The following is a 288,358-nucleotide window of genomic DNA, read 5'->3' on the forward strand; positions in this document are numbered from 1 at the left end:
GAATGTTGTTCAACATCGCATTCAGAAATATTCCAGCTATATTTTACGGAGGCTTGTAAAAAATCGATTCGAGGTCAGGCGAACCAATGATTGATGTTATGAGCATCGCCCACCTTTTCGCGTTTCGATGAGATAAATCACCCAGCCTGACCCACCTTTGAGTCAGGTCTTTGGACAAACCATGGAGGACAGGGTACCATTTCTAAACCGGTTCCTGTAATGTCTGTGGATTTGGCTTCTGCGTAATAGTAGCACAGGTTTGACTGCCCAAGACTAGATTGTGTACCGACCGCAACTACCCGTGAAGATCCGGGGTAGAATAGGTCTTCAGCAACCCAAGCTTGTCGTAAAAGGCGACTATGCTTGTCGTAAGAGGCGACTAACGGGATCGGGTGGTCAGGCTCGCTGACTTGGTCGATGCATGTCATCGTATCCCAGTTGGGTGGATCAGTGCTCATGGTGTCAATCACTGGATTGTCTGGTCCAGACTCGATTATTAACAGACCGCCGTCATATAGCTGGAATATTGCTGAGTGCGGCGTCAAACAACAAACAAACAAAACCGGCCGCAACTGGAATGTTGTTGAGTACGGCTTAAAACATAGCGATTACCTTCAATCACGCACTATATGTTTAATTATGTAGTAGTTATTGATGTATTGTTTCGTTTTAAAAAACAATAATGATGAATGATGAAGCCAGAATCCTTCGGTTTTAAATTAAAATTAAGTTTTTCAAAATGAATATCTCTATCATATTTAATATAATTTATCATCCATTTATTCGTGTATTTGTGAAGCAAATCGTATCGTAGTGCGGGTCCCATCAGTTCAGATCTGTCCGGTTTAATAAGATTACCTTACAGCGGTCTTTGGTAATCTGTGCAGGCAAATAGTGGATGAAATAAGAAAAAGGGAAGAGAAAAAAATATACTTTTTTAAAAATGTCCATTACTGATTGATTTGCTGGTACCCTGGTGATACCGGGTCCGGGTTCGAATAGGAAGGAAGGAAGGGGGGGGGGGGGGGGGGGGGGGGGGGGGTCAATAAATATAGTTGATAGCACGTTATCGCCTCCCGTGGATAGTATAGTTGATCATATCAATCACTGGATCGCCTGGTCCAGATTCGATTATTTACAAGCCGCCGTCGTACAGCTGAAATATTGCTGTGTTCGGCGTTAAACAGAAATTAAAACACAGGAATATGGCTGGAGTTGGAGCTGGCTCTACGCCCGGAGTATTTCGTTCCCAGTTGAAGTGTGGAATAACATACATTTCTGAATGTAGATCAACAGGTTTCATTCTTTCATCAGTGTCCACTTAATGTTTCAGTGAAAATAGTGTTTTTAGAGAACACCTGGTATTATCACTTTTGATAGCGATTCATTAACAATTATATGCATATGAACCAATATATACAATAATTTATGACGAGTGCTAACGGTGGGACAGGATACACTCACCTTGTCTAGAACACCTGGTGTCATCCATTTGATAGTGACGTCATAAACACTTGGTTATGATATAGTCGGAATCGTACAATGGACTCTGCTTTTAGAGATTTCTTTTGATTATGAAAAGGGTCTGTGTCGCTTTTAATTCAATGTGAAGAAAAGTACGACAAAGCCGGTTATCTCGAAATATCGGATATGGCATGGTGTTAATAGTTTGAATGACTAGAAACCTACAAATATAAGAAAACGATCTTCCAAGTCTACCGACATTCTCTAGCATTCCCTAACAAATTTTGAGCAGTATAACACAGGAAATGCATATTCGTTAGACACGTGACGTTCGGGGTAGAGTAGATCTTCAGCAACCCATGCTTGTCGTAAGACGCGACTAACTAGATCGGGTGGTCAGGCTCGCTGACTTGGTTGATGCATGTCATCATAACCCAATTGCGTGGATCGATCGATATCAATCACTGGTGTGTCTGGTCCAGACTCGATTATTTACAGACCGCCGCCATTAGCTGGAATTTTGCCGAGTGCGGTGTCAAACAACAAACAAAGCATATTCATTAACGCCTGCTCTTAAAGGGGGTCTGTATTACACACTCACGTACTCATTGTCAGTCTCAGTGTTGCAACTAGAGCATGGCGTATGTGACACTGTCTCTGTGTCAACATATTGCGGCTGGTAATCGATAGCGATATATTACGTTTCAGTGGGCACCTACACAAGTTATGTTACAACGATAGGCATCAAACCTGATATTGCTGCTGATTGACCCAAACCTAATCTCTCTTTGATAAGAGGAAAGCGGGAGGTCGATGGTTTGATCAACAAAAGACGTTACAAGATGGTAATTGTTGTTACCCTGCCTGACGCTCGACATTAATGGGATAAAACTAAGACTGGTCGGCTCGGAGTCAGTATGGTGTGCGTGTGTGGGGTATTAATGTTAGACTGCAGCATGGCATTTGTATCGCAGTGGGATAGTACTATAAAACCGGCATTAGTCCGAACTTATACAAGCAGCCATACAAACGCACGCACGCAATCACACACGCACGCACACACGCACGCACACACGCGAGCACACACAAACAGCCGTGCCTCACCTCTTCACTAATAAGCCAGCGCACACTAAAGAGGATAAAACTAAAATATAAATTTACATCACTACAAAATCTAATCTTCTATTATTTATCTCACACGTTACTAAAATATGTTTATTTACAATTGAACCCTGTTAATATGGACACAGTCGTTTACAGTAATATTAACACATTCCCGGGTTACCAATTATTTGGTATGGTTTAATGACCAAATGTCTGTATGAAGGCGTTCCCAACTGTAAGGGTTCTGAAAGCGGAGTTTCCAGATTACCAGGTTTGAGACTAACGGGGTCTTATTGTAGTTGACTTCACTGGATTGTCTAGCCCAGACCGCCGTCATACAGCTGGAATATTGCTGAGTGTGGCGGTAAGCCACAAAAAAAAAATATAAACAAATAAATATAGTTGTAGATTCCAGTTTCCAGATTACCAGGTTTTAGACTAACGGGGTCTTATTGTAGTTGACTTCACTGGATTGTCTAGCCGAGACCGCTGTCATACAGCTGGAATATTGCTGAGTGTGGTGGTAAGCCAAAAACAAACAAACAAATAAACAAAAATATAGTTGTACACTATATCTTATCTAGAACACATCTTACCTGAGGCAGCCCTGCAACCCAGTTAGCTATGTTCGAGACAACCGATGCTCGGTAAACGCAGATCGCATGGACTCCTATAATGCGAGTCTTCTTGGAGGAATAACGGGAATTGGAGGAATAACAAAAGCATACGAGTTTAAGATCACAAATGTTTTATTTCTCGTTGTTTCACAATAAATAAGGAATGGGAAATTGACACTAAACAACGGTGGACATATGAAAGACACTGCACGTGCAGGTGAGCGACATATAACAGCGAATTAAGTCATAAACCTTTCAATGGTTGGAAATATGGAAACACATTTAGCTCCAAACCGCTACCAATATAACACCTTAACCTCCAATACATATGAAATACAATGAATTATTGTTCACGTTAAAATATCAAACAATAATTTTATTATGGTTTACATATTCATAAGCATTAAGACACATCGTCATATTTTACGATTACAAAACGTATGAATATTCTTGTTAAATGGAGCTTTTGAAATTTTCGATTGTTTTATTAACCTTTGAAAAGTTTAGACAATCTATGACATGACTAGGTTTCTGATAGCAAATAGACGCCAACATGACATTTATCATCTGCTGCCTTTTTGTACATATGAGATTCATTGACACGAAACAGGTAAACTGTACAGGTGCGTATATCATCGGATGTCACGGTATGTGGTGCTGTACACAAACAAATAATTCAATAAATTCAAAACTTCAAAAATATTGCAACGAAATCGTACTATCGTTTCGTGGCTATAATATGATAAATGACAAATCTCGTTGTGAGGATTCTGGTGTCCATGGATCCGGGTGGAGTATTATAACAGTTATAAATAACGTCATCAAATGACCATGAAGCCGATACCTATTTTCATAATGGCGATTTTAATCAGTCCTGCATGAATTGACATGTTTTGGCTCTTAAACGAAATATTTACAATCAAAATTAATATATCCATGATTTTCTCAGATCAAGAGATTAGAAACCCCCACATGAATTTTTAAAATAACAAGGTATTGATCTTATTTATACAAAGGTTTTTCAAACCAAAACGCATCACCGATTTTATCGAATATTTTAACAAATAGTTTTTAGTTATTATATGTGCACTTTGTGCATAATATGTTCAATAATATTTCTGGTATATATTCACTATGAATGTATTTTACATAATTTTACATACTTCTAGAACTAATACAAAACATGAACAGTAGAATTAAGTCAAGGTCCTGTTCAGCTGTGCAACAGTTTGCTACGCTGGTTTAAAAAAACATGACACAAGAAAGGAATCTCTTTTGCCAAGAGTTGGAAAAAAATGACAATCAACAATGTTGATCTATGAAAAGAAAAGAAATGTGCAAACGTTTGGAGACGCTGCAGGGTGCAGTGTATCGATAACACAACATCCTGGGATGAAAGTTATAAACATGTTGAAATGTAATCAATTGCGAAATGAACATGATATGTACCAAACTACCAGGACACGACGTTCACAACGTTACCCGTTTTACAAGACAAAATAGATCACTTACAAGCAAATGAACGATTTACCATTGAAATGCACAACCCCTTGGAAAGATCAGCTTCGACTTTAGTTCGTGGATGATTTACCTCCCATCTGTCAAAATTGATGATGGTGTCAATTACAATGTCAGTTTCACAAGTTTATCATATGGAATTCTTGGGCCTGGTTGTAAAAGTCATTAAAGGGATTGTTTATTTCGGAGTTATAATTGTCCATGTATCCGTTACACATGTTCGGAGCCTGGCCGTTACAGGAGCTGCTTTGGTATTCTTGTACATTGCCTGCTGGAGTGAAATTGGCATACATTTGTGTCGATTGCAGATGAGGCCTCTGATCATTCGGCTGATTGGCAGCTGACTGGTAGCTCGCTATGTAATCACTATCATAAAGCGTATTGGCTGAATGTGAGTCTATTGAAGAATTCTGCTGGGGATATGCAGTCGATTTCTCGCTATAGCCAGCATTATAATTCAGATTGCCAGCTCTATTGCTCGCGCTTCTAGCGTAGAAGCCATTACTGTAGCCCATGCTTGATGCTTGACTCTGTCTATTCATGCTACCCCGTGCGGCAAAATTCACCTCGTATTGATAGTGGTAATTCAAATTGTCATCTTTGAAGCCATTTTGAGTAAAGCATCCGTCACCATTGTTTCGTGCTCTGTACGGGAATGTGGGCTGGGCGTCCCGAGTAGGCCGATCGGAGCTTTGACCCTGACCTTGCGATATCGGGTACTGAGGAGGGGGTGGCATCCCCGCTGCCCCTCCCTCCGTCCCCCGGGGGATCTCAGCGCTACCACAGTCACCTTGACCAAATCCGGGGTATCTCTGACCGGGAAAGCCGGTCAAGGTGGTCGGACTAAACTGTTTGGAATTAGTAGCCTGTCGCTGATACGCGATCTGATCCGATACCTGATACCGAGGGTCTAGAGTACACACATTCACCGCGGAATACCCTGTTGGACATTGAGATTGTCCATGAGCAAAGGGGTTGCTCACCTCAAATCTGGCCTTTGTCGTCGGGTAGTCGCCTTGCAGAGCGGCTCCGTCGTTCATGACAGAGCCGTGAGATACGGCTACTTCTGCGGTGTATCCGTCCGGTTCTGATTTGTGGGCAACAAATGCGTTATGCATTCCAACTTGTTCGCCTGGGCTTGGAGACGATCCTTTGACGTCTTGTGACGGGACCCGGTGAAGGCCGTGGTTTGGGGAAATTGAGGCTTGTATCTGCTGAGGGACACTGCCAGTTGACAGAGCTGGACTAGTAGCGCTGCGCAGACTATCTGGTGAGCAGAGTCCAGAGTCTGCCGATGAACTCAAGCTTCTTGTCGTCTGCGGACTTGTCGTCTGCCGATCGCCATTCTCTTTCGCTTCCGGTTCAACGGGCTCGCTTTTCGTTTGGGAGTGAGAGCCTTCACTCAGCATCGTCTCTTTGAAAAACGAATCTTTACACATCAACGAGCTTTCATTGTGAGCAAAGGCATTGTCTTTCAATTGAAAGCCGTTCCTGGCTTCTCGTTTAAAGCCGTCTGCTTCAGCCATCTCCTTTATCTCACTGCGGTCCGAGTCGGATTCCATGCCGTCTTTATCATCCAGCCTATCGTTGCTATCTCCCATAGATCCTGGACTTCCAATCTCTCGATCCCCACGACTGCCAACGGTTTTGATATCATACTCCGCTTTCTGTCGTTGGGACTGCGTCTGTCGTTTGTACTTCATCCGTCTGTTCTGAAACCAGACCTTGACTTGTCGCTCTGTAAGGTCGAGAGAAGCTGCTATCTCAATCCTTCGCGGCCTGCAAAGATACTTGTTGAAGTGAAATTCCTTCTCGAGTTCCAACAGTTGGGTGTTCGTATACGCCGTCCGCAACCTTCTCGACGTGCTGGAGCTACCACCGTTACTGCCGACGGAGTTTGGGCTGAATCCTGAAAATAAATTTATATTTACGTCATTTCAATGTAAACTTCACGTCATCCATATAAGTCACGTTAACATTATGGGGAAAATACCATATTCGTTTTTTCAGCTTAATTGATGTATATACCTTTAATTGTGTTTAGAAGCTGTTGCATCAATGAAAGAAGGGTTGACTTGTTATTTAAACATCTTTTATTTCTAAATATATCATTTTATTTTTAGAAGGACGACATCTTTGGTCTAGTGGACGGGGCGTCTGCCTGGAGAGCGGACGGTCGGTGGTTCGATCCCGGCCGCGTCATACCAAAAGACGTTAAAAGATGGTACTTGGTGTTACACTGCCTGGCGCTCGGCATCAAGGGACTTAAACAAGTACTGTTGGTTCGGGCTCCGTATACTGTGTATGAATGGTATCCATGTAAACTGCGGTATGGTATCTCAGTTGCTAGCACTATAAAAACCAGCATTATTCCTGACTAGAACATGCAGACACACATACACGTGCAGGCACGTCGCTATAAGAGTGTAATAATCTTGAACGCGACGTTACACCCCATGTACCTCACCTTATCTTGATTAATACCACAGCACAAAGCACAGCCTAACTTCATAACTCCCAGATGTTGAAGAAGGGGGCATAATATGCACATACTATATATAGACTCACTCGCTCTGACACCGCATCAGATTAACGAGCCGTGTGCATGTTTTGTATCATGGCGTGAACGTGATTATGATATTAACATCTCAAGCGTGGTCAAATATCTACGCTGCAGCGCAAGTTTTTCTTTTCGAGGGACATTATGCCTGGGAGTCATAAAAATATAAAGTATCATTTTATTTCACGCGGCCACCAGCGCAAACTATGCTAATTGTGGTACACACGCTAAATCCGACTCTTTTATACAGTTTACAGTTTCTATATTATATTATGTTGATGGGGCCGCAAAAAGGCTTTTCATCCTTCAGAGAAGCAAGGTGTTATTGTAACTTGTTTTTTGTCCTGTTTTTTTAGAAATACTGGGACACACACTATGATATGTTTGATGTCCTTAACTGTAAATATTAACGCCAACAGCAGAAAATAACCAGTCTCGATTATCAGTAAATCACGACCAGTTTTCATCAAATATCGAGATTTTGATTCAATCACATGGGAATTTCAGACAAAGTTGGGATTCCAATTTATTGTGCCAAAACGAACGGGAGCTATAAAATATAAATATTTAAATCGTATTAACATAATGCATGAACGCGCTGCATTGTAGTTTGGAATACAGACCAGTTGTTGATTTCAATAATTTAGCAACGCGTCTGACAGTGTGGCGTTTTATGTTACAGCTGTCAAATCATCCAGACTTAGGATGATATAGACATGCTATGAGCATGCAATGAACATGAAATGAACATGCAACACGATCCTCAGTTACAACCCTGCTTCGTACGGTTTTGACATGCCTATGAAACTCGCTGTTTTCAGTAATGACGCATAGCTTGCACTCATGTTTCGGAAAGTTTCCAATTCCCAAAACGTCTAATAATATATCAGTATCCAATGTAATGATATGCCCGTTCGTGGCACTTTCAAAATATTTCTCTACAACGAAACTTCTTCTATTTTAAATAAAACCAAACCTCGTCATGTCGATCTTTATTACCTCGGCACTGTCATTTAAGACGATGTAACGTCCACGAAGATTCATTGTCAGCATGGTTTTACAGCGGCGCTTGACTCGAACAACGGATAACAATATATTCGTTGGTCTCAAGGGTTTCGAGTTAAAGAGATTACAGTACATAGTCACATGCCACGAGGCAATATAACATACAAATTCACTTTTTATAAACATTTTACATACTATTTTATATATTTTTACTAAAATTCGATGAGATCGAAAAGCGTAATTTTCAAACCTTACCCACTGTTTTTTCGGCAATGCTATAACGCATCGTAAAGGAGACGTTATAACTAAACCAAAATTGACAATAAATTATGTTCTCAGTGATCCGGTAACAGGACAAGGGAATAGCTGGTGAAAGAGAAGGGACAAGGGACATTTCTTGACAGAACATGGGGATTTGCCGATTGAAACCATCCGAGTTCCAAGGTTCCCCGCTTAATCACTTATGAATCGCATTCACTCCCGCGAGAATTTACAGGGATACTCGCTCATCAATAGGCTTTTAGTGAAATTTCTTGTCAGAAATAATTTTCAAGCTTGACTACTCGTTTTAATCATTTATCTGGTCAGGAGAAGAAAGTGGAATAAAAATTATCTTTGGTAATTGGTGTTGAGGGGAGTTTTATTACCGTCCGTTTGTACTTGACTTAATCTAATTAGCAGATACAGCGGATATAATCCGTTTGAAGTTCAGTTACGTTAGACTGCGTCTCGGTGGATATGTCGACGTGAGTCTTCTAGATGTATGTATGTGTTGTAAAGAGTTTTATTTAATTTTGGTTGTCGTTAATTCATTTAGGATATGTATGAAGAATTGCGACACTGGATATTGTTTTTATTGTGTATAAGACAATTCGGCCGGATTAACATGATGTTTTCTGTACATTGTGATGTGTATAGTATTTGGTGATTGTGAAAGGTACGCACTGATAAACATTTTGCAACTACTACTACTACTACTACTACTACCATCACTACTACTACTTCTGCTTCTGCTACTGCTGCCACTACTGTTGCTGCTGCTACCACTGCTGCTGCTACGACTAATGCTGCTACTACTACTGCTACTGATGCAACTATTACTACTGCTACTACTACTTGTGCTACTACTTCTACTACTACTGCTGCTCCACTTCTACTTCTACTACTACTTCTGCTGCCACCACTACTACTACTACTTTGCTGCTGCTACGACTAATGCTACTATTACTTCTACCACTACTGCTACTTGAGCTACATCTGTTATTACTACTACTACTTCTGCTGTCACTACTACTACTATTGCTGCTGCTACTAAGTATGACTGCTCCTGCTACTATTACTGCTGCTGCTACGACTACTACTACTACTACCACTACTGCTGCTGCAACTGCTGTTGCTACTACTGCTACAACCCTTTCAACTACACTACCACCTACCACTACGTCTACGTCTACAACTACTGCCACAACTTCAACAACTGCAAGATAACTACTGCTGGTACTATAATAAACTGCGTCCGTGTGCTTCGTAATATTGTGTGTAAATATATGTGCATGCATGCATGCATGCATGACAACTTCTTTATATGCACCTATACAAATGTCTTGCTATTCATTATCTGACTATTACACAGAGCAATAAATGTATACAGCATGTCCATAGGCTCAATGACGTAGACGAACTTGGTGTCGCTGTCGATATCGTTACTGTCGATCATCAAACCACATTTATTATGATCGGTGCAACGTGTGTGTTATGCTTAGTTACGAGCGTGAAGTCCCTGATCTGAAATACGTGCCTGTCAATCAATTAACCAATATGAAATTGAACTGGGTGATGATAAACCCCCAAGGAATGCACCCCTGACGGTAACAATATACATGGCTGAGTCTCGCGTTAGTATTAGTAATTTCAAAACAGATCCACCCGTATCATAACCGAGCAAGATTTGGAGAACATTGTTTACGTAGATGGACAGACACGAAGATTGAAAGAAGAACACAATTTAAAGACACAAAAAGACGTCTTGAGTGATGCCGGACACTAACCAGTCCAAGTGGTCAAGATATGTGTATGTCAGTCCGAGCTACCGGAGAGGAATGTATCAATGAACAATGGCTGGACAGCAGGCAATGAAACCCTAGACGTGACATCGTGTTTGTATACTATCATATATTCCCCGGGCTTATCCTTGTAATGTCAACCCGTCGACGTAAGTCCGGCTTTTGTTTGACGGTGAACAACATGTACTTATTCGTGGTGTGGAAAAGGATGATTCTGCAAATTTATGGCCTATTTTGTCTGTGTTTGCTTGTTCAAAGGAAAATTCTATATCTGAAAGAAACGTAACATTAGGAATATTAACAAAACTCGAACCACAACGATTGTCTTGCATAAATGTATATTTATGATCAAATTATGATTTTTGTGTTGTAATTATGGGAAGGTGTCCGTGATATGATATAAATATATTAGCAATACCTCAGGAAATACGTCGCAAAATTGAAAATTATTCGTTAATGTATGCATATTTTCGTTATCACTTTCAGCATACGTCTCTTGTCGTTTCGGTATCAATATGACTAAGATGCTCCTACAAGAAACAATTTATCGATTTCCGATACTCAAATGTGTCTTGGTGCTTTCGTATGAATTCATAAATATATTGACACATTTTTTTTATGTTTATAATGTTAATATTTCAATGTCAGCAACAACTAGTGGCTATCGTCCTGGGAGTTTGCATATAAATGAGATATGTTATATGTATGCGGACTTAATATCGAGATGCTGAGGAACAGGGTCTGTGAAAGTGATTACGGCGGAGACGCAAAGTAATTTACACCTTTTCATTTCGTCATGTGATAGGATATTTGTATTTCAGATGCATGGATTCCGTGTCGATTTCAAATAAACAACGGTTGATGTGTGTGAGGAAATGGGTATCTCCGGGGAGCTGTTTTGGGTATCTGGCGAAAGAGAAATAAACCTTACCATGAGAGTATTTTCCCAGTCGATGTAGTTATGCCCAGATCGCTGGCTAATCACAGTGCTAATGCTACGTGCGAATAATGTCTCACCCACATCCACAGTGGAATATGACCAAGAGCGGTCAAACACGATAGTAAAATGAACAAATATGACTATATTATCATATGTCGAGTATTCCAAATAAATATTATTATGTATTTAAAATTCGTATTTACAAGCTGATACGACATACAAGAGAGAAAGATATGGTCAATATCTTATCACATGTTATGGATGTCACAATTATATCCATATAAATGATATTACGTTGTTTCAGGTAGAAGTTCTACAGAGCCTTAGACTGATGGTTCGTATATTTGTTCATTGAACATTTGAGCAGTTTTCTGAATTTATCACATATTTTCATACTTGAAGAAAAAAATATTTGTAGAAGTGATAAAATATAATGTGGCGTAAACTGACATGTGTTTAATGTGGTGATGGATATCTTGTAGTAGCTCATTCGGCAGTAGAAATCGGTGAAGGAGTGGCAGTACTGTAGTAGGTGTAGGTGTGAGTGTGCGTGTAATGAAATAGAGGTAGAGGTAGTGGTTGTGGTTGTAGAAGTAATAATTGACGTTGTAGCGGTATATGTAGCAGTGCTTGTGCCTGTACCTTTACGTGTGTGGTAGTGGTTGTAGTTGTAGTTGTGGTTGTGGTTGTAGTTGTGGTAGTGGTAGTGGTAGTGGTAGTGGTAGTGGTAGTGGTTTTAGTTGTAGTTGTGGTTGTAGTTGTGGTTGTGGTAGTGGTTGTAGTTGTGGTTGTGGTATTGGTTGTGGTTGTGGTTGTAGTTGTGATTGTAGTTGTGGTTGTGGTAGTGGTTGTAGTTGTAGTTGTAGTTGTGGTTGTGGTAGTGGTTGTGGTTGTGGTTGTAGTTGTGATTGTAGTTGTGGTTGTGGCTGTATAGTGTACTGCAGTTGTAGTTGTTGTGATTGTGGTTGTGGTTGTGGTTGTGGTTGTAGTAGTGGTTGTATTTGTGGTTGTAGTTGTAGTTGTGATTGTAGTTGTGGTTGTGGTAGTGGTTGTAGTTGTAGTTGTGGTTGTGGTTGTGGTAGTGGTTGTGGTTGTGGTTGTAGTTGTGATTGTAGTTGTGGTTGTGGTAGTGGTAGTGGTAGTGGTAGTGGTTTTAGTTGTAGTTGTGGTTGTGGTAGTGGTTGTAGTTGTAGTTGTGGTTGTGGTTGTGGTAGTGGTTGTGGTTGTAGTTGTAGTTGTGGTTGTGGTAGTGGTTGTAGTTGTGGTTGTGGTAGTGGTTGTGGTTGTAGTTGTAGTTGTGATTGTAGTTGTGGTTGTGGTAGTGGTTGTAGTTGTAGTTGTAGTTGTGGTTGTGGTAGTGGTTGTGGTTGTGGTTGTAGTTGTGATTGTAGTTGTGGTTGTGGCTGTATAGTGTACTGCAGTTGTAGTTGTTGTGATTGTGATTGTGGTTGTGGTTGTAGTTGTAGTTGTGGTTGTGGTTGTGGTTGTGGTTGTAGTTGTAGTTGTGATTGTAGTTGTGGTTGTGGTAGTGGTTGTAGTTGTAGTTGTGGTTGTGGTTGTGGTAGTGGTTGTGGTTGTAGTTGTGATTGTAGTTGTGGTTGTGGCTGTATAGTGTACTGCAGTTGTAGTTGTAGTGGTTGTGGTTGTGGTTGTGGTTGTGGTTTTAGTTGTAGTTGTAGTTGTGGTTGTAGTTGTAGTTGTAGTTGTAGTTGTGGTTGTAGTAGTGGTTGTATTTGTGGTTGTGGTAGTGGTAGTGGTAGTTGTGGTTGTGGTTGTGGTTGTGGTAGTTGTAGAAGTATTGTAGATGTGGTAATAATAGTAGAAGTAGTAGTGGGATCAGCAGTAGCAGTAGTAGTAGCGGTAGTTGGTGTGGAGGTAGCAGTAGTAGTAACAGTAGTAGCACTAGTTGTATATAGAGCAGTAGTAGCAGTATTACTAGTATTAATTGTAGAAGTAGTAGTTGTAGTGGTAATAGCAGTAGAAGAAATGTCTGGTAGTAATTAGTAGCTGTAGTCGTAGTGTCGTGTGTATTGATAGTATAAGTAATAGTGACAGTATAGTAGTAGTAGTAGTAGTAATAGTAGTAGTCGTGTAGCACTTGTAGACGTACCAGTAATAGTAACATGACCAACAGCAGCTGCTGCAGCAGCAGTAGTAGTAGTAACAACATTAGTCGTGTCAGCAGCAGCAATAGTAGTAGCAGCAACAGTAATGGCAGTAGTATTAGCAGCAGCAGTAGTGGTAGTAGTAGTAGTAGAAGTAGTAGTAGTAGTAGCAGCAGCAGCAGCAGTAGTAGTAGTAGTAGAAGTAGTGGTGGTGATACTGGTGGTGGTTGTGGTAGTAGCAGTAGTGGTAGTAGTAGCAGTAGAAGTAACAACATAAGCGACAGCAGCAGCAGCAGTGGTAGTAGTAGTGGTAGCAGCAGCATTAGTCGTATCAGTAGCAGTAATAGTAGTAGCAGCAGTAGTAGTAGCAGCAGCAGAAACAGCAGCAGTAGTAGTAGTAGTAGTAGTGGTAGCAGCAGCATTAGTCGTATCAGTAGCAGTAATAGTAGTAGTAGTAGCAGCAGCAGCAGCAACAGCAGCAGCAGCAGCAGCAGCAGTAGTAGTAGTAGTAGAAGTAGTAGTAGTAGTAATATTAGTAGTTGTTGTTGTTGTAGTAGTGGTAGTAGTAGTAGTACAAAAACGATCAATGCCCCATAAGTAGTATAACCACAATCTGCTGCGCCAGTCGATCCATACACAAGGGCTGAACATACGTAGCACTCTGCTGCCACATCGCACGTTGCCCCTCTCCACCTCACAGCCCATATGTTTTTTAAGAGAAACCCTCCCATGTGTAATTCTAACATGGATGGTTCGGTGGTAGATATAGCGGTCATGAATGTATATGTCATGTAATTCAACACGATGTCACGGTCTAGAGACTACAAGCAGAATATATTTCCGGCACATCTGAACTGTGTTTTCTCTTCAAATATAAAAGGATGTTTTTCCGCTTATCGGATCTCCAATCGACTCTGTCACGACATAAGTGAAAGATAAAAAAACATAACATATGGATCACATTTCCAAGCTGTGTTTTGGTCTGGCTTTGCCAAGTTTGAGAGACGGTAGAAACACAGCCTGTCAGTTGTGCATTCGTGTGATGATATCAACTATGACACGTTGTTTGTCTAAGAAATATACGTCGCTTTACATGATACCTAGCGTGGTATATTTCACAATCTCGTTCAGCAGACATGCAACGCATCTGTAATCCAGAGGTGTATAATTGTCTGTTTATTTATTAATCCATCTGTTTATTGATAATTGCGCATTTTGGGGTCGGGAGAAGGGATGGGAGAGCGTGATGTTCTTGGTACGAATGGTATTGGTAAAGACCTTTGTCTTCATCCTATCGCCTATATATGGTCAGGGAATATAGTCATATTTTTAACAATCTAGCTCTTGATTTTAATATTGTTTTAATGTGTGACATCTGACGTGTTCTCTAATTGTATAATCAAATTTATAAACTCGATGTAACATATCATTGTAATGTCATGCACGTATGACAGTAAAACCCGCCTCCTCATCACCCCCGCAATAAAACCACTCCTTGTCATTAATACTCAGATGGCATTGCTAATTATTGATTAAATGTATTTTGAATGTATAGAATTGTTCGCATAACGCCAGAATATAAAATTGACACATGTCGGTAAACTGATAAAACGAAAAGACAATGAAAATACCCGACAGTTTGTTGCGAGATTTTAAAGCCTTTTCTTAACAAAATGATAATAAACAATCTGGTGTAAGTGATATGCGATTACGGTAATCGTGTTACGCAATACAGAACAGCTGTAAACCTATCCCCTTGAATGTAACAACTACCAATAAATACTCGACTGTTGTGATAGTTCGTTTATTGCGTGATGCCATATTCCACACAACAAGTAACAGGTTGCATTTCCTATACCAGACCGTGTACAGATGTGGCGAGGTTTATTGCCGGGGAGGTCTATAGATCATTCGAAGAATAAAAACATCGTTTAAAGCTGTCTGAATGTGTAACAGGTTTATGAAATTCCATTGATTGTATACAGCATTTATGGCAAAGGTTCACTAAATTGATGAATATTGCGCCTACGAAAACATCAAATGTAGGTCAGCGACTATAAACGCTTAATCTTTCATCAACTGAATAATTTCTCATAAACCGAATTCGGAAACTTTCCTTGACATCATTAGTGTCTGGTGAAATATTTTGGTGTGAAAATATGGTTCATATTTCATCAACATTACACTTATAAGATTTATGTTTAAATATCTCACAGGATACATCTTGGTAACATATTTTGATCTACTTCTAATCATATAGGCGTGGAATGGGCTTAGACATCTTAACAGGTTTCACATTACCACATTTATCAAGTATTTTTAAACATTACAATATATAGAGGTCCCGACATAACTATTTTTGTACTGGTGACGAATATTTAAAAAAATCGTTGATATGTGAAATTTTCTAAATTTGTGTTTCACAAACATTTTCTGATCGCAATTTACCCAAATCAATAGCAAATAAATGAACAGTTTTGCTGTGTAAACATTGTAAATCGTAAAGGCCGGGGTGTAGCTTTCTGTGTAAACATTCCCAAACGGTTCTCAGCAAAATGTATGACTGCACCACTCAATACCAATCCCATCTTAATTGATCATTTAATCGGCTTAGCGTCTGCAGTAGCCGCTCGGTCCTCGGCCCGACAGCTAACACGGGCTGGTTCGTCAGGGCTAAGAATCCCTTCTCTCAGAGATTTTTCAACCAATATTGCCGTTATCAGTCCAAAAAAATAAAAAAAAATAATTGTACACTAACTTTCCATTGTTTTGAAACATTAAATGTACAGCGAATAAAAGTGTTATCAATAGTTATGGATTACTATACAGGATGTATGACTGGTGGATCTCCTACAGCACATAAATCACCGTTAATCTTATGTTTAATGTAAGTGAGGTAAGTATGTTTGGATTCGTTTTAGATATATAACACACGTCTTAAATAAAGACATTTGTCTAAAAGCTAAAAAAGCTTTCCGAGCGGTGATGTGTTATCTCTCAAGATGATGAACGACTGAACAGGGACATAAAAATGACAGTTTTATGCGTTGATTTCACCGCCAAAGCCCTTTACAGCCTTACAAGACCGCTTATTGCCGCTACAATTAGCTTAGAACTTTTCAGGCATGTAAATCAAAACTGTAACAAGCGTTTTCGCGGATCCCATCCCAGATTTGTGGTCAATTTTATCCTCCCAATGCATAAATCTAAGAAATGAAGTTTTCACTGGTGGTGTTATTTAGAAGGTGTGATGTCAAAGGGGAGTTGTTGTGGTGTTCGGTTACAATTTAGGATTATTCAAGTTTTCACCACTTCAGATTCGCAAGGAAAAAATGTGATTGTTAGGAGCATCTTCCAGATTATGTTGGCCCTCTATTTCATATAAATTGTATTAAATGTTGTGGTGTTTAAGGAAGCCACTTACTGTTCTAATTCATTTTACATTGATCTAATCAATATAGCGTAGTATTCCTCGTCCATGATACATACTATAAAAATACTATCTGTAACAATTATTAATATTCAACAAGGATATTCAATTTGGGACAAAAGACACTAACGGGAAATACTGCTGTCCATTGTAATTGACCAGTGTGCGTAGTCAATCCATTTTACAACACGTGAAATAGACATGTATAAACGCTTTAATAAGCATGAAATCACAGGTCACACTTCCACTTTCTAGCAATCAAGCAATACTCGTTGTGTGTGAAATGTATTTCAATAAGCTTGTAAATAGCTTTCCTCTAATTTGTCATTATTGTGATTGATGGATTGGCTGGGAGGTGTCCATTGACAACCCGTGCAATTGACGCACATGGTACACCGTTGCTGTTGGTTGTTTTTGAGACGGAATATACCCAGGGACGTACTGATACACCTTTTGCTAAATAATTATATCCTAATTAATAAACACATTACCAACCTAAATTGGGACCTGTTAAGAATTTTAAGGACACTTCAACCCAGTGATCAATCAGAAATTTTAGTTTGCAAGATATTGGTTTGATATTAAAACCATTATTATGCTAAAAAATGACATTAAGAAAATAGTATTAAAGAGAGAATATGACCACAATCTACAAGCCTGATTCTGTTAAAAAAATATCACTCTCAGCACTCTCAGCATCATCAACATAAAAAAGACGACCTATTACCATCACTTCGGCTTACAAATATTGGAATACGTTCGCAAGCTTCTGACACTCAAGTGTGATTCAATAACTAATATAAATATGGGCAATTTCTTTCTTTGCATGGCTTATTTCTTCCCGTCTTCGTAATGAAGGAAAACACTGAGAGTGGGAACGATTCTCCTAGCTGGAGATAAAGTGTCTATTGCCGTGTAAACTGCTTAACAGCAATTAAGCACAAATTGTCGGCCATTGATCGTAGAGAAAATTGTCACAAATCCCCCCGAATTGGAGGCTAAGTCCCTTGGCTGTCTTTAAAACGAACGCCATAGTGACTTGACTTGTCAATTTGAGCACAGTGATTTCTTGCTATGGAGGTTTGTATTAAATAGTCGCCATAGTGATCTTTGGGAGCTTTCATGCGTTCTACCACTTGCATTGTCAACGCAATTTCACACGCGAGTTGGCCCTGGTGACTGAGAGTTAGCTTGTACCATCATACAAAGCCATGTTATGATAATGTTATAAAAAGGTTATTTTTAAAAATTGCTTGTGTATCTTTAAAACGCATTCATTTATGTTCTATCGTTATATTTATTTTACCAAATTCACATATTTTCTGATTGTTAAATCGTAGTCAACATAATGAAAAAAAAATATTTAAAAGCGTTGGGAAAAATCGTTAGATTTTGTCAATATTCCAACAACACATGTATTCAATAACAGTATCAAAATAAGTTTCAAATTTAAATAAGTCCTATCCAAAACGGGATATTTGTGGCAACGATCCATAAGAAAATTAGCCATAATGTTTTGTGTAAAGGTTTATTTACAAAATTGACTCAACAATTGATCCCGGGTTGGACAGGGTTATTAGCTTGAGGTAAGATTACTAAGTACAAATTAATTAGGGTCGTAAAGTGCTGAAATTCTTATCAGACCCCGGTCTCGTTCCGTCAGCTGCCAAACTGCAAACCACATTCCAAGTGTTTCCTAGATTTATGGCTGTTGTGTAACGTAACATAAACAAATAATCATCATATAATTCAAGAGATAACAAAAACATCTATCACTCGGCATAGCGCCTACTAGGAAGGCATTAACAGTGAAATGAGCAGGCAAACTGTCATAAACTGCTCGTGGCGATCTTCGCGTCAAGGGTTGTAAATTTCCTTGTCCGGCCGCTTGACCAGTGTCCAGAAGAGGAAGAAGAGTGTTTCACCCCACCAGTTCACGATATTTCAATTGAGAGAGCTGATAACATCTGTTGATTATAATCGGATGCCGATTATATGACGTTAATTGTTTAGATCATCTGCAGATAGAAGTGTCATCTATTTCATGTTCATTTCAGTGTGGATTGATGCAGATGGAAATTGATTACGTTTATCTATACATCATGTGCAGTACACAGATATTTCATGTGTCTGTAACTTAAGTCAGTCTCCAGTGTTTTATTATCATAATAATTATCTCTTTTTTCTTTATTTGTGCTGTGTTGTGTAATGATGTGCGTATTGATCTAGGATGTATGATCAACAACACACATATATCCCCGTAGTAATTATCATGTAATCATATTTAATGAAATATTGGTGTGGTAGTTTGCATTTAATTCACTGTGGCAGTCATATCAGAAAGCAGAGACAACTTAACATTTTAATACATTTCAATTGATAATCGCACGCATGTTATTATGATGATAAGAAATAGACATCACTTTATTCACAACCTATGTAAACAATGCATGTCAAGTTTTCCATGATTAATGACAAGCCATTTTTAGAGGTATTAAAAGAAATAAAAGTCTTTTATTTACAATAAAAATATATTTACAGTTACCATATCGTCATAGTTACCAACTTCCAGACAGAAGCGTCACAAATACTTAATACAAGCACATAGTTTTCAGACTTTGAAATATTTCACTCATATTGTCTGGATAGAAATTTAGATAAGATCTTAATCTTAACAGTATCATGAATGTATCATAAGCCGAGAATGACATTTCATACTTAATACCCCCCCCCCCCCCCCACACACACACACACACACAAAAAAAAAAAAAAGGAAAGAAAAGAAAAAAGATATAACACTTTCTAAATAAATTCATATTTGTAGGCAGTGAATCGTTTGATTCTTAACATGGATGCAAATTTAATATTCTTTATCAAAACGTGCCCCTAGCTGCATCATTTAAAGTTAATTTATCTTCACATAAGAGTGAATAAGAATAGGTAGTTATTAATCATTGTCCCATTAAAACACATATTGTGTTGTCTATGGTGAGTCACAGACTCGTGGAATGTGCTTAAGATAATATATTTACAGATAGTTAAGAAACTAACGTTTTTGTATCTTTGGTTTAGGTGAATGAGTCAATCAGCAATTATTTATGTTATGTTTAACGTTATGTTTGCTGTCAACGCGTCAAGTACTCTGAAGATTAGACACATTCGTTTTAACCTAACGTCAATTTTCCTTTGATAGATATCTCTCCCTTGAAATATACGTCAAAATATGTTTTATGATTTATGAAAATACATGATTAATGAGAGCTGTTCAGTTCAGCTGATTTTTCCACTTCCGCTTCGGGAATGAGGGAGCACTAAGTACGTATACCTGGCATCTTTTCTGTGTGTTCAGGAACGGTTATTAACCTTGAGCACTTTCAGAAACCTGAGATATTTTGTTTAGATAATCCCTTGTCATTCTCCAGTTTGTTGAATAAATACTAAAATCAAGCAGTCCTTGAGAGAACAGGTTTCAATTTCAACATGTGACAGACGATTAGCAGCGATTGCTCCCCTATATATCACAAACATCACACCAAGGCTATGAATGAAATACGAATATCGAAGGTAGCCATATGTCCGCTTAGTGGGGCATTTTTTTTATACATTTGGGTGAATAACATTACATCGTCCTGATTGCTCGGAGTGATATAAGGAAATGATGACTGAAACACCCATATGCATTGTTCATTCAACATAATTCATCTAGCCAGTAGTTTAAAACTTCAACACAAATGAATAAAATATACATTATGGTCGAAAAATACTTCTATTTTTTGTTGAGTTTTTCTCATAAACCTGTATACATTTCGCGGTTGTCGTATGAATATCTTCTATAACTCGAACCCTCATAAACAGGACAGTGGAATGTAGCGTTTGAATGACAGATTCAAAAGCTGTCAATGTCCGGATCTGAGTAACTGTCACGGGCAATTTCCTCATGATTTAAAAAGCGCATATTGATATGTATAATGCCTACAGTGTAGATCCATATTCGACTGAACAGTGCGCGGAGCCTGCGTTAAATATACGCTATGTGGGTATCAGTTACAAATCGTTATTATATACAGTTGCACATCTAATGTTACAACATGCAACTCAAATGTCACAACACATACCTGGATCATTTGATGTGCCCGCCGTATTTTTTCGAACACTTTTCTTTTCTTTCATCCAAGCGAACTCCGGTATCTTTCCTGCGATACACGGCCCCTCCGGTAGCCCATGGGTGCTGCCAAGACCCTCAACCCCTTCTTGAAGTGGATGCATATTGTTGTAGGACTGACAATACCGCATGTTTGCCTCAGAAATGATTGATGACGTGAGGGACTCGTTCATATGGGCTACACCACTCATAAACCCGAGCCCTTGTTGGTTGTATAAATATCCACTCTCGTGGTCCGATTCCATGGTGAATGTCAAAACACTCTGGTCAACTCAACTCAAGATTTCAGTTTTCTTATTAGGAAATATCCACATCCAGCCATTGATGAGTCTGAGGATGCATTAAAACTAAGCTTACACACCAGCCGAGCCATCAGGCAATACCCAACGTAGGGAGACACCACGTGACCACCGCCCACCAATCAGCGTCGAGGTAACGAATCTTCCCTGCGAGCAGACGAAAAGGGGCCGAACACATTGAGGTAGTATTTGATCACTAACGAACTCGTCAGGGCGTGGGATTACAAGTAACCGAAAAATTTACATTGAAAACTAGGAATTGATTGCTCGAATATATTATTTCGGCACATGCCGGTCGGAATAGCAATATGGCGGATAGTGTCGTCTGCTAGAGCCCCACGCTTCATTAGACCAACACACGGCAATTATAGTCAATAATTTCGTTATTTTTCATCCCTTGTCAGCTTGGCTAACAGCATCACTTCAATTGCGCGACCCCCATATCTTTCAACCGGTAATAAAAAATATCTCAAGCAACCACGCGATCTCTTTTTTCTAACCAGCCATTTAGGTCTGAAGCGCTCGCTGAATGAGCGTGTTTTTCAGAAGTCTGCTAAGCAGAATCTCAACTAAGATAAAATCGTCCTGCTTGTCTGGTATACTCAGTACGCGCCTTGTGGCATCATATGAACCCGGGCCGGGATACGAGACGGGAAACAAAGCTTACAGTCCGGCACTGGGACGTAGTTATAACTCTGCCACGCTCGAGTTTTAAACGAGTGAGTATATTTCATACCGGTGTCTATTTTTCATAAATGCACGTTCCATGCCCTGCCCAAACACGTACGGTATTTTGTTATCGATCTTTGAAATACCCGACCTGATCCTCTCAATGAAATGTTAGTCATACGGGGAGATTTGTGTCTGTTTGGGGGCGGGGGAGTTGTGGTTTTCACGAAATAACGTCTTTGTTTGGGCTACCTGCTCAAAGACCAGTTTAGCCGACTGTGAACAAGCCAGCCCATCCGACAATACGGGCGTCTAGGTCCTAGTCCGTAGCCTCTAACACAGGTGTGAGCATTTGCCTCCCCCTTCAAGCAGAAGATAGCCTATTGTTCTTTCTATACGCTGTCTATCAACAGATACCAAAGACACAATTACATCAAACTACTATGATATGCACCCGTTTCTAAAAAAGGCAAATTTGTCCCCACCCCACCCCGCTGGAAACAAAAAGCCCCCCTGGGGGAAACAGTCTTTTCGCTCCGAGGTGATAATTTTTAACGCGGGTGCCTTTCTGCTCTTAGGCGATGCCGAAGGACATGGGGAACAAGTTGTAATGAAAATCCTATGGAGCACTCGCCATATCCTGTTAAAACCATCTTTGACTTTTCACTTTTCAATTGCCCTATTGTTCATAATGAAAACAGATTGCAAGGGTTATTCTGTTACATTTGATCGCTGTAATCTTAACAGGCTAATCTCTCAAAATATTTTTGTGCTGCTTGAATCTTCCCATAACCCAAGGCCATGGTCATATGTTTATCCGGTTTGACGAAGTATCCGAAAACATTTTCTTTAAACTGCTTAATCTTTTGTAAAGTGTTTTGTCGACAGATAACCGGATTTTGATTTGTTCTCTCAATTTTCTTATATTATTTACTTTATCTTTAGGAACAGCTGTGCGATAAATTGTTCAGTTACAACATGTGGATTAAGAGGTTTGTAATGGCATCTTTATGCGTGTAGTCGTGATACTATAGCAACACGATGCACAAGAAATATTACCTGTTGAAATATGAACACTGTAAGAAACGCAACACTGTCATCGCATATTTTCTGTCTGGGACCAAATGTTTTTATTTATATATTTCTCCGCTTTATATGTATACAACTGTAATAGTATATTATATAATTATCATAGAAAAAAGAAATATGTTAGCAATTATTATTTTACATATTATTAAATACCTTTCAGTATATAAATATATATTTCATGTTTTATCCGTAACATTTGTTAGGTATTTTTATTGATATAAAAATTAAAGTATTCAGTTTTGTATATCGGCATACCTATCAGGTGTTATTCCAATTGTAGCGTTTTTGTATATTTATGTAGTATTTTGTATTTAGTATTTTGCATGTAGTATTTGTAGTATATGGGGTAAGTGGTTTCCTTCTTTAGAAATCATATATTCCACTAAATATTATGACAGGTCGACCAATATTTTGTTATGTTTCATTATTACATATATATTTTCAGGTAGCATATATGTTTGTTCTCTTCGAATGTCACAGTACATCTTTGAACAAATGTAATGTCAGGGAACGCATTGAAAGTAATTACGTCAGTTTAACATTGATACAAAGTTTGGATACTTTCCGAATCAAATCAAACAGTATTCCAAAGAGACTACCCACGCTGGTACTTTGTATACCGAGTGTAACAATGAGATGACAACGTATAAACAAGCTAGTGGTACATTCGCACAGAAACAGGTGTATTTCATAGTAATCTACATTTACAAATAAATTCCAATAAAACTTAATTGATGTATTTTTTAAATAACTCGAAATTCGTAATTGTTTTGTATATATAAACGGTTTATCTCACACGACATTCAATCACAATATTAATCAAAAATAAAACGCAAATAAAATAACAAAACCATAATTCATAAATATACTTTACACGTAAAGTTGTAAATCCTTGTGCAAATCTGAAAATATTGAACACAAAAGTCATACTGATTAAAACAATATGTTGAGCAGCGTCATCATTGTGTAATTATGGGTGCAAATACGGAAGATGTTCATTTCAAAGCGGTGTCCAGTTTGACCAAACGGACCCATGCAGCGGCAGTATTCTGCCCAGCCCGTCCTAACAACCTGTCGCCCCTGCCCCTAATTCGCCAACTCTTCACACAAGGGTGCGGCGTTGAGCTTTGCAACTAATCGGGGTCGCTATACAAGAAGACGGCCCAGTGATGGTTAGTTTAATTATCACCTTCGTCCAAATTATCTGGTGGTGTTCCTCAGAGCCGTTCAATCATTCGTATTTTGAAGGCATCATTCCTGTCGGGTTGTGTCAATTTCAACAGATTTGGTCAACCTGATTTTGCCATTCTCTAACCTGAGTAACCGTGCTGGCAACTTGATACGTAGACATGTCGATTGCAGTTCTAACTGGGCTGACAACGTGTCGCTTCCATTGACAACGTGTTGACTTGGCTTGTCACCAGCATGCAATTATCAAGATTTTAAAAATTTGAAATTGACATTACGTCACTCATATTTGTCTATTTCAACACAAGAGTGTAACACGAAGGAATCACTTTCGCTATATACTTTATTTGGATGGTGTTGAAATGTATTTTAGAAAATGTCAGTTTTGTGTTTTTCTGAAATAATATGGTTATAGTACATATCGTCTCGTAATTCATTCTGTGAATTATTATTTTCCTTATCAATCATTTGAAATATGAAGTTAGAGAATTATTTACAGAATTATGAAGCAAATAAAAAACATCACACATTATTAAAAATATTCTATTATGTGTAATGTTACTAAAGAAATTATACTAATATTTCTCCTTTCTAATCCTTTTCTTCAATTTGTAATAATAAGACATGGAATGAAAAAAATGTCAAATTAATATTGAAATCCTCCAGTTTGTTATCAGCAAAGCGAAATGTGATTTATGACTTGTGGGTTTTTTTAAAATCGTAATGATTTTACTTCTTTTTTTCTTCTTCTCTTTAAATAATTCCATAAAAAAATAAAGATTGCGAAAAATGTTAAAGAATCATATTTCACATTATTTTTGTGCAGAAGATTTTCTTTGATTTTTCTCTCTCTTAGCGATATCTCATTCACAGATGACGTTGAATTAACGAATATTTTCTCAGCTGAGCAACTCAGTCCCTCATGCGCGACTGCAACGTACAAGCGAATGCCTCTCAAATTGAGCGAATCGTGTCTTTCATTTGTATAGGCAACAGAATTAATGGAATTATTGGCTTTAGAACAATTAATATTTCAAATGATCATTCGTGGTTTTGTCGCCAGGGTGATAGAACAATGAATTATGAATGTTTTTACAAGGATTATGAGATTGTACGGATGAGAAGATCAAAGGGATCTACTAACTGATTCATGTGTACAACCGTGGTGCTTGTATTTCAAATGTATATCGTGTCAGTTTATGGTGCTTGTCAATATCAGTATCCCCCCTGTTTACAAAAGAATAATAATATATTGCAATTAATTTTCTGAGTTATTAACCCGAAGTCATAAAAAGTCCATAATAAGGCACTTGGCTCTTGAATAATGGAATATGTATGGTGTATGTACATTAATAAATCACTATTATACTTGGCCTGTCAGGAGGGTGTATAGCGGTGTGTATTTCATTTGATGCGATGTCCATTTCATGTCGATTGCTCATAGCTAAGAAACGTTACTGTGAACTGTTATAATGATTACTGTTATTAATGTTATTGTTGTAGAGACATAATATAGTTACTTTAGACACATTTTAATCAGCAACCAAAAAAATGCATCTATATCTAGTATCATATTTGACAGATTTTTTTGTAAGTGCCACATGTGCAAATTGTCCCTCAAAGTTTGCCCCGACGATATCAGAGGTTAATACACAACATTATTAACCTAATTCTCAAGCATTTCCCTTGCATAATTTCCCAGGAAGGGAAATTTATCAATAGTTTGAAAAAGCCTGCACGGGAAACGCATGCATGGAATGTTTCTATTTACATTTGTTTTGGCAAAATAGAGCGAATATGAAAAGCACTTTTTCAGTGGAAACGAACCCTTCCCGTCAAGGAAACCGTTATATGATATTCAGGCTCAGCGGCTTCAAATTGGTTTGTTTCTATCTTTCAAGTGTTAGGGATACCGTTGGTTTACAGTCCGATATCCAAAATACCTCTGAGATTCGTTTACAAAATACCAGCCACCTAAAGCCGACACATTTCCCCAAATTCCTGCGATACCACGTGGAAGTCTAGAATCCGTCCAAGACTGAGACCGGTGGCTCCCTATGCCCCCAAGTCTCACTTCTGATTGGCTGGGACTGCGAGCCGCGCTCCCCTGCCAATTCTCATTAAAAATAATTGACCCAAGACCGGGGCCACTTTCATCGAGCCCGTCTGAGAAAGCCCGAATGTGTAGTATTGTCAGAATGCTAGTTTCAGCCCAAGAGATGTCAGTTTCACTCGCTACTACTGCAGTTGATCGCGTTTGAATGACACATCTTAGATCGCGTTTCATCTGTCGAGTTGTGTTTGTCAGCTGAGGAATATTTTCGTAGATATCCCTTCCTCTTCGCGCGAGGTATCTCACTCTACGCAGATGTTTGACCAACAAAGAATTCCCTGATTAAAATATTAATTTCAGAGCCGTGCCTCCATTGATTATTTGTCTCGATCTTGATTTGGCAAATTAGCCCAACGCCAAATACCCTCTCGCTTTTTTTCATGGTGATTAGTTTGTATTTACTTAAAAATTGCTGATCCGATTGGATATTGTAACATCTACTGTTTTCTGTTTGGAAAGTAAACAGTGGAATTTGTTTAGCGCTGTTTATCGTCTCAACTGACTCACGCGTTTCTATGCACCCCCTCCATAATGACAGCTATGTAAAGAAAATCGACCTGGCAGGTTAGGGAGTGTCAGTCGCCTTGACTAGGAAAGGAAAATGTGCATGACTCTTTAGCATAGCGTTAACTATCGGTCCTGTCGGCTTAAGCTTCAACACACGAGCACTGTCAACATGCATATTCGTCTTTCAAATGTTTACCATCAGTAAATACAGAGAAAATACAGTATAATAAATTTATACGTTTTTAAATCATAAAATGTTTCCCATGGAAGTGATATAAGTCACACCAAAAAAAAGAAAGAAACAAAAACATAACCATCGTTAAATACGTATATTTAAAATAAAATAAAAATGTAATTTTAACTGAAGGAATATTGTTATTTCGATGGGTTTTTTTAATTCAGACTATTCCATTGCTATAAGGAGGGTATCGGTGGTACTGGTTAAGGGCGAACTAGGGCCCAAGGGTGGTCTGTATATGATCCCAACCCAACCAACGGACATGATAGGTCAAAGGGTTACCCCCCTTTAAGAATGGGACAGGTTTAGCTCAAGTACAGGTTTTGAAGGGGTCGTGACAGAGTAGCATATATGGTCATGTTTACCACATGAAATTTTCAGGTTAAATTGTGGCGCTAAATTTACTGAAAAACAGTGACGCTTTATTCAACGAAATTTGTTAGGAAAAGAGATAGGTGTTTTGAGTGTCATATGGAATGGTCTTTATGATTGAATCGTTTTATTTTGCATCTTTCTCTCGACTTTTGTCATGGAGTTATTTTTATTACATGTATTATCATGAATACTATTATGCAATGCACATATACAGTAAACTACGGTTATAACGAACACGCTTATAACGAACTGACGGATATAACGTACTTACTTTTGGGTCCCGACTACTTGCTGTAGTAATGCTGTATATGTACTTATAACGAACTACGGTTATAACGAACTAAAATTAGTAGTCCCTTTGAGTTCGTTATAACCGTAGTTTACTGTAGTTATTTGGTCAGGTTATATACCAACAACGAATGTTGTATCTAAAAAGCGAATATTCCATCAGTGTCTCTCCAAACAATATATACTGCCAGGTAAAAGAAAGTATACACCCATGAGTGACCGTCTAAAAGTGAATCAAACAGATGGTAATTCGATGGTGATGTGTTTGATAAGAGTATCAAAGTTGTGTTTTGAACCTTCTATTTGCAGTGTTTCAGCGACTGTTTTCAGCCTAGTAGCGTCGTGACAACGTTTGTAATGTTTTAGTAAAATCCAATTTTCAAGTGTATGCTTTCTATGGCCCAGTCGTTTATTGTAACAATAGTTATCCCCAAAATGAACACCATAACACCGTATATCCTTAAACCGAACATTCTAATCCAGTTGATCACAATACCGAATACGCTAACACCATATATGATAACACCTTCAACCTAATGCTGAATGTCTTAACACCTTTTACCCTTATACTGAATATTGTAACACAATATATCCTAATATAGTATATCTTAACTTAACATAGCCCAACATCGTGTATATACTTAATAACATAGTACTTCATAACACCTGGTATCCTAACAGCGCATACACTAACACCGACTGTCTTAAAGTATCGTACATGTATATCCATGTACACCGTATACTGTATAACATATATATCCTATTAGAGAACTTCATAATATCTTATACCCTAACAACATATATAAAACTACACTAGCACCAGAAATAAATAAAAAAAGGAGTCCAACTCAAGTCTAGAATGATTTGGCAAGTCTAGATTGCCTCTGGGCTCCATCTGTATTTTGTATTTTGTGTTGTATATATATAAAATAAACAAATTCAGTTCTTGGGCTAAATGTCAGTCTATATAGCTCTTCGCATTTATGATTTCATGTTCACAGACTCCGGGGTTTAACATAACACTCAGGTGCATTTTGTGCCTTAGTATTGGGTTCGATACTACTGAAAAGACGTTACATGTCAGATTCAATAAGTCTTATGAAAAAATATATAACATAATTTCCTTTGTGTAGAATAAATTTACAAACCACTCCAACATTACATTCTGTTTCAGCCTCCTCTGTGAACTGGGTCGATCATCTCTCGCAGATAATCAAGCCCGTGTTTATCATTACGTCTACACCACCACACATTGAGGAACCTTTGGTCGTTTGTTTGTTGTCTAACGCCGCACTCGGCAGTACTCCAGCTACATGACGGTGGTCTGTAAATAATCGAGTCTGGACCAGACAGTACAGTGATTGACATCATGAACATCAATCAACGCAATTGGGATACGATGCCATGAAAGAAGCAGTCACGGAGCCTGACCGCCCTATCCATTTATCCTAGGTTGTTAATGACCTATATTCTTACCGACCTTTGGTTCATCGGTTGTATACAAACCCATTTCCTTGTAAACGCAAAGAGTGTTGCTCTGTTTTGTGTCTAAACTTGCGTTTATTTACAAACCAACTCCAACTACACAATTTAACACATAAACACACCCTTCTCCTGCATCATTACGTAAACTTAGGTTTTCAACTTAATTCACAAAATTAGCAAACAAAACTCGACTTATCAAATCTCGAAGTTTGATTCTCTTCTTCATGTTCGAGATACCCATGTTCGACTATTAACAAACACACCTTCTCCTAAACCATCACTTGAATTAATGTGTTAAACATAATTCACAAAATTAACAAACAAAACTCGACCATCATTTGATAAAATCTTGAAATGTGTTTCTCCTCTTCATGTTCGAGATACCCAGGTTCGAGTAACACACAATCACACACTTCTCATAAACCATCATTTAAATTATAGTGATAAACATAATTCACAAAATTAACAAACAAAACTCGACCATCATTTGATAAAATCTTGAAATGTGTTTCTCCTCTTCATGTTCGAGATACCCAGGTTCGAGTAACACACAATCACACACTTCTCATAAACCATCATTTAAATTATAGTGATAAACTTAATTCACAAAATTAACAAACAAAACTCGACCATCATATGATAAAATCTTGAAATTTGTTTCTCCTCTTCATGTTCGAGATACCCAGGTTCGAATAACACACAAACACACACTTCTCCTAAACCATCACTTAAATTATAGTGATAAACTTAATTCACAAAATGAACAAACAAAACTCGACCATCATTATATGAAATCTCAAAGATTTGGTCAGCCCCTTCATCCTAAAGATACCGAGTTTCGACTACAGTTACTTAAGGTATATATTCAGAAAGATGAGAAATTCGATCGCCACTCTACCAAGTGACTACAATTACTTTTGTGCATGTTTTCAAACAATCTTTGAGCTCAGGCTAGGATCGTGACCTAGAACTGGGCACCTGTCTCCGTTAAGACAGACTGTTTTGTCTCGACCACAATGCGCTGTAATCGACTCTTACGCTAAGGGTTGCCACGACTAAGAAACTCATAGTTTTACGAGATAATTGCCACACGCCTTTAGTTCTCACACCTGTCTGCGTATAGTACCTATCAACATATGTTCTTACACCGCCTATTGTTACCTCATTTGAGGGGGTGGGAGAGGGGCATTCGATAGGTGACATATTAAAGTCCAGATGGGCCTGGGACGAATTTCATTATTTGATATTTCCGATTATGAAACAAGAGACTTTACCAAATGTTCCTATTTGCAACCAACATATTACAAGATGTAAATAATGGGTTTTTTTCACATGTCGGTAAAAAGAAACTGAGACTGTTTTCTTCGTATACTCGTACCATGCACTTACCATTTTGTGTAAAATGTGACCACGTATCGGTCAGTTTCTGTTGTTGTTCGATACTGATATTTATCGATCATCCTAAATTTATCTATTTGGCGTCAAAGAAGGAGTCTTGGCATTTGTGCATTTGGAAACTTGTATCATTCACAATTCTGTCTTAGATTCACATTAATGGGAATATGGAAAGTGTTTTTAAGCCACCGTGGTTTTTCCCCAGAATGTACTCGCGATGTGATGCAGCGGATGCTATTATTTTCCGTTTGTTCTTGATGAATCAATAGGATAGAATACACCTGACTTCATTATTCATTAACTAGCGTTCAGGGTAATTTCATTCATGATCACTAGCAGATATGTCTTGAAATATTAAACATTGCGGATTTCTACAATTCAAAAATCGTATAATTATTGTAGTTTATGAGTCTTAAAGCTATGTACAATAGAACAATATTTCAACATATCGGATTAAAAATTTAATATTTTTTTTATATAAGAAACCTGATAGGATGTTTATATCGGTTAAAAATCTTCAACAAAATTCATAAATTTATTAACAGTTTGCACAGATCACGCCGAGTTTTTATTTTATTGAATGGCAAATCGCCTGTACTCGCGTTTCGCGTGTCTTTTTTTTGTATGGAGGAACTTAGAGTACGATGGTGATTTCAAAATTAGCGACTGTTATTATTTCATTTGACTTACCCTCAAGGAATACTAAATTACTAATAATTAACCTGGATGAGATTAACATTGTGTTTGATGCGGTTTAGACATAGTAGAACAATTGAATACATTCATGTTTTGGGCGCAGTATTAATTTATTAAATATAGCATTGAATCGTACCGATGAATGACTTTTAATAATGTGTTTAGGAGAAGTCAGTCCTCTTTATTATACGGCGTAGAGCTGGGGTTGTTGCGATACTGGCTACTGCATGTAGATTCAGCTGAATACTGTGTTGTAACTTCTGGCAACAAACTTCTAAAATCAGACTCGTGTACAGCTTTAATGTTCAGCGATTCAGATCGATTGTCGCTACACGTTTTGTCAAAAGTTTCAACACTACCGATATGAAACTATTAAATACGAAATATTAAATATAATTAAATCTCCTCAGTCTGGAAACCTCAATTACACGGAGGGTCACAGAGGAATCTCTACACAATTGCACTTACACAACGATGTACCCATGATTTGTTAAGCGGGAACTTCTTTAATACGAACGATTTTACTCAGAACGATACCGTCCGGATTAACAGGGGTTTGTCTGTGTTGACAACGGGGTTTCATTCATGAGTCGTTATTCTGGAAAATGGTTAATCCGGACTCTTTCACTGGATTATCGCGTTTGTGCTATAAGGAACACCCGTGCATTATGCTAAAACATGGAAAATTGATAATCCGGACAAGTTCACTTGATTAACAGGTTTTCATGTATGAAAAGTATTACAAACATAATAATTTAAGGTTGTTACAAGATGAATCATCAAGGGTGTTTATATTATGTAAATATCAATCGAATATTTGCTAATCGGTATGCGTCGTGCCTCGGGCTAACAATAAATTCTACTCATAATGTAATAGGATCCAAGCGGATTCAGACTGAAAGAATTTACTGTCGAATATGTTGATTGGCCGAGAGTTTGTGTCTCTTGTATTTCGCCTTGCATCATCATAAGATGCTCTATGCTTTTCAACGCCAGTTTAAGCGAAATTCGAACAAATCCGTTTTAGGGCTTATGGGGCCAAAAATAACGCCGACAGCACAGACAGGTAGTTTATGTTTACACTGACGTCAGTCCCTCATTGTGACGTCACAACGCGACGTCGCAAAGTCTAGAAAAGACCTAGGCGCAGTGTTAACTTATTTACAAAGTTATGTCATATTCATATGAATATTATGCTCTGTCTATGTCACGGACCTTGGCGTCACTTTGTTCGAATATTTTATTCATCTTTCGGCTCCAACGTTCTCCGTTATATCACATCTATGAAATAATATTTATATATTAATATGAATTCGTTTCCCTTATTAATGATTTTTTTAATAGCCGTTCCTCTAAAGACTTCTAAAGCTAAGTTATCCTGGTATAAACTATCAGAAAAAAATAACAGCAGTCAATTAACGAGATTGCAACGGTTGACAACGGTTTGTGTCTCATTGACAATATAAAACGTCAACGCCAGAGAGTAACCAGGCTCGATTATCCGACGAAACAGAATCCATTAAAAGGCAAAAAAACAGCCGTGAGAAATATATGAATGGATCACTGAAAATTAGGGTGACACCAGGTGTTCGCGAAAAGGGTAATCGTGTCCTGCAAAGAAGTCCATCAACGACTGTTCACATTCTAGCGCCTGGCAAGCAGCTTGAGTTGTATAATCCCCAGGGAGCTGAGAACGAAAATCGAGTGCCTACTGATCAAGTGATAATAATGTTGGCGCTTTGAGCATGCACCGAGAGTATGGATGCTAGAGCAATATAAGTACCCTCATTGTTATCATTATTATTTACAGATTAAAAATACAAAATGCAGCAAATCGGGTTTGGGTGATCCTGGCACAGTCAGGCTGGTTAGGCTCACAATCAGCTCTGGGCCTTTGCCCCCTCTACACGCAGTCCCGACAGCGAATGGGACTTCTCCCAGGAAGCGCTGCCTTGTCGAACCCACCGAGAACGTTTGGGAGAATGTGACGACTCCCCAACACTGCAGCCTTCTGCCTTACCCAGATTGCCAGAAGGGGCTGTATTCCTGGTAGCAAACCCGGGTACTCTCCCAATGTCAATCGACAGATTGGGAGTGACCAAACCTTATGCAACAAGAACAATGGGGAGTCGGACTACTTGCCATCGGTACTTGGGATGCAAGCGGGACATTTCGAAAGCGAGGTCTGCATATTTGCCATGATTTTCTTGTCAATCACATTGGTGTCAAAAGGGACAATAATATAAATTATTTCATTGGATTTAAAAAAATGAGGTGTGTTGGCCTGGATAGGTCTGAGGCTGTGTACGGGCCTATTCGAAAGATTTTTGTATTTATCATTTTCCATGACGCCCTCTACGTATTGTGGATCGTACCATGGATGGACCTCAGTGTCAAAACCACAAGCATTGCGAAGGCGGCAATAAAATGATGGAGCCACTCCATCATGTCGCTAAAGATACTGTGTTTGTGCCGGGCATCCAGTGACAATGTGTTGGAGAGTGTCCTATAACTGCATAATCTACTTTTCATTTTTACATTTTCATGCAAAATCACATATTGGCGGTTTCGAGTCGAAAGTGACTGGTCCTGAGCAGCAAACAGAAATTCTTCCGTTTCACTTTCACAGATTTTCTCTTGCCTATGACGGAAATTTGATTCGATGTCTATATTGGTGTATATTTCGGAACCACACCGAAACCACGGTAGCGAATTGGTTTAGGGTGCTCGACCCAACAGTATGGGGATATTATAGCCTAGCCAACCGAGGATGTGTCAAGTCCTTTTCCCAATCTTTCCGGGTGTGCAGAGGCGTTGGTATTACCCTGTGTGATTGAATTCCATTTGTCTATGTCGACTAACACCTACTAAATCGGCTCCTTGCGTACCATGTCGACCAGTTATGGTTTCACTTTCTGTTCTGTGAAACCTCGATAGAGAACTTCGGTTATGTTTCTAGGTTTGCCAGCACCATACCTGTTCTCGTGGATTTCATCAAAGTGGTAAACGCCTGAGACCTGCATTCACTGAGGGCTTTCCACCCACAACAGCTGGCACGCCTTTATATAACTAGAATACTGTTCAAAAATTCACGAAACCCACGTCAAACAGCATTCATTTAATCCCCAATATATGTCATGATTTCATTCACATTCGTATTTCACAAGAAATCCCCGACATGTGGTGAATGGTCGATACAGATTACGAAAAACATCGACATTACCGAACTTCGAGTAAATTGATATATCAAGTGCGACGCAGTTGTACCGGTATTGCAGTTTGTCAAACGTGCAACGGGAAACGTCAAGTTTTACCGTTCTAATACAAGCGTTGGATATGTTCTGTATTACCTACTGTCACCGGTGACCCAGTCGCCTGAGGCGCTAAGGTTTAAATCCCATATTCGCCATGATTATGTGTCTAGGTTTGTCAGCACCATAACTGGAGTCGTAGATATAGTGTCTTCACGGAGTTCCGGTTGTTTGATGGCCTGAATCTCCTTACAAAAAATGGTACTTGTTGTTACCCTGCCTGGCGCTTAGCATTTAGGGGATAAAACAAGGACGTCGGCTCGGAGTCAGTATACTGTGTGTGAGAGGGTATCTATGTTAAACTGTTGCACGGTATCTCTGTGGGCTAGCACAGTGAACCTGGACTAGTACAAGCAGCCACAGACGCATGAATGTACGTCGCTATTTTAAGTGAAATAATCTTGAACGCGGCGTTAATCTCAAATATCTAAGAAACGTCTAAAGCCTGACTCACTCACTCACTCACTCACTCACGGGATCGGGTGGTTAGGCTCGCTGACTTGCTTGATGCATGTCATCGTATATCAATTGCGTAGATCGATTCTCATAATGTCAATAGCTGGAATATTGCTAAGTGCTGCGTTAAACAACAAGCAAGCAAACAAACAAACACACAAACAAAACCACAAACATCCTCTGTCTCTGACTATATATCTCGCTGTTCTCTCTCTCTCTCTCTCTCCCTCCCTCTCTCTCTCTCTCTCTCTCTCTCTCTCTCTCTCTCTTCCGGTCCTGTCTCTATCTCTCTCAGTGTTGCCTCTGTGTACCTCTCTGTTCTCTCTCTGTGTTGTCTCTGTATGTCCGATCCTTCTGTCTCCCTGTCTCTCTCACCCTCTATGTGTGTGTATCTCTCTGTCTCTGTCAGTCTCCCTCGCTCTTCAGTTCTCTCTCTTTCTGTGTGTCTCTCTTTTCTCTCTCTACGATTGTCTCTCTGTCTCACCATCCGCCTCTGCGTGTGTGTGTGTGTCTCTCTTTGTCTCTGACTATGACACCCTGTTCTCTCTACCCTCCCTTCTCTTTCTCAGTCTCTCTCTCTCTCTGCCTGTCTATCCCCCTCGTGCTCTCTAGCTGGTATGTCTCTGTGTGTCTGTCGTTCTCAGTTTTCTCTCTGTGTCTGTCTGTCTGTCTCTCTCTCTCTCTCTCTCTCTCTCTCTCTCTCTCTCTCTCGGCCCTCCATTTCTGTGTGTCTCTGCTCTTTCTCTCTCTCTTTCTGCCTCTCAGTCACTTTTTTGGGCGGCTAATGCTGGGTCTACCCTCTGTGTGTGTGTCTCTCCCCCACCCCCGCCTCTATGTGCGTCTCTCTGTCCGTCTCACTGTGTCTCTTTTTCTGTCTCTGACTATATCTCTCGTCGTTCTCTCAGTCTCTCTCTCGGTCCCGTCTCTTGCTGTCTACCAATGTTCTCTCTGTGCCGCTCTTTCCTCTCTCTGTTCTGTCTCTCTGTGTCCGATCCTTCTCTCTCCCTGTGTCTCTCCCACCATCTATGTGTGTATCTCTCCCTGTCGTTCTCTTTCGGCTTGTCTGTCTGGCTGTGTCTCTCGCTATGTGTGTTTCTCTTGGCCTCTATTTCTCTGGCTCTGACTACATCTCTCTGTTCTCCCTCCGATCTCTTGGTTCTCTTTCTGTGTCTCTGTCTCTAACGGTGACTGTCAGTCTCTCTCGCTCTTTCTCTCTCTCTCTCTCTCTCTCTCTCTCTCTCTCTCTCTCTGTCGTTCTCGAATCTCCCTCTCCGTCTTTCTGTCTGCCTCTGAATATCTCTATGTCCACCTCTTTTTCTCTGACTATGTCTCGCTGATCTCACTGCCATCTCTCAATTCTACTTCTGTGTCTGTCGCTCTCAGTTCTCTCTACCCTCTCCATCTTCTTTTTCTTGGTGCGTCTGCCTCCCCTGCCCCCCACCCCTCCCCACCCCCACCTATGTATTTTTGTCTGTGTGTCTCTGTACTCTCTGTCTATCCGACTTTCTGTCTGTATGTCTCTGTTTCTGTTTCTCTCTCGCTATCTCAACCCCCTCCTCTCTATCTCTCTGTCAATCTCTCTCGCTCTCTATCTTCTCTCTCTCCGTCTTTGTGTCTGTCTGCCTCTCTTTCTCTGTCTCTGATTATGTATTTCGGTACTCAACCCCATATCTCGGTTCCCTCTCTGTCTGTCCGTCTGTCTGTCTCTCCCTCTTCTCGCCCCGTTCCCTCTATGATCAATGCATGTCTGTGTCACTGTATCGCCCCCACTCGGTTCTCTCTCACCCCTCTCACCCCTCCTGTGATTTTCAGCTGAAATGTTAGTTAAATCGGTTTCATATGAAAATTGATTTATATTCACGTATTCAACCTCCTTTAACGAATGAATTCAAAATTCTGCATACAACCGAAAAAGGGTATTACTAACACATTAATCCCACGATATGCCTCCCCTTTGTCATGACGCGATTGTATTATACTATATCTACACTCAGAGGGAGAATATTAATAAAATTCGATGAATCTGTAGAATACATAATACCTTTGAGTGTGAGAGGTAGATTTAGGTGCACTTCCAGGTCATACGCGAGCACATGTTTTCCATACAGTTCTATAATAAAGTTATTTTTTCATGAATTTGGCAATTAACTGCCACATGTGTGCATAGCGGTGCCCTGTGACTTCAATAAAATAACAAGAAATGGCTAGCTTCATCGTCTCTTTCATCGATCAGAAGATGCTAAACACGACAACTGCGGTCCTGCACCGAGCGACTCGGACTCATACGTAAACATTTTCAGCGTGACTGATGACATGCGAAGGTTGGTATTGAAAACCATGGTTCATTTAAATTAAAAGGTAGATGTAGATTTTCCCAACCACAAAATGCAAAAGAAAACCGGAAAAAAAGAAAAAAAAAGAAAACTCCAATATGTAATCCAATTCACTATACCCGTTCACCCTTTTCACTATTCCCCTAAGGACACTAACTTGTCAAAATAGCATGTTATCAGGAAAATTACAGAAATATTACTATCATGTGTAACCTTAGAATGTCATTAATTTTGAGAAGTAGATTTTCTTTAGATATGGTCCCAGGATCTTTGGGAAGCAACTTCTTAAGTGTAGACAGCCATGCAATGACTGAGTGAGTTGAGTTTAACGCCGCTTTTAACAGTATTCCAGTTACATCGCGGCGTGTCAGCTTAATGTGGGAGGAAAGCCCGAAGTGATGCAGGTATCAGACGTTTACCACTTCGGTGAAACCCAGGAGCACGGGTATGGTGCTGACAAACCTAGAAACATAATCGGGGTGAACCGGGATTCGAACCCACAATCATAGGTTTCTTGCGTGCCAAAGGGAAGCAACTCTGCACAGCGAATTGCGGCGCCTTAGACGACTGAGCCACCCGTGCCCCCGCCATGCAATAATACCCACAGACAAATATTGGTCATTGAAACTAAGGAAATAGGGGCTTGTCAAAGTATTGCAGACTTGCTTGGGATTTTTTGGATAGGTTTTTGGAGGGTTTTGTATGATCACTGGATTGTCTGGTCCAGACTCGATTATTTTCAGACCGTCATATAGCTCGAATAGTGCTGAGTGTAGCGTTAAACAAAAAAAAAAAGAAAAAAAAAAGAAACTCGTCCGGATAGTAGGGTTCCTGATGGTTTGTCGGCGCCATGCCCGTTGTGGAACTTGTCTCAGTGCAGCATCACTTCGGATTTCACTACCACATCAAACTGACAGGCCGTGAAATAACTGAACTACAAGCGTCGATAAACCAAACTCACTCACTTACTCAAGCATTTAACCATCTCTCCCTTACGCCTTGATTCGATAATGTTTTTGCCTGGAACGATAGTGCCCGGTTCAGCGGCGATTCACAGTGTCTGCGCTATATTACCATAGTGCCGTCATATTATCTAGACGTATCCATATCTCATTGTATGTTTCAGCGTTTGCTTCATGTTATACGTTTTAAATTTCGTTGCCCTTCGATTGATTGCATTTTGATAGCATTGAGTCTTGTCATCAAGGACATAAGCTGATTTCATTCCAAATGACATGTGAATTTTCCATTTTTTCAGATTGGTTTTCTACGGCTTGGAACCATCCCCATCCATGTTTCTGATGCATTCGAAGCCTTAATACAAGATGGACAGTATCTATAGAACGTATGTCATAAAGCTACTTTTGTATTTAAAAAAAACTACGTTTATAACGAACACGCTTATAACGAAGAGACGGATATAACGAACTGTTGCTTTGGGGTCCCGGTCATTTGCGATAACCTTTAGTTGTAACGCTTATAACGAAGTACGGATATACCGAACAAAAATGGTGGTCACTTTGAGTTCGTTATAACCGTAGTTTACTGTATATACCCAAAAGTAGCTTGTGTGACGAGCAGGCCGAGTTGTTCATGTTTGATGTAACCTTCCGGACATTCGCCCATGTTTGGTGGTGGCTAAAATGAAACAAACACAAAATAGTTATTAGATGATGATGTATTTCACAAGGGTATCATAGCTATTTTTGGACCTTAAGTTTGCAGTGTTTCGGCGACTGTTTTCAGCCTAGTAAAGTTTTGGTAAAGTTTGTAAGTTTGGGTTAAATCCAATTATCAAGTGTATGCGTTCTATTCCCATACAGTTTGGCCATCAGTAAAGAGGTGAGGTGAGGTGAAATGGGGTTTAATGTCGCGTCCAAGATTATTGCACTTATATAGCGACGTGCATGTACGTGTGTGTGTTTGTTTTGCTGCTTGTACTAGTCCGGAGTGATGCCGATTTATAGTGCTAGCTCACTGAGATACCATGCCGCAGTTTAACATGAATACCCCACTCAGACACAGTATACTGACTCCGAGCCGACCAGTCCTTGTTTTAGCCCCTTAATGCCGAGCGCCAGACAGGGTAACAACAAGTACCATCATTTAACGTCTTTTGGTATGACGCGGTCGGGGATCGAACCCCGGACCTTCCGCTCTCCAGGCGGACGCTCTACCACTAGACCACGGATGCGGTCCATCAGTAAAGAGAGATTATTTGCCAAGTGTCTTTAATTACCGTAAATACCACACACTTGTGAGTGAGTTGAAATTTAAAGTCACAACAGTACTGTTTCAGCCAGATAGAGACTTCATATACTTAGGATAAAAATTGTTTTTGCTAGCATTTGGCAAGCAGATACGTATCTAAAATTCCTAGTGTAAAATAATTACAAGGAAACAGACGAGGGTAATATATATATTTAATCTCTTTATCGTTTAATGGTATTCTTACAAGAATGGGTGTTTAGACGTAATTTCGCTCAATAAAGCAGCTTTAGAAATCGCGTATGAATACAATGTTTGAGTGAACCGCCCAATTTATCATATAGTGCCAAATGACTCGAAGCTATGTTTGTGTACAGATACTCATTGCGAAACCGCTATCAGAGCATACTGGGAACGTTAGTCAATAGTTAATTGAGAAAGAAGGCATTGCATCGATGGGTGGAGCGTGAAAGTAGCTCCTACTGGTCGACCTGATTTGCATATTTATCTGATCGTGATACCAAGTGTACCGGATTGGATTATCGCATCGATGAAAATATCCGACATATGGTAATTAATACGGGTTTGAAAAAATAAAAGGTAAACATTTAAGATACTGTTTGGTTCGAAATGTTTTTGGATTAATTATGAATTGAAACGGCTTTTTTGTTATGTATTGTGGTTGCCTCAAACCACAATTAGTTCTTTTGTGTCGTATATCTGCTAATATCAAAATATGGACAAGTCTACGCACATGACAGAGCGAGGTCTCAGGAATCAGGAATATTTCCAGTCCAGCACAACGACAGTGAGTGAGTGAGTATGGTTTTACGCAGCTTTTAGCAATATTCCAGCTACAACACGGCGGGGAACACCAGAAATGGGCTTAACACATTGTAACCATTGTGGGAATCGATCCCGGGCCTTCGGCTTGACGAGCGAACGCTTTAACCACTGGGCTACCCCACCGCCCTCGACTGCTTGGAACAGTGGCATTTGTGATTTGAAACACCTCAGAAAGGAACATTCTCCAAGCTATGAATTATAATTAGTATGTCATGAAGCAAATTGTATTTTCGCCTAGTCAGCGAATGTTATCTATATCACGGCGGCGACGGTACGAGTTCGAACCTGGACCAGACAAACCACAAAGTCCACTATGTGTACAGCGGCGGCCAAGCCATCGTCACCAATGGCACACCTTGGAGTGACTTCCCAATGTTATGATTAAAATAATACCAGTAGTGGTTACGGCGGAAGGTCGGTGGTTCGATTCCCTGGTCGCTTCATACCAGATGGATTGGGTTATCCAAGTTAAACTACGGCATGGTATCTCAGCTAGAGTATCACTGAGTCTATAAAAACATTTCTTTAAAATAATAGTATTTTCTTTCAAAAGAACCATTCCTCCTCTGCTGTTGAACATTAGACTTGGTTTAGTTTGATCTAGACTTGTCGAGGCTTTTTGTAAAAAATAAATATATGAATATAGATTCCACAGTCATTGCGCAGAACTATATCTGAGTTGAATCGCAATATGTTTTAGATATAACACCTGGCAAAAGAACCATTCCTCTGCTGTGGAATCAAGGGCATTAGACTTGTTTAATTTCATCTAGACTTGCCTCGGCTTTTTATAAAACATGGACGTCGCCATATGTGTGAACAAATCTTGAAAGCGATCAATCCGAATTTCTAATCACCTCAAGCATGGCATTTCATGGCAGGTCGGTCGGAACAGGAAATACCCTCTGGTAGTGTTTAAAAAAGAAGTCAGTTGCAAGTAACAGGATAGAAATAAAAACATGAGATTGCCCAGAAACTCTCATAATTTTTTCTGGTACATTTAACCGCTATACGATAAGCCCAGTGTAAATACATCATTCCCTATATTTGGACCCGAATGATTAGCGATCTGATTATTTATTAGGTCGGCGATTGACCTGAGTCGATAACATGGACAAAATTTATCACTTCTGGAGATTTATCCAAGATTCATTTTGAAACTGGGTCTGTCGATTTCCTCATTGAGAATGATCCACATTGTATCCTTTAGGTGAGTGAGTGAGTGAGTGAGTGAGTGAGTTGGGTTTAACGCCGCTATTGTCACGGCGTGTCAGCTTAATGTGGGAGGAAAGCCCGAAGTGATGCAGGTCTTAGACGTTTACCACTTCCCTGAAACCCACAAGCACGGGTATGGTGTTGACAAACCTAGAAACATAATCGGGGCGAACCGGGATTCGAACCCACAATCACAGATTTCTGGCGTGCCCAAGGGACGCAACTCTGCACAGCGAATCGCGCCGCCTTAGACGACTGGGCCACCGATGCCCCCTGTATCCTTGGGATAACACTTTCACAGTAAAGTACAGATTCTAGTACTGTTTGGATCCCATACGGGATTGAGGCACCTAATCGCCAGTACACAAAGTCAGCGATCTGACCAACTCAGCCACCGAGGTTTCCACAAATATGAAAGTCCGACAACTGGTAGTCTAGATCACGTACTTTGTGTACTCCGACAAGTGTAGATTGGCAAAAGCTACGAATACACAATACCATTGAGAAAGTGGTCAAACATAACAAATGTCGTATTTGGGACAACACTATCTCTAGTCTTAGTGATCTATTATACCAGTTGTCTGACTTTCATTTTTGTGGAAGCCTCGTCGGCTGAGAGGGTGAAATCGCGGACTTTGTGTGCTGGCGGTTAGGTACGGTTTCGAATCCCGGATGGGACTCGCCCGCCCCCAAACATACTAGAATCTGAACTTTACTGAGAAAGTGTTATCCCAAATATAACATTTGTTACATATGACCACTTTCGAAATGGCATCGTGTATTCAAAGATTTTGTACTTTCCAGAGCGACGCACATGTGGGTTAGACAGAGGATGCTTGTGTTTGTCCGAACGTATTGCTGTAAAAACACAAAAGAGCGCCTACTTGTGTACTTTTTAAATATTATGTATATTTTACAGCCAAAACCTGCTTTTTAATTCTCCAACGAAGAAAAAATATTTTATATGGCTAGTTACGAGTAGTATATTTTCAGACCCCTTTTACACCAATATATTTATGCTGTACATACTGTGATACATTTTAAGTCTCTCGTAACCCTTAACGGGTGGCTCAATTGTATGTCCTTTTATATGTATTTATGTAATTATTTCTGTGAGGAAAGCCCGGAGTGATGCAGGTCTCAGACTTTACTTATGGGTTTAACGTCGTGTTCAAGACTATTCAACTTTTATAGCGATGTGTATGGGCATGTGTGTGTGGTTGCTTTTGCCTGTCCAGATATGTACAGGTTTTACCATGCTAGTCCACTGAGATACCCCACTCAAGCTCAATTTACTGACTCCGAGTCGACCAGTCCTTGTTTTATCCCCATAATGCGAACGCCAGTAGGGTAACAACAAGTACCATCTTTTAAAGTCTTTTGTTATGAGGTGGGGTGAAATGGGGTTTAACACCGCGTCCAAGATTATGGCACTTATATGGCGACGTGCATGCCTGCATGCGTGCTTGCGCGCGCGCGCGCGCGCGTGCGTGCGTGTGTGTGTGTGTGTGTGTGTGTGTGTGTGTGTGTGTGTTTGTGTGTGTGTGTGTGTGTGTGTGTCTGCTTGTGCTATTCCACGTATCAGACACAGCATATTGACTCCGAGCCGACCAGTCCTTGTTTTAGCCACTTTTAGTCGAGCGCCAGGCAGGGTAACAATAAATACCATCGTTTAACGTGCTTTGGTATATCCCATAAGAGAATACCACCATCAATAAATACAGTCACGCAGTAAACATCTCCCCTTGCCTGTGATTTCAATCGAATACATAAATACTCTGAATATCTTTACGACATGTTGCTTGGGGCTTAACCGTTCTTCAGCGTATTTCAGGAATGCAGGTGTGACGAATGCTTGTAAATTTACCATCACATATACAACGTGGCATAAAAGAACTCGAACAACACATTTCATTGTTTTGTTCCGAAGCTACTGTTATCAAGCTACAAGTTACCTCCGGGTTCCCTTACTTCTGCGACATTAAAGAAACCCCTGCAGATTGTGGTAACACAAAGGAATTAAAAGCACAACCTTGTATCAGACCAATAGAACTTTTCTTGCTATTATGGCGAAATTGCACAGTTGTTGAAAAACCTCTCGAATCGTTCAGGGCGTGGTTTGTGCTAATCCCGAGGAAACCACACAAAGCAAAATAGGGTCCGTGTATCATACGAGAACACATGAATGCGGTACGGTCCGTTTCAAGGTCTCGCGCGCCCCAAATAGTCTGGGATTGGGGTAGGCTTACAACCAGCTCAAAGGACTGTCAACGGCGTTGAAAGAAACGGGAAAATTTGAAGCTGTTTTATAAACTGAGTTGCTCCCTGGGACGAGGCCTGTCATACAGCTGGGCCGATGCTGGGGCAGTGTTGCTTGCCTGACTATGGGGATCAAACTCACGAAAGCATAGAGAAAAGACAGGTTCACTCACGCCTGATTGACGAAGAGGGCAAACAGGTCACACTCAGACCAGGCTCACTGAATGGAGAGAGTTACAGAAGCATTGCTAATCATTCATGCGTGGTAGGAACGCTTTTCTGGGGTGTGAACTTCCTAAACGAAATTCAGCAGCGGGAGTTGAGAGCCTGACTCCTGTAATTCAGACGTGTTGAGAAGCAAGTCAGTCATGTGTGCCAGGGAAACATACACCAGATGTTAGAAGGACATGATCCCACATTATAAGTCGCCGCAATCGTCTCACAGGGTGCAGCGAAGCGGAAACATTGCGTTTTAGTATGAATGCTGATTCTGCGTTTAAGGTCGTGTTTGTGTTTATGGTTTTCGCGATGAAATTGTATGTGTTTTTTATACTGTGAGATAGGCAAGCGCAACAACATACAGTTATGTTTATACACTGTTGACGCGAAGTCCTTGGAACAATCAATAATATGTTGTGTTAAGTTTAAAGTTATTTTATTCAGAAGACACTTGGATCGGATACAAGTTGTGAAACTTACATGATCATCTGATTGATCGTATATATCGAGATAGTCGAATTTCGAGACAAGCGGAGTTTGAAAATGACCATAGTGCAGATGATGATTCTGCATGGGGTTCAGTTGGATTTTCTTCGAGATAAAGTTTGAACTGTTTTGTAACTTCGAATAAAGCGTTGTAATATCAGATGTTTTTGATCGATACGTGGACCGCATCAATGTTTAAAAGTTCGACCATAGAAATCTAAATCGTATTTTTTCCAGCTGATTGTTAATGCTGACCTTAGGATGTTAAATATACAGACGGGCGAAAGAACGTACACACCCATGTTTGATGGCAGCTAAAAAAGATATTTGATAGATATAGATAGATTTGATAAATATTTTGTGGACTTAAATTTACAGTGTTTCGGCGACAGTTTTCAGCCTCGTAACGTTTTGAAAACGTTTGTAATTTGTTGATGACCTCCTATTTTCAAGTCAAAACTTTCTTTTGCCCGACAGTTTTTTTAAATAAAAGTTCCGTGACAGATAGGGAAACCATAACAATATTATATTTACAATTATTACAAGCCTATTAGCAGGTAAGTGCATGCTATAATATGCAATTAGGTTAAATCGAGCTGAAAAGGAGACACATGTGCGGTTTTCAGATTAGCGGAGGGTAATATCCTATATCGGAGTATGGAGTAATCGATGATTGTAAACGAAATTATCAGATTGTATAATTGATACTATAGATGATCTGAACAACTATGTTTGTGTGTTGTTTAAAGCCGCACTCAGCAGTATTCCAGCTGTATGACGACGATATGTAAATAATCGAATCTGGACCAGACAATGCCGTGACAGACACCAATGGCATCAGTCTACGCAATTGGATACGATGACATGCATCAACCAAGTCATCGGGCCTGACCAACCGATCCCGTTAGTCACCTCTTACGGAGCATTGGTTGCTGAAGACCAATTCTAACCCGGATCTTCCCACATGAGTACGACTGTGTATTCTATCACCTTGGTATATGGCCTATCATTTCATAGGTACAGGGGGTCCAGTGGTCTAAGGCTGAGTTCTCCCATCAGCTAGGTAACGGGTTCGAATCCGAGACTTGTTTTGTCAGCGTCACACCCGTGCTCTCGATTTCAGCAAAAAACGTAAAGGACTTGCATGCATCCGTTACGGCTCCACTCCTAAAACAACCCGACAAGCCGTGATAAAACTACAATATTGCTCAAAGAGGCGTTAAAGCCTACTCACTCACTCACATCGAATCGCTTTGATAATTCAAGGGAAGTAATTCCTTCAAAGCCTGTTTGTAATTCACGCCTAGGAAATTAACATACACTTAAATCTGTCAATCAGCCCATTGATGTCTGTTGTGCGAGAGATTACATTTCAAGATACTCTATTCTCAAATCCCTTATGATAACTAACACATTTATTTTGTAATACAACTCACATCCAATCAGGGACAATGTAACGACACGACAGCTGGCATATATTCATTCAAATCATCCAATCAGGAGTTCGGGTTACATCACGTGATATTAATCCTGGCTACACGGCAATTGCGTAACAACAATCTTGCGTTGTCCGCTATTGTCAGCATCTTCGTCCAGGTGTCTGGCCGGGCTAATGAAATGCATCTGAATTTAAATCAAGTGTTGGAAATTGGACTCACTGACTCATAAAGGGTTGCCATAATTAAGAGGATGTTCAAATTAAATGAATTTAGAACAAAACGTTAAATGGATGATTCCTGAAATAATGCGATAATTGTCCTGAATGAAGAATTTTTGGTATTATTTCGTTTAATGTGTAAATTCACACGATCGGCAATCTTCGAATCTTTGGTTGTGTTTACTTCCATTGTATCTCTTATATAACTGGACTGCCCACTGCATGTATTAATGGTTCATATCTTCAGTTGGATTGACAAATGTTAAAGGCGGACTGCGCGGTGCTTGACAACGAATCCCCCAGTTAAAGGGGTATGGGGATGACAGGGGCTACAGACTGACTGTCTATTTCTGTTCAGATTGATACTCATGTCCAGATCGATATTGTTGCGGGGCGTTGTAATTTGGAACCGACACCCACCATCCCTTATCTGTGCGGTCAAGGCTGATTTTATTGGGCACAATCAAATTCAAAACGCTGGCTGTATTTAGTTGACATCAGACAATCAGTGAGTATTAAATATAACTTTTATAGGAATTAGGACGCATGTAGACGTAAATGCTTTCCGATAGACAGCAGTAGACATGACATGGTTACGGCAGATGTCAGTAGAACGGTTTACGTCAGTAGACATCAACCGTTTACGGCATCAGTATAGGTGATCGGTTTACGATAGGCACCGGTTGACGTGACCGATTAACGTTTTACGTCAGTCGGTGTGAACGGCATATGATAGACTAGACGACAACGATCTACGATAGACACTACTAGATGAAAACGGTTCACGGAAGACATATTATATATACATATATAAGTTTGCAGACGACACCAGGAGATGAAACGGTAAACGATATACGGTAGACTTGCACACGTCTCTAAGTTAAAATAATAATTTCTGGAATATATAAGTAATAAGAACAAGTTGTCCATATAAAAAGGCTGGGGTCCTCTATTGAACTGTCCGCTTATCTAGACTTGCATATTATATGAATAGAATTACCATACACCCATCGACTTATCGTTCAGTGCAGCCTTGGAGCAAGGCTGCATATACACCAGCAACTGAGATCAGTTTACGGTAGACACGTAAGTACATGAGAACGGTTTACGATGGACACTAATAGACTAGGACGGTCTACGATAGACACGAGTAGATAAGGACGGTTAAGACAGACACCAGCAGATGAGAACTGTTACATATTTCAGTAGACATGGCTGGTTTAGGACTGTGGGTAGACTAACATCTAGATTCTGAAATGAACATATCGTACAGAAAAGACAGTTGTTCAATTATCTTAATAAAAATATAATAAAAAGGAGCCCATAGAATCTAAACAGCAGTAATCAAGACTTGCCAAACATTATAGACTTGCATGGGCTGTTTTTGACATATTTGTATCAGGGTCTGTAAGACAGTCTAGACTGATGACATTAGACGGAAACGGTTTAGGATAGACACAAGGTAGGAACTGTTACAACAGATTGCATTCGATATGGCCAGTTCAGGACATACACCAGTAGACAAGGCCTGTGTGTGACAGACACCAGTCGACATGGTTTGTTAGAATAGACAGAAGTAGACATGGCCTGTGTAGAACAGACACAGTAGACAGGGACGGTGCAGAAAATACAAGGGGAGACATGGCCTGCGTAGAACACACATCAGTAGACATGACCTGTGTAGAACAAACACACCAGTAGACATGACCGGTGTAGTACAGAAACAGTAGACATAGCCTGTGTAGAACACACATCAGTAGACATGGCCTGTGTAGAACATGCACAGTAGACATGACCTGTGTAGAGCACACACCAGTAGACATGGCCTGTGTAGAACTCACACCAGTAGACATGACCTATGTAGAACACACACCAGTAGACATGGCCTGTGAAGAACACACACCAGTAGACATGCCCGGTGTTGAACAGACACAGAAGTCATGGCCTGTGAAGAAAACCTACCAGTAGACATGGCCTGTGAAGAACACAGACCAGTAGACATGTCCGGTGTAGAACAGACACAGTAGACATGGCAAATGTAGAACACACACCAGAAGACATGGTCGGTGTTGAACACACACCAGTGGACATGGCCTGTGTACAACAGACACAGTAGACATGGCCTGTGTAGAAAATACACCAGTAGACATGGCCTGTGGAAAACACACACCAGTAGACATGGCCTGTGTAGAACAGACACAGTAGACATGACCGGTGTAGAACAGACACCAGGAGACATTGCCAGTGTAGAACAGACACAGTAGACATGTCCTGTGTAGAACAGACACAGTTGACATGGCCGGTGTTGATCAGACACAAGTAGACATGGTCGGTGTAGAACAGACAAAGTAGACATGGCCTGTGTAGAAAATACACCAGTAGACATGGCCTGTGGAAAACACACACTAGTAGACATGGCCTGTGTAGAACACACACCAGTAGACATGACCTGTGTAGAACAGACACAGTAGACATGTCCTGTGTAGAACAGACACAGTTGACATGGCCGGTGTTGATCAGACAAAGTAGACATGGCCGGTGTAGAACAGACACAGTTGACATGGCCGATCTTGAACAGACACAAGTAGACATGGCCGGTGTAGAACAGACACGAGTAGACATTGTCGATCTGGAACAGACACAAGTAGACATGGCCGATCTAGAACAGACACAGAAGACATGGCCTGTGAAGAACACACACCAGGAGACATTGCCGGTGTAGAACAGACACAGAATCAATGTCTGGTGTAGAACAGACACAGTAGACATAGCCGATCTAGAACAGACACAGAAGACATTGCAGGTGTAGAACAGACACAGAAGACATGGTCGGTGTAGAACAGACAAAGTAAACATGGCCGGTGTAGAACAAACACAGTAGACATGGCCTGTGTAGAACAGGCACAGTTGACATGGCCGATCTTGAACAGACACAAGTAGACATGGCCGGTGTAGAACAGGCACAGTTGACATGGCCAATCTTGAACAGACACAAGTAGACATGGTCGGTGTAGAACAGACACGAGTAGAGATGGTCGATCTAGAACAGACACAAGTAGACATGGCCTCTGAAGAATCACACACCAGGAGACATGGCCAGTCTTGAACAGACACAAGTAGACATGGCCGGTGTAGAACAGACAAAGTAGACATGGCCGGTGTAGAACAGACACAGAAGACATGACCTGTGAAGAACAGACACCAGGAGACATGACCGATGTAGAACAGACACCTAATACAGGGCCGGTGTAGAACAGACAAAGTAGACATGGCCGGTGTAAAACAGACACAGTAGACATGGTCGGTGTAGAACAGACACAAGTAGACACGGCCGGTGCAGAACAGACCCAGTAGACATGGTCGATCTAGAACAGACACAAGTAGACATGGTCGATCTTGAATAGACACAAGTAGACATGGTCGATCTAGAACAGACACAAGTAGACATGGCCGGTGTAGAACAGACACGAGTAGACATGGCCAGTGTAGAACAGACCTAGTAGAAATGGCCGCCGGTGTAGAACAGACACAGTAGACATGGCCGGTGTAGAACAGACACAGTAGACTTTGCCGGTGTAGAACAGACACAGAAGACATGGTCGGTGTAGAACAGACACAGAAGCCATGGGCGGTGTAGAACAGACACGAGTAGACATGGTCGGTGTAGAACAGACCCAGTAGACATGGTCGATCTAGAACAGACACAAGTAGACATGGCCGGTGTAGAACAGACACAGTAGACATGGCCGATGTAGAACAGACCCAGTAGACATGGCCGGTGTAGAACAGACACAGTAGACATGGCCGGTGTAGAACAGACACAGTAGACATGGCCGATGTAGAACAGACACAGTAGACATGGACGTTGTAGAACAGACACGAGTAGACATGGCCGGTGTAGAACAGACACAGTTGACATGGCCGATGTAGAACAGACACAGTAGACATGGCCTGTGTAGAACAGACACAGTAGACATGGTCGATCTAGAACAGACACGAGCAGACATGGCCGGTGTAGAACAGACACAGTAGACATGGCCTGTGTAGAGCAGACACAAGTTGACGTGGCCTGTGTAGAACAGGCACATGTAGATGTGGCTTCTATAGAACAAATACCAATAGACATTGCTTCTGTAGAACAGATACCAGCAGACATGCATGGCTTGCGTAGATCAGTAAGTTCTAAGTTCAATACATAGACCATATAGTATTCATACTATTTCTACTGTTTGATCGTGAAAACAAACACCCGGCTGACCCAAGCCCTTCAGGCGCGTTGCGGCCTTAAACGGTTTAATCACATTGCCATTATTATATTGCCTTGAGAAATCTATTTTATTTGACTGTTTGTTTGTGGTTGTGATGGGTTTAGACATCGCTGTTTGAACGTTGCAGATCTAGCTTCTGATAGTAGGGTATTAACAGTTCGTATCCAATAGCAGGGACAGATGCTATCTCTAAACCTTAAACTGTTTTATGTGGATGCTGTAGAATTAGTGGAATGACGTCGATATTGATCATTCTTAGTGTCGCAGGGTTCATTCATTCATTGCTTGAAGACATAGATAAAAAAAATACTTTTTCGTTTTTTCCTAATTTTGTTATTCAATAACCTGAGGCCAATATATTATTTTTAATTATTTTCTGAAACAGAAAAAAAAATTATCAAATGGTTTCTCTCTCAGGTAATCAAATAATTAGTAGAAACAAGAAACTTAACCATCTTATCCAGGTCTCGTCGAGTGATATCTCAAGCGATTTGTCACTTTTTATTGTATACTATGGAACCTTACTGATGCGCACCCCGTCAATCCGGAAACACCGCCTTCTTGAAAATTGCGGTTGGAACATGTACATAAAAACATTTGATTCGTTGATCTAGAAAGTATAAAGTAGGATTAGTGTTCTTATTGGCCAACAGAAAAATGTGAAAAAGTGAACACGTTAACCTAGAAACAGTCAAGCACCGACAACCACCAAAAGTCCAGCACTAACACAAAAAACATACAAACAGACATGCTTTGACATCAAAACACAATCAAGCTTTGAAACATACAGACAGTCAAGCTTTAAAACATACAGTCAAGCTTTGAAACATACAGCCAAGCTTTGAAACATACAAACAGTCAAGCTTTGAAACAAACAGTCAAGTTTTGAAACATACAATCAAGCTTTAAAACATACAAACAGTCAAGCTTTGAAATATACAGTCAAGCTTTGAAACAGTCAAGCTTTGAAACTTTTAGTCAAGCTTTGAAACATACAGTCAAGCTTTGACACCCACACTCTATCAAGCTTTGAAACATACAAACAGTCAAGCATTGAAACAAACAGTCAAGATTTGAAACATACAGTCAAGCTTTGAAACATACAAACAGTCAAGCTTTGAAACAAACAGTCAAGCTTTGAAACATACAGTCAAGCTTTGAAACATTTAGTCAAGCTTTGAAACATACAAACAGTCAAGCTTTGAAACATACAGTCAAGCTTTGACACCCACACACTATCAAGCTTTGAAACATACAAACAGTCAAGCTTTGAAACATATAGACAAGCCTTGAAACATACAGTCAAGCTTTGAAATATACAAACAGTCAAGCTTTGAAACATACAAACAGTCAAGATTTGAAACATACAGTCAAGCTTTGAAATATACAGTCAAGCTTTGAAACATACAGCCAAGCTTTGAAAAATACAAACAGTCAAGCTTTGAAACATACAAACAGTCAAGCTCTGAAACAAACAGTCAAGCTTTAAAACATACAGTCAAGCTTTAAAACATACAGCCAAGCTTTGAAACATACAGTCAAGCTTTAAAATATAAAAACAGTCAAGCTTTGAAACAAACAGTCAAGATTTGAAACATACAGTCAAGCTTTGAAACATACAAACAGTCAAGCTTTGAAACAAACAGTCAAGCTTTGAAACATACAGTCAAGCTTTGAAACATGCAGTCAAGCTTTGAAACAGCCAAGCTTTGAAACAAACAGTCAAGATTTGAAACAAACAGTCAAGCTTTGAAACATACAAACAGTCAAACTTTGAAACATACAGGCAAGCTTTGATATCCACACACTGTCAAGCTTTGAAACATACAAACAGTCAAGCTTTGAAACATACAGTCAAGTTTTGACACCCATATAGACAAGCTTTGAAACATACAAATAGTCAAGCTTCGAAACATATAGACAAGCTTTGAAACATACAGTCAAGCTTTGAAATATACGAACAGTCAGGCTTTGAAACATTCAGTCAAGCTTTGACATCCACACACTGTCAAGCTTTGAAACATACAAACAGTCAAGCTGTGACTCTCTACACAGTCAAGCAATTGTAAGAATGTTCAAATGGTTGACAACTAGCCTTTTTTGTTTTTCTTATTGTTTTTTCTTCTTTTGTATACCTTGTACTTTGGAACCCGGACGACATCAATGGGAACGGTACTGTTCGAATTAAAGGGGTTTTGTGATGTAGTGAATAGAGCGTCGGTGGTTTGATCCCCTGGCCGCTTGTACGAAAAGATGCTAAAATATCATACACCCTGTTACCCTGTCTGGCGCACGGCATGAGGACTGGTGGCCTTGGAGTCAGTGTTATGGGTCTGAGTGAGGTATCCATGTTAGCACTACAATACCAGCATCAGTCCGGACTCGTACAAGCAGACACAGACACACCCACAGACAGACACACACACACACACACACACACACACACACACACACACACACACACACACACACACACACACACACACACACAGACACACACAGACACACACACACAGACACTCACACACACAAACACACACACACACACAGAGACACACACACACACACACAGAGACACAAACACACACACACACACACACAAACACACACAACGGGCACATACACACACAACGCGCGCACACACACACACACACACACACACAAACACACACACACACACGTGCATGCATGTTGCTTAATAGGAGAATTAACTTTGAACGCGACGTTAAACCCAATTTCACCTCACCTTGTTTTTGTGTTCAACAACGACTATTTTACAGATCGTTGATTATGTGGTGCCTATCGGGTACAGTGCCTCCATGTCGACACATGGTTAAGAGATGGGCGACGGAAGCCATACAAATATTCGTGTTCGTGATTCTTGTTTCGGAAGCTGAATACTAGCTATTTTGTTAAGTGATCGAGACACAGTCACACATACGAGATCTTTGAGGTTAAATTCTTTCGTTGGCTTGCCAACACTTTCCGCACATTAAGTGGCACCAACGACGTGCTGTGACGTCGCAGTTCAAAGAAGGGCATGTCTTGATTGGTGCCAAAATGTGACGGTCACCATAGTAACCATTACCATTCGTCACAGATGTGGGTTGGTAGGCAGACCTGGGCTCCTTCAAGCAAGTCATGGTGAAACCTATAAACCAAAATATTTTGTCAATATTATAAGAATACAGGATATTATAGAGTCATAGTGCCAGCTAAACTGAAGGGAAAAAGAAAGAATACACCCATGTTTGATGATGGCTAAAATGAAACCACGAAATGGTTCTTCGATGGGGATGTCTTTGATGCGCGTATCATAGATCTATTTTGGACCTTACGTTTGCAGCGTTCGGCGACTGTTTTAAGTTTGTGTGTTTGTAATTTAGTTGTTTAAAGCCGCACTCAGTAATATTCTAGCTATATGACGGCGGTCTTTAAATACTCGAGTCTGGACCAGACAACCCAGTGATTGGCGTCATGAGCATCGATCCACACAAATGGAATACGATGCCATGCACCAACCAAGTCAGCAAACCTGACCACCCGATCCCGTTAGTCGCCTCAAACGACAAGCATAGTCGCCTATTACGGTAAGCACGGATCTTCACGGGTCGTTTTCAGTTAGCAACGTCGGGATGGGTTCCAAAAGTGGTCGGACATTACGTTTGAACCGAGTTTGGACGTGCAGATGATATATTATTTCAAACGCTGTAAATATAAAACGTCAACGCCAGATAATAACCAGTCTCGATTATCCACCGAAACAGATTCCATTTGGCGTAAAAGGCAACATAGCGGTAAAAATTATACGAAAGAATTTCTGGAATCAGTGATGACACCAGATGTAACTTTAGTGCTAGGCGATGGTTATTTATTTCGTATCCACTTCTAAATATTCATCAATGCTGCTGTAGGTTGAGATGCAAAGATGTATAACTGAAATAATTTATAAAGAAGAAATCTCACTCACTCAAACATCTTTATATTAAAATCGTATTTCGGAGAGAACAGGTATCGTGTATGTGTTTATCATGATAATCGGGACAGTACCTTTAATTATAATAAAATGGATTAATAATAATGTAGCGACAAAACCCTTTCCATAATCATAAGAAATACCTCAATACGACATCAATAGTACGATTCCGACTATATCATAAGCCTGTGTTTATAAATCACTATCAAATCGTCATTAAACACGCTTCGTGATTAAACGTTTGAAAGGTTTTAAAATTCGAAACCATTTGCATAATTTGTTAATTAGGTTTTAATGTGACACACTTTTATGACCGCTTCATTACCTCGGTCAACGTTCACAAAGACTGTTGGGTACCATTTGGTTGTTGCTTCTTTGTTGTTTAACGCCGCACTCAGCAATATTACAGCTATATGGCGGCGGTCTGTAAATAATCGAGTCTGGACCAGACAACCCAGTGGTTGATATCAAAAGCATCGATCCTTGAAATTGGGATACGATGACATGCTTCAACCAAGTCAGTGAGCCTGACTCCTCGATCCCATTAGTCGCCTTTTACGACAAGCATAGTCGCCTTTTACGGCAAGGATGGGTTGCTGAAGACCTATTCAACCCCGGATCTTCACGCGTCCACACACAAATGGCATTGGCCTGACCACCCGATCCCGTTAGCCGCCTCTTACGACAATCAAGGGTTGCTGAAGGCTTATTCTAACCTGATCCTATCAGGGACCATTAGGGGCAACGGTGATAACGGTATCTCCTGTCATCGCTTTAAATGATTATGTGAAAATTATTCACTCAATACTGGTTAGTTGTTGCAAGAATGCATAATCTGTACAAAGTGCATGATGTTTACTGTTATAATCGTTACATAAACATGTGTTAAAAGTTACATTCAGTTAAATGTTGTCCTTTTACCTGTCTAATTCAAGTAAGAAAGAACGGTAGCGCAAGGAAACATTATTCAAATTATATTTATGTTGTGTTCTTGTTGTTGCATTCCAGTTTGCAAACCGATTATCTAAAAAGGCAGCAGCCCAATATTATATTTCACGTCAACCGGATATTTGGAATACAAATGAATTCTGTTGCAGCCTTGAGACAAGCAACAACAGGACGCTGCTATGACTGCGTTGTCTGATAACCAACAGCTGTTCTCTGTAATAACGCGAGGAGACATCTTGGCATTAATTGAGACTATCCCTCGATCCTCTTATGCAGCCCAGTTCCCGGACTCTGCTGCTGGAACGATCGTTACCGAACGTCACACAGCTTCCTCCGTGATACAACTATAGTATGGCCTCACTTGGCTCTATATTCTAGTGTTGTGTTACTACTATAGCTGCCGCTGCCGCTGCTACTGCTACTGCTACTACTACTACTAATAGTACTACTACTACTACTACTACTACTACTACCATAGACTTGCATACTTCTCTAAGGCAATAATTATTAGTTTAAATCTTAAGTTCTAGATTATGTAAATAATAATAAGACGTTGTCCCTATAAGAGACCTGAATCCTTATCTAGACTTGCCTATATTAGAGGATAGAATTACTACACATCCATGGACTTTCTTTCAGTAGTCTTGGAGCAAGGCTACTACAACTACCACTGCTGCAGCTGCTGCTGCTATTACTACTACTGCTGCTGCTGCTACTACTTCTGCTGCTCTACTACTGCTACTTCTACTACTACTACGCTGCTACAACTACTGCTACTTGTGCTGCTGCTACAGCTACTGATTCTGCTACTACTACAACTGCTACTGCTACAAATACTACCTCTGCTGTTGCGACTGCCAATACAGCAACGGCTACTACGTCTGGTAATGCTACTCCTACGACTGCAGCTGCTGCTACTACAATTACTACTACTTCTGTCACTACTACTGCCACTTCTACACAATAGCTACTGCTATAGCCTTCCTCCAAGTCTGTACTGAATGATAAGTCCATGTATAGCAAGCAATTCTATCCCTATAATAGGCAAGTCCAGATAAGAGGACTGAACACTCTAATCACGACAGTTTTGCCGGACAGTGTTTTTAATATTTCTATAATCTAGGAATTATGATTTAAACTTCATTGCTTTAGAGACTTGAGCAAGTCTACAACTGCTCCCACAATCCACAATACAACATCGTCGACTATTTCCTTTACATATAATAACAATTCTCCTCCTACTACAGGGGCGGTCGGGTGGCCTAGTTGTTAAAGCGTTCGCTCGTCACGCCAAAGACCCGGGTTCGATTCCTGACATGGGTACAATGTGTGAAGCCCATTTCTGGTGTCCTCCGCCGTGATATTGCTGGAATATTGCTAAAAGCGGCGTAAAACCATACAAACTCACTCACTAACTCACTCCTCCTACTACATAAAACAAAAGCATATTTTCATCATACAGTGCACACGTACGACACTGTCATTCCCGCTATCGACACTCGGCATCACTTATAGGTCGTCGTGGTAACCCTGTCATATTGCTAAACAGTATTCTTTCACGCTCACCCAGCACAAGCGATGCCGCGGTGTAGTTTAGTGGTTAAAGCGTTCGCTCGTCAAGTCAAAGACCCAGGTTCGATTCACCACATGGTATAATGTGTGTAGCTAATTTCTGTTGTCCCCCGCCGTGATATTGCTGGAATATTGCTAAAAGCGGCGCAAAAACCATACTCACTCACTCACTCCCAGTACAAGCACTGTTACTGATTGCACATATAACGTGATATCGCATATGAGCGATATTTTACTTAATAATATCGGAGTATTCCGAATAGGATGAGTTACCAAGCTTGTTGTATGGGCGGCTAGAATGAGAATCGAATGGTCACAATGTAAGACCAAGATTGACCATGTGTCATCACACGCCAAGTTTTGTTTGTATGTTGTTTAACGCCGCACTCAGCAATATTCCAGGTGTATGACAGCGGTCTGTAAGTAATCGAGTCTGGACTAGACAATCCAGTGATTGACATCAGGAGCATCGATCCATGCAATTGGGATACGATGACATGCATCAACCATCTGATCACGTTAGTCGCATTTTAAGGCAAGCATGGGTTGCAGATGACCTATTCTACCCCGGATATTCACGGGTCCACACACCAAAAGTATTGGTCGTTTCACGTGGTCTTAACATATCAGTCTCGATTTTCGTAAACGATGTGCCACGGATGAAAAAATGTAAAATAATATTCACTCACTTTCGGTTAGCGAAGCTGAAAGTGACGCTGTTCGATCCGTTTCCTTTCGACCGTAAAAAACGCAAGTTAACGTCTCGCAAAAAACACGCCCATTTCGGTATGAATACATCATTTTATATTCCTATATCCATTGAATCGAACTCAAGCGAAAAATCAATACGCTCGGGGTCGACGCAATACTGATCCGTGATTCAACGCATGGCCAAACAGGTATGATAATTTTATACGCGCTTCGCTGAGTTTGTCATGCGCAGAGATGGTTCCAGCTCTGACCACTTCCACCTCGCGAGCACTGACCGCAGGGAATTGGGTTCCGAAAAAGCGGAATTGCTTACCGTATCAACCATGGGCTGCTTGTAATCCAAGGTTAAACTGTGAAAACCGCTGTGAAATAGATACAGATCCCGGGAGACGTATCTTAATTACCTTAGGCGGGAACAAGTTTCAATATTGATTCTTCCGTTGTGTGATTTTATTGTAATACGAAGATGCAACCTCCTGAGAATACTATCTGGTTGAAGTAGAGTTTAGATAGATTTGACATAATCCTATCTGTAGATTGGTTGGGTCAGTTTGGGGTAAGCATATACACGCGATTAAAACATTTCACTGTTTGTTTGTTTGTTTTTTATAACATACATCCATGTTTGGTGGTGGCTAAAAATGTAAAAAACAAGAAATTGTTATTTAATGGTGATGTACATTGTATTTGATTCGAGTATCATAGTTTTTTAGACTTAAGTTTGCAGTGTATCGGCGACTGCTTTCAACCTAGTAACTATTTTTGTCAAATCCAATTTTCAAGCGTATTTTGTTTTTACTTGGCAGGAAATCCTACAATTCAACAGCACATTATCATATTTTTGATATTTTTTAAAATATTAGAGAAAACATGAATCTTATATTTTGAAATTAAATATTGAAACAAAATGAGTTTTATTCAAGACGTGGTTCATAGAGTTAACAAAAAATATTCAGCTTTCAGCAATAGATATCTGAACCGTATTTCGGTGCCAACGGGTCTCTACGGAAGTAGTTTTCCTATTTGAAAAGAAAAAGTAGCTTCTAAGAATTTCTTTGTTAAAGATTTGTTAATCTCCCTGGAAAAAGCATGCAGCTCTAAAAACAAAGATCGATTGTCCCTTGTGACGAATAGCTTTTCAAGATAAGTAAATTGTTGAAAAAATATTCAAAGAAAAAGCAGTAATGGATGACATTACATTATATATGGAAGGATGGAACGATTGCTTTTCTGTTGACGCGAAATGGAGATTTTTATCACTTGAACAAGCAACATTTGTTGACAACAAAGAACACAGATCAAGCATTAAGTTGACGCCGTTAGAATGCTCACATGAAAAATGTAACAATTCAAGGCAGCAATAAATCACACAATTGCCGTGTTCAAATAAGTACGTCGGACCTTTTGGGAACTTATTTGGAAAATAATTGGTAAATTGGGTCTTGTTGACAATTTGGATTGTTTGCTTATGTGAGATATGAGTGATTGAGGGGAAGACTTTAAAAGATGGTAAATACTTTAAGTTAAATTAAATCATGCGTATAAAATATGACTAAGACACGATCACGTCACTTCTAGGTTTATCAAGATGTATATTTAAAAAAAACCTGTCAACTGAGTTTTATAAAGTGCGTTTTGGGGTTTCCTCTTGTGTCAGAAGGATAGGTTTAACACATACAAAGTGAGTCGATCAGATAGGCGTTCTCATAACTATTCTCCCTGAGTCCTATATCTAAATGTTCCTGCTGCCATGCTACTACTACTGCTGCTGCTGCTGCTACTCCTCCTCCTCCTCCTACTACTACTACTACTACTACTACTACTACTACTACCACTGCTGTTGCTACTCCTACTCCTACTACTACTACTACTACTGCTGCTGCTGCTAGAACTACTGCTGCTACTACTTCTACTGCTGCTGCTCCTGCTACTACTACTGATAAGTACTACTTCTACTACTACTACTACTACTACTGCTGCTAGAACTACTACTACTACTACTACTACTACTACTAGAACTGTTACTACTACTACTACTACTGCTATAACTACTACTGCTGCTGCTGCTGCTCCTGCTACTACTACTGCTAAGTACTACTACTACTACTGCTGCTGCTGCTAGAACTACTACTACTACTACTGCTAGAACTACTACTACTGCTAGAACTACTACTACTACTGTTAGTACTACTACTACTACTACAACTACTACTACTACTACTGCTAAGTACTACTACTACTACTGTTATAATTACTACTACTACTACTACTGCTAGAACTACTACTACTACTTCTGCTGGAACTATTACTTCTACTATTGCTGCTGCTTCTCCTGCTAATACTACTGCTAACTACTACTACTACTGCTGCTGCTAGAACTACTACTACTACTGCTGCTGCTGCTCCTGCGCTACTACTGCTAACTACTGCTACTACTACTACTACTACTGCTGCTAGAACTACTACTACTGCTAGAACTACTACTACTACTACTACTGTTAGTACTACTACTACTACTACTACTGCTTCTGCTCCTGCTACTACTACTGCTAAGTACTACTACTACTACTGCTAGAATTACTACTACTACTACTACTACTACTGCTAGAACTACTACTACTACTTCTACTACTGCTGCTGCTTCTCCTTCTAATACTACTGCTAACTACTTCTACTACGATTGCTGCTGCTGCCCCTGCTACTACTACTGCTAAGTGCTACTTCTACTACTACTACTACTACTACTACTACTACTACTACGGGATCGGGTGGTCAGGCTCGCTGACTTGGTTGATACATGTCATCGATCCCAATTGCGCGGATCGATGTTCATGATATTAATCACTGAATTGTCTGATCCAGACTCGATTATTTACAGACCGCCGTCATATAGCTGGAATATTGCTGAGTGCGGCGTTAAACAACAAACCAACCAACCAACTACTACTACTACCACCAGTACTGCTACTCCTGCCCCTGCTCCTGCTACTACTACTGCTAAGAACAACTACTACTACTACTACTACACCTACTACTACTACTACTACTACTACTGCTGCTAGAACTACTCCTACGACTACTGCTGCTGCTACTGCTACCACCACCACCACCCCTGCTACTACTATTACCACTACCACTACTGCTGCTAACACTACTAATGCTACAACTACTAAAGTGCTACTACTACAACTCCTACTGCTACTGTTGATGCCACTACTGCTACTGATACTGATACTACTACTGTTGCTGCTACTATTCCTGCTGCTGCCTTGTCTTCTAGTTACTACTACGATTACTACTACTGCTGCTACTTACTACTGCTGCTACTACTACTGTTGCTCCTGCTACTACCACTACTACCACCACTACTACTGCTGCTACTGATACTGTTTCTGCAACTAATTTTGTAACAGGAACTACTGCTAACAACTGTCGTACGTGACATAGTATTCCACCAATATCTAAAAGTCATGTTAAATGTAACTTGTGTAACACGGAACGCTTCACTGTCCTGTTACAAATAATGTTCTACCTTAACTTTTCGAATGTTTTTTGAAGGCCTATGACCAATATGTATTTTCAATGTACAACAATATTACCCATATTTTGTAGTTTCAATTTAAAATATTACTTCCCATTCCAACATTCTAGAAAGGCAGTGAAACGTTATCGTATCTCTCACGGCGACGTGTATAATTATTATGTACACGATGTCTCTACAGTAAACACACGTACTTCAGAATCACACAGAAGCCTTCCCGCTTGTCAGCACGGGGCGTTCAAAACGTGATCCGTCGAATATTTCCATCTATCAACTCAATGCCATCTACAATTTCAGGAAATGCATAAAATCGAGGTGCTATATTGAAGATATATACACAAACACAGCATCGATTGGAGTTCGGTTTCAAAGGCAACCCATCGAATTATAGAAATTGATTATGCGGGATTTAAGCCGGTCTATTTCATGATATTGACACGTTCTGTTTGGGCCTCTGATGAATATCTTGTATAAACAGTAACACTTCGACTGATTGACGTAGTGTTGTCAATTACTGTCACAAGGCAGGATGCGGAGTTCCGGTTGCCTGTAATTTATAGATTTCACTTGTTTTCCAACCACTTGCAGATTGCACTGTCAAAGTGTGTGAACTGAAATAGACAATACCGGATAATTGACGGGCGGGGGAATAAATGGGTGGCTGTGGATAGCAAATTTCACTTCTATGTCTGGTCGATATCTACTTAACAATACCCGGCCCACATTTATGTAGAGGAATAGTGATTGAGGCTGAATGCTATTGTTGATTTGAGATTTCAATAATTTTCCAATTCTGCCTCCCTTAGCAATTTCAGTTTTAATTTGAATTAAATGTCATATTCAAATGCACTGTATTATACTAAAATTGCCTGTTTCACAGCTTTGTGTGTTTGCCTCTCTGCACTAATATACGCTGTTGGGGATGGGTTTGCGCCGTGGGATGGAGTTAGTGTGACTTAGGAAGTTTCTCGCCTGTTTGATAGGGACTGATTGTTGGTGTGACAGGCTGCAACTGTGTTGCCAAGATGATGTGGTGTGTCTTATCGGGAACCCATGGGTGGGAGTGTGGATGACTAGATTCCGTTGATCCTAAAGGAATTGGTAGGGAGTGTGGGTGGTGTGATTGTGGGGATGGGGTGGGATGGTTTGGGCGTGGTGTTGGGTGGGCGTGGTGTGGGGTGGGGGTTGGGTGGGGGGATTAAGTGAGGTTGTGGTGTGGGGATGGATGTGGTGTGGGAGTAGGGGTGGATGTGGGTGTGGGTGTGGGAGTGTGGGTGTCAGTGTGGTGTGAGCATGGTGTGGGGTGAGGTCGGGGTGGATGTGGGTGTGGAGTGCGGGGTGTGGGCGTGGTGTGGCGGTGGGGTAGGATGTGGTGTGGGGAAGGGGGGAGATGGGGATGAAAAGGATGTAGATGCGGATGCTGGTTGACGTTCACTTACGAGTGAGTGAGTGAGTGAGTTGGGTTTAACGCCGCTTTTAATGTGGGAGGAAAGCCCGAAGTGTTGCAGGTCTCAGACGTTTACCATTTCGGTGAAACCCACGAGCACGGGTATGGTGCTGACAAACCTAGAAACATAATCGAGGCGAACCGGGATTCGAACCAGCAATCATAGGTTTCTGGCGTGCCCAAGGGACGCAACTCTGCACAGCGAATCGCAGCGCCTAAGACGACTGGGCCACCCGTGCCCCCTTCACTTACGAATCACATACCAGTCGGGAGATGTCAAATATGATATGATTAATACTGATTAAATGGCATAACACGATTGTAACATGATATGTTTAATGTTTACATGGTTCGTTATTGTTTAGCCTATCCCAAGGGATTCGAGAAACAAGGCAATACAGTGACACTCGTTAATCTGAACGATACGACTCCCAGGGTGGCGATCCGGATTAACAAATGTCCGGATTAACGACACGTGAGTCACAATAAGCCTGTATTCGGGATTAACATGACTAACAGAGTCCGGTCGATGGAACCGTGTTTGAAAGCCTCACATCAGCATTAGGCTAGTCCAGAGGACAGGTTTAAATCGTATTTCACAAATCTTCAGAGTTTGTAGCTTGTCCTGCTTGAACGAGACAAATGTGTTGACCATGCTTACATTTTCAGTCACATTGAGCTTCAGTTTGTAGCAAATGTGAAGTATTAAGAACTGGTCCAAAACCATAGCTCACAAATGCCACAAGTCAATAAGGGATACCATTATTGGATTTTCACTTGTTCTCAGCACAATTTGGTAGTCTCGGGCTAGCGGACTAGCGGACTAGTGTGAATTTCTAAGGCTCCTCACATCACATAATATTTGTCGTGTTTATAGCTTCGCCAAAGTTCCCCACATGTCTTGTACTGCCTAGTGTCATATCCGCCATAATATGGCTGCAAAAGTGCTCAATACGACTAAACTCGCACGTACATTCAATAAGGTTTATTGTGCTTTTTTAGAATAAAAGCGACAACGCCTAACCATCACCATATGAAATCACTGCAAAAAACCCAGAGTGTACGATTCCGATTATATTATAGTGAGTGAGTGAGTATGGTTTTACGCCGCTTTTAGCAATATTCAAGCAATATCACGGCGGGGGACACCAGAAATGGGCTTCACACATTGTACCCATGTCGGGAATCGAACCTGGGTCTTCGGCGTGACGAGCGAACGATTACATTATAAGCATGTGTTCATGGATCACTATCAAATAGTGATGACACCAGATGTTCACGAAAGGCTGAACGTATGCATCAGGGATACCCTTCACAAACACATAAAACAAACAAGTAGATCCCTTGATGCAATATTGAAAGATGATTTAAAAAATAAATTGCGTATCAATTTACTACTTATTTGACTATATACAATCTTTAAAAAATAAAAAAAATGAGAAAAAAAAAGTTCACAAATACCGACCACTTTATTCGAAGTATTAACCCCATTTAGAAACGTCATTGAAAAATATTAAGTTAATAATTAACAAACTGAGAATTTAATGTTTTGGTCATATGTGTTATTTTATCCCGCCCTGCTGCGACGGGAAGATAAGCTCAGCGATGATATAATCAAATACATGGTTTACAAACAATACGTACACTTAACCACGACGTACCCTGTTGCCGCGACATTTTGTATATCATGAACGATCTGGAAAATCTTAGTTAATAATAGCCTTGAACATTTGGACAGACGTTTGTATATGAGACCCGTGAAGATCCGGGGTGGAAAAGGTCTTCAGGAACCCATGCGTGTCGTAAAAAGCGACTATGCTTGTCGTAGCCATATCTCAAGGAAGAATACCCGTGACTTTCAGGGTTAGAGTTAGCCTCGTGCAACCCATGCTTTTGCTTGGAGGCCACTTACGGGATCGGGTGGTCAGGCTCGCTGACTTGGTTGATGCATGTCATGGTATCCCAATTGCGTAGATCGATGCTTATGATTCCAATCACTGGACTGTCTGGTCCAGATTCGATTATTTACATAGTCATAAAGCTGAGTATTGCTGAGTGCGGCATTAAATAAAAAAACAACCCAAAAAACATAAAATACAATGTATATGAAAGAATCAGTGTTCTGTACAATCCCGTCCTCAAAATAATAAATACGTAATACTAAATTATTTTTTTGAAGTTTAAAAATATCCATCTACACTTATTGTCCTGTTGAGCACTCCCCTCAGTTTAAGATGTTCCATTTGACAATTTATACATACCACCCATAATGAAATTTCCTATTAATCTTTACGACCTCATATTTCAAAAATACAGAAAAACTTTCAAGGATTCATCCTCAAGTAATTGGCCTTCGTGGTCCTTAACGACCATAAGCTTTCAATAACTTTAAAGTGCTTTCAATATGGGACCTATATCACCCCGAGGTCCACACAACTCTTTTGAAATAGACTTAAGGAAAATATCTAAATAGCTTCCCTACAGAGGTTTTGACAAGCTGGTTAGCGGGGTGATCGGTAAATCACATTCACTATAAAGCATGTATAGTATATATACAACCGCTAGCAATATTAAAATCATATGAAATGTTAAAATCTCCATATAATATCTTCTCGCAAGCTCGACCAACTATATTGTTACACGATAAGCCCGGTATGACATATGTCATGTGTCTCATGTGTAATAATCATATGTCGTGTAACAAACAATATCACCATCAAACCTCTGTCATTACGTACAAAAACAGATGAACAAGAAAAAAAAACTAAAAGCAATTTTTCTATTTACAACCATCAAACAAAATGCGATAATTTAATCGTGAATTATGTGACCTTTAAAAAGTTCATAGGTTAGGTTTGACGAGAAAATAATGTTATTTAAATCCAATATGAGGAAGATATAGCAAAACGGTGTGATTATATGCTATTTGATACTTTTTCACTGGATTTATATATTCTTTTAGAAAAACAAAACATCTTGTAAGCGTATCAGATGAAAGGTGAAAGGTGAAAGAAAGATATTTTGATAATTTTACAATACATATTAATGGATCTAAGATAATATCAACGATTTGATAGTTAATCATATTTGTCATTAAAACAGCTGAAAATTTCAAGACAAACTTTGTCTACAACATGAAAGAAACACAATCCGCAATTCGGAATCGATTACAACCACAAAACACAAGTTAGTTGTTTATAAAGACGTATTATCGAAGAAGATACATGACTTAATTCTGATTTAGAAATGACACTTTTTGCGAGATTAAAACCTTCACACGAAACCAATTTTAAGTTGGTATCATTTACATGATGACTGTTTAACTTAACAGGCGTGTTTGGTACAGAGCTAAATCAATTTTAAGAAAAGTTATACAAACACTGACGGTAAAGAATTTATTTTTCGATGTATAAAATATAAATGAAATAACACCGATCTTCTTGTACACGTAGATACCTCTAAACCTTTTATTTGCCAAATTCAACGAAAATTAGATAACGACGGAGGACAGGGAATGATAAATGCGTGTTCCATTAAATTTACAAATTTTCACCTACGGTTTGTACCGTTTCTTCACGTCGTCGCAGTGTATAGAAGACACGACACAGAAGCGAAGATTTCATTAATACAAAAAAGCTGCGCCTGTTAGATGACAAGGTGATAAATGGGCTGGCAATTAAACGAGATTAACCAAAGCCCATGCGATTGCCAATCTGGGAAACGATTCCAATTGTGATCGCAATTGGTGCCAGAATTCTACAGTTGTGAAAAGGCTTATTCCCTTTTGAATTTGACCGCTTTTCCCGTTCCCCAAACATATGTGATAGGCGACATGAGAACGGGGATTTGAAGGATATTATCTCCAGGAATACGACTTAAATACATTTATGAAAAAATATGGCAAAAAATTATGAACAGGTTAAGGCTTTGGAACGTTCATTGTCTTGTAGAAATGGTTTAGGGTTGTCGTTAGAATATTAACCTCTCGTCAGAGTCAAATCTCCGATTATGCATTAGAGAGAAATTATGTACACATGAAGAATGAAAATCTGAATTATACATGTATTATTTGAGGTGAAATTATTACATAAAATATCAGCATGTGAGTGTATATTCTGTGCGTGTTATATACATGATAAGGAATACTTATTAAAGATATTGAAATATACCGAAGGTAGTTATAGCTTTTGTTCAACATTATTTTGTGCCGATTTGTTATTACATTATGTTAAATAAGCGACATCTGGTTTGCATGTTGATGTGTTGTGTTCTTATTTTCACACAGGCAGGTTTTGTGTGTTTACAGGAATATATGATTGTTTAACGCCCACTCAGAAATATTCATCGCAATGAACATCGATCTACGCATTGTCGATACGATGACATGCAACAACCAAGTCAGTGAGTCTGACCACCCGATCCCGTTAGTCGCTTCTTACAACGAGTGCCGAAGACCATTTCTATCCCAGATCACCACGGGTCGCACGAACACATAAAACAAAAGAAACCGGAGATATATAAACCCGTGGAATTTGTGTTTAGAACGTGTGTATCTGGAGTAAAGTAAAGTAAATTCTAGTCTGCAATTCCCGCAGCAAGTAGGAGACAAATTACATGTGCATCGGAAGAACCCGTGTCTGTCGTCAAAGCCGACTACAATGGGTACCGAGTGGTGATGTGTGACCCATTTGATTATGTACAATTGTTGTCATGCTATCAACCACTGGTTTTCCTGGCCAGACGCTATTAATTTCGGGCTGCGGTGATATAGCTAGAAGGTTGCTGATCACGGCGAAAAACGGCATTCACTCACTCAAATCTTCATCAAATACCCCTTATTGGTCGCCGATTGATACCAGGAATTCCCCCATTTTATCTATGTAGGGAATCGAACTCCGGGCCGTCGTGGTAATGATTTAACGCTTTAACCACTAGGCCCCCCCTCCCCCACCGCCCCTTGAAATAATGAATACCCACAGTCAATCATGAAAACGTATTTAAACGTGAGTCGTCAAAATCCGTGTACTACTATACACCTCGGAAATTGTTCAGCAACACCCCTTGTATTTTTTAGAAATATCTAAATATGTCATTGGTCTTATTTTAATAAGCGTCTAAACATATCACCGAACCCTGAATAAAGTTGGTATCAGGACAGTGTATGTACGTTTCACCAGAGGGTAGCAAGTATTGTTTGTTTGTTTGTTTTGTTTAACGCCGCACTCAGCAATAATCCAGCTATATGACTTCGGTCTGTAAATAATCGAGTCTGGACAAGACAATCCATCGATCTAAGCAATTGGGATACGATGACATGCATCAAACAAGTCAGCAAGCCTAACCACCCGATCCCGTTAGTCGCCTCTTACGACAAGCTGAAGACCTATTCTACCCCGGATCTTCACTTCATGGGTCGGTAGCAAGTACTGAGACATGTCATATCAAGAAGTAGAGGCACCAATTAAAAAGGTAGGTTAATAACTATTGCCACGGAAAAGTAGCCATTCCGAATCGGCCTTTTTAACCAGGAATATATATATATATATATATATATATATATATATATATATATATATATATATATATATAAATAGTGAGTTAGTGAGTTGGGTTTAACGCCGCTTTTAATCACGGCGTGTCAGCTTAATGTGGGAGGGAAGCCCGAGGTGATGCAGGTCTCAGACGTTTACAACTTCGGTGAAACCCATGAGCACGGGTATGGTGCTGACAAACCTAGAAACATAATCGGGGCGAACCGGGATTCGAACCCACAATCATAGGTTTCTGGCGTGCCCATATATATATACCTGGTTAAAAGTGCAGCATCGCTTACTATACTACCCAAAAGTAGTAGATTTTTTCATATCACTTCAATTAATATGTCATACCATGACAGATTAGCTAGGGTCATTTGAAAGAAATCAGCTGTCCTTTAACTTATTTTAAGTAACACATATTTTTCCATATAAAACAGCATTTAAAAAAATCGTATTGTGTTTCAATGTTCTTACTAAACACATGCATTTATGTCCACAAAAATGAGGTCGATTCTTAATGGCTACTTTTCCGTGGCAATAGTTATTAAACTACCTTTTTATCATGCAGTTTACATACTAAGATAACTAAGGCAGTTTAACTTATATACTCCCCGGGGAGCTGAGAACGAAAATCGGGTGCACACTGATCCATTGACCTTGGTAATAATGATGCAACGATTTAGTGGAATTTGGCGCATTATAAATGGACTTGACAATATTAGACGGTAACTCGGTCGTAATATCAAAGGTATAATATACACATTTGATACCTGTAACTGAAATATTTCAATCGAACGCTATCCAATGTCACATAATAAATATCATATGGATACGGAAACCTTCCTTATTACCTGTGTCCATATCATGAAGTCATTGAAGGTATGTTATTATAATTTGATACCCGTAACTCAGAAATATATAATCGAAAGCTCTCATTTGTCGTGGTAGAAAAAAACCAAAACTTTCCTGATTACCCTGGCTTAGCATACACACTTCTTGAAAAGACAAACAGAAAAAGGGTTAGCATGCAACAAGATCGATTTTTGAAAACATCAAGACTATTTTGGCAGGCTTCTAAAGGAAATTGCACCAGATCACAAGAAGAAGATTTTAGAGCAAAAAAAACTCCAAAGTTCCCAATGGCAGATGACAGAAGACGTATGACGAATGGTGGCAATGCATCGTCCTTTGACAAAAATCCGAACGTTCGGAACCTATCGCACGTGCATCTCGTGTCAAAGAACCAAGTCAACTCAGGTCCAATCATGTCGACGTTCCTACCGCAGTCATCCTAGCTTTTAATAACCCTATTCTCCTGTCGATAAAAGTTACATATCTTTCAAGCAGGAGTGATAGAAAGCTACAATCGGAGAGAAATCGCTTCGAAAATTGCGTACGCTTGCGACCGCGCATTGGGAATTGTGTTCCATTCAGCGGGTCCCATCGATCACGTTAGTGACAGGTTTGGCCAACTTCAAAATCACCCAAAGATTGGCGTTTCGTCCCCAAGCGACTTTACAAGAACCCGCCAAATCCCACAGATTAAATCTCCCATCCAAGCTATCCCAGAAAATCGCCCAGGTCAGCCATGTGACCCTCTCTCTTCTGCCTAAACTTATATCACTTTCCGCTCGAAACAAGACCCCCTTCTCCATGAGCTCTCATACATCACCCGCTGTCGGTGGCGCTTGGTTTAATACTTTAATTGGCCGGATCGATCTCCTTACCGCGCAGGCTTTGACTACTGTACGAGCTCTGGCGCAGGGATCTCTTCATTCCGCCCAACCATTGCGTGAGTGTACGACTCTGCCTTTTGGAAATGTTTCGATAACGTACCACCGATGTACCGATAGCGTCCATTTTTTTAAAAATCTAGAAATTAAGGGATTCGGAGGAGACCAGATGGGTTCAGTTTTGTGCAAATAATGAGCGTATTTGTAGAACCGCAGGTGACAGTCTCCCCACCATGGTCTGATTTTAGGGTAAAGTAGTGATTATAATGAAAAATGATTTGACGAGTGATACCGGACCGACTGGTTTATAATAATTCACTGTTTCGTATAAAGATTTGTTCTGGCGAGAAGAGGCATCGTGTGTATACAGTTTCCTTCGTATCAACAATTATTCATTTATGCTAATATAGGCGGGAAGCATTAGCTACATCAAGGAAAACATTAATATTGAAGTCTGTCGCCTAAAACACGCACGTTTGATTCCCTTGGGGTTTGCTAACATTTAACACGTGGTAGCGCTTAATAGTAGTAATATTTGCATGTAAATAAGAATGATATTGAACACGTGAATTTGTTAGATACAATTGACTTCACATCAACAAGGGTCCGATCTTCACTGTTAGAGACACAGCGTGGGTCAAGCCCACCTCAAATGTACAAATTGCATGGAAATGTGTGATTCGTAATGTACCAAAATAGACTGATATTTACATTTCGATTTCATTATCGATCTGTAAATGCGTTTATTTGGAACTGAGGTATCAACATAAGCATTGCCTCATTAGTTTCGTTTAGTTTCAGAAATTATTTTTTTTAAATCTGGATGTTAACGATATTTAAGTTTAACACTCTCTCTTTAGGTCAGTAAGTTGTTTTAAGACAACTTTTAGTTCCGTATATATCGTGGTCTTTCTCTCTCGCTCTCTTCCTCTGTTCTTCCTCTCTACCATCCGGTCTCTATTTCCCCTATCTGTCTACCTCTCCTCTCTGTCTATCTCTCTCCTATTCTCAAAGCCCCACTTTCTCACAAGCCTCTTCTCTCAATCATTTCTCACTGCCTCTCATTCTCACAAAATCCCTTACGCTATTTCCCCTTCTGTTTATCTCTATTACCCCCCCCCCCCCCCCCCCCCCCCTCCCCCCACTCTCTCTCAGTAACAAGGAACAACATTGCACGAAACGAGTTGCATTATTCAGACGCACACATAAACCTAAATACCAATCTTCACTGTAAACACAACAAAACACAACATCTTAACCATGTTTCTAGACAATTGCCTCGCCCAAACCACAGCAGTCAAACTCAAATCAAAAGAGACCAAATTTCCGAATGATGCATGACAGGTTTTAATCAGAAACCTCTTTTGTTAAACTGACCAAATGAAAACTGTCAACTTTGAGCCTCGCCCAAAACACCATAAATCCCCACACTAGAACACACTATTCATGTTCCCAGTCTCGCGGAACTAATCGCCACACGCAACATTGTGTAGACATTACTTACACTCGAATGTCCCTTTAACCAATAAGGTTATGGCATCTTCTACGGAACATTGGCGATGTCAACGCCATACAAAATCTATTACATCCGGGCTGTGACCACATGGAGTGTTGCTGGCGCACTTGTGTCTGAGGATGTATGCATATGAAACATTAACCCGTTAACAGTCAAGACTCAAACCCTTCTAAAAAACAAGATATCTTTCAAGAAACGCCCTGACATGGTATACGGTTTAATCGTGACTATATCTAACTCAATCCATTTTCACCCTGAGTAAACCAAGTATTTCACCTCTTGTATTGCAACGTGTTATGCGTTATACGGCTTATACGGCATGGGTGTTTGCGCATGTGAGTTGGATTTAACTCCGCTTTTAACAGCATTCCAGTTATATCACGGCATGTCAGCTTAATGTGGGAGGAAAGCCCGAAGTGATGCAGGTCTCAGACGTTTACCGCTTCGGTGAAACCCACGAGCACGGGTATGGTGCTGACAAACCTAGAAACATAATCGTGGTGAACCGGGATTCGAACCCACAATCATAGGTTTCTGGCGTGCCCAAGGGACGCAACTCTGCACAGCGAATCGCGGCGCCTTAGACGACTGGGCCATATGGGCCATGTGCCCCCCTCTCCATATGTAAACTGTATGAACTTGTGAATCTACACAGAATAAGATCCTACAGCTTGTGATGAGTTCAGACAGAGGAGGATGGGTTGTTATTGTACCAGGAAGTGCCTGAAAAATATAATTATGCTTCAGGCTTTTGAAAAAATGTAGCAGAGCGTGGAGTCATCCCACAGATGACATCCTTACCTTGTCAGCTTGCCGCTGACGGGGTTAACTTTTTTGGTCATGTGGACAAGGCGACCTCTGATCAGAAAGTCCGTGATTCGAATCCCATCACGGGACTCGGAAATTTAATGGCTACAAAAATAGAAATTGTCTGCCCCAAAAATTACATTGCCGCAATGTGATAAAATAATATTTTAGATGCAGTTGAAAATTATCTAGTCCTCCCCACACCCTCGAATATCGAATGGTCTGTCCCTTACTGTAGACCCGTGAAGATCCGGGTAGAACAGGTCTTCAGCAACCCATGCTTGCCGTAAAAGGAGACTATGCTTGTAGTAAAAGGCGACTAACGGGATCGAGTGGTCAGGCTCGCTGACTTGGTTGATGCATGTCATCGATCCCAATTGCGTGGATCGATGCTCATGATATCAATCACCGGATTGTCTGGTCCAGACTCGATTATTTACAGACCGCCGTCATGTAGCTTGAATATTGCTGAGTGCGGCGTAAAACAACAAACCATCCAACCCTTTCTGTGAAAATGAAAATCTCGATAAAGAGATTTGCATGGAAAAGAAACTTATATAACGTGGTAACAAAATGGTCGTTATCAACATGAAGCACATACACTGCCGGGCAAATGGAAGTACGCACTTGAATACTGGATGTGATAAATGTAAAACATGTTTACAAACGTACTAGGCTGAAAACAGTCGCCGAAACACTGCAAACTTAAGGTCCAAAACACAACTAAAAAAACCCAATGAAACACAACACCATGGAATAACCATTTCTCGTTTGTTTCATTTTGAGCCACCATCAAACATAGGTGTATACTTAAAAAAACAAACGTTTGTTTACAACATGCCTAATGTCTGGTCTTTGATTTACCACTCTCTGCCAATCAATTACAAAACAAGGAAGTGACGTCACGCGAGCCTCCATTAATGTTGCTAATAGCCCATAGGCATATATTGTTCAACAATCATCACGGCTGCGTAACACTTTACTGTTTAGCATTTAATATATAAACGAGCAGCCCTGTAAAAACATCCATCATTTGACAATGCTCGTATGCCACTTACCGCGATATCATACATGTAGTCAATTTCACGTCCCATTACCCGTTGACTGATCTGACACGCGCTTCCAGTGCCGTTACGTAAGCATAAAAAGATCACACGAGCCGCTCTTTGTTGTCGAGACATAAGTCAAGATATGTCATAAACCTTTGACAAACATTATCTAGTGATGAAATACGCACTTGTTTATTTCAAAAATGTCTCCATTTTATAGTTTTATTTGACCCTCTAAGTTTTCAGATGCTTAACGTTAACTTAAGGAGATGGAAATGATTGCTTTGACAGCTTAAATAAATTTTCGAGACAATCTACATATTTTTTTCATCTGTTCTATCTGCTTCATTTCGTTTGAAATATTTCTTTAAGACACATTCTATTTTTTATAGTTTTATGCTCTTTATATTAGTACAATGGCGATCACTGGACCAGGCACGCCGTAATCTGTTTGTTTTGTAAATCTATTTAAACGAACGCCTCAAAAGAAATAAAACACTCTTCAGAAGTATCTTCTATGTTTAGTTGGGTAGCTTGAAGGGTTCAGCGTTCACTTGAACATGGTTTCGAATCCCAAGGTGGAATACTGGTCCTGAACCATGATTGCAAAATATCTGCATTAAATTGTTATTAAAACAGTCTAAACGAGAAAACAATCCGGCTATCTTAAGTGCCAGGCAAAAGAAAGTATACACCCATGTTTGATGGTAGCTAAAATAAAAAACAAATATAAGTCTTATTCTATAAATAATCGAGTATGGACCTGACAATACACTGATTGACATCATGAGCATCGATCCACGCAATTTGGATACGATGATATCATCAACCAAGTCAGCGAGTCTGACCACCCGATCATGTAGGTCGCCTCCTAGCAAAAGCATGGGTTGCACTAGGCTAACTCTAACCCTGAAAGTCACGAGTCACTCCCCCCCCCCCCCCCCCCCCCCCCACCCACCCACACTATATCGCACACACATCGCTATGTAAGCGCAATAATCTTGGACGCGACGTTAACCCCCATTTCACCTCATTATCCGAAATACGTTTCCATGGAAATTAGCTTAAATGGAAATTTAGTCTTAAATTACATCACTAATATTCCTAATTTTCTTTGGATTTGTTGGGGTAGATACATTTCCTATTAAATGAATACCATCTCTACCAGTCGGCATTGCAACATACAGGTCTGACGTCACGGCCAGCAGTAAATCAATGTGACATATCTGTACATTCTGTCAGAAGAACTTGTACTAATCAAAGGTCAATACATCGGGGCATGGCATTCCCCAGCGCCCGTTTGATCAGGGGCATACGGGGCGATATGGATCTACGTCTCGTTCCGATAGTTAACTCTCACTTAAAGAACGTGATTGGAGCCACTGAACAATGTTTCTACTTCCTTAAACACACATCTTGAAAAATAAAGTTCCCGAGATGCTAAAAAAAACTTCAAGTACAACTTCCTTGTTGGATGTTTGATAACTTTTGTTACATTGAGACGATAGAACTATTTCATGTTGCTGGTGTTAGGGGAACAAGCCATATTTACAGCCATGATGGGAACGTTTCCACACTTGATGATTACAGGGGAACAGGGAACGGAAAAAAGTGTCCACATTTGATGATAACAGGGGAACAGGGAACGTGGCCACACTTGATGATTACAGGGGAATGTGTTTGTTTGTTTGTTTGTTTGTTTGTGTGTGTGTGTGTGTGTGTGTGTGTGTGTGTGTGTGTGTGTGTGTGTGTGTGTGTGTGTGTTTATTGTTTAACGCCGCACTCAGCAATATTACAGCTATATTACGGCGGTCTGTAAATAATCGAGTCTGGACAAGACAATCCAGTGATTGACATCATGAGCATCGATCCACGCAATTGGGATACGATGACATGCATCAACCAAGTCAGCGAGTCTGACCACCTGATCCCGTTAGTCGCCCTCCTACGACAAGCATCGCGTATTACGGATTAGCTGAAGATGGGTTATTGAAGACCTATTCTACCCCGGATCTTCCTTGGTCATGGGAACGTGTTCACACGTGATGATTACAGGAGAACGTGTCCACACTTGATGGGTATAGGGGAACAGTGAACGTTGCCACACGTAATGATTACAGAGAAACGTGTCCAGACTTGATGATTACAGGGGAACGTGTCCACACTTGATGGGTACAGGGGATGAGTGAACGTTGCCACACGTAATGAATACAGAGAAACGTGTCCACACTTGATGATTACAGGGGAACGTATCCACACTTGATGAGTGCAGGGGAACAGGGGAACGATGTCTACACTTGATGATTACAGGGGAAGTGTTAACATTTGATGATAACAGGGGAACGTGTCCACATTTGATGATTACAGGGTAACGTGTCCACACTTGATGATTACAGAAGAACGTGTCCACACTAGATGATAGCAGGGGAACGTGTACACACTTGATGATGACAGAAGAACGTGTCCACATTTGATGATTACAGGTGAACGTGTCTACACTTGGTGATAACAGGGGAACAGGAGAACGTGTCTACACTTGATGATTACAGGTGAACAGGAGAACGTGTCTACACTTGATGATTACAGGGGAACAGGAGAACGTGTCTACACTTGATGATTACAGGGGAACAGGGGAACGTGTCCACACTTGAAGAGTACAGGTGAACGATGTCTACATTTGATGATTACAGGGGAACAGGAGAACGTGTCTACACTTGATGATTACAGGGGAACAGGAGAACGTGTCTACACTTGATGATTACAGTGGAACAGGAGAACGTGTCTACACTTGATGATTACAGGGGAACAGGGGAACGTGTCCACAGTTGAAGAGTACAGGTGAACGATGTCTACATTTGATGATTACAGGGGATCAGGAGAACGTGTCTACACTTGATGATTACAGGGGAACAGGAGAACGTGTCTACACTTGATGATTACAGGGGAACAGGAGAACGTGTCTACACTTGATGATTACAGGGGAACAGGGGAACGATGTCTACACTTGAAGAGTACAGGTGAACGATGTCTACATTTGATGATTACAGGGGAACAGGAGAACGTGTCTACACTTGATGATTACAGGGGAACAGGAGAACGTGTCTACACTTGATGATTACAGGGGAACAGGGGAACGATGTCTACACTTGAAGAGTACAGGTGAACGATGTCTACATTTGATGATTACAGGGGAACAGGAGAACGTGTCTACACTTGATGATTACAGGGGAACAGGAGAACGTGTCTACACTTGATGATTACAGGGGAACAGGGGAACGTGTCCACACTTGAAGAGTACAGGTGAACGATGTCTACATTCGATGATTACAGGGGAACAGGAGAACGTGTCTACACTTGATGATTACAGGGGAACAGGAGAACGTGTCTACACTTGATGATTACAGTGGAACAGGAGAACGTGTCTACACTTGATGATTACAGGGGAACAGGGGAACGTGTCCACAGTTGAAGAGTACAGGTGAACGATGTCTACATTTGATGATTACAGGGGATCAGGAGAACGTGTCTACACTTGATGATTACAGGGGAACAGGAGAACGTGTCTACACTTGATGATTACAGGGGAACAGGAGAACGTGTCTACACTTGATGATTACAGGGGAACAGGGGAACGTATCCACACTTGATGATTACAGGGGAACGATGTCTACACTTGAAGAGTACAGGTGAACGTGTCTACACTTGATGATTACAGGTGAACGTGTCTACATTTGATGATTACAGGTGAACGTGTCTACACTTGATGATTACAGGTGAACGTGTCTACACTTGATGATTATAGGGAACAGGGGAACGATGTCTACACTTGAAGAGTACAGGTGAACGTGTCTTCATTTGATGATTACAGGTGAACGTGTCTACATTTGATGATTACAGGTGAACGTGTCTACATTTGATGATTACAGGGAACAGGGGAACGATGTCTACACTTGAAGAGTACAGGTGAACGTGTCTACACTTGATGATTACAGGTGAACGTGTCTACACTTGATGATTACAGGTGAACGTGTCTACACTTGATGATTACAGGGGAACAGGGGAACGATGTCTACACTTGAAGAGTACAGGTGAACGTGTCTACACTTGATGATTACAGGGGAATAGGAGAACGTGTCTACACTTGATGATTACAGGGGAACAGGGGAACGATGTCTACACTTGAAGAGTACAGGTGAACGTGTCTACACTTGATGATTACAGGGGAACGGGGGAACGTGTCCACACTTGATGATTACAGGGGAACAGGGGAACGATGTCTACACTTGATGATTACAGGGGAACAGGAGAACATGTCTATACTTGATGATTACAGGGGAACAGGAGACCGTGTCTACACTTGATGATTACAAGGGAACAGGGGAACGTATCCACACTTGATGATTACAGGGGAACAGGGGAACGATGTCTACACTTGATGATTACAGGGGAAGTGTCAACATTTGATGATAACAGGGGAACGTGTCCACTCTTGATGATTACAGAAGAACGTGTCCACACTTGATGATAGCAGGGGAACGTGTCCACACTTGATGATTACAGAAGAACGTGTCCACACTTGATGATAGCAGGGGAACGTGTCCACACTTGAAGAGTACAGGTGAACGTGTCTATACTTGGTGATAACAGGGGAACGTGTCCACACTTAATGATAACAGGGGAACGTGTGCACATTTGATGATAACAGGGAAACGTGTCTTCGCTTGATAAGTACAGGGGAACAGGGAACGTTGCAACACTTGATGATTACAGGGGAGCAGAGAACGTATCCACACTTGATGATTACAGGGGAGCGTGTTCACTTTTGATGAATACAGGGAAATGTGTCTACGCTTGATGACTACAGGGGAACAGGGAACGTGGCCACAAGTAATAATTACAGGGAAAAGTGTCTACACTTCATGATTACAGGGGAACGTGTCTACACTTCCTGATTACAGGGTAACAGGGAGCATATCCAAACCTGATGACTACAGGGAAACACGGAACGTGCCTACACTTGATGAATACAGGGGAACAGGAAACGTGGCCACACGTAATGATTACAGGGGAACGTGGCCATACTTGATGATTCCAGGGATCAGGGAACGTGTCCACGCTTGGTGATAACAGGGGAACAGAGAACGTGTCCACGCTTGGTGATTACAGGGGAACAGAGAACGTGTCCACACTTGGTGATTACAGGTATCAGGGAACGCGTCCACACTTGGTGATTACAGGGGAATAGGAAACGTGTCCATCCTTGGTGATTACAGGGGATCACGGAACGATACACATATTAATGATTACAGGGATCAGGGAACGTGTCCACGCTTGGTGATTACAGGGATCAGGAACACGTCCACACTTGGTGATTACAGGGGGATAGGGAACGTGTCCATCCTTGGTGATTACAGGGGAACACGTAACGCTACACACATTAATGATTACAGGGATCAGGGAACGTGTCCACACTTGGTGATTACAGGGATCAGGGAACGTGTCGACACTTTGTGATTACAGGGATCAGGGAACGTGTCCACGCTTGGTGATTACAGGGGAATAGGGAACGGGTCCATCCTTGGTGATTACAGGGGAACACGTAACGCTACACACATTAATGATTACAGGGATCAGGGAACGTGTCCACACTTGGTGATTACAGGGATCAGGGAACGTGTCCACGCTTGGTGATTACAGGGGAATAGGGAACGTGTCCATCCTTGGTGATTACAGGGGAACACGTAACGCTACACACATTAATGATTACAGGGATCAGGGAACGTGTCCACACTTGGTGATTACAGGGATCAGGGAACGTGTCCACGCTTGGTGATTACAGGGGAATAGGGAACGGGTCCATCCTTGGTGATTACAGGGGAACACGTAACGCTACACACATTAATGATTACAGGGGAATAGGGAACGTGTCCATCCTTGGTGAATACAGGGATCAGGGAACGTGTCCACGCTTGGTGATTACAGGGGAACAGAGAACGTGTCCATCCTTGGTGATTACAGGGGAACACGTAACGCTACACACATTAATGATTACAGGTATCAGGGAACGTGTCCCCGCTTGGTGATTACAGGGATCAGGGAACGTGTCCACACTTTGTGATTTCAGGGATCAGGGAACGTGTCCAGCCTTTGTGATTACAGGGGAACACGTAACGCTACACACATTAATGATTACAGGTATCAGGGAACGTGTCCCCGCTTGGTGATTACAGGGATAAGGGAACGTGTCCACACTTTGTGATTTCAGGGATCAGGGAACGTGTCCAGCCTTTGTGATTACAGGGGAACACGTAACGCTACACACATTAATGATTACAGGGGTCAGGGAACGTATCCAAAATTAGTGATTACAGGGATCAGAGAACGTGTCCACACTAGGTGATTACAGGGATCAGGGAACGTTGTACACCTTTGATGATTACAGGGGAACAGGGAACGTATTAACATTTGATGATTACTTGAGAATAGGGACCGTGTCAACACTTGATGATTGCAGGGGAACGTTGGACAAGTACATGATGGATTATATGAAACACCAGTCTAACTGACGAGTATAGTGTGGACATGTGAAACATCAGTCTAAATGACGAGTATAGTGTGGACATGTGAAACATCAGTCTAAATGACGAGTATAGGGTGGAAAATGAAACACCAGTTTTACTGACGAATATAGGGTGGAAAATGAAACACCAGTCTAAATGACGAGTATAGGGTGGAAAATGAAACACCAGTTTTACTGACGAATATAGGGTGGAAAATGAAACACCAGTCTAAATGACGAGTATAGGGTGGAAAATGAAACACCAGTTTTACTGACGAATATAGGGTGGATATATGAAACACCAGTCTAACTGACGAGTATAGGGTGGAAAATGAAACACCAGTTTTACTGACGAATATAGGGTGGAAAATGAAACACCAGTCTAAATGACGAGTATAGTGTGGAAAATGAAACACCAGTCTAACTGACGAGTATAGGGTGGAAAATGAAACACCAGGCTAACTGACGAGTATAGGGTGGAAAATGAAACACCAGTCTAACTGACGAGTATAGGGTGGAAAATGAAACACCAGTCTAACTGACGAGTATAGGGTGGAAAATGAAACACCAGGCTAACTGACGAGTATAGGGTGGAAAAGGAAACACCAGTCTAACTGACGAGTATAGGATGGAAAATGAAACGCCAGTCTAACTGACGAGTATAGGGTGGAAAATGAAACACCAGTCTAACTGACGAGTAAAGGATGGAAAAGGAAACACCAGTCTAACTGACGAGTATAGTGTGGAAAATGAAACACCAGTTTTACTGACGAATATAGGGTGGATATATGAAACACCAGTCTAACTGACGAGTATAGGGTGGAAAATGAAACACCAGTTTTACTGACGAATATAGGGTGGAAAATGAAACACCAGTCTAAATGACGAGTATAGGGTGGAAAATGAAACACCAGTCTAAATGACGAGTATAGGGTGGAAAAGGAAACACCAGTTTTACTGACGAATATAGGGTGGAAAATGAAACACCAGTCTAAATGACGAGTATAGGGTGGAAAATGAAACGCCAGTCTAACTGACGAGTATAGGGTGGAAAATGAAACGCCAGTCTAACTGACGAGTATAGGATGGAAAAGGAAACACCAGTCTAACTGACGAGTATAGGGTGGACATATGAAACACCAGTCTAACTGACGAGTATATGACGGAACACGAAACACCAGTCGTACTGACGAGTATATATACTGACATAAACATACCCCAAATATATATGTTCATTCTCTGGTTCTTGGTGATATTTAAAACCTCACGCGCTAGCAGGACACCGGCCTGTACATCGTCACCCTCTACATTCTTTTACAAAGTAAAACGTCTTCTTTAATACATCATTTTTTAGTGAAAACAGATATGAATAATTTGCTCAGATAGAATCACCATCGAGCCCTCGTAAGTGCAAAAAGGACATGAAAGCGGCTGAGTGTTTTCTTTGACAAACGACTACCAGATGGATCAGATCATGCTATTAAGGTATAGAACGATATCCTCGGTTCATCTTAAACATATCCATCTCCCGATATTGGCGATTTCCGTTCACAATCACTGATAATGTTTTTACCCACAACCGTGACTGGGCTTGGCGTCGTCCGGTCGCCCGCGACAAAGGTCACGTCCCTGGTTATCTCCCTTTATTGCCACTGGGAGCAAGGTTTCCACGTGCAAAAATATTCATCGCTGTACGAAAAGGACAAAGTTGTTTTTAGGTAAAACGATTACCCGAGACAATCTAAGTACAAAGAAATATCTTCCTTGTAACATTTACAGTATTATATTTTTCATTTTCATCGCCTGTTCAGTAGCCGTTTGGGGTTTCGAATTTGATACAAACAGTTTTTTATTGCTTCTGATCCAACGTTAATACCTGCTATCAAATGTCAAATCGGAATGGCATATACAGGCAATGATTTAAGAATTTGTATGCCTGCCCTGACCCCGGGGGTCGGGACGTGGATGTTTGGATACAACGTGGTTGCTGAATGCCCTCGCTACCAATGCAAGATGCGGTAATGGCAGTTGAAAGTTTGGTACCTGCAAGTATTATTCCTGGACCATTTAGTGTGAAATATGTCATCGAAGGTGAGATCTGTGAGGAAATGAAACAAAGAAGAAAAAGAGAAGAGACAAAAAAGAAAAAGAGAAGAGACAAAGAAGAAAAAGAGAAGAGACAAAGAAGAATAAGGGGAGAGGCAGAGAAAGAGATATGATATGGAAATAGAAGAGTGGCGGCTTCGTGTATTATGGGTAGAGGGGGGGGGGGGGGGGGGGGGGTAAGAACGGTTTTGGGTGGGGATAGGGGTGGTGGTGGAGAGTTTAGCTTGAGGGGTGGTGGTGGTGGGAGAGGTGTCTCTAACTCACTCAATTCCCACTCACTCACTGACCCAATATCTCACATCAAGTCCGTTTACAAAATAAATTTGAATTTGATTAAACATTTTTAAACAGAGACAATTTTCTTCTGTCGACAACGTTAATACAAAATATTCGAAATTCAGTGTATGTTTTTTTACATTCAAATCAAAGTGACATCTTGTACCAAGCGACGTACATATCTCATTCACATACATCGCGAGGTAAATACTCAAACGGTGAGACATTGAAAGAGAAAGGATATATATCAAAGCCAACAGGCTTGCCTCCGTTAATGGATGCTTATCAACTAATTTATGCGATCGCGCTATCTACATCTTCAATGGACATTGATATAATTGATATTGAACAATAGAGTGATATACACAACGTCAGCACAATGACGGGAGATTACCCCGCGACGGGGCGAAACCTTCCGCTGTCTGTCTTATCACAGTTATCTCCCTTCGCTTGTTGTTTGCGTCGTTTGAGAAAGCGCACTGTAATTTTCCGGGATTTAAACGCCTGCTGTTTACTGTCAACTGGTCATCCTAAAAGCTAACGCTGTTTTTCACACCCGACAACACCCTATCACTTAAATCACTCCGCGATCATAATTACATCGCCAACACCAAGCCAAAAGCTTTGATGTTCGCGCCCATCTAACCCACGCCTGAACGAGTCAAGTGTTCGCATGACTAGTCAAGGACACATCCAAATCTGTACGTGGGCCAGTAAGGTGTTGGATTCAAGACACGCTTCGATAACTCTGAATTTGGACAAGTGATTTCTTTTTGTAAAGACTATCAGTGCCCGGTTTATAACAAACTCGAAGAAGCGAAGGTTGTTCAACATGGCCGCCGAGCTGAGGGAGGAATCTGAAAGGGAGGTAACTCTAAAGGATAGTGAATACATCAGTTTTGTTGTCTAAATTCTGTTTATTGCGGGTAATTTATGAGCTTGTGTTAATCAGAGGATTTATGCTGTCATAAATTACACTCCTTAAGCGTAAAATTGTTCCAAGGTATTTGTTATTTCAAAATACATTCAACACATCGTCTTCAATTACAAAATGAAATATTAAGTGAAAATATTAAATTGATGCATTATTTAATCCATAATCACATCACTACGGGGTATAACTGTGCGGATGTGTTATATTCGATACCTGTGATCATCTTCCGGTGAACCTTTTAGCCGGTTGATGCTTTCAAAATGTATTGCTATTTTTGTTTTTGATTGCAGCTTTTCTTTTTTTATTCGTAATCTGTCAGCCATTACCAACCCTCTCATCCCCTTAATCCCGAATATCACATGATTTTTTAACTCTAAGTCTCAATGTTCACCCATGGATACGGCGTACTACTTAACACATTTCTCAAAAGCACATGAAATGTTTGCGACTGGAGTTGAATTACTGACAAAATATCGAAAATATATAGTATATTAAGAACGTCTTTACGTACACTGTTTTTTTTTAATGTTGAATCTGAGGACCAAAACGATCTACCGACTACCCTCTAAATAGACCCCCCATCACTTTCTGCTAAGGCAAGTATTCTTCAATTCACAAAAAAGATACATGTTAAGATACAGGTCTTCATTCTTATAAAGGGCACGGATGGCCAAGTCGTCTAAGGCGCCGCGATTCGTATATTATGATCAAGTTGGAGGGCTTCGTAGTGGTTAATTGGAAGATTGTAGTTTTTTTACATGTATAATACGCTTGACGTTTCTTATATCTGGTGGGGGCACGGGTGGACCAGTCGTCTAAGGCGCCGCGATTCGCTGTGAGTCGCGTCCCTTGGGTACGCCAGAAACCTATGGTTGTAGGTTCGAATCCCGGTTCACCCCAATTATGTTTCTAGGTTTGTCAGCACCATACCCGCGCTCGTGGGTTTCATCAAAGTAGTAAACGTCTGAGACCTGCATCACTTCGTGCTTTCCTCCTACATTAAGCTGACACGCCGCGATATAACTGGAATACTGTTAAAAGCGGCGTTAAACCTAACACACTCACTCACTCATTCTCATAGCATGCAAGACCTTCAGCAATGTGACATGTTTCACTTTTTACAAATGTGCGTATGGTATCTTTGAATAGTCGATACTTAATTCCTGTAGGCGTACTAAAGGGACGGTGGGGTAGCCTCGTGGTTAAAGCGTTCGCTCGTCACGCCAAAGACCTGGGTTCGATTCCTCACATGGGTATATTGTGTGAAGCCCCTTACTGGCGTCCCCCGCCGTGATATTGCTGGAATATCGCTCTGTAATCATAAATAAGCTGAGGATGTAGTACTTCAGATTATAAACGGTTCATGGGTGTATACCGAAACATCACGCTAACAGTATATTAAACAATATGTTAGCCATACATTGTATGTACTGTACACGAACGTTTCAGAGCCATCGAATATGTGTCGAGTTATCCGCAGTTCGCGATAAGCGGAGTGCTTGATATTAGACCGTAGTGTTTCCACCCTATCCACAAGATTCTTGATGATGATGTTGAGCTTAGGACGGTATCCCCCTACGGGAACAGCATGCGCCGTAACGCCGCCCTGGGTAACATCTCACGGAGTGTCCGCTAAGTGATGGAGTAAATTTAAATCTGTTCAGACGTTTGGTGAAACTCACAAGCACGGGTATGGTGCTGATAAACCAGGAATAAACAGGACGAATCGGGATTCGAACCCATGATTACAGAATTGCGCACGTCTAAGGGACGTTACATTTCCAGGCGAATTGCGATACCTTAGCTGACACTGACCAAAGCGGCGTTAACCAAACACACTCTCAAGTTGACAAAATTACATCTATCATAAAGAATCCATACTGGCAGAAGCATTCGTAGTTTCCTCTAAACAACCACGTTTTATGGATTATGTCTTATTCAATGCCAGATTCCTTGACACCGGGATACTAAATCTTGATGAGATACTAAACCGCCGCTTACAACAACAATAAACACGTTTTTGTTACAGGGTTTATTATGTGGGGGCATGAAAGTAAAGCGTTCGCCCTAATGTTACAGATAATTAATCCACTTGTGCAAGCATTTGAGGGCGTGAGCGATAACTGAGGGGAAAAGAAAGTATATGAGTTTTTTTATGTAATTGAAAATTTAAAGAGCTTATGTCTAAGTGGGTTATTTTGTGTAGAAATAAATTGGTTCAATGAAGACTGGGGTAAGAAATGAATTTGCAACGACACGACCCCTTGCATGTTTGAAATGGTGTAAATTAGTGTTGAAAAACAAAATTATTGATTTTCAAAGATAAGATGTTTACGATACTCATCAACACCTGTGAATTATACGAGTTTTTACCTTTTGTTCTTAAAAGTCTCAAATCAAATTTATTGTTAAAAATAGAACCAAGTGAAGGTATTCTTTGATTGCTGATTAAGCGCCAGAACAATTAATTTTGGATGTAGATATTTTCAAATGAAAATAAAACATATGATAAAATCAAATCAAACATATGATAAAAACCACTGGCCATGAAATTCAAACATATGATAAACAAAATAAATGATTAAATCAACTGCCCATGAAAATCAAACGTACGATAAAATCAAAACAGACATTTGATAAAAATCAACAATCTTTTGCCACTCAGTTTACGTGTGACATTCGAATGGAAGACTGCCATCATACATACAAACAAACATATGCATGATATATACATGCCGCTCTGTGGATTATCAAAGTGCAGTAATTTCGCATAACCTACCAAAGTGCTGCCTGGTCTTGTAAAAGGCTTCACTTGTCATTAGCTAAACTGCAATCAACAAATAAGTAGCTGAAATGTGACATCGGCCGTTGTCGATGTGACTGCAATTGACAAGTTAATGATTACAATAGACACTTGAAAATAAGCAATACATTCCCAGTGATATTGCTTCATAGAGAAACTCAGCTGTTTTATGTCAAAGTATGCTGTATTTATAAAGGGACCAACTACTGCATGTGTCAATTTATCTTTCTATTATACCAAGGGGTTGAGAACAACATCAATAACATCATAACATGACATATAGGTGCGGTGAGGTGAGGTGAGGTGAAATGGGGTTTAACGTCGCGTCCAAGATTATTGCACTTATATAGCGACGTGCATGTACGTGTGTGTGTGGCTGCTTGTACTAGTCCGGACTGATGCCGATTTATAGTGCTAGCACATTGAGATACCATGCCGCAGTTTAACATCAATACCCCACTCAGACACAGTATACTGACTCCGAGCCGACCAGTCCCTTAATGCCGAGCGCCAGACAGGGTAACAACAAGTACCATCTTTTAACGTCTTTTGGTATGACGCGGCCGGGGATCGAACCCCGGACCTTCCGCTCTCCGGACGCTCTACCACTAGACCACGGAGGCGGTCGAGGTGAGGTGAAATACATGGAGTTTTACGCAGCCTTTAAGATTATTGTATGTGGCTCATTATACTAAGATTTATATAACTAGTCCGGACTAATGCCGGTTTTATAGTGCCATCCCACTGAGATACAATGTCGTAGTTTAACATGGGTACCTTACTCAGGCACGTTTGACTGGCTCCAAGCCCACCCGTCCTGTTTTATCCCCTCAATGCCGAGGGCCAGGCAGGGTAACAACAAGTACCATCTTTTAACGTCTTTTGGTATGACGCGGCCGGGGATCGAACTACCCGATCTTCCTCACTCCCTGCAGACGCCCTGTCCACAACACCACGAGGTAATTTCAAATTACGAGATATCCTTGTACTTAACCAGCATTACAAACATTATACAAAAAGCCATGTTAAGGTAATTCGTAACAGAAACATTTATTTATGAGTTAAACACATTGTGTTTTCAATGTAGAGCTAGGTTACCTGTAGATCTAACTGCGCTAAATTTCAAATGTTAAATTTCGTGCGGTTAAATCTACAGGTAACCGTGCTGTGCATGAAAACATACCGTATGTTTATCTCTATTCTGTCATGATTAAATTAAACGCAAACTCTTTGGTAGTAGGAAACATATTGTGGGGAGCGAAATGGGTTGAGTTCAGTATTTTCATTTGGTTTCCGATCAGAATTTACGGAACCACCGACAGCAGCCTTTAAATAAACTATGGCGATCCATATGCTCAAACAGTCTGTTTGCACCGTAATACTTCACACGAACCTATGACAGGCACTGCAAGCATGTAGCACGGCAACTTCGTAAGCTTAAATGAGGTGGGAATCCCTAAATAAACTAAGCAAGTCTTGCAAAAAGTTTCGTTCTACACCGCTCATTGTGAGGCTAAAGATATGACGTCACAGTCGTATATGGAAAAGCACCAAAAAGCAAGTTCACTTTCGTGTTTTCTGATCGAAATGTATTGCCAAACATTTTAAAAATATTGTAGTAAACACATCTCTGCGTTTTGTAGCCTATTATTGTACATATAAATATTAAAATATGCCTACAATGACTGTAAAAGAAGGAATATTTAAAAAAATATTAGCTTCCGCGGTGATGCGGCCGCCAAATCAGCTGTTTCAATCAGAGGGGTTTTATTGTGATTTGATACCTCTGACTTACCAATCAAAATCGAGTATTTTCCAAATTCATGACAGAATGTCGTTTATTGAGAGATACAGGTATCTATTCACATCAAATGACAAACATATTTGATATATTAATATCGATTAATCAGTTAATTAACATGCACTGACCCACAATAGTGATGGACAACTCTCTTCCTGTAAGTACATCAGTTTCAAATGTTCAAGAGTCTGGGACAATTTAATTCAAATTTAATCTGTACGTACATTCATATTTCAAATCATTTCGTGATATTTACTGTTATGTAGTTTTCAGTAACAGTAATCTCACAGAATTCGTTTTTGTGATTTATTATCTCATGAAAATAACATATTTCTTATTTGTATATTACTACGTGGGCACTGTCGCCTTCAAACAGCGAATGTACTATCGAGTTTTAGCCGAGACGAGAAGCCAGACAGTCCTTATGAAACCCGCTTCAGAGAAAATCTTCCTCTTTCAAAATATTATCCCCAACACATTTATCTGTGTTTCCTGAAGCCTCGTCACCAGATATATATCGGGGATATAGATATTTGTTCACACAACAATTACTCGAGGATCGACTTCACGTCTCATAGGTCTTTGACACAGAGATACGTATCGCGGTACGTCATCTCGTGCAGTTACCGTAAATAATACAAAATAATATTAACTAATACTGAATAATACTGTTTTAACTTATATGGCGAATTTGTGACTTTAATGGTGCTTTTAGCAGTATTCCAGCCATATCACGTAGGGTGATATCAAGAATGAGATTCATTGTACCCATGTAGGGAATCGAACCCGAATTTTCGAGGCGACTTGCCAACCACTTACCCACTGATCTACCCTATAGCCCAAAAAGTTATACGATCTATGAGGTTGAGATGTTGAACTTTGTCAAACCAGTTATACAACGAGGTATATTTAATTTGATTTCCTTGGCAACACAAACGTCACGCTTGTCCTTAGAAGTTGAAGGCGCGGCCATTTGCTGTGCAGAGTTGTGTCCCTTGGACCTGCCAGGAACTCATCATGGTGGGTTCGTATCCCAGAATCGCCATGAATATATTTCTAAGTTTGTCAGCACCATGCCCGTTATCGTGGATTATACCAAAGTCACCCTTGAATGTGATGACGTCATATTGGAATGTGATGACGTCATGATTCAATCGTTGACGTCACATTATTATAATTATTATTATTATTATTATTATTATTAAGAGAAAACCCTAAAGTGATACACGTTTAGATATATTTTTGGCATTCTCGGTTGCTTACCGACCAAGGATTATAATCACGGGGAATCTGGGATACGAATCCTGAGACCATGGGGTGAAACCCACGAGAAATGAGAATCCTGGTTTGGTTAAGGGAAATAATTATGCAATTCGCGCATCTTTTACTTTCAAAAAGGGAAGGGTCGGACTCATCTGTAACTCTAAAGTGCCGATCCTAATATCTACCACTCACTGGTATGTTTGCGACACACATATAACACAAACATGGTCACATTGGGTTTTAATGCACCGTCTTACTTCTGTTTCTTTTATAAATGGACTCAAGAAATAATCGAATATACGCTGTGATATATACTGCCGGACAAAAGAAAGTATACACTCATGTCTGACGGTGGCTAAAAATGAAACAAACAAGAAATGGTTATCCGATGGTGATGTATTTGATTAAGGGCATCATAATTGTATTTTGGACATGAAGTTTGCAGTGTTGGGGCATTTTCAGCCTTGTAACGTTTCAAAAACAAGTGCATACCTTCCTTTGCCCGGCAGTGTAGTACAATGCAATACGTAGTGAGTGAGTGAGTGAGTGAGTGAGTGAGTGGGGTTTTAGGCCACTTTTGGCAATATTCCAGCAATATCACGGTGGGGGACAAAAGAAACGGGCTTCACATATTGTACCCATGTAGGGAATCCAACCCGGGTCTTCAGCGTGACGAGCGAACGCTTTAACCGCTAGGCTACCAGACCACCCCAATACGTAAGGAGATGGCGTCTCACTCACTCACTCAGTCGCATAACACTGAATATATGTCAGCTTAAACAGTGAGTGAGTGAGTGGGTGAATAGGGTTTACCGCCACCTTTGGTGGACATCAGACAGGGGCGTCACATATTGTATTTAAGTGGGGAATGGAACCTGGATCGTTTTTCATCCTTGGCTACACCGATATCCGCAGCTTATGAAGAGGTATGTTTTATCATTAATCATTATACATGAATGGTACTGTATATGGGGATCATTCCGTATCACACTGATAATCTTGCCTTGTTAACGGTTATTGCCAACTTGTGAGAGTTCACGTGGAGAGTGCTTTAGACAAATTTTGTATTTTACAATGTCGATATAAACATTTATCATATAATGGCTAGGCTTCTCGCCAGGAGAAAGCTAACGGATAAAACGATATCCGTTGGGGTCATATGCGGATAGAGATGCAAATATCAAAGGTCAAGTAGGGACTACTTTCAGTGTTTACAAACAAACATGGCGTCGCCTTTGTCATTCGGCGATCGAGTCTACTGGGATGATTGCTATCATTATCAAAAGAACAGACTAATGTACTGAATATCAGTGTCTTACTTTGACGTAGCTGAAGCATTTTACAAGTTTTGGCAACTTTGGAGATATAAATTGCAAAACAATTTAGCAAGGACACTAGCCGAGCTCCAGTAGCAGGACCAGTTTCCACATCTTTACGTGTTGATCTCTCTGAATTGAAAAATGACATTATATGATAAATAGGTTATCATGCTTGTGTGTCTGGGGATGGCAAATATCCTGTATGAAGAATAAACACGATGTATTTAGCTAGCCAAGTCTCGCTAAATACAATGTTTATTCCTAATACAGGATATTTACCATCCCCAAACACACTCGCGTGATTACCTCTATGTGTTTTCTGGGCGGGCGATATTGCGTCTTCAGTGCCAGATATTTCATTAGTAACGACAGCCGGAGGTTTCAAATGTTAGATTTTCCGGGCATCAAATACTCAATAAACACCCGTAAATCTGAAAACACATAATGTCGGTCCTGTCGGTCCATTATCAATTATCCCAATGCTGAAATACCGTGCACGCAATCGTGTTGAAACGGTCCTGTTTACATATATACACCTAATAAACTAAGACAGGTTAGTGTGAACAAAGTTGTACGCATCGGGAACCGGAACGGATGTGCGTCGAAATACACTTCTCGTATATTATCCTACTGACGTATGAGTATATTACAGGAAGCATTACGGTATGCGGAGTTCTAGCCCGGTGCCTGCGTTACTGATAACATCGGTTGATAGTATAGCTCCTGATCCACATTGAAACACAGCTTGCCACAGTGGTGTTAAACTGTCATTTGCTTCCTCTGCGGATTTGTTTCTGTTGTGCGTGTCTTCTAGAGCGAAAAGTAATGTCCCCCGCTCGTGTCCAGATCGAAAGAGGAGCCGTTTTAGCACTAAGTTACTTTGATATCTTTGCAAAAGTGTCGCGACCTCTGTCTTAATTATTTTACTGAATTTTCCGAACTTGACATTTGTAGTATTGCAGGTGAACAGCTGTACTATCTGAAGGGGTTCACAAATGCTTGATGGGACGGTATGTATTTAAAAAATGGAATTTGAAGACATTAAAGAAAGATTAACTTTCAAAAAGAAAACAGAAAAAGTGGATATTTGGCATCTGAGGTTATAATGGTAATGCCGTCCGCTTTTGTCATATATTCTAGTTTCGGTTTTCAGTGTTATAGATCTTGCACGCAATCGCATGATTTCGTGTTTTATTGCGCGGAACAAATGCTACTATTAACATATTGTCTTATTATTTATGGAAGATACCGATGACAGGGGGGTTATATTTGAAACCCGCGAAGATCCGGGGATGAACAGGTCTTCAGCAATCAATGTTTGCCGTAAATGGCGACTATGCTTGTCGTAAGAGGCGACTAACGGGATCGGGTTGCCAGGCTCGCTGACTTGGTTGATGCATGTCATCGTATCCCAACTGCGTGGATCGATGCTCATGATGTCAATCACTGGATCGTCTGATACAGACTCGATTATTTCCAGACCACCGTCATATAGCTGTAATATTGCATAGTGCGGCGTTAAACAACAAATAAACAAACCAACAAATATATTTGAAAGACAATACCAAATGAAGATCCCGTTTGCTGAACATTTAGACTGTTATTTACGACAAACATAGTACTACACAGGTAAAAGGTATAACGAAATTCGAGTAAGTATTTGGAGTGTAACATATGAGTGTGGTCAAATACTTAAACATAAATCACCATGGGCACAAAGATGGTTAGTGTTTTCCATTGTTAAAAAAGGCGACGTCACGCAGACAACATATCAGGTACGTGAATACAACACCATGTATATGGCCTTTTAAATAAATCCTTGTATGTTGGAGTGTTGAAGTAATAGATAAAACATTCTCGGGGCATATAGGTCCTATCGCCGAAACAAAGGCGAGAAGCAAATTGTATTTTTCGTGCAGTTGTACTTTTTTATCCTGAACACGTACTTTTTCATATCCTCAAAATGTACATTTTATATCCTGAAAAACTACTTTTATTACATCCTGAAAATGTACTTTTTTATATCCTGAAAATGTACATTTCAATTCAATTACAATTTCATTTCAAATGTTATTTTTAATATACTTTGTATAACTAGAAAATATACTTATCAAGAAAATATATTTTTTAGAGCAAGAAAATGTACTTTTAATATAGCAAGAAAATTTACGTTATATACATATGTATCACGAAAATGTACAGTCACTAAATATGTTTTTATTGGACCACCTCCGCTGGATAGTGGATACAGCGTCATACCACAAGGCAGTACTTGTTGTTACGCTGTCTGGCGCTCGGTATTAAGGGGCTGAAACAAGGATTGTCGCCTCGGAGTCAGTAGACTGTGTCTGAGTGTGATTTTCATGTTAAACTGCAGCATGGTATCTCAGTGGGCTAGAACTTTAAAATGGGCAATAGCCCGGACTAGTACATGTCAGCCCCTGCACACACCCTACACACACACGCGCGCGCACGCACGCACGCACACGCACACACACACACACACTCAGCCACAATGGACATTGCAGAAAAGTAGGATTGACTCCAAAGTCGAGGCCCATTAAATTATCCGAATAATATATGTTAGAACGTAGGCGTAAGTTGAGGATGGGGGAAAACTGCAGAAACTGCATGGTAACTATTTTGTGAAGTAACGCCTCTTCAGGAAGCAAAAAATACTTCCAAACACACGTGGGAATAATCGAACGAGCCATTTCTTCCTTTGAATATAACGCTGGACATTTTCATAAATGGTTTTAACATAGACTTGCTATATTTGTCCAGATGCTTAGCGGCAATAAAGCCATGACATTTCTGACACTTTAAGCTATTTAAACAGAAACTTTCAAAATATATTGCAAGCAATACAAATATTGTGTTTACTTTTCACCATACCGAAACGCTCGATACACAATCAACAACAGTGCCAATAATAGGTTCCGCAGCCCCGTTCCCTGTTTTCGATTTTCCATAAACATGGCGGCGATCATTAATCATATTCCCCCCTTGCTTGCCAGCCGTCCAATTTCCAAGCTCTGATCCGTTACTACTTCGTATTTTTCCGTAAACATTCTGGCGGGAAATTACACGCAGATCGCACGGGACCCAAGCGATATCACAGACGCGAACTTCAACAGAAACGACTCCCTCAGACGACTTCCGGTATCCTGCAGCGAATATAACCCCGCAGATAACGACAACCGCTTGTCGTCAAGCTGACAATTTTTTCTACTCCAAAATGTCACTTATTGTCGACGGCTCGAGGGGAGCCGGTATTTAGTCCCCGAAATATAACTCCAAGCTTACAATATGTCCTTGATATAGTCTCTCTGATTCCAGCTCGCGATACTGTCGCCGCTACGTTTTTGGCATCAACATGACCCACGTGTTTATCAAACGACGACGGGTTAATTCGCGATGGCAACTGACTTTATCGCAGCAAATGTTAGATCGCTTCCCGCTGCGATCTGAAATTATATACCAAACATCGCAGCATTATCTCTGACAAGAGACAGCGGAACAACTGTTGCCATGCTCAAGCTTCGGGAAGCTATTTATAACGTGGATTATGTGAACGAAATATATATAGCTGTGTAGGCTAACACTTTGTCTATGAAAACATTTCTTTAAAACAATTGTATTTTATTTTTCAAAGGAATCTTTCCTCTTCTGCTGTATTCATATTTTTGCTGTGGAATTAAGGAAACTAAACTTGGTTTAGTTTGATCTTGACTTGCTTAAGCTTTAAGTAAAAAAATTAAGTACATATAAATTCCATGACTAATATCAGTGCAGCAAAGTGCATCGTAGCCTTTTTATGCTTGATGTCAAACTTTGAATGTTGATGTTGACTTTTTTCGTGATATCAATTTCAAAGGACACTATTTTTTATGTGACGATAGCTCTTATGCATGCGGGCGATCCCTTCAATCATTTATAAACAGGATATAAACTAAAAAATTATCTGTCTTTGCAACATTTCTACATGCCACAGCATGTTTTGTTAAAAAATACCTAGTTCGCCAGACATTATACATATCTCCAAGTCATGTTTAAGTCGAAGCAGCGCAAACTGAAACAATGTCAATAATATCCTACCACCCGATTCTTTCATAGTATTATATGAAAGATCAAATATAGCAAAATGAAAGTTTCGGATGGCATGGCAGATTTACTACAGTAATATGAAAGAATCTGGTCCTTAATATTTTGAGTAGTATAAAACCTTATTATACATCTACATGTGTTTAAAAAGACTTCGTAACAATGACGTTGCATATACCGAAGAGAAAGTGGGAGTATGCACCCTCAGTTATTCACACTCTCAGTTAGCCAGTGTGCCATGTGTCCATTTAGTTAGGATGCCTACGTTGGACACATTTGCCACCATGTTTCGTTTCGGAAGTGACGTCACCATCCCCATCTCCCCTATCTCTAATGCAGCACAGAATATCTCTTGCTCGTGGGAGTAATTTGATTGGCTGCCTATTTGTAGCGTCTAATCGGGCATAAAATGCTGCTCCGGTAGCGAACGGGTCCAGGGTTTTTATGATAACAGAATGGAGCTATAAACCCTGGACTAGCGAGGATGGGGGACGTATATAACTGGGGTTGTGTGTGGTATTGTACCAAGTCAATATCGGAATAAGAGTTGATTGTGCCTTAAGGTACCGCACAACAACCTAAAATTATAATTGTTTGGGGTCTTGATTAGTGTGGGGGGCACGGGTGGACCAGTCGTCTAAGGCGCCGCGATTCGCTGTGCAGAGTTGCGTCCCTTGGGCACGCCAGAAACCTATGATTGTGGGTTCGAATCCCGGTTCGCCACGATTATGTTTCTAGGTTTGTCAGCACCATACCCGTACTCGTAGGTTTCACCGAAGTGGTAAACGTCTGAGACCTGCATCACTTCGGGCTTTCCTCCCATATTATGCTGACACGCCGTGATATAACTGGAATACTGTTAAAAGCGGCGTTAAACCCAACTCACTCACTCACTTGATCAGTGTGTCATACCGACGCTGAAACAAATATATCCCAAACACCCCATGCAAGTCTATAATGGTCGAGAATACTAAAGTTTCTGAAAATAAAGATACTCTCTAGTCTCCTTTATATTCTCTTTCGTTATATTCTATTTATTTAGCAACTGTTTTTTTTTCAGTAAAATATATTCATTTTAGAGACTAGATGTTAGTCTAGGTCTTGAGTGGCGATACATGATATGACTGAAACGATGAGGATGCGATGTTTAATTTATAGTCGGTCACTCTGATTTGGCAAATATAATCTCTGTGTTTAAACTCTGTAATTAATATTTATGTTTAATATTTCCGGATTCGTTTGTTAACAACAGTATATATATCAACATCTCTAAATGCTCTCTATTCGAACCTTAAGCACTGTATTGAAAGGTTCAAATATCGACGTCCTGAGAAACCATCCTAACGCTAACGTGATCGCCTGTGTAACGTTTATAGAAGAGGACAATCTTTTCCTATGTAACTTAATTACTTTATAACATTGTTCATTCAAGAGTGTTAGTTTAATTGACATTGGACACCTCGGGTAATTAAGGCCAATTCGGGTCTCCCTCACTTAGGGACACCGAAAGCTAGACGTCTTGAAAGGACCCTGACATTGATATATCGATAACGCCTTTAATTGTCACATGGCAAAACTTAATGCCCTCACCAGGACAACGTACGATTGCGATTCCGATAATATGCTCAAATCTGATTTCATATGAGAATACCGTAAATGGTTTCCTGCCCCGAACCGTCAAACGAAATTAGTGTGGCTCTTCATCAAATCTGGACACATTTTTGAGTATGGATTCAGTTTCAGTACGTATTTTTGAGTATGGCTTGATTATTTTTTTTAATTGTGAACTGTTAGTTATAAACTACCTCTTAGTCTCTGAAAATATATATGTTTGATACAAACAAACAACTCCATTTAAATTGAAAATGAGCCATTGTGAGATAGGAGATTCAGAACCTGTGGAAAATCTAGACTTGCTTCATTTAGGGCTATCACATCTCAGTCAGGGCTGGGTAGAAGGTCAAAATAATATCGTGGACTAAATTAGGTACATCTTAGGTAACTAAGTGTTGGTTTAAGAGTAGAGTTCGTACAAGTGCTGTCTATTTCGAATATAACGGTTATTTAACGAAATATTGACCAGGGCCTACTTGCACAAAACGATCTTAGCGCTAAGATGATCGTAACTCACATACTTTAACATCGGCTTACGATAGTCGTAGCGCTAAGTTCGCTTTGTGCAACTTAGTTATACCATTTAGTGAGGGTTATTGTCGATATGAACATCAAGTTTCAGATGCAACCAAGTTGGATTCAACGAATGTAATGGTATAATATGTAACATGTGATATACATGTATCAGAAATTTAATGGCAACCGATTGGAAACGATGTTAACAAGAATCGGATATCGGGGAATCCGGATATGATAAACCGTCAGTTGCAACGATGTCAGTTATTAATGTTTGTAAAGGTTACTTTTTATGAGAAATTTCCCATATAACGACGTCGATTTTAACAATCATATACTTAAAGCATTTTTAGGCTTACCCGGGTTCGGATAGAATGAACTGGTTTAAGTGTTCAGTTGACTTCGATATATTGAGAGTTGACAAACTAATTCATTTGTTACAATCATGGGGGGGGGGGGGGGGGGGGGGGGGGGGGGGGTAGAATAGTGGTGAAAGCGTTCGCTCGTGACGCCGAAGACCCGGGTTGGATTTCCTACATGGGTACAAAGTGTGAAGCCCATGTTTGGTGTCCCCCACCGTGAAATTGCTGGAATATTGCTAAAAGCGGCGTAAACCCATACTCACTCACTCACTCACTGTTACAGCTATTAAATATTTTCTGAACCATCTGTTTTTCACCCTGTCGCTGTCCTTTGGGGGGTTACATGGCGAATGCATTTTTCCTAATTATATCAATAACTACAAAAAAATATTTTTTGAGTGAAGTAAAAAGATGGAAGTCTCGAAATAAATTTACGTGCTCCCGGAGGATATGAAATAATAAATAATTACGGTACTTTTTGTACCCTTCAGGGTATGGTACACATATTTTTGGAATTAAAATTATGGACACTTGAATGATATTAATATTGATATTTTGTTAATTATTTAACACGTGTTGTTTCAGAATTGAAACGCTACATATTTGTTTTGAAGCAATTGACAGTCAAATAATGTACGAAAGTGACTTCACACGGTGATGACATGAACAGCGTATCAGCGACAGTGATGCTGCATTTTAAATATAAGCAAATTAAGAAGACCAATTATTTTGCCAAGACGCTCTCGCCTCACCTCTAAGCGCAATTGTAGTCTAAGGGAGACAACTGCGTTCTTACGGGTTAGAGCCAGTGCAACCCGCTACAGATAATAAAGTCGAGATACGTATTCCGCATATCAAAGAAGTTATTTTCGTGCTATTTGTTTTAAGCTTATAAGACCCCTGTCCAACAAAAACATAGATCACAAGACAAGCATATTACACAATAAATACATTGTGAACCAAGATGTCAAATATAACTTGTTTATGTTATAATAATTATTATATTCAATTTAATTGTAGTTCCCAAAGACCCGTACTATCTACCCAAAACATAAAGTCCTATTTGAGTTTTTATAGATTTTAATTGCAGGGATGCTGAAACAATTGAACTTTTTATGCCTCAATGTCTTGACTCGCAGTTTTATTACAGACGCGAGAAGTAAGTATAACCATGTGGGTATATACACACATGTAGACATAAAAGCGACATGTTTTGAGAAGAATCATAAAATATATGGCCCGTGTGACTACAGATGCACGTGCGCTCCATTAGGTGAATTGTAAGGACAAATAAAACAGTTCCTTAGAATAACAAACTTTGTGGTGCTTCAGAGTCTCATTTCAATGTCCTACTGCGGGCAGAATAATTTTCCCTGAATTCCTGATTTAATTTCGCTCGAATGCATTTCTTGGTTTCAGAACCATACCAAAATATAGTTTCAAAATATCAAAACTACTACTTTTGATGTTTTTGACAAGGTTCGAAAGATATGATAAATATGCCGCCATTGATACAATCCATAAAGATTTCATGGGAATTGTATCAATATTTATTTTACATTCTTTGCAGGCAAGGGGAACTTACAGTGAAAAAGACGCACTCCTGTAGTTTAAATATATAGGATTGAAGAAATAGAAGTCCCTGAAAACTTGTCGACACGTGAAGATACGGGTTAGAATTGGTCTTCAGCAACCCATGTTTGTCGTAAGAGGTAAGAGCGGGCGGTCAATCTTGCTGATTTGGTTGATGCATGTCATCGTATCAAAATTGCGTAGATCGAATCTCATGATATCAATCACTGGATTGTCTGGTTCTGACTCGATTATTTACATACCGTCATCATTTAGCTGGAATATTGATAAGTGTGGCGTTAAGCAACAAACAAACAAAATATATTTAAGTTTTCACTGTATGTACGCCTCGCGTTTATATCCAAACATAGTATGTTATTGTCAGAGAAGCGATATATTGGACATATTGGAGGTGAAATCTAATCCATAGGTTCCTAAGTCAAACTTGCTTACAAGTACAAGTATAATTATCAATACAATGTCACTTGTCATTGTTTCCCAAATCGAGTATGACCATTGCATGTAAACTAATTCGTGGGAAATACTTACGTTCAAACAATCGAAAACAATCATGTTTCAGAGACCTATTCACAAACTGAAGACGAATATTTAAAAACCGGTCCTAACGGAAGGACATTAACAAGAGATCTTGTTTCCTGTTTTATTTACACGTGTTCCTAATGGTGTACGTGTATCCCTAATGATCTTGACACATGTTTGCTAATCTGTACACGTGTCTGATCATTTAGCCGCATACGGGACTGTCGGTGTAGCCTAGTGGTTAAAGGGTTTACTCGTCACGCCGAAGGCACGTGTTCGATTCTCTGGATAGCATCTGTGTAGCTTATTTCCGGGGGAACAGTAGTGATATGTCGGGCATTCTGCTAACGTAAGTGAGTTTGGTTTTACGCCCCTTTTTAGCAAAGTCAAGGCGGACAACATCAGAAATTGGCTGCACACATTGTACCCATGTTGGGAATCGAACCAGGATCTTCATCGTGACGAGCGAACGCTTTTCACCACTAGGCTACCCGATCGCCCCCATATTGCTCAAAGCGGCGTAAAATCCGACTCACTCACTACGCATATACACGACAATCTACCCGCTGTTAAACTCTTGGTGAAAAGGCCAGTTCCCTTATCTATAAATATACCTCTTGATGTATACATAAATCTCATGATCGAAAATTAAACGATTTCCGATGATTTATAACTTCCATGATGCAGTATAGATATGCCCTATTGTCTACATATATTGAATGATCTACATTTTGTTAACCTGATGCACTGTTGATTCAGATGTGCATCATCATCTGCGCATTCATCTTCTGATTCAGGCATATGCATTATGATCTGCACATTTTGCTATTGATGCATGTATATGCATTATGATCTGCACGTGTATCTGATGAGTCACACATATGCATTATGATCTGCACGTGTATCTGGTGAGTGACAAATGTACATTATGATCTGCAGGTGTATCTGGTGAGTCACACATATGCATTATGATCTGCACGTGTATCTGGTGAGTCACAAATGTACATTATGATCTGCAGGTGTCTCTGTTGAGTCACACATATGCCTTATGATCTGCACGTGTATCTGGTGAGTCACAAATGTACATTATGATCTGCAGGTGTATCTGGTGAGTCACACATATGCATTATGATCTGCACGTGTATCTGGTGAGTCACAAATGTATATTCTGATCTGAAGAGGTATCTGGTGAGTCACAAATATTCATTATGATCTGCACGTGTATCTGGTGAATCACAAATGTACAATATGATCTGCAGGTGTCTCTGGTGAGTCACACATATGCCTTCTGATCTGCACGTGTATCTGGTGAGTCACAAAGGTACATTATGATCTGCAGGTGTATCTGGTGAGTCACACATATGCATTATGATCTGCACGTGTATCTAGTGAGTCACAAATGTACATTATGATCTGCAGGTGTATCTGGTGAGTAACACATATGCCTTATGATCTGCAGGTGTATCAGGTGAGTCACACATATGCCTTATGATCTGCAGGTGTATCTGGTGAGTCACAAATGTACATTCTGATCTGCAGGTGTATCTGGTGAGTCGCACATATGCATTATGATCTGCACGTGTATCTATTGACTCACACATATGCATTATGATCTGCATGTGTATCTCTTGAGTCACAAATATGCATTATGATCTGCACGTGTATCTATTGAGTCACACATATGCATTTTGATCAGCACGTGTATCTGGTGAGTCACAAATGTGCATTATGATATGCATGTGTATCTGGTGAGACACAAATGTACATTATGATCTGCACGTGTATCTCGTGAGTCACAAATATGCATTATGATCTGCACGTGTATCTCGTAAGTCACACATATGCATTATGATCTGCACGTGTATCTCGTGAGTCACAAATATGCATTATGATCTGCAGGTGTATCTGGTGAGTCACACATATGCATTATGATCTGCATGTGTATCTGGTGAGTCACAAATGTACATTATGATCTGCAGGTGTATCTGGTGAGACACACATATGCATTATGATCTGCAGGTGTATCTGGTGAGTCACACATATGCATTATGATCTGCAGGTGTAACTGTTGAGTCACACATATGCATTATGATCTGCAGGTGTATCTGGTGAGTCACAAATATGCATTATGATCTGCAGGTGTATCAGGTGAGTCACACATATGCATTATGATCTGCACGTGTATCTGTTGAGTCACACATATGTATTATTATCGACACATTTATCAATAGTCTGTCTCCCAGACCCTAAATAAAAAAAATCAAAAGGAATCCGACTCAAGTCTAGAATGATTTGGCAATCAATGATTTTGCCTCAGACTCAAATCAAAGATGGTTCTGGGGTCCATTTGAATTTTATTCGTTATATTTTGTAGATACATATTTTGTAGATATACAAACCATATTACTGGGACTAAATATCAATGTAACTTATCTGTTCAGTCATACATTGTGTATGATGATCGTTACATGTATCAAGTGATTTACACATTTGGTTTACGATCTGCACACTTATTTGTTGAGTCACACATCTGTATTATGATGTGCACATTCGTCTTCTTTGTGTTATGATTTGTCTGGCCTGCCGTGGTATATCTGGATCATTTCAGCATGTGGCGTTAACTAACTCTCACTCATTTACTTGTAATGATTTCAAATGTAAAAAGACCGATAGCGATATGTCTCAAACTACCTACCGGTAAACCGACTTTGGTTCTCACAGCACAATGAATATCCAATTATAATCTAATATTTATTATTTTGTATTGTAAATGTTATCGATACATAAGTAAAGCACTATTCATATGACTGGCACTGTTCTTTTGTTAATACAGTAAAGTACGTTTATAACGAACACTCTTATAACGAACTGGCCGATATAACGAACTTATTTTTTAGACCCGGCCATTTGTTGTATATATGCTGCACATACGCTTATAACGAAATACGGTTATTACGAACGAACATTAGTGGTCCTTTTGAGTTCGTTATAACTGTAGTTTACTGTTTATATATACATGTATATACATGTATATATGAGCAAGTTCTGTTAAACCCTGGTGCAGTCATTGTCATGTAGCAGCATGGCCGTCGACGGTTGTCGATAATGACTTCAGGCATATCTGGTGTCAGATTGCTTTGCATTAACACAGAAAAGATGAACTCTACAACAGCGGAAAATGTCAGGGTGGCCACAAAGCCTACCAGCTGATATACGACGACATCCCAGTGCTCGAGTACTCTAAAGTACGAAAGCCATTTTGTATCAATCTTGAAATATGGAAAAGACAGGTTTAAAAATATTTTTTTTGGTATTCCTGGACACAAATATTTGTTAAAACGTATTAAATTCGTTTCAACGGTAAAAAGATTCGTTATAACATTACGGAAATAAATTTGTTATTACGAAAAGGTTTTCGTTAAAACGAATGTGTTTTCTTTATAACACCAAGAAATGTTTTTCTTAATAATTTCATGTCTTTTACATATTGCAATTTTGACCCCAATATGCTTTCGTACTGAGTACAGACAGATAATTAAAATAGATCCGCGTTATTAAATCATATGTTGTTATTTTTTTTTTTCTTTTGATGCAGCTAAACCTTGTCATTAGAGTGACATTTCGTTAATTTTGGGGATCATTTTATATATGCATCGGGTAATCCGTACTTCGAGACGAGCGGTGTGTCGATATGTAATCATTGTGTCGAGCGGATCTTGCTTGGACATGACGCTATATCGGGTTAAAAGATGACGTTGGTGAGGTTTTAATGTATAATATGTGTGTGAGTATCAGTGTGCCTACGCATTGATTTGTTCCTTTTGTCTGAAATGTTTTTATGAAAATACAACAAATATCTAAATATATTTTTTATACGTATATGTGTATTGAACCCCGTCATTTCCTCTTTTATAAACAGCACATATGATTTGATTCCTCTTCACGGATAATGAAATAAACGGATGACATCATCATCATCATCATCATCATCATCATCATAAAAAGGAATATACACGTGCTCATTTTCAAAAGGTAATCTTCATTGAACGACTATCTAAAAATGTACAAGTCTATGGATTTTTAACATGCTTACTAACTTTGCCATTGAAATAACACCCGAGAGATAATGTGATTTAAAAGACGAATTCAACTCTAAATTCATTTCTCTTCACAATTAGAGAGAGGGGAAATAAATCAAACCTTTTCTGAAAATCAGACGTGTTCATTTGAAGAATTTCCGTCAGAGACCTCCAACGTGACCTCGACATTTCACACGAGTTTTGGCATTGTCAGGACAATATTTTAAATACCAGATTAAGAAAATTACTGAAAGGTTCCGCTTTGATCCTAGTTGGCAATATAATACTCAAATTCCTCCAAACGGCACTGGCGAACTTCCGCTTTCTATAGAAGGTATCGGTAGCCAGTGTAAGGAGACTTCTCCCTCCTGTCTGACAAGGGGTTTGTTCCAAAATGCAAGAGGCGGGGCGGAGGGTAGCGGGGTTAAGTGTGTCTCAATACTAGAGACTTGGAGTTAGCTTCAAACAGGGTAGGAAAAGGGTGCCGACTTTGTTCTGGCGCTGTTTCCCCCTGTCTCGTCTGCCTCACAATAATCGCCGCCATCTTGGAACAATGGCCGCCATTTGTCCATGAAATTCCAAAGTCGTTCAAGCGTATCTGTTCAAAGAGCCACGACGTAGGGGTCGCGTTATTATTCGTGACCCCCCGACACCTTTCGGCTCCCCGGATGCTTTCTGGCGACATATACCCGCAACATATACCCGAGGATCGAATATCGCAGTGAGCCCAAGTCAGGTTGATAATCACTTATTACTGTGAATTATGCCAGAAACGTCGGCCTGTTTGTCAAAATGTGAAAGATAATTATACTACCTCTATCGTCTCGCGTTACAAGAGAGAATCCCTTGATGCTTAGGGTATGAAAACTCCCTCCCCTTTCCCAAACTCGTCAAAAGACTGACAAGCGAGCGCCAGTATACTCGCAACTTGTTGTCTACTCCGTGGCACTGACTATCAGCTTGTCGTGCGGTGAATAGTATCACAAAGCGACAGGTCTGTAAACGTAATAATTTTCAGTCTAAGCCAGTGTCGGGTTCCTTGGCTTTCCCTGATTGTTTATCCTCGTGGTCGAAGCTGCATTGATAGATCTAACAACGTAGCTCAACAACGGGAGGGTTTCCGACGTCGACATCCCCGCTGCGTTGTGGCAAAAACAAGCCTCCCCTTTTCCGTTTTTGCAAAGCAGTTCGTGTTTTTTGTTTGTCGACGAATGAGAAAACATTCCGTATTTCGGCATGTTGATAACACTTTTTGTGTTTTATGAGAGCGTTGAGAAATCCTAACCATTTGTTGAAAGATATTTTCCTGTGGAAAAAAATCGTAATATATTCATGTCTCACTACAGGATTGTCAGCGTGGACTCTAGCTTGACTGTAACCTATTCCTCAATAACGAACAAACAGATATCTCTTACACACTTGTAGATAAAAGAGAAAAAAATATTTGCTACAATGGTGATCATGAACTTTATATTTTGTTTTGATTTCTTTTAGTGAGTAAATTGTTTTACTTTGATGATGATGTATTGACTTTTGAGTATCTCGTTTTCATGGACCGCGATATTTTTGAATCATTGCATGATGCTTATCACTGGATTGTCTGGTCCAGACAAGCCGCAGTCGTATGCAAGAGTATTGCGAGGTGCGGTGTTAGGCAACAAATGAACTCTTACTTTTTTATGACAATTGTGAGTGGCGGGTGCTACCGGTAGAGCAGGACATGCTTACCATTTTTTGCAAACACCTGGTGTCGTTATTGATTTTCAGTGGACAACTTGGTTATCTTACACTGATGTTGTTTATACAGCGGAGATGGGTGTTTCTGAGAGAGCGGGGTTGGGGGTGTGGGGTGTGGGGTGTGGGGTGTGGGTGTGGGGTGGGGGTGTGGGGTCAGGTAACTGTTACTTTGGGCAGTAATCAATTGATTGATACAGCACAGCGTGCCATTTCTTTATCATTAATATAAGGGCAATGGTATTTCTAGAAAGACACAAAACAAATCGTGATCAATTATTATTCTGTTATATCCATTTTGATATATAATACATAGCTGTAACATCTTACATGTCTCTATAATGACAGTGTAACAAATTTCTGCTTTAGATATGCAGGCTCAATTTAATATATAATTACATTTTAATGATGCAAAGGTCACATATCATATATCTCATTACATCAAATATACCACATGTGCTTCGTTCTCGATGAAATACAAATAACATTATTATAGTTATTATAATTATTGTAACACACACCTTGCTTTCTGTTCGCATAACGAATAATTGACCTATAATATAACTTCGTCAATCTTAAAAAAACTAATTCCAAGTTTACTCGGTACACTATTGAATGGTATATCTCGTTTGAAAAATCGAGTTCCCACACTAAGTCAATTAAAATTCCATTTGCCTCTTAGTACGTTTAAAAGCTGTCTGAAATATAGGAAATCTGTCAGTTTCAACAAAGATTCCTGTATATTTCTAATGACGAGAGGTCGCTCAGGGATACCTAACTTTCAGTTTGTGTTTGGTTCTATCTTGAACCTGTGTTAAATGACAGCTTCCTTGGTTTTTTTCAAGTGGTTGTCTTCGAATTGTCTCAGATAAGAGTGTCAAGACCCAGAACCTTTTGCCAGTTACAGTTATTGAGCCTGTACAATATGTACCACAAGTCTCTTGGGATGTGTTTTTTCGATTAAAATACAAGATGATAACTCGGTGCATATGCCACATGCAAGCATGAAGTTTAACCAGATATTTTAAAATGTTTTTTGAACACTGATATGCATGATATTGAGGAACACACGCCCCTGGTTGCACTATCTGACTCAGGGCTGCTTCAGAACGGGTTTAAAGATTAAATGTCTTGAATAATGCATGGGAAAAGCATTTACGTTTCCACTTTCTTTTAATACAATATGTTTTGGGTTCTAATCTCACGAAACGACGACCCGGATGTACGTGTTTGTTTCCCCAAATTACTTGATTATTGTTGTGTACGAATATCGGATTATAAACGACAAAAGTTTTCTGTGATCTTCAATTTTAATGAATAAATTTTCCCTTGAAAATTGTGAATGTTGAGTTGCTTTTTGATGAATAATCGTTTGACTGAAAGATTTTCAGATTTAAAATTTTAATGTAAACAATCGGCATCCGCGACATTCCTCTGGTTCGTTCTTGAACTTGTTCGATTCCGCACATACCGACAAAGCAGTAAAAGCTATCACAATAAGCATATCAAAACAGCAAAACAAAGATATAATCAAACGCTAATCCATGTCGACAACGAACATGTAGCATAAAATGAACAATTTATTGTAATGGTAAAACGTTTGAGACAGATTCACAAACGAAAAACGTATTTCCAATCGTTTTTTGTACGCGCGGGGAATCTCGAAATGTCAATGGTGATTTAAGCAGCGAGACAAGGTTTTCCGTGTAACAATATTTGCCACAGAGCAACGCCCAGCAAATGACCAGTCACACCATCTCGACTTCTCTCGCGAGAAATCGTGAGATTACGATCGAAGACGTCACTCAAAGTCGGAGAAACAGCAACTCGATAGCTAGGGATTTAAAGATACACACTTCGGTTTTTGACATTTAACCCCAAGCTTCCGGTAACCTCGTTTTCACTTTGTCCCGAGTGTAATTTAGATTTCATCTCTGATGTGATATTACTAAGGAATTGATAGAAAATTGCCAGAATTAAAAAAGGGATACAAGATGCAACGCCACATTTCCTGGAATTTCCAGTGAACAAGGACTGGTAGATTAGTACGGACTTAAAACTGACGTTTACCCGCTGAATTCCCTTCCGTTGAACCCCTGACTATGACATTTGGTTATAAGATCACTTGATCGTGATGAAAGGCGTATCTCTGATGTTTAGATCACTGTCATTAGCAGAAAGCTAAGGTGTTATCATTCAGTAAAATATGCACATTTCATTAAATCGCCGCTTGTAAACCTTAATGTCATGCATAGGAAAGGGTTAGCTTTGTTCGAAAGAAATAGTTTTTAACCATATTAGATGTAGTTTTTTATGTAGCGAGTACGGTTCTGACTTTTGAAAATAGTTAAAATTAAAAGAAAGTGGCATATTGGATTCAGATACCCATTTTGGAACATATTTACCTGAGCCGGTGTTGCACATTTGTAGAATCACCATTATGCAAATATCAATTTCTTTATCCAATATGCTTACATGGGAATATAATAAACCTGTCTGTACGATTACCCTTTAATACACACTGCGTTGTAACTTTAGTTCTTTAAGAATGGTTATGAGCTTCACTATAAAATTTAGTATACTTAGTTCAGTATAGTTAGTATACTCAACGGGAATTGGATTAATATTTCGAATAGAGGATATTGTTACCGTCGAATAGACTTAGTCCAGGGGATTACATCAATAAAGCCAAAACTCGAACGATCTATGTAATTTGCAAAATATTAAGAAACTCGTATAATTCTTAACTGCGCTTTATTCCTTTTTAAAGTTAATAAACACTTCTTCATGCTTTACCAAACGAATTTAGAGACAGATTTCTTGTGATGTCGAACGACTGTCGACATCATGCTTACGACATAGTGTGACATTCATGCTGCACTGAACCGCTCGCAGTTCATTAATAATTTTTTGAATAAAAAGATTTAATATGATCTCATAAAAAATATTCCCTTTGTGCTTCATGTATTGTGCTTTGTAGTAACTAGATTATTTTATTTGAATCGTTAAAAAAAATATTCGTTTGTTTTGCAATTAAGATTTAATGAATATCTTTTTATCACTTCAAATTTGGAATACTCTTTGTGTTATTTGTTGCGAAATAGTATATTTTAATCTTTTCAAGGCTTTTCAAATGTACAAGGCTGCTTATTAAGGCAAAGATATCCATCTAGAAGAACCGATGAGCTTTGATTTAAAAAAAAATATATCATAAGTAAATTATGTTCATATCAGGCAAATGTTATCAAAGTTCAAATACATTGAATTTGATATCTTAGTAAACTTAACAAAGATGTAATGCCGCCTTGTCCATTCAAGCTCAAAACATCAACGCTGAGAACAAAATGGTTAGATGCACTTATATCCTCCAACAAAGGAACTGACCACAAATTGACACACTCCCCTGTCCCTCATTTCATTATTGACAGCTGATATAGTGTTGATAACAGCATCTCGTTCTTGTTCGATCAAAGGATTCATGTCTCATCAAAGAGCTGATTTCCTTCGTGATGAAAAAAACAAAACAATGCGTGACATTTGAGCGAAAGGTTAGCGCCTGTGACATTTCATCGTCCACGGGTCATTGAACCCCATGATATAAAAATACAGTTTTAACGGATATTAAATTCTCTACAAAAGCAACTATATTGATTTTGCACATGTTTAGCTTTGTCTGATTGAATGGTGTATGTTGTCCTTCTGTGCTTCCAAGATAACCTTTACTAACCTCATTAAACGAAACTATATTTTGCAATTGAGAAATTAAGCGAGTGAGTGAATATGGTTTTAGCAATATTCCAGCAACATCACGGCGGGGAACACCAGAAAGGGGCTTCACACATTGTACCTATGAGAAATTAAGACATAAATAAAATATGTTTTCATATATTTTTTGGTCTTTGTAAAGATATTGTATTATACCATTTTAAAATTGTGTAGTATTAATATACTGCCAAGGTATATTCAGTTTACAGATAACGCCGTCATATAGCTGGAATATTGCTGAGTGCGGCGTTAAACAACAAACCAACCAACCAATCAGCTTACAGATGGCTAAAAATCATGACGTAATCACTTGTACACGAACAAATAATGTTAATAATGACGTATTGCGATAAATAATTGATCAATGTTCACTATAATCATAACAGTTTGTATTCATATATCAAACTACTTATTATCTTCCCATATTAATGATCTTTTAAGTGTTTGTAATCCCTGTTCAATATAGCTTGGTTAGCTCGAATTAATTCGCATACATCGCATAATGCACTATGACTTCGAAAGCCGAGGTTGTATGTGTCGAATAAATGTGTTTCTTCAATCTATTACATAACATAATTTATGGAATTAACTCTCATTTGTTACATTATAATTTGTGTTGTCAAACTATGTGTGATAATTTAAAGAAGAGTTACATATCAATATCAATACATTCTTTTCCATCTCAAATATCGAATCCCATTTGTATCGGATTCCGGATAACTCGATATATACGATTGTCCCTAAGACTTCGACTTAACGAGGCGTCACTGTACTTTGGACCTTGTACAAAATATATGCAGTAAACTACGTTTATAACGAACACGCTTATAACAAACTGACGGATATTACGAACTGTTTTTGGTTCCGACCATTTGCTGTATATGGGCTGTAAATGCGTATAACGAACTACGGTTTTAACGAACTAAAATTAGTGGTCCCTTTTAGTTCGTTATAACCGTAGTTTACTGTAATTGAAACACGTAGATACTTTCAATGGTCAGACCACGTGTCCCTAACAATACTACGTTCACAGAAAACAAGATACACCTCTGATCTTGCTAAAAAATATATAGGTTTCACTATACATTCTTCAATAATCATCACATATCATTTCCAATTGTATATGAATCACGCTTTTCCCGTTTACTCAAATTCCGTCTGCCGCAGTCACTTTCTACAAGTGTGACACAGGTTGTCCACGCCAGGTGTTGCCACATTGATATTATTGTGATTTGTATGCAGGTACTTAATATTTTGTCAATTCTGTTATGGGACAGGAACAGTTATAAGCTCAAAGTGGAAAAAGGCGTTGCGATATGGAACCTAAAAGGATGTAAATGTATGGTTGTAACTTCTTGTCAAAAGAGTTTGCCCGACTGGCGTATGAATGATGGAGGCGATCCCACATTACACACGGTTGATTCCTGAACGATATCATTTTGATGTCGATATGGGGAGGATATATGGGAAACGTGGATGGCAGAGTTTATTATATGAAATGTAGGTTGGTGACTATTGGAATTTTGTGAATAGAGGTTGGTGTTTGAATGAGATCTATATAAACCATTCGCTTTTCGCAGCGTTGAGTAAAAAGGAGTTCAAAATTCGTGATCGTGGAATTGGGAATGTTCAAGAAAAAAACAGCAGGAGCTGCACTTGTGAGATCGAAAGCTAGTAAAACTCGTTAATTCGAACTTCAATAACTCGAATTTCGTTAACTCAAGGTTAATTAACTCGAACTTTGTTCACTCGAGCTTCGTTAAATCGAGCTTTATTAACTCGAAATTCATTAACTCGGGGTTCGAGTTAACAAAGTTCGATAAACAGCTCATCTCTGTTCTGAAAAAGACATTGTGGCCATTCGTCAACATAGTGACCTGTTGTAGGCCGTTCTGTGGGCTGCGGGTTTTGTGGATTTACAATTACATATATAGTCATACAAACCAAGTTCTAAAGAAGCTATTTGGGAAGAATATAACAAAGATTGTATGATGTTGACAGGCGTATATATAGAGAGATGTACTGACTCAACATCTCGTGATTCGTCTGATTTAAAAAAATAACAGCTAAAAGCATTGTTGTATTAAGCTGATTGAGGTGTACAGTGTGTGCGTTGTGTATTCACAAGCGGTATATAGTAGGCATTATGCATAGCTAGAAAGTACTGTACATACAGAACGTCAACGCCAGAGAGGAACCAGTCTCGATTATCTGACGAATCAGATTGCATTGGACGTTAAAGGCAAAAAGCGGTAACATTTATATGAATGGATCCCTGAAAATCCCCGATGACACCTGGGCCCACTTGCACAAAGCGATCTTAGTGCTAAGATGATCTTAACTCCCATACTTTAACATAGGCTTACAATAGTCTTAGCGCTAAGATCGTTTTGTGCAAGTGGGCCCAGGTGTTCGCGAAAAGAGTAAACCTGTCCAGCCATCGTACCATCATTGTAGTCTACTGATCTCGACACGGAAATTTTAATGGACGTGTTGAATTCAGTGTATCAAATTAATTTTGAAGTGATTCGTTATTCTTGGGAGTGGTATTATATGCTTACACATGCTGGCACTTCCCATATGCGTGTCTGTATTTGTTGACAGCGATATTGACAATATCTATACGTCTGTCTACATAGAAGACCGATCAATATTTGCTGGACATGGGCTCTTCGCTCTTGTGGTATTTTAACGAGGAAAGAGAACACTCTCGTGGCGAAGAGCGACTGGAGTCCATTTTGGTTGTCCGTTTGGAATGACCGAATGGCCGATGATGTCATCTGAGTTCGGAGATAACCTCTCACGTCATAACCTTGTTGACGGCCTTGTCAGCGTATCTTCCGACACCTGATCAAGAAGCTTTTTTGCCATGTTGTCCTTTTCAGACCTTAGCAATCGTTGTGTAGCATAACGGTCACGCAAGAACACGCCGTACCTTTCACCTGTGCATCCATATATAAATGCTAAGGTGTGTCATAAAATTAAGTGTACCGAAGTGTTACACTACACTCGTTCGGGGTGTTGCTGATTTAGCGATGTGCCCTGATGGAGCATTAACAGTTCAATTCATGCACAGTTTAGACAAAACAAACAAGTGAATATCATTGATCATATTTTTACTTAAAAACTCAAAAATATCACAATTTCTTTCCATATTTCGTATACAAATAATTGAAACACAAAAAATCAATCTAATAGTTCGATGCCGCTACTTTTACCATGCAAACATTTGACACACTACACTAATTGTGGAGGGTGGGGGTGGGGTATAGGCACAAGATGTATCTATCAAATGAAACAAACTCAATATAACAGCGATGGCTTCTAATCTATAGAGTACCCTGATTTCCCGACGCTATTTGCTCCTGTTGCCTTTAAGGACTTAGAATCCCAAATACATGAATACGGGAATATAACACAGAAATGGGTTTTGTTGGGGTGACGAAATTAACGAAAAGCACGTTAGTAAATTATTAAAAATTAACACGTGGTATAATGATGGTTCACGGGTAGTGATTTCATATTTGTAATTACCATGTTAGTTATACATTTATGTAAACACTTTACCAACAAATTCATTGAGGATGTTCCTTAATTAAAACATCAAATGAAAATGAACATTGTTGAAAGAAAATGTGGATATCGAAATTCCGTTTGCCACGAGCCCGAATAGAAATATTCTGTCATGAAATAGTTACATGAGCATTGACATGTTTGTCATGGGGATAAACGTTAATGGATTTCAAATTATCCATGATAAATGTGGTAATTATTACCGGTTGCCAGACATGACACAAATAGGACCACACGTGACATATTCGCCTGATGATTCCTATGCTGTAACAGGGCTTGGTCTGTGAATAAACCTGCATGACCTTATTTAGTCAATTTTCCCTGGTTCATTTAGATCACACTTATTACGTCAGTAAGCACTTGTTTGCCCCCCTGCGAAGAACGATCACAGTGTACCCTCTATTCACTACAGGATCCCGTTAGACTTAATAGGTAATAAACGCTCCAGATCACGGAGCGAGTGTATCGAATTTCGAGTTTCAATAATTGTCAAATTAAGAGGAAAGGATCTTGGGGGTTTTTAACAAAAGGATTTAGCCTTTGAAATTTTCTATAACGGGGTATACCTTTAATTGAATCACGTTTCGGTTTTTTTCGCCCGAGTGATCAAAGTTTGGCTTTTCATTATCCGCTGGACAGAAAGCAGCTGTAATGCGCATGTTCATTCCACCCGCCTGTTTGTCCAATATGTCGGGTGGCGTTTGATTGCGTCATCGATGAATGGACTCCTGAGTTCGAAATTCCCCGACCAATTTCACCCAATTGTCTGTTCTCGTCCAACAACGGTCCCAAATGTCGCGCGTGCTTTCAATAAAGATATGGGCGACTGGTCGCCTGAATTAGTCCTCTGCTCAAAAGCCCCTATCATCCTGCCGGTCTTACTTCGTTCAAAACAATCAAATAGACGACAAAAGGTCACAAAGCTAATTCGTTTATAAGAGCGATATTACAGGATTAGACCCCGATTTCATTGTACTTCATTTTCCCAGCAGATCAAAGAGGGCGATTAGTACCACGCCTGAGCTCATCTGTGGGGTCAATTCGCACAGGTGTAAATGGGCCGCCGGCGCTTATATTACCTACATACCTACATTAGACAACCACGCTAAGACTTAGAAGCAATTTCAAACGCGATGCTGACAAAAGAATTGACAATACCCAGACCATCAAAGTCTTGTTACCTTTTCTGAGCTTGCGAAGCGACATGAAGCGTCAGACTGTCTCCCTCAAAACGTTACAAAAAATACGTTTGTTTAAGTTTTCCTTAAAATAAATTATGATATCATCTGGACGCTTTATCGGAATATATTTGCATTTCATTAAAAAATAGGTAACAAATGCAACACCGGTTGGAGAACCAAGTTATATGTTTAAACGATTTGAAACTGACGTAGATCAGGGTATCAATGTTAATCATAATAACGTAAATTGTGTAAAAACGTGGTTTATGGAAAGTATTTTGTCGCTCTTACTTTGTGATATGTGTTGCAAATGTACTATGATATTCGCTGTAGAGGGATATCTCTCAACATTGGTTTTGGTGGCCCATAGGACTAAGACGCAGAGTTGCCTCCCTTTGGCACGCCAGTAACCTGTGATCGTGGGTTCGAATACCAGATTCGCCCTGATTATGTTTCCATATTTGTCAGCACCATCGTGCTCATGGTTCCACCAAAATGGTAAACATGTAAGACCTCACACGCCACAGTATAACTGAAATACTGTTTAAAGCGGCGTTAAACCAGACTCACTCACTCACTCACTCTGAATATACAGCCCTATCGTGGCTGTTATTATCGTTGAGCAGAAACGCGACTGAGTATTATGGCATGAAAACTACAACACGTTGTCATGGAGCTTGTTTAGACTGTCATGTCCATTTCAGAACAATCAAACTATAGACATGACTACTGTATCTACACTAGGTGACTACGATCAACAAAGATATATATATATGATGCATATATTCAGGTTACCTCTGGATAAATAATAGTCTGAATTTGGCCACGGGATTGGTTTCAAAACGAATATATTTCAGGATCGTCCTTGTCAATAACTGGATTTCGCTAATCTCTATTGTCTAAAAGCATGCAACATACACACATAAAACAAGTTATTTCAATCATTCAAAAATAGATGGCAATAAATTAAACTTCCGTCTACAAGTGAGTCAGTTTGGGGATATAATCATACGACCCCTGATTGTACCCATTCGAAGCAATTGAGCAACTCATCTGGGACGTCATCATGGGAAGTGATGACGTCATACAGTGTCCCTGGTTAGCATTGTCCATGTGTTGTACATCGGGGTACATACCACCCGTCATCATCATCCCGTTTCCATGGTAAGCCCTGTTCGTTGGGGGCATAGAATGCTGCATGTATTGTCCGTTCGGGGGGTACGGCACTTGAGTGTTCTGTGGGTAGGGACTGAGATTTGACTGCCCGCCTGAATGTTTCATACTTAAGGATGGGCTGTCTCTCTGGGGCAAGGGGCTAACCTGAGGGGGGTTGGCCATGCTGCCTTGACTCCCCGGTCTTTGCTGAGGGTGCATACCGAGGGTTTGGTCACAGGGGGGTTGGTGGTCAGGGGTGGGGATGAGACGATGAGAACCGGTAGGGGTGGGGGGTTTCATCCCGTCCCCTGACAAGTCATGGTTCTCCGAATCACTCCCTGAAAAACTCCCTTCGGATTTGGAAGCCATTTTGTCCGAGCCTTTTCCTCTCGACTCCTTCTTGTGCTTCATGCGTCGGTTCTGGAACCATATTTTTATCTGTCGCTCCGTCAGATTCAATAACGCCGCCATTTCTATCCTCCGCGGCCGACAGAGATACCGATTGAAATGAAACTCTTTTTCCAATTCGACAAGTTGAGCGCTAGTATAGGCTGTCCGGGCTCGCTTCGTAGGCTCTGAAAGGACAAGCAGGTTCTCCAATGAATTTCACATGAACAGACATTCGTCTAAAGCAGATAACCCTATCGTGGTAATCGCTATTGTTCTTTCGTTTCAAATTTACATCAGGAATGGCACTCGGACAAGCTGACCTACACAGAGTGCTTCTTCGGGGATACAAGACGGCTTCGTATGTTGTAGATCGTGTAGTGCAAAAGTGCCCACTGTCATACTTTTCATAAAAACGTATCTCCACAATGAACTTAAAACCTTATATATTCACCTTTAAACGTAACGTGATAACTTTAGCTGTAAGCATATGTCATTGCTCTCGTAATTTTGATCTGAACGATAACCACGCTTGATAACAGTGTAAGAATCTACATCGAAGTGTCACTAAATGAAATAAACCAGAATTTTTTTCTTATTTAGAATGATTGAAGTTTTTTAAATAATGAAATATACCTCAATCAATATATAATCAACAATTCATAATTATTCTTAAGTTAACAATTGTTATTTAAATATGTACAAGTTACACGTTCTATACATTATACAGGACGTTGGCATTGCTGGCATTTACGTGTCTGTCATATAGATATATATTATTTCCACCGACAGAGACAGAAAAACAACTTGACACTGCTTGTCCATCACACGGTTCTATTTCTTTGCCCTATATATCTATCGTTTACAGAGTGAAGGTATCGCATGTAGATTTCATTCATTGGTTAATCGCTTGTATATTGACAACATACATCAATAAGGAACACGATGTCAAAACAAGATGTCAACTTTTACTCATGAACGGTTACTAATACTGTGGACAGTACAATAGCGAAATAGATTAAGGTCAGTGTATGTATATTTCATTCTTGCCCAGCTGTTGAGTGAAATGAACACCTTAACCTATTTAGCTCCGTGGTCTTTCTGTATCTTCACTGAACCATAGCTCCTGGTGGCACGTTCACCCCAGACATAGTGGGTTGTGAGGAGTCTTGACTCCAGTAACAGTGGAGACTTTTTGTGCAAGTCAGCTCGTTTAGGTCAGATAAGCGTAATAGTGTGTACAGGTAAATTCGGTTATTCGACAATTTTTCAACTAAATTTTATAACACACCTTTTTACATAAACATTCATTGTACATTTCTGTACATTTTGTATTATTATTATTATTATTATTATTGTTGTTGTTGTTGTTGTTGATAAGGCGCAATAAACTGAGTCACTAATCTATCACGTTTTTGTACGGTTATATTCACTTACCATAGTTTTATATATCATATGCCTTGATAAGTTATTCAAATCTTTTCAACATGGGAATAACGCTATCAACGGCCTGGACCGAGATCTCAGAAGCGCTGGAGTGGTTATTAGATTCAAACGTACAGCTCCGAGTATTTTACCTATTGTTATAAATGCAACATCTTCAGACTGAAAACATACATGATATTTTATTAATTTCCCGATATAGTCAACATTGAATCTGGCATGGTCTATCGATAATTACCATGCCATGTTACTTCCCATCTGGACTGTATTGTCTGTGATGTTTTTATTATGAAAGTACATAAAATCACGGTACTTGTCACCTACATAGAATGTATAGAGGAGAAAGGCGAAACATCCTTCACGCGAATTTATAGCTGAAATCTGCCAGCGGCCGTTGATCGAGCAGTGATTCCATAGTTTACTAAACAATGACAGGTATAGATTACTATGGATTGTAACACATGGTTGGCGCTCATTTCATATCTGCCTGAGTCAAAACAGTCATATATTTGCATAATCAAACCCTCCTATAGATTTTTTCGTCCGGGGTAGCTCGAGGTGGAAGGGAAAATATGAATGCTTTGAATAATAACGAATTTTCCTCTTTTTTCGTGGAAAGTAATGCATTATTCACTGCAATAACAGACTTTTATATTTTGTCATGTGGGCCACCCCTTGAGTTTTGTGGTTTCATCGCCCTTAGTACATCAAAATAGAAAGAGAATACGTCTTTCTGCTCCACTCAGAATCTGATGAATTTACCCTTATATAAAGTTCATTAATATTCATTCCACAGGGTTGTATTTGGAAGAACTGACACGGATAAAAATGAACAGACTTCATCATAAAGAATCTTTGAATGGATTATTATTATATTAGACCGTTACGTAGATGAAGAATAACTAATATACAGAAGGAAACTGATTTTTAAACGTTATTTCGGTGCAGCTTTTTGTTTTGATTATTGAAAGGATTTGGTCGCTTTCATTTACATGACCAGCACTTGGTTTACAGATTATTACAATATGTAGGCAGGGGAGATATTAATTACAGATTCGATATAAATTATATCTCATTTAACAGTGACAGTAAAATCCTTATGTATTTGTAAGATCCCAAACATAAGATTAAATATTGCAGTATATTGACGTTGCTTCATAACAGACATTATTATAGAATATATACATCCAAAAGTCATTTCACATTGATAAAAGAAATATACTATCTTTCATACTTACTTCAGCTTGTGGTTCATGTTTTTTAGTGTTATAATTATTTTTTATTCATATTCATGATACAATATACCACTGTTTCAGATGTACTTAAATTTGAACTTTCTCAAATATCTTATACTTGTTCTGTGTTTAAATGTTCACTTAGTTTTTTATCATTCCTCCATAAACGGTAAAAGCTACCAGTGTTTTCCTTGGTACATTACTTTCCTGTCTGGCATCGTGGATCCTAAGGCAGGGTTATCAGATGATGTGCCTGGCATGCACAGTACTAAGACTATAGCTAGTGTAGCAAAGTCGAAAGTTCCCAAATCCAATACTGGTTGTCAAGGAACCTTCAGAGAATGTTATCTGACAGTAGAGGCACTATCTGCTCGTAGATCGCTCCGCCGACTCACTGACAGCGGGATTGGAGACAAGAACTATTTTATCTCGCGGAATCACATAACAAGAAGTGCAACACGTTTATCTGAATCGTCCGTTTTTTAAGTTTGTTTTTGACGAAGCGGCGTTCTTTAATTGAAACAGCGTGTTTGCAGACTTACAATTTCTGTCATATCAGTCCAGCCCAGATCCAAGAGGTTATTTATAAACCCAGTCAGAACAGGCGAAAATGTTTCAAAAATACTGCCCCTCAAAAGAAAGAATGTTGCAAGATGCGCTATCTTTGTTTAATACTGAGTGATCCTGGAATGATAGCATCGAATACACAAGATTGACATGCCTCACTGAAGTACATTTTGGGGGTGAATTACGATGAAAAAGGGAAGGAATCTTACTTTTACAATATTTCATTATTCCTATACCGTACACTCCTATAAAGGGGCACTCCTTTTCTGTTTATCAAAGTGGCAATCCATGTAATATATCGGCGTACGTACGTAACGAATCGGCTCAACCAGCAGTACGGTAGAAATATTAACATACATGTTACACAGAAATAATTCAACTCGCTCCGAAAATGCCTTATAAATAACAACAGCGAAGAAACAACATTTTTATTTTGGTTTCGAGTGTATTCATTATCAAAAACATGCTTTTTACTTACAGCGTGTTTGAATAAATGTTTATCAATGGCCTTTGTGTTATACTTGAAAATCAGATAATGCTTATTCAAGATGTATTTTGAGCAGAGGATAATGCTTTATGTTAACGCATTGCATGATACCTACATGTAACACACATGTTTTCCAGCTCGTTCATGGTTTGTATACATAAGACGTGGTGAGAGGAAGTGATATTGACACGAAATTGACATCTGCTTCTATTATTGACAGTTTTTGTTCACCAGCATGCATATTGACACAACTGTGTCATTCATTACACAAATAAGACACTGGTGTAAAGAAACGAAGGCATGCAGGGATCATAAACTGCTAGAAACATGTGCAGGTTCTCAGTGGAAACAAACACAGACAGATAAAATGAAACGGTTTCCAATGCCTTCTGTAAATTTGATTGAAATGCATTGTTGTACATTACACTTATGAGTCATCTAAGATATAAAGCTTTAAAAATTGACAAGATTTGTATCTATATTGTAGGCTGACCTGTAGTATGTATATTGAGTAAGCCTTCCACGACAATCTGGAACATTTATATTTTTGTAAAATTATATATTACACATACTTTACAAATGACATTTTGCGAAACAAAAGTATATATGACTATGTGACAATTTGATATATAGCCCAACTAATATAAACATGAATATTTAAATAACTTCAATGTCTTACACAATGAATATTGTTTATGTTACCTTTATGAAACTCCTGTTTGGCCCAATTTGCCATAAAAGAAGTCACATTTTTGTTCATCGTCAAAGCAAAATCCTACCCATGAAAACACACAATAACATCAACCCAACAGATTTATTTTGACACGTATTTTGAATTAAAGTCAGGTAAATTTAAGTGCTGAACGGTATAAGTTTTCTCTGAGAAATATACACCACACTGATGGAGTGATCTCTTAGAGGTGGAATTACGCTTCTAATTGCGTCTTTGACATTTTTATATTCACGCGATGAAAAATTTATGTGACCAGCGTTCAAGTTTATCTGCTCCACTGCGTTCGAGTGAGCTAAATGTTATGGGGAGAAAATCCCCCCAAGAGCTGAGATAGGGAGACGAGGCGGTAGCAGGGTGTTTTAAGGCATTTAGGGGGAAAATGGGACTCACTATCGTTTAGGAGACAACCATTTACGATCGCTAAATTAGGACGGAACATAAATCTCGGACCAGTCCGCTAAGCCTTATGAGACGGTTACCAGTATGGTTTTAAGGTAAATTTGCCGGAGCAAATTTGTTTCGATAAAACAGCCATACATACATAAATATGAGATAAAGGCTGATTTATATGATCTCAGGTTATAGCATTATAAACGATTGTCATTCTGCCTCAGTGAGTTTATGTTATGATTATATTATATTAAGGTAGGAGTCCTTTATGTAAAGGATAATAATAAAAAAGATAATATATTTAATACTTGTTAAAACATACATTAACGAATTATGCGTGTAAAGTTAAGATATGAAGTGTGTGTATAAAGTCATCGCATGGAAATGTAGTCAGTCATACGGGAAAGTTATGAAAAAGCATGTTATTGTTGCCATTTTATCATTTTTGACAAAGGATATCATCAAGGATAAATATTGTTGAATAACTATGATTTATCACTGAATTGTAAGATGGATGAAGTTACACACATAATATTCAAAATAATGAAAAAGGGTAGGATATATTTATGAATTTCAATATATATTTGAATCATTATCACCATGTAACGATATTTCTTTAACAAGAGCAGCTTCAGTGTACATTAATAAGCCACGTGTTGATTATCGTGGTAACTGAGAATTCTGAAGCTAGTTCTAAATTACACTGTCAACCCAAGACGAGAAATCAATGACAGTTTCACATATATAAAAAAATCAGAAATAACAAAATTCTAACTCTTGTGATAGATGTTATACGTTCCTAACATCCTGATATTGACATGACATTTGATTGACATTACTAAGAACACATGCAGTAAGGCCTATATAGTAGTGCAATTGAATTCATTTAACCGGAGGAAATTATCCAAAATAGGGAATTTCCCAGTCTAGATTTTTAACACATCGTTCGTCATTCTGTCCGACATTTAGCCAGTCGAAACCAAAACAAATGCAAGCGGCACAATCTAAATCTCATTAATCATTTACACTGTAAAAAAAACTCTCTAAGTGTTTAAACCTTCTTGCGCGGCTGACGCATCATTCTGTCAGTGCTGCGTCATTCATCTAATAGCACTGGCGATCACCGACTGGCATTAGATAGTTCTAGTTACGCGTTTATTGCCAACCTAGGACTCGCGACCAATACATCACTCAGTACGGAACTTACCTGCAACGCTTTGTCGCTGTTTGGAGTTCTGTCTTGATTCCTTCATCCATGGATATATCTCCTGTTTGATAGACGCATTCGGGTGAAGATTGTTCACCCCTGGTCCACAAGGAAGGGACGAGTTTTGCATACAGGAATTATTATACTGTGAATCGTTGTAATCTTGCATACATGTGTCCCCGTTAGCCTGACTCGCAGGGTTTTGCACTGCACAACTAGTAGAGCTGTAGTAGCCAGTCGACTCAGGACAGCCCGAGTTGTAGTTGAACGAATTGTCATACTTATATCCGCTTTCGGATGGGTAGAAACCTTGGTAAGACGGCATTTGTTCACAATAGCCTTTCTGCATCTTTCGAATTCCAAACTTTATTTCATTCTGAGGGGCAGCAGACATAGTTAAGCCCCAACTTATCACTGCATGTTACGACTCAACACTGTCACGTGACTCCGCGTCGACCAATCAGCGCCGACTCGCCTCTCGCTCTGTTTACAGTGATCTGCAAAGGAACACGTGGAGAGAGACATTTCAGTGCTATGAAATCGACATCAATTATTCTAAGACCATATAAATCAACGAAATTGCCCAGCCTGACAAAACTTGCCTTTAAATACCCTACCCTCTAGAAACGTAGGACAAATTCCCAGTCAGTCTTTGCGTAAGCTTCTAGTTAGGATTTTGAAAAGAGTTTTAAAAGTGAATTGTGTGATTTTTCGACACATTTGAGCTCAGTGGGGGTGAGCGTTACAAGTCTATTGTGGCAGAAAAAGGCAACTTGACCAGTCCAGTGGTCATTGTGTGTTGGTCAGTGTGTCCTAACTACGCATTCTTTAACTGGACAAGTGCTAAAGCGTGTGAGGTAAGAGTGTCTCAATTAAAACGAGGGTATTGACATAACACTTCTTATGTCGAGCCCATAAACCGCCTTTCCCGTTACACAGTAAACGCTACAGTCTTGAGTTTGTTAAATAGCTAGCATCTTCCCCTTCCTACGGGGCCACTGGAACAGACAACAATGTTTTAATGGGATTATGTACCTAATATTCCATTTACAATTATATCACAAAACTAAAGTAGAAATTAAAAAAACAAAATTAAAATTTTTCTGTCAAAACTTTCATCAGCGGAAACAACGACATTAAGGTAATAAATATTTAGTATTTAATTATTATTTTCATTATGTTATTATTTTGTGTTGTGCATGATGATTCTTATGGCTATAGAAGAGCGAAGTGATAATTATGTGATTGTCACATTAAATTTGCAGCCGAAATAATTCGACCCATTTGTTGCATGGTATAGTTAAATTATCATATGCACAATAGTCTAACGTCATTGCTTCTCGTTATCATTGCATCTGCCTGTATTATACAATGCATGTTGAATGTTTCGACAGCCTAAGGCTGCAGTGTCAACTCTCGAAGCAGACATCCTTATGAATTTGAAAAATATGCAAACAAAAGAAGGATCGAGAAAATTTTAATTTTTGAGTGACTTTCAATGTTTCGGAAGTTCCGCATAAAACTTAGCTTACGGGCGATAAAATTTGAATTTTTGCCATATCTGTTTAATTACACAATTTAAAACTTGATTAAAAATGCTTTCATGTTAAAAGCCACGTCGTCGCTGCAAATCACCGATTGTATTTAACATGCGCCGAATTGTGATCGGCAATTATGATCGTGTTTTGTCAACGCTGGAAGAAATACGACCTGGGAATATGTGCTCATTGCGTTATGTGAAACTGGTGAAATTTTCCAAAGTCACTAAAACCTCCCGTATTACGTCCTCTGATTGCAGTAATGTCCTATTTATTTTCATAGAACATTTCAAATATTTTTTAAAATATGCATTAGACTGGTGCCGTTTTATATCTTTATCTGTTTGTTTTCTGTTCGAAGTACCTATTTTATTGAATAAAAATAAAATCATTTATTATCGTAAACAATCATAACTGAATTTTCGGTAAAACTGTTCATTGCATGCGATTTGTTATTGAAAATAAATATTTTATATAAATATAATGTACGTATTTTAATTGACAAAATCCATCATGAATGTAAGTCCGTTCACAACCGACAACTATCGAACGCTAATTCTGTTAACAAAACAATCACTTTGAATAATATTGATTTATCCATGCTACAAACATTGTTTATAAACACACATTATCCCATAAACTTGTTAAACTTGACACATCATTCATTAAAAAGTAAATTCACTGAACTAAAGAACACATCATCCTTTGCATTTAATGCTGAATTTTATTTATTGGCGTTTTTACACTCACTGAGACGTTTATCTCCTGTAAGCATTAAACATCAACACGAGTATTGTTGTTGCAAACTTGTAATATAAACACAAGGAGCGATGTTTCTGTCACTTTTTTAAAGCTATGAGTAATAAATACTATTTTATGCCTACCAAAATGCTGGCAAATAAGTTCTAACAAAGGCACACCAGTTTATTCACTCAGAGTCTACTAACACAATATTTTGTAAAATAACTTCATTTGCCTGTAATTTGAGGCATTTTTTGCCTTCTTGAAAACCACTAAACCTTTTCTTCCGCGAACCTGTTATATCCAGGCCCTTAATGCAAAATACATACGTTCACGAAAAAATCATTTCCGAAACATGAAACTTTGAGTATAAAAAACACCATCCCAACTGACTTGATACGAAAAACATGTGCCTAGGGGAATACGGAGTGTTTTCTTTGAACGTGTTCAGACAAAGTAGCCTTTGTCATTTGGGATTAAAATATGACATATTAATCCGATAAACTGTCTCCCCATATAGCTCTGGGCAATAAAACAGTTGGTAACAAAATTGTCTCATTGTTTGTCTATATAGGATAGGGGAAATATCCAATTCATAGCAAGGGAACGAACAGCTTGTGTTTTCTTTATCCCAGGAAGATACACCGATTTATATCTCCTATATCTCTTAATGTACACACTTGCCTTTCATGAAATCGACACGTGTACATTTCAGTTGTATGTGACATTAATTCTGTGACACTGTGTATGTGATATAAGAATCAGCGTATGTAAATGAAACTTAATTATTATGAGAGTTTTACAACATTTCCCTTTGAAACTAATTATTTCATGGGGTTAAAGTTTGATTTTTTGTCACAAATATCTGATACTGTATATCTTATAAATCAATCATTGATAGTAGAAATATACACAGGTGAACGGGAAAGTAAATATACATATGCACTACAGGATTAATCCATGTGTTCCAAATGTTATGAAACGATTATTAATTATTCATCAGCAATATTAACTTGAATGTGAATACTATATTCTTCGTCAATGACCCGCAAAAAGTACAACGTAATATAATGATCGACCGCTAATTTTTAATGATTTGAATGATCATAGTTTATTTGGCTCAATTTATGTACACAATGGTGTTAGTAATATCTATATTAGCCAAATACCAGAAAACTATAATTACCAGTTGATACAAGTATTATGACATCAACTCGTGGGTAGGTAATTAAAACACACACACACACACACACACACACACACACACACACACACACACACATGCTTTTCTGAAAATCATTATCACTCGTCTTACTTTCAAGCCTATCTTCCCCATGATTAGCATTACTGGTAACAACAAATTTAATCATGATGAAAACATATATCTTTTTCCCTTTTGCCGCATCCTTGTCAATTTCGTCAATGTCAACATCATGAATATCACATACCACATATCACATTTTTTTGGAAACAAAAATTACATATCAAATCCATTTCAATTCCCTGAATTTCAAAGATGGGTCATGTTATGGAAAATAGTTTTAAGATTCACGAACAATATATAAATACTATTCATCTTGAATATATTTGAAAACATATATCCCACTGGCATATACCATGTTCCAGATGGGCAGACTTTAAATAGACATATGTGTCCAAAGTCTAGTCCCAGGCGGTGTATCAAATTATAATCTGTCATTGAAATCTTAAACAAAGATGGCCTCTTGACTACTGACACGGAGCGAAACGAATCGGTGATGGATGGCCACGCCTTGGTCACTGCAGAGTGGACAGTGTCCAGAAGGCCGAAGACGCAGGCAGGGGGGCGGGGCGAAGTGGAGAGCAAGCGTTGGGGGTTCGAGAGAGGGGTAGGCATCGCTAGGAGCAATGGCAACATCTGCTTTTGTGTCCAGAGGAGTTAAAACTATTAGCTTGAATCGTGTTTAAATAAAGTGTTGGGCACGGGGTAGCATTTTTTATTACCATACTTTACCAGTGAAAGAAAATAGACAATACATTTCAATGAAATCGATATGATGTGCACGTGTAAAGTAGCATGTATCGATATTTCCGTGCAGTGGATTCGGATTCAAGTTCATGAATATTCATACATCAGTTTACTTGTGCTGCTTCTATGAATATGCATTACGCTGGTTTATTTACAAAGATGATTGGAAAAGGATTTGGGTTGACGTAATTTAGTGTTTGTAAGATGGAAGCCTGCACATAATATTATACATTTAGTTTCAAAGTTGCCCTTGCGGAGTTATACGCATGTGTATTGAAGGTACCAGTATGTATATGGATTGTACGTTATTAGGTGATAATACAAATCTTAACTAGAACTGGGAAAGCAAACGACCTCTCCAAATGTACATTACTAATTCACGCAGTTCCATCGTGATATGATTATGGGTTATAATAAGATACAGTTTTACAATTTAAACTACGCAGATATATATTTTTAACAACGAATGCCATTCTTTGTTTAAATACACAGAGGCCACATCATTATTCAGACTCGTGAAATTCTACACTTCAAGCGTTAACGTTTTCAATATCTCAAACTGTTAAACTTAAAACGAATGCTGTGTAATTTTCTCTGCTTTTTGAAACAACTAATAAATCATTCTAACACTTCAACAATTAAACTTTTTTTTAAATATCTGTAACGGATACCGTGCAGGTATGTTTACGGTAATTCTTTTTTTTTTATAAAAGCGAGGAATTATTGAAGATCGGAAATCTGCACCTAAGTATTTAATGGACTCGACTTGTATTTTCCTAAGTGTATATTTTCGACGGCTTCGAGTATGAAAAGTCGTGCGTGATTGTACGCCAAAGTACAAACGTGGACACGATCAAATCGCGCCGTATCACACACGCGCGAACACAAAAAGACCGCGTTTGACAAAATAATAAACCTTAATGGACGCTCTAACATGGGTACACCAAATGGAATGGAACAAACGGATTAATTTGCTCCAGATGAAGCTAGGACGAGAAGTATCTATTTTGACAGACGAAAGGGTAGAAATTATATTAGGGAAACAAAAACGATAAATCTAATATTACAGATACCTTGTTTTCTAATTAAAACGCACTTTGTCTCAATTTTCTGTCTGGTACCCTGAAATTTTCGAAGAACAAAGTGAAGATTAACGGAGTCAGAACATCGGAGGATATCACTCTGGGCCTTACGCTCTATCCGTCATTGAGGGCTAATGTTAGCCCATAAATCACTGCTTTGGCGCTTGCATGCATGTCATCGCATATCGCGGGGGACGGGACTTGACGGGAGGGGCGGTTGAGGTGGGAGGGAGGGGTACTACATTCCTAAGACAAAGGCTGATCGGCAACTGTGACACGAAGTTTATTGTAACGCTGGTATATTTTCAAGTTTTAGAACTATCAATATTGACTGTCAGTGGTTGATTCAGTGGACCTTCTCACTGGTTTTATAGTTGATGGGTGTTAAAGATTAAGTGCTTAAGCATTAACGTGTTTATTGGACTCTGATGTGTTCTTTATTCTTTTACACGATATAACTAAATTGCATCGTATAAGGAGTATATATATATAGAGAGAGAGAGAGAAAATAGTTTTGTAAGGACTCCTGTACAACAACGCGACGTACCAAGTAGAGCATCATATCACGATGTCCAGGAGCCACCTCATGGGTTAAGAGAGAACGCAGGTCCAAAATACTTAGATTCATTTAAAATATATCAACCGTCCGGTAGAGCGAGAAAGAGAAAAACGGGGAAAGATAAGAGAGGAGGAAAGAGAAAGAAAGCGAAGAGGTTGAACAATAAACATAGACATATCAAGAACAACACCTTTGTCGAGGGTAAGCTGTGAAGGCTGTCGATAGAGAGAAAGAGGGAAGGGGTGATTGTTGTTTGAAGATTCTAAGAATAGAGCGAGAGCAGGATAAACGATACAGGGACAAACGAGAGAGAGAGAGAGAGAGAGAGAGAGAGAGAGAGAGAGAGAGAGAGAGAGAGCGAGCGAGAGAGAGAGAGAGAGAGAGAGAGAGAGAGTAGTCCGATCGATACCCATTGTTGTGTTTCTATTTATCAGTTGTGGCAACGTTTCCTTGAGCATATTACGTGGAAGCTATTACCGTCTGAGGAGAAAGACAGGACGTGATTTCAGAGTTTACATACAAGGTTTCCCTATTAGGTGAACATATATTTATATACATTAATAAATAACATATTTAATTTTATTTAATTTTATTTAATATATATACATGGGTATATCAAGGACGAAACCTATACAGGCAGTGGTAACGAATGTTCACCTGTCAGAAACAATGACAAGAGGGAAAGACATGGTTACATATAAAGAAAATTGATTTTTACAAGCCTTGAAACTTTATTTTTGGGAACAACACATATTGTATCAAGAAGAAAAACAACATAATAATCTATATCGATAGACTATTCCAAAAGACTATGAACGAGAGATGGTTATGTGAAAAGATAACACTTAGGGGGGGACGAGCTTCTCTCTATCCATCACACGCTATCATGGACAGGACACAAGTTACCCGCACTGAAGGGGATGTCGGGGAATAACACCCTGTCACATGGTGTGGGTAGGGCTATGATTGCAGGGTACAGCTAGACACACACGGGGGTGGGGGATTAGTGGAGAGGGGTCGGGCTCTCGGGGGTGGGTGGGGATGAAGGGAAGGGTTTCAGGTAACTATCAATGACGCAACGCTAGGTTTCATATTCGCAAGTGAAATCTTTAATTTGAGAAAACAAGCATGTTATCACCTAAGACAATTAATCGCTCCAACCGGTGAAATTCCGCACACAAATTGAATCCGACCCAGTCTGACTCGAGCCAATTAAATCATTGTGAAAGTAGAACGCGGTCTCTGTTTCATCTCGCTGTTCTCAGCTAGAAGCCTAGCTTGGCTTGCCAATTATCTCATTAGGGTTCGATGGTTACACCAACTTCAACACGGGACTGACAGTCTGTATGATTGATCGTTCGTAATGACCACTGTCCACTGGTGGTCATCCTCTGAGGAAAATGCTGCAGCCCAAGACCAAATATGTCCAAAGTTTCTCATCCTGGATGCACCCCGGTTCTTTGTTGGCTATGTTTTGTATTATAAGACAGAGGACAATGCGAAGATTTTTCAGACTAAAAGGTGAAAAGGCATCTTGACTTTGATCCTTGCCGACAGGTGGGAAAGTCCCACCTAGACTTGCTTTGCTTTGGTTTTGTTCTGTATAATTTAATAATAGTCACTTTGTGTTAAATGGTCGGTTTTGCTTTAACATGCCGACTTTACACTTAAGTGGTATTTAAAAGAATCGAACCTTTCAAAGGGGCTTTCGTCAGCAAGAACAGTATAGCACCATAGTTTGGACAAGCGGTTTCAACTTGTCGTATCATCGCTTTCTAGTTTTTACATTGAACTTTTAAATGCAGAGCATCCTTTGATCACTGTGCGTTGAATGGACAAAATATAATAAATATGAGAATTTATTCATGCGTATATAAATTTAACATTGGTTGAAAGCAAACCCGACAGAAGTTCGCTAAAATAGTTGAGATTTAATTTGACAGACCAAACTGACGTATTACTTTCGGCTTTTCGTTGAGTAAACAACACATTGAAAAGAGTGGACGATTTCTCAATAAATTGAAGCCATGAAACATTGCATGACAGGGAGCCCATTCAATGGCCTCTTCTTACAAACACTGTGGAATTTATTATAAAAAAAGTCAACATTTGGACTCGGATATTATTATCTGGCCTCCTCATTTTCATCATAAATTTTCAAATTTGGAATTTTAATTCCAAAACAACCCGTCTTTGTGGCTTCGCGCCTTTATCCCGACGTTTTTTATATTGACTTAAGCTTTGACGCTCACAACATGAAATACTTTGTTAATGAACATAGCAGACTCTGCCAGTATGTGGTAATAGATAAAGTAATGCTAGCGCGTTCAAATGCTGTTTATATTAACATAGTAAGTTTGAACCATAAAATTAGATATGTATCTAAACCATGTATAGGCAAACAGGAAAACAGAATTCGGTACCAAGCAAGGAAATAGACCGTACACGAAAACAAGAGTATTTGTTGAGAGATATGAACAGGTTAGGTTTTGTAATTCCTTAACTTCTTAATTCCTTGAGAGTTTCTTCCAAATTTCTTTTTTTCTGGAACAATTATGGATGTGTTACTAATGCTTATGTATACCAATAGGTTACACCCACAAAATAAAACACATGCTTTAAAGACTGTCTGGTCCAGATACGATTTTTTACACACCGCCGTCATCAAACATGGTGTCGTTGTACAACACAACCTTGGGGCTACGACTGTCTATGTTAAGGTATGGGAGTAAGGATCACCTTAGCGCTAAGGTCGCTTTGTACAACGGTACCCTAGACTATTGCTGAGAGCGGCTTAAACAACAAACATGTATTCAAACACGAGCTCTTAAATTATTAAGATTATATAAATTCAATCAATTTACTATTTCTTTCCGACATTTTAACCTGGGCGACCTATGACCCAAATTTGGACATACATGAGCCGAGTAAACAGATTATTATCAACAAATAATTGTGTTGGTAGGGGCTTGATTCGCAATGTCCATAACAAGCAATATAAATCACAATTTTCTTTTTATTTCAGAGACGTTAACGCAACTCAACTCATTCCTTGTTTCGGACTCTTAAACGTGAACGACCTATGACCCAAATGTGGACATATGACGTCACTGAGCCGAGTAAACAGATTATTATAAACAAATAATAGTATTGGTCGGGGGCTTAATTCGCAATGTCCGTCACAAGCACATTAACACCCCGCATTAGACGATCAACGCCAACGCCGTGTCGTGCATTATGATAAATGACCTGGGTAATCACATTTCTTCCTTTTACAAATATACCGTCATACCGACTGGGGATCTCTGTTTGTTTATCGGGATCGGGTTGTGCGTGTATATTATCTTAGTAGGGGTATTTACCCATTGTTCGTTTTGCTTGCAAATGAAGGGAAAACACAATCATGAAGTGTATTTAAAGAACCACTTCTCACTCTGGGTTCATGAAAGAGTAAGATTTACGAGGGGCTGTAGAGTGTCAGTTGTTGTCATATTGACATTTTCCGCAACGAAAGTCGGTATGTTGATGGTTGTTTCTTTCACTCAGTATGAAATTGCTTCCTTGACTATTGACGAGGATCTTCCAGTTTAACAATTAAACAGATCGTTATGATACAATTAAGAATACTAAGGAAAGTATATAATGTTAATTTTTTTAGATAGGAATAGAAATAAACAAGATGTATGACGTTGAATACCGTGCAAAGTATTTGCATGAAATATACAACTGTCAGTCAGTAATGTGTCACTCACATATCATGTAGATGTCAGTCAGGGCGATACATAAGAGTTGAGGCATAAAATGAATGCAGCATGCATATCTAATTAGCTTCTTCAAAGGGAAACTTACATACTTGTCTCTTCTCTAACGTGGGATGAGACAGGCTAAAGAAAACACAGTTTTATGTCTGAAAGAGGCACCACTGATGTCTATAATGTCTACAGTTTTACACAAGTCAACCATTATTCTTGACGTTCCATTTTCGTTAAAAGAAAAAGAAGTGGTATAAATAACAGACAATTGTTTTTGACGAAGTTCAGTCCAGTATTCACCATCTGCACCATGATGCCTTATCTCTACCTAATTGGTTCACATTTCACCACCACCTGGTGTCATTGTGATATCAGTGGTGAGTAGGATTTATGAATTCGATTAAGTTTCGTTTTGACTTTGTTCGTTTAATGGGGCGGATATATAAGTGTGATTACCTTTAATTATCGTTTTAGTGAGTGAGTTGGATTTAACGTCGCTTTGAACATTATATTATTCGAGTTATATCGCGACACGTCAGCTTACTGTGGGATGAAAGCCCGAAGTGATGCAGGTCTTGGACGTTTACCACTTTGGTTAAATCCACGAAAATGGGTATGAGACTGAAAGTATCATTTTAAACACCCTTTCTGAGCAGTTTATAGCACAATGTGTCAGCCCAATGTGGGAGTGAGGCCCAAACGGACACATGTCTCAGACGTTTGATACACAACGTAACAAAATGAGTAGGATTTATTGTGATAGTGATAATAAATAAAAGCAAATAGAAGCGCCAAAAACAATTCCATTAATCATGATAAATCTCTACTAAACGTACAGTCCATTGTACGATTCCGACAATATCGCGAGCATGTTTATGAACCACGATCAAATATTCATACCACCAGGTGTTCGCGAAAGGATGATCGTAGCCTGTAGCACGCATATGATACACTCGCAATCGTACAACGCACTGAGCTTTTAGCAGCGATTTCTTGTTATAATGGATAGGGTTTTGTCGCTTTTATGTACGTATAAAACCTGTAATTATAGGTTTAAAAGGGTACACATTGTACCACAATGTATATGATATATTTTGTATAAATGCAAATGTAAATATTTCAGCATTCACGGAAATGATGTTGCATTGGGATAGCTAGATGTGTTAGCGCCCCGCTGGCTTGCTGATTGTGTCTGAATGCCTAACAGTGACTGACGGACTGTGAAAAGGCCATTGCTATTCACAACGTCTATACAAAGACTAGTTGACATTTCAAAGTTGTAAATTGCACTACGACTTGAGAAGGGGATGAAATGAACAAATCATGTTGTCGGGAACAAACTTGATATACCACGTAATTACCCGCATCTAATTCACTTTAAAAGTGTTTAATCGACATCAAATTCATTTTTTTTCCTGAGTGTAGGATATGACACTCAATTAAACAAAACGCAATGCCTCGTAATTGACAACATTTATGACGATCGTTATGTGAATGTTGAAATATGTCCATATTGAGCAAAGCGTTACAATTTCTTAAATTATCAGGATTCAGCGTAAAGTATTCAAGAGGTTATAACGACCATATCAAATATATATTGGGGCATATATAACAGTAGAATGACAGTTATATGCTTATATACGTAAATAACACATTGCATCTAATACATATGTGTAAACAGTTACTAATAAATAAGATGGATTTCTGTATTTCTGTAAAATTTCACTCGAAGTTAATGTTCAGCGCGTTATTTTTTTGTGGTCAACTATACCGGATGTAAAAGCAATGCTCCGTCAAAGGAAACCTTTTAAGCATACACTTAAAGCTTTGGTAGAGATATGTTAAAAAGTCTAGGCAGGGTACACTAGACTAAATCCCTTGGAAGTCTCTAAATACCTGTTGTCCCGAGATTCACACCTTTTCCCATTCATATAAAAAGGACTGGGAATTACAAACAAGCAATTCAGAATGTTCCTATCAATCTATCTGAAATATACACACTATAACCACCCCGATATAACGCGATTTCACTTTCAGACCCTTGAAACACCCGAAAATAATTACTCATCTAAATCGTTACTTCAATGAGTATAACGAGTATATAGTTATTTAAACAAATCAATTTCATTTACGTTAAAAGGTATCTTATGTATATACCTTCAACACGGTATAGCGAAGCGGGTGTGTATTTATCTGATAGTTTCGCGCCACACTTCGGCGAATAACACCGCGCTGGTTTGATCTTTCAAAACCAGCAATTTGATTGACATGTTGTCATTTCAGCGACTCGACGCGAGTAGATTGTGACAATGATAAAATCATTCTACTCCATACTCTTGTATTAGAGAAATCTAGTTGATACGTGTTTTCGTAGTTTTTTCGAAATATCAGAGACAGAGCTCAGCAGGGGTTGGTCTTGAATTCGCCCCCTACTCGGGATTTTATCACTAAATAGTGCACATTTCAGGATATATCGGAAATATGATGGAAAATGTTTCCGATTTCGACATTTCAAGTTTTTCATATCTGACAAAACCAGATTGGTAACTACTTCAAATAAAATTCCACGTTGAATCTTTCATAACAGATTTAGCTGAAGCCTTTAAACGTCGTTATTTACATTAATATGTGGTGTTGAGCATGTTTGGGGTGAAATGGGGTTTAATGTCGCGTTCAAGATTATTGCACTTATATAGCGACCTGCATGCACGTGTGTGTGTGTGTTCGTGAGTGTGTATGTGTGTGTGTTTGTGGCTATTGTCGGTTTCAGAGTGCTAGTCCACTGAGATACCACGGATAGCCCACTCAGACACAGTGTATTGACTCCGAGCCGACCAGTCCTGGTTTTATTCCCTTAATGCCGAGCTCCAGGCAGGGCAACAACAAGTACCATCTTTTAAAGTCTATTTTTGGTATGACGCAGGCCAGGATCGAATCACCGACCTTCCGCTCGCCGGGCAGACGCCCAATCCACTTGGTCACTGCTGCCTTATATAATACAGTAAAATACGGTTATAACGAACTCAAAGGGACCACTAATTTTAGTTCGTTATAACCGTAGTTCGTTATAATCATATACACAGCTTTACTACAGCAAATTTTAGGGACAAAAAATAAGTTCGTTATATCCGTCAGTTCCTTATAAGCGTGTTCGTTATAAACGTAGTTTACTGTATATGCATGTGTCTGTGTGTGTGTGCGTGTGTGTGTGTGTGTGTGTGTGTGTGTGTGTGCGTGTGTGGATGTGTGTGTGTGCACACAATAAACATGGTATTCGTTGTAATACAAGAAATACGTTAACGTCTTTCTGTTCATCACACTTCATCTGTATATAATTACGAAACATCAAAACAAGAAAGTATGACCCCAGCAACATATCGATCCCATCCACCAACCCCTTGAAGTTGCAGCTATCTATATAAGTAAAACGCTTTTATCCAATTTGAAGTATGACCCAACCATCGATCGCTATCTTTCTTACATCTAACTCGCCAACACAAAAGTAGATTTCTTTATGTCGGATTTCCTGTTCCGTTGATCGTCGGACTGTCATTATTTTCCGCTTACGACACACCCTAAAGTGGTTTTGACACCTTTTTGCAGTCACCTCATCAATTGTATGTCCACCAGGCGACAGAACAGTTGTTGGGTTGGCTTAGAAGAGTCGGAGGTCACGAAATAGGCTCGGAGGTGGCAGGGACCATTATTTCCTAATTATACCGCTACCGAGAAATGATAATACGACCTGTTAGACACGATGGCACTGACATTGTCGACCGCGGTGACTATTTGGGGCATTCGACTATTGCAATAGTATTGTACTAGTAATAATAGTTGCGATTTATTCCTGGCTCACCAACTCCTTTGATGCATTGCAGTTCTTAAAAACAGAATAAGACAAGTTCTCATTGACCAATTCTGCCGAAAATGGTACGCTTCCATAGAACATTCGTCAAAAGGGTGCTGCAAAATATCAATAAAGACCCTAGTACAAGAGCCCTATTTGAGTGAGTGAGTATGGTTTTACGCCACTTTCAGCAATATTCCAGCAATATCACGATGGGGGACACCCGAAATGTGCTTCGCACATTGTACCCATGTCAAGAATTGAACCCGGGTCTTCGGCGTGACGAGCGAACGCTTTAACCACTAGGCTACCCGACATCCCCAAACCCTATTTGAAATTTCTCTACTGTAGAGATCGTAATTGTATCATAAGACTAGGAACCTGTAACAACTGTTTGTAAATATGAAGAGGGAGGTGGAGAACAATACCATATATAACACCTAGTGTGCGAACACCTGGTGTCCAATGATTTTCAGTGATCCATTCATTATTTGTCACCTCTATTTTGCCTTTTACACTCAGTGGAATTTATTTTGTCCGATGATCGAGACTGGTTCTTTATCGTTGACGTTTAATAGTATATTGGAAAGATCAGTTTGGCCACGGAATGTACGAGCCGTTGTTCTAGCTGTCACTTTATAAGAGTGAGTGAGTGAGTGAGTGAGTGAGTGAGTGAGTTGGGTTTAACGCCTCTTTTAACAGTATTCCAGTTATATCGCGGCGTGTCAGCTTAATGTGGGAGAAAAGCCCGAAGTGATGCACGTCTCAGACGTTTACCACTTCGGTGAAACACACGAGCACGGGTATGGTGCTGACAAACCTAGAAACATAATCGGGGTGAACCGGGATTCGAACCCACAATCATAGGTTTCTGGCGTACCCAAGGGACGCAACTCTGCACAGCAAGCTTATGTATTGTGTTATGTTAATGTCATCCTATGTTATATCATGTCATTTTAATGTATCTTGATATTGTATGAAAATAAACGTCTCTGAATCGAAACACATACCGTTTTCATGTTTTTTTCTTGTTTAACGCTGCACTCAGCAATATTCCAGCTATATGACGGCGGCCTGTAAATTATGTCTTGACCAGGTAATTGATACCGTGAGCAACGACCCCTCCGTAAAAAGCTCAGCGCCACCCTTCTCATTTTTCTTATATTTCAATGTCCATATATTCTTTCCACACATGACACAGATTTCATTTTGTATAGGCTTAAGATACAATCGATGCCATAAATTCAGTACAAGAACGTGGATATTCCTCCAAATAATTGGAATTCCGTGGCCACTTCAGAAGATGCAAAGACGAAAATGAAGCAATTTCAAAGGTCGATAACTATTACCATGAAACAAAACATGTCAACAAACAAGTAAACAAACAAACACCTGTTTGGGTTCTGTATCTCGAAAGAAGTATGCAACTTTGTGTACAAAGATAAATACGTTTCATCAGAATAGTAATAGGAGATACTATTTAACATGGAAATATACAGCAAGCGGCGCTAAATTTCTTTCAAGGTGTTGAGTATTGCAACAGTCTGATTAGTATTTTTGTGTCCTGGCATAATTCTAAATGATCTTCACAAACTATACAGAGCTCCATATAAACTGCGTCTTTACGTAAAATAAATCATTACCCAAATACTTTTGAATAGCTTGCGTTCAAATATTCATGAACAATGTCAAAAGCCCAATGATATTGCAATACTCTGCTTAAACTTCCCAATGAATCCCTTTCAGTATATATTTATAGATCTATATGAATCTTATTTGACTGATCAAACATGAACTCCTCTGCAGTGAATAATGCATACAAATGTGCTATGTATCGCTTATTGTTAATAAGACAGGAATGTCGCTGTTGGGAGTTTTGAACAGTTTGAGGAGAATTATTTACAAAATGTCTATTCATCGGTGTGGAAATACCCCAGGAATGTAAACATATACTGTTTGTTTGTTTGTTTGTTGTTTAACGCCGCACTCAGCAATATTACAGCTATATGACGGTTGTCTGGAAATAATCCAGTCTGGACCAGGCAATCCAGTGATTGACATCATGAGCATCGATCCACGCAACTGGAATCGATGACATGCATCAACCAAGTCAGCGAGCCTGACCACCCGACCCCGTTAGTCGCCTCTTACGACAAGCATAGTCGCCTGTTACGGCAAGCATGGGTTGCTGAAGACCTATTCTATCCCGGGTCTTCACGGGTGTAAACATATACTGAATAACCAAGGACAACTATCAATGCCCAGTGTGAACAACTTGTGAGTCAATACTCAATGGCTCAAAACAATATCTGGAACCCTAGATTTTACCTTCCGAGGTGGTTCAATGAGTTGATCTGATTAAAATATGGTATGCAGCCTTAAGCCGGTTTAGAATAGATACCAATATGTCTTCTTGTAACGGTTAATCGTTCACCTGTCATACATAATTACGTACCATGTTCACACTATTCAAGCTTGCTTGATAACGGTACATATAAGGATCTATACCTATACGCAGCCAATATAGTATATTAAAGAAGTTGTTATCCATATATTGTGTCTACTTTGTTTACCAATATGTCTCTTTTTATTACAAAACGAATGGCGACTTATTAATATTGAATATTAGAATATTAAGATATTGATAATGAAGATAGAGAGACAATATCTTTAGATTTCTGTCTTTCCATATTTAAATATATTGTACACTCGAATTGCAAGTACTTTTGCTGAGTATGAAGGGGAATATATATATATATATATATATATATATATATATATATATATATATATATATATATATATATATATCTTGAGTAATTATGAACTACCAGTTTGCAAAAGCCTGTCAGCGACCTGGTATTATCGATAGTCAAGCGCGATATCGATGTCAACTATCGATATCTTAATTTGTCACCGGTATATTGTAGGACCGAATATCGAACAATTGCAGTGTATCATACAGATTAATCGCTACTCCCCTCGTGTAGGTATGACAACCAGTGGGAGCTGGAGGCATAGGTATCGACAGACTTCACTTCTTACTGTGTGGGAAAAGAAATCGACAACGCTATGTTCACCGTACATCAATGGAAGCCTAATGTTGACGTAATAAGATTGTCTACAAATGGAGATCATACTAACAAAGAAACAAAGGCAGTATAAATAAAGAAAGAAAGAAATGCGACACAATCTATCCATAATCATAAGAAATCTCTCGAGAATACGATTCCTGTTTATGAATCACTTATCAACAAGTAATGATACCAGGTGTTCGCGAAAAGATGAGCATACTCTGCCCCGCCGGTGGCACCTGTCTCAAACACATGCAATGGCAAGTCAATTGCTCACCTGAAACGACGTCCGAAATATCACTAGCTTTCTGAAGGAATTGTGTACCTACATATTATCACCATTTCGCGAACACACGTATTTACAATGATCCATTCATTTAATGTTTGACACTATTTTGTCGTTTAAGCCTTATGGAAACTGTTTCGGCACATGTTCGAAACTGATTATTCTCTGACGTTGACATGTTGGAATGATATAACGGTATCAGCACCGTTATGACACGTGGGTTCGGATAGAGGGATGATGGTAGGACAATTTGAATAAAGTGGTTCCGGTCATTTTTAGCAGGACAAGCAGCCGGCACTGCTTTCATCATTTACCATTAATATAGTTCAATACAGATTCAAGTCAGTGTATTCTCTGTGAATTATGGGGCGGTCGGGTAACCTAGTGGTTAAAGCGTTCGCTCGTCACGCCGAAGACCCGGGTTCGATTCCCGGCATGGGTACAATGTGTGAAGCCCATTTCTGGTGTCCCCCGCCGTGATATTGCTGGAATATCGCTAAAAGCGGCGTAAAACCATATTCACTCACTCACTCACTCACTCACTCTGTGAATTAGGTTAACTCGGTTATTGATACTATTTCAATTGTATCAAGGCGAGGTTTGAACAACGGTATGTGACTATCTACTCGTATTCAGTGAGCGAGTTTGGTTTACCGCCGCTGTGAGGAGTGTTTAAGTAATATCACGCCGTGCTAGGTCACAGGTCATTGCCCCGCGGGATTCTGGCTTAAAGCAGGTCATCGGCAGCAAATGCTGGTCATAAAAGCGACTAAATGGATCGGGTGGTCAGGCGACTTGGTTGATTGTGTGTCATCGTACTCGGACAGAGTAGATCGTTGCTCACAATATCGACCACCGGATTGTTTGTTATAGGCGCGAATTTTACCGGCTTCGTCATATAGCTGGGGTATTGCTGAGTGCAGCGTTAATCAACAAATTAACACATGTCATAGACAATGCCAATTTAATGTCCACGTATGGTAGACAGATCAAGATCGGAATGAATCTGAAATTGGAACTGATCACAGGATCCTGACCACAGCTAAGGGACACAACTCCACAAATCGCATTGCAGCTGAAGAGCCCCCTGGCGGCCGTGTCCTATACCCCTCGTCAGTTTTTGTGTTTGTTTTGTTTGTTTGTTGTTTAACGCCGCATTCAGCAATATTCCAGCGGTCTGTTACGAATCCTAACTATATGATGAACATGTGTTTATGAATCACTATTAAGTAGTGGATAAACGATATTTCACTGTCATGTTCACTATACTCCTTTGAATTGCGGCAATACCACTTGTGGTTGTTCCCTGTGAATGAATATAGTCAAAGCGTACATTTAATGGAATATTCAGTTGAGCAACATTCAACCTAGCCAGAGGCCCGGGTATCCCATGTATCCCTCGCTCCGATTATTATCATTGGTTCGTCAGCTTCATACCCTTTGTTTGTTTGTTTTATGTTTAACGCCGCATTCAGCAATATTCCAGCCGACGGCGGTCTGTTAATATTCGAATCTGGACCAGACAATCTCAAGTGATTAATATCATGAGCATGCAATTGAGATACGATGACGTTCAATCAACCAAGTCAGCAAATCTGACCGTTGGTGGTTTTTCAGAGAAATAAAACTGAAAACTGAACCAGCAATGTTTTAAGTGGGCTCTTACGACCAGCATCAGTTGCTAGGTACCTGTATTCTTAGCCGGAATCCTCTGTGGTCCCTCATCAGTTGCTGTGAATGATGTAAACGTCATATCCCATGTTACGAGATACTACACAAAAATATTACCTCTCAAATTGTACAAAAATCCGACAATAATTATATATGGTAATGTATACATCTATTAAAATACGTGATCAAATTAGAGAAACAAAAAGAAACATTTGATGACTGACCTAACGGTAAAGTGTTCAACGCTATAACCGACAAAAGCCTACTAAGACAAATACACTTGAAAACACGTGGCAACTTGATCGATCTATAGGCGAATTACTCTCTCCCCTTAAGAATATTCATCCCTGTGCTCCCCATTTCACAACGATGTCATGGGACCATATGTCAAAAACTTTCTCCCGCGGATAATAAACAGACAAAAAGATACACAGACCTTGGAACTCGTGAACTGTCTGAGCCAGCGCCAGTAAAAAGCAACCCCATCATTTGGAAAAGTTGGACCAGATAGACGCGTGATACTGTCCGTCTTACTTCCTCGGCACACTATCACTAACGGGCAGAACAGCAACGAGGCGACTTGATTCAGTGCTTGTAGACTACAGCCAAACTCTTGGTGTCGGGGAGAATACTTTTATCAGCATATTGCTTACCCTACGATCAGATACGTGATACGTCTCTTGTACGTTACCACAGAGAAATATAGCCTTTGACACAGGGGCAAATCTGATCCTGTTTAAAACTGTTGCTATCTTCTGGTGATATATGCAAAAGTCCATAGCTGCTGCTTTCGCTGTAATGCATAGCGTCTGATAAAAAGATCTAGACATTGAATATATGTAAAACAATGTGAGATTCTTTCCCTGCTCGACGCGGGATAGAGAGTTGAGACAGATTTGGTTACAAATATAATACAGAGGCGCCAACCATGACGGCGTGCAAGCTGACTGCCTTACTCGTCAAACACTTTAATTTATATGGAAAGAGTCGTATTTAATTTTTAATGGAACTTAAAACGATAACACAATTTAATCAAATCATTTTGTTCATAAATTTATCTTTTGCTTTACAGTAATACTGTTTTGTATTTAAAGCCTGTTTTGTAGAATTCGTTTCATTTAGATGGTTCGGGAACGGCATGGTATTGATCTCGGCTTATAGAGGGAATTGCGTGATTGGGTAATTGCTAGAATTCTAACACAAAGAAGGTACTTAAAGGACTAAATAATCGATAGACCAGCGACTAACAGACCTTGATGCGGTTATATCTTTATCCTCTGAAGGTAGTCGGTCTCGGAGTAAAATACGTTTATGGAACGGTGGGTTGGGTTTTAAAGTCGCCTTGTACGTTATGCCAGGTGTATATATTTTCATACTAACTCTGCCATTCCATATGTCAATACAAGCTGTACTGTGTGTGAAGAGTCAACACCTTTTGATGAAATCCAATCGATCAACATCTCTTGGATGTTGGTAAACATGTCATTGAATACATGAAGAACCTTAAAGGGGGATAATAACAGCGGGCAAAAGAAAGTATACAATAAAATAGTGGATTATATCAAACAATAACAAACGTTATCAAAACGTTACTAGGCTGAAAACAGTCGCCAAAACATTGCAAACTTAAGGCTCCAAAACACAGCAAGAAACTTGTATCAAATACATCACAACCGAATAATCATTAATTTTTCTGTTTGTTTCATATTTAACCACCATCAAACATGGGTGTATTCTTCTTTTGCCCGTCAATTTAGCCGAAATGGTATAATTTTAAAATTTAATATGTCATGAACTGTCGTAATATTCATGTACATAGCATGTAGATTGATATGTAATCTGAGAATCAGAAAAGATTTTATTTCGTACATTTTCATGGTTTCATGGTTTCATGATTTTATTCCCTGTGGTTGAAGAGGGAGCTAATGGAGGGCTTGAAACACTCCCTCCAGCGCTTCTTTACTCAAAGAAGACACATCACTCGTATCGGTTCTGTGCTTGTGCGCCTAATTTGGCGTCTTCATGTGAAATTGACAAGGTCTAACGGTAAAAAATGAAATGCCATATGAATGAACCTTTTAATGGCAAAATTTCAAAAACTCATAATTGGATCCAGCCTTGCACTAAATCATAATGTTCCACACATAAATCGTAGACCCATTCTCAACTTAGTTACGCGTAATGCATTACATCTCCACGTTGGTAGGAATCCAAGGATACCCCATAGTGTACCGAAATGCTTCTACCATGGCTGGAGGGAGAATTTAAGTTCCGTGGTTCAAATCCTCCTGGCTGCAGTATCTTGTTTTGTAAGCTCATACTGAATCTATAAAGACATAATTAGGCCATAATCTGCAAAGTCAATGTAACCAATCCAATCCACTTTGTTCGTTACATGCATGCACCGCATGCTCATCCATTAGCGCCTTGAAGAACACAAAACACTCTCAGATGTGCTAAATGATTACTCCCTTGACCCCCGACCTTCAACGACAGTCCCGCAGCCAAAATGGCCTCCGCGACAGCCCGAAAGACCATCACTGACATCCAATAACTCTTTGTATTCAACCCTAACATATGCCAATTGACACAAGTAAACATAGGGTTCTCTTAAGTAGAAAACCTCTTGGAAGTGTGCAATATTTCATGGTATATAAAATAAGCAGTTTCATCGTTACATGTGAAACTCCTTACATCGCAACTCCGAAATCGGATTCGCACATGGGCACAGCATGAGATTTGAGAAACAAAACCCCTGAGATAGGACAAGGCACATGTTTATTTTCCATAAAATATACCGTGAATAATTTTACCATGAAACTACTGGTGCTAATTCGAGCCATTCAAATCGCTCCGTTGGGTAAGACGATTGCATAGAGAGTAAAACCCATAATTTCTTAATGCATGTGTGCATCCTTCAAACAGTTTTTTACAACATGCTGGCAGCATTGGATATATAACGGTAAACGTGGCATGATACTTAGACTGGCTATTCGGCTCTTAATAGCATTTAAAGTTTGTATAAAATCCTAGTAATAAACAATAAATGGTTTACATTTAAATTCCCATTTATGTATCGCTTTAAAAAAGTGTCCTGGAGTTTGGAAAAAAATATCAGCTGTTGATGAGAGCACTTATCACTTCAAAACAAGGATATTTCCAATAATGCATTTTACTGTTCTCTCATGCACTCAGGTATGCATGTTCATCATCACGTGCAGGCAATTTGCGAAGTCTTGTAACCATGTGGGAAATTGGTAAGGATTGGCACCGCCATAGCGACACATCAACCGCATATTACATGAAATGCCTTTCGTATCATTCGCCAAAAAAATCAAAATTAATAAAAAATTAAAAAAACAGCCGATAATGCATCCATTGTACCGTCAGTTCACCACATTTCAAAGTTCATTAACGGAGCCAATAGACACGTAGCTAGAACCATAGAACACGATTCAAGAAAGTTTTAAAAACCCTCAACCCACGTCGTAATTCATATGAACAGAAATAAAGACTTTATTGCATCATTGAAACGTTTTCAAGGAACTGTTAAAACGTATTTATTGGACAGAATGTCTTGTACCAGCCATTACTTTGAGGAGTCAAAATGCTACACTCCAAGGGCTGTCTGTTTCTAAGCTTGTGTACTAGGCACAGCTGATGTTCCCATCAAGCTTGGAGTAAGTCTTGAAGAAAAAATCGCTCGTGTGCACATGTCTAAACGAATAAAGCTGCCTTTCATCGGTACCCTACGTGTAAGAATGTTACCACGAGAAGACGATGAAAAGCAGGCAAGCGGAATGAATGGCAAGTGCGACTCCTCACACCGACTTTCTTCTGAGCTCCGAGACTTGCACAAAGCGGGAACGTGGCCTTTTACAACAGTGCGTGCAGTAAGCGTATTTGTATTCAAAGAATACCATGTTTTGGAACCTTGCCGATGGAAAGAATTTAATTCAGGCTTACATTTCATCATACGAGAGTGTCTTGTATACGTGTGTGTTGCCAATGAACTCGTCAGTGTCCCTTCTGCTGAGGTTATAATTATGGATACACTATACAGTAAATTCTTCACGATCGATGCATTCGTGATTGGAATGAGGATGAATGCTTGCATAAAATACGACTTAGGTCAACATTGAATCGGGGCCGATGATTCAGACGAAAAAAATTTTTTTTTGCATATTGAATGGGAATTGTAGGATAGAAGAAGTTTTAAAAATGGTCATATGAGATTGGAAAGTGTACACATACAAAGCTACTTATAAATAGTGACCTCGTTATTCCGGACGGTCAGTGAAATTCGGATCGAAGATTCGTGGTTGCAGAGTAATACCCCTTTGAATATATTTATATATTGCCCGGACAGAAGCAGACCGCCTCCGTGGTCTAGTGGTAGGGCGTCCGTCCGGAGAGCGAAAGGTCCGGGGTTCGAACCACGGCCGCGTCACACCAAAAGACGATAGGAGATGGTACTTGTTGTTACCCGAATATAACATAACCCAGCTCGTATACCGTGTCTTATTGGGGTATTCATGTTAAACTGCGGCATGGCATCTTAGTGGTCTAGCACTATAAATCGGCATCAGTCCGGACTAGTACAAGCAGCCACACACAAACACACACGCACGCTTGCATGAACATCGCTATATAAGTGCAATAATCTTTGACGCGACTTTAAACCCCAATTTCACCTCACCGGATAGCAGTGTTTCCGGACTTTAGAGGTTTCATTATTCGAAACAAGGATGGGCATTGTTACTGAAATGGTCTTGTTGACAAAAATAGTATAAAGTCTTTGAATGGCATTTGGAAGTGATACACATAAGGACGAGAATCTATGTATTTCAACCTCTTTATGATGATTTGGTTGGTTGCTTTGTTGTTTAACGCCGCACTCAGCAATATTCCAGCTATATGACGACGGTCTGTAATTATTCGAGTCTGGACCAGACAATCCAGTGATTAATATCATGAGCATCCATCCACGCAATTGGGATCGATGATATGAATAAACAAAGTCAGCGAGCCTGACCACCTGATCCCGTTTGTCGCCTTTTACGACAAGCATAGTCACCTTTTACGGCAAGCATGGGTTGCTGAAGACCTATTCTACCCCGGAATCTTCACGGGTAATTATGAGGAACACAACGTTTCGGATATATACTTATTCCTTCATCAGGTGAATAGATGATGGAGAAAATATAAACTCCGAAACGTTGTGTCCCTCGTAATAAGAAATAGTATTGGTAAATAAGATATATTAAGTGAAGACGTTAAAGCCAACATGGAAGATAAGTACACGTCGGGGTCAACGAACTCCCGTCTGCAGTAAACAGCTGTTGACAGTCTACATAGAACAAGACGTATGATACCACAACATTCAACATAACATTAACCAAGAGAGTGAGTGAGTCAGATTTGACGCCGCTTTTAGCTATAATCCAGCAGTGACACGATTGTGGCAGCATGAAATCTTCACACATTCTACCCATGTGGGGAATCGAACAAAGGCTTTCCACGTGACGAGCTAACGCTTGTATTACTAGGCTATTCATTCGCCACTTAACATCGAATTTCGCAGAAGCAATTGCAATAATAGCGACTAGAAACATTTTCATAATCAGAAGAAATCTCGGCTAAAAGCAGAGTCCTTTTACGAATCCTAACTATATACTGAGCATGTGTTTATGAATCACTATCAAGTAGTGGATAAACGATATTTCACTGTCATGTACAATATACTCCTTTGAATTGCGTCAATACCACTTGTGGTTGTTCCCTGTGAATGAATATAGTCAAAGCGTACATTTAATGGAATATTCAGTTGAGCAACTTTCAACCTAGCCAGAGGCCCGGGTATCCCATGTATCCCTCGCTCCGATTATTATCATTGGTTCGTCAGCTTCATACCCTTTGTTTGTTTGTTGGTTGTTTAACGCCGCATTCAGCAATATTCCAGCCGACGGCGGTCTGTTAATAGTCGAATCTGGACCAGACAATCTAAAGTGATTGATATCATGAGCACGCAATTGAGATACGATGACGTTCAATCAACCAAGTCAGCAAATCTGACCAGCAATGTTTTAAGTGGGCTCTTACGACCAGCATCAGTTGCTAGGTACCTGTATTCTTAGCCGGAATCCTCTGTGGTCCCTCATCAGTTGCTGTGAATGATGTAAACGTCATATCCCATGTATCGCAACTCGCTCCGATTATTATCGTTGGTTCTTCAGCATCATACCCTTTGTTTGTTTGTTTGTTTGTTGTTTAACGCCGTATTCCAGCTATATGACGGCGGTCTGTAAATAATCGAATCTGGACCAGACAATCCTGTGATTGAGCATCGATCTACGCAATTGGGATACGATGCCATGCATCAAACAAGTCAGCGAGCCTGACCGCCCGATCCGGTTAGTCGCCTCTTACGACAAACATAGTCGCCTTTACGGCAAGCATGGGTTGCTGTAGAGCATCATCCCCGTGTCCAATGGTTTACTAAAGTGTTAAACGTCTGAGACATCACTGGAGTTTGTCTCTCATGTTGTGCTGACACGGCAAGACACATCTGAACTACTGTTCAAAGGACGTTTAATTCAACCCACTCACTCATTCACTCTTGCACTCTTGCCGGACCACGTGGGGATGCCGGGTTTGAAGTGGTCCCCCTCAACCTGTGCTGGCCGTAAGAGACGACCAAATGGATCGGGTGGTCAGGCTCAGTGACTTGCGTGATTGCGTGTCATCGTACCCCGACGGCGTGAATCGTTGCTCATGATATCAATCCCTGGACTGCCTGGTCCAGATTCGATATTCACAGACCGCCCTCGAAACGCCGTGTTCAAATGCCGTTTGTTTACAACAAACAAACAAACACTCGGAACCATTAGCCTTTTTCAAATCAAGAGGAGGAGGGATAGCCAAGTGGATAAGGCGTAGCTCTTCACGCCGAGGACCCGGGTTCGATTCCACACATGGTACATGTGAAACCAGTTTCTGGTGTCCTCCGCCGTGATATTGCAAGAATATTGCTAACAGCGGCGTAAAACCATACTCACCCACTTCTTCACACAAAAGGTAGGACAACACAAACGAGCCGAATTTTAATACAGTAAACTACGTTTATAACGAACACGCTTATAACGAACTGACGGATATAACGAACTTACTTTTTTGTCCCGATTATTTGCTGTAGTTATGCTGTATATATGCTTATAACGAACTACGGTTATAACGAACTAAAATTAGTGGTCCCGTTGAGTTCGTTATAACCGTAGTTTACTGTAGATCTAATTGGTCAAAGGAAAATGTATTTCTAACCTGCAATTAACGGATTGAAGAGGATTAACGGATCATGTGGATTTCCAGTGCCAAGTCCCTTGATGTGAGCTGATCATCATTTTATAGTTTCAGTACAAATTCAAATTTGATTTAAATCTCATAAAGTGGCGGCATACGAGTGTATAATGTACATAATGCCCTGATCATTTCTGGAAACAGGTGTCACTGACACCTTTGAAAAGGACACCAAATATTATGTCTTCTTTAAGTTGTCTAAATTGTTCTTTGCTGAGATGCTATTCAGTGTTGCATCTAGCGCCCGGGAAACATCAAACGGTTATCGGAAAAGCAGATGTCGTGAACTATCGCAAAATGGCAATACATTATGGTAAACGTCAAATCTGTTCATAGATTTATTTAATTCCCTTTGAACAATGTTGTATGTCTATTGAGTTAGCTTCAACGTTGGGTAAATATCAATAACACATTCAAAGAAAAGCAGCTTGAAAGTGGCATATTGTACATTAACATGTTTTGTCTTTTAGTTACCGAAATAGATTTTTTAACGTGAATGCAAGGGAAAGCAAATTTAAAAAAAAACACACGTGTATGTTTCACACCCATGTGCAAAATAGGTTCAAATTCTTTCGGACGGTTTCCTTCAGAGAAAGTTACAGTTAATATCTATTATGGTGAGCATATTGTATTATAAGTAAATTAGTAGTACAGACAGCTTGGTCAAGTGTTTCTGGATATAACAAATACTGTCGCCTTTTGAAACGATTTGGCGACAACCTTATGTTTTCTATGAACCCAATGTAGCCTATTAGTTCATCAATGTTGTGTTTTCAATTTTTCATAGCTTTGTAAATGAAGGTAGATTTATTAGGCTTCCGAAATCTTACGATCTTCTTCAGGATCAAATATGTCAAGGAGAAACGAGAACTTCAAAAACATAAAGCTACACCATACGTTATATTTCTATAAAAATAGTTATTTTTTTAAAGTCGGATCCTGCATTTATTGTGATGACACATAACTGATTCATTTCCAAAGTGACGTGCTCATATTGAAATACCGCAGACGGAATGGATGATCTGATGATGTGCTTGCAAGTGGTATATGGAAATAGTTATTTGACTACTTAACTATTTCCTCTTCTGCTCATTTGTGTCATATATGTGTGTGTGTGTGTGTGTGTATTTGTGTGTGTGTGTTTGTGTGTGAGAGAGAGAAAGAGAGAGAGTGTGTTTGTGTGTGTGTGAGAGAAAGAGAGTGTGTGTGTGAGAGAGAGAGTATGTGTGTGTTTGTGTGTGTGTGAGAGAAAGAGAGAGAGAGAGAGTGTGTGTGTGTGCGTTTGTGAGAGAGAGGGAGAGGGAGAGGCGGGTGGGGAGAGAGAGGGGTAGTGTGGTGTGTGATGCCATGTAAAGTGATGTGATTGTGATGCCATGTGATGTGATTGTGATGCCATGTGATGTGATGTGATGTGATTGTGATGCCATGTTATGTGATGTGATGTGATGCCATGTGATGTGATGTGATGTGATGTGATGCCATTTGATGTGATGCCATATGATGTGATGCCATGTGATGTGATTGTGATGCCATGTGATGTAATGTAAGGTGATGTGATGCCGTGTGATGTGATTGTGATGCCATGTGATGTAATGTAATGTGATGTGATAAGATGTGATGTGATGTGATGTGATGCCATGTGATGTGATTGTGATGCCATGTGATGTAATGTAATGTAATGTAATGTGATGCCATGTGATGTGATTGTGATGGCATGTGATGTGATGTGATGCCATGTGATGTGATTGTGATGCCATGTTATGTGATGTGATGTGATGCCATGTGATGTGATGCCATGTGATGTAATTTGATGCCTTATGATGTGATGCCATGTGATGTGATGCCATGTGATGTGATTGTGATGGCATGTGATGTGATGTGGTGCCATGTGATGTGATGCCATGTGATGTGATGCTATGTGATATGATGTGATGCGATGCGATGTCATGTCATGTCATGTCGATACAATTATTTTCAAAAGTTCGGTACATATGTAAATAATAAACTGGTGGTGTACATTTGAAGAGAACCCCATATACCAAACTACATTTACATACCTCCACACACAATACACAGACTAATAGTATCCATGTTATACAATACCCAATAAGGGATCAACGAATATCATTGGTGTCAAGGATATTAAATTGGAGAAAACAAACAATTCTGTGTATACTAATGATAAAAACATTCGTTGACGTTATGCATACTATAACTGAAAAAGCATTCATGCACTGCATGCATACTATTATACAGAATAAAAACGTCCCCGCCAGAGAATAACCATCACCCGACAAAACAGATTTCATTGGGCGTAAAAGGCAAAATAACAGTGAAAATTATGTTCATGGATCAGCATTCATACATCATCATATGCATACTATTGGACCCGTGAAGATCCGGGGTAGAATTGGTCTTCAGCAACCCATGCTTGCCATAAAAAGCGAACTATGCTTGCCATAAAAGGCGACTATGCTTATCATAAGAGGCGACTAACGGGATCGGGTGGTCAGGCTCTCTGACATGGTTGATGCATGTCATCGTATCCCAATTGACTGGATCGATGCTTATGATGTCAATCACTGGATTGTCTGGTCCAGACTCGATTATTTACAGACCGCCGTCATATAGCTAGAATATTGCTGAGTGCGGCGTTAAAACAACAAACAAACAACATACTATTGACACAAAACACTTTGTGTCTGCTGATGATATACGCTGTTTACATTTCTGTGCATACTAGTGATGCAAAACATTTTGTGTATGCCAATGCCACACGCTATTCACATTTCTTTGCATACTAGTAATGCAAAACATTCATACACTATACGCATACTATAGGTGCAGGTGCAGAACATGCATACACATTGTACATAGTATTAACACAATCACGTTGTGTATACCATTGCTATACGCCATTCAAATCGCTTGGCAAACTATTGATACCAACACAATTTCTAGGTTCGAATCCCGGTTCGCCTCGATTATGTTTCTAGGTTTGTCAGCACCATACCCGTGCTCGTGGGTTTCACCGAAGTGGTAAACGTCTGAGACCTGCATCACTTCGGGCTTTCCTCCCACATTAAGCTGACACGCCGCGATGTAACTGGAATACTGTTAAAAGCGGCGTTAAACCCAACTCACTCACATATCTGTTCTATCTGTTCAAATGTGCATATACCCTATGACAATGCATGTAGTTGATGCAAAAACGATGTATACTTTAGACAGACAGTGTATACGTTGGTACACTATGTGATCAGAATTAATACAGATATTCCGACACTATACAAGGTATGGATAGTTTCATGTAAATAGTTCCATATTCATAAGACATATCTCCTTGTATGAGTCCAGTGTACCATTGCCAGTACCATGAGCATGTATTAATGAATCACTATCAAATAGTGATGGGGCAGGTGTACTAAGGGTAAGCCTGGCCTGCCCTATTGGTAGCACCAACCATGAAGTCAATAACAATACAGTAAACTACGGTTATAACGAACTCAAAGGGACCACTAATTTTAGTTCGTAATAACCGTAGTTCGTTATAAGCATATATACAACATAACTACCACAAATAGTCGGGACAATAAAGTAAGTTCGTTATATCCGTCAGTTCGTTATAAGCGTGTTCGTTATAAACGTAGTTTACTGGATGCAAATGAATTGTCTGCCGAAGTGTCCATTTACTTGCAGGAACTCAGTTTCATCATCTTATTTCGATATTTGGGGTAATTTATACAATACAAAGACTATTTTCTTAAGTATTATGGATATTTAAAAGGCCATAGTGTAATGTTGAAAATGAAGAGTCCAATCTTTGTGACACATCCAAAGCCTATTGTCCCCGTGTGCTGTGTAAAACTCACATTCGTCCCGGTGAGATATGACAAGTACGCTGTACAACCCTTTTGTATGTTTTATTTCAAAAACTTATGTAACGCTGCATCCAACCATATTTCTGCTATATTACGGCGTTCTGGAAGTAATCGAACCTGACCATCCGATCCCGTTAGTCGCCTCTTACAACAAGCAGTTGCTTAAGACGAATTCTAACTCGGGTCTTCACATGTGGATACAAGCATGGGCTACGAAAGGCCAATTCTTACCCGGATCTTCACATGTGGAGACAAGCATGGGCTACAAAAGGCCAATTCTAACCCGGATCTTCACATGTGGAGACAAGCATGGGCTACGAAAGGCCAATTCTAACCCGGATCTTCACATGTGGAGACAAGCATGGGCTACGAAAGGCCAATTCTAACCCGGATCTTCACATGTGGAGACAAGCATGGGCTACGAAAGGCCAATTCTAACCCGGATCTTCACATGTGGAGACAAGCATGGGTTACGCAAGACCAATTCTAACCCGGATCTTCACATGTGGAGACAAGCATGGGCTACGAAAGGCCAATTCTAACCCGGATCTTCACATGTGGAGACAAGCATGGGCTACGAAAGGCCAATTCTAACCCGGATCTTCACATGTGGAGACAAGCATGGGCTACGAAAGGCCAATTCTAACCCGGATCTTCACATGTGGAGACAAGCATGGGTTACGCAAGACCAATTCTAACCCGGATCTTCACTTATTAATTGTCTTAATGTCATTATGAACAGTTATACATTCAGCAAGGGTGTACACATACAATGAGTGAGTGTAATTTTACCCCGCTTTTAACAATATTACAGCAGTATCACGACGGGGGACACCAGAAATGGTACACATTCTACCCATGTGGGACCATTAGGCTACCCCACCGTCCCGAGTATATACAGTGGTTAGACGGTGCTGGGAGAGATACAAACATTCATACAGTGTTGGAGGAAGAGTTGAACAATAAGAATATGACAAGTGGTCGTGGACTAGAGGAACAGACAGACAGTGATGGAGGAAGACGATCAGACAATAGACAGAGGGAGCCATAAACAGGCAGTGATGACGGAAAACATGATCAGGCAGTGATGGAGGAAGACATGAACAGATAGTGATGGAGGAAGAAAATCAGACAGTGACAAAGGAAGACATAAACAGAGTGATGAAGGAAAACATGATCAGACAGTGATGGAGGAAGACATGAACAGATAGTGATGGAGGAAGACAATCAGACAGTGACAAAGGAAGACATAAACAGAGTGATGAAGGAAAACATGATCAGACAGTGATGGAGGAAGACATGAACAGACAGGGATGGAGGAACACATGATCAGACAGGGATGGAGGAAGACATGAACAGACAGGGATGGAGGAAGACATGATCAGACAGGGATGGAGGAAGACATGATCAGACAGTGATGGAGGAAGACATGAACAGATAGTGATGGAGGATGACAATCAGACAGTGACAGAGAAAGACATAAACGGACAGTGGTGAAGGAAAACATGATCAGACAGTGATGGAGGAAGACATGATCAGACAGTGATGGAGGAAGACATGAACAGATAGTGATGGAGGATGACAATCAGACAGTGACAGAGAAAGACATAAACAGACAGTGGTGAAGGAAAACATGATCAGACAGTGATGGAGGAAGACATGATCAGACAGTGATGGAGGAAGACATGAACAGACAGGGATGGAGGAAGACATGATCAGACAGGGATGGAGGAAGACATGATCAGACAGGGATGGAGGAAGACATGATCAGACAGTGATGGAGGAAGACATGAACAGACAGGGATGGAGGAAGACATGATCAGACAGGGATGGAGGAAGACATGATCAGACAGTGATGGAGGAAGACATGAACAGATAGTGATGGAGGATGACAATCAGACAGTGACAGAGAAAGACATAAACAGACAGTGGTGAAGGAAAACATGATCAGACAGTGATGGAGGAAGACATGATCAGACAGTGATAGAGGATGACATGATCAGACAGTGATAGAGGAAGACATGAACACAAAAAAACATTGTTGGTTAAAACACGAAGAGAGAGATAATGATGAGGAAGACATGATCAGACAGTGATGGAGGAAGACAATCAGACAGTGACAGAGAAAGACATAAACAGACAGTGATGGAGGATGACATGATCAGACAGTGATGGAGGATGACATGATCAGACAGTGATGGAGGATGACATGATCAGACAGTGATGGAGGAAAACATGATCAGACAGTGATGGAGGAAGACATGATCAGACAGTGATGGAGGAAGACATGATCAGACAGTGATGGAGGAAGACATAATCAGACAGTGATGGAGGAAGACATGATCAGACAGTGAAGGAGGAAGACATGAACAGATAGTGATGGAGGAAGACATGAACAAACAGTGATGGAGGAAGACAATCAGACAGTGACAGAGAAAGACATAAACAGACAGTGATGGAGGATGACATGATCAGACAGTGATGGAGGAAGACATGATCAGACAGTGATGGAGGAAGACATGATCAGACAGTGATGGAGGAAGACATGAACAAACAGTGATGGAGGAAGACAATCAGACAGTGACAGAGGAAGACATAAACAGACAGTGGTGAAGGAAGACATGATCAGACAGTGATGGAGGAAGACATGAACAAACAGTGATGGAGGAAGACAATCAGACAGTGACAGAGGAAGACATAAACAGACAGTGGTGAAGGAAGACATGATCAGACAGTGATGGAGGAAGACATGAACAAACAGTGATGGAGGAAGACAATCAGACAGTGACAGAGGAAGACATAAACAGACAGTGGTGAAGGAAGACATGATCAGACAGTGATGGAGGATGACATGATCAGACAGTGATGGAGGAAGACATGATCAGACAGTGATAGAGGAAGACATGATCAGACAGTGATGGAGGATGACATGATCAGACAGTGATGGAGGATGACATGATCAGACAGTGATGGAGGATGACATGATCAGACAGTGATGGAGGAAGACATGAACAGATAGTGATGGAGGAAGACATGGACAAACAGTGATGGAGGATGACATGATCAGACAGTGATGAAGGATGACATGATCAGACAGTGATGGAGGAAGACAATCAGATAGTGACTGAGGAAGACATGATCAGACAGTGATGGAGGATGACATGATCAGACAGTGGTGAAGGAATACATGATCAGACAGTGATAGAGGAAGACATGAACACAAAAAAACATTGTTGGTTAAAACACGAAGAGAGAGATAATGATGAGGAAGACATGACCAGACAGTGTTTGAGGACGATATGAACTGTGGGAGGAAGACATGAACAGACGTGTCAGACAGTGACGGGTGAAGATAGGAACTGACAGGCTGTTCTTGAGGGAGAAAGGAACTTCAACAAGAAGGTTCGATAGGAACAAACAAAAAGTCAGACAGACAGTTCACAAGTAAGAAACAATCAATACAAAGAAAAAGATGAAGATACAGATATTCTAAACTAAAGATGTGTAGCGAATGTTCAAGATACTTCTTTTCCTATGCCAGAGCCAAGTGTATGGTAACAGCTCTACTCTGTGCATCTCTGTCGCAGACGTTTGGAGCATAGTTGTCACATCCTTGTCATTCCAACAGAAAATGTACAGTTAAAAGTTATTTGATTGTTAAAAGTTTTAGATTCAAATAAACTTCAGCAATTTTCACCCCAACTGTCCCCTCTTCCAGTGGGACGACAAAGACAGACCCTCCAGAACGTTACATCATCACATCAGGAGAAGAGAACGTCACCAGTCCATTAGCATGATTAAAATTAATTATTATATAACCAAATGAAACCAATTTGAGTCTGAAGATTTTGATTTACGACTTATTTCGTCAAAGGGTGTAAGGTGGTCAAGCACCGTTGTTACATTGCTCGGAAATAATTAATTAACCGAATCGGTACATCTAAACACGAAAGATAGAAATCAAATTAATCACCAAATTAATACAAATGATTTTGATGAAGCGGCCAAACTGTTCAGTTGGGTGTTAAATGTGTTCTATGAACGAGACAGAGTTAAAACAAAACAGCGGGCCAACAAACGACGTTAGTTACCGAGTATCGGATTTGGCATAATAATATCCTGGAAATGTCACTTGCGGCCAATCGACGGTTCTTTGATGATTAGAGCGGAGGTTTATTCACATCACGTCACATTTAGGTATCATTTGTGTAACTGATATCAAAATGGTCATGGCCGAACATGGGAACTACTTGTGAGCCCAGATCTGCTTTTATAAACTGCGAGGCACTACACAATCGGTCTATTTGCTCATCTATTTCTACCATCTATCTTTCTCTCCATGTTGTCCATCAGTCCCGATGTTTCTCTCCTCCTCTTTCACTCTATCTCTCCACCTCTTCTCCCCGCTGACTATCTATTTATTTCTTCTTCCCTCATTGTAAATCTGTATATGTGTATCTCATAATCGCTCAACGTTTATCTATTTGTTCATGTCTCCTTTGTCGTTGATCTCTATAACTCGTATTGGTCATTTGTATGTTTGTATCATGAACTCTCAATGTCCATCTATCTGTTTGTCACTTAATCCTTCCTTGCATATATATCTTTTCGTAACTTAATCCCCCCTTGTGCATATGTCTGTTCGTCACTTAATCCCTCCTTGAACATATATCTGTTCGTCACTAAATCTCTCCTTGTACCTCTATCTGTTCGTCACTTAATCCCTCCTTGTACATATATCTGCCTATCTCTTAATCCTTCATTGAAAGCTATCTGTTCATTTTCCCTCATTGTTCATCTTTTAATTCCTTCTTGTACATATATCTGTTCGTCACTTAATCCCTCCTTGTACATAGATCTGTTCGTCTCTTATTCTCTCCCTGTACCTCTATCTGTTCGACACATAATCCCTCCCAGTACTTATATATGTTCTTCACTGATCACCCCTTGTGCATTTATCTGTTCATCACTTAATCCCTCCTTGTACATAGATCTGTTCGTCTCTTACTCCCTCCTTGTACATATATCTGCCCATCTCTTATTCCTTCATTGTAAGCTTTCTGTTCATTTCTTAATCCATCATAGTTCATCTCTTAGTCCCTCCTTGTAAATATATCTGTTCGTCACATAATCATATATCAGTTCGTCACTTAATCCCTTCTTGTACATACATCTGTTCGTCACTTAATCCCTCCTTGTACCTCTATCAGTTCGTCACATAATCCCTTCTTGTACATACATCTGTTCGTCACATAATCCCTTCTTGTACATATATCTGGTCATCTATTAATCCCTCATTGTTCATCTCTTAATTCCATGTTTCCCACTCACTCTCTGTATATCTGTTACCAACTTTCTCACCTACTGTGTTTCGGTAACTATCTTTCTCACCTACTGCCTGTCTATCTGTTACCATCTTTCTTACCCACTGTCTATCTGTTACTATCTATCTCACCCACTGCCTGTCTTTCTGTTACTATCTTTCTTACTCATTATCTGTTGCTATCTTTCTCACCCAGTGCCTGTCTAACTGTTACTGTCTTTCTCACTCATTCTCTGTTACTAGCTTCCTCACTCACTATCTGTTACTATGTTTCTCACTCACTATCGGTTACTTACTTTCTCACCCACTGCCTGTCTATCTGTTAACAACTTTCTCACCTACCGTGTTTCGGTAACTATCCTTCTCACCTACTGCCTGTCTATCTGTTACCATCTTTCTTACCCACTGTCTATCTGTTACTATCTATCTCACCCACTGCCTGTCTTTCTGTTACTATCTTTCTTACTCATTATCTGTTGCTATCTTTCTCACCCAGTGCCTGTCTAACTGTTACTGTCTTTCTCACTCATTCTCTGTTACTAGCTTCCTCACTCACTATCTGTTACTATGTTTCTCACTCACTATCGGTTACTAACTTTCTCACCCACTGCCTGTCTATCTGTTACCAACTTTCTCACCTACTGTGTTTCGGTAACTATCTTTCTCACCTACTGCCTGTCTATCTGTTACCATCTTTCTTACCCACTGTCTATCTGTTACTATCTATCTCACCCACTGCCTGTCTTTCTGTTACTATCTTTCTTACTCATTATCTGTTGCTATCTTTCTCACCCAGTGCCTGTCTAACTGTTACTATCTTTCTCACTCATTCTCTGTTACTAGCTTCCTCACTCATTCTCTGTTACTAGCTTCCTCACTCACTATCTGTTACTATGTTTCTCACTCACTATCTGTTACTAACTTTCTCACCCACTGCCTGTCTATCTGTTACTATCTTTCTCACTCATTGTCTGTTGCTATCTTTCTCACCTACTGCCTGTCTATCTGTTACTATCTTTCTCACTCACTATCTGTTGCTATCTTTCTCACCTACTGCCTGTCTATCTGTTACTATCTTTCTCACTCATTTTCTGTTACTAGCTTCCTCACTCACTATCTGTTACTATGTTTCTCACTCACTATCTGTTACTAACTTTCTCACCCACTGCCTGTCTATCTGTTACTATCTTTCTCACTCATTGTCTGTTGCTATCTTTCTCACCTACTGCCTGTCTATCTGTTACTATCTTTCTCACTCACTATCTGTTGCTATCTTTCTCACCTACTGCCTGTCTATCTGTTACTATCTTTCTCACTCATTTTCTGTTACTAGCTTCCTCACTCACTATCTGTTACTATGTTTCTCACTCACTATCTGTTACTAACTTTCTCACCCACTGCCTGTCTATCTGTTACTATCTTTCTCACTCATTGTCTGTTTCTATCTTTCTCACTCACTATCTGTTACTATCTTTCTCACTCATTATCTGTTACTATCTTTCTCACATATTTTCCGTTACTATCTTTCTTACTCACTATCTGTTTCTATCTTTCTCACTCATTGTTCCCATGATGGGAATTGAACCTGGGTCTTCGGCGTGACAAGCGAACGCTTTAACCACAAGGCTAACCAAACGCGTCGGTCAAATAGTATCTACACCGACATGTGATTGATACAAGGAGCTCAACAGAAACAAAGTAGCATAGATTGAAAAGGCAAAATCGTTGAGTGTCCCATAGTGAAATATTCGTTTTTTTATGACACTTAACTGTAGTGGTAAGCTAAAAACAGCGGACCTGCAATGGACATAGAACGTCACGCACAGGAAGAACAGTGAAATCAGCATCAAAAGAAATCTACACAGTAAATACTACCCTGTCGTCGCCTTCAGATGTACATCGTTTAATACTTAAATTTTTACTGACAGATGAATAACAGTAACAAAATGATGAAGCTCATGATGTGGTCCACGTGAAGATCGACTAGCTAGGCTCCTGTAATTACACGATGATGTATGTTATCTTAGCTAGTGATAAATATGTGTTTCCTTGAAATTTCTCCCAGATTGATTGGATAAGAAAAAGAAAAAAACCAAAGGAAAGGGAATCTCGCCCCGAGCTTGACACTGACGTAAAACAGATATCCTCTGTCCCATTTTTTATGAATGTAATTTTTAATTACTTGTCCTCATCGTTAATGTTTGGTGTACCAAACATACGATTCAATTTACATGTGACGTTCATTCTTTTGACCAATATGGATTGATCGAATTTTATAGGAGATTGTACGACACCTTAGGCGGATCCAGAGAGGGGTCCAGGGTGTCCGACCCCCTACCCCCTTTTTGAAAACCAAATGTTGTAGTATGTTGTAGGCAGTAATCTTGACTGAGGGAGGATTTCAATATTTTGGACCCCTCCCTTTTAAAAATGCTCGATCACCCTTTGAATATTATTTGGTTTTCACCCATGCTATTCGACCTCGTGAGGATTTCCTTACTAGAGTGTAGATGTCAGATGGGTATCCGTATCCAATTATCATAATTCCTATCAGAGTTGCGTCCCTTTAACTGGCAGGATCCTGTGATCGTGGATTCGATCCCGCGAAACCCAATAGTTCGATTGTGATCTTGGTGTGTCAGCACCATATGTTTAATTGTTGGTTTCACCAAAGTGGTAAAACTTTCACACATACGTTAATCGTGGGTTTCACCAAAGTGGTAAAACTTCCACACCTGCATCAATTTGGGCTCTCGTCCCACATCAAGTTGACAGGCATGATAAGGCTGAAATACTGTTCACAGCGATGTTATTCAAATTCACTTCTTGTCTGCAAATAACACGAGCTTGATAATCTGGGTTACTGGGGGTATTGGAAGGCTTACACATTTAACACTGGACATAGCGTGGACAGTCTGGACACAGTCATCTGATTCAGAATACGAACCCAGCAGTAAAGGGACATTCTTCGTATACAAAAGGCTCACAAGCCTAGAGATGCATGCTTACCTTTTTCACGAACACCTGGGCCCACTTGCACAATGCGATCTTAGCGCTAAGATGATCGTAACTCCCATACTTTAACATAGGCTTACAATAGTCGAAGCGCTAAGATCGCTTTGTGCAAGTAGGCCCTGGTGTCATCTCTGATTTTCAGTGATCCATTCATATCATTCTCACCGCTATTTTGCCTTATTCGCCCATTGGAATCCGTTTCTGTGGATAATCGAAACTGATTATTCTCTGACGATGACGTTTTATAATGAGTTTCGTGATACATTTCAAATAAGGACAATATGTCTCATATATAATTCATGTAGTAGTTTCGGGGCGGTCGGGTAGCCTGGTGGTTAAAGCGTTCGCTCGTCACGCCGAAGACCCGGGTTCGATTCTCGACATGGGTACAATGTGTGAAGCCCATTTCTGGTGATATTGTTGGAATATTGCTAAAAGCGACGTAAAACCAAACTCACTCACTCAAGTATTTGTTTCAAGTTCAAGTTCCCGAGTGACTTCCACATATGAGACCCCGGGGGTTTCAGTCGTCTAAGACGCCCCAGTTCTCTCCCTTTAGTGTGCCAGAAACCTAGATTCGTGGGTTCGAACCCTGGTTCGCCCTGATCATGTTTCTAGGTTTGTTAATACCATACCTGTGCTCGTGAATTTCACCAACTGTAAACCTCTAAAACTTGCATCACTTAGGACTTTCCTTCCACATCAAACTAACACGTCGCGATATAACTATAAAACTGTTGAAAATGGTCTTAAAGCAAACTCACTCACTTCCACGTAAATCAAATAATAAGAAAGTTTAATGGGTAAAATGTAAAATTATGAATTCACAATAAAAAGGAAAATGTGTTTTTTATTTAACTATTGTACATTGTTAACTATTATATATTTACTGTTATATTATCTATGTTACTATTGCACAAACGTACATAGCTGCCAAAGACGAAGACACTTGTACAACGAAACAGGTTGTGTAAACAGTTAGGCTGTTCATTTCTCTGGATTTGTCCTTGCTACCCAAGAATACTACTCAAACAAGTTAATTAAAGCGACAAAACACTTTCCATGTTCATAAGAAATATCTGCCAAATCTCTGAGTCGATTGTACGATTCCGACTATATCATGAGCATGTGTTTATGAATCACTACCAAACAGTGATGAAGATAGTGATCAAAAAGTGATGAAAATAGTGATGAAAATAGTGATCAAATAGTGATGATGATAGTGATTAAATAGTGATGACACGCACAATTGGAAGGCTGTGTGTTGCTATACCATTGACAGATTAACTATATATAGACATTAAAAAAATCGGATGGTATTTAAGTTCTTTTGAGTAGTATATATAATTAGGCATGGACGTTTGTGAAAAAAAATCCATTAAGTCACTTTACCAGCCTCAGTCACGAAATCACTTTTAGCCAATCACCAAACGCCATCATTGGTTAATGGAATTAAATAAAATAATCACAAACAGCGCATACCCCCCTTACAAACAATGTGTATCACCCCCACACAAAGCATGCCAGTTTAACTGTCCTATAATTACCAGATACACTACATGTTGAGGTCAGTAGTAACCTAATTACTAAATTGTGAACAGGCTCGACCGGACTGGGATGTCAACGATGGCATGAAAAGTAAACCTGGTCCTGAAACGAAAACGGCAGATCCCTGCAAATTGGCGCCGCCCCAGAACTGAGGATCAACCTACGTCTTCGGGTTATCCAGACCTCTGACATGGTCTGTCTTTTGCGAGTTTGACTTGCTTTTTCTCGTGTGTGAGAAGCTATATGGGGAGGGGTTGAACGGTGCGAGGGGATGGGGTATTGAGGTGAAGGGGGTGAGGGAACAGAACGGGGGATGGTGAACATGGGATGGAACCTGATGGCGATATGACTGATATAATTTTAGTTGTCATGACCTTTTCAAGACCCTTCTGTGATGACAAGATATGGATGCGTTGCATGTCACGAATACATTTGCATAATTAGAAACGATTAAACACAGAAATATAACTGCTCGTGGGACAAAATTAAATAATGAAAAGTGTATATAACCTTTCAACCACGTTGTTGATATATAGTTACATGGTATTTATCATTTGGTTACATTTGGTTTTCATTACCATAATTTATTCGTTTCCGGTTCTTATTTCTGCGCTTATCCTATGAACATGAAATATTACGAAAAAAATGAGATTTAGTAAATATTTGGGTTTTTTTAAGTCAATAATTAAATCTTCAAACAAGTTAAAGAAATACTTGAGTGCCGGTTGATACACGAATTAAATTAATATATATACATTTGCCTACCTGAATATGACGAATCCAGGAACATGCAAATATAATAGAAGCTAGTTTAACAGCCATTTTTTCTTGTAACAAGTTCTTCACATGCGTTGCATCGCAAGTATCCAAAAGAAGCGACGCGCCAGGCAGTGTCTTAATACGTGATCTCGCCTGGCTTTCACTGGAACACATTATAACCCCTCCTGCACCGACATCAGATGCCAAAAATCTTTTAAAGCACAATATATCCTCGTCTGACCTGAATCCAAGAAATCTTGACGGATATTCAATTGTTGAGCGACCTGTGGGTAACCTCTTTTCGCAAACGCAACAGGCATCGAGAAAAAAAGTACGCAGGTTGGGACGGAGTATGTCGGAACGAAATGATAGCGCACGCTCATCTAGGTGTTCGAATGGTGGTAGCCAACGAGTAAAATGACTGAGTTAAACCTATACAATTCTATAATATGGCCCGAGACTGATAATTCATCATGCGTCCTACTAAATGCCTGTACAGAGAGAGAGAGGCGTTATACACACGGGCATAAAACACACCGAGGGCTATGCCGAAATTTATGTCGTTCTCGTGTGTCGAAATGGGCAAATCGCTTGTGTTATGGGAATCATTACTGTCTTGGCTAGCCATCGTAAATTATGACGATACTCCAAGCCACATGTATCGCCCGCGACCAGTTACCAAATTGCCAAAATAATTGACATGGCCTTTACGAGCAATGGCTACTTTAAAACCAGCTGGCTTAAAACGAAGGCAATGATAAACAGTCCTGACTGGCCTTGCGGGACGTTCCTTCTCAGAAGTGTACGATTTCCCAAATCGACAAATAATAGGGGGAGGTTTAAATAACCGTAATGCTGTCTAATTGTTTAGGCCAGTAAAGACGCTTTGTTTATGTCAGAGAAGAATGGAGGTCTTCCAAGGCCCCATCTATTACTATCTGTCTTTAAGCAGGCATATATGATGAATTAATATAATAAATTGCCCGTTGTCACACAAGGGACAGTAATTACTCAGAGAATGTATTACGCTTTAAACTAGAAGGAAAAGGCATTCTTATTACCTGGCTGTGTTATTCGGCTGTGCCTTTAGTTTCGGTCAGACTCGCTTCGGGGGAACAGTGAAAGCTAGTCCGCTTGATACACACTTCATCAAGGGTCACCTTATAACATGGTTCGCGGTGTTCCGTATGACGTCATCTAACGAATCCCGGATACCTTCTCAGTGACCTGTGGATAAAGGATACTTTTAACTTTTTGAGAAACACGATGAAGAAGCGAAATATTTGGGACACGATCCTTTCGCAGGATGTACCATCCTGAGGGGTATCTGCCAAATTTCAAAGTCACGATTTTGCCGACACCATGTCGACAAGTAGAAGTGTGGAATTTCTCTTAGCGGTCGCCGTTCATGTTGAGGAAGGAATACTCAAAGACGTACCCGTTCCAGTGCACAACATGCATACTGGGAACAGCAAGCAAAGATTGTTTCTTTGATATGAATGCCAAAGAAAAAGATCTCGGTTCTACTGTTTAAAGAATCATTTCTGGAAGCCTTCGACAGAGTATTTGGTAAATTAGGTGTTTTAGATCTGAGAGAAACACGATAGGATGTGTATTTGCCGACGATGGGATCACCGACCGCCTGTGGTTAATTCATTTGATAACCGTGTTTACTGATAACGCTTCATGATTGGTAACAGAATTTTTCTTGTCGGAACGAAGTTCGGTAATTTTAATCTTTTCCACGTAAATGGGAAATTTTTATCTTAAATTAGAAACTTGTATCTCTCATTCCTTGTGCAATACATGCACCAATTAACATGTGTTTTGTTAAAAAAGTGCATGGATTAACGTAACGTTTTAAGTTTTAGTGTCAATATTTTGTACCAACATGGTAAGCATTAATTTAATTTAATATAGAAATATGATTTTCGTATTTGGAACTGAACTTATAATGAATGTTGGTATGCATAAATGAATGTTTTGATGGATAACTAGTCCTGCTAGAATCGATATTAATCAAACTGTGTCTCTTTTTATATTGATATAAATGGGTTTCATTTTGATATTTTGTTGTATATCTAGATACAATCTTCTCGCGTTGTGTCATTCATATATGGGGATAAGGGATTTATGGTATATATCTATACAGGACGGTGTTATAGAGAAGACAATTCTTTCGCATCAACATACCCTTGTGAATCAGTCACGTATGTCTGATCACACGGCCACACAACCGTTTAGTAAGCGACCAGGTGTCTTCAGGTGAGTGTGACACTTTAACATCGCATACAACGAATTGAAAAAGTAATTTTAAAATTATTCAAATAATGTGTATTTTGAAAAACATATTAAATGACCTTGCTGGATTTAAAAACAGTATACCTTTAAATAATATTTTGTTTGAAATAGGGTTGTTAAACGCGAGAGATGATTTTGAACCTTTTATCGTGTATAGATTTAATTTATTAGAAGTAATATTGATATTGAAATATATGCATCTGTGTTGTGATTTATTATACGAAGCGCTTGGCTCTATAATATCCATGTGTTTCATTACAATGAGACATTTCAGTAAATGTGTCAATATTTATTTGCATCGATGTTCACAAAATGAGCGATATGAATACCATAAATGTAAAAAATGTTCAGTTGGAAATATTTTTTTCTCTATTTGGAAATAAACTTTGAGTTTATTTTGGCTGTTAGTTTGAACAATTCCCACAGTTTCAAAAGCGGGCGCGCTATGAATGTACCCCACACTATCACAGACATCGTGAGACAGATTTCACGAATAAACCAGATTCATAGAATACAGACTACAAAATAATCCTGTCAACTATCAAACGCTCTCTGTGTTGCTCAGCGGCAACGTGAAAACGACTGGATCGTTCGAATAATAAACGTTTTAAGACCTTACTCTAACTTCACACGAAGCGTGAAGACACATTCAACGGTTTTCTATCTCCGCTTAGCAAGAGGCCTGTTGTATATTCAATTGAATCATATTTAGAGGGAAACGACAGTGGACGACTAAGATGAAAAACAGCTAGAAATTCACGGCCCACTCATGCAAAGCAAGGCTACTTGTGACTTGCTTGTGTCTGAAGCGCGATGTCTAAGGAAAGAAAATTTGATTCATCCGTTTGAATATGCGTGTTTGTATGACTATCATATATGTTACAATGACAAAAAATAATAATATGTGCCAGATCTGTTTTTCGTAAAAGCTCGTACATTTGTGTTATTTTCAGAGAGAAAACATATGATATATAACGGAAATTTTTAACACATCAAGATTTTTCTTTTAAAAAAGTCATATGAAACAAGCTGACATAGATGTTTGTAATTTAAAAAATTATATGTTATTGCGATATTTTACTTATGTTTCGTTTTTGTTTGTCAATTTCAAATTCCGTTCTCCAAAGCCGTTATTCGTGACATACATTTATCACAAAAGCTGTTCCAAAATAGAAATTGAAGTAATATAGAAAAAATATAACATATATAATTCTTGAATTCCTTTTAGATGACACATCGGATTGGGTAAACACACGGGCAATAAATATGTTTGCCTCGATTCACATTAGGGAGTCACGGCAGCGGTGATATGTGACACTGTTCTTACTCCCTGTCAAAAAGTCAACTTTTATCGTTGAAAACAAAGAATAGACATACCGAAAATACCTGAGTGACAGCTATATATCCCAGTCTTGACATATTCTCTTGTCACGAACATCATGAATATAGCGTGGACGCCAAGGTTTCTGTGAAATTAAGCTTTTCGTCGGTCATGTTTGTATCTTATTCATGGAGAGTTGTATTATACATTTTGGTTACAAAGAACAGACATTTAACACTAGAGCGTTGTGTTTGGTCCCTGTGGTTTAATATTTTTTTCATGCTGAAATATACTTTATTAAATATTCTGTTTTAGTGGTAACATTTTTTATTGTGGGTTCGGGATAGACATATTTAGTTCATCTCAATTTGCAATCGAATTAAAGAGTTTAGAAAAGGAATTATGAATTTTCTTCATAAAGGAAAATACCTGAGCATTAATTTCAATTGTTGGTGTTTGGAATATCGTATTTCAATCACATGCTAGGTATTCATTATTATTGTTTCATATATAAGTTAATAGTTAATAAATATTGGGAATCATCTGTTGATGGTCGAATCAACAATTAATGTTATTTCAAAACCTGTTGGTGTCATGATGAGCCACACAAGTATTGTGTCAGCTTTGTTCTCATTGTCAAGAGATACAAGTCCACAAAGGTCTCTGGTCCTAAACACTGCAATAAACATCACTATCGAAGGACGGCAAGCAAGTGCATTTTCCCTCGCAGTACAGAATCCCAATAATAGAAATTGTCATGGCCGAATGATGTACGAGAGTGCACAGAACCTCCTGTGAGGGTGTTATTTGTTTATGGTAAATCATATTAGTTCGATATAAAATATCATTGATTTCTAGGCACGTGCTACGAAGATCCAATTTAGTCATAAATCCCGTGCTCCACGCGTTTGCGAAATCAACATCTTCCCATCAGATTTAGAAATTGTTACTGGGACCTCGAAACTGAATATTCACCAAGGTCCCGAGAGAGTTATTTATTAGGATCGCTGTACATGTTACTCGATGAACACGTCCCCAATGAGATTGTTGTATGTTTCAATCTTATTGGGATCACTGCGATACTGAAATTGACAACACGAAATCTAATAGTGGCGATTGGTGATTCGTTGACAATCAGTTTATGTTATATTCTTACTCCACCGGTTTGGGTAATAAGCATGTGTAATATAATCCATTATTGAATAATACATGGTTGTCAATATCTGCTTATTGTTTACACAACTTTCAGCACTGTCACGAGCAATATACATACACGTTTGACACGTGAAACAGCACTGGGATATCCTAATGAAATTGACAAGATCACATTTCAGATTATTCTTGTTAATATCAGATATACAGGAAGGACATGCATATTTAGTGAGCCTCAATTTAAAAAAAATAATATTAGGCAACATCATATTCGGGGGAATTTATTCGTAAGCCAACTTTGATAGAAGAATTGTTATAAAAGGCTATATCATTATATATAGCCGCCAGTGTAATTGGTGAGGGTTATGTCGTCATTGTGATATTTTTCACGTATTTCCACTTGATCTATTACACCCGTCCTTTTTGTGTTTACTAGTCAATGCATCAAATTCATACTAATATTAACAAGTGCCTCTGTCTCCATTGAATAAAATTCAATATGAAGTCAATGTAGGAAAGATACACTTGGAACCCAAATTCGTTCATCGAAGTGCGACAGTATACGTTATAAAAAAATATGAAAAACATGTGCTAGTTTTCCTTTGTTAGATGAAATTAATAATTGATTTCTTGCATCAATTTAAAAGCTTTTGCAAAAGTTAGATTACAAATTTGACTATGGTTACAAAAACGGATGATTTTAATTATAATTCACACGACCCGTTATCATGAATCATTTCTCACTGAGGGATTATGAATGTGTAAATGAAATTCGTGCTAAACGGCTGATTTCGACGGCGATACCTCTTGTAAAAAAACGAGTTCAAATTTGCAACAATTTTCAAAATATTCACATTAAAATATTCAGCGAGTAGTTTGAAAAAGGTGTATTCACAGCGTCGGTGTAAACCTCACACCTGCCAGTTAGGATAAAGGTGTTCTCGAAAGCGCTATTCACAATCTCCGCCTCGGGTGCTTTTATTCAGCCTGCGTTTTAAGCCTCTGTCGCTCAGCCCCATTTAGCCCTGTACACTCCTCGCCGTACAGAGCTCCGTTTTTTTCGCAGTTTGATAGGGGATCATAACCCTATGACCTACGCCTGATAAATCTTACATGCATATAATATGGGAGGGGCCCTATTCACTCGCAATCAAAGGCCTTCCACAGATTAAGGATTTAGAAGGTGTAAATTTCAAACTAAACAGAGAGTCGACGGTTTGTTGCAGTACGGCCGAGACTTCGAACACAATAGTCCAAGTTGACTTTCTCGGCTGCCGAGAGAGGGCGCTGCCTTCGACACTACCCCCTATCATTTGTACCTGTGCAAAGACAGCGCGTCAAGCCTTGCCGTTCAAAAGCTATTCGTCTTTCATAAAAAAATTACTGGCATGGGCAGTAGTTGGTTGTTAAGTGGTGCCCCTTGCCTGACTACCCGATCCACTTGGGCAGCACCCCCGGTTTAAATACCCCTTACGCAACGCACATTTAATGATCCAGGCTTACGAACGAATACACCGTAATTTTGAGGTATATACTACGCATGTGCGTTCGTTAAAGGGCCGATCCGTTAGGGTTGAGTTTAATGTAATACCAATTCAGCGTCAAACGACGATTGAACAATTACTCCGGATAAAATTTAGTTATACGCTTCTCGCGTTTCGTTTCCTTCGTCGCAATTAACGGTCTATTCTGTTCGAGATTCGAACCGCTATTTTTTATCTCTAGTAATTCATCACGTTTTTCTAACTATGCCAGCTGTTTTGTTCTCGCTCGTAATTATTCAAAAATCCCCAATTTTCCTTTTTAAAACGCGTCATGGCAGCGAAATCAAATAAAATTACTTTCTCTTCCGTCACACCGAACTAATTCGCTTTAAACACTGTTCGCATCGCATCTCTAGAAATACACAGTTGTCGAATTCTGCGGCCGAACTGCAATTTGAAACAAAATTTCGAAGTTGGGAACAAAAGCGCAAAATGTGTCATCACATACGTCTATTTTAGGGACCATGAGAGTTGATTCGCACGAAAGAAAAAATACAATTTCTGGTGAATTTCATCTGAAATCAAAATGTTGTGAAAAACGTCTCCCCATGTGAGTCAGCGGTGCTGAATTATTGGATTCTCGGTTTCGGCGCGTTTTCTTTTGTTTAGGTGTGAACTGTTAAGTCTTGATTCAATCATATGCCTCGACTACATTGTTTCAATGGGCGTCTCCCATACCCATTCCGGCATCCAGGAACATTGATTGCTGAGCCGAATGTTCTAGAAATCATACTTAATATGTTCGAGTAGATAATGCACGAAAATAACGAAGTCCTACATGCTTGTAGCTATATGGTGAAAGGACATCATGTTCCTAAACACAGGATAAGTATTGTTATGGATAACTTAACACAATATAGCATAAATAATAATAAATAATAATAATAATTAAATAAATAAATAAAATAAATAATACTTATGATAATACTGCTGGTGCTACTACTACTACTACTTCTAATACTGCTGCTACTACTACTACTACTACTACTACTACTACTACTACTACTACTACTACTACTACAAAATGTTTATGAACACAGGATAAGTATTATTACGGATAATTTAATACAATATAGCATAATAAAATAAATAAAAAATGAATACAAAAATGAAATAAAATGGATAGATAATACTTATAATAAAACTGCTGTTGCTACTACTACTACTACTGATGATGATGATGATGATAGATCTCGTCCTCTCGTCCCTTAATTACTTATATTTGTCAATCAAATCGGGAGGGCGTGGTTTAATTAACCACAAAACACATTTTTATTGTGCACTTTTGCACACATTTATTTGTCTGATGATTCTCTTGTGAAGCATGTCAAGACTCATGATGCAAACAAGGCATTCCACAGTTTTCGTAAATGAGCCAAGGATGTGGGACATAATCTCAGTGTCAGTGTTGTTGTTGTTGATGGCTCTGTACTGCTGGACGGTACGGAAATAAGTGTCAACCAAGTGCCATATCAAATAGGCCCAGACTCAGTTTTGCAAGGAGAAGCTTTCTGAACGACCACTGCATCGAGTTTTTGTGCAGTATGTTGAGAGGATCAGCAACCGTGCAGAGTCCTTCGCTTGGATAAAGTCGGCTGGACTGAAAAGTGATACAGAAGGCTTTCTGATTGCTGCTCAGGATTAGTCACTACATCTCGAAATCGGCAATGTGTGATTTTGCATCACAATGTAAATATGAAATGTAATTTATCCAATGAAATAACACCAATGTGATTGACAAGATTCACGAAGTACGTGGCAAATGTGCGGACCTCGCTTTCGAAATGTCACGCTTGCATCCAAAGTACGAAGCTGTCCGACTCCCCATTGTTCTCGGTGCCTTAGGTTTGGTACCTCCCAATCTGTTGACTGACATTGGGAGAGTACCCGGGTTTGATACCAGGAATACAGCCCTTCTCAAAGTCTGTGTAATGCAGAAGGCTGCAGTGTTGGGGAGTCTTCACATTCTCCGAAAAGTTATGTGTGGGTTTGACGATGCAGCGCTTCCTGGGAGAAGTCCCATTCGCTGTCTGGGCTGCGTGTAGAGGGGGCAAGGGCCCTGAGCTGATGATGAGCCTAACCAGCCGGACTGTGTCAGGATCACCTAAACCCTCTTTGCTGCATTTGTATCTAAATATGTGAAACATAATAATGATGATGCTAATTATCTTTAGACGTTTTTTCCCGCAATGTTAACAAACGCAATGCCACATGTTAATCGAGTTTCGGGATTTTGCTGTACAGTTGGGTATTTATATACATTAAAATGTGTTACAGTAAACTACGGTTATAACGAACTCAAAGGGACTACTAATTTTAGTTCGTTATAACCGTAGTTCGTTATAAGCATATATACAACATAACTACAGCAAATAGTCGGGACCAAAAAATAAGTTCGTTATATCCGTCAGTTCGTTATAAGCGTGTTCGTTTTAACCGTAGTCTACTGTACATGTTTCTTATGAAATGTACATGTCTTACTGTACAAGTTTCATTTCGATGGAGAAATATAGATGTGTGGTTCGAGTGATCAGGATAGCCAGTGTTTGATTCCGCGTATAGCCGTTGCAGTTTCACCCATCTCGTTGTGGCTGAGCTGGCTGCAAGGATCGCTCTTTGTGAGTTCGAATCCCAGACCGTTCCGATTGTTATACTTGTGTTCCCAGCATCAAACTAACGCGCCTATGCAGTGGATATAGTACTCGTTTCCGTCCCTTAGGGACTTCCTTCCACATAAAGCTGTTTTGTGATAAAACTAACATGCTTTTGAAAGCGGCAGAAGGGGCGCTCACTCACTTTCAGGCTTTAATCTCCAGAGAAGATTTTGGTGAGAATTAGTCTTCAACAACCCATGCTTGTCGAAAGAAGCGCCTAACGGATCCGATAGTAAGGGCTCACTGGCTTAGTTGATGCGCGTCATCGTATCCCAATTGTGTAGATAGATGCTCATGTCAATCACTGGATTGTATGGTCCAGACTCGATTATTTAAAGACCGTCGTAATATAACTAGAATATTACGGCGTTAAACAACAAACAAACAAACAAACAAACAGACAAACCTTGCTTAAAAATAACTTTAGAAAAAACACGTGGGTGTCACGTGACTAGTTCACGTATAGGAAAATTGGACAACTAGATGATGCACGTATTTTCTTCTAGAAAAAAAGATTTTGCATCCAAATTAAGCACATTTTTCAAACCTGCATTACCTGTGTATATCCATTGTTAATGCTTTCATGAATAAGCATGTTTGTTTGTTTGTTGTTTGACGCCGCACTCGCAATCGTGCTTTATCCATGTGAAATAGAGACAATTATTTCATAATTGTTGGAGTTTATCATGAATTTACCTTTTTATGTTTTATGGATTCGCTGTAATGCTGACTTCTGTTTAAACATACGTTACATTGTAAGCTGTAGAATAGAACCCGGTTTGTGTATGCGAATCCGACAACTTAATCCACATTTTTTTGTTTTCTCTCTAAAAACTCGCTAGTTAATTTTCAATTCACGACAGTGGACCACTGAATCTCTAAAAAAACATTATACTTTTTTCCCTGGAAAGTGATATCAAACTATTTTAATTCATCACTCAAAAACAAATCCTAAGATTGATACTACATGCAAACATTTCTCAGTTCGCGTTTTTCTTACGCTGAATTTCTTATCTTATGAACATCTTAGGAGGCATAAATAGTATTTTTACTAATGTATGAAACACTACAATGTAGTTTATATCAAATAGATGTTTGATGTTTAATGCGTCGTGTCACTATCGCCATAGACTCGTGTGAACTGTGGTGTTAGGTGTCAAGTCAATATTAAACCTAAAGAATCGACTTGATAGTTGTGGATTTCTCTGGGGAAATGGCTTAAGTCTCTTGTTCCTCGTCTAGTAAATGAACCAGAAAAGATATTGGCTCCTAATCCTCAGTAAATGTGGTCCGAAATGGGATCCCACTCGAGCTCCACTCGCAGAAGGGATGGAAACAAAACGCTTAGGCCTGCGTAGCTAAATCGCAATTGATAGGAGCAAAGGGTTCTGGCTAGCGGGGTTGTCAATTTCATTGAACCGTCTGTTTAGATTGTGAAGATTATGAAAAGGATAGGCTTAGCAAATCATTGGTAGTCACCTAAGACAAATACGGCGAAATAATATGAAACGCAGAACAACCTAATTGAGCACATGGTACCTAAACAATGCAGAGACAATGATTAATGGTTGTGAGTACTCCTGGCACTGACCACACATCATATTGCTCTGGTTTCTTCTTGCCAATCAGACCACAAAAATACACAGAGATTCTGTTGACATTGAGGGTCGAGACTGTGTTAAACAACTTCAATATCCCACTCTAACGAACATGTCGTCCCGATAGGAGCTTAAAGCAAACCGAGTGACGTCAGCTGTAATTTATCATTGTCTTGAAGAGTGGGGTGAAAAATGAATCGAAAATAGGAAAATAATAACCAAATATTTGTAGAAATATTAAAAAATCACATTTTCAGGGCATCGTGTCTCGGAGTTTCGTTGTAATTTTTTCGTAATAAATCATTCGAAATATTTTGTCCGATTCATCATATTTCGTGTTGACATTGTAAATAGACAAGGGTCACGTGTTCCTAGTTAGTATCTATTCAGCGTCTGTATAAAACTTTGATATGTGTTCCGGAGTATCAAACGAATTTTTTATACCTATTTTATCGTTCGTTACTGTTTCATAACAATTTTGTTTGTATATTCCCGATAATAATGTAACACGTATACGATCCGCTTTGTGTTTCAACGCTACCAATAACGTTGTTTGTTATTTAGCCTCGGGTAAACAGTTCAACCATTATCAGCTGACGATATACACATGGTTGGAGCGGACAACAGCAGAGATCGAGCAGATCAATGTGTTGATGTAGGTAGATATACAGAGACTGCTACAGCGACAACAGGCTGCTTCTCTGAAGACACATTCCCAAGAATAGTAGTCAGAGAAAACAGCATGAACGAAAGTAACAATGATAGCAACTATAACTAAATTAGAAACCGTAATAATCAATGGCAACTTAAGAACAAACAACAACTGGTACTAGATTTAGAACTTTGACTCAACAAACAACTGTAACAATCCATATTTCGTTTCCGGAGAACAACTTGAAAACCGTGAAATATCATCATCGAAACTTGGAACATGTATTAACCAAGTGAAGTTGAAGTGGTGCTTTTTATTCTAAAGGAATTTTTTCAAAATTTTATTTTTCCCTGTTTCCATGGTAACAAGTTAAACTCTGAAACGGAAGCAGGTGTCGTTTCCGGAGCAGAACTTTAAAAACAACTATTCAAGACTGTTCATTCAAACTTGGTACATGTATTAATCAGGAGCTGAAGCGGTACCATTTGCTATTTTCAGAATTTGACTGTTCATAGTGATGTGTTTGTCCGGACCTGATCACTATAACTAATAGGTATTTTTTCATGAAACTGGTGCCTTTTGCTCTATAAAGATGTTTAGAATTTATATTTATTTCTGTTTCCACGGCAACCAGCTTAACATTGACTCTGTTCATATTGGTGTGTACCTGATATAGAAGTACAAAGTTCGGAATCCCAATTCCATGGTATTGTCTTGATAGTTCAATAACTACTCTTTTATACGGACAGACGGATTAGATAGAAATTCTCTCATCAAGTTGGACTTTTTTGTAACAGATTATTTGTTCTTTCAAATTTGTGGGGGTCGGGGATTTGTCGTCTTCTGATGACGCTTGTAATTTGTTGTTTAACACAATATTCCAGCTGTATTGAAGAGGCATGTAACTAATCGAGTCAGCACCAGATAGTCCAGTGATTGATATAATGAGCAACGATCAACGCCGTCGGGTACAATGCCATGTAAGCAACCAAGTCACCGAGTCGGACCACCCGATCCATTTAGTCGCACCTTACGACCAACAAAGGTTGCTTGGGACCAATTCGAACCCGGAATCCCCATGGGGTGTCATTGTAAGGTGTCTATGACGTGGAAGCAGGTGCTTCACCCGATGGTGGACACTGGGAAGTAGGGGCGGTCGGGTAGCCTTGTGGTTAAAGCGTTCGCTCGTCACGCGTTCGGTTCCCGACATGGGTACAATGTGTGAAGCCCATTTCTGGTGTCCCCCGCCGTGATATTGCTGGAATATTGCTAAAAGCGACGTAAAACCATACTCACTCACTCACTCACTCACTTTGAAGTGACTACTTGTTTTGCAACATTCTAGATAATCGAACCCAGTGTATAAAACACCATCCACTGTGCCAACTGACGTCATTTACATACGTGCATATATGATATGAAATGTTTTATAAGTCACCTAAGGTTAACCAAAAGTTTCGTTTGTGTCAGCTGTAAGCCACGCTGTGCACAACGTTATAGTCCTTCTCTACGATCATTTCCTAGACTTAAATCGAAATTACATTGAAACCTAATTCCAGATTGATTAAATATAAAACGTCAACGCCAGGGAATAACCAGTCTCGATTATCCAACAAAACAGATTCTATTGGTCGTAAAAGGCAAAGGTGGCGATAATTATATGAACTGATCACTGAAAATCGGTGATGACGCCTGGTGTTCGCGAAATCTAATCCTGTTGAAGAGAGTAAACTAACTTCAGATCTTCACTAATAATTCAGCATTGAATTGTGTCCCAGACTCATTCTGTAAATTAGAGCACAGTAATGTCAGATTGTATTGTACAAGTGTCGAGGTATAAATACATAGAACCATAAATCGTCTCAGTGGGTTCGGTTTATCATATCGTCTTATATCAATATCTGTCACTGACGACGTTATCTGTATAATATAAAGTATAAACTACTCATATCTATCCTGAAACTGGCCATGGTGTCTGATATTGCTTCTTGACACGTGAAGATTATGTTGAGATTTGGTTATTTTTACCTACAACAATGCAAATATGAATGTCTGGAGATAATCTAACTGTTTGATTAGCATTCCAGTTTGTGATTTAAGGAGAAAACTTCATGGTACATTTTTTATGGGGATATTCTCTACTTACTTGATGTGTTGGAAAGTTGTTAAATAACTATTAACGTACTTTTATTTTGTTATGGATGATTCGGTTTAGGTTGTTAAAATAAAATTCCGCCACGAATTTGGATTGTACTCGTTTCACTAAATCACTACAGCTGCTCTGATTGGACTGAAACAGCCGTTTGATGGCCGCATCACCGGAAGCTAATAGTTAATGAAATGTACTCTTTCATGCTCATTGTCAGTAGGTATTTTAAAATAGTTTTATGTACAATTATAAGTTATAAGATGCAGATTTGTGGTAACTATAATATTCGAAGTATGAGCGACAATGCATTTTGAGCAGATTACACAACAGAATTCAACTAAGAGAGTGTATTGTAACTTTTAGGAACAAGAGAGAGCTTGCAATTGGCGCTGTTCGTTAGCGTTGGGTTCCAAATTGAAATTTAGCGCGGTTAAATCTACCAGTAACCTAGCTCTACCTTGAAAACACTATGTTTATGTCATAGTTGTAAAAACTTGAAACAATAACGCAAGAGTCGTTATGTGTTATGAACATATTATTGTGATCAATATTAAGTTCCAAAGACATCCACCATCCATCAATATAACGGTAAGGAAAAGTGACTGCGACCTGATAAAACCGGTTGTAAAGACTTCGTGAGTCAAACTTTAATACGAACTGTTACCAATCCTTACTGCTATATGAAGAATTCGAAACAGTTGGTTAGTATATAGTGAGCTTTTTTACCAAATGAATATCAATTTTACTATGCATCATGAGTAGTGTGTTATCTCAAAGCACAAATCTCTTTTACAAACATTTTGAATGAGAGGTGGCCGCTAAAAAGGAAATAAAGGCAACACTCCAACGATAAGGCACCACAATGAGTGGACTCGTTGAAGACACACCACGAAAGCAACCAGAACAAACAGACAACATGAAATAACATAATTACCCAACAGTTGGTCACTAGAAGACGGTATACCAATATGACTACACCAACGAAGCCACGTGTGCAAGACCATCAGATATCAGCCACCAATGACAGAGAAGCCAAGCATCTCAATATAGCAAAGATAAGTCAAATAATGATAATAAGTACAATTTCACACCAGTGCAGCAACACGTATCGGGTAGCTGGTAAGCTTTTAGGCAATCTTTGTTGTGAAAGCTCGCGTATGGGAACACTTGACCCCCAACTGGTTAGCCAATCAAAGCTGCCGTCTCAAAACCATAAAACCCGGGCCCCTGGTGCGTTTGGAGGGGTTGGTAATCAAACCAGCAGCATAATACGAGAAAAAGCCCAGTCTAGTCGCTTCGCAGCACGGTATCGCCTAAGTTCAAACCACTCTGAGTTTCCGCTCGGTATTATTAGAGACATTATAATTGCTCGTATGCGCCGAACACGAACCGTGGAATCGGCAGAAGAGAAAGTCCGTTCCGTGGCAAGCCTTGAAATACAGATAAGCGTTTGAAGGCTAACTTTGAAATTAAGGACGAAGAATCTCCATTAATCATTATCGCTTCACGAGATGAATTTGACAAGTAAATATACGTATGTTATTAGCTAACGGCGGCGGAAACCAGAGAATAATCCTTCAACTTCTCCAAACGTATACGGCTTCCGAGTTGGAGACTGTCGACTTGAGATTGGCAGAGGGTAGAGACGGTGTTATCGTACAGTGCCGCAAAATAGGCGTCGCGTTCGCGCGATACTCTTTCAAATCGATTTATATCTCGACTGGTGCAAAACACGATGGAATACGAGGGTGTAAGATAGGCCATGACGTTTTTGCGAATGTTTTCAAAATGAGGTTTGGTCAAGAACAGATTATACGAACATTACATAGATTATTACTGTATTTGATTGAAGAAACCAAAATGGTGCAACAGTTGTCTTTGAAGAAAACGATTAATGAACAACATGTGGTTTACTTTTTTAATTCTGTTCCTTGTATTTAAAGTGGTGAGGTGTGGTGACATGGGGTTTGACTTCGCTTTCAATATTGTTGCACTTATATCGCGATGTGCTTGCATGAGTGTGTGCGTGTCTCTGTGTGTGTGCGCGTGTGTCCCCTGTACGAATGCCAGTTTTACATTGCATACCCTACTCAGACACAGTGTACCAACTCCGAGGCGACCAGCCCTTGTTTTATTCCCTTTATGCCGAGCGCCAGGCAGGGTAACAACAAGTACCATGTTTTATCGTGTTTGGGTATGACGCGGCCGGGGATCGAAGCACCGACTTTCCGCTCTCCCGACCGGCGCTCTATCCACTAGACCACGCAGGCGATCTTCAAGAAGAGAATAGATAAGGTGTATTCTCCTTCATCGGCATATACAGTTTGTGGATCCTGTTAGCCGGGATGTTCGGGAAACACTTATTTTAAACGTCAACAATTTATTTGAGAGACATTACTATGCACAATGCTTTCGTTAATCCTGACGCTTTTTGGTTCATACGATTTCACTGGGAACGGTAACATCCGGATTAACATCCGCTGTAAATCGTTTGGTAGTGATGTTATTCATTACAGTGTAAAAGCGCCACAATATTCATTACATAAACAGGAACATTCCGTGAATAACTTGTTTCTTAACAGGCTTTAATATTGACGTTTCACCTAAAACACTAGACTAACGCTTAGTCTCTAAAAGTATATAATTTTGATGGCAAGAAGCATCAACATTTAAATTGAAAAGAAGCCCAAGTAAGATTCAAAACATGTGGACAATCTAGACTTGCTTCATTAAGGGCTGGTCGTAAGGAACAATGATATGGTTCAGAGATTGTGAGACGACTTATTAGAAAAAGTCCACGCTTTCAAAGCCGAACAGAGTCGGTCGGGTAGCCTTGTGGTTAAAACGTTCGCTCGTCACGCCGAAGACCTGGGTCCGATTCCCTACATGGGTACAATGTGAGAAGCCCATTTGTGGCGTCCCCCGCCGTGATATTGCTGGAATATTGCTAAAAGCGGCGTAAAACCTCACTCACTCACTCATAGTCAAACAAGATGGAAGCTTCATAACTTACAACACATTACAACGGGTGTTCGCGAACCAAAACGGGTTCATAAAACATATACGGGACAACCTCATCCCCATCCAAATGCACCCAGGCAAGTAGGGTTTAATTGACAAAACACAAATCTAGAAAACATCATCCAAAGAACTTAAAGGCATTCGTATGATCTTCAAGCATTTCCGTTCACACACGTTTTAACGTATAACGGCATTTCCTTACAACTATATGTAGTTTCAAAATCGAAAGAGTAATGAATCTTTTTACGCCAACACTATCTCCGCAATAGCAGGTTTATGCGCCCCCCGTGAGTCTAACCAATGCTATAAAACAATAAATCAATTAGTTTCAAGTGCGTGCAAATATCCTTCGTTCTTAACCCCTTCACTGTTAACCGTTTATGAGCACGTCGAGCAGCGACAAGCAATGATTCTAATCGGAGCTCTTAGCGTCAGAACATCCAATTAAGCAATACGGCGAAAACGCTACTGGGGAGGCGAAACCTTCTCAGATTGAAGATCATAAAATTTTAATTTTTATCCCCGTTTACCCTCCACAAGGCTCGTTTTTCAACATTAACCATGAACTCTAATCGTGTGTTTGAAAGGGAGATAAATTCGCAATCATACGTTGCAACAACGTACCACCTTAAAACGACGTTACGACGTTAAAATTTGACGTTATCCAAGTCTATCGCAGCTGAGGCTTTGAAGACTTTTTCCTTCATTCTCATGGGCGGTCTTGGTCGGAAAAAAGCCTTTGAAATATCTCAGAGCTTTATTATGAAGTTTCGGGACATTAAGTACTTTCTCGTGGTTATGCACTTCTACTTAAAGAGATTATTGAAAAAGTAAAGGGTCATAAAAAAATTATCCGGCTATATTTAAGCGCATTTAAAGCGAATGGATGAATATTTCACTCGGCTAAGCATATTTCGCGGACATTTACGATGCCATCCAGATTAAAATGTAATATTTTCAGATATGGCGTCACAAAAATAAATTTTGTCAAATTAAGTTATTTCAAAGGGATCGTGTAATTAGCTTTCAATTCGATTTCGGCATTCCTCGCATTGAGAATGGAGCCAGTTTTAATTTGATAACATTTTATGGCAAAACTCTTCTAAGTCGGATAGACAGAAATTGGATTCTTCGTTAACGAACCTATACATGCATGGGTAGGTGTGCTTCCGCGGTAATGCAATCTTGACGTTGATTATTGTTGCTAGGAAAATAAAACCGGTTAGCAAACAGGTAGTAATTACCGGTGCAATAACTCTATTAACTGACTTTAAAACAGCTTTCCGCTGTCAGCGTCTTCACTTCAATCTTTTTTATAAGGTAGTAAACATGGTTCTTCACACTTTTCCAACAAAATCACAACGGGGGACACTTGGAATGGTGTTCACACAATGCACCCATGTTGGGAATCGAACCCAGTGGGACGAGCAAACGCTTTAACCACTCGGCTACCCCATCGCTCTCAAATGTACGCTTCCGCAAAGCAGGAAAAAGCAAGATTAAGTATTATCTGAGTTAATAGGATAAGATAAGATGAAGGGAATGATATTAAAACGAAATTTTTAATATAATCGATATCCTCGCCCGTTTTAAATAATTATGTGCATATAATCGCAAAAGTTATGTCATATATCTCGTTACCGGTGATTATACCCCAAAACGTTAACACAAAAGGTTGTGTGTACAAATGACATAAACACGACTTAACCATATGTGTAATTCCATTCCGTTAATGCTATCCATACCTTCCAAAGTGAATTAGTGACGTTTTATTTCAGTAGATGGAGCTTACATATAACATTTTCAAAACTCAAAATTTAACTTTTATTACAAAAGAACATTTCCTGTAATTGATGGCATATACTTTGCTGTACACTATATTATAAACACCCTACTCTGTCAGAGTACAACATCAGACAATCAACCAAGTCACCATGTTTGACACCCTGATCCGTTTAGTTGCCTGTTAAACCATGCTCAGGTTACTGGGGGCCTCTTTTAACCCGGAAATCCAACAGAGTTTTATGATATATAATATCTGATGTTATAAAAAAATATTGAATGGTTTATGAGTTATGTTGCGCAAAATGAAACCCTCATTTGAACCTTAGTCAAACCTGAAACAACCTTATAAACGAACAATCTAAAAATAAAGATAACCTTTCCCGATGGGCATACATTCTTTCACAAAGAAATAAAAGTTATGAGTTACACAAGTGTTACACACTACTGTCATTTCAACCTACATCCAACTTGTTGCCTTGGAAACATTACAAATGAAAATTTCAAAATCCCCAAATCGGAAAAGGCGACAGTTCAGTTTATGCATCATGTTTATGCCAAGTTTCATGAAGAAATATAGAATGTCTTTTTGGTTATCTCCTGGAAACGAACCCCATCCTCCTTATTTAGAATATATCCGACTTGTTGCCTTGGAAACGCAATCTTAAAAAAAAAACGAATCGAAAAATGTAACAATACAGCGCATTCCTCATGTGCATGAACAGTTTCATGAAAAATATTGAAAGTTTGATGAGTTATACTCAGTTATATGGGCTGAATACTTCGTAAAACAAACGAAAACCCATTTCCCCTTGAGACAGACCTTTCCAGATCTTGATTTCATAAACAACACGATCCTTACCTAAACTGCCGGGCAAAAAGTAAGTATAAACTCGAAAAATGGATTTGAACAAAATATCACAAAAGTTATCAAACGTTACCAGGCTGAAAACAGTCGCCGAAACACTGCAAACTAAAGGTCCAAAACACAACTCTGATATCCGTATAAAATACATGACCATCGAATATCCTTTCCTTGTTTGTTCCATTTTTAGGGGCGGTCGGGTAGCCTAGTGGTTAAAGCGTTCGCTCGTCACGCCGAAGGCCCGGGTTCGAATTCCCACATGGGTACAATGTGTGAAGCCCATTTCTGGTGTCCCCCGCCGTGATATTGCTGGAATATTGCTAAAAGCGGCGTAAAACCATACTCACTCACTCCATTTTTAGCCACCATAAAACATGGGTGTACACTTTCTTTTGCCCAGCCGTGTAGTATCTGATGTATGAAGGAAGATTAATTTAGAAGGCAATTTCAATAAAATAAACTCGTTTTCTGTATGTTATTGGAAACGAACTTTGAATGATATTATGAATAAACTATGCAATACTGACATATTCTGGCGGGTGTTGACCATACCTGTTACATGCAGCATTGGAAGTTTAGGATGAGTGAGTGAGTTGGGTTTAACGCCGCTTTTAACAGTGTTCCAGTTATATCACGGTGTGTCAGCTTAATGTGGGAGGAAAGCCCGAAGTGATGCAGGTCTCAGACGTTTACCACTTCAGTGAAACCCACGAGCACGGGTATGGTGCTGACAAACCTAGAAACATAACCGTGGCGAACCGGGATTCGAACCCACAATCATAGGTTTCTGGCGTGCCCAAGGGACGCAACTCTGCACAGCAAATCACGACGCCTTAGACGAATGGGCCACCCGTGCCCCTAGTTTAGGATGAGTATGCAATGAAATCATAAACACCATTAACTAACTGATGACACCGGGTGTTCGCGAATGTGCGTGCAAGAAAACTACAAGTCATCCCCATAAACTATAAATACATATAAACAGCACATATTGATGTTTGTGCACGTATGGTTTACAAAATAAAGATTTACATAATACCAAACTGTCCAAACACTGCTGGACATGTACGTTTAATGACTCATCAGGCGTATAATCTTTGCAACTGATTTTTTAAAAGTTGATAAATTATAACAAATTCTACTTTTTCGATATTACTAAGAAAAAGTAAATACAGTTTTGATGTTAAACATGTTCAACAACTCTAGCAACCTATACGGTAATTGCCCAACATCGCCTCAGAAAGTGATTATTAAATTAAACAGATTCATTTCAAAATAGCTCATGGAGGTAAGATTATAAGCTTTCCCTTCGTGTAAGAGAAGAACTTCAAACGAAAACCCCTACCAAAGGAATTTGCTAAATCTAAACAACATGGACGGAAGCCCAAAGAGACATGGTCGTAATTGTCTCTGGTGATTCAGCTGACAAACGCTGTTAAAAGCAAAACTAAAACAGATCCATGCATCAGGACTTTAAACCGGTATATTATGACAAACTGCCAAGAATGATTAGTGACTCAAGCAAACAGCGAGAACCCCGGCCGGTTCTACCGTAGTGATTCCAATAATTGTGTGGCGTCTATTGCTGAGTGTTGATTGTTTCCCCGTGGATGTTCTGGTTTCAATAGGTCCCCAGGAACCTCTGTATGTCGCCCGAGGCGATTAATGGATCGGACAAGTTCGGTGATTCGTCACCATACTTCGACGGCGTGAGGCGTTGCTCATATCAATCACTGGTTTGTCTTGTCCGGACTGGATTATGTACAGGTCGGGGGTATATACATTAGTTGGAATATTGCTGAGTGAGACAACAAACAAACAAACAAACAAACAAACAACTACAACGGAAACACATCTTGATAAGTTAGCCTACTGGGGAAAGGGCAATATTCGTTCGTCATATAAGTGCGTCCCGGGTATGACAGTCCTGAAAGACAGGTTTCCGGATTAAGGGGTTCAGGAATCTTGAAGTTTTATTATTTTTGCTGTGGGTGCAATAGTGCAAAAAAATATAAGTCGTATGTATGTCAAAATAATTCATTCGCGTAAGTAGAAAAGGCAATTTGAAACATTAATCTTACCTTCATAGAACCAATCACAACATTACACACGTTTGAATGAGTGAGTATAGTTTAACGTCGCTTTTAGAAATATTCCAGCAACATCACGGAGGGGGACACATGAAATGGGCCTCACACATTTTACCCATGTGAGGAATCGAACCCAGGTCTTCGGCGTGACGAGCGAACGCTTTATCCACTAGGCTACCCGACCACCCCGTAAAGTTTGAACGAATGGTCCATGCCGTTATTCAAAATTGTATTGCTACTAAAGTCATACCTCCTGCAGAATAATAGCGAAAGAGTGACAGATAGTAAAGGTATTATTGATATAATTAACATAAATGACTGTCACTGAAACTTTCAATTTCCTTAATACTTGTCCAATACGTATAATAAACTATAGGTAGGTTAATGTAAATAGGTTTGGTATTATTGTCCTTCTCACAATCGTGTTTGCGATATGACGTAAGATGCCGCAGATATTCCCCCTTAATTTGTAATATACATCAAATCTGACCGGCCGAGCAAAAGAAAGTACATACTCGAAAATTGGAATTGACCAAAACATTACCAACATCAAATCGTAACTAGATTGAACACAGTCGCCGTAACACCGCGAAGACCCAAAATGATTATACCAAATATATCAAATACATCGCCATCGAAAAACCATTTCTTGGTTGCAGTAACAAACTAACGAAAATGTTTGCGAGAAATTTAAGATCTTTGCGTCGTGTTTTTCGTAATTAAAAGCTGACGCTTGCGTGTTGTATCAAACTGTTTAGTTAATTTATGAAAAAACGGGAGACACGTTTCCTACCACGGAGCGCGTTGCAGTGAACACACTGGTTAGTGTTCAGCGAATGAAACAATCTACTTTACCGTATTGGTTGCAATAATCAGAGTGTTAGTGTGTAGTGACTGAAACAATCTACGCTACCTTAGTGGTTGCAATAATACGAGTCTTAGTCTCCAACAGATGTTACAATCTACATTACCGTAGTGGTTGCAATACTCGGAATCACGGTTAGTGCATAGCGAGTGTGCCACACTACACTACCGCCGTGGTTGCAATAATCAGAGAGTTAGTTTCCAATAAGTGTAATAATCTGCGCAACCCTCGTGTTCACAAGAATCAGAGTGAAACAATGGACAATACCGTAAAGGTTGCAGTAATGGTGAGGTGAAATGTAGTTTAACGTCGCGTCACAGATTATTGCACTTATATAGCGACGTGCATGCTGTCTGTGTGTGTGTGGCTGCTTGAACTAGTCCGGACTAATGCCGATTTTATTGTGCTAGCCTGCTGAGATACCAAACCGCAGTATACTGACTCCGAGCCGACCAGTCCCTGTTTTAGTCCTTAATGCCGAGCGTCAAGCAGGGTAACAACAAGTACCATCTTTTAACGTCTTTTGGAATGACGCAGTCGGGTATCGAACCCCGGACCTTTCGCTCTCCGGACGGACGCTTTACCACTAGACCACGGAGGTAGTCGCAGAATCGAATCTGGTCCAGACAATCCAGTGATCGATATTGTGAGCAACGATTCACGCCGTCGGGGTACGAGTACACGCCATCAACCAAGTCACCGAGTCAGACCACACGATCCATTTGGTCGCCTCTTACGACCAGCATATGTTGCTTTGGACCTATGCTAACCTGGAACCCATCCCCATAATCGAATGATTATGATACTCCCTTTGTCAGAACCCGGCCCATGTTCATGGGTGAACCATGGTGAACGTCTAAGACCTGCATCACTTCGGGTTTTCCTCCCACATGAAGCTGACACGCCGCGATATAACTGGAATACTGTTCATTTCAGATCTTTCTCACTGTAACAACCAGTACGTAAGGTTATCAAATGTTGTTTTTTTCTAAGAAGACTTAGGTTCCAGGGTAGGGAAAAACCAACAGATGCCGACTTACACGAGGCGCATCACAACTATTTGAAAATAGAACAGCTACTTAAGTTTTGTTATCATACTCAGAATGATGAGATCTGATTGGTTCACGTGATCTTGAAACAATACTTTATCACACCTCCATGTCAGAATGACGAGATCTGATTGGTCCATGTGATTTTGATGAAATACTATGTATCCCGCCTTAGAAGGAATAAATTGCTCAGCGGAAGAATAAATCCCTTATACCCCGCCTCGAGCAAGACACGCTACACATGGAGTTCTGAGAGGCAGAATAAATCCCTTATACCCCGCACGCTTTTCCCGAGTCAATGAAAGTCACGTGACACATCACAAGTTACCCACAGCTCAATCGAACATCTGTCCTCTATCAATTTTGAATTTGTTTTAATTCTTTTACAATATTCGTTGTAGCAGGATTACTCGGGGTACGTAGAGTTTTATTCGTCCCTCGTTAGGTTTTATACCACTCGCCTCCGCCTCCGGCTCGGGGTATATGTGGCTCTATTCGTCCCTCGTTAGGTTTTATACCACTTGCCTCCGCCTCCGGCTCGGGGTATATGTGGTTCTATTCGTCCCTCGTTAGGTTTTATACCACTCGCCTCCTCCTCCGACTCGGGGTATATGTGGCTCTATTCGTCCCTCGTTAGGTTTTATACCACTTGCCTCCGCCTCCGGCTCGGGGTATATGTGGTTCTATTCGTCCCTCGTTAGGTTTTATACCACTCGCCTCCGCCTCCGGCTCGGGGTATATGTGGTTCTATTCGTCCCTCGTTAGGTTTTATACCACTTGCCTCCGCCTCCGGCTCGGGGTATATGTGGTTCTATTCGTCCCTCGTTGGGTTTTATACCACTCGCCTCCGGCTCGGGGTATATGTGGCTCTATTCGTCCCTCGTTAGGTTTTATACCACTCGCCTCCGCCTCCTGCTCGGGGTATATGTGGTTCTATTCGTCCCTCGTTAGGTTTTATACCACTCGCCTCCGCCTCCGGCTCGGGGTATATGTGGTTCTATTCGTCCCTCGTTAGGTTTTATACCACTCGCCTCCGGCTCGGGGTATATGTGGCTCTATTCGTCCCTCGTTAGGTTTTATACCACTCGCCTCCGCCTCCGGCTCGGGGTATATGTGGTTCTATTCGTCCCTCGTTAGGTTTTATACCACTCGCCTCCGCCTCCGGCTCGGGGTATATGTGGTTCTATTCGTCCCTCGTTAGGTTTTATACCACTCGCCTCCGCCTCCTGCTCGGGGTATATGTGGTTCTATTCGTCCCTCGTTAGGTTTTATACCACTCGCCTGCGCCTCCGGCTCGGGGTATATGTGGTTCTTTTCGTCCCTCGTTAGGTTTTATACCACTCGCCTCCGCCTCCGGCTCGGGGTATATGTGGTTCTATTCGTCCCTCGTTAGGTTTTATACCACTCGCCTCCGGCTCGGGGTATATGTGGCTCTATTCGTCCCTCGTTAGGTTTTATACCACTCGCCCCCGCCTCCGGCTCGGGGTATATGTGGTTCTATTCGTCCCTCGTTAGGTTTTATACCACTCGCCTCCGCCTCCGGCTCGGGGTATATGTGGTTCTATTCGTCCCTCGTTAGGTTTTATACCACTCGCCTCCGCCTACAGCTCGGGGTATATGTGGCTCTATTCGTCCATCGTTAGGTTTTATACCACTCGCCTCCGGCTCGGGGTATATGTGGTTCTATTCGTCCCTCGTTAGGTTTTATACCACTCGCCTCCTCCTCCGACTCGGGGTATATGTGGTTCTATTCGTCCCTCGTTGGGTTTTATACCACTCGCCTCCGCCTCCGGCTCGGGATATATGTGGTTCTATTCGTCCCTCGTTAGGTTTTATACCACTCGCCTCCGCCTCCGCCTCCGGCTCGGGGTATATGTGGCTCTATTCGTCCATCGTTAGGTTTAATACCACTCGCCTCCGCCTCCGGGTCGGGGTATATGTGGTTCTATTCGTCCCTCGTTAGGTTTTATACCACTCGCCTCCGGCTCGGGGTATATGTGGTTCTATTCGTCCCTCGTTAGGTTGTATACCACTCGCCTCCGTCACGTTGTATACAACCTAACGCAGGACAGATAACACCCCATGTGCCCCTCGTTATCCTGTTACAACTTCTAATGTTCAGTGGACATATATGCAATAAGAGGGGTTCGATCCCCGGTCGCTTCATACCAACAGACGTTAAAAGATGGTACTTGTTGTTAACCTGTCTGGCGCTCGGCATTAAGGGGCTAAAACAATGACTGGTCGGTTGGTATTTGAGATGCTATAACCAATTGGAAGACTCGGTTACTAACTGGGGTCGACATTACATATAATAATATCCTCACATTTCAAGGTATTCAAGTCTTTAATCTGTAATCGACGCCACACAATCACATCCTAATATTTCAAGGAAGTCAGATGTTTGAGCTGTGATCGACATCACTCCATTGGAAATTTACATTTCAAGGAACTCAGGCCCTTGAGCTGTGAACAACATCCCATAAAAACATCCCAAATAGACATCCTTACATTTCAAGAACCTCGGGCCTTTGGGCCGTGAACAACATCCCACAAAGACATCCTCACATTTCAAGGAACCAAAGTATTTGAGCTCTGAACAGCATCCCATAAAGGCATCCTTACATTTAAAGGGACTCGGGTCTTTGAGCTGTAAACAATATCCGATAAAGACACCCTTACATTTAAAGGGACTCGGGTCTTTGCTCTGTGAACAACATCCCATTAAAACATCATTACATTTCAAGGAACTCGGGTCTTTGTTCTGTGAACAACATCCCATTAAGACAACCTTACATTTCAAGGAGCTCACGGCTTTAAGCTGTGAACAATATCAAATAAAGGCATCCTTACATTTCACGGAACTCGGGACTTTGAGCTGTGAACAACATCCCATTAAAACATCATTACATTTCATGTAAATCGGGACTTTGAGCTGTGAACAACATCCCATAAAGACATCCTTACATTTCAAGGAACTCGGGTCTTTGTTATGTGAACAACATCCCATAAAGACATCCTTACATTTCAAGGATCTCGGGGCTTTGTTCTGTGAACAACATCCCATTAAAACATCCTTACATTTCAAATAACTCGCGCCTTTGATCTGTGAACAACATCCCATAAAGACATCCTTACATTTCAAGGAACTCAGGTCTTGGAGCTGTAAACAATATCCCATAAAGACATCCTTACATTTCAAGGAAATGGGGTCTTTGTTCTGTGAACAACATCCCATAAACACATCCTTACATTTCAAGGAACTCGGGTCTTTGTTCTGTGAACAACATCCCATTAAAACATATTTACATTTCAAGGAACTCGGGTCTTTGTTCCGTGAACAACATCCCATAAGGACATCCATACATTTCAAGGAGCTCGGGTCTTTGTTCTGTGAACAACATCCCATTAAAACATCATTACATTTCAAGGAACTCGGGTCTTTGTTCTGTGAACAAAATCCCATTAAAACATCCTTACATTTCAAGGAACTCGGGTCTTTGTTCTGTGAACAACATCCCATAAAGACATCCTTACATTTCAAGGAACTCGGGCCTTTGAGTTGTAAACAATATCCAATAAAGACATCCTTACATTTCAAGGAACTGGGGTCTTTGTTCTGTGAACAACATCCCATAAAGACATCCTTACATTTCAAGGAACTCAGGCCTTGGAGATGTAAACAACATCCCATAAAGACATCCTTACATTTCAAGGAACTCGGGCCTTGGAGCTGTGAACAACATCCCACAAAGACATCCTTGCCAGTTGCCAGTATTGATCTTGACTGATTGCTACCTCAGTGAACATACTGGCCTTATATATAGCATTACTTGACGTGTCACTTATACCAAGTTCTTTGATCTAAGGATTAATGTAGTGATACTTACATCTAATTGTTATGTCATTTGAGGCCTTGTAAGTGGGAACATCTATATTCTTTGTATGTCGGGCAGTCAGAATTTGGATGACAGCTGCCTGGGACGGAATAGGTTTATTCTAATTCTGTTTCCTCTTGTTAGGTTTGTCGATTCAACCATGACACCGATAGAGCATTTTGTGATATGGAACTGTTGTTAATACGTAATAGAATTCAGCCTCTGTATGTAAGAGTCATGTAATAAGTTCATTACACGCTTGTACTAGCTTGAACTTAAGCGGGTTATATAGTGCTAGTCCACTGACATACCACTCTGCAGTTGAACATGGATTCTCCACTCAAACAAAGTCTCCGGGGTTACTTTATTCCTTTAATACTGATCATAAGGCAGGGAAACAACAAGTACCATAATTTGGGTAATGTTGGGCCGGGGATCGAGCATCTGCTCTTCGGGCAGACGTTCTATCCACTAGACCACGGAGGCGGTATATTACTGAAAGTGACAAATAATTGGTGTTGCAGTTAAGTCTGATTTGTGATACGCTGACAGCGAACAATCGCTACATTGAAGAAGACCGTTCGTTAAGACAACGAGGTCCCTGTTGACATAACTCCTATACCATACAATAACTGTTGTAAACATCAGAAATGTTTTCCCTCACTCCCTCATCATTTGTTGTGTGTTGTTTAACGCCGCACCCAGCAATATCCCAGCTAGATGAGGGTGGCCTGTGAATAATCGCGTCTGCACAAACCAGTGATCGATATTGCAAGCAACGATCAACGCTGTCGGGGTACGACATACAATCAACCAAGCCTGACCACCTGACCGCCTCGTACGACCAGTATAGGTTACTGGGGACCTATATTCTAACTCGGAATCCCCACGCGGTGTTCTCAGGCTGCAAAGTGTTATGAAACTTCAAATTTGGGTTCCTTTTTGAGAAGAAAGCATCCAATATTAGCAGATCCCCAATGTGGGCAATGTTACTAAATGAATTGAATTGTATTTTTTGTTTTGTTTGTTTGTTGTTTAACGCCGCACTCAGCAATATTCCAGCTATATGACGGCGGTCTGTAAATAATCGAGTCCAGTGATTGACATCATGAGCATCGATCCACGCAATTGAAATCAATGACATGCATCAACTAAGTCAGCGAGCCTGACCATCCGATCCCGTTAGTCGCATTTTACGACAAGCATAGTCGCCTTTTACGGCAAGCATGGGTTGCTGAAGACCTCTTCTACCCTGGGTCTTCACGGGTCTAATTGAATTGTACTTACGAATTGAATTGTACTTACGAAAAGTACGTGTAGCGACACAGTTGTATCTGACATTTCAACGAAGTGTATCAAACATGGTACACAATTGTACCGGGCGAGAGCACGTGTGATCTGTTCCACAACAAAATACTTCCATCCTTGCATTTAGCAAATACGCATATGTGAACGAAATCAATAAATAGGAATCGACAATATATTTGTATTTCAGAATTGTACAACTGCCAATTGTCCCGAACCACAATAAAACAGTAAGCAGACACCTCAAAAACTGGTTGTCATTGACAGAACGCTTCACGTACATTCCACGGGACGATCCATCTTAATCTTCCCTAAATGAAACATAGTTGCATCCCAGTACACAGAACACGCATCTGCACCCTCGACCGTCGGGTACAAAATGTAGTTCCGGTAGCATAGAACGAGGATGGGGATATTCTGCATTCTGAACGTGTGACATGTGGAACAGGGATGGTTACAAATAATTGAGTAGACGAATATTTCCAGCAGTATTCCATTGATGTTTTCTTAATAGATGAATGGAGGTCTGAGAAAACCTTACCGCGTTCTCTCTTATAAAATACACAATGGTGGTGTGTGACGCAAGAACCATGGAACAATATGCATGAACATGCATCCATGCATATTATTGGATGAACAATGACTAGGGCTTACAGAGAAGGTGTAAACACCAGGTGAACATATCTGAGGTCAATTCATTTTTTTCATTTTATCACAATTTTGCATCAGGAAGAGAATTTATGGATGTCAATAGAGGCTATCACGCGAGTGTGTTGGGGGATGGTAAATATCCTGCATTAGGAATAAACATTGTATTTAGCGAGCCTTGGCGAGATAAATACATAGTGTTTATTCCTAATACAGGATATTTACCATCCCAAAACACACAAGCGTGATAACCTCTTTATCATATAATGTCATTCTTTAATTCTGTGCTTCAAAATCGCTTTCCCTCTCTCACAAAAATTTCCGAAACATTGCGAGTTTTCCTGGAATGCGCGCTTTAATATTTATTACGTCACAGGGTAAGTGATGTGTCAGTCGGACAGTGACAGTAGCCAATATAGTTCCAACTGAAATCTCCTTCTTATACAGTGGTGAAGCAACATATACGCAAAACACCATTTTTAATTGCCTTTCGCGGCAATCCATCGGTCTGTCTGCTAGAGTAACTGCCCTTTGTCAAAGGGAAGCTACTCTAACCCTAGTCTATGAAACGTCACTGGCACGGTCAGATGTTGTTGCCAGTCGGTCTGTCCTGTCATAACGTTAAGAAGTGTAGTCAGATGTACACACAGCGACAAAACGAAACAGGGTAACAATTCAAACATATTTCGGCCAAATCCAACTATTTTAAATTTGTGGAGAAAGGTTCAAGCCGCAGAGGTCTACAAGCACAGATATGGCTACTGATCCCACTTGGCTAGGCCTCGTGCCCTCGCAAAATTGTGTCGAAATTTGTATCTCCAAAGTTACCAAAACTTATAAAATGCCTTAGCTACGTCACAGTAAAACACTGATTTTCAGTATATTAGACTGTTCTTTTGATAATGAAAGCAATTATCTCTGTAGTTTATCCAGATTCCCGATGGTTAAATCTGACTCGATCGCCGAATGACGAGGGCGACGCAATGTTTGTTTATAAACAGTGAAAGTAGTCCCTACTTGACCTTTGATATTTGCATCTCTATCCGCATATGACCCCAACGGATATCGTTGATATCCGTTTGCTTTATCCTGCCCAGAAACCTACCCATTATATGATAAACATCTTTATTATGAGGAACACAACCTTTCGGAGTATATGCCAACTGCTTCATCAGGTGGGGGCACGGGTAGCCCAGTCGTCTAAGGCGCCGCGATTCGCTGTGCAGAGTTGCGTCCCTTGGGCACGCCAAAAACCTATGATTGTGGGTTCGAATCCTGGTTCGCCCGATTATGTTTCTAGGTTTGTAAGCACCATACCCGTACTCGTGGGTTTCACCGAAGTGGTGAACGTCTATGACCTGCTTCACTTCGGCTTTCCTCCCACATTAAGCTGACACGCCGCGATATAACTGGAATACTGTTAAACGTGGCGTTGAACCCAACTCACTCACTAACTCTTCATCAGGTGATGAAGGAGTAGGCATATACTCGGAAACGTTATGTTCCTCACAATAAAGAAGTTGACATCCATACATTCTCTTCCTTATGTGTGTATCACTTCTAAATGCCTTTCAAAGACTTGATAATTTGCATCATTGCGAAATCAGATCATTTGGTTGTTTTTTGTGACAATTCAACTTTTGGGGCTCCAAAATCTGAGAATGATAATATTTTCACAAAAAATATATTTCTAGGATTAAATCGAAACTGAAAACAAATCGGTTCCTAAAGCATGTGATGAATCCCACTAAAGTAAGAGATGGTGGAATATTTTGTTGGTGATATTATTAACGTTTGGATTTACTTGTGAGATGTCATACAAATAAATACCAAACCAAAGCGTACACCTGTCTCAGTAAATAAGCATTACGACGGAACAATGAAACCACAGCTTTTGGGCATCTTGTAACATCAACTTAACAACGGTATGGAAGATATACCTGACAACGAGTGAGAGCGTCTGTTGTGTGTGGGGGTGTAGGAATCAGTTTATTTATTGGAAGCATGGTTGGTAAGTGCGGTTCCCGTACACGTGAAGTGGTTTGATGCCCTCTCTGCCATCAAACCCTCTTTGGTGCATCTAAACAGTTTAATGTTTCACGTATACAGAACTAAGGGTCCTTTGGAAAAGAAGTTTAGCACTTGAATATTTTGACAAGACAGAATCCACTGTTGAGTATTTCAAAGGCATAAAACGAATGTGTTTTTACAGATGTGTATATTTCAAGTGTGCATCTACAATTGTCCTTTCTGAAGATTAACGCTGTGGAATAATTGTTTAGTCGGTAGAGTGAGTATCCATCATTTTTGCTTTTTTGGTCGATGTTCGAATACTGGTTGCGATGTTTATCCTTTTAGTCAGATTCGATTACGTGTCAGTTATGGGTAACCGGTGGTAGGATTCGATTAAGTGTCAGTTTATTCAGCTCTACATGGGTACCCGGTAGTCAGATTTGATTACGCGTCAGTTATGGATACCAAGAAGTCAGATTCGATTATGATTTAGTTGATTCAGCTCTACGTGGGTACCCGGTAGTCAGATTTGATAACACGTCAGTTATGGATACCCAGAAGTCAGATTCGATTATGATTTAGTTGATTCAGCTCTACGTAGGTACCCGGTAGTCAGTATATATTAACTGCGAGTTTGTTCAGCTCTACATGGGTACCCGGTGGTAAGAATCAATTGAGTATCAGTTGATTCAGCTCTAAATGGGCACCCGGTATTCAGATTCGATTACTTGTCAATTATGGGTACCCGTTGGTCAGAATCTATCAAGTGTTAGTTGCTTCAACTCTACATTTGGTAAAGGGTGGTCAGAATCGATTAAGTATCCGTTGCTTCAACTCAACATGAGTACCCAATAATCAGAATCAATTACGTGCCAGTGAATGCACGGATACCCGGGACGTGTTGTCCAATTGTGTTTAAGTTTCAGCAGCTGTTTCACGGATTATCAGCACATCTCTATCCCTATCACTCACCATCCGTCTATTTTATCACATTCGTTTATTCCTTTATTCATCACTTAGTTTTTATATATCCCCTTCCTACATCATGTGTTTGTGCGTTAATTCCTTCGTTTCTTCCCAAATGAGATGAATGAGAAACACGATGATGGAGAGTACTCCTGCTAAGCATCATCATCATTAACATCGGCGACAGCACCCACTCCGATATCATCATCGACGTGACAGACGCTGCAACTGTTTCTTTGTAGATTGTGAATAAGATTATTTTCGAACCAACGAAACTGAATAAAAACAATTAGTAGATTATTTGCTGGCAAATTGGTATCAATATTAGAATGCAGAGCCTGGGCATTGCATGTTGAAATGCACATGTGCAAAAGAAATTATTTAAATGTGGAAGTGACAAAAGAAATAGGACTAAGTAGTTCGCCCTAACTGATCTCTTTTAAAAAATTATGTAAACAAAAAATAGGGGTAGATTCTATTTATTGGAGTTTCGTATGAAATACGATGTCGCTTGTTGTATATACACTATTGGAAAAACTTGCAAAGCCATAAAGTGAAACGTGTGTTTAAGTAAAGGTATGAATATTCGTATGTTCAAAAACAACTGTTAATCAACAAGGCAGTTACATACCAAGCAGTTATAATACCAAGCAGTTTTACTGAACGTATGTGTAAGTATTCTCTTCTTTCTGTTTGTGAATATGTCTGTGACATTCTTACTTTATCATGCATGAGAAAGAGTCATCTGTGATGAGCGTAATACAGCATGTCGACAAAATAATAATAGTTTCATAGACTCATTGCATTACTAAATGTAAACCAAAAAAACAAAAAAACCTGATTAATAAATCGTCAGTGTGTACTCGTTAACAGAAGTGAACCGACAGGTGTAATTACTTGTTAGGAACAAACACTTACTTTTTTTATGCACATTGTGAGTGGCGGTACCGGTAGGGCAGGGTATGCCTATCCTTTTGGCGAATACCTGGTGTCATCCTTAATTTTAGTGATCCATCATATAGCTTTCACCACAATTTTGCCTTTTACGCACTACTGGATTCTGTTTTGATAGATAATCGAGATGAATTATTCTCTGGCGTTGACGTTTTATATTTATTTGTAAGATGGGTGCAATCAGATCCAAAAGATTGTTGCTATCTTAGGTGATTGATCACAGAGTGTACACGGAAGCAGGACGGAATATTTCTTTTGATATTCAATTAAAAACCACTGGCACAATTATGGTCGCACTTTTCTTATTCTGGTTCACTGGGCCATCATGACGTCAAACCACCCTTCTCAACCCCACTTCCGGGTCGCTCAGGCATAAGCCACGTTATCCCCTGTGGGTACCCCGACAACAAGCTCCCCCCGGCTTCTCACACAGCAGATGGGGACAGAGGTCTGTGGGGACCGCAAAACCAGCAAGGTCTAATCACCTCGAGTTTGTTTTCAAGTCGGAATTGTCAGTGATCAAGCGAAATAAAATTAAACGGCTGACATTGTCTTAGACTTGTTTAGCGGCGACAGTATTCCGGCCAGACAGGTACTTGGAGGGGAGGTGCCCAGGGGGGAGGGTGGGGGTTGGGGTTAAGGGGACAGAGAGTCGGCGTAAGAAGTCAAAGAAAATATCCCATTTATCAGACTTTGTCAGAACGACGCGCCCCGGCATAAGATGGATGACTATTCCGCTCTTCTGGGACCTCGGCCGTGAACCTTTAGTAGCCCGCCAGCTTTTCTTGAGAGCTTGGAAAAATTCGAGAAAATGAAAAATCAAATTCGTTCTTGATTACTTTCTTCACCATTGTATTGAGAAGACGATTGTCGCCGATTTGAAGTACCAGACTCTCATCCTAAACCTTTGTTGCCCGGTCCGGATCATGTTGTGTCGAGACTGGATGATAAGCCAATATATTTACTTTACTGCTCGTGCACGATGACCACGGTTATAACCAAATATAATAATAAACGAATTATGTCAAAGGGTATTCATCCGAGACTTTTAAATTGGCGTAAGTACTTTACAGTTTATTGTCGTCAATGTGTAGCGCATTTTTTGGTGAGTTTTCTTTTCTATCGGAAATATGTAAACCATTTGGACCGTCCCTATATGGCTGGAATAATGCTGATGCGAAGTTAAATTTTAACTCACTCACTCACTCACCAGTTGCAACAACACCAGGGTCACTGCAGCAGTATCCGCATCTTATCGGTTTACATGTCAACATGTACACATATCATCGTTATTATGTTGACAAATATTTGTTTGTTTTATTTGAAACACATTCAAAGTATCGTTATCACATCTACTAAACAAGATGATGTTGTTTACAAATTATTCATGATATTGTAAATAAATGACAGATAGCAAATAGCTGCGAAATTGTCGATAAAGCAATGCTCAAACGCTTTTATCGTCGTGTACTCTTTCCAAAGCCAAGCCCACACACATAGGATCGTGAAGGGAATTAACACCCTGTTATCAAAACTTACTTTTTATTGAAAGTGTTTGGTGAATTTTATCTTATTCCTTAAAAAACTAATTTCACTTCATATTTCAAATGATATGTGTATCAAATCTCATTGGTGGATTTGATTTAAATAAAACTACTTGACTAAATCTAAAGAAAGCATATATTTGCATTCTGCTTATCTTTCAGTTCACAGTGTTACGCAGTAGCTTATATCGTCTTCATAACTGTAAAATTGATTACAACAAAACCAAGGCGTTGATATTTAGGAATTAAATAATCTTATATGCACTGTAAACGGACACCATGTAATAGATTTGATGCAAAATATCAAGTTCGTAAATATAATACTATATATATTCGATATTCCTTTGAATAAAATATTATACTGCTTGGTGTTTGATGGGGTGTTAATTATACATATATACGGCTTATAACACCTGCAAATCCGGCGAAATCGCATTAAGATGCTTAAATTCGTACGTTTTGATAATCAAATAATAGTTCCTCTATACAAGAATTAACAAAGTGATATTCCTACATCAAATAGCAACAAAGTATGCATTTATTTCACACGTGTGTAACCAGGGAAATAAAGCAATCATTAATGTTTACGACTGCTATTGAAACGCATGGACCATTTATCGCACAGGTCGCTGTGCTTAGGAAAAAGCTCCTCATAATCCATTACATATCTTACCCATCCCACCCACGTGTTTTAGGGGAGAGACTACACCCCCGGGTGGATGAATTGGGGGTCGGGGGTAGTCACCCCTGCGAGATCTCGCCCACTGTGTCTTTACTCAGAACATGGCCATAAATTTCAACTGTCCAACTCCCCTACAATGCTTCTGGTTTTATTTCCCGCTTGTGTTGCGGCCAGCATAGAACAGAGTGCTTTAAATTATTGCCTCTGTGACAAGCTGACTCGTCTTCAATAGAGACTCTCTGGTATAACTTGTCACGCTTGTATTCAGGCCCAAGGCCGGCTAAGTGATATATGCCCCGTCCGAAGCCACGATTATTCATCAAATCACGAGACACGGGTCCCCACCATGGCGAGCCTCGCAGGGAAGTACGAACTCCCAAATGTTGCATAAAGCTTGTCACGAGAGACGAAAATTCCCACTCCCGACGGGGGTGTTCAAAGATAGGTCTGAAGCGTGTCGATCCTTTCATTGACCAGCGGGGTTGGCCGTTTGTCGACAGATCTCAACAAGTGACACAGAATCGGACAAAAATGGAACTGTTTTATATGTCAACCTGTTCTAACGCTGACCCGACCGGGCAGTGTAGTTAGAGGTAATGGGCCGAATCGGCCCGATTCAGACCATATGTGCTTTTTCGACACAACATGGGGCATTGCTGTAAAGCTAAACGTGTTTTTGTAATTTCGGGCCAAGTATTCGACGGATAACCGTGTTTACAATCCGAAATCCTGTTAACTGTGAAAATTGTGTCTTTTGAAATATTAAGAGCTTTTGTCGTTGATATCTTTGATATCGAAATCTATAGACCACTAAGCCATTGCTAAGTTTCATCAACATGATTTAGACAACAAACCCATCCTACCTACGACCATGATAACAGTGATCAAAGAGCAAAGTCGACAGCTTTGAGAATTGGCATTACGTTAGGCCCAAAGTCAGAGCCAAGATCAAAAACAAGGTTTGAAGCACGGATTTATGTGTATAACCCATCCTATATTCGAAGGTCGACACTTACAGTACACCTGCGTTTGAATTGATCGATTAATGGTAAGTTTCTACTAACAAAAGCAACATTATTTATCGTGATTTTAGGTAATATATTAATATAAACCTGGGATATTATATTACAATGTTTGAGTGAGGTAAATAGATGGCATCACTGACTAACGGTTACATGTCTGATAATTCACATGTTATTACAAGCACAAGGCATTTTTATTTAGCTTTTTTACTTTCATCATTTACAATACCCATTTACATGTTTAATCAAGCTTTATTTCCAAATGAATATGCACACGAGTGGTGATTTAAAGAGTTAAAGTTCAGCAAAGGATTTGATGTGTTAATATCCATGTACGTGCCCTGATTCGGTATTTGAAAATATTATAAATTATACTATTATACATAAGTAACACTAGTAAATTTAGTTTAGTTAAGTTTTTACATCACAATTTGTGGGGCTCATAAGAGCCTATCGTTTTGGAGGCTTGGCAAATTTCATGACAAGACTTAATGTTCCATGAACACCGTAAACGAAAAAATAACATATATATGCTTCATTGTAAAAATGTTTAAGGTACACAAATTTTGAAACATTAGATATTAAATTTCAAACTTTAGAATTTGTTCAATAGTGTTTTGATGATACCACAAAAAAGTAGAATTCCTGATATTTCTCATATATTGAAATCAGTTAATGCTTGTGTGCTTTGAATGAAAGGCAAAATTAAACAAAACACATCTCGAGATGTTAAGTCCATGTTATATGGGATATAAAATGTTTTAAATTCGCTAATATTAATAGTCCACGAAATGTCAATACTATTCACGATCCCACCTGTAATATGCAATGGGAATGGGTAGTTTCCGATTAAAGTTTTCTTCTTGAAGGAAAATGGCATGAAACTGATCATTCGTGCTCGTGTCAAATGTTGTCGAGAATTTCCTTTATTCCGTTAACTGTTTGTTAAACGAGAAAATAATTCAATAATTTTCTATCCGATGCAACACATTTCAGTCATGTATTCGAATATTTCGTTTTCCCCCGAGTGACGTTAAACATTAACTACTGTACAGAACACATTTATGACACAGCAAGAAACCGGAACATCAGAGTTTTAAATGTGTTTTTGATAATCGTTCTGTTTACAAACGAAACATATTCGCAGAATAAAATGTCGTTTTGTCGAAGTCGTTCGAAAGCACTTGTACATCATGACTCATATGACATATATAAAATATAAACTTCATAACTAGTGCCAACTAAAATGTTTGTTTTTTTTAATTTACCCCTACTTCAAGTTTAAACCTCTCCTGTTTTAGATATGAATACATATATATTAGTTTAATACCTCCTACGTGGAAAGGAGTGTTCTTTGACGTTCGTCGAACGTGAATACCCACGTATTTCATATCCCTATATTTACGAGGAAAACCTGCTTATGATAAATATACAGAAAATCGATTATGGGAATCATTTTGATTCTTTGTTCACAAAGACAATGTGATAAATAATTTCAGCAAAAAATATCACCTCCATTTCAATTTGCATCATAAATGAATTTTTAAAATTCGAGGAAACAGGTTTTTGGGATCATATAAATGCAATCAAACTTTTGAAAATGCAATATGAATATAAGATGATAATAGAATGTAAACATTTTAAGGACTTCATATGTATAAAACGCTTCAAGACACGTTTCTGCGCAAATAGTATCAAATGGGCTAACGACGTGGTCCGCAAAATAACGGGCTATTTTAAAATTAGTCATACATTTTAAATGATATAAATTGATTCTTTATATTTAAACCTTTACAACGAAAACGTTAGGTGTTTATGTACAGTGATGAATTAAATCAGGTATTTTCTGTGGATTATATGATCACAGTATGCATAAATACTTTTATATTCCACAGGTATAATATTGACAAGATGTCAATTTCTTTAAACACAAGTTCAATTGAAGTTTCACATTTTAAAATGAATTAAAACGTGTATTTCATTCATGAAAATTACAAATATAAGAAAAATGAATATTTAGAAGAAGTAAATATTCACGGCTCGTGAAAATACAAACACGGAACACCCACGTACAGACATACGTTAATCAGTAACTCTGTATCCCTAGGAATGATTTTCTTGCCGAAAGATGAGCTTTGCACGCTTCACATATAAACGATTTATGCTTGTTGAACGTCATGTTGAAAGCTGATATGTTCTGTTTAGTGTTGACGAGAAGTTCTGTTTCAATAAATTTCACACGACATGTAAAAGAAAATTGCACTCGGAACAAAACGAACTCGAAAATAACATGCATGTCTTCACATGCTCATGCCGTGCTTGTACATTTCAGTCAAAACATCCCAGCGTGAAATGTACACGAAATATACAACACCTTCCATGACATCGACACCAAATACACATGGGGAAATATGATACGTAGTCGCAATCCAGTGCAATATATCCACGAATTCTCCAATAATATCCATGTATATAGTCATAACACCATGCCTGTTGACTTTCCGTCTTGTGTGAAGGAACTGGTAAGAAATGCAGACTGACTATCTTTATAACTGGCCATGGTGACACGCGGCCATTTAGGAATATTTACAGCCCTTAATTTCTCGTTACGCACTATAAAGACCTTCACACCACAATAATCATCTACTAAAAACCCCTTATCTTGACGAAACTGTAATCAAAACAGTGTTTCAAGTCATAAACCCACAACCCGTGACTTTCTATTAAACAACAAGGACAGCAAACCTGAATAAATGGCCCTATTAGAATTAATATCAATCACCCTGCTAGTACAGTTAGTTACGAGTTTTTCATGTAGAGAAAGCAACAATACGGTACCTTTTTAATGGAAGATGGATTGTTGTTTTCTCCTAGATACGTCGAAGCGCTATAAAACACACGAGGGGAAAAATACTCGTTGGTTGTGGATTTCATGCAGTCACGTGACGTTCAGTAACAGGCTTCTTCTGTTTGTGCGAGCTCGGGGCTTCTGACAGGCGATATATTGAATTTTGTTTGAGTAAGATCACTCATGTGTGAATATGTCCGAAGATAATGGCCATATCGTGTCGATTTCAGCACCGTGTTAAACATTCGGGATTTACAAAAGCTATTTTTTGTTAAATCGATCAGTTGGAGATAATATTGGGCTGATTTCTAATAAAATCACGTGCAGTTGGTTAAAACGCTTTCATAGTTTCATTTATAGGATTATTTGTGTCAAGATGAAACACTTTATGTTGTAATGATAGTGAAAATTTCTAAATGGAAATGGATTTTTTTTTGTTTGAACGCTTTAAGCTTGAAAATTACTTTCATTTGTTTTCGGGTATCCAGAGAACTGTGTTATGGTAATTCGGCAAATGAATTAATTCTTGTTCTGACTTGGAGCTATTGGGAAATGGAATATGATTAATATAAAAAAAACAAAAAAACATTTACATTCATCCATGAAATTAAACAATAATTAGCGACAGTAACAACAGATTAACAATAAGATATGTTTTATCTGCGCGTGGGTTGACATAAACCGACTATAAACATAGTCGTTGTCACAGTATCTGTCTTATAATACGTACTAATCCGTCTACGTAAGACATGTGTCTTACAAATGTGTTAAAACACAAATATCAGTGAGCAACATGTGTCATGCACAGTTTAATTATTTGTATTTTTGACAAGTCTTGGAACCAAAAAAGGTCAATGCCAGAGAATAACCAGTCTCGATTATCCACAGAAACAGATTCCAGTGCGCGTAATAGACAAAACAACGGTGGGAATGATATGTATGGATCACTGAAAATCAGTGATGACACTTGCAAGGGATGACACGTTGACGTGGGACATTTCTGTCTATATACGGATGGAAACATTCCAGTAATACTGTTTTAAATAATTGATTCTTGAATAGTCATAACGTAGGAAGAAGATTTGATTTGTGACGGAACATACGAATGTAACACGTAAAAAAAATGCACTTGTGAAGAGTATGTGCATGAGTGAATCTTTTATTTCGCATCAGCAATTTTTTCAGCTGTCTTGAAGAAAAGGAAGAGAATGAGTGTTGAATGAGATGATAACTGTAGATGAAATATTAAATTCTCTAAATTCGTTAATAATTTCTTTATGGCATACTGTGTTAGTGAAATATCCACACAACAAAAGATTGTTTCAAGCAGCAGGGTTGTCATTACCACATACAGCTAACACAGATTTGTATTCATTTCAGAAAATGCTGCGCCCAGACGGTTCGTTCGTATCTTTGGCTATAACAAGAAAAACATCCAAGACGCTGGAATATCAATGCTGAAACTGATCCGTGATAGGGAGAAGAAAGTAGACTGACACTTTCCACAAACAATGAACAATTCCACTCCCGAGGAGGTTCAGACGGAAAGAGGGAGTTTTTCGATCCCCCATAAGGTTTAATAATTTTCCGCGTTCTTGACAAATGCTCACGCGTGTCCACGCAAACTGGACCATACAAAGATAACGATTTTAACAAATGCTTATTGTCGGGTAAAGAAAATAGAGAGAAGAAAAAAGGAAATGGAGAAAAGGTGTAAAATGTCAGATTTGACAGCTACATTGAGATGGTTGATTGTTTTTCCTTTCAACTTTTAAAAAGAAAAATGTATCTGTTTTCATCACGTCTGGTATTTTTCAAAGGCAATATGTTCATATCATTTGCGAGGTACATGAACAAATTGTCCCCGTGACGTTGCGTTTAAATGTTTAACTTTCCATTGTCCGTTAAGCTATAGTTTGCAGCCGTTTAGCGGCTAGAGTAGAAAACGATAACCCTCGTTCCAACATTTGTACGAGATCGTTTAAAAATGGGTTCGTTTGAGAAAATATTTTCCCGAATTCCTTACAGATGTGACAATAAAACAGTTTAGGAAAATCAAAGTTTTTACTTTAATGAGGGAAATGACATTACTGGATTCAAAAATCCATTTGGCGTTCAAATATATGTTCACGGTCTCCCCATTAACTGATGTCATGGTGTGCTGAAATGTCTGCAGCTTCAGTCAGTTGAAAATTGGCTTGCACCTAGTTTAACCCACGAACTTGCATTTTTAGATCCAATTTCGTTTTTGTCTTTAACGATGTAATAAAGTGAGACAGATATGTAGAATTATTGTCACTACTGCCGGTACTTCTCAACCTCACATGGTGGACTATGCGATTGGTTGACATTATCACGTGATCTTTCAGTGTCATCAACTTTGTACACCAGTTGAACAGGTGTAGACTTCTTTTTAATCTTTGTTCGGAATCACGAATTCCAACTTTTGTGATACTGAGATAAGATCCGCAATTTGAATTTCCCCGGCTTTTGTTGCATCACAGTTCGCTGATTGTGTCAAAAGAAACAAATACCAGAGCTTGTGACGCGGGCTGTGTTTTTGAGTCGTGGCTTTTGATTGGTTGAGTACTCTTATCGGTATGTTATCGCTGACACTTGAGCCAGCTAATTTAGGCCCCCGAGTTTCGAGTGGGTCCTTTCCGTTTTAGAGGCATTTGTCTTCGCCCTCTTGTGTTTCCCCTTTGACCACTAAGTGCCAAAATCCGGAGAAAGATTTACCACCGACCAATCAATCACCATGGTTTCCAGCGCGTGCTGTGACGTAACAAACCACATTGACCAACTGGCTCTCAAGTCAAGACGAGATTTACAACCGACCAATCAATCACGTGCTTTGTAGCACGTGCGGTGACGTAATACAAGATGGCTTGCCAAAAACGCGCCAATGTTTGAGATTGGTATCGACGTTATTTACAACTTTTAAGATAGAAATGTTAATTTGCATTCAACAGGAGTTTGAGATTTGGAAAATTCCAAAAGTCAGCTTTACAATAAGGTCGGAGCTTTCAGTACTTCTTTTAACATTCAATTAAACGAAAAATTTATATTCGTTTAAAGCGTTAATCCATTTTACAACAGTGTATAGTGTGACCTCTGTGTGTCGTTAGTTTCATCACGGACGTACATACGTATATACGTCTTTGGTTTCATTCTTTAAACATAAGTACATGCATGTTGACATAAATTCGAACAGGAAGATTCATCTCAAAACATCATCCGATTGGGCTTATTTATTTCTCTTTTTTTACTACACAAGTTGACAAAACACCGTGGAAAATGGAAGTTGTTTGGCGATAAAATTAACCACGGAAAAAGGATTTCCTTTCCTTATAATGATTATGATTATGATTGAAAAATAAATAATTATCCACATCCATTTTTCATATGACCCTTGAAGATCCGGGGTAGAATATGTCTTAAGCAACCCATGCTTGCTGTAAAAGATGACTGTGCTTGTCGTAAGAGGGATCGGGTGGTCAAGCTCGCTGACTTGGTTGATGCATGTCATCGATCCCAATTGCGTGGATATATGCTCATGATGTCCATCACTAGATTGTCTGGTCCAGACTCGAATTTTTACAGACCGCCGTCATATAGCTTGAATATTGCTGTGTGCGGCGTTAAACAACAAACCAACCAACAAACCATTTTTCACACTCATAAGAAATTTCTTCTCAAAGAGGAGTCCATTGTGTGATTCCGATAACATTATGCCCTTCAAAGAATTAGACATAAGAATAAGTTGGGCATGGAGTTTAAGTTTTTGAATCAGTAAGAGAAACGAGAAACACACCTTGCCGCGATTAAATTACTGTGATGTGAGAGTACATGAAACCTACAGTACCTCAGTGTAAGTTTATAGTAATACGTAGGAATGTAAGATATATTTAAATCGACTATACGTGTGTTAGTGAGTGAATGAGTTGGGTTTTGCGTTGTTAAAATGTTCCTGAACGTTTGTTATTCTTACCATATATTTCACAAGCACGTCTCATATCTCCAGGGTTTACCCTTGGCCAATCAAACTGGCATCGATTTTTTAAAACAATGTATTACCGTTGAAGCTGTTTTGTTTGTTTGTTGTGTAACGCCGCACTCAGCAATATTCCAGCTATATGACGGCGGTCTGTAATTAATCGAGTCTGGACCAGACAATCCAGTGATTGATATCAAAAGCATCGATCCACGCAATTGGGATTGATGACATACATCAACCAAGTCAGCGAGCCTGACCACCCGATCCCGTCAGTCGCTTTTTACGACAAGCACAGTCGCCTTTTACGGCAAGCATGGGATTCTGAAGACCTATTCTACCCCGGATCTTCACGGGTGAAACTGAAGCACGCATAAGTATGATCTAACAGTTAAAGTTTCTTTTATTAGAAAAGGGTATATATCCCTTCAGCTTCGATGCGGTCATTTTACGTCAGTGTCAATACAATGACTCGTAAAATTAATTGAAATATATGCAGCATATTCCTCAAATGAGTTCGATAAATAATAGCTTGATGTATAACACTCTGTATTGCAACGTTCGTTTGTTTTTAATTCTTTTGTAGTCCTAGATTGCATCATTTTGTATAAATTTCGTTCATCTTTTAAGCCATAAACACCATCTCCTATTTATCAATATGACAGAGCCAACGAATGTAACATGCCCGATAATAGCAAGAACAAAACGCATATCAAAGAAGCCACACACAAATCGTTCATCTCATAATGTGAGTGGGAAAGACTTTTTCGATACAACAATTGAAAAATTGCTATTTTGGTGCCACTTTGGGCGGCATGAAAATAATTTATAGCTATTTTTGGCCACAAATCGCGATGAAGACGAGGAAAGTATTGGATTTTTGAGAATGCCGTACGACGGAGACAACTATCCCAAGACGTTGTCAGGATAGTATCATCCAAGTGTTAAAGTGCAGAGAAAAAAGACCCTTGATGCAAACAGTGAATGTAAACACATTTAAACGAATAAGCTTTTATCTTCTCGGTTATTCTGTGTTTGTGGTTGGAGGAAGGGCGAAAATGAAATATAACATGCTCGAGTCATGAAGGTAATGTCAAATATAATGATGATAATAATACGTGTACCCATAAAAATTAAACGGATACTTCTTAGACCTAAAATATCTTGCAGACAAACGATTAAAACCTCATCGGCCAACACATACTGATAGGATCGTTAAAACAATGTATCTAAAATGGGAATCGTTCGGTAATGAAAAACGTAATGGAAGTCATGTACAATTTAAATGCAATCCCCTCAATGGATCTATCTGAGCTAGAATATCCCTGTTATGAGGTTTTGTTATTGAATGTGTTCACTTCTTGTGTGCTTAACAGATAATGTTATCGATTTTTACAAAGAAAAGTGGAAAAACATTTGAGTTAATGGTTCGGTGATCCATAACGGACATCCCAATTTGCATTTAATTCAGTTTTATTTCAGCTTTCTGAAATTGAATTAAAAAACAACATATTTTCCCAGTGCGATGCACTTGTTTAAAACAAGCAACTATGCACTGGCCTACGCACTAAAACATAAACTGGTTTCGGCGAGTTAACTTCAATTTCCGGATCTAACAAATTCTCAATTTCACTTTTGTCTGGTTTAGAAAGTTCAACAGAGGGGATTTCCTTTCAGGCAGTTAAATGAAAACTACAGTTAAGAGTAAAACATGAATTAAAAGTGACATTCCATGATCATAAGAAGTCTCCACTAAAACAGAGTCCATTATACGATTCCGACTATATCATAAGTATGTGTTTATGAATCACTACCAAATAGTGATGACACTAGGTGTTTAACAGGTTTAAAGCTGATGAGGACAGTTTATTTGCAAATCGCACACATGACAACCATTGTATGTTGAGATAAATATGTATATCATGATTAAACCAAATCCAAGATTATCCTTCGGTTGCCATGCAACCAATTACATACATGATCTGGAAATGGTTAAAGACCTAGACAAAACGCCGTATGACAGGGTCAGATCTTAAATCACGTTAACATTTGAGCCAGACTGAGTTTCCATACCATCAGATGTTGTTAGGCATGTATATATTCAAAAGGAAAATATAATATACAGTTTGAAACATTCGAAATCGTTAAATATATTAAACTGTGATCTCAGACATCTACATATCGACTCTAGATAGAGTTAGGAGTTGAGTTGCTTTGTTGTGAATGTATATAAGATAGCCCTTAAACACACGAACTGAACAAAGATATCATGCATTTCATGTCAACAGCTGAACCCTCGAAAACTTATGATCTCACGAAGTCTCCTAAAGATGCTGTGACATCTCAACACGCCTACACCAAGTCAGATAATTCATTTTCCACTTCTTATAACGGGCATAAAACTAAGATTTATACAAACTCACGTGACACTTTTACAGGAAAAATATGAAATGATGTCAGCGTCACCAATGTTTATTACGTGAGGATTTACAAACATGTATTCGTGTTTGTCTTCCCTAAAAACAGGACGATTTTTATCATCTGAAAAATGCCGAAGGATTAATTGTCTTCTAGCCATTGCAGTGGTTCCAGAGACGCCACGTGTTTGCAAACTGAGTACTGTAACACCTGGTTAGTCTGAACACCCTTCTTCCGGACAAGTGCTGTAAATATAATACGTCAACGACAGAGAACAATCAGTCACGTTCTGCCGAAACAGATTCTATTTGGGCGTAGAAGGCAAAGCAGCAGTGGAACTTACATCAATGGATCACTGAAAATTAGCGATGACACCTGGTGCTGACACCCGGTGTTCACGAAACGCATTTTGTATATCACGCCTATAAAAATATGGACATTACCTCGACCCATTATTGTTTGTTTGTTGTTTTACGCCGCACTCAGCATTATTCCAGTTATATGACGGCGGTCTGTATATAATGGAGTCTGGACCAAAAAATCCCGTGGTTAACATCATGAGCATCTATCTACGCAATTGGGTTACGATGACATGCATCAACCACGTCAGCGAACCTGACCACCCGATCCCGTTAGACGCCTCTTACGACAAGCATCGCCTTTTTACGGCCAGCATGGGTTGCCGAAGAGCTATCGACCCATTATTAATTAATACGGATATATGTTAATTCGAAAAATAATTTGAATTTGCAGATATTTCATATTGATTAGTTATAGGACACTGTAATATACTACTCAAAACAAGTTAAAGATCACCTACAACTGGAAGACTTTGTGTTGCAATACCTTCCAGCAATGACATATTAACTATTGTCATATAAAACATCGGATATTCTTTAACTTCTTTTGAGTATTATATATATATATATATATATATATATATATATATATATATATATATATATATATATATTCAAAATGTCAAGATCAACTTCAAATATTCCAAGGTCAATGTCAGTTGAGCAAATGCACTGTACGTTGATTTCGAACCTTTCTGAAGTACGTATAAAGAAGGTTTTGTTATGAAGAGTTTTCGTCGAGCTACACGCAAACATACTAAGACTATATTGTGATACAATATGTCCCTTATTTCTAAACGAAATGCATAGCGTAATCGTTGAACAAGTTTATTTTTTCACATAAATTCACTTGCGGTTAAACGTGTCGTAACTTGTGAGTGAGTGAGTATGATTTTACGCCGTTTTTAGCAATATTTAAGCAATATCACGGCGGGGGACACCAGAAATGGGCTTCACACAATTTACCCATGTCGGGAATCGAACCCGGGACTTTGGCGTGACGAGCGAGCGCTTTAACCACTAGACTACCCGACCGCTCCAGTAACTACTGAGGAAACAGAACACAAGTCTTAATTAAGCATGAACACATATTTCCACAAAATTCAAAGAAACACGGTATTTGCGTACATCTGGACAGACATAAATTAAGGATCAAGCGTGAAGGGAAGCATTTTGGGCGCAATATCTTGTTTGTATTACAGTAAGTGGGTGAGTGAGTGAGTTGGATTCGAACAGTATGGGAGGAAACCCGTAGGGTGCAAGTCATAGACTCTTACCATGTGGTGAAACGCACGGGTTAGGTGCTGACAAACCAAGGGTCATAATCTGAGATTTGAACCCATGTATTCCGGTACGCAAGTCACAGGAACTTCTAAGACGACAGACCACCCGTACCCCTTTGTTAATATGAAGAACTAATATAACTGAACGCACAAGGCAATAATCTTTGTTATGGTTCTATGTGTTGATAAGTCTATTTATATTTTTACAAGGTTCAAATCTAGATATTGTATTGAGGACGATCCAGCTGTGACATTGTTTCAAAATCACATTATCTTTACGCTTTGGAAAAAAATAATTCTTCACTGGTATTGCAACGGTAATATTAATGTAGCAAACGGCAAAGAGAATATCAAATACCATATATCAGAGTCATATATCAACATCAACATTGCAAATCAAATTGAAAGTAGCTTCTCTCTATCAAGATGCCATTTTCGTCCGTTAAACCGTATATCTGATCCTAAGAATTACTATGTTTTTATGACTTTATGTCCCAAGTTGTTTTTTTTATCTAACTCTAATCTATTTTACTTAGATCATTAGGGGAAATCAGCTGGGGGTACACCGTAAGAAATATTACAAATATTCGTATGAGCCGGTACTGTATGACTGTTCACATTGTTGTCATGGAAACAGAAACATATTTAAACTTCCCCATTAATAAATAAAGATGGAGTGTTGTCTCACAGCGATTATTGTCAATCCAGCGAATTCTTTTCGATAAATGAAATATGTTTAGACATGTTTGGTTCCTGTTACCTCATTCCATACACCTTCCACGTGACGAAGTATGCATACATATGCACACATACAACATATTAATATTAAAGTATAACATAAAAGGTCAACGTCAGAGACAAAGCAGTCTCGAGTGTCCGGCGAAACCAATTCCACTGGGAGTAAAACAGATTCCATTGAGTGAAAATGATATGCATGGATCACCGAAGATTCGTCATGACACCAGGTGTTCGCGAAAGGAGTAGGAAAGTCCTGTAGCATTCGCCACGTTATGCCCATCACTCCGTTGAGTTCTTATACTGAATCCAGTTACTTGGGAGTGAATTTAAACAATTAAAAACTGTTGGGGAAATCCAACATGCGTTGACTCATACATACACCGGCCTTCTGTTAGTCTGTCTTACAGACCCTGATACAAATATATCAACTACAGCCCATGCAAGTCTATACTGTTTGGCAAGTCTAGATTACTGCAGTATCTGAAAATGAAGAGAATCACTGGGCTTCCTTTTTATTATATTTTTATTAAGATAACTGAACAACTGTTTTTTCTGTACGTGTGTTCATTTCAGAGACATGTTAGTCTAGCCTTCTGTGAGCATGTACACATCGCCAAACGTACCATGCTACATCTGTTCACAAAACTGCCTCAGCGCCCATCCCATAGACTGTGAAGTTACAGTTTCAGTCAAATCCTACACGTCTTTGTTTTTTGTAACCTAACCCTTTTTTTTGTTAGAACGCCTGCCTCTACACACTGCCATCCCTTTCATCCCAGCTGTACCTCTTTCATCGACCAACCATAGCTCTAATTTGAATGTCAAAGCGATTTTATAAGATTAATTCGTGATCCGCGACTGCAACCTATCTTTTGATTCCTCAACTGAACACTGAGAACGTCGGGCTTCGTCGTTGGCCGTGCGCAAAAGCGACGGGACTTCTTACTTAGAATTGTAAAACAGAGACCTAGGGTTTGGTTTCAATTAATACGGATCAATCATTGCATATTTCACGGAGTTTGCGGCTGAGGCGAATAATTTCTTTCGATTTTCATCATGTTGTTTACTGGTGCCTTGGGAAACGCTTAGAACCTACGACTTGGAAAGGTCATCTCAATTGAACTTTAAAGTCCTTTGTAGCTTTTGTTCGTAATCTTAAAGTTTAATCCATGGCACAAAGAATGCAGTCGTCTCGCAATAGTTGAATGCATGGCGATGAATCTCGTAACTCGGGAGGTCTGATTGTCACACATGTTAATGTCCATTGCAAAATGAAGCAATCGACACCAGTGAATTTTAATGGATGAGAAATGCGCACTTTGTGGTTTTCATAAAGATGCACGAAATATCATTGCCCTTTGCGTTGAGTGAACACGCAAAACAAGCGTATCCCTTCTACAGGCCTCCAAAGGTGCCGTCTTCAACGCATTTTATCGAAATCGTTCAATTTCTTAGTGGTTTTACTTAGAATGTGACCCTGGCATTAATGTCGATGACTGATTGAAATGTACAACTAGCGCTGGCCTGATACATATGATGACAGATACATATATGACCATCATGCAGGAAAACGTTAAATATTGCAAAAATGAGACGTTTTCGTATTACGTATCATGCTGTGCATTTATGACATACGCCAAATATCGTCACGCTAAAATTCCTTAGGAATAAACCAGAATACAAAGATACTGACTATGGAGATCCGTTTGAGCCATCAGTGAAAAGGAATTATGCACTTGCGCCAACTGCTAATTGGTGCATCATGTATTGTTCATTCACATAGTGCTATGCTATGCAAAAATGAACAAAAATGATTTAGATGGACTATTAGTCACGCTCGTTATGTAACGTCAGAAAACGCCTTATTTTTTGCCAAGGTTGTTTTAACATCTGTAAACATGCAAACAGCAAAAGTAAACACATTGATTGCATGCCGTTCATTTTTTTGCTACGGAAGGTGAAATAGGACAAACACCACATTTCTATGCAATTCAGTTCTATATAATATTCAATACATTATTTGGTTGCTTAAGTGAATGGCTTTGAAGTTGCAATTTTCCTGACTTCAACACACGACTGAAGACACCTGTTCTCTTCACACGACTTTCCCCATGATCCCCAACGAGGTGGCCTAGCTTTGGTTACTGGTGGCCTATACCCTGTGTTTTAAACTGTATACATAATATTGTTATGCTCAAATATGTTTCATGAATTGTTTCTAAATAGAGTATGCTCAAATATGTTTTACAACTTGTTTTTAAACAAAACTTTGCATTAATGACTAAATTGTAAATATATTAACTTGGTCTCGTCGCTATATGGCTGCGATAGTGCCGATGCGACGTTAAATTTTAACTCACTCACTCACACGACTTTCTGTGCAGATTCACAGTTTTATGTGATACATTAACGGCTGCTGGTGACGGTATTGGTCGATGCAGATCCATCATTTGGGATGAAGATAGCTCCGTGGTCTAGTGGATTGAACGTTTAGCCGGAGAGCCGAATGTCGGTCTTTTGATCCCCAACTGCGTCATACCAAAAGATGGTACTTGTTATTACCCTGCCTGGCGCTCGGCATTAAGGGGCTAAAACAAGTACTGGTCGGCTCGAGGTCAATATACTGTGTCTGGGTTGTGTATCCAAGTTAAACTGCGGCATGGTATCTCAATTGGCTATCACTATAAAACCAGCATTAAGAAAGCCCCCCCCCCCCCCCCCCTCCCCCCATCCGACGCACACCACACACGTAAGCACACATACACACACACGCACACACACGTGCATACGCGTCGCTGTCTATGTGCAATAACCTTGAACACGTTACACCCCACTGACAAAAAAGACAGCTATTTTCATGTTACTTTGTGACGTCACTAATGAGATCGGAGTGGCGGTCCACTGGTGACGTTTAGTTAACAACATTTTTTTAGTTCTACAAAATGAGCTATCGATCTTTATAAATGCGGATCAGTGCACACGCGCAGGTTAAATAGCTGGGAAGTCGGGTTCGTGTCAAATGATATGTTCACTCCTTTGTTTTGGAATATTCTATTTCGCACTGGATCCTGATTTATACACGTGTCGTGGTACTCTACCATCATGTTACAACATTGATCGTGACTGAAAGTCCCAAAAGAGAACCTACACTGCATGTGATTATAAATCTTCAAAGATCTTGGTAGTCCAATGGTCCAAGCGTTCGCTCGTAACGCCGAAGGCCCGGGTTCGATTCCCGACATGGGTACAATGTGTGAAGCACATTTTTGGTGTCCCCCGCCGTGATATTGCTTGCATATTACAAAAGGGGCATAATCCATACTCACTCCCTCACTTGAACTGGCGATTTGATAGAAACAGGTATTGTTTTGTCTCCAATTCTCTACAAAGTGGAGGTAGTAGGGTTGTCAATGGTTCAATCGTTCGTTCGTTCGTTCGTCGAACCGAAGGTCCGGGTTCGATTCCGCACATCGGCACAATGTGTGATGCACATTTCTGGTGCCCTGTCGTGATATTGCTGGAATATTGTTAAAAGCGGTGAAAAGCATATTTACTCAACGTGATTATCTCACTCTTTCTTAACATGTATAGTGTCCTTTTATAAAGGGAGGTCGCTTAAAAGAGATGATAGGCGATTGTGCTCAGTTTATACAACGATACAAGAATAAGAGATCGAGGATAGCCTTAACATATAGTTCAGATTAACAACGGTAACATAATACTGACTTCTGGTTAGGAGTGTCTTGTTAAAACCATTCACAATACATATACCGAACAAAAGATGTTAGGGATCATGATATTTTTTAGAATATATTTTGTAGAAAAGACTGAGCTCACAATTTCATAAAAAAGATCCCCCTAAATACTCATGATCTCTAACGGTTTTCGTTCAGTATATTAAACACGTGAAACGGGCGAGGTAGCCTCATCAACACGTTACAGGTGATGTAGCCTCATGCATCCATCTCTAAGTCCCCACAGCATCCGCATCAATAGAAATATGTTTATTCTCATTCAGATCTTTTTATAACGATATTTTTGTAAAACCATAACAACTGAAGGCAAATGTTTGGGTGAAGAAATCTGAGATTCGATTCGATCACGAGGGTCAATAAAAACGTTGCCCCGAATCTACTTTCACAACCAGCATCAGCACTGTAGGCATGACAGAGTTTCTTCTCTTATACTTAAGACTCTGAAATCAATATCGTATAACTATATATTTTAATACGTTTTATTTATAGCTAACTGCATCAATCTTTTTATCTTTTCAATCCAATTGGAATTCCGGGTCACCGTAGACGTCAAGGTGTGTCGCTGGGCTCATCTGCAGTACAGAGTGTGGCCTGGTTGTTTGTATGCAAGCTTATTCCACTGATCCGTGCTCATGCTGTCAACCACTGGTTCGGTTCTCCAAAACTCAATTATCTGCATATTCAGGAGTAATATTGCTGCCTGTGCTTGTTTGCTTGTTTGTTGTTTAACGCCGCACTCAGCAATATTCCAGCTATATGACGGCGGTCTGTAAATAATCGAGTCTGGACCAGACAATCCATTGATTGATATCATGAGCATCAATCCACGCAATTGGGATCGATGACATGCATCAACCAAGTCAGCGAGCCTGACCACCCGATCCCGTTAGTCGTCTCTTACGACAAGCATAGTCACCTTTTACGGCAAACATGGGTTGCTGAAGACCTATTCCACCCCGGGTCTGCTGTCTGTGGTGTAAAACATTAATTTACTCACTTTTACGTCATATTTCCTATGATCTAATCTCCTAAATTCCTTACAAATGAACTAAATTTTATTTGTTAGTTTGTTGGTTAACGGCGCACTCAGCATTATTACAGCCATATGATTGCGGTCTATAAATAATCAAGTCCGAATTAGATAAACCAGTGATTGACATCATGAGCATCAATCCAGGCTATTGGGACAGGATGGTTGAAAATACCCCCTAGTTCCATATGGTCGCCTATTACGACAAGCATGAGTTGCGGGGGACGGATATTCTTACCCTTATACCCTACGGGTGCCCAAAATTGAAGATAACATTGCAACGATATTGCCACGGCCAAACTAAAATTGATCTTCCCCTTCACCCGAATAGAAACCAAACTTATAAAATCAAAATTTAACGTTGGAAAAAAACAAATTTAATTTCTACATCTCTCTTTATTTCAAACATGAAAGTGAGAATGGATTCTCCCAGGAATCATTGTTTTAAAAACAGCATAATAAAACAGTTATATATTTCGTTCCCAGATCCTTGTTCCTCTAACAGAGATACATCGCACCCAGTGACTAATTAAGTTAATGATGTCCTTGGCGGGAACTCAATTAATTCCAGAGGCAAATAACAAATCTGATTACTCAATTTTCCTTTTAATCAAAGTCATCAATCATTTGCAATACATCCATTAGCGTTTGTGGAAGATCGAGGAAATGGCTGAATTTTTCGGCCGAAGATTAGGCCGGTATTTTTTAGGCCCAAATCTTGAAACTTCAAAGAGTGAATATAGAGACATTAAAGAATCGTGCCTGTCATGAGTGATGATGTTTATGATGATGATGAAGGACTTATGTCAGTGTATGTAAATATATATATGGATATTATTCGTAATCTCACTGATTTTGTGATATAAGTACTTTGCAAAAGATTCTAAGTTTCAGTCGGTTTAATAAAAAAGAATGTTCAGTTTCGGATAAGAATCCATTGGTGAGTACAACTTGAATGAATATGAATATCAACTAAAATGCATTTGTAATTAGGAATACGTCACTTGTAAACGCCACACTGCTTTCACCGTTCAGGAATATAGCACAAAAATATTCTGTAATTAGGATTAATATAGCAATGTTTTAATTTTCAAAAAGCAATCTTTTATCTTCCTTAGATATGTAGTGTACCTGAATGAACTCTTTATAAGTACATGCCGATTGTTCATAAATGTTACTAATATACCAGCTTTATTGTGAATGCTGAATTCCAAGTTTTGAAATTATTGCGGGAAAAGTTACATACTTTTGCCAGAATGTTTTAATATTGTATTTCATTGTATCACTGATGCAGGTAATTGGGAGTAAAACGATTAAGCGTTTGTATTTAATTACAACATGAGCCATATAGTTACGTTTCCTTTTATATCACAAGTTGAATTTACAACGATGCTGAATTGTGCATAGAAGTATCTACAGGGGATGCCATTGTCTATTGTTCTGTGTATTAAATTGACAAACAAGGACAGGGCTTTGAACAAATGCTGTATGGTGCTTATTAACATTACTATTGTCATGTCTGGTCCAGAAGGTGGGTGGTGTCGCCGGCAGATGGAGGGGGACGGGATGAGACAGAAGAGGGGGCAAGGGGGAGTCACGTACGGACGGGGATGATAGCACCACTATCGCGTTCACGTGTTAGCGAGCTTGCTGAATTCCGAAATGTCGACCTCTTTTGAACTAGGAAGATGGGGAGAATTATCCCATGCCTGTTTCATCTTGGATCTTCCAAGTTTCAAACAAAAGCTTCCCAGAGTGATAAATGGCCCTGTTATAGACGCGACCTCCCCAAATGCACAAATCATGTTCAGCCAGATATTGAAGGCTTGGAGGGCTTAATGGCATCAGTTCCTTTGCGAAGAGAAGTAGAGAAAATAAACATTGACAGAACATTTGACTTGAGGACATTTCTGCGATCTTGTAGGTACGCGGATGAATAATGCGGTTACAGACACACATTAACAAATGAAATTGAACGTCATTCATTTCCAAATGATCAGCGACACGTGAATAGCATGTACTATATTCGCGTTTGAAGACGTTTTTCGTAACGGGCGACTGCGAGGAAAGGGACTTTTTTATCGTACGTGCGATTTGAAAGAATTACGTGACAACATCAAAGAAAACGGTTTCACATGAAAGGAAACCCACATTTATCAAAGTGCCCTTCCATCAGCAGGCTTGAAATGTACAGTCTGTGAAGTGAAATGTACAAGTTGCAATAGACATCATGTTAGTTATTTCTGACCCATTAGACAATGCTTGTTATTGTTTTGTCCGTATGCTTACTTGCAAAGTGACGACAGGGCGTCTTGGAGATCAAACAAAATAATATAAACACGGGATTGAAAGTATTAAAGATCGGCACCTGTCTAAATTATCCCAATGACATTGGAGGATGAGAGTGACGGCGTTTAGACATTGATCAATTTAAATCAATGCTGTGACTCACAAGGAAACAAAGTTGTAAGATTGACGAGGAGCCTCACATCAAAGTTTTAGTCAAAGACGTTGCAACATTCCTGTATGCAGTAATTTCGTAAATAAAGTTGTCTTCAAGTTCTGTTAACCGTAGGTTCAAAAAAAATTTAAAAAATGAAAACTGGCATGTTTTGGAGAAGTAAGGTGCATCACAGGTGGGGATAAAATACAATTATTCCAAAAAGAGCATTTTGCATCCCGAAACCCCACGTATGTGCATTTCCACTACGAATTTCTTTTTATCCCAGAGAGAATAATCATGGAAAATACATTTACATTTCAGTGTTGGGTACTTTTGTTAAAGAAGAACATTACATTAAACAAACGTTCAATGTTGGATGCATTTTTTTTAAAAGAACATAAATTTTCTCAGTGTTTTGTCAAAAGACAATATTTCACTTCCATTAATAAACAATTGTATCTCCTAAAAAGATTAATAACAACATTGTTGCATGAAAATAAAGAGTTGGCCTGGTGTTATTAATTCCACAGTCGGGAATATGGTTTTCTCCGCACAGAAAAACAAGAGATACGAATACTGTTAACATTCGTTTTCTATTTATGTTAAATTAATGACCCTTTGCAAAAAACGTACAACTTAAAAAAGTGCACACTATACATTTCTAAAAATACCGCCTACATTTGAAGGTTATAATTTATACCGCATCATCATGTCAAGTGCTATTGATATCCAGGGCAAAAACAGTTAATGTTCTAAAAATATCATGTGGTGCATAAATACCCATTTGGAAATCGCATGGAAAAATTCGATTGCAAAACTCGATGCGACTTAATTAACGAAAACCAAAATAGTGTGATGAAGTTAAGATTGATTAGCTTAATGTATTTCATTTCCAGTCGTAGTGTGTTGATTTCAAAGTTTAATTGGCGAAAATAAAGCTCTTCTACTTGGCGTAGTGTTGTGTAACAGTGGTGAAATAGACTAGAAGAAATCCCATTTATCATATTACGTTGCAGTTCATGTTCCCTTGCACACCACGCGTTTTCAGTGCTAAAACCACCATGTCTAACAGTCCAAATAAACAGGATTTGCTTTGATAGATAACAACGCTCTACACAAACGTTTATTTTACATTTTTTTAATTACACAAAAAAGTTACTTTTGCAAATTTATAAGTGAAATGTACTGCTTGAATTTTATAAATCAACCCAAACTGTAATAATCAATGATGCAATATGCATCTGTGTTACTGCCGTTTCATAGCGTTTGAACACATTATAACTTGACAAACTCTCCAAACAATTAACGGTGAGATCCATATGAGATATCGGAAAATGGCAAACGTGTGATGTTCCTTTATTTAAAGGGTCATTAGTACCGTTTGAGATTCCTCCGTGGTATTGATCAAATATTTTAGGAATGAAGGTAGAAAAACAGCATAATCTCAATCCTTATTTGTTGCTACGAATTACTATATGTATATACTGAAAAAAAGGTTAGAGATGATGAATATTTTTTAGGATATATTTTTTTAATTTGTGTGTTCAGTCTCTACAAATGCACAATATCCCCCAAATTATTCATGGTCCCTAACTTTTGTGTTCTGTATATAGTCAGCTTGATGTTAACGATATTTCTGAATAGCTAGATGAGGGTTGTCCAAAGTGCATGTAAAAGCACATTTACCGTTATATTTCAGTGGCTAAGGATCTGCCTGTTTACTGTGTAGCTAGGTTTTGATATAGAAGAAGAAGAAGAGAAGAAGAATATTTTATTATAGTGTCACCCGCTGTACATATAAAATGACAAGGCAAGAATGTAAAAATTCAGCGGCCGGCCAAAATGGCCTACGAGACACTAAAAGACTCATAAAAAACACTATTTTATATATGTACACACCACATTTAATAGCAATTATGAAAATAACATTCATAATATTATCCCCCATACAGACATCCTATATACACACAACCATATATAGTGAAAGTGTTTCATGTGTGTGGCCGATTAAATAGGTAATATATATTGTAACGTCATGCAGTATTAGTTCACAAACTGACCAAGTCTACATAATGTGACATTAATTAATGATAACGAATGAATTGAAATCCGTAAAAGTTATTGAACATTTATATATTGTATGTATAACATAAATGTCACAACCAGCTGTGTACAGCAATTAAAAAAGCAGGTCATATTATTAATCTATCTGTCTCAATATCATGAATATATATATATATATCGCATTTGAAATATAAAATGTAAGAAATATATTTTGGTTGTGAATTCTATTAAAGCATTTTATGGCATGTTTCCTAGTATTGTTCCTTGTGCACAATTAGTTTATATGAATTGATGCATAAATTTAAAAGTTAAAGACCATAATGTTTATTGAAAGTGGTGTGGTACGATTCGTCACTAATATAATATGAAAGAATACATTGATTTATAATCTATGAGTCAAACAAACAAAAACAATTATTACAAGTAAATACTTTGTGAATTTCGTTACTGTGAAGTAATGTCACTGACATAAAATCCTTACGAAATGCTTTCGAAATAAGAAATGAAAATGAAAGTCACTCGGGGAATGTTTATTTACAGTTTAGAACTTCTCCTTATCCAATTATATAAGATATCTAGTCTTGCTCAGTACGTTAAATGTACTTCTAACAGATATGAGTCAAACGCTGCCGAACATTTTCCGACAATGCTCGGATTTAAAAGCACATTTCTCACTCAAACTGTCAATGTACGTGCCGTTAACTAATCAATAGAAAATTATGATTGAAAACCTTTTAATTTCAGGTTTTCCTCTCTTCTCCTTCATCAATTACAAAGAGGTGTTCATTAAATCTTGTCAAATTTCACGTCATAATATTAAATCAAAGAATTCTTGATATTCGCCTATTCTGCTAACTCAATGTAGTTCATTTCTTCGTATCTGCGACACGCGGACAACTCGTGGAGGACACGCCCCTCCTGAAAATAACAATCATTGTTCATTTCACTTGCTTCCTCTCAAGTGTGAATTTCACGAAAACAGTCGCTGATTTCAGAGTTGTGAAATCTACATCAGCAAGTGCGTGCAGTGATCGATTTCGTGTTTAAGTCGACGTCTGCACGTGCGTATCGTGGCTAGTGTCAGCTTCGCTTGAGGGATGGGGTCCCTCCTTAATCCAGACCCGTCATGACTGCGCATGCGGTGAAATCGACACAGTGACAGCTAAACCAAGCGAAAGAAATCCCTGTTGCGATTGGGTTGAATCCTGATTGACGTTTTGTTTTGATTTTCGCCGAGCGAACATCGAATTTTTGATCTTCTAATGCCGACTGTTATTAAACTTTGGCCTAATCTTTATTCCAAAGTGAACATCGAATTTAAGATCTTATTCAGTGGCTGTGTAATTACATCTTTCTCCTATCAGACAGAATTTCTCAAAATGTGATCAATCATTTGAGAAAGATAGATTATCAGTTTGCATGGTTTCGGGAGGAAAAAAGCCCAAGACTACAGTCCCTTGATCAATGCAAAAATCACGCTTTTATGACGAATTTCGAATGAAATCAAAATTTAGGTGTCAAAAACCCTGACATCATCGTAAGGCAATTTCTTTCAGCTTGAGGTACCATAATCGCATCAATGATTAAACAGAAATTGGCATAATATAAAAATGATATTTTCCATTACGCAAAACTATCTCTGAAGCACAAAAGGACAAAACCACAAACATGGGTGCTGTTTTGTAATGAGAAAAACTATAAATTGCAAATGTGTTTGTTTAGCAACCACTTTAATATCTTCATGAGAAAAAAAAATATCTGAAAATACGCGTGGGCTATTTATGTCAAGGACAGTATCGAATGTAAGGGCAAGTCTTTCAATGGAATTGAAAAGCACAAATATACACAACTCTTTTAATTATGCAATGACCCCTTAAAAGCAAACGAACTAAATACAAAAATGATACAAACACTAAATATATAAATGGAGGAATGAACGAACGAATATATAAAGACATGATTAATCTTCAATTATCGCTATTACAATGTGTTTCGTCCAATTTGTTTTTAAAAGGATGGTGTTTAAAGTGAATGTGTTTTGTTATTAATGCTGCAAGTCTAACCACCTTATACATCTATTACCAATGACAGTCGCACACGCCAAACACTAGATTGAACATGAAATTACTATCCCGTTAATAACAGGAGCATTTAGAGCGACACTCTGACACACGTGTGCGTTTTGTGATGTACATTGCAGTGCAGTCGTTTTCCGATACGCGAGCGCAGTGTATTTATGAACCAGTCTTTTGTCACTGTCTCCCAACAATATATCATACAGTTGTCTATTTCGCATCCTCCCGGTCAATTAACAGGCGGACAGGCGTTTGAAATGAGTTCTATTTACTTTGATTTGCGCATCACACCGCATCAATTTCACTCCGACATGTGTTGATTGCAAGCCGCGGTGCTGAGTCGTAGCTAACTATGATGTATGCTGCACTACGTTTCCCTGTCGGTATCAATCACAACGCATGTATATTTCCCAGCTCATGGAACTATTACCATTGGTTTCCGCTGAGCCACCGAACGCTTGCGTCAACTAATTTATAATTCTGATGAATATTAATGTCGAATTTGACGAATTTAAGATACCTCGACTCACGTTGCAGATGTTCGTCTCCACATGAAATCAGTTGTATCGCACGTCTGTCTCCAGGAAATATGAAATATTTTTCATTTCCAGAAAATATTTTAGAAAATATATTTGTGGCGTTTTCAAGGTAAAACTAACTGGCTGTTTTTATTTTGATGTGATTTTATTTTGTTAATTATATTTTTTCTTTCTCAGACAATGTGACATGTTTTCCGACGGATCAAAATAAATCATTGTTCAGTGACCTTTAGTCGCACAACACGAACTTTAACATCATCTCGTATTTTACGTGCAATAAATAGTCTCTATCTAACAAACAGATCTCATGGCACATGTGTTTTAACACAGGCAACGGTGTAATTTTCCGACAACTATTTATTACAACAGTTCCGTTAACCGACTGAGCATCCTCCGCCTCATGCCGGGCATTTTGAAGACAGAAATTCATCAGGAAGCGAGAACCATTTCTAGAAGAACCTATGAACAGGAACAATCAAAGTATAATCTTTACCAAATTCGGAATCTTTGCCAAGAAAAGAATACTACAGAATAATTCCAAAATTGTCGGTGATAGATATAAATATATCAAGTCTTTGAATGGCATTTTCAAGCGTTACACATAGGAGAGAGAATGTATGATGTCTTCTTTATTATAAGGAACACAACGTTTCGGAGTATATTCATACTACATGATGAAGGCATAAGGAGATACTCCGAAACTTTGTGTTCCTTTTAAAAAAGAAGCTGACATCCATCAATTCTCTCTCTCTCTCAGAATATATCGTAAGTGTGCGAATATAAGCTTAACAAATATATTCGTTAGTAATTATATGACTCCGTTAACTATGGAGCAGGTTTGTGAACATACTTACAAATACCGTTTTAGGGGTCAACCAGCAGGAAAAAGACATTCTCGTTTTTTAATATTCATAACAGAATATTGTTCGTTTATCTTGATTCATTTTAAAGAGTAAAATGGAAGTGTAACATTTGAGGGCCCGAAGTAACACAAAGCAAAAATTTACCTTGGATTCTAAACTATATATAAAGATTCATTGATGCTCAACAAAAATAGAAATATGTTCGCCTGCGGATGATATCCCTTCCTCTTCATCCCAAATATACGGGAAGTGATAATTTAGAACAGAAGGGGGCACCAGATCCTCGAAGGGGGTTAATTCATAAAGCGACTCGCAGTCTGAAAATGGGGATATGAGATATTGCCCCCCTCACAACTTACAACCATCACCGTGAACAGATCGCTTAGCCTCTGATACTAGACTATATTGAGTCGGCGGAATGACATTAAAGCTTTTGATAGTGATGCGAATATGTTGAAGACCTCTTTGATGAGAAACGAGGCGGAACGAATGAGAGAAATATCTTGTTTTCTTATTATTGAATATTACTTATCTATGTTTGGGAAAATATTTCGGAAATCATGAAAAGCAAATAATATGTTTACTTATTCTTGAAACACAATTAAGACTGTGTTAGACTAATAATAAATTGCTCGAATGTATTCCTGAACATGTGCTTTTGAAATCTATGCCAACACATGTTTGACCTAATATTAGATTATGATATGATAATGAGTAGCTATGGATGTTTATAACTGTATCAAAATAATTTTCAAAACAGATTTACGACATTAGTAATCGGTGTGTATTGCAGTAGCGTAGGGTCGCTTCGTGCTTGGATGAGGAACGATCTCTGTTCTAAGGGAAGCAACTCTGTTTTGACTCTTCCCTCACATGTGGCGTTTGTTTATAAACAATGCAACAATTGAGTCCAATATCACAGTATATCACAGCACTTATCATACTAACTGCACATACTAATAATTCGTTTTAGAGATTAGTATTGATGATAAGACATTAATAGCGTTTCAGGTGTATCTAGATGTATTAAAACAAGTTGAATGAAATTTATATGGTGATATGCTCCTTGATTAAGTTTGAACGTGAAATGTACAGCGAAAACCGCTTGAAAATACTCATCCTCTGGATGTATGAAAGCTTTGGAGCCTTCAATTATTAATGTGCACATTATTTCGTTTGAAGTAAATTATATTATTAAGAAATGCAATGAGTATCAGTTTTAATAAATGTTTAAATTAAACGATAATAATTATATTCAAGATAATAAATTCGTGAACGAAGTCCATGGAAAGGATGATGTGTCTTTAGCAGAGTCAGGATATGAGGCAACATCGACACAATATCACAACTGTATGAAAACATTCACAGAACTGATGTTGCCTTTAAAGGAACGTTAAAGGTGTTTAGAGTTAATGTGACATTAGATACACAAGCTCAGAACCTATTTGTTTATTTTGAAGTCATAGATTTTTAACAAGTTGCTGAATCACGAAGTTGGTTATACTGAGTGAGCTCTGAGCATTAAACTAAGTAAATAAGTTTGGTTTTTTTATCAAAAAGGTAATGATTCTTGTTTTGTTTTGTGTTTGTTGGAATAATATTTTTCTGTTTCGTACTTTGTACTAGGGCTTGTGAACATGATGAAATCATTAATAAATATTTAAAATACCCTGGTTCAGTTTGATTATTGTTCATTATAGTTAAAATGGATAGAATTATCATTAAACCGCCCGCACGTTATCAGAAATGAGCGGGCCAGTGTAACTTGATAATGCCTTCATATTGCTTGACGACGGGCCATTATCACGCCCGTTGTTAGGTGACGTCATAGGTTAGAGATAAGTGACGTCACGTTCAATAGTGACGTCACCTGGTTTGTTCTATGACGTTTCCATATTTGCTATTCCAACTAGCAATGGCCACTAGGGTTTTTTGTTTGTCCACACCAATGACCCTTTTTTCACACCAAACAGTAATGTATTGAGTCTTTGTAAGTCCGAAAGGTATTGTATCTGATACGTTATCACAGTTGTGCTTTGAACCTTGAGGTTGAAGTCGTCGCAACTTGATGCAGTGTATGTCGTCGTCCCCATAGTCATTGGAAATATTTAGAGATGTTTGATTTTATCATTCATGTATAGTTTGTAGTTTCTGGCGATCTGTGAACAAATACAATTCTTCACATTTAATAAGTAACAAGCCAGAAAAGTTACAACTTGGCAAGTTACGGAATGAGTAGGGTTTTACGCCGCTTCAATAGATTCATACTTTAGCAGGATATACTATTACGCACTGCACCGTCCCATTTAGCGGTGTTTCCTTGTATAAGTTTGTCAATGTACCTTTAATCGATTCAAACTGGGTTTTTATCAAAGGGAAGCAACTGGTACCGACGAAGTAAAGTTGTCTGAGAAAGGGGAGGTAATTTTCCGGACTACCCGGCCTCCGGCACGATTCCGTTGTATTAGTCTGTTCGTTAAGGTCACAAACCTTTGAAAAAGGATATTCCCACAAGTCACAATACGCTTTGGGGGATAATATTAGTGATTTATCCTGATAATACCTGGTAATATTGTGTGGTGTTTCCAAATGCAATCGGATGGCAATTACACGGGCGCTTGAAAGGCATAAAGCCTATTTCGGCTAAGCTGTATTGACGTGTATCTATATATAACTAAGTCCACAGTTCTTTCACTTGGAGGCGGGTCTGGAAACCTAGGGACGTTTTACAGACGTCTGAAAGTGTATTCCACAAAATACCTAAAGATTTATGCGCGAGAGAAAGTGTCCTATTTCATTCTGAACGCTTGACGTTAATACATTTCAATGCCATTGTCAATTACTATCAAACGTGTTCTCCGTATGGACTGTCAAAACAGAAAAGTGAGATCGTTTGTCACTGTTCACGAAAACACACCCTTTTAGTGAATGATATATCATATGGTGGAGCACGGTGTTGGGCGATATTGACATGCTGACACGCGCCTTGTAACGCGTGTCAACACTGTTTTACTATCTTATGAAAGTACATATAAATCTGAAAACAATATCCTCATTTTCGCAACCACTCACAAACTGTAAATCGCATGATAACGATATTTCTTTCAAGGGTGGATCGATTGCAAGTCTCACGTTGCTTTCAGAAACATGGAACCATATCTTTCACGTTTCCAGTGTAATTGCAATCTGTTAATAATTTATATCCCCTTTTTTATATTAAAGTAACAATTAAGCATCGAAAACATTTATCGCAATACTTTTTGAAGTGTCAATTGGGACCTATAACAGTTGATTGCTTTGAAATAGGTCTGCTTTATCAAGCCTTTGATGACCTAGATTTTGTTCGTGATAATTCCGAAATATTAGGAGACATGCAAAGAACGGACACTGTTCATTAAAATGATTTATTATTTTGCCCATCTTCTAACCCCAATTTTCAGCGTTTCCGCAATTTTTATTCAAGCGGTCAATTCCTCTCAGCAGTTGATCAGAACCCCCCAAGCCCCCATCCATTGGGTCAGCGTTCTGGCCATTATATGGTCATTTGTTGCCCACAAATAGGGTACAAATCGATCCCCAGTGTCCGAGTTTATCCGAAATACATCTCAATTTTGTTCGAGGCGAGCTCAACAGGAACCGAATGATAGCATCCAAGATGGCCGAATGCGGTCAGCTAATGGCGCCAAGATTTATGGCCGACGGAAATTAAGCCACTGTCGGAAAAGTAAAGCGTTTTACCATTTTTTGGCCTTGATTTACAACCTCTGGTGAAGATAAGCGTCTCCGCTGCTAGATTCTCAATAGAGCATTAAATTGGATTAGTATTCGTTTAATCCACTTTTCTTTATGATGTGTAAGATTGTGTTTTTAATGTTGAACGTCACGTTGACGCTTCTGGTTTCAGACCTCGAAAGATCATAACATCAAGGTCAATGGTGATAACACAATCTGATATAAAAGTTAGATCGAATGATTTAATAAGGAGAATTTGATCACAAAGGCATCTGGTTAGTTTTAGATGGCGACATACGACTTTCTTGTACATAACTCTCATATGTCATATGTTAGAAAATACACTGCTGGGCAAAAGAAAGTTTACACCCATGTTTGATGGTGGCTAAAATAAATCAAACGAGAAATGGTTATTCGATGTTGTTCACCTTAAGTTTGTAGTGTTTTGAGTATTTTCAGCATAGTAACGTTTTCATAGCGTTTGGAATTCTTTTGTCAAATATGATTTTGAGTGCATACTTTCTTTTGCCCGGCTGTTGATCTTTCGTTTAGTTTCTGCTGCTCGAGAAATTGACATACTTAAACCCTATTTAGTTTATTTGTTTGAGGGTTGGTTTTGTTATATCCAAAAAAATTAACAAACTTAACACAATGTTACATGATTAATGTAAATAAATTGAAATGTTAGAATATAGAGAAATAACACAGAAATAAACCAAACACATGTTTTCTTTACAGTTTGTAATCAAATTAAGACCTCACATTTGAGGGTCAATGTGTTAACGATCAATACCTAGTTGAGTCATATAATGCATAAAGCCGGAAATGTTGAGGTGACAGAATCTGATTGACCACTATTTACTACGATGCCTAAAGGAAGCCATCGAATGCTACCTAAAGGTTGGAAGACCTAACATAACACGTGACCTAAATAGTCAACAACAGAATTTCGTTTTTGCACAACCACTACAACATCTATGTTCAACATATCTCGCAAAACAAAGGCATATGTGTATGAGTAGCAAGCCCCTCGGTGTCAGCAGTAGCAAATACTGTAAACCAGTTTTCGGGATTAAACAGCGAGTGTAGTGAGCGGTCAATGACTACCTCTAAATCAACCTTGAGACACGAGAGTCAAGAATGTAGAATGATTTCCCTGGAATCAAATGTCATTATGACAACCATAAGAGTGACTGGGGTTGGATGTTGTTTCCACAAAACTGCATTCACATCACACTGAATGGTATATCAAAACCTGGTAACTTGGTAATTCGGTGATTCGCATTAACCCCGAGGTCACCCTAGCATATGACTTGGCGTTGAGCGTTTTGGCGACGTTGCAAGAACTACAACTACGTTGTCCGGTATCTTTCTACGTCCCCAGCTACAACTGCGATTACAACCACCATAGCGGGGTGCACCACCAACCATGACATGCACCACCAGACACGTGTTAGCCAATTTCTAACTACAGTAAAGTACGGTTATAACGAACTCAAAGGGACTACTAATTTTAGTTCGTTATAACCGTAGTTCGTTAAAAGCATATGCACAGCATAACTACAGCAAGTAGTCGGGACCAAAATGTAAGTTCGTTATATCCGTCAGTTCGTTATAAGCGTGTTCGTTATAATCGTAGTTTACTGTATTGCTAAATCAACAAAAGATCAGAATACTTCGGAAATAATGAATCGTTACTCACGCAAAGTTAATCTTCAGAAAAAAACTACTCAAACGAATTGAGAAGCAAGCAAAGACGCCGTATAAACAACAGTATACAGTTTACAACAAACACGCTTATAACGAACTGACCGATATAACGAATGTACTTTTTTGTCCCTAAGATTTGCTGTAGTTATGCTGTATATATGCTTATAACGATCGACGATTATAAGAAACTAAAATTAGAGGTCCCTTTGAATTCGTTATAACCGTAGTTTACTGTATGGACACAAAGTTGGCTCTGGTGTAGTTGGGCGACTGTCCAGTGCCTGCTACAATCCAGGTTCTGTAAGACCGAGTATATGCAGGAATCCTACCACTAGTACGCCCGTACAACCGACATGAACTGTTGCTCACTCAGTTGAATTATGCCAAGTTCACAAACATTTTTCAAAATTGAAAAAAAATGTGACAGTCGTTTTTCCCCGCATGTAACGAAATACGAAAGTTTTCAAACACATTTTAGACATGTCGAATTGTAACGGAGATAAGATGTTCTCGTTTGTTTTACAAAGAAGAGAAGAATCCATTCATGAAATTAGCACTTGTTCTGCCGAAAACCTGGTGTAGTTAGTGCCATTGCAAGTTCTTTCAGAAGTTATATTGTTTTTGTTGTTAATTTATTTGCATTACTTTGGAATAGGTTCAAGTCGATCATGTATACACTAAAATGGCAATATTTAATAAGTTGGCAGCTTACATTCATGTGTATCATTAAATAAATATTTGTATTATTACCCCAAGCTACGGTATCGTTGTTTTAGTGTGGTTAAGCGAGATTTGGATGATCAAAAGGTAAGTAACACACTTTACACTCATGTTGGGGCAATGATATTGTGAATATACCATTTAATATATTTATGTATACATGTGCAACGATGTAACAAATACATCCATCCACATTCACACGCATCAGCCTTCTCAAGCTTCATCTCAAAGCCCCATCCGAAGAAAAAGAAAGAAACAGAAAAAACAATGATGTAGAAATAACGGGTTAAATAATATTTAGGTTTGCGCAAAAACTCATAATATCAAAATATATATTCTAAGGGTAATGTACGAAAATCCCAGATGTCTTGAAATGTATTGTTGATTTTCTTTCTTACACTTTGTCAGTATATGAAACAGATTGAAAGTGATATGTCAACACTCTGATTGGCCGTTTAACTGCAAATACCAAAGAAAGCCCGCAACAGAAGCCTCCTATCATTAAGAGAAAGGTTATTCAAGGCACCAAGCATGTGTTACTTGACGCCTATAAAAAGAAAAAGAAATATATTCAAAGACCCACGTATTGTCAGTGAAAGTAGAGATAAAGGACTACAAAGTAGAACCACCATTGCTGCCACTCACACCATTGAAAAATGGCCTGCGCATGCGCAGTGCTTTTCGTGCCACTTAAAACATACATAAGTGTGGCCACAATCACGCTTGCGGGATCAAGGGTTGTCTTCTACTGGGCTGCTGTCAAATCTCAAAGCGAACACGCCACTGTGAGGTATTAGTGTAATCCCCGTTCTCAGACAAGAGATAATGAATTGCCAAACACTGGTTTAGGAGGAGGGAAATTTGTCTTTATTAACAATAACCAAAGCGAACACACGCGACACGAAATGAAAATAAATACCCGTATGAAGGGGCATAGTTATCGATTTAGCGGAGAGGCAAGATTGGAGACTGCGTCCAAGAAATGGTCTTTATGCCTGACTGGTGTTCCAAGCAGTTTCGCCGTTCAAGGATTTTCATTCTTAATATTAAAAACATTTAATGCCATTGTAAAATCCCTGTTTATTATGAGTATTCATTAAATCGATGGGGAGAATTGGTCAACAATTACATGAGATTAGGTATTTGTGTTTTGGAAGAAAGGCCTTACAATAGGGGATAGTAGCCAGAAAGACATAGTCATATAGTCATTATTTGTTTGTTTGTTGTTTAACGTACTCGGCAATATTACCATAAGACGGACTTGTGTAGCGACTGGCGTTTATGTGGAAAAACATTTCTCACGAAACGGCAACAATTCAAAAACGTATACTCTCTGAATAATTCGTGGCGATTGATAATGTTTTCATACACGTATGTTTATCCACAAACATATAAACCAAGTTTATTTATCACATTTACCAAAATTCAATTAACGAGAAAAGGGCCATATGTGATGTATGTTCGTAGTCAGTATAAAATGACAAATTGTCATTTATTTATATGCACGTTTTCATTATAAAAATGATTGACTATGTGACAACGTCAGCATCCAGTAGATTTTGTAAACAAGGTACAGCGAACATGGGTATCCGGTGTTGAATGTCCAGAAACCGAGGTCAACGCAATTGACATGTCCGTAATGGTGACCAGATGTCCCCCGAATCTGGACAGTTGGTAATTCTAGAAAAGGGTCACTTGTTTAGCTGTTGGTCAGTCATAAATCACTCTTAAGTAGCTTTGGGAGCTTCTTTCAAAAGCAGCGCTGACGACTGGCGTTTATATTTGACCATGGGTCATGACCTTTAAGCATCAAACATTTTTTCACGGGAAGTAGTCAATTCGTCAACAGGACACCTTTTAAATGCGTTATAATCTTTAATATATATTTTAACAGCGCGAAGTATGAATAAGGATTAAACGGAGGGGGGCATACAAAGGGCCGAATCGATTATCCTCATATCGTTCTAAGCATAGTGATAGACACGTGTTTTACATCAAAGTCTGTAAATAGAAAACCTATACACAAATAACACGTCGAATTGTTGTGATAAAAGGACCCTTTCCTTACAGAGTATACGCCTTAGCGAGAAAACAGTGAGCACACTACAAAAATATTTACCTTTTGAACTCTTAGAATTTTGTTATGATTTAAGAAAAATACTTTTTCGTTCAGCATCTGGTATTATAACTATTATATACACAACATAAAGGGGAATATGTCGACAAACACCAGTCCCGTATAGTTTCACAGTCTCAGAACATAACTACAATTTTAATATGTGAAATTAAGTAGAAATACACAGATACACGCTTCTTGAAGAAAAAATGTTTTGCAAATTCATTAACAGTGATTTATTGAAATCTAAGCAAATTAATATACGCTGATACCTCGAACACCCAGATGATATCCCAGGCACCACGCTGTGCCAATCTGATAAAACTGTCACGGATTGTATCAGAGATTTGTATCCACGTGGGAGTTAAACATGTTGGTTTCCACAGTGATGGAATTCCTAATGTAATCTGAAATAGAATTACACTCCAAATATATATACAATGTAGTTTAGATTGTGATTTATTTTCTTGTAGCCGTGTTTTATTATTCATTTAACATTTTTTTTAAACCGTTTCAATATAAATAAGGCTTGGAGTATATATTCAAAAAAACAACTGCTTTTACACGTTCTTGCAGTTTTGAAGAATTTATTTTCTAACACAAATGTGGATTTATATCAAAGTTTACACGTATATAGTCAATAACACGGTGAAATTGAACACTTTATTGCTTTTATCGACATGTAGCATGACTGCACCTGCACAACGTACCTCTTTCATTGCTTGTAACAATGTGTGAATTTTTAACATTCGGCATCAATGATTAAGACATAAATATGACTCGCGCGTGCAGAAATTAAATGTATTTGTGAATGACATCAGTTACGTTTTACTGCCTTAATAAACATTTATGTGAAGTGTGGGGCTTTTATATCCATGCGAACGGGGAAAGACGTAACAATTGGTTCATACAAATTTATACAATGTTTCAATCGAATCGCAAAATCCCCCCGAATCAATCTCATACGTCACAATGTATTTGACATGGAAACTCCTTTCAAAGGGCGTCAGAGTCAAAGTCGGACAACAATAGTTGAAAGTTAGCCAACACTCTGCAGCGAATCGCTCCTAAATATAATTCTCACTGCAAACTCGTGCAAATGCTGAGCAAATAAACATCCGACATTAGAAATTGAAGAAAATTCTTTTTTAATCGCCACTGCAATAAACGTTTTCTTGCAAGTGTGCCCCCGCATACATATTTTGGTTACGTTTGACAGTGTGCACAATAATTTCTTGTTTAAATGCAATTTAGAATTTTGGAATTATTTTCTATGTTTGCCTATGGAAAATACTCACAGAGAAGTAAACATTTAAAAATTACGCAGTTTCAAATAAAAAATGCTAATTTTTGTATACTGGTCCATCAATCAGGACCACGAGACACATAAACAAATGTCCAGTGTTCTATCGCATTGATACAATGAAAAAAGAAACGATTTTCGAAGCGTTGCAGGAAAAATAACAAAGACAGAAACTTCATTTGTGTTCAAATTTGTGTTCTATTTTAGACAAATGACCCGCACAAAGCTTAAGATCCATTTTCGCATATAAGGCTCATGAATCACTCGGCTTTTGCTGTTTAAAACACCCCTCCTTATACACATTCTTAGAATAAAAACAACAAGTTTCCGGAACATAATTTCAAACTTTGATATGAACATTGCCATTTGCACGTTATGGATTTACCTACCCAGTTCTATACCAAACGATCGCAAGGTACTGTGCATGTGTTTTATTTTTATATGAACTTTAAAACAAACATATTGTTTTTGTTCATAATAGACCATGATCATGAACTGTTCAGAACATTTCGTTGTGATCATTGGAGATTGTTGCCTGATTGCAATGTGTTGCCGTTGAGTGTGTCCTCTGTATTCGTTAACAACAAACACTACATTATATACATATTTATGTATTGCGATTCCGCATTAATGAGGACAGTCATAACAACGTGTTCATCTTCATGATGTTAGATAGTTGACTTTTATCTGCATCGACATACTTCATAATACCATATGATTTTATTGCTCCCATTAATTCTCATTCTCATAAAGCCCCTTATGTGTGGTTTATTGCAGATATATGTCAAGAGAATTATGTTAATGATACATTTTCATGCTCATTTACATAAATGTATATGGATAAAACAATTTTTATTTATTACAATGAGGAAAGTGTTTAATATTATGTATTTGCTGTTTTCTATTTATTTGCCTATCAACAGAGCTCATATATCTCTATATATTTTGTATTCACTATATAGATATATTTTGTAGTTTGTAGAATATTGCCACTGTTACGCCATGAATATCTTATCTCATCAACGCTTGAAGAATATATTTTATACGCGAATACCTAACTCAAAACTTCGCATACATTGTGGACTTTGTATTAGCACGGATTATGAACGATTTACAGATGCATTTAAAGTTTGCTTATATGCCATGTGTATATTTCAGTGAATGCGTGTCGTAGATAACATTGCCTTTAATTTTTCATATTTACATTAGAATGATTATGATCGTCATTTAATTTCATGCTCAGGTAAGTGTTTGTTTTTATTAATCTCATACTGTCGTGTCTTCGGTGTATTTTTAATGACGTTTGTTTTTTAGTTGTTTATTTACTTATATTTTGTACATCGGAATTAACATAGTGACGTTCCGTTCATGTCAGTTTACACAATGTCTGAAAATAACATTTAACAGTATGCTAATCATATATTGAATAATTACCCTTACATGTTCACATAGTTCAGTTAACATGTTCACGTGCAATTGCGCGCGCATTGAAAGCGCCTCTAGCAGGAGAAACCGTTAATTGGTGGCGTCAAAAACACGCATAATTAGTTTCACGAACCACGATTGGGAAAAAAAGTCGATTTTTTAAGAAAAAAATAATCTTTCAAACAGGAATGATTGAATATTTATTCGTGTGCCGTCTCCTTGGGGAGTCGAAAAGTGAGCCGAAACACAAATGAGAGAGCGAAACAAATATTTCTGACAGAATAATCCTATCTTTTGCTTGATACGAAATAAACCTTGTCATCTATCATTTTTTGTCAAAGCACACATCAGTAATAAAAAGAGCAATTATTCAACTGTGTCATAATAATGAAATATTTTTACGAATATTAATTTGTATTTGTATTAGTCTTTCTGTGAAATAAGGTCGTATCTTGGTATCGAATAATACATAAAAACAACTATTATTGTACAGAAACACGGGGCAGTGTGAATATTATTTGTGTATTTGTTATTTATTACTTGTTGATTTTGAAAAGACCTGAACCCATCCAACACAAGTCGCGATATGAGAAGAAAATATGTATTTATGTAGACAAACAAACACGCCATAACGCGTTTTACAATATAAAACAATCTTAGGAATATGAACACAAAACTATTTGTATCAAATAAATAGCATCATTTAACAGAAATATGGAACATACATTATGAGACCGCATTCAACTATGTTTTATATATACAAAAAACATTTCGAACATAAAAGAGCTTATTGAAGTGCATTATTCGAGTCGTTTGTGCAATCACTCTTTTCTTGAAATACTTATTTCCATTTCTCGATAAATCAGACTTAAAAGTAACGCTCGTCTTGTATGATAATATTTTTTTGTTAAACATTATAATGGAAAAGTGTCCTTTTTTATATATTGTATTGTATTGTATATTAGACAATATATCTGTTATTTATCGGCATGATAAGTTTATTTAATTTTTAAACTTATACTCACCTATACACATATCCTTTAAAATCTCAGTACAAGATCCAGCATCCTGGGGATGTTATTTAAATGCAATGTGTTACTCTCACAGTGAGTAATATTTCACCTTGATTAATGGTCAGCTGTATCTAACATGTCCAGCGCTCGTGTGTATTTCTCATCTGACCACGGTCCATTTGAAAGGAGACGCCATGCTATATGCATGGGTTGAAGTGAAACTGACATCACAATTGACAACTCGTTGATGCGCCTCTTCGTTCAATCGCAGCGGTGTCTTGAGAAATGAGTGACAGTTCTCTTTATACTGACAATATTTGTTCGGACTGAGCGATTAAGAGCTTGGGATCATTTGTATAGAGAAGTGTTGTAGCGTGTTTAAGAACATGATTGTGTGTTTCTGAGTCTGAAAAGTGATTTCGTTCATATTTCAGCTATTTTTGTCAAGGGAATATATCCCTTTTTGTAATTACGTTTCAATAAAATGATTTTCATTCAAACTTCCTACAAAATGTGTTTTAAACAGGCATTGATTAATAACTGCAATCAGTAATATTACACATTAACAATTATTATGACACAGCTTACAGTACATATTATTGAATTGTTGACACGATTATTGTTTAATTTTGGTCTTTGTTTCTTATGCCTTTGCATACAAAACAATTAGGATAAACAGTATTTTTAATTGTTGCCATGTTTAATAACATATTTATTTTGAAACTAGTTATCCTTTCGCTAAATGTTGGAAATATGTTAACTTTCACTCCATGGTTTAATGTCACGGTGTATCAAAAGAAGCCAATATACTACTTTGTCAATACAATTATGCAAGGCAATTATTGTGTTTAAGCTTCATATAAGGTCCAAAAAATTTCAACATGCAAGTATTTAAAGGATGAAACCTATGACCCACAAACAGAACACTATGGTGATACAAACACCGCTTCGCATGCATGACAAAATGCTCTTAATTTGTTTTTATTTCAAATACAAACAAATTTCAAGAGTGTGATATTCAGTAAAATACCACAAATAATGCATAAAGAAGAGAACAATTTCGCGGATATGCAATGATTCATTTTTCCTGCAAACGCCATCCTAATCTCCGGATATCTGGTTGTATTCCATTTTAAAGTTAGAAATAGTTTTACAAGTGGCAGACACTAAGCCGATGCTGTAACTAAAAGGACAGAGTATTTGTGTCAAGCCCCCGGTAACTCGTGGAAACCACTGACCCGCTACGAGAGGGCTGTGACTTCGTCTGACTCGAGTAATGCAACAAGAAGATATACGACTGAATCAGACACGCACATTCCTGTGGTTATCCATCTTTCCCATATACATACTCACGAAGAATTTAGTTTGTAAGGCTGTTCGATGGCAATGTTATATCTTCTACGTAAAAGTATATTTGTTGTACTTCGACTCGAGGTAGAATTTGAGCACATTTTATAGCATGTTTATAGTATTGTTTGAAAGTTTGTATGAGTGACTGTTGATTTCGTTTTGTCAGATTATTAAATCGGTCGCTTGTATCGCTGTAATATTTAAAATTTGTTATTTATTAATACTTTTTGTAAATGCTTAATTAAAAAAAAATATATGACACATTGGAAAGATAGATAGATGGGTAGAATAAATAAATAAATAAATAATCCAAACTTGAATAAGAAAAAAACATGTGTGCAAAACGCCTGTGAAATGCCCTCACTTTAAATTGAATGAATAGTTTCAAATCACGTTATCAGACGCAAGACGAACGTTGGCAACTTAACTTAGCGGAAAATAAACTTCTGTTCTCGCTTTGTCAAACATTATTGGTTTCTCGCGGTTTTGAAACATTTCCCAAAGTCCCAAACACTTTTTTGAAAGCTAACAGTCATAAAGTTTTACGGTGCTTGCTTGGCTTGTATCCATCAGTTGCAGACCAAATATGTGTGAATGGCAGTATATAGTTATTTCATTGTAAACAGCTACTGTGTGTAGTGCCCCTGGCATATATTTATGGCATATTAAGCTTGGGAACAAATGTCAACGCGTGATAGTATGTCTTTAGAATCAGAGTAGAATATATTAGCGATTACCAGGAATAATGTTACAACGACAGCATGTGTAGTATTGTTAAGCGTCCGTTCTCTGCCTTAAATCTATATTAAGCATATGTTTTAATCATACTTGACTTTTTTCAGTACCAATTTTAAGGTAGTGCGTTCCGCATGCTTTTTCAAACAGTAATTTGTTTCTGAAATGGGGAGGGCGGACAGTCCATGGGTGTGTGTTTCATGTGAAACTGACGAATGTGAGAAAGGAGACATTTTGAGTGACAGCAAGATGTAGTCATCGAGATATGAATACTCAAGTTTCTTTTCAAAATTGTACAACTTCTGCAGCAAAACACGGCCGATTTCTATCTTCGTATTTCCTTCACAGGTCATCTATGCAAATGGAACCGAATTATCTTTTCTTCAGATTTTAATTAAAGATTAACATGTCTCGTAATATGTAGGATTTGACAAAAAACCGTATCGATTTTTTTATCTTCGAGAACGAGATAAATGTCCGTGAAATAATATTTGTTTAAGGTTATGCTGAACTGTAAACAGTTTTTTTATCAGAGATTTAATGTTTACTTAGTAATGTTAGTTCGTGTTTACAAGAAACAGGAAACCATACATAGCTGTGTTTAACATGGGAATACACGTACAAGAAATACAACAGTTACAGTTTACTAGATGTATATTTAACGAGGTATGTATGGGTCACATTAAACATAATTTCAGCTGTACACAACATTCCTCCCAAGAGAGCTATGTCTATATAACGTTCTCTGGTTGGTTCGGCGCATGAATAGGATACGTACAATATCATTTCGATAACGTTTAAAAAGCTAAATTCCTAAAAAAATGCAAGTTGCATTTGGAAAGATTACCATGACAGTCAGACTGCTGTCGTGATTAATAACCCTGTTTGAATTTCTGCTTTGCTGCCTGACAATCTCTGGCGCTAATCCAGCTATTCACTGCAAGCCATGGTATTTACCTTCACGTAATTATATCTCTCGTACAAGAAAAATCACTATGACACTTCGACACTGACGTTGACAGTGCTACACCACAGATTAGTATAACATTCTGCTCCCAAGCAAACAAAACGGATAGTAATTTGAGAAATAGCAAGAAGCCAACTCATAAAAGATGCCAGCTAGCGCAGAATATGTATGTCATGTGGCCGTAACTAGACCTTGGGTCCAGGGGTAAGTTAACTGGGTAGGCCACTCAGATGCTACGGATGCCAAACTGTTTTAACAAGTTGATGGAGAACGCCTTTCAGGGTACCCCAGGGGTGCTGCTATCCCCTGCGAAGAGGAAGCAAATAAGATAGTGATAATTCATCTGACACTGACCTTGTCACGGCGGAAACTTGTGTATGAAAAATTGTCGTGTCTTCAGGAGGTACATTCCGTAGTTTTGATCTATCTTTTCGTATCCCATTCCCACTTTTGGAGAAAACCAAGTCGGCCTCACTTTACCAGCTTTGAGACTGTAATGGCTGCCAACTGGGAGGTAAGGCAAGGAAATAGCCGTTATGTGAGAATAAAAGCATTGCACATAAATCACACTAGGCTAACCGTCTTATTTTAATGGGTTTCGAATGTCCCCTTTCCTGCAATATTACAATGGCGTGGAAAGCCCTCACATTTAAATGGCTAATACTTGATTGCGAGCGATGCGTCCGACCACATGGTGGGCTCAAAAAACGGGAATTATTTTCCACTGTAAACGAGACAGTGTGAGCAGTTTTACTTGCTCTTCCATCGTTTATCATTCTTCCATTTATTTCGGTAGCTAAATCGATCACCGCAAAAGCTTGTTTGAAAAATTGTTTTTCTGACACCTCCTTGTGACTTTTACGACCTGCCTTACTCCGAGACGACAGTTGAAAAATTTAGTGAAACACCGCCCTATTATTGGATCATTAGTCACAAACGGCTGATCCTTCAATACCAAATGATCGGCTGACACTCAGGAGATTTCAAGGAGGTACGTATAGCAGTAAATTATCATTAAAATGCCATGAAGTCATCAAAACACAACTGCGAGGCAGATTAAATAAACATTAATCTCAAGCTCCAAATTGAGTTTGTTCCGTTGGATACGTCGCTGATGCCTTTGTCGAGTGTCGCAGTGTGGCAATAAGTCAATGCTAATTTGTAAAATTACATTTGTAAATCGCACTTACAGTGGCTTGGTTAAAATGGTTGTTGTGTAGATCCGTTCACACACATCCAATTATCGCGTCAGACGACCGACAGTGCCTGATAAGCGAGTTGATGACATTTGTTTTTTTGCCAGGATAGTTACAATTAAAAGTGAGTTAAATCAAGTGTATATTTTTACCGAAAGGGTGTAAATTGATTTAATATGTGTGATGGAGCTGTTTGTCAGCATCTCCACAATCCCGTCCATTAATACTGACAAGTGATAAAGTGTCTTTTGATTTAACATTGCTGGCGCGAATGAGTTACCCCCCTTCCCCCGGGCTTCAAATTAGAATGACCTCCCTTGTTCTATAAGCAATGGCTTGTGCAAAGAATAAATATTACATATGTTCTATGACTAATTAATTTTATATAAGCATAATGAAGTTGTTGTTCTTTAATGTGATGTGCATGTAAGGATTTCTTTTTGTATGCAACATTCTACTTTCTTAATCAACATATTTTATATACCCCCCAAAACATTTTTTTTTTAAATTATAACAAAATCGTGTGTTTAATTTGTTTTTCAAAGCAGTATGTAAGCGTCGTCTGGGTGCGCTACTGCTTTAAGGATTGTTAAGAAATCGCTCAATGTCCATTTGAAAAATGGACCGTTCTTCCTGTAATGCAACTTACAACACTGCCTCTGAAATTGACACGTTTTCCAGCGAGATCCAAAACGTATCGCATGCAATACACAAGGGTGTTGATGTCACCGCCCAGTCAATGTCTAATCTCACATTTCTTTTGTTAATCAGCCATTGATCCTGTTTTATAGAAATCAAATATTTATCCATAGCACAGTGGTTGGAGATAATGGATTGATGAGGGCAGTGGAAACAGGTGTCTCTCGCGAGGAAGACGTCTATCGATCTCCCCAGATTGCCTATCTGTGTCCAAGGTTGAAGGCTAGTTTAAAAGAATAAATGACTTTATATTGATCTGTATATAAACTCGGATTGTGAGTTTGAATAATACATGCGCATTACAATTGAATACTTTGGAAGCTGACACTTGGCTTTGTAAGTTATTCAATAATCGGCAGTGTGTTTGGGGGCTTCAAAAGGATGTGATGTCTTGACGAAACAAAGGTGTTCAATTCCTCTAATCCTTTGAATCAGTCTCCTGGAAACTATTCCCCTGTGAACTTTTCATCATCGATTTTTTAAAGATTCTGTAATCATGATGATGAGTGATATGAGTCTGGTTAAAGATGGCCGTATCATTCAGGAGTATTCCAAACGAAAGTCCCATGATCAGAGTTAATATTGTGCCAAAATAGATGTATTTGAGATGGTCGAAAATGTACAGGAATGAGTGAGTGAGTGAGTGTGGTTTTACGCCCATTGTAGCAATATTCCAGCAATATCACGGAGGGGACACCAGAAATGGGCTTCACACATTGTACCCATGTCGGGAATCTATCCCAGGTCGAGCGATCGCTTCAACCACTAGGCTACCTGACCGCCCCTGAAAATATACAGGAACAGTGGATATTGACAACTACATATATCACAGAAACAGAGTATGCTCTTTGAAAGATGTGACAATGAATCCGCAAGGTGAGGTGAGATGGTTTAACGTCGCGTTCAAGATTAGTGCACTTAAATTGCGTCGTGCATGCACGTGTGTGTGTGGCAGCTTGTACTAGTCCGTACTAATACCGATTTTATAGTGCTACCACGTCGCAGTTTGATATGAATACCCCACTCAGACACAGTATACCGACTCCGAACCAAGCAGTCCTTCTTTTATACCAATAATGCCGAGCGCCAAACCGGCATGAAGGCATTTGGTGTGACGCGGCCGGGAATCGAACCCCCGATCATGGACGCTCTACCCCTAGGCGGTCAATGAATTCCCTTTGCTAATCCAGGATTTGTATTGATATATACAAATGCAACGTGTTTCCTACACTGCAATATATTTCTGTGAGCAAGTTCACTGTGTATCCGATTTCGAGGTCCATATATATATAAAGCCACCCATTAATGGACAGAATACGTCCCCAGTACACCGTGCATGTCGTTAAGGTGAAGAGAGATGGGGTTTAACGTCGAGTTCAATATTATTGCCCAATATTATATGGCAATGTGCATGCACGTGTGTTTGTGTTGCAGCATGTATTGTTGGTTGTATTGTTTGTTGTTTAACGCCGCAATCAGCAACATTCCAGCTGTATGACGGCGGTCTGTAAATAATCGAGTTTAGACCAGACAATCCAGTGATTGACATCATGAGCATCGACCCATGCATCAACCAAGTCAGCGAGCCTGATCACCCGATCCCGTTAGTCGCCTCTTACGACCGGCATAGTCGCCTTTTATGGCAAATATGGGTTGCTGAAGACCTATTCTACCCCGGATCTTCCCGCGTCGTTGTTGCATGTACTAATCCGGACTTAAGTTTTATGATGCTAGCCCACTGATATACCATATCGCAGTTTTACATGGATACCCAACCCCGACACAGTATACTGACTCCGTGCCGACCAGGCTTTGTTTTAACGCCGAGCGCCAGGAGGGTAACAACAAGTACCATCTTTTACCGTTATTTGGTGTGACGCGGCCGGGGATCGAACCACCGAAGTTACGCTCTCCGGGCAGACGATCAAGCCACAACAATATTCTGCGTTTTTAAATAAGATTCAGTGTTTAATGGCTGTTTTTTTTTTTTGTCTGTTTGTTGTTTGACGCCGCACTCAGCAATATTCCAGCTATGTGACACCGGCCCGCTAATAATCAAGTCGTCTGGACCAGACAGTCCAGTGATTGACATCATGAACATCGATCTACGCCATTGGGAAACGATATCGTGCATCAACGAAGTCAGCGAGACTGACCACCCGATTCCGTTGGGTCGATGCTCATGATGTCAATCACTGGATTGTGCGGTCCAGACTCGAATATTTACACATCGCCGTCATATAGCTGGAATAATGCTACGTGCGGTGTTAAAAAACAAACAAACAAAACAAAACAAACAAAAGTCAACACAGCATTCCCACGTCTTTCATAAAGGTGTTTCAAAGCGCTTAAAGACCAATTCGTTGGGATAGGCCGTATTCTGTGGAAACAGGGCAATGATGCTAGATCCTGCATCCTCATGCCCCATTCTGGGCCCAGCATCCCAAACCAGATCACTGGGTACCAGACACCCTTTCGGCCACAAATTATCATATATCGTCGATAATTTTCACGTAAATTGGGGAATTAATCAGATTTAGTACGACTGACCCAGACAGGGGAATTACAAGCGACTTTCTGGTTGTTTCCGTGTAATTCTGTTATAAACGATCGTCTTGATAGGGTTTGGGTGTCTTTATCCACTGGTGATAAATGGCCGACAAAACGATGCCAATTAAACGGCTACATTTGGGTCCAGTAGCCACCTTGGTTTTGATGTAAGTTATATATTGGAGCATTCCGTCGACCTGTGTCTTTTGGAAATGATATTTTCCTGGTGACTTTTAAATTTGCTTAGTAGTTATTTCACCCATTGCTTTTGGTTCTCAGCATCCTTATTCTTGGTTTATGGAGTGAGTGAGTGAGTATAGATTTACGCCGCTGTTAGCAATATTCCAGCAATATCACGTCGGGGGACACCAGAAATGGGCTTCACACATTGTACCCATATCGGGAATCGAACCCAGGTCTTGGTTTTTGGAAGGTGGCAGCGTAGGTGTGTGTTTTGTAGCAGCATTTCAACATTACGCCCAGAATGTACTTCAATCATCATGGGAATCGAACCTGAGGCTTGGGCTCGGCGCCCGCACGCCTTTACCACCTGGACCCACTTGCACAAAGCGATCTTAGCGCTAAGATGATCGTAACTCCCATACTTTAACATAGGCTTACAATAGTCTTATCGCTAAGATCGCTTTGTGCAAGTGGGTCCTGGCCACACTGCATGGGTTGCTCTATGAATCTTCGTAATTTTACGACTGTAGTTTTTCATCAGATATTTCCAATTCAGTTTCATCAAATGTGAACGGTTCTGCGAAATGTCATGGAATTGGGGACTGCTTGGTTATTTCTGCTTATTCATTATTGTTATTTAGTGAATTTGGAAAATGAATTTTCTTTTCTTGACGTTTCAGTATTCAGTGTACCAGTCCCAAATTTAGATGTTATACCATGTAGTTTGTAATTGAACACGGGTCTTAGGTTTGGCGAACGAACACTTTCGGGTCCAGAGCACTCTGTTACTCCATCGGACCCGTGAAGATTCCGGGGGAGAATAGGTCTTCAGCAACCCATGCTTGCCATAAAAGGTGACTCTGCTTGTCGTAAAAGGCGACTAACGGGATCGGGAGGTCAGGCTCGCTGACTTGGTTGATGCATGTCATCGATCCCAATTGCGTGGATCGATGCTCATGATATCAACCACTGGATTGTCTGGTCCAGACTCGATTATTTACAGACCGCCGTCATATACTGGAATATTGCTGAGTGCGGCGTTAAACAACAAACAAACCAACCAACCAACCGTTATTCCATCGAGTTTAACCAAAAGTGAACATTCCTGTGAGAAGTCGTGAAAATGGGAACTGCCTGGCAATGTTTGGGAATTTGTCAGCCCAAGTGTGCACTCGCCCCTCCCGATGTTATGAATCTATTCACCATTGCTTTTTTTGTCCAGTCCACTTTCAGTAACTTAACTGACCACCTTGAGCGCTGTATAACCAACATTGACTCACACGCGCCACGACGGTACGGTAGCTCAGTGGTGACAGCGTTTGGTCGCCACACCGAAGACCTGGGTTTGATTCCTACTAACCCAATCGAATATCGATCCAACATTCAGTCACATCCAAAGTCGAATATCGATCCAACAGCCACTAACCCAATAAAATATCGATCCGACAATCAATCACTAGCTAAATCGAATATCGATCCAAAAATCAGTCACTAGCTAAATCGTATATCGATCCAACGATCAGTCATTAACCCAATCGAATATCGATCCAACAATCAGTCACTAACCCAATCGAATATCGACCCAACAATCAGTCACTAACCCAATCGAATATCGACCCAACAATCAATCACTTGCCAAATCGAATATCGATCCTGCGACCCTTGTATTTCGAGGTTTTTGACAATAGAAGTTGTGATTTAGTGCCCCAACGAGATTCTCCTGATTGTTCTCTCGCCCCCTTGATCTTAAATGAGTAGGATAAAATATTAAAATCCCCCGCAGCCTCAGTTCCTGTGCGTCACGTTGAGTATTTTTCACAGCAAAGAAGTGACATCGTAAATGATTAATAAGTACACAAGCATAAAACGTTAGATCAAGCTCCGTGCGTTATAATTACCTAGCTATTGATGAAAACGGTTACCAAATATAGCAACAGTTCGCTAACTGAACACAGTGAGACATATCCATGTAATCAAAGATCTCAAAATATCTTCCTTTCTTTTAATTCGGTATTTTAGGCTCTGTTCTCGTTCGTAATCACTCGTCCCTTTCCGTGACCTATTGGACGTCTCGGAGTGACACGAGTCGTCACGAGAGCCCTGATTTATCGGGACACTGATAATGGCAGATGTCCCCTATTTCTCACAACTGTTATTTACGATATCTCAGACAGGATGTACGTAATGACCATCACGAACACAAACCACAGTTCCTTCGGTGGTCTGCTTAGAATATGATCGCAGTCATTGGTGTATTTTTGTCTGAGGTTACGCAAAGTGACACACATGCAACAGATGGCGTTCTTAGGATCATTGTAAAACAATGTGAACGCATCGCTGAATACGGATCACCTTAAAGGAAGACATCGAGCGACATTCGAAGACGTCACAAATGAATTCCTTTTGTGCACACTATACATGTGTTAAATCTATGACTAAGAGTTGGAAAACCCCGTGACGTTTCAATAGTGCAAGAAAGTACGTTTTCGTTGTGGGAATAGCAGGAGTGAGATCTCGTCACCTTTAATCCCGTGTCGACAGTTCTGCATTCTTTGCACACTTTCATTTCTGTTTAATTTTAATTGATTTGGTGTGCATCTGCAAATACCGTTAATATCCCAAGAGTAACCCATATTAAAAATTTAAACGTAGATTACCTTCATCAATGTTCTTGATTATACATATTTCAACTGCAACTAGTTATCTCAGGAATATATAGATGCGTAGGAGATACTACGTCAAGTACGATTCAATTATCATAAAAATTCAATTGTTAGACATTTCTTTTAACGCTGAGGAGTTACGGGAAAGGGTTTTGAATGAGTGTGAGTGAGTGAGACGCGTTTGTTTTTACATATACTGATGGAAGGAAATAAGGGAACATGAAATATTGCCGAATAATATTTAATGACTTTAAAAAATATGATAGAGTGAAATGTTAGAAACGGATGTGCTTTACATGGTTTGACACTTACTGACGTTCTTGTGCTTCCGGAATATCGAACCGCTTTAAATATCCGTTGCATTCCTTCTTTCCATCAGCATATATAAAAACTCGACTCTCAATTTCAATATTCGTTGAGTGTGTTATGAACAAAACTCATATGCTGAATCTGTACGTGCGGGGTGGCATGCTCCGAGTGCCTTCTGTTTGCATGATACAGGAAATATCTGAGCTCGACTCCGTGGGGGAGTAGACCTTTCCCCCAAATTGTGGCTTAGCGTTGTAATGATGTAAACAACCCGCCACCACCGTGGAAAACGGGTTACATGCCACATAAATACTGAATCGTCACAAGACGTTTTGAATCGATTCAAATTTTTGCGGAATACGCATTATGATGCGATTGGCTGCGATCCTTGGTCTCGGATTTATTGCCTTTTTAAATAGATCTGTGCATTTTGTTACAAAATGTCTAAAAGACAATGTTTATTGTGAAGTTAAAGTCGTTTAAAAGGATAAATAAAATCACAGTTTATATATTTACTTGAATAACGGTCCAGTTTGGAATCAGCCCGACTTGGTTGAATTTGCAATGCGTGGTGATGTAATCTATAAATATTTATCAGTACTTTTAACGGTAAATATTTCATTTTTAATACCATGTAGATTCATTTTAATCTTGTCTTTCATATGTCTTGTATGTTTGCTGATATAATATATAACAGTTACACCATGATGCAAATCACTGGATTGTCTGGTCCGGACTTGATTATTTACAGGCCGCAGTCATGTAGCTGGCGTTAAACAACAAATAAACAAACAAACTAAGCATAAGCTATCTGGCTGACCACGTCATGTTTGTATGAGCGTACGAATCCGTATACAATGAGCAATACGTAATAAGTAGGCTGAAGAAATAGGTCAAAATTCATGTTAATGAATTGTCTTTAAATCATTCGTGTATATTTTAGTTTCTTAAAATAGGACGTCCACTCGAGTAGAAGGCCTTTCGAATTCATTAACATACGTTGACATTTTCAAAATAAATAAGTCCTCGAATATTACCATCTGTTCTAAATCAATTCTGGTGTAAACTCCACATCAAATGAAACATTTCAGTAAGTGGCTGAAGTAGGTAGCATGAGTTTAGTCTACAAGACTCGCAGCAAGACGAAAAGTACTCCCCCGATGATTAATAGTCTTAGCAACTGGAGGAGTTTTCAAAGGTAACCGAGCACATATCACGGACGGCGAGTCGGATCTAATAGAATTCAAGATCGTAATTTGTTTATGCATCTTCTATATTCTGTTGGCACATCTTTGAGCGGATGGAGGAGTTGGACAACCAAATAAATAAGCCCGGGGACCCCCCGCAAGTGAAAGGACGATGAAGATGTATACCGAGGGATGAGGAGACCCAGGTATCGCCAATACTTATCATGGCGCTGACTTGACATGGTAACGGAATGATGTAAAGCGGTGTCTCGCCTTTGATGTTGGAGAATAAAGGCTGAAACACGTGCACGAACACACGTAGGCTGGCGAAGACTGGATGTACCATCACGCATTTGGCCAAGTTTGGAATGTGGCTAGGTTGTAAATTGCAGTTAGTCATGAATCGGAGGCCACTTCGTCAAGTGCAAATACTGGATTAAACTGAATTTAAATTTTAGTTACTGAATTTTTATATATATTTTTCCTGTGAAGAGCCGGGAAAGAACAGGTCTTCAGCAACCCATGTTGGCGACTGTGCTTGTCGTAACAGGCGACTAACGGGATCGTGTGATCAGGCTTGGTGACTTGATGCATGTCATCGTATCCCAATTGCGTAGACCTATGCTTATGATATCAGTCAGTTGATTGTTTGGTCCAGATTCGATTATGTACAGACTGCCGTCATATAGCTGGAATATTATTGACTGTGTAACAATCCCACGGAAGCCTTTTAGGGCCATTTGTTTTTTTGTTTTTTTCGATAGTATCTTGAAATTTCAAGATATTAAGTTGAAATTTCAAGATACAGAAGTTGAAATTTCAAGATACTAAGGTGAAATTTCAAGATACTATCTTGGAATACAAGAAAGTATCTTGAAATTTCAACTTAGTATCTTGGAATTTCAACTTAGTATCTTGAAATAGAAGTATAGTATCTTGAAATTTCAACTTTGTATCGCAAGGAAAATAAAAACAAAAAAATGGCCCTAAAAGGCTCCGTACAATCCAGTGTTGTACGGCTAGGTTTTGTGGGGTTGGGGTGCGATGGGTTGTTAAAAACACGATGTCCTTTCGGTTGGTTGGTTGGTTTGTTGTTTCACGCCGCACTGAGCAATCCAGCTTGGACCAGACAATCCAGTGATTGACACCACGAGCATCGATCCACGCAATTGGGATCGATGACATGCTTCAACCAAGTCAGCGAGCCTGACCAGCCGATCCCGTTAGTCTTTTATAGGTTAAACTTGTTCTTATTACTTACATAATCTAGAAATTATTTTAATAATCATTTCTTTAAAGACTTGCTGAAATTATTGACAGAGCGCCGGATTTCAACATAATGCACATTGCATGTAACAACATAAATGAAACCCGAACCACTTTGACCTTTCACCCCGAGAGGAAACAATGTAAAACACTTACTGACACGTTTTAGAAGTGACTTTGTATTTATTTATGAAATTATGAGTCATAATCTTGACAAAACACTTTGCTACACATACATGGAACTCGACGAATGAAATAGTGACATTACACGAAAAAACACAATGTGGCATTTCAATGTTACGTTGAAGTTTTTAAATGAGCAATGACTAGCAACCTGTTATATCGTGCACGTAATCTTGACACATTTTACTTTTGCTCGTTTTCATGAAATTATGTAAAAATACTCTTGTCACGAAGTATTAAAAATACACCAGATAAGGACCATGCTTAAAGGCGACTATGCTTGTCGTAAGAGGCGACTAACGGAATCGGGTGGTCAGGCTCGCTGACTTGGTTGCTGCATGCCTTCGCATCCCAATTGCGTGGATCGATGCTCATGACATTTATCACTGGAAAGTCTGGTCCAGACTCGATTATTTACAGACTGCCGTCATATATCTGGAAAATTGCTGAGAGTGGCGTTAAACAACAAACACAAAACCAAACCTTGCTTAATATCGCATGGGGTGTCACCTGACTAGTTCACGTCCATGAAAATTGGACAACTAGATGATGCACGTATTTTCTTTCACAAAATTCGATTTTACATCCAAATTCAGCACATTTTTTCAAACATGCATAACCTCATATCTCGCGACATATATATCTATATATCGCGAAATCCATTGTTAATGCGTTCATGAATAAGCATGTTTGTTTGTTGTTTAACGCCGCACTCAGCAATATGCCAGCTATATGACGGCGGTCTGTAAATAATCGAGTCTGGACCAGACAATCCAGTGAAAAATGTCATGAGCATCAATCCACGCAATTGGGATACGAAGGCATGCAGCAACCAAGTCAAAGAGCCTGACCACCTGATCCCGTTAGGCGGCTCTTACGATAAGCATGGGTTGCTGAAGACCTATTCCATCCCGAATAAGCATGTAGATCGATTTGTGGAAATACTGGTTTGCGACGGCAAATTGATAAAAAAAAAGCATATTTTTTATTCATCATAATGTCTTTGAGTAAACTATGTGGATGTGATACCGGAGATTATAATAAATGTCATAGATGAAGTGAATGTGATCGCGTAACCCGCGATGTTTAGATAGAAATCAAAGTTAAAAATACAGTTTACTTTAATATCCGACTGTTTCAGAAATATGGGGAAGTAAATAGAGATAACTTGTCGGTTTCCAGTTTAGGTGATCAGAAAGATGATCGATCTTATTTTAACCTAAAGCGTGTGTTTTATTAGGACTGAGTGTGAGTGAGTGAGTGAGTTTGGTTTTACGCCGCTTTTAGCAATATTCCAGCAATATCACGGCGGGGGACACCAGAAATGGGCTTCACACATTGTACCCATGTCGGGAATCGAACCCGGGTCTTCAGCGTGACGAGCGAACGCTTTAACCACTAGGCTACCCGACCGCCCCTGTTTTTTTAGGAACCTTTATACTCAAAGCAGTATTTAACCGACCACGCTGTTTGGGCAAAATAAAATGAAAAAGTAACGAGAACGGTAGGACTTTGGGCACACTTTGAACTCGGTTATACAATGTCAGCTGTCAAGTATTTTATTTTATGGATATCAGATTCTGCTTCATATGGCGCTGGGATTTTGAAAAACCTTTTTTTCCCGGCAATAAAAGGTACCCACACGCAGGATGAAACTTGACGCGGAGGCGATGCCCGGGAAACATTTCGTCTCTTTTTTTTAGCCTTATACACCAAGTGCATCCTCATAAACCCACCCAAGCATCCTTCTCACACTTGGGAGTTGCAGTTAGACTAACATATAGTCTCTGAAATGAACATATCGTACAGAAAAAAACAGTTGTTCAGTTATCTTAATAAAAATCTAATAAAAAGGGAGCCCAGTGATTCTCTTCATTTTCAGATACTGATACTGCAGTAATCTAGACTTGCCAAACATTATAGACTTGCATGGGCTCGAGTTGATATAAATGTATCAGGGTCTGTAAGACAGACTAAGTTGCAGTGTGTGTCGAGGTTCTACGACCTGCGACACTAGGGCTCCCTAATATAGATCTGCCACGCCGGGATAGAACTGAAATATTCTAAGACCAGCATCACTTACGCTCTTATTCGTCGTACCAAGTTGTCAGTAAAAAAGGTCAAGGTTGGAATTCTTGAGCGCCTTCTGGAAGTATCGAACTGACCCTTGGAATGTCAAGATTTCTACTACAATAATACCACTACAATTTATATGGAATGCAATTATAATATTTTTTTTATTGTTGCACATTTAAAGCGAATAGACAACAACGTTTGAGAAAAGTACAAATTTCAATAACATTTTAATATAGAAAACTCTCGATCACAGTCACTAATATTGTTTTATTCACTCTCATTGTTACCTTGTAAGATCATTTGGACATTTATAGAGGTGACATTGACACTTAGACAGTGTCGTGCATTGGAATATACAGTAAATAACGTCGTAAGCATATTTTGTTTGTTAGTTGTTTATCGCCGCACTCAGAAATATTCCAACTACATGTATATGACGGCTCTCTGTACATAATTGAGTCTGGACCAGACAATCCAGTGATTAACATCATGAGCATCGATCCACGCAATTGGGGTACGATGACGTGCATCAACCAAGTCTGCGGTTCTGACCCCCCGATCCCGTTAGTCGCCTTTTACGACAAGCATAGTCGCCTTTTACGGCAAGTATTGGTTGCTGAAGACCTATTCTACCGGGTTGTTGAAGACCTATTCTAACTCCGATCTTCACGGGTTTCGTTAGCATGTATAAGAATGGAAATAATCGTTATTATTATGTCTGAAGTCGTTGTTTACAAATGACACTTTAGCGTTACAATGTTCCGGTTATATGAAACAAGGTAGGGATGTTACCGCATCATCTCTGAGCAGTGGTTTCAAACGCTAAATGGGCTAGATGAATAAATTCGGAAAACAGGATTCCGCTATATCCGGACATGAATTATCGAGTTTTGCAGTAACCAGCATCTCTTTTGGTACTATGTCGAACGCGGCGTCGGAATTCGCCGTAAAGTGTTGGACCCCTTGTCCGTGTCAGGATCCGCTTGTCCATTCTAATCCGTGGTCATTCTTTTCCCTTATTCAGGGGTATCAAAATCACCATTGTTTTGGTCTTGTCTATGATGCCGCTGAACCCCGCGCAGAGTTTGGTCTTTGAATAACGCCATGATCCTATGAACGTGGGTTCGAATCCCGGATTGGTTTGACAGAATCGTACCCGTGTTGGTGGGTTGTTGGTTGATTTGTTGTTTAACGCCGCACCGAGCAATATTCCAGCCATGTGACGGCGGTCTGTAAATAATCGAGTCTGGACCAGACAATCCAGTGATATATATAATGAGCATCGATCCACGCAATTGGGATCGATGACATGCATCAACCAAGTCAGCGAGCCTGACCACCCGATCCCGTTAGTCGCCTTTTACGACAAGCCTAGTCACCTTTTACGGCAAGCATGGGTTGCTGAAGACCTATTCTACCCCGGATCTTCACGGGTCCCGTGTCGGTGGGTTCTCGATAGGGTTAAACGTCTTAGATCTGCGTCACGTAAGACATTGCACTCCCATTGAACAACCGTCATATATTGTAAACGGCGATTAAAACATACAAACGTACAAAATATTATAGTGTGTATTACCCGCAATGCCACAGAGGCGGTGGGTAGCTTAGTGGTTAAAGCGTTCGTTCGTCACGTCAAATGCCCGGGTTCGATTCCCACATGGGTAAAATGCATGAAGACCATTCCTGTTGTCCCCGCCTCGGTGTTACTGGCATAGTTAGTCGTAAAACTACACTTCCCCTCACTCACTCACAAAGCTGAAGTAGAGATATGTTCAAAAACTAAAGATTCTTTGGAAGTATTGCGTTCTACAATACACTTTATACCCTATTCCTGACAGAACATGTTGTTCTAATATTTCTTGTACTAATTAGTGACTGCCAAGGGGGTTAATAGGACCTGTACGTTATCCCCGCTGTTGACAAGATGCATTGGATCTTACAGAGACGATATACATCACACAGTAGGAGTCAGCGCGGTTTGTTCCGGCCTGTTTGCACGTGACTCCATGGCAACGTCACTCCCGCCTCAGATTGATTACAGTGAGCCCCTTGCGTCGTCAATGTCTAAAAAACGAGTGTTTGACAATTAAGTGATGTCTCTTAAAAAAGATGTGTCATTACTGGTTTAATTATTAAACCCCTTTATATTTCATCGCCGTAGTATTGCTGAAACATTCTCAAATATGCGCAAAACCTCTTCCCTCATCTTCAAATATTCTTTTCAGCGGCTAAATTATATATGTATCATATCATTTCATCTTTAAAATTAATGAATTTTTAATCTTTACGATTTCCGCAAGTTAACTACGAATGTTCAGGCATGTTTTTCCTTTCTCCCGGGCACCCATATACGCAAATCTTTAACTCTCGCGCTCATATATTTATTCAGCAGCTGAATTATACGTGTACAATATTTTGATATCTCTTCTTAAAATGATTTTGTAATCGTTACCATATCCACACATAAACAACTGAATTTTTCAGTAAGAATATTCAGACACTTCTACCTTTCTATCGGGTACCCATTCAACGCCGATTTCAATATTCCATATTTAACTTCACTTGTCCACACCCATATAGCAAATTCTGACATAAATTCCTCCGCTGGGGAAGGTTACATAGTCTTTTCTACAGCCAAGCTAACCTGATTATGACCGAAATACATTTTCCATTTTTGCGCGTTCTTCTTTCACCGAAACAGGTGATTTTGATATTGCTGGTTATAAACAGTTTAGAAAATGAAAATACATCTTTTGTGTGTCCTAAAACGTGCAATCTATTGCCGACCCCGAATATCAACGAAGTTTATTTGAAGAGGCGTAACCTCTGTTGCTGAAACCGTGGAATGCAATCGTGGCATATCACCATTACTGATTTATTTCAATATATGTATATACTCGACAGATGAATATATTCGTTTCTATCTTCGAATAGCGCGTGGTCGTGGCTGGGTGCTCTATCACCAAAATCTAAAACCTTCCAAATCCTTCTCGCTCAATTCTGACATTTGTAGGCGAGCCTTTAAGCGATGGAGCGAGGACCTTCTTGAGCTCCTCTCCATCATGGAAATACATTTCACAGGTGTGTACCAAGATTCACCCGAAACCCCAACCCTTTACTTTTGTCAGAAATAGCTCCACAAAGCCTCTATAATCTACCCTTATAGAAAGTATACATTTGGAGATTGCATTCATTCATTTCAATTGCTAAACGTTTTAATAATACACCTCTGTGACATATTGTTCCCAGCGACGCCTTTGAAGTGCTGCGGATGTTGTCTATTTCACATTCGGCGTTGTCGATTTCAGAACGAGTTAAAATTATCATAATTTTCAAGCATTGTTAATGAAGAACGATATCGCTGTTGAAATGCGAAACTTGATATAGGCACGCGTAAAGATAAGGCGCGCTGTCGGTTTTCTAAAGGAGAGCAAAACAAAGCAAGGTTTTGCGGGAAATACAGTAAATCTCGGGGCACAGGTCGTGATTAATGTCTTGTCAAACACATTTAGCATGCCAAGGGCGTGAGTGGGATTTGCTCGAAACGTTAGTCTGAGTTTTTGGTTATGGGTCAAATCGCAATGGCAAAGATAGCCAATCTTTCTCACCGATTCAAAGATGTTTTCAGATTTTTTTTCAATGGTCTGCAGAAAATTGTTCGTACCCCTCTCAGATGTTTGATATGGCCATTTAAATCCTCTAAAGAATAATGATAACAGCCTGAGGATGTATAATGTTGTACGTTGGACGTAGATCTGAAGAAAACACGTTATTTCTTGACAGTAGTATCTACTTTAAAATATGTAATTAATTTGGTGTATGATTTATACATCCAGTTTAAAAGCTTTTAATGAATATATGCGTGTTTTACTGTACAAAGACTGTTATTTGAGCATTTAAAAAAAACATTATACGATTTAAAAACACGATTCTCCTATTAGACTAACGAAATGTAGGCATGCGTGTTCGGAGGTTTTTTTCTACATTCCATGGCGTTGTTATGAATATACATTTGTTTTACATACATTGTGTAAATGTTACATTATATTATGTGTTTGTTTATTTTTCACTTTTCAAACTAAACGTACTAATATATATATATGAACAGCTCTTTTCAAACAACTTAAATCCTAAACTTAACTCATGCCATATCACCCACTTTTCCGCCAAACCGCTTCACGATCTCTTTTCTATACTTCCTGATGCAGCCTAGTTATGAAATTGACAAATGTATATTTCAGTCGAATCATTCGTTGACACATTGGATTGATTAACAACCCTTTAAAAGTGGTCGGTAATTTGGACCACGATTTAAAGTTGTATCAGATACGTGCGAACATTTTAAGAACACATCAAGCAATGATAACTCATATCTCATAACACTACACAAACCTCCACGGCTACTAGATGAAATTTACAAGTGTCTATTTCAATCCCATCATTGATGTACACGAGGCAACTTGACCTATGGTGTTCGGCCTCATCGTTAGGGATTGCAGTCGCTGATGAAATTGACACCATGCTATTGATTTACTGATATGATTTATTACACAAGTCTGATGTATAAATCGTGTGAAATACACTGACGCGTCTCAATATTTGCTCGTCCATTTAGTCGACACTGGCGGTTGAGAGGTCTGTGTGTTTTGGTCGACAACAACGGCCGATGATAGACAGGTATATTGTATTGCATGGATCAAAATGTCAGTGATTTTATTGTGTGTAATGTGGACCAGGGGAGGATATTTGATGCGTGACGTATACAACTTCTCCAAGGTCATGGCTACACATAGTTAAAAGCATGTCCTGTTAATGCCTGTTTTACTATGCTCGGATGTAGTAAATAGCATCTAAATCTCAACGACGTGAAGATCCGGGGTAGAATAGATCTTCAGCAACCCATGCTTGCCGTAAAAGGCGACTATGCTTGTCGTAAAAGGCGACTAACGGGATCGGGTGGTCAGGCTCGCTGACTTGGTTGATGCATGGCATCGATCCCGATTGCGTGGATCGATGCTGATGATATTAATCACTGGATTGTCTGGCCCAGACTCGATTATTTAAAGACCGCCGTCATATAGCTGGAATATTGCTGTGTGCGGCGTTAAACAACCAACCAACCAACCAACCAACCAACCAAACTCAACGACGTAAATGTCTTTTTAAGAGACGTCAAAAGGCAAAATAAAACAATTCGTCACCAACCCACCCCACCCCCACCCCTACCCCCACACCCCTTCCGCGGTGATATTGTTAAATGCGGCGTAAACGCATACTCACTCAGTACAAGGAGATACAGTGAATCCGAACAGTATCTTTCCCAGAAGCCTGAAGTTAACAGCTGGTTCGGTTTTCGTTTTCCGAAAAACGAAAAACAAGTCAGCAGCGGATTCTTTATTCAAAGGCTGTGTATTAAACAACTACAGTAATGTTGTCAAATACACTGACATTCATGCTTGCCTGACAGGTGCGCTCTCGTTTAAAGCTGTTAAGTTTTTCAGTACTTTTGAATAACGAAAAACAAGTCAGCACCGGGTCCGGTTATATCATCCGCCACGAAGTCTGTCACGTTTCGTTACCGGAGCAGAGCTAAAAACACATGATAGACATTTTAACCAAACTTGGCACATAGATAGATCTTGTGGTGAACTGGTGCCTTTTGATAGTTTGGGATTTTTGAAAGAAATATGTTTTGAGTTTCCATGGCAACGACTTTGACTTAGACTGAAAATGACGTTCGTGCTCCTTTCCGGAGCAGATCTTGAAAACCGTAAAATATTTCTTCACCAAACTTGGCACAGAAATAGGTAAACTGGTGCCTTTTTGGCAGTGATTTGTTAAAAATAAGATATTTTTCGAGTTTCCATAGCAACGACTTTGACTTAGAGGTAGTGCTCGTTTCCGGAGCCGATCTTGAATACCGTACAAGAGTCCTTGTCTTGGACACAACCGGACATGTCATATTGGCAGGGGTCATGAGTATTTCATGCTTGTTCAGTTTTTGTGCAACCATTCTATCAAATATAAGATGGTATATCTTTCAATAACTGCATCATCGTCTGGATTAAAATAAAATCCGGATTAACGTAAGGAGCAAAACTCCTTTGTTTGCGTATATACAGCAAAGAAAATGTTGATGAATACCCGATTCTTCCATACTGCTATAGTTAATCTGTAATGCCATCGGATGTTTTGTTTGTTTGTTTAATTGTTGTTTAACGCCGCACTCAGCAATATTCCAGCTATATGACGGCGGTCTGTAAATAATCGAGTCTGGACCAGACAGTCTAGTGATTGACATCATGAGCATCGATTCACGCAATCGGGATTCGACGACATGCATCAACCAAGTCAGCGAGCCTGACCACCTGATCCCGTTAGTCGCCTTTTACTTACTACAAGCATAGTTGCCTTTTAAAGCAAGCATGGGTTGCCGAAGACCTATTCTACCCCGGATCTTCACGGGCCCCTTCGGATGTTCTTACGTGACAGTTTAACTAATGTAGTATGACATTATCGGGCGTTCTTTAACTTCTTTTGAGTAGTATAACAAGTGATAACATTATAATCCGGATTAACTGGATTAAACTTTATCTTAATGGTCTTAGTTAGGAAACAAGTACTCCTGTACGTTCGTATGTTATGACAGCGTGAGAAAGTATCTTTTTATTCAATTTTCGCCGTTGATGGCGACGAATTTTTCCTTAGGCGTGTAATTGTTGATAACCGGTGTCAAGGTTACCTCGGCGGAAATGTATGTTTCTGGTGACCGATGTTACCCGATAGTAATGTCTTTCGTGACATTCATTAACAATGTAGGGGTTTCTGTGTGAGTGAGTATTGCATTACGCTGCTATCAACTGGCAAAGCTTTTATTTTCAGAACTGACATTGTATTTGTCAGTATTGGTACCTGCCTCGAATGAGTGAGTGAATCAGTATGGTTTTGCGCCGCTTTTAGCAATATTCCATCAATATCACGGCGAGGAAAACCAGGAATAGGATTCACATCTTGTACACGTGTGGAATCAAACCTGGTAGAGACTAAAGCAATACTTGTACAATACGCCAAACCACAATTCAGCCGATTGCAACACAAAAGATAGAACAAGAATAACGTCAAACTTGTTCCATTGGGCCCAAAAGGCAAAATAATGGCAAAAATTATATGAATTGGTCACTGAAAATCAGTTTTGACAGCAGGTGTTTGCGAATTTTGTAGGGGGTAATTGTTTTTGACGATCTTTTTCCATAATTGGTTCGTTTCGGGCTCCGTAATTCGCCCTGGAAAGTAGCATCCGTTAGGTGTGTTCTTTGTTAATTTCTTCTAATCCAAAATTCGCCCTGAGTTTGATCCACTGGTTTGTCAGCACCCAGCTGGTGGATTTCACCAAAGTTTACCTGTGCTGGTGGATTTCACCAAAGTGTACCTGTGATGGTGGATTTCACCAAAGTTTACCTGTGCTGGTGGATTTCACCAAAGTGTACCCGTGGTAATTGATTTCACCAAGGTGTACCCGTGATGGTGGATGTCACCAAAGTGTACCCGTGGTGGTGGATTTCACCAATGTGTACCCGTGATGGTGGATTTCACCAAAGTGTACCCGTGGTGGTGGATTTCACCAATGTGTACCCGTGCTGGTGGATTTCACCAATGTGTATCTGTGCTGGTGGATTTCACCAAAGTGTACCCGTGGTGGTGGATTTCACCAAAGTGTACCCGTGATGGGGGATTTCACCAATGTTTACCCGTGGTGGTGGATTTCATCAAATTGTACCTGTGGTGGTGGATTTCACCAATGTGTACCCGTGGTGGTGGATTTCACCAAAGTGTACCCGTGGTGGTGGATTTCACCAAATTGTACCTGTGCTGGTGGATTTCACCAAAGTGTACCCGTGGTGGTGGATTTCACCAAATTGTACCTGTGCTGGTGGATTTCACCAAATTGTACCCCTGCTGGTGGATTTCACCAAATTGTACCTGTGATGGTGGATTTCACCAAAGTGTACCCGTGATGGTGGATTTCACCAAGGTGTACCCGTGGTAGTGGATTTCACCAAGGTGTACCCCTGCTGGTGGATTTCACCAAAGTGTACCCGTGGTGGGGGATTTCACCAAGGTGTACCCGTCCTTGTAGGTTTCACCAAAGTGTATCTGTGGTGGTGGATTTCACCAAAGTGTACCCGTGGGGGTGGATTTCACCAAAGTGTACCCGTGATGGTGGATTTCACCAAAGTGTACCCGTGATGGTGGATTTCACCAAAGTGTACCCGTGGTGGTAGATTTCACCAAAGTGTACCCGTGTTGGTGGATTTCACCAAAATGTACCCGTGGTGGTGGATTTCACCAAAGTGTATCTGTGGTGGTGGATTTCACCAAGGTGTACCCGTGATGGTGGATTTCACCAAGGTGTACCCGTGGTGGTGGATTTCACCAAAATGTACCCGTCCTTGTAGGTTTCACCAAAGTGTACCCGTGGTGGTGGATTTCACCAAAGTGTACCCGTGGTGGTGGGTTCAACTCGTGGTTGTAACTGAAATGCTGTACAAAGCACAGTCTCAACAATTTTTCACATTTTACGCCGAGGTTTGTTTGTGTGTTTGTTGTTTAACGCCGCACTCGGCAATATTCCAGCTATATGACGGCCGTCTGTAAATGATCGAGCCTGGATCCGGAACAAACTATCCAGTGATTGACATCATGAGCATCGATCTACGCTATCGGGACATGATGGCATGCATCAACCAAGTCAGCGATCCTGACCACCCGATCCCGTCAGTCTCCTCTTACGATGAGCATCGTCGCCTTTAACGGCAAGCATGGGTGTATTCTAGACGTATTCTAACCCGGATCTTCACGTGTCCTACTCTTAAGTTACAAAGTCATACATGTCTATGAACAAACAAAAAATGGCCAAGCATACATGCAGTGCCATTTTAACATCTGATGACGTCATCTTGTACACGCATCAATTTTTTTAATGAAGTTTAAACATCTTGGATCGTATTTCAACGTTTTCCAACATGTCGCAAACTGTTTTAACGTGGATTTAATGCAAAGCGGACGACTATCTATCTCCATCCAACCCATCCCATCTCATAAAACATCGACTGACCAGATATATTAATCACGTGAACGGGAAGACAGAAAGGAGAAACACATCCTGGGTTATCAATCCTTATATTTGAAACTGACATGTTACGGAAGCGACGACACTGGCAATCAGCACGTGCTGGTCCAGATACCCAATGCTTTCCCGCGATAAAGCGCGGTCTTTCAACGAGAATATATTTTAAAGCCAAAATGTCAAAAGAGCACGCGTATCTGAAATGTACATCTTTCACTGCTATGTGTTAGCGTGCCCTGCAATAGACATCGCTGACCTTATTGTGAAATGTAACACGTGTCAAACTGTAGAAGCAGCTTCAGTCTGATATTGTTTTGGTTATGTTAGCTATTGTTGCTGCAACACGACTTTACGACAGCTGGTAATTAATGACAACCCAACGATATTACTGATCACAAAGTCATACTCCATGGTTTTATTCGCATTTTTCGTCTTATACAACAAATCCACCTTTAGTCATTAAATGTTTTATTACACAATAACTTGTTTTTAATGCAGATTTTATACCGTTGGCGACATGTGCGCACTTGTATCATCCTGACTTGTTTTGGTTAAATCAAATGGAGATATTCCACAGGCACTGTGTTCGAGAAATCCATTATCTAAATTTTCATTTTCATCTTTCTGTTTTATTTCAGTTGTGTGCAAAGGGTATTAATTATGTTTAGACTCACATACACTTATAGGCTATGGAATCTGTTATTACACAATACATTTTTCTCTGATAGTTTGAGGGGCGGTCGGGTAGCCTTGTGGTTAAAGCGTTCGCTCGTCACGCCGAATACCGGGTTCGATTCTCGACATGGGTACAATGTGTGAAGCCCATTTCTGGTGTCCCCCGCCGTGTTATTGCTAGAGTATTGCTAAAAGCGGCGTAAAACCATACTCACTCTGATAGTTTGCAGATTCGTGACCTGCCTATATTGACTGACTTGGTTGATGCATGTCATTGTATCTCAATTGCGTGGATCGATGCTTATGATATCAATCACTGGTTTGTCTGGTCCAGACTCGATTATTTACAGACCGCCGTCTTATAGCTTGAATATTACAGACTGTAGCATAGATAAACAAACAATCAGGACTGGTTATGCTTTTTTAGACGTGCTTGGAAATATTAGTTAATTAAAGTGTTTCCCCAGTTTTCGTTCACACATACATGTACACAGTGAAACCGTGTTAATCCGGACCCCGTTAATCCAGACACCAGATCGCCTGGGTAAATACTTCAGGGAACGCTTACAATAATACATAAACATCAGTTTTCCAGTCAGAGGGAACGCTTACGTCCGGATTATCGGGGCTGCACTGTGTTCAAATGCCAGTTCAACAAATCCATGATCGTTTATCCGGACGTTTGCTTGTCCCGGCAATTTCAATGGGAACGGTGCTGTATGGATTAACAAGGTTATTGTCAAGTTATTTGGCGTTGAAGTAATGATGTAAGTAACGTGGAAACGTTTGCGTATACGTATATGTTTTGTATAATGTTTAGAATGGTTTCAGGTAATCAAATATTGCATTTAAAGCCCTCTTACATTTATTTAAGACTTTCTCAAGTCTGATTTATTTTGGTAACGGTAACCTGAATAAACTCAAATAACCTGAAACATCAAACACTGAAACATCTAAAACTATTGTTATTGTGATCAGTTATTGTTATTGAACAATCTTAACGCTTAAGCAGACAACGTGATGCTTGTAAATTTCTTTCATGTTTTCTTTCACGTTTCATATACATAGCGAACACCTGGCGTCATCACTGATTTTCAGTGATCCAGTCACATACAGTGAACTACGGTTATAACGAACTGACGGATATAACGAACTTACTTTTTTGGTCCCGACTATTTGCTGTAGTTATGCTGTATATATGCTTATAACGAACTACGGTTATAACGAACAAAAATGAGTAGTCCCTTTGAGTTCGTTATAACCGTAGTTTACTGTAATTGTCATCACTATTTTGCCATCATGCTATAGGGAATCTGTTTCGGCAGAGAATCGAGACTGGTTATTCTCTGGCGTTTACGTTTTGACTTTAAAGACGAATTAACGAACACCCTACATATGTTCCAGCACTGTGACATTTGTGTATTGTTTTAATTACACCCCGACCAAAACGGGCGAGGGCATACAGTTACACCGAGGAATTCCGTCCGTCCTTCCGAGGGCAATTTTATGCGACCTATAACTTGAATAGTATTGCATATATTATTTTCAAACTTGGTGAAAATTTTCCGACCAATAGGAGAGGTGCAGTGCGAAGTTTGATTTCAATATTTAGATTTTAGCAACAAATAAAGCTATTTTTCAGTTTTTTAATCAAAATATTTTTCTTTAAAAATTTGTGCAACCTATAACATGAAAACTACCTCATGGATTCTTGTCAAATGTAGCGATCAGTTTTCATATAGGTAGAAGAGGTGCAGTGCAAAATTTGATTTTGATATGTGGATTTTCTGAATTTTACATTTTTTTAACTGGGAAAGTCTCTTTCACTACAACATTTGTGCGGCTCATTTGCTTGAGAACTACTTCTTGGATCATTTTCAAATTTAAGGAACACTTTTTATACAACAAGAAAGTCCAGTGCAATGTTTGACCTTGATATGTGGATGTTCTGAGAAAATAATATTTTTTACATGTTTGGAACTTGGAATGTTGTTTTTTTCTTCAACGTTTGTGCCACCTATAAATTGAAAACTACTTCATGGATTTTTTTCCAGTTGGGGGTACATTTTCTATACCATCAGGACAGGTGCATTTCAACGTTTGATATCGTGGATTTCTGAGAAAATATTACTTTTTCATGTTTTGAACTTGTTGAAAAATGTTGTTGTCAAAGTCGGGGATGTTAGTGGATCCTGCTGACCTCTTGCCTTGTTATCATTGTTATAATGTATAAAAGTATTTCTTGTTATATTTTTTATGTATAGTATCTAATATATTTGTACCTGTGTACCTTAGTGAATGTATATACACTAAATATATCTCTTATATGTACACGTACAGTGGACCCGTGAAAATCCGGGTTAGAATAGCAACCCACGTTTATCTTAAGAGGCGACTAACGGGATCGGGTGGTCAGACTCGCTGACGTCATTGATGCATGTTCTCGTATCCTAGTAGTGTTGATCGATGCGCATGGTGTCAATCACTGGATTATCAGGTCCAGACTTGATTATTTACAGACCGCCATCATATAGCTGGAATATTGCTGAGTGCGGCGTTAAACATCAAACAGGTATATTAAATACAATGTAATGTGTTGTATTGATTCGCTCCAGAATCGTTTCAATCCTATGTGAAACGGTTGATCAATCAACAACGTCAACATACCATTAGTCATACGCGACCATTTAACCGTATCCCGATCATTCCAGTTACGCAAATGTAACATACATGTTTACATAACATTCAAAATAAACCTACACATAATAATTTTTCAGACTCAGGTTTAATGAAAATTACCTAGACAAACATTTAGTCTATGAAATCTTATATCACACAATACCCTTCTTGACTCTAAAATTAAACAAATAATTTTCCCGATGCTGATTTCATGTGGATTAGAACTAGCTAGAGCTGGCTAAACTTGCTTTTGTATACATATCTGATTGTTTTATTTTCATAAAATACATATATTCCACAGTCATGGTGCAGGACTAGAAGTTACCCAAAGAGGGCGATTTTAAATCGAATAAATCAGGTCAATTACCGTTCCCTATGCTTTAAACATGTGTTGACGTCATGGCAACAGGTTTAATCAACAGACAGTTAAATTACAGCAATAATCTAACGATCTAAACAAGTTTAGACGGAGTAATACCCTATAAAGAGTCACAGACCGTACAAGTGCCACTTTCGTGTATCCTTGCGCCACTTCGGCTAACGTTATTCCTAGCGGTAGATCTGATAAAGGCAGACAACTCGTGGTGTACATTTCTGCCAGGCATTGACATTGATGCCGTTTTGACAGCAAAAGCACGTGGGTTACATCCGGGTTTTCTTGTCACGTGTCAGACCGCCATCTTTGCAGGCACTAACTTATCGCACTTTCTGCGGAGGAATTTGTTGTGCTGCGGTTTACAACGTCCCTGTCACTTTCGCGAACCATTACTCTGACGAAAAGGCTGACACCTGTAGGTGTTAATAAGTAACTGTCGAGCTAGACGCACTATGTCGCTCCCGAAACACGACAACATCTGTGTGTAGGGGCCGTATCTAATTAAGGAGTGGGCGAGAGAATGTGTGCGTTCACGTCGACTCGCATTAATAGACGGATAACAACGACTGTATTTAAGTTTCGATTCATTAGATAATTATTCAGAATTCTACCATGTGCTGATAACTTTAAACTGTCACGCCGTGACATCACAGAAAAAAACTCACTCACTCACACACTCACTTTCTCATCCCCCTCCCCTCTCAAGACACACACTCAAACTCACTCACTCACTCACTCACCGATTTGTAATGTTCAACCAATGGACATTACACACGTATAAACCCGGGGAAATCCGGGTTAGAATAGGTCTTCCGCTACCCATGCTTGTCTCAAGAGGCGACTAACGGGATCGGGTGGTCAGGCTCGCTGACTTGGTTGATGCATGTCATCGTATGCCAATTGCGTGGATCGATGCTCATGATGTCAATCACTAGATTATTTTATCCAGACTCGATTATTTACAGACCGCTGTCATATGGCTTGAATAGTGTTGAGTGCGGCTTAAAACAATAAACAAACAAACAACAAACGTAATCGTTATATTTTTTCGTCAACAACAATATAGTAATATTCCCAAAACATTTTGACATGTGCAACAAACACTTGGCGGTCTGCTCCGTGAAATCACAACACGTTTTCTTAATAGAAATACAGCCACAATAACACACGTTACTAATCACGTGAACACCACGCGCCAAACTGAATCATCCAAGTCCAACACAATAATTGGGTAAGTCTGTATGACATTATACAGGTGGCGTCATTGTAGGATTTTAAGACATTTTATTTACTGAAGGTTGGAGCTGATTTTATATCACATTTTCTCAGGGCATCCAACGTGTCTGGGTTTTTTTGTTTTTTGTTTTGTTTTTTTGTTTGTTTGTTGTTTAACGCTGCACTCAGCAATATTCCAGCTATATGACGGCGGTCTGTAAATAATCAAGTCTGGACCAGACAATCCAGTGATTGACATCATGAGCATCGATCCACGCAATCGGGATACGATGACATGCATCAACCAAACGTGCCAAGAGAACATTTGTGTTCCTGTGAAGCATCAGCACCTGCCAATGTGCAATGAATGTATTATCTTATACATGGTACAATTCCAAATAGATTCTTTTAAATTCCTCAAGATATTCTTGACTCTCATCACTAAAATACAATTGGATCGCCTCAATACCCAACTGGATATCTCTGCGAACACAGGAAAGAATCCATATTGAAACGTGTTCTATTCACGTGACTATCACGTGACTCAACGCAATCTTGCCAAATCCTGGTGTGAATGTTGCCAACAGCGCTATTCTACCGAATGAAACCACATGAGTTCTTTTAAGCATGCATAATCTGTTTTCAAAACTGTCATTTGGTGCGGCAGGATATGACGGTGAATGTGTTTCTCTGAACTTATGTGATATCACTACGCCAATAAAACAATATAGCCCCACCCCACAAAATAAAAAATAAAAGTTATAAAAATAATAAAAATGACAAAGAAACAGCAAACACCCAAATCCGCAGCCCAGAAGTATAATAATGCTCAAGAAAACCCATACATTTGCACTTTTTTGACTCTCTAACACCCCACCCAGCCCCGCCACCCAAAACCCTCTCGCTCTGTGTCTCTTTGACCATCTGTAACTTTCTCTTTCTCAAAATCCCCACACAGAGATTCTCAAGAACTATAAAAGCCCCTATTCATTCCGTACCCTCTAATATGCTCCGGATGTGGCCGAACCCTGTCGCATTTTAACACACAATTAATTTCCCCTCCCACTCCCACACCTACTTCCCTTCCAGCCAAAAACATGTATGTCAAGACACATGGCAACACTAATAACTGGCATGGGCCCCGTTCCTCAAAGCGATCTTAGCGCTGAGGTGACCGTAACTCCCGTACTTAAACACAGGCTTACGGTCATCGTAGCGCTACCTAAGATCGCTTTGAGGAACGGGGCCAAGGTTACGTTTGGACACGGGCAACTCAGACTGGTTTTCAAAGCCTCTGCTCCCCTTCCAACGCAACCAGCAAGAATCTCGGATCCACTTTAACGAGCAATTACTCTAGCGTTGTTAACCGAACACTGAAGTTCTCACGCAAATTGCAGCAACAGACCCGGTAGCAAACGTTAGCAAGTCTTCACTGGCATTCCTTGTCGTAATGACACTACCTTGTTAGCATTTTCCGTTTTTGTCTCGAAGGCACGAACATACTTTTAGCTGTTCCTTTACGGAATAGAATGATGGCAAAAACATTTTGGGCATTTTTCCCATTCTTTTTGGCCGAAGGACGGTGACATAGTAGCTTTGTAGGGTCGTAAATTATGATTTGCCTCCCGCTTGCTCCCGTTTTTCTCGATCCTACCAAGAACTCCAGTCCCGTCGGGCCAGGGAATATGTTGGAAGGATACTAGGCACACGTGGGCATAATTAAAGTCGCTATAACTAGCTGAGCGAGGGAAAATAAAAATTCTGGGGATGTTCCCTCACGGTGTCTGGCTTTTGTCATGACGAATTTATGGGAAACTAAACCGATGCATAAAACGAATTCAGATTTCGGTTTTTCTATCCAGAGATAGCTGGGATGTAACTGTTTGGAATTAGATGGAGAAGCTGGAAGGATGAAGAGTGATTCGTTGTGGTTTTTTTAATGGGTTTAGAATTAAGATCAGTGCTGAGTAATAATGGACGTCCAAATTAATGAGAGGGTGAGTGAGTGGGGTCAAACGCTTTTAACAGTATTTCAGTTATATCGCGGCGTGTCAGTTATATCGCGGCGTGTCAGTTATATCGCGGCGTGTCAGTTATATCACGACGTGTCAGCTTAACGTGAAAGGAAAGCCCGAAGTGATGCAGGTCTCAGACGTTTACCGCTTCGGTGAAACCCATGAGCACGGGTATGGTTCAGACAAACCTAGAAACAGAATCGGGGCGAACCGGGAGTCGAACCCACGGTCATAGGTTTCTGGCGTGTACAAGGGACGCAACTCTGCACAGCGAATTGCGGCGCCTTAGCCGACTGGGCTTCTCGTTGCCCTACGTCCTATAAATGCACAGCGGATGTAATATATACTTCTCAAAATAAGTTAAAGAACCCACAAGGCAGTGTGTTGCTGCTTGTTGCAAAACCCTCCAGCCGTGACAGATTAATTACAGTCGTATGAAAAAATCGGGTGTTCCTTAACTTCTTTTGAGTGGTATATAATGGATGATAGTATTTCCAGCTAGTGCTTTCATAATGATATGAACTCTCAAACATATACCCAATGTGATCTTACTCAAAATATACACTATAAATTCATTTAACAGTATGCTAAAAGGCATGGAAAATATAGTTAAATATATATAGTGTAGTTGCATCATCGTTGGTAAATGTTAACAAGTGGTTTATATCGGAAAGAAAACCCGTTTAAGTAAGTAACTGGCAGCTCATAGGTCAGGTGTTGTATATAGAGGTCATTCTTATCATGACAGCGCTGGTGCCAGTTACTCTGCCGATAACGTCGTAACTGTTGCTGCCTGTAGAACATTAATGGGTGTGATACCAACACAAGAATGTTCATACACAATGTAGTTCCTGTCCGACAGAGAAAATGTCTTGATTTCCCTTCCACAAGAAGTGTACGAAACGTTCTCGCTCTATACTTTCACACAGACTTACGACAGTCGTGGCATTCCGGATTAAAATGGAACTATCCTGCGTCATACTACTACTACTACTACTACTACTACTACTTCTACTACTACTACTACTACTACTACTGCTACTACTACTACTACTACTACTACTGCTGCTGCTGCTACTACTTCTACTACTACTACTACTACTACTGCTGCTACTACTACACCCGTGACGATCTGGGGTAAAATAGGTCTTCAGCAACCCATGCTAACTGTAACAGGCGACCTTGTTGTAAGAGGCGACTAACGGTGGTCAGGCTCGCTGACTTGTTGATGCATGTCATCGTATCGCAACTGCGTGGATCGATGCTCATAATGACAATCACTGGATTGTCTGGTCCAGACTCGATTATTTACAGACTGCCGTCATATAGCTGGAATATTGCCGAGTGCTACGTGTAACAAATACACAAAACGGAGAATTATTGGTGAATATATTGACAAAACGCGGGCATTCATATGTTAAACAACAAACAACAATAGTATCAGTATCTTGTGGTCGGATTATATTCGTTCATTCAGACCCTGAAACAAAAAGAAGTAAATATTTAGGCAAGTCTAGATTTCTTCAATTTCACTCCTGAAAATGAAGAGATGGCCTGGGTTCGTTCTTATAATATATTAAAACACAAATTACCAAAATAATTCATAACATTTCAGAGGCTACATGTTAGTAAAGTCTCAATGTGGAAAAAAGTTCTGTATTGTAGGTATTTACGGATCTATCTGATAGCTCTACTTTATTTAATTGAAAATCGCCACGCGGCCACACATTAAAGGTAGCAGTAGAAATATGTGAAACATCACGTATATAAGTTCATCCATTCATGATCACAAAACAGTTGCACAACACAACTTCAAAATTAATTTTTAAGCTTTTTGGTGAGGGTTTATAGTTTACAGTCATGTGCTGTTCGGTCATTATCAAAGAGATATATTTTAGATCCGTCCCCAGTTTCTACGGTACATACCGTTCATCTGTGATCGTTTAAAGGATCCAGCATCAGGGGTCAAATGCACCGGACTAAATTCCGGGCTACAATGAGTGAGTGAGTGAGTGAGTGAGTAAGTGAGTGAGCATGGTTTTACGGCACTTCTAGGGGGCACCAGAAATGGGCTTCACACTTGGTACCCATGTGGGAAACCGAACCAGGGTCTTTGACGTGACGAGCGAACGCTTTACCCGCTAGGCTGCCCCACCGCATCTCCGGTCTTCAGAAGTTAAAGAACCACGATTCTTTCAAACTGCTACAGTAAATATGTACTGGCACGACAGATTAGTTACATTAGCGTGAACGAATCGGGTGTTCTTTAACTTCTTTGAGTAATACATCATGATTCGTAAGTTTGATGAGGTGTTTTCCAAAGACAATCGGAATTGTAAATATTCTGTTAGGGGCAATTTTATGCGATAAAGACAATTTCGTTTTTCCACTTACTCGTTAATCCGACATAATCATATGCAAACAACCATGTCGGATTAACGGGACTTGACTGTATAATGATTTTATCAAAATCACAGTAGAACTAGAATTAATATACCCTAGCCCTATTTAAAAAGGAAAATGCACAAAAAGACAAATAAATAGACATGTTTCGTGACTGTTTCGTCCCTTGACATGTGAACCAGCTGTTTTTCATGTAAAGGAAACACTATATCATTTATATAGCACGCGCAAATTTAAGTCTCACGTACGGCGTTTATGTAATTTTCTAACACACAGAAGACATAAAAACTCTGTTGATTAATGCTAACAGAGTTTCAAATGGAACATAAACCAAATACTTTTTAAGGCGGGTCTTGGAGTTAGAAATTTAAAGGACAAACCACCCCAACCCGAGGCGGTTGATTGAATAGTTCAACTGTTTTTGAAACAGTTCTGGTAAACGCGCATCACCGTTCTGTGACAATGGTAAGTACATATATTTTATTTTTGCATGGCACAGTTTTTGTACTCGGAAATATGGACATCTAGAATTATACCGTCAGTTTGGAGATGAGGGTAAATGGATTAAACGTCGCGTCCAAGATTATTGCACATACATTGCCACGTGCATGCACGTGTATGTGGCTCCTTGTACTAGTCCTGATTAACGCCAGTTTGTGTCAGCCCACTGTGGTACCATGTCGCAGTTTAAAATGGATACCACTCAGAGACAGTACACTGACTTTGAGCTGACTTCCCCCTGTCATCTCACCCTATTGCCGAGCGTTGAGGAAAGAGAATATGCTTTCGGTCGAAGCGTCAAGACACCTCCATTGTATGGTGTCAAAGGAGGAGCAAGACTATTTTGGGGGCCCGAAACACATCTTTGTCGTGGACACCTGGTGTCATCACTAATTTTCAGTGATCCATTCATATAATTTTCACCGCTATTTTCTCTTTTCGGCCAATTGATTCTGTGTCGGCGGATAATCGAGGATGGATATTCTGTGGCGTTGACGTGTAATACTTGCCGCACATTAAGTGAACAGTTTTCCTTTTTGTTCCTTTGATTCTAATCGGTACAATAGTTCTTCGACTTTTTTGTAAACATGGTAAGGATCTAAACACGCAAAACTATTTTACATATTGTGGTTTAAGCACAATCCTATGACGTGATGAAATGTCTTGCATGTGTTTAATACCTTGTTTTTTAACACCTGATGTCATCACTGATTTTCAGGGATCCATTCATATAATTGTCACGGCTATTTTGCCTTCAACGCCCAATAGAATCTGTTTTGGTGGATAATTGGTGGATAAAAGATTCCATTGTAGGATTCCCACTATATCATGAGCCTGTGTTTATAAATCACTATCAAATAGTGATGACACCAGGTGTTCGCGAAAAGGTGAGCGTATCCTGCCCCATCTTTCACAGCCACATCACTTATGACGATAACCGACAACTCAGAATCGTATGTTGATGGTAAATATCGTTTGAATGGTGCATATAATGTTGTTGCTGTATATAGTATTTTCATAATAGGAGATATGCTGGCGTGTCACCGATTATTATTATTATTATTATTATTATTATTAAAACACCAGACCCCATCCTCAAAACATCAACAAGAAAACATGGTCGAGTTGCCTACATCTTATCACATTGTAACTCCTTTGGTGGTTACGCCCGCCTGGAGATAGAAGCTCGGTGGTTCCATCCTCCGTCCGCGTCATACCAAAAGACGTAAAGAGATTGTATTGTTGTTACCTTGCCTGGCGCTCGGCATTTAGGGGCTAAAACCAGGACTGGTCGGCTCGGAGTCAGTTTACTGTGTCTGAGTGGGGTATCCATGTTAAACTGCTGCGTGGTAACTCAATGGTCCAGCACCATAAAAACCAGCATTAATGGATTATATTTTTTAGTTCAAGCAGCCACTCACACACGTGCATGCACGTCGCAATATGCAAAATAACCTTAAACCCCATCTCACCTCCTCTTTGATAGTTTAGAATTAAAAATTGAGAAGCGCCCATAAAAGTTATTGCTTAGATTTGACATGATGACATTTATGAGCTAAACTTTAAAACCCAATGTCATCTCTGTCCGTCGTGATGACACAACCCAGCCGTCATCGTGTCCATAGAATACAGACATTACATTTTAAAAAAATTGTAAATTTTTCATTGAAGTAAGTGACACCATTATCGTTATTACAATGGACTGCGTGTATTATTATCATTCGGAAATGAAGACTGTTAATATATTTATGGGTTTATGGTACATATTTCATAACCCCGGATCAGAAACGTGAATAGTGTTCGCTGCATGGTAGCGTTGACTTTCAATTGATTCAGGATAATAGACATACTCAAAGAGCCATTGATTTTCACTCTCCGTTGGAAACAATTACTGAGTTAGTTGGTTTAATACATTGGAAAGGAGAAGCGCAACAATTTAATCGCTTATCAATTTAAGATCGTTAACATTGTTTCTGTATATTTGCTGTCTAGATTTGTACTATAGGCTGTGATCTTTCAGTATTTCTGTAATAAAGACTTGAATTATCAATTTAAGATCTTAACACGTTTCGTACATGACCAATACGTACAGGTTTCCTTGTGCGAAACGATCCTTGGTTGAAGAATAAGACTGACCGAGTATTATGCTTGGTCTGTTGGCTCTACATGTATTTTGACGTATAAAAAGCTTGTAAAAAAACATTAACTATGCATTTAACATTAATTGTTGGTTAGAGTCTGCAGATGATTTGATGACAAGCAAAACATAAAGTGCTTGTATTTGCGTAGTGAACGTTTACGTGACACAATAATTGGTACCAGTGGTACATGAAGTGCGAACATATAGTTCAACTTAAATGTAAGATGTCCACACAAACATAGGGCAAGGTATGATACGTGCCGAATACACATATAGGTCAACTTGTGCAATATGATGGCCCATAGAGACATATGGGGAAACTTCTGTAACAGTTTGGGCCATAAAAACATGTAGGGCAACTGGTGTAACATGATGGTCCAGATAGACATATAGGGCAACTTGTGTAACATGATGGTCCAGATTGACATATAGGGCACCTTGTGTAACATGATGGTCCAGATAGACATATAGGGCAACTTGTGTAACATGATGGTCGATATAGATATATAGGGCAACTTGTGTAACATGATGGTCCAGATAGACATGTAGGGCAACTGGTGTAACATGATGGTCGATATAGATATATAGGGCAACTTGTGTAACATGATGGTCCAGATAGACATGTAGGGCAACTGGTGTAACATGATGGTCCAGATTGACATATAGGGCAACTTGTGTAACATGATGGTCGATATAGACATATAGGGCAACTTGTGTAACATAATGGTCTAGATAGACATATAGGGCAACTTGTGTAACATGATGGTCAAGATAGACATATAGGGCATCTTGTGTAACATGATGGTCCAGATAGACATTTAGGGCTTTTTGTGCAGCATGATGGTTCAGATAGATATATAGGGCAACTTGTGTAACATGATGGTCCAGATAGACATGTAGGGCAACTGGTGTAACATGATGGTCCAGATTGACATATAGGGCAACTTGTGTAACATGATGGTCGATATAGACATATAGGGCAACTTGTGTAACATAATGGTCTAGATAGACATATAGGGCAACTTGTGTAACATGATGGTGCCTGATATATAGGGCAACTTGTGTAACATGATGGTCAAGATAGACATATAGGGCAACTGGTGTAACATGATGGTCCAGATTGACATATAGGGCAACTTGTGTAACATGATGGTCGATATAGACATGTAGGGCAACTTGTGTAACATAATGGTCTAGATAGACATATAGGGCAACTTGTGTAACATGATGGTCCCTGATATATAGGGCAACTTGTGTAACATGATGGTCAAGATAGACATATAGGGCATCTTGTGTAACATGATGGTCCAGATAGACATTTAGGGCTTTTTGTGCAGCATGATGGTTCAGATAGACATATAGGGCAACTTGTGTAACATGATGGTCCAGATAGACATTTAGGGCTTTTTGTGTAACATGATGGTTCAGATAGACATATAGGGCAACTTGTGTAACATGATGGTCCAGATAGACATTTAGGGCTTTTTGTGCAGCATGATGGTTCAGATAGATATATAGGGCAACTTGTGTAACATGATGGTCGATATAGACATATAGGGCAACTTGTGTATCATGATGGTCGATATAGACATATAGGGCAACTTGTGTATCATGATGGTCGATATAGACATATAGGGCAACATGTGCAACATGATGGTCGATATAGACATATAGGGCAACTTGTGTATCATGATGGTCGATATAGACATATAGGGCAACTTGTGTAACATTATGGTCCAGATAGACATATAGGGCAACTTGTGTAACATTATGGTCCAGATAGACATATAGGGCAACTTGTGCAGCATCATTGTCCATATAGACATATAGGGCAACTTGTGTAACATGATGGTCCAGATAGACAAATAGGGCACCTTGTGCAGCATGATGGTCCAAAAAGACATACAGGGCAACTTGTGTAACATGATGGTCCAGATAGACATATAGGGCAACTTGTGTAACATGATGGTCCAGATAGACAAATAGGGCAACTTGTGTAACATGATGGTCCATCCATTTTAACGTATTTTGGTATGACGCGGCCAGAGTATTGAAAAACTAATAATCAAACGAGCTATTCATTTCACCACGGAGGCGGTTGAGCAACTTACGGTGTATGGTAGTCCATACAAACATTTATAGGGCAACTTATGATACATGGTTGCCCGTAGCTAATGGTAACCTTGACTAGCTGCATTGAATTAAATCCAAACACCTCTTGATGGGCAGTAACAACTGCCAGCAAAGGATAAAGCCATGAAAGGGATATTTACATCAACCAAAAAACACCATTGGCAAGCTCGTGGACATATCTTGCCAACTAATTGCGTTTCCGCAAATTGACAGCTAATCCCTTCCGTCGCCCACTCTGAAACAGTCTTCCTTTAGCTTTCTACCATACAGTTTCCACTCTGCAGAGTCACATTACCACTTAATATCATTACACAAACAAGCAATTTCACGGTGGGAATAGCGTCCCCCTGAAAGACTTTAAAGTGCCCAACATGGCCAATTTCTGGCAGTTTTGCCCTGGTGGTACCGCAAGAAATGGTCCACATTGGCCGTGTCGACTTGTGCTTCCAAACCGCTGAAAGACATCAATCTTAAAACCCCTGCTCGTTTTGAATCAATCTCTGCATGATAATGTTCCCGTCCTTTTTTTAAGTCAACGATTTCGTTCAATTTCATCACTTTTTATCCCCGACACTCATCTTGTCAGCAAGCATATCAGTTATCCTTTTTAGTGGAAGTGTTGAAAAGGGATATATTTTGTTTCTTGTAGCTGTAAATATGAGCTCATCTAATACTCTTCCATTCTCAGCATGTTTAGAAAGTGGTGTTGGGTGAGCGCCCTTCTATCTATACCCCTGTATGGGGTTTAAATGACCGATGACGGCTCCAGAATACATTTATTACTTCAGCATCTGTGCCTGAATGAAGTTATTGATGTCTATTGCCTACCAGCCACGAGGATCCATTTCAAGTGAAAGTGATAGTCTCGCTTTGCGAATAGTGTAAGGATGTGTTGGCCGACAAGGCGACGAAATGATTACACGATTACTGACAGATAAATACCACTTCTTTTGTGTTGGGTGTTTAAATGTCAGGAAGGAAGTATACTACTGAGGTTTGGAGGAAGGTAATTGCTGAAAAATGTGTTAATAAAAATCTTATTTAGTTATACTGGTTACATTTCCCTGAAGAGAGTTGCGGTGGCTCGTATTTCAGTTGTGCTCGTGATTGCATGATGTAGTGTTCTGTGATAATGGTCAATGGCTTTCTGATATAATATTCTATGAATAGCTGTTATACAGTCCTCACATTCTGGGGAATACTGGATTGTATTTTCAGTGACCTGTTTTGTCTGGTTCGGACACGATTGTTTGCAGATCACTGTCGAGTGGCAGGGTATTATTTGGTGTTGCGATCGGCAACAAACAAGCGCATACTTTTTAAGCAAATTGTGCGGGTGGCGGGTGTAACGGTACATGCTTACCCTATTCACGAACACCCGGTGTCCTCACTGATTCTCAGTGATCCATTCATATAAATTTCACGACTATTTTGCCTTGTATGCCCAATGGAATCTGCTTCGTCAGTTGATAAGGACTGATTATTCTCAGTCGTTGACGTTTTGAATTTACATGCTATGTTATATAATATTCTGAGATTATATTTTATGTACTACATTGCTCGTGTATTATAAGATACTCTGTTATATACGTATTTAGCATTACATTCTACATAAATTAATATGAAGGTAATTTATTTGGTGATATTCTGCGATTACATTTTAAAGTAATCTGTGATGACATTCTGTGATTATAGTCTGTGGTATTCTGTGATCACATTCTGTGGTATTCTTGAATAAATCTCTATCATATTCTATGATTACATTCTATGATATTCTGTGTTAATATTATATCATGGTATTCTGTATTCTGTGACTAAATTCTATGGTATTCTGTGATTACTTTTATTATAATTTTTATAGTAATCTGTGATTACAGTAATATGTGTACTCTGTGATTACCGTCACTGGTATTCTGTGATTACAGTCAGTGGTGTTCTGTGATTACAGTCAGCGGTAATCTGTGATTACAGTCAGTGGTATTCTGTGATTACAGTCGGTGGTATTCTGTGATTACAGTCAGTGGTATTCTCTGATAACAGTCAGTGGTATTTGTATGATTACAGTCAGTGGTATTTGTATGATTACAGACAGTGGTATCCTGTCATTACAATCAGTGGTATTCTGTGATTACAGTTAGCGGTATTCTGTGATTACAGTCAGTGGTATTCTGTGATTACAGTCAGTTTTATTTGTATAATTACAGTCAGTGGTATTCTGTGATTACAGTCAGTGGTATTTGTATGATTACAGTCTGTGGTATTTGTATGATTACAGTCAGTGGTATGTGTATGATTACAGTCAGTGGTATGTGTATGATTACAGTCAGTGGTATTTGTATGATTACAATCAGTGGTATTCTGTGACTACAGTCAGTGGTATTCTTTGATTATATTAAATGGTGTTCTGACATTATTTAGAAGCACAAACACGTGTGTGACCCAAAATGGACAAGAGAAGACGATGAACCTTTTGATTATCCCTCGGAGTGGCTACGTCAGTACGTGACGTCATTGGTAGAAGCAAGAGGAACCAGAACTGTCCACCTTGGTATTGCCGCCTAACATGAACAGTGTGAAGAGGTGAAATGGGGTCGCGTCGCGTCCAAGATTATTGCACTTCTATAGCGACGTGCATGCACGTGTGTGTGTGTGTGTGTGTGGCTGCTTGTACTAGTCCGGATTGATGCCGATTTATAGTGCTAGCTCACTGAGATACCATGCCGCAGTTTAACAGTTTTACTGACTCCGAGCCGACTAGTCCTTGTTTTAGCCCCGTAATGCCGCGCGCCAGACAGGGTAACAACAAGTACCGTCTTTTAACGTCTTTTGGTATGACGCGGCCGGGGATCGAACTCCGCACCTTCCGCTCTCCGGGCGGACGCTCTACCATTAGACCTAGGAGGCGGTCTAGTGTGAAAGATGAGACCACAAATACCATAACCATTATATGTAACCATCACCGCATTAATTGTTTCATCAAGGAAGGTATGAGTGAAATAGTAAATGATGCCACATATAAGGTCATCATGTTAACTGAGGAAGACCTCTGCCAAAACTATGCATCAAAACTATCAACTTTTGACTTAACTCTCAAAACTTATGACACGTCCATTTTGCATAGGATACCAACGCTGCACAAACATCCGTGCAAAGTGGGATATGATGCTGGGTCCAGACTTAACCATAATCCTGAGTATAATCCAAGTAAGACTTTCGTCATATCCACAGAAAGTATGTAAGCCAATTGGAATTAATTTGGATTCTCAAAACTCAAAAGATTTACTTGAATGTTGCAACCGCTGACAATGATCTGAGTTCAATTCTATCAAAACAGTTTTCCACGCTAAACACCACTGTTCCTTACGCCAAACTTTAGGAAAGCCTTCATTCATTGTTCCATCGGGCAGTCGTTAGTAAACGTGGTGACCATAGATGTAGTGACATCTGTTCGTATCTGATCATGTTCAGGGCTATTCGTCAAGGATGAGAGCAAATGTCATCTGAAGATTACTGGGAAAACAATATGTGAAATGCTGGACCTCCCAGATGATGTAGGCAAGAAGTAGCATCCCCATGAGCAACAAATTCTCCACAAGACTGTATGCCAAGAGGGTTGACTTCCACTTTTCAATAATCAGCTGTCCCTATATATCGTGCAACATCCACCGTGGATCTACATTTCACATCTTTGGAGGTACAAGAGCATGCTCTTTGTTTAAAATATCAAACACCTGCATATGACACTTGCTCAAAAGTTGATTGATCAATGTTGCAACATTCAAGGCCCCTGTAAAGTTTTCAAGACGTTTTAGGATAGACATGTTGAGGTCATTTTTTTAATTTGATGCCTCAGTGACGAAAATGATGTCCGATGCAATTCCCTATTTTGAGCAAATGCTACTGTGTATGTGCAAGTGAACATTTGCATGTGTTTGTGACAGGATTCGCGAACACCTAGCATCACCACTATTTGATAATGATGCAGTTACACATGCTTATGATAAAGTCGGAATCGTAAAATAAACTGTGCTTTTAGAAGGAATTTTCTGTGATGATGGAGTTTTAGCGTTTATAATTATTCACAAGCACATAAAACCAGAATTCGTTCCAGCTGTTTAATCGGAAGATTTATTCTCGATTCTCGAGACTTGAGTGAAATATATACCTCAATCGTATGATTTGTTTCTCATAACCGTAAAAACATTGTCTGGAGGTGGTCAAAGTTTCGGGTGTGTCTACAAATGATGGCATGGTATTCTACTTTCTAACCATTTTTCAGCACCATACCCGTGCTCGCAGGTTTCACCAAAGTGGTAAGCGTCTGAGACCTGCATCACTTCGGTCGTTCCTCCCACATCAACCCAACACGCTGTACAACTGGAATACTGTTCAAAGCGGCGTTAAACCCTACTAATTCACTCAGTATCAACCTTTCTAAAAAATGCAGTGAAGCGACCACCCGTGGGGGGAGGAGGGAGTGTGGGTCGGGGACGGGTTGCTGGGATGTTTTGTATCGCGATTAGATATTTTTTTCAGCTACAGCTACAAAACCAGATATGTTTTTTTCTAATTTAATCCTTGTTTTTGTTAAGAGAAACACCTTCCTGTAGTTTTTGTGGCAGTCAGTTTCGTATTTTTCCGACAGATGAACTAATTTTTTAACGATTTTCGGGAACAATAATATCAAAGGATCGGTCCCGAAATCGTGTTGCCATTACTCATGTGTCGTTTAACTGTATGCAAAATATGAAAATATGTTAATCAATTCCAGTGACCTTTTGACGAAACATGCAGCTAAATCATCTAAAGGTCATGGTCATACACGTTTTGAATACTTCAACAACTCCCAGATGATGACACGGGGCATTCAGACCTGTTTCCTCCCGACCTTTGTCCTCCCCAATTGTGCAACATTGTCTCATGGCTAAGACACCAACACGCGATGTAGGTCAGGCCATCTGACATCGGTGAAGTCAGTCAGAATTTCATTGTGGAGAAATGCAGCTCTCAGAAATAAGCCCTGACACGAGTTGTAGACATTGAAAGGACTTGACCACAACTTGAATCTCGGACAGCGGGATCATAAATCTTACCGATGGCCGTGGTCAGAGCGATATTGTCAGAGGCCAGCCACGCTTACTGAGGGCCGGGCACTCGGCGCATATGGGGGAAACTAAAAGCCATAAATCATATACCGAACAAGAGGTTGAGGAGAAACCCCTGTTTGTTATCCCCTCCCTCGCGAACTGTCCGCTCCGCCAGGTGCATCGAAATTTGTCTTGAAATACCCAACGAATTTTAAATGTCTTCTTGAAAAATGTCAATATTTCTTTTCGTCTGTATTGAACATTAATGACAGTGTAATTTATGGGGCGTTGGCGCGGGACAATGGTGGGTAGCTCAAAGGCCAGGGAAGACTTGCAGATATCGAGAATGATCTTGTTTTCTCTTTACGCCAATTGACGGTTGGTCTTTACCGAATATTGTTCTTTGTGTCGATACAACAGCTCTAAAGCGTTTAACGTTTGATCCCCTCCCCCCAGGCCGTATCTACCCCCCGGGCCCATCCCGTCCACCTGCGTTCCTTTGAACTCAGGTGAGATAAATTACCTGTCTCGTGGCTTGACCAGACCGTTGATTAATTTCTCTCATATTTGTCTCCGTTATATTTCCCTGTATTGTTTTCTCGTTAACGTGGATCGACTTGGAGGAAGAGTTACATTTTTAATTAATTGTGTTTAGATCTTGTTGACTGAACTTTCCTCTATTAATCATTTTATACAAGCGTGTCAATAACAATAGTGACATTGATTTTTACAGAGAAACCAATGCAGTCATAGTCTTGTATATTTCCTTTTAAACCATGTGTGTGTGTTACGGTGCATGTCGGTTTCAAATAAACATGGGGTAGTTTGTTTATTACTTTATTCAATAAACAGATCCGTCCCTGCAAGAATTATTAAATAGCATTTATCATATGCATGTGTTATTGATAATTGGCTATCATATCATATTTTTTCCTGAGATTCTTGTGGTAAAATCTCGTTTCTAATGGGGACAGGTGGCGCTACGCATATATCGTTTCAAACACTGATTGATTGAGTGAGTGAGTGAAGATGGTGTAGTAGTTTTCCATGACCGGACTTGATTATTTACAGGCCACCATGATATAAGTGGTAACACCTGATTTGTTTCTCTGCGATATCTCCAAAACGACCTGACGTCATTACACTGGATTGGAACAATACGCCGAAATGACGTCATTCCGTGACGTCATTCATAAACAGAAATGTTTATGCGACGTCTTTTTAACAATAAAATGAGTGAGACTTTGTCTTCTTTTCGTGAGAAGCGAATCTTTGTACAAGAAAATAAATATAGAAAGTGACTTATTCAAAATACACAAAATATTAAAACTGCCTCTGTGGTTTAAGTGTGAAAAGTGTACGGTCAAGATAAGAATGGTTATTGTTATCTCTAAAGCTGATTTTTTACACTTTATGTGGGAATGTTTTGTGGGTGATGACTGAACCTCGAATATCCCGTACTCAGTTTGAGAGATGAAGTTTCAAATGATATAACGAAGTAAGTTACAGCAAAAACTCGGTTAAAACGATTTAATGCTACTCGGGGAAATAATGAAAATAGTATGTACACAGTGACATCAAAAACATTAACGATTGAATTTTATAATTTTGAAAATACAACTTTAGTAAGCCGATCATACTTTTTGCCTGTTTGACACAATTCAACTTGAAGCAAAAAAAAAGTAATTTAAAAAAAAAAATTCAAACCCTTTTCTTTGCCGGTGCTTTTTATTTTGTTTAGGTTTGGTTCGAGAGACACCCTAAACGTCTTTACTTATTGAGGTAATGTGCCCGTGAAAGCTCTACTTGCACTGCATCGGTATTATCCTTATCGCTGAACATGCCACGGTCCGTCTCTAAACAACGTGACTTCGTGGCATGTATCCATGCTTACTGTTTGCTTGAAATGAACATTTGACACACACCCCAAATAAACATGGGAGGACAATTTGGTCTGCGATCGTGGCATGTATAGATTATATTTTAATTTGGCGAGACGTGTCATGTTTCGCTGACTTCAAAACGTGTTAAAATCGAAAAACGGTGGCAGTCTTAACTGACAATATCTTATGTTACATTCGAAATAAGACTGGCTTTATGCTTTGAACGAACAGATGACTATAATACGCCCATAAAGGCATTGTGTTATTTAGTTTAAAAAGAAAATTACCGTATAATTGACATTTTGGGACTGATGCTGGAGACAAATCTATCCGTTGTCAGTATTGATTTATTTCATTTTATCCATTTTTTTGTTATTTGTGTTAAAAATAAACTAAAGGTACGTCCATATTTCGTGGTGGAGGTCTTTGTGTGAGCGGAGTTCGATAAAACCAAGATTGCCATGTCACAATGATGTCCCCATCGGTGCGTCCACTGTTGGGATTGTATGCCCATAATATATTTATAGAAATTATGAAACTATTATCTTCTTTCGTGTGCATATTACCAACGTGAGGAAGCAACATGGCTTATTCAAGAAGAAAATCTTCTTTCACCACCAATTTCGATGGAAAGGTAATTCATATGTTCACGGTAATTCCAGGGATTCAGTCAATATCGAGATTTGATTAGCAGTGCAGCTCTGCGCAAGGTCGACTGTTGAACAAGGGCTTAAAGCTATATTGTTGGTGTACAATTAACTAAGATTAATTATGACCCGGATATTTGACAACAGCAGGTGTATACGGCACGATCAATAAAGCCATAAAACGTGTTAGACAATTCTCCGGAAAAAAGGATTCGTTGTTATGGCAACTCCGAATAATGCTCTTGAGAATTGGTGCTGCAATGACGTTTCTGTAGGTTGGTTTAATGGTAAGTCATTTTCTGTCATTGTAAATATTGTCATAATATCTAAAGCAATGTTTTGATCCGAGAACGCTTCTGATCTTACATGACTGAACCTCCCTTAAAACGATTTTTACTTTTTATATATTTTTTTTTTTTTAAGATACTTTTAGTGATAGGATGGCAAATATCTTCGCCATTGCCAAATACCACTTTCAAAGGATGGTCTGAATAACATCGAGGCCTCGTGATGAATATAAATTATGAATATGATTTTGATCGTATTGTGATATAAATTGAAGCAGTCTTTGAAATTTGATACCACCCTATAATGTCCCAGCAAAACAATGTGAACAACATGATCACAAAGATTGAGAAAAAAAAACCGAAAAAAAAATTAAAAAGAAAAAACAACAAAAGACATGATCACAAAAGGGGTCAGGAACACAGTCAAACTATTGTTTGAAGGACATCGCACATATTCGACGCCATCAACACTGGTTGGCAGCTTTGGAAGCAAATGAAAAACTTGAACAATCGAAATCAAGAATTATGGAAATAAAGACATAATACTAATCTCGGTGAGACTTACCGAAAATGATTTCCCCAATGCTCGTGTCCCTCCCCGTGCATTACAACACGACAAAACCCTTTTCATAATCGCTAATGTACGATTCTGCTTATACCATAAGCGTGTGTTTACGAATATTTGTTGCATGTGGTCCTGTGCTTAGCTTGGGGGTCTCAGGTCAAGTGACACAAGGCGGCGGAGAGGAGGTGGATGGAGATGTGATGTGAGATATTCATGTGAATACAAAACCTTCAGTATACAACGCATGGAGCTGCGAATGTAAATTAAATTAATTTGAGTGCACATTGACCAGTTGATAGGGATATTTGTTGCCGTTGTAATCTATATATTATCATTTCATTCTGTCAGAAGGAAGGACGGAACTCGTCCCCGTATTTAAATGTCAGACAAACAAGACACCTGATTACAATCAACATTCTGATCAGATGACGTAACAATTGGCGACGTCATGAGATAGGCATGACATCAGATCGTGTTCTGCACAATGCAGCGAGGTGACATCAACTTATTAAAAGTAAACGAATCATCTTGAGAATCGTTGATATACATTTTTGCAAATAACAGAATATTTTCACCCTCGATACTTCAGCTCTTATGGGTAATTTAACTCTTTACTTCCTTGTTCTCTTTTCCACCCTTTCCTTTGATGTGTTGTATATTTCATAGCTGATTTGAATTCATGAATTATACAACAGATCATGCATTGAAGCTACTCGCTCCGATAGAAAAAAATCCATAGAGCTAAAATGTTTCGTCTCTGGTGAGTAGATAAAAAATATCCTGACCGACACAATTGCATTAGAAATCCAGCAGCGAGTTCCCTAAGCGATCCCAATTTATACCACCTTCTAAGTGATATTCAGCGTATCTGAATCCATGGCACTTATAGCGTGATATCTGTCACTCAACTTGGCATGATAATAATCGTCTGTTCCGTTAGTCTTCAGCTATCTGATAGAGTTCCGTTAGTCTTCAGCTATCTGATAGAGCTCCGTTAGTCTTCAGCTGTCTGATAGAGATCCGTTCGTCTTCAGCTGTCTGATAGATTTCCGTTAGTCTTCAGCTGTCTGATAGAGTTCCGTTAGTCTTCAGCTATCTGATAGAGATCCGTTAGTCTTCAGCTGTCTGATAGAGATCCGTTCGTCTTCAGCTGTCTGATTGAGTTCCGTTAGTCTTCAGCTGTCTAATAGAGCTCCGTTAGTCTTCAGCTATCTGATAGAGTTTCGTTTGTCTTCAGCTGTCTGATAGAGTTCCGTTAGTCTTCAGCTATCTGATAGAGTTCCGTTAGTCTTCAGCTATCTGATAGAGTTCCGTTAGTCTTCAGCTGTCTGATAGAGTTCCGTTAGTCTTCAGCTATCTGATAGAGTTCCGTTAGTCTTCAGCTGTCTGATAGAGATCCGTTAGTCTTCAGCTGTGTGATAGAGTTCCGTTAGTCTTCAGCTGTCTGATAGAGTTCCGTTAGTCTTCAGCTGTCTGATAGAGTTCCGTTAGTCTTCAGCTGTCTGATAGAGTTCCGTTAGTCTTCAGCTGTCTGATAGAGCTCCGTTAGTCTTCAGCTGTCTGATAGAAAAGGACTGCCAGGTTACATCTTGTGTACTGAATTGCATCACATTGCATCTTGTTACATTTATCTAAATAATGTGAGACAAATGTTTGTTCCCCTGGAACACACAACGACGTGTGAAGCCTCCGACCCCAGTGCATAGTTGTGTTCTTTGGTCTCGAACCTACTGTTCCTGGTTTCGAATCCCAGATTGATTATGTGTCTATGTTTGTCAGCACCATACCCGTGATCACGCGTTTCACAAAATTATTAATGGTTTAAGACCTTCATTATTTCCAATAGCCTGAGTAATTTAGTTACCAGGGAAAAACACGACTGCGCAGACATTGCATTGTAGTGAATGACTATTTTTTTACGCCGCTTTTAGCAATATTCCTGCAATATCACGGCGGGGGACACCAAAAATGGGCTTCATACGTTTTACCAATGTGGGGAATCGAACCCAGATCTTCGTTGTGAAACGCGAACACTTTAACCATTAGGTTACCCCACTGCCGCCGCAGACGTTGTAGATGGATGAAGCTCGGGATGAAGTGATGACGTGATGGAGGAACATTAAAAGGAATTCAGACGTCAATTCTACGTGGTTTTCTTTCTTCCAATACTTGTACAAGTCGTTCTTAACCAGCTTGGTCGGAGATAAACGTTTGGGTATTTTATCCGTATGACCGTAACCATCCCCTTCTCCTTCACCATCAGTAAATCATCCCCTGTCACAATTTCTATCGCCATCATCATCACCCTTGCAAGGTCATGGCTATCGCCATTGAAAACACCATCGGTATCACTTGGACGTGATAAATATTTGGGAGCTTTATCCGTATGACCGTAACCATCCGCATCTCCATCACCGTCAGTAATTCGTCCCCTCTTCACTAACACAATTTCTATCGCCATCATAAGCAATCTCGCAAGGTCATGGCTATCGCCATTGCCAACACCATCAGCAATACTTACATCAAGTTCCTTATATCATCCCCATTGCCATGCCGACCGCCATATCGTTCTCATGACATCAGCATAACAATGCTACTGACACCATCACCAGCCGTCTTAATCGTTGAGTCATCACCATCCTCATCTCCGTAGACATCACATCTCCATCACTATCGTACTCTACAGTATCTCATCCATGTCACCATCATCAACGCCTTCACCGTCACTTCAGCATCTTCATCTCCGTGGACATCACACCTCCATCACTATCGTGCTCTACAGTATCTCCATCCATGTCATATCATCAACGCCTTTACCATCACTTCAGCATCCTCATATCCGTAGACATCAGACCTCCATCACTATCGTACGCTACAGTATCTCCATCCATGTCACATCATCAACGCCTTCACCATCACTTCAGCATCCTCATAGCCGCCATCACCACCAGCATCTACGTCTCCATGACAGCTGATGTATAACAGATATAAAGCGTTATTTACATTTTGTTCTGCCTGCTTTCCGCACCTTCAGAATAAAGTGAGCCGAGAATAGAATATGAGAAAACAATTACCATTTAGCAAGGAATGTACATGGTATTCTGAATCCTTGCTGCGGACGTTGCCTATATCTCCATGTTTGAGAAGACGTCAGTATCAGCTGACATGCATAGACCTGGCAGTATCAGAGTGTCAGATGTGAATGCTTCAAGCTGTAGTCGTGCATCGTTTATGAACCAGACACTATAGCTAATTTATACATGAATGTGTACCGAACGATGGAGCGAGTGAGTGAATATAAAATATGAATTCCTTAAAATTTGGAGACATACCCCCTACCCCAATAAAACTTAATTTTGAAAATGTTGAATTCCTGAGTTTAGTGGCCGCTTTTGCCACGCATTCTTGTGTTTTGGCCTCGTTTTTCAGAAATGTTGTTTATTTCAAGGTGTTGAATATCAGTTGTAGGTTTTAGACAAAATCTGCCATATGACATAACACGCTGCATTAGAGTGAGTGAGTATGGTACCGGTTTTACGCCGCTTTTATCAATATTCCAGCAATATCACGGGGGGGGGGGGGGGGGGGGGGGGGGGGTTGGATTATGAAACCATTGTATCTTGAACTTGTAAACCGTTACACCTATACGTGTAAACCGTTTTTATTATGGACGTGTAAACCGTTGTATCTTGAACTTGTAAACCGTTATACCCATACGTGTAAACCGTTGTATTATGGACGTGCAAACCGTTGTAGCTTGGACGTGTAAATCGTTGCACCTTAGACGAGCAAATCCTTTTACCTTGGACATGTAAACCGTTGTACCTTGGACATGTAAACCGTTATACCTAGGACGTGTAAACCGTTGTATCTTGGACGTGTAAACCGTTATACCTAGGACGTGTAAACCGTTGTATCTTGGACTTGTAAAGCGTTATACCTAGGACGTGTTAACCGTTGTATCTTGGACGTGTTAACCGTTGTATCTTGGACGTGTAAACCGTTGTATCTTGGACGTGTAAACCGTTGTATCTTGGACGTGTAAACCGTTGTATCTTGGACGTGTAAACCGTTGTATCTTGGACGTAAATAATGTTGAACCTTGCCGTCATATAAGCAACAAAAAACCGTTTCCACAAAAAAGTTAATTGTAGTCCATTGTACGTACCCGACTATCATGAGCAGGTGTTTATGAATCACTATCAAATATTGATGATAGAAGTGTTCGCGAACAGTGCGAAGTCCTGCCCGACCGTTGCACACTCACTCACTCACTCACTCACTCACATATGCAAAGGCAAGTGAATTATTCACCTGACAAAACAACAACACGGTAACAAGACAAAATAGGGAATTGCATCGGATTGCTTCATAATTTATTTCACAAATGCATCCAATTTGGAAATGTCCTCCACATGTCTACCATAAACTTTTTTTGAAAGAATTGTGTCATGGACTTGAAAACCAGTGCCATGGCCTTGTAAACCAGTGTGCCATGGCTTTGTATACTGCTGTGTTATGCATCTGTAAACTGCGGAGTTACCTAAGGCTCTCAGATGAAAGTAGTACATCATCAGACATGCCTCCTTTTGACCCGAGCATCCACTAACTACGCCTCTCAGATCAGTCATATATCTGCAATGTACACCTGTCATACATTACTTGTTAGATGAAATGTACACGTGTATAGCGATGACAGAAATGGACAACCTAGAGACGTGATAGAAACGACGATCCAGTTTGTACAGTAAGGTCAGAATGACCTTCCTTTGGCTACGTTGTGGCAAAATTGGTTTCATATTGCCATATCACTACATAAACATGTATACAGTACACGTCTTGGCAAAGAATAACGATGCATGTTGGTCGCCATCCAGCTTGATTCCTGCAATGTACATCTAAACGTTGGTTATCGAGTGGCAAGCACATGGTTTCATCGCAATGCCATGACACTACCTCTAGCTGGGCTGATGATGATAGCGAGGTGGGAAGTGATGGGTGGGGAATATGGTTTGGGGAACTCGATTAATTTCGGAGATCTTCTTAAGCGACGGCTCGAAGATGATTTGTTTGTTGTTTAACGCCGCACCCAGAAATAGTCCACTATATGATGGCGGTCTGTAAATAATCGAGTCTGTACAAGACGACCCAGTGAATGACATCATGAACATCGATCCACGTAATTTGGATACGATGACATACATCAACCATGTCAGCGAACCTTTGACGACAGGCTAGGAGATGAACTCACGCGGGTGGACGTGAGCGAATTCATACTGACGAAGCGCACCTCTGGTCGCGTAATTACAATAGGTGTGTTTGTTGTGTAACGCCGTACTCGGTAATATTCAAGCTAAACTGCAGGGAAAAAGAAAGTATACACTTGAAAATTGGGTTTGACCAAACAATTACAAACAAATTTACAAACGAAACACTGCACAAAAATAGGTACGAATCACAACTATGATACCCGCATCAAATACATAACACGATGTGTCAAGTGGTGTCCCTCGATTATATATTGCTGGAATATTACTATAAGCGGCGTAATACTATATCCACTCACTAACTCACTTATTCAGACGTAGGGGCATCTTCCCGTGGCAAGAGAGTTAACTGACTTTAAAAGTCCAGTTTCCACCCTTGCCGAACTCGGCTGGTATTATGGAGTTATATTTTGGATGGACTAACGAGTCTATGCATAGTCCAATCATAATCGCGTGACGAAATTGATTGCAGAATTTGCAAAGCATGTGCACCGCCAAGTCGGTGTCAACAGATATTTTTCCAATCCTTTCATGTTTTTAATCAAGGTGCTCACGTGATTTGATGCACTTCGCGATGTAAGACAATTTAGATCTTGATTACTGATCAGATCGTCTTGACCGGGCGCCGCCATTTTGTTTAAAGCAAATGTAAGTGATACAAGAGGCGGAATCTGATTGGTCAATAGGAGAGGCATAGAAGGGACACAACTCATAATAACGACTGGTGGCGCTACGATCGAGCCCAGAAATTCCAGCCTAGTTCGGCCAGGGTGGAAACTGGACTTTTATAGTCAATTAACTCCCTTTCCTCGGGAAGATGACGCAGAGGTAGCTCGAAACAAAAGCGGGGTTAGCCTAGTGGTACAAGCGTTCTCTCAGGATGGCGAAGACCCTGGTTCGACTCCGCACATTTGTACACTATGTGAGACTTATGCATAGCGTCACCGCCGTGATACAGGTGGAGTAACTCGGCATGAAACCAAAGTCACTCTCCAAGGCTTAGACATTATATTCATATATGGAGAGTTATTTACGTCAACCGACACAGATTTCCGCAACACGTGTTTCGAGTTTTACGGAACAATCGGAAAATGTTTATTTATAATAGAGGTATTGTTTGGTTAATAAGCCTATATTCAATAACAAAAAACTCATTCTCCATGTAAATAAAAGTATAAGTGTCTCAGTGGGCAGGTTTAACGCTTCTGTGGGTATTATGTCCATCGTTTTGACTGGATGTTGTTTTGTTTTTGTTTGTTTCTTGTTTAACGCTGCACTCAGCAATATTCACGCGAAAAATCGAGTTTCATCTAGTGATGGACATCATGAGCATCGCTCCACGCAATTTGGATACAATGATATGCATCAACCAAGTCAGCCAGCCTGACCACCCGATCCCGTTAGTCGCCTCTTACGACAAACATAGTCGTTTCTTACGACAAGCATGGGTTGCTGAAGACGTATTCTACCCCGGATCTTCACGGGATGTCAGCTCAGTGTGAGAGAAGCTTAAATTGATACAGATTCCAAATGTTAAGGAACCAGATCAATAGTTCAAAGTCGTATTAAATATGAATTCTTTAAGTTTTGAGACATACCCCCACCCCCAATAAAACTTAATTCTGAAAATGTTGAATTCCTGAGTTTAGTGGCCGCTTTTGGCACGTATTCTTGTGTGTTTGCCTCGTTTTTTTCAGAACGTGTTATCGACTGATGTTTATTTACGAGGTGTTTAAAATAAGTTGTACGTTTTTTTAAACTAAATCTGCCATATTACATAACACGCTGCATTGGAGTGAGTGAGTATGGTTTTACGCCGCTTTTATCAATATTCCAGCAGTGTCACGGCGGGCCAGAAATGGGCTTCACACATTGTACCCATGTCGGGAATCGAACCCGGGTCTTCGTGACGAGCGAACGCTTTAACCACTAGGCTACCCGGCCACCTTCGCTACATTAGA

At 39.4% G+C, this 288,358-nt stretch overlaps 2 protein-coding genes and 1 long non-coding RNA gene across 6 annotated transcripts; 1 reads left to right on the plus strand and 2 right to left on the minus strand.

Moving 5' to 3' along the window:
- Window positions 1-3,299: 3,299 nt before the first annotated feature.
- LOC124152090 (homeotic protein proboscipedia-like) lies at window positions 3,300-21,362 on the minus strand. The gene is made up of 2 exons (XM_046524846.2): window positions 20,922-21,362; window positions 3,300-6,612 (listed from the first exon to the last, which is right to left on the minus strand). Exons 1-2 carry the CDS (start codon window positions 21,211-21,213, stop codon window positions 4,823-4,825), a joined length of 2,082 nt encoding a protein of 693 aa, XP_046380802.2. The 5' UTR covers window positions 21,214-21,362; the 3' UTR covers window positions 3,300-4,822.
- Window positions 21,363-111,851: 90,489 nt separating this feature from the next.
- LOC124152064 (homeobox protein HOX3-like) lies at window positions 111,852-237,644 on the minus strand. Of its 4 annotated transcripts, none has more exons than XM_046524811.2 (4): window positions 237,440-237,644; window positions 162,612-162,777; window positions 121,111-121,607; window positions 111,852-115,236 (listed from the first exon to the last, which is right to left on the minus strand). In XM_046524811.2, the coding sequence occupies exons 3-4, from the start codon at window positions 121,502-121,504 to the stop codon at window positions 114,485-114,487; spliced, it is 1,146 nt and encodes a 381-aa protein (XP_046380767.1). In that variant the 5' UTR covers window positions 121,505-121,607; window positions 162,612-162,777; window positions 237,440-237,644; the 3' UTR covers window positions 111,852-114,484. The 4 variants fall into 4 exon arrangements, with proteins under 4 accessions (XP_046380767.1, XP_046380774.1, XP_046380783.1 ...); XM_046524818.2 differs by lacking the exon at window positions 237,440-237,644 and adding an exon at window positions 200,444-200,560; XM_046524827.2 differs by lacking the exon at window positions 237,440-237,644 and adding an exon at window positions 175,856-175,948.
- LOC124152085 lies at window positions 196,867-202,739 on the plus strand. The gene is made up of 2 exons (XR_006863459.2): window positions 196,867-197,631; window positions 201,834-202,739. It is a non-coding gene; the product is annotated as an uncharacterized LOC124152085 (long non-coding RNA).
- Window positions 237,645-288,358: the final 50,714 nt, after the last annotated feature.

This window comes from Haliotis rufescens, unplaced genomic scaffold (assembly GCF_023055435.1).
Source record: "Haliotis rufescens isolate VD_foot unplaced genomic scaffold, xgHalRufe1.0.p SCAF_4, whole genome shotgun sequence".
NCBI classification, from domain to species: Eukaryota; Metazoa; Mollusca; class Gastropoda; order Lepetellida; family Haliotidae; genus Haliotis; species Haliotis rufescens.

What these genes read in the sequence shown, in the direction of transcription:
- LOC124152090 (XM_046524846.2), bottom strand. Translation starts at nt 21,213, where the DNA reads ATGGAATCGGACCACGAGAGTGGATATTTATACAACCAACAAGGGCTC. An exon ending in GGGCACATCAAATGATCCAG is followed by an intron (nt 6,613 to 20,921) that starts GTATGTGTTGTG and finishes ATTTATTTTCAG; the next exon opens with GATTCAGCCCAAACTCCGTC.
- LOC124152064 (XM_046524811.2), bottom strand. Translation starts at nt 121,504, where the DNA reads ATGTCTGCTGCCCCTCAGAATGAAATAAAGTTTGGAATTCGAAAGATG. An exon ending in ACAGCGACAAAGCGTTGCAG is followed by an intron (nt 115,237 to 121,110) that starts GTAAGTTCCGTA and finishes TTGTCCTTTCAG; the next exon opens with AGCCTACGAAGCGAGCCCGG.